Source organism: Grus americana, chromosome 8, assembly GCF_028858705.1.
Source record: "Grus americana isolate bGruAme1 chromosome 8, bGruAme1.mat, whole genome shotgun sequence".
Taxonomy (NCBI): Eukaryota; Metazoa; Chordata; class Aves; order Gruiformes; family Gruidae; genus Grus; species Grus americana.
In genome coordinates this window covers 35019777-35255089 of record NC_072859.1, presented here as the reverse complement: position 1 = coordinate 35255089, position 235313 = coordinate 35019777, and the positions used below count along the sequence as shown (strand labels likewise).

Here is a 235313-nt window from a genome sequence, read left to right as displayed (position 1 = left end):
CCATGCCGTGCTCAGCCTCTGCCCCAGCCGTGCAGAACCCCAAGGGATCGATTCTGCTCAGCAGGTGAGAGTTACCCCTGCTCGGGGTACCACCGGGGCTCACAGCAACTGGCAGCCGGCTACAGCCCTCCCGGCTCCGCTACAGCCCCCTCGTCTCCGCTACAGCCCTCATCTCCCTTGCATGTGTTAGGGTGTTCATACCACAATCGAAAGCAGCTTTCAATCAGCTGGTGAGTGACAGTCACCAAACTCACATTTCATGTCAGCTCTCAATCTGAGAAAGAAACAAAACAAGAAGACACCCCTAGAAAGTCTAATTTTCATTTTGCGTGGGAAAGCTAAATGTTTTTACAAGAAAGATCCGTGTAGTCGGTCTCGTAACAAATACCTGTAGTACCTGCACCTCTTCGGTGGCTCCTCAGCACCGTCAGATGCGCCGCGGGGCAGCGGGCAGGAGGGCGAGGTGGGCCGGGAGGAGATGACACTCAGGGTGCCCCAGGCAGCCGCACACCACGTCCCCGAGCAGCACCCAGAGGCGCCCGACGAGCCCTTGCCGGACACTGCGTGGTAAGTTGTTACACGTTGGAATTTATCTCTTTTCTTCTTGAGAAAAGTGAAAACATCAACAAAGTTTTCCCACGAGAAAATGTAAACAAATCCAGCGTCATTTCATGGTCCGATTTCGAAGGCAAGTAGTATATGCAAATGTCAGAACAAGTAACACAGCAGGGAAATTCAAAGCGCAGTTTAATTAAAATTATTCCAATTCCAAATATAAATCAAATCGTTACAATTAACATTACATGTTTTTTTTTTAAAAAGTGAGAGAATCCTCTTTAGAAAGTTACCGTTGTTTACCAGGTATTGGATTTCCCTTCATTTTCAATACTCCATAAAATATCAACAGAAAACCACATTTCCATCCTAATTATTAAAAAAACCCCAAAATCTAAGGTAAATCAACAGCTTGGACTGTTGGATTAGAAAAGATGAGAAAAAATTAACCGTGCATCCTGAGGAGCCGTAACAGAAACCAGCCCTTTGACCTAACACCCTGGCAGCACCAGCATGACAAAGGAGAAAACTGATGTCCACAGAGAGACCCGGGATAACGTTCCTGAGCGTGCACCATGGCTGCTCTCAAACACAACTTACTGCCTCCGTAAATTCCAAAGCCAAGGGATTACAATGCTACAGAAACGGACCCACAGGGCAGCACAGCCTGTGTGCCACAGCGCACGGTCTGTGCACAGCCAGGCGTCAGCAGAATAAATGTAACGGCACGATGCGGGAACTCCCCAGGAATCCAGCGTTGGATCGAGCAGATTTTAATTCTCAAAGGCAAATCAAAGGAAAATCATTAGCAATGTGGCTTTCTGTGTCATCTTCTTTAGCCGTTTCAATGTTCAGCTTCAAGTTCCGGTTTTAAACATCAAGCCTTATGGTCTGCAAACTGCAACGAGAAGGAAAAATGAGAGATAATTACGCTATGCACCTGTATCAACCATGCACTTTTTTTCTTTTCCTAAATAAGATAAGTTTTAGCATTAGATTATCTCATGCCCTGTGCTGGCATAGAGAAATACATGCAGTTACTGTTGCTGACGTTCCCTGTTACCAAACAAAAACAAAACAACAAAAAAAAAAGAGAGAGAAAAATGGAGGACAAAAGATTTCCTGTCTGTACAGTACATCAAACTCCTATACATCTGCTACAATTGCTGCAGGACTCGGATTTATACTTTATCCACCAATATCACCATGCTCTCTCACACAGACAAAACTTTCTTTCAAACACCTTTATTTTTTAATTCTTTTGGGGGACGCAGAGGTGCAGAGGAGAACAAGGGAGTGCTGAACCCGGTTCTGCCTCGGCCATTGATTTGGAGCTGACTCAAGGTCCACCAGAGACTGTGAACTCTGTCCTCGGTGGTGCAAGGACTACTGGGGAGTCACCCAATCTCCAGAATTCCCACTCAAAGAAAACAAAGAGACAAAACAATGAGAGTTATGGAGCTCCTACAGCACAGAAGTACAAGTTGGGAGAAGGGAAGAAGGAAACTCACGCTTTTTTAGTGAGGTTATTTATTAACCTTTATTCCAGTGCTTGCTGAAGCCCTTTAGCGTGCGCCTTGCTGCAGTCCTTGGTTTGTCTCCTTCTCTTCGACCCCCTTGCCTACGGCACGGCAGAGCACGTGCTGTCCTGATGAAACATTTTCACATGCCTAATACCTACGTTTGCCTGCGTAGCAGCAATGTGTGATCAAGTGGATACAGACCAGGAGCACATTTAGATTTTGTAAATCAGAGGGTTTGACTTTCCAGGAGTGAAATTCTGTATCAGGCAAACACGATACTTGGGAACAGAACCTAACGTTGTAAAGATGGAATAACAAATTTTACGGCTGGGATTGTGTGACATCAGTTGGCAGTTCCTGACAACAAAATCTAAGCCCGCAACAAGAACCAAAGATCTAGCGCGCATCCTTGAGCGATGGATATCCTGAGATCCAACAGCCTTTGGAAGGACTGGCTGATGCTTTGCTCTGCTGGCAACACCTCTGGGCTCTCTTGGTTGCCCACCAGGATTGGGAGGAAACCCTCCTTCCTCTCCCCAACACATAATTACGCTTATGAAGGTTGGAAGGGTTTTAGTCTGCCACTGAAGCTCCAGAGAACAGACACAATTAGAGGTCGAGGCAGAGTGCCAGGGTAGGCTTAAGGCATCTGGCTCACATGAGGAAATTCACCTAGTAAGTCATCTGCAATTGCAGAAACCAAAGACATTGGCAATGCCCTTGATAAGTCACAGCGTGATAAATCCAAAGTGCAGTATGACATAGCATATCCTGCAATGAAATACTGCACATCAAACTGCCAGTCTGCAGCTGCCAAAGGGGATGAGGCTGATGTGCCAGTTCCAAGTCAAGTGCCCACACTTCATATTTTTCAGTTATGACTAATCCTTTCCAGTAAAAAAAAAAAAAAAAAAAAAGATTATAAAGTAATGTGCAAAAAAATTCCCATTATTCCTTCAGCCACAGCATGAGCCCATCCAAAGCACAGCAGGAATCTGTGTAGGACCAAGAGACAATACGCATTTATCCAGCCTCTCCCCTGCACATACGCATGTGTGTATACTCGTACACCAACACATCTACACCTCATGTATTTTAGGTGACCTGCCTTGAGAAAAGTCACTATATGGCATCACATTAATTACCACCTGCAAAGAACAATTTTAATCTGTTCTCTGAAATACAGAGCTTTGGGTAGAAGTAGTGCTTATAAACAAAATAGTGTTACTCAAATACTGAACTTACTGTCTGGTAGAAGCTCTTTTCTTGAAGCTCTTTAATATATTTCAACCTCTCTAAAACAATGACATGAAAAATCGGAAGCCCGCACTAAGCACTTCGGTGCCCACGAGTCTCCCCGCAGCCTGACTTCAGCAGCTCCCCCGTCGCTCAGACACCAGGGACAGCCCGTCTGCCGTACCTGCGTGGTGCTTCAAACCGTGACTGACAGGGACTGCAAACCGTGCTGCACAGAGACACCTGACAACGCAAGCTTTACAACCGTACACACGCTCCGCGAGGCACGCTTCGGAGCAGTTTAAAAGTGAGGCAAAGATTGCCAGGAGACAGTTTAGTGAGAAAGGCGGAGGAGCAGAGGTGAAATTATTTTTAGAGCGATGGCACTAAGGTAACAGCCCACTTACCGCAGCTTTCAGAGCTTGATCTAGGTCTTCCAGTAAATCTTCTTCATCTTCCAAACCAACTGAGAGGCGAATCAATGCATCGCTGATTCCAAGAGCTTCTCGATCTTCTTCAGGCACTGAAGAGTGAGTCATGATGGCCCTGCAGGAAAACAACAGACTCTTTTTCTGAGAAGTTTTTACTTTTTTCGGTAAAGACCAAACAAATTGGTTTCCTGCCAGCATCCCCTGAAATCCCGTGAAGCTTTTACACCTCTCGTGTACCACCCACTGGTTAACCCACAGATGGAAAGAGATTGTATCCTCAGTTACTGTAAATTATGCGAACGGCAGACAAGTCAGTGACTTGTATCTCCAGCGTTTCAGTACAGTATTTCCAAGCTACAAATGAGGAATTAGAAGTGGATAATTAACAATCTGGAACTGAAAAAGGAGAAGATCCTATTCCTCTTCCTTCCAGGTATTTTTTTTTTTTTTTTTTTAAAAAGAGTATCTAAAAGCCCTGCTTTAAGCATGTGGAGAAACAGCTACACTATACAATCTCCAGTATAAAATCTCCTGATTTTTTTTTATTTTAACTTGTGGTTTCTCAGATCGTTGTCAAACTGGACCCACTTACACCGAAGAGTTTCCTCTCTCCAGCTGTGGAGGATATAGATGAGAAGCTATTTCCCCTACGTGCTCAGTCACTGATGTCCACCAGTTAGCAATTACCTTTCAACTGCTTGAGTGTCTTAAGATTTGCTGTTATTCTAAAATGAGTAACTGAAATGATTTAGCATATAAGTTCAGTCATAACTTCCCCTGTATTCTTTTGAAAAGCAAATTGGATTTAAGTAAAATAATCTAATTCCATAAAAATCCTATTTTTAGCCTATTAACCTAGTGACTAAGTATTACAAAAATCCCAGCAAAATCTACCTGACGTGGAGAGAGCAGCAGTTCGTGTAGCAAACCGAACATGCCCTCTTGTGTAAGCAGGCAGAGCGGCAGACCTCTTTCCTCAACAGTGCGACCAAATCTGCACAATGCTACCTGTTCAAACCCACACCGATTTCTCGGATTTGTTATCACAGCAACAAACTGCGGCTCAGTCTCCCAGTTAAAACGAGGAAGCGTGGAAGTTCTTTCATCACTGCATCCTTATCTTCACACAAGTCACACTCGCTTCTGGAGTAGCTGCTGGTTTTGCGCTATACGACATAGCATCCTTGAATCTCAATTCTATGCAAAATATCTTGGCTTTGTGAACTAGAAAATTTTATAACTCCCATAAAAATTTTTTGTTACTCTGCAGCTCTTTTAGACTTTTAAGATGAAGAATGACTTACGGATGCTCTGCTAGGCTTTCATATCCGCCCAGACTCTCAGCCAGGGCAAAAACCTATGGGAAAAATTAAACTGAAGTTAACATAAGAAGTGTAAGGTTCTTATGTGTACCGAATTAAGTGTACATGAAGGCTTAGAAAGAGACAGTTAAGGAAAAAGGAATGTTTAGGGTTGGTTGGGTTTTTTCCTTTTTTTTTCTGATAACTTTTATATTATAAAAGGTATTAGCTGTAATTAGGGGAAAAAAAGTGTACATTTAGCAGGTAAGAGCTATTAAGATTTAAACCAGACTTGTCCTAAAAAGGCTCTGAAGAGACACTGGTGCAAAACTGAGACTAAAATATGGCCCTGCTGAGCAAAGACAACTCAGGAGTAGTTCCTACCACGCAATGCATGGGCAGCAACGGAGGAAGAGCAGAAGGGCGAACGCACAACGCGAGGGAGCAGGTCCTGCGTGGGCACCACCAGCCTTTTCATTCTGCTCAGAGGAGGGAGGGAGCAGTTCTGCCTGAACAAAGTAAGACTCGGGTCTCAAAAATTTCAGTTAGGGTTTAAGTGACTATATCCTATCCTTACATACTCTTCTTTCAGCACCGCTCATCACTGGTCACATTTAACACCTACGCTTTTCAGGCCGGCAAATGGCAGAGTCGGTGAGGAAAGAACCCAAACCTTTAAGATTCTCCCCATAAGGCTGAACAGATTTTGTCACTCGTTCCTTGGGTCTGATGGTTAGTTTAGTATTTTGAAAACCAGCCTACATTTCCCAGTGCCTAACAGGACTAGTGTTTGTGAAATGCTTACTGTTAGGTAAGGGGGGTTTTAGGACTGATCTTTGAATTATGGACACGTATTCCTGGATGACGAAGAGCCTCTCTAGAGAGCCAGCGGCACTCAGACATGGACTCAGGATTTGTCTGCTGTAAATGCACTTACTGCCCTCAACACTTCTCTGCAGCCCCGGTTGCTCATATTCACTTTTTTTTTCCTTTAAGGAAAAAAATACAACCAAACCTATCAACCAAATAATCCTCTTCTCAGCCCGGTTTAAGGAAATGGCTTTACTTTTGTGCCAAGCTAGCGACAAACTGATGGTTAGCCAAGTCAAAGGGCTGAAGTGAATATACTCATAAGGGACTACTTCTCCTGGAACGTATCGCCTGATACTTTTTGTCAAAGCTGGCAGATCTCCTGTGCCAGGATTAAATGCTCATGTAAAATGATATTTTGTGGGAAAATCATATTTTTAGTAAATTCATTTTCAGCTGATGACATTAGCTGGCAAGTAAGAAAGATAGGAAGGAGAAGGAAGATCTAAATTACCTTTGTCAATTATTACTGATTTGTTTTTCCAAGAACAAAACAGCAAAAACACAAGAGCGGGATGCAAATTAACCAGAGATCAAGACTAGCAAACACATTAAAGAGTACAGGCAGAATTAATACATTGCAAAGTCAAAAGCAAAAGCCTGTGGTTCAGGTAAAATAAACAACTATTCTCCAAACTGAGGGACTCCCCCTTTGCTTCACGATTCATGTCATTTCTCAAGTGTTTTTTTCTCCTGATGAGTGCTTTGAAATATTACAACAGCATTACACCAGCCACAGCTTCTCTCCTTTCAAATCCTACAGGTATTTTTGCGAAAGGCCAGTATGCAGGCCCTTCATTAGAAGCAATGCCTGGGCTAACCTGGATATACTACACCCTACTGTGTAAACAAATACTTCAAATGAGCTGAGGCATCCTCTTCTTCCCTCTCATTAGCCTCCCATTTACAAACAATCTATTATTTAGAGATGGTTACACCCAAAAGACTTTAGGAGCTTTGCAAGTAGAGACAGACTGTCCCCGCCCCAAGAAAAAAACACTTCCTTCCATCATCACCCTCGGAAGGACAGGCTCCCGTCCCTCTTAGGTAATGCGTATTTACCGTCATTTACCTTTAAATTCTTGAGAAAGGTAGCAGCATGTTCGAGGTTTCCTTTAATGTAGAAGGTTACCATCCCAGGACAGCCAGTACACTGCCGCTTGATCAGCTCATGCTGAGGGTGTGAAGGCAAGCCTGAAATGCGTAGAAGTTGCCTTGAGTTAATTACCATCGCTTCAAAGGGTAAGGCACCTCACCCGCAGCTACGCAGAAACAGCCCATTGCCAAGGCGGCCACCTAAGCCAGAGTCACCAGGCGTGAAGGGCGCACAGACGGCACGTAGTACCACAGTCCCCAAATCCTGCCTCACTCCAAGACGTCACCCGCTCTGAAGTCTCGCCAACCTACCTGGGAAAATTACTTTCTCCACCCGGGAATCTGACTCAAGAAATCGAGCAACAGCTAACGCGTTGTGGAAATGCTGCTTCATCCGGATTTGTAGTGTCTTCAAACCACGATTGCACAGGTAACAGTCAAAGGGAGATGGGACAGCTCCAAGAGCTACAGAAATTGAAACAAAATTCCATATTAAACAAAGGTTTGTTGGGTTTTTTTGGTAAAACTAGATAATAGTCCCAATTTCCAAAATTTCTGAAGTCAGAACAAGACAAATGGAAAGACATTTGATGACATCTGTCTTCCTCATCTCACACACATGGGATACCAATTAATGAGCTCAATTAACAAGCTGAAGATTCAAGGATTAAATTTTTTAGACATCATATACCTTTCCTCTTTCTGTTGTAGACAGAGGGCAGGCAGAACACTGTACAGAAATGTATTCATTACAATTGAGAGGCAGTAAAATTGTTAAAGTCAACCTACATAAGAAAATTCTGCATTAGGCATACGCCCTGACGTGTGAATGAGTTTAAAAAACCCCAGATGTACTTGACACGAGTTAGATGAAGTTAAATAAAGGTGTAATTTAGATGTTTGTATGCTTCTTCATATATGATGTCAAGGGAATATAGGAAACAATGGGGGTCTTTCTGCCACGGTTTCAACTCTAACCTAAGCAGTCGTGCCCCATGCAGCTGCAGGTCCTGCGCAGGGAGACAGAGGGCAGCCGCTCTGCACCCCACGCTTTCAGGACGTGCCATGTCTCCTGCCGCTGCGCACCACGCACAGCGCACAGGCAGAGCTCTCCGTGCCGCCACGGCCGCACGTGGCTCCAGGAAGCACAGCAGAGAGAGGCTCCACGGCTCGGTCCTCCCTCGGGAGCAGGGCGCACACACGTCTCGGGGGAAGGCAGGGACGGAGGGGAACGGCAGTCCTGCGGCGAGGAGTGCTTCCTGCATCCAAGCACTGCCACCAGACAACTCGCCCCACTCGCCAGCCCCTGGGGAGCGACTCACACTGCTCTCAGCATTCTTAGGAACTAGAGACCAGGGTCATTACCTGTATTTGAGAGGGAAGCCACAGAGGCACACCGACAGCTGTCATGTTTGCATAAGGCCGGAGAGAGGCAGGGAAAAGAATTCAGGTTTCCTCAGGTTTCTCTCCAGTCATTTACACTTCTGCACATTTAAATGCCTGAGCTACATCTCTAGAAACATTTCACACTTGTGTGCACACAACATGCTTCCCATTACGGGCTGGTATATTTGAATACGATTAATTTCAAGGTACTTTCCCTATTTACTACTTACAGTTTTGTAAGAATTTGAGCCTTTCGTAGAGATCATCACAGTTTACGGAAACAAGTCCCATTACAACATCACTATGCCCTAAAAAATGCAAGGAGAAGACACGAACAGAATCAGCCACTCCATCTGCTCCAGGGTTCTGTGACAACTCCCCATTTTCTCAGTCTGGGTGCTAATACAGTCCCATGTTTGCGAGACACCGGGTTCCTTCTCATTGCTACAGCTGCCCTTCCTATGCAGGACATGAATCATAAGGCAGATTTCAGCTTTTTCTACAGCTCTGGTCAGCAGTGTGCTCTGCTGTGTGCTGCACACATGCCCTCAGACACCTCCCGAGCCCACCACCTCTAATGCCGGAAAGCAGGACACCGTGCAGGAATCAGGGGTGTCCTGCAGAGCAGCACCAGGCTGCTGTCTTGGCGAGAGTGAACACCAGCCGGAAAACTTCCACTTCTGTCTGCGCCACCAGGGACATGTGGTTACAGCACGGCTCCGGGCACGTTAGCTCCGAGTCTGGGCTGTTTGGGAAACACCACAGCAAACGTGCTTTTGGACAGGCTCCAACACAGCCGCATGGAACCTCCTTCAGGCCTTAACAGAACTTCTGGCAGCTACCTTCTACTGAAGCCACCTGCTTTGTTGCAGTCAAATTAAAGCCAACACGGCTATAAACACCTCTAGGTCTATTACCTGAAGTCAGGTCAATATTCCTTCTCCCAGGTATAGTTCAAGAGCTACGAAGACTAATTCAATGGTCCATCTAAGAATTATGGGCAGACACGCTGGCTTTTGTGAACTGCCCGCAGCCAGAACAGCTTTTCAACAGCCAGCCGGATCTGTGTTGAACTCACAGACTTACCGTTCATGTATTTGGTTGCAGAATACATACAAATATCAGCCCCCAGAGATAAAGGACGCTGAAATGAAATGAAAATAATAGGTCCGATTAAAGCTTGTGTGCACTCTGGTTCATTTCAAGCTATGCAGAAAGGCTGGAAAATAACAACAGGTGGAGAAACTAAAAAAGAGAACCCGCAAAAGCTTAACACAAAACTTGACACCTTAAACACAAAATCCTGAGAATGAAGATAGATAGGATATGACAAAAACAACAGTACAGGAAAGCACCGTGAATTCACGATAAGCACAATCAAAAGAACCGTTAATAAAACATGATTCGAAAGCACTGGTCTAACTCCCACCGGCTTCAGGGAGAGGAGTGATTGCATACATCTAACGTACAGCCCATTTGTATCAGTGAAAAAACCCAGTTACATTGATAGCTGAGGCAGGGATAGGTAGTGGTATTTACTCTACAGTATACTTCCTTAAAAAATGAAGACCTCAACACAGTCTGCACAGCAAAAACAATGCACCATTTTCTAGATACCAGTACTGGTGATACTGCAGTGAAAGAACAACCCGAAGGAAGCGCAAAGGGCTCTGGTGGCCAGGGCTCTCTTCCCTAACTCCCCTAACCTCCCAGCTTTCTTCCCCGAAAAGCCGTTCTCAGGTGAGGCAAACTGCGATGTGATGGGCAAGAAGTCATGAACAGTGTATTTTTTTAATCAGTCACTAAGTAAAGGACTTTGCACATAATATAAACATATTATAAAGACTGAAGTGTAGCAATATGTTAAAAGGTAACAAAGCCAGCAGATTTAGAATAAAGGACTGCTGCTGTCAGATTAAACACGGACATCTGTTCAAGGAACGCGGTTAATGTGCATTCCCAGTGCGCAGCCAGGAGAACAGTAGCATAAACACCAGTGCCTTTTACATTCCATATTGCTATATAAATCACTCTACAATTATGATCTTCTTAGTACAGTGTACCAGCAGCAGCAGTCCAGAGGGGTTTAAAGACATCACCTATTATACTTACTAGAATTAATCATTACCACTGACTTTCTCTTAGCACCAGGCCAATAAAAGATACATTAACTAGCTCATATACCCAGATGCTCACTTTTCTCCTTTCACACGTGTCTTTCCGAAGCAACGTATGTGGTGGGGGGGAAATTGCCAGGCCTTTGGTACATACAACACAACCTCAAGTGCTGCTTTAGCTAAGCACTAACACTTTCTACAAAGCGCTCTTAATTTATAAAGATCTCAGTACCCTTAACAAAAACGAAGGCACCTTGCCTTTTGCACTCATAAACCATTTTACTTTAGATCTAAAATACAAGGGATTAGCCTGGTCTCCTGGGAAATATTTCTTGCTCATGTTAGGATGAACAAGACTTTGAAGTTCATTATTCTGAAGCATTTTTAGAACGTGTTTGCTTGTTTTACCTTTTTCTTCCACTACCTTTTTTAGACTATCAAGTGGTTCAGAACAGATCATAAACAGCATGTATAAAAGAATTGGTACAAAAAGGCCAAAGTTCAAAAACAGAACACTTTTTAACAGGCCTGTTATCATTTCCATCAGTGAGACCTAAACCCCATGATTTTTGAACGCCAGAGAAGTCATTCTCCCCATGGCTTACGTGCCTGCCTTGATTCGGTGTCTTTACCCGACTGCTAAGCTATATTGGTTTTGCTGGTGTCATACCGGTATACGGCTAGCTATAAAATACTCTGCATACCATCTTTACTAGTGTAAGCAGCAGCAGTGCATGGGTTGCATGTAGAAACAAAACAGGTAATTTTACAATGCATAGATCCAAACTACAGTTCTCTGGCGGCGCTTCATTTTAAAAATGTATCCTCGAACACACTGAAATAATGGGCTAATTGTAAACCAACAAAGTGCTTACCTGGAAATATGCAGACATAAAAGTGTTGTCCACCACTAGAAGAACATCTTTATGCTTATGCACTACATCTGCACAGGCCTGGATGTCAATGACCTTCAGCATGGGGTTTGTGGGCGTTTCAATCCAAACCAGCTGCAGTAAGTCAACAGCACAAAACATCGGTTTAGAGATTCTACAGTCCTGGTGATGATACATGTGTAAGTCCTAAGTGCTTTTAAACGTTAACTTGTTGAGTGTCAGCTCCCCGTGTGGGTCGTGTGGAAGTAAGTGTCCCTCCTGAAGAAAGGCAAGGTTTCCTGGGAGAGGAAATATTCTCCACAAAAACAACCGATGCCTGGGAAGAACATCAAAGCTTTTGAAAACCTAAGTGCATAACATCTGAAGAAGGCCTGACATAGCCAGAAGAAAGGCTTCATGCCCAAAAGTCTGTAAGCCTTTTCCAGCTGAATTATTTTCCAGTAGAGCAGGGGATGATCTGCTCCAGTGCCATGGAACACCTCCTCCTCCTCCCACCTTGGTGTACCCTCTGCAGTTTCTTACCTTTTCCCTCCTCCTCTCTCTCTCTCTGGTGTTTTTTGCCCTTCTTAAAATGTTTTCAATGAGGCATCACCAGCGTCACCGCATGGCCTGCAGTGGGGAGGTGCTGAAGCCAGTAGTGCCCCAACCTGTCCCCATAGAGGCCACCTCTGCAGCCCCCTCTGCTTGACACAAACACCCACTACAGCAAGAGCAAGAATAACATTATTTAACGACATTAAGCAAGTAAGTTCAGCAATTTCCCTCTCCCCTACCTTGGTCTCTGGTGTAATTGCAGCTTCCAGGCACTCTGTTTTTGTGCAGTCAATAAAAACTACATTCAAACCCATTTTCATGGCTACTTTCCTGAAGTATCTGTTTGTGCCTAAAAAACCCAAACCAAACAAAAAATCAGAGACACAAAATGAAACAACTTTGTTAACTTTCCTTCACTGATCTCCGGTCCCTTGGATGCATCCATGCAAAGTCAGGAGGGTACAGTTTTATGCTGTACACCAGAAATGGGACATTAGTATTTTTTTATTTCTAAAAAGTTTAAAGATTGCTGTAGTTTTAAACATCATGGAAAAGTAATAATGGGAATGGAAAAGTAATACTGGGAATATGGAATCAGAGTGATTTATGAAGTACTTTCAATTAATAATGGTTCAGAGTTTTTTTTAATCAGAAAATTAAATAGACCCCTTTCAGTTTGCCTGCTTCTAACTTTTCCTCCAGCCCTTTGCCCTGCACAAGCTAGTGGTACCAGTTTTTATACCCTCTTTGCCCACTCCCACTTTCAATAACTTTTTTCCACCACATATTTTCAAACTCTTTTTTTCTATTTAATAAGCTTAATTGAGAATCTGGGAGAAGAAGAATCATGGGGAAGACTCCAGCTACTGTGCTTCTCATCATTCCATTAAATAAATGTATAGCAAGGAACATAAAAAAGTGAGCATTTCCTTCCTTTCTGTCTTTGAAGCCTTTCATTGGAAACATTAAAAGAAGAAACCAGAAGCAACCAGCTGATCACTAGATGTGCAACATACTGACTATCTGGCAACACTGCCTGGATTAAAAATTAATTCATTAGGTCTTTCTGTCAAGGTTATTCAACATTTACTCACTTACGCAGAACAGCAGTTTGCCATCCAGCCATGAAGTCACAGCACATGCAGTGTACGATTGTCTGTGCTGAACGCCACATCTGAATGATTTTTATTTTTTTTTAAGGGAACACTTTCATTCCTACAATAAGCTACATATTACATTCTCACTTGTGCTGTAAGAAGTTTATTCAAGCATGGGAAATTTTCACCTACAACTCTACAAATACAAACCACAGAAAAGTTGCTTTACAGTAGTCATGCGTACTATTAATAAAAGCACACTACAAAAAACCTTAGCTGGAAATGAGCGGTTACACTGAAAGCAGCCCTTTTGAGAAGCTACAGCAATGGCTCAGAATTCAGAGGGTTCAACCACTGCCAGTTCCTCCTCACGCCTCCCGAAACGCAGCGTCTCTTGAACACATCCCAGGCAATATGCTCTCCAGCACCGCCCGAGAACTTTTCGTTTTCTTGTACTGTTTTTCTGACAACCTTGAATACTGTGGACTCGCTTGAGTTAGCAAGCACAGTACTGCTGTCCTATCCAACCAGGCTTTTCACAAAAAATGCATTAAAAGCTTACCAAAGCTAGCGCACCCTCAAGGGAGCCAGGACACGTGCCAGCACTCAGCACCCAGTGACCCAAAGATTGCTGTAAGAGGGCTGAAGTACGAAAGGCTGCAGAGGGCAAACGTGGTGGAGGAGGAAACCCCGCACGGCAAAAAGGAGTCAGCGCAGGCAATGGCGAGGAAGTGGCTGACGAAGGACTGGGCTGCAGTGTGCAAGAACACGAGCAGGAAAGACAACAAGAACAGCCAGAAGAGCACGGCACAGGAGAACAGCAAGCAGGGCCTTAGGGGCCAAGGAGCCCCCAGTATCTGAGGGAAAGCTGAAGGGGCTGAACACACACTGGCCACGGCGGCCAGTGGCAGATGTGCAGGTGTACCAGTCACGGGGTGTGAACTCTGCTGACTGAGGCTGTAGGGAAGCAGGTCTCTTTACAGCAAGAGTATGAAAGAAATTCAGGCAAGAAACAATGAAATCCACCTCTGCAGAAACTGCCACAGGCTGAGGCTTTAACAAGCAGGTGAACTGGTTTTGCTTGAAAAATACACCCATGGGGCTTTCTGACGTGAGGAACCGATAATACGCTTTGGCCAAATGACTTTCATTTACTGCGCTCTGTGGTGGGAGGGCCATGAATTAAAGGAGCAGGTTGGCAGTAGGGATTCCTGCTGCCTTCATGCAACTTGGCTCCAGATGTACTTTGGAGAAGAGCTATCTGGCGTGACAGAACTGAGACATTCAAAGCAAATGTGTGTATTTATAATTGACGTGCACAAGCACAGAGAACTGACCGGCAAGCAGTAATCACTCTTAGCGATGGGAAAGGTGATTATTCTTGCTGAAAGGTTTTACAGCTACTGCTTGGGAAAACGCTACCTGTTACTAGCCTCTCTAACCTTCCTTGGAAAACAAAGCAGATTTGTGCCGAGGCCCTGAAGCAGACAGAGGGAGACAACAAGCTTTGCTGATCAGTGAAACCCAGGAGTCAGGCACTGAGGACGCTGATTGTCACGGGGCATCCCGGCAGACTTTCCTACTGCGGACTTTTGGGTGCCGCCAGCCTTTGGAAGGACTTTGGCAGAGGTGGGTGCACTCTGTTTGTTACTGGGGAGTTTCTTGGAAGAACAGATCGAAAAAAAATTATGCAAGATCAAAACCCAATAGTGGGCTGCAGCACCACTGAAGCATTCAGAAGACATGGGCATAACAGCTGCAAGTTGTGCTTTCAGGGAAGATGACAGAATAGTTGTCTGAAACAGTCCAAACTGTTGGTTGGTAAAGGGTCACACCTAGGAAAGGAATCTTAGAAATACCAGAAGCTGGAAAGCTCTGCTACGTTGGACTGCAGAGGGTCCTGCTCTGCAAACAAATCTGTGCAAGTCTGGGATGTTGCTATTTCCTCTCATTCAAGCATATATTACTAGTGAGCTGTATCTTTTAAACCTCCATGTTGTGCCACAGAATCTTTCAGTGTTTGAATTTCTAACACCAAAACCAGACAGGAGTGTTCTGTGTTCCCGTGAAGTGAAAAGGCTTTAAAGAAAAGTAAGGTCCTGTGTGGGAAATTCAGAAAGTTGATGAGAATCACAAATAGCTACCTTTAATCATTTGCACAATGAAGATCAAAACCACATTTGTACTTTACATACCTCCATAGACATCATCCATGCAGATAATAGTATCTCCTGCCTTTAACAGATGAGCAATATTCAAAGTAGCAGCTAAGCCAGAAGCATAAGCTAAACCTAAAACAGAAAAGAGTAAGTGGCAGACAGACTGCATTTCAATGTGATACAACCTTGTCAAGCCTGCCTTCGCATTCCTCACTTTGCTTTTAAAAGGAACCTGTTCTGTCACTCTCACTTACGCTATCTCGCTCATTAAGTGACTTCAGTAAAAGCAGCAGCCTGATTTTACACCGAGTGAAACCCGGGATGAACACTGGTCACACAGGCTGGTAACTGCTGCTGCCTGGCTCCCGCTGCCCACTGCGGTCAGTGCTGCTGCACAGGGACGGATGCAGTTCAGCTGAGGCACCAAACGCAGCGAGAAGAAGCACTGCAGAAAGGCCAGTGGGTGAGCTGGACCTTCCTGAACGACAAGCGTTGGGCTCTTTTCACTCCATGAAGCGGCTCTTGCCCACAGCCAGCAATCAGAGGCTGTGAAAGCCCTGCTGGGACACGACTGCTGCTGACGACTCAGTGTCCTTGCTCCCCACATCATGCCTACTGTAGACAGTCAGGAGACACACACGCTGACGTCCTGCTTGAGGAACCTATTAATTGCTTACAGTATTTAGCTCCATCTAGCGCTGCCACAGCCTTCTCCAGGCAATTCCGGGTAGGGTTTCCACTCCGGCTGTATTCATAACCCTATTGTGAAAGCAAGAAACAAACGTAACTTAAGAGAGAGCACTGAGAAACTTTTGTACAGTCATAGTTCTAGGTTCCTTAAAAAGCCCTCGCTCTCAACACTGAGGTTACACACCCACCTCCTCCAAGAACAGCAGGCTGGTTTTCTGGCTACGTCAAGCTGCTGTACACAACATGACTGGGCATCCCCAACCTGAGAATGGTTTCTAGGGGTGCACCAGGGGAAGCACTGCACTGCTAGCCACGTTTGCCTACTTTTTCCTAGCTATCCATCTCTGGTCACTGTTGGAGAAAAGGCCTTAGGCTGACACAGTCCACTCATTCTTAGGTTATCAGGAAGAATGTGTCCCATCTCCATGACGCTCTGCTTGAAAGATGCTGGAGGGCACTGCCCAGTGCCAACCCGTACCTGTCAAAAGTTCTTGAAAGCTCAAACGTTTCCCTAGCATGCAATCAGACCAAGTTCCACGTTTCAGTGCAACAGCTTTTACGTGAATATGGAGAAAATTTAATGAGAAAGAAAATACTCATGCATGCACAGAGAGAGAACCTGGCTAAGCATCCTGGTATTTGCGTACTTTCAGGATTTCTGTTTAATGACAACTTCATCATGTTCAGGAATCTGGCAGATCGCTCTCACAGAGCTCCCGGCAAGAACGTGGCCACTCTATCATCAGTACGTGAGTACAGCAGCGCGTGACTCCTTCTGTGGTCTTCTTCAACACAGCTACCCACTTACAAGCATTCACGATTTTAGTCTGTTTAAGTGATTTTGGGTGAAATCAAAGATCACAAGGCAAATTCCTATTGCCCAACGAGCACGCTGTGATGTTCAGACCTCGGGTTTGGAACAAATACGGATTCATGAGTTGCGAATTTGTGTCCTTTCCCTCGTACACGTGTGGTAGCAACCAGAAACTTCATGATAGCAAGGACTTCCAGTACTTTCTACAATACATCCACAAAACACTTATGAAACATTTGTTTGGTCTGGAAGAACAACTGAAGCAGCCTCTTACACAAATGAGAAGATGGATTCTGCCTGGGCCTGGCGGCAAACTAAAGCGTTGTTACCACGCAGCCTTCCAGAAAGTCCCGGCCGCACGCACACCTTCCCCAGAGCGGAGGCTGCGGAGCCGAGGGGTGCTGGGTGCCCCTTCCACAGTGGAAATGGCCCTGGCCGGGCCCTGACCAGCCTTCCAGCCCACTGTGGGAGAAACCACCTCTTCCACCGGGAAAGATGTTTGGGTTGGGGGTTTTTCAGGAGCTAGCACGAGGGAAAATATTGCTACATGCTGCAAACCGGGAGCCCCGCTCCCCTTCCCAGCGCCTGTCGTCTCTCCGGACCCCCCGGCCGGCCAGCACCGCCCGGGGCAGCCCACCGTGCCGGGCCGGGCCATGCCGTGCCGGGCCGTGCCGGGCCAGGCCATGCCATGCAGGGCCATGCCGGGCCGTGCCGGGCCGTGCCAGGCCACGACGTGCCGGGCCATGCCGGGCCGGGCCATGCCGGGCCCCAGGCCCTCCCAGTGTCCCCGGCCGCGCCACCAGACCCCGTCCGAGCGCGATGTCTTTGAGCCCAGCCCCCCGCGCCGCCCCGGAGCCCCCCGCCTGGGCGAGCCGGACCGGTGTGGAGGAGCCCGGCTCGGGGCTCCGCCGGCGGCCGCACTCACCGCGTGCTGCCCGGGGCCCTGCTGCTTGAAGGTGGTGGAGAGGGAGATGGGCGGCACCACGGCGGCCGAGCGCCACTGCTCGGGCTCCTGCCCGGCGTGGATGGCCTGCGTGGCGAAGTGGGCGAACGGCGGGAGGAAGCGGCGCTCCATGGCCGCCGGCACCGCAGGCACTGACAGAGGCAGAGGCGCTCACAGGCACTCACACTCACACACGTACACTCCCACACTCACACGCACTGACAGAGGCACCGCCGCTGCCAACGCCCCGCCCCGAGGGGCCCGGCGCGGGCGGGACCTCACCACCGCCACCCATTGGCTGAGGCGGGGCGGGGCCGGGCAGCGCCCGCGCCGCAGGGAAGGGAGGGGCGTCCCGCTGCGTCACCGCCCGCCCGCCAGGGGGCGCCGTCAGAGCCCGGCACGGCGCGGCGGCCGCGGAGCCTGCGGGTGGGCGGGGCCTGCGGCGGTACGGGCGGGCGCGGAGCGGCCCCGGGGCTCGGCTCGGCTCGGCTCGGGTCGGGCGGTGGGCCAGCCTGCCCCGGCCCGGAGAGCAGCCGTGCCTGCCAGGAAGGAAGCGGCTGCCTGGCAGCTCTGCGATCCGTGGCATTGGCGGCAGGAGAAACGCCAAATGGCGGGAAGCCGTTCACCCCACAGAGGCGGGCGCCGTACCCGGGGGCAGGTGACGGGAGCCCGGTGATCCCCAGCGAGGGATGTCCCGGGAGCGGCTTCCTCCTGCCCGACATGCGGTGTTGGGCCCGGCGAGGTCACACAGCCTCAACAGACACCTGCGGCTGCAGAACTCCTGCTGCTTCCACCTTCTCCGACACTTCGGGCAGAATTTGAAATAATTTTTGTACCATTTGCAGGTAAATTTAGAGCAAAACTGGATCTAAGTGGAATAAATACACTGATTATTCTCAAGTCCCTTTTTCAGCCTCAGCACATAGTAGAAACCTGAAGTTCAGGAGGGAGGAATTTAATCCTCTGGTGCCAAAGCTGTTCCCCGTAGGGCCGTGGGAATTGTCGGCAGAAATCCCGCGGGCAGAGCTTTGCTGGGAACCCGCCACACCGCAGGGCACCAAGTCGCAAAGTTTCAGGTGCCCAGCGAATCTCGGGCAGTGTCGTACAGCGTCCGGGTTTTTTTATAATCATTTCTGTTATGAACTTCAGGGTAGTCAAGCTGAGACAAAGGGGAAAATGGCATTATTTCCTTGTCAGACAAAATTCCTCCCTTCACCTCCAGTTTCATGTTGTGGCTCTCTGTGCAGCCCACAGTAGTCTTTCGTGGCTATTTCTGGAGGAGCTTGTCCTGTCCGTAAGTACTTTGGTGCTACTGCTCCTACCACGGACACAGACCCTCACCCTGATATCCCCACAACCGGCCGCCGAAGCACTTCACCGAGTACAAAAAAAGAGCTCTGCAGATGCTAGTCCCGTGGATTACTCTGAGGAAACCTGAGTAAATAGCTTGTGTTTTTTTTCTTTTTAGTAAGGAGATATAAATGTTTCTGAAGTGCTTTGGGACAGCACCAGCCGAAAAGAAAATTAATACTTCCACTTGAACAGAAGCCATTGAGGCTACGAGGTCTTAAAATTTCTTCTTTTTCCTGTTAAGTTTAATTTCCTTAAATGTTCTTTGTCGCTTTGAAAAATGTTTTGCTCTCCAGCACCTCTCAAGCCAGTCATTCTGAATGCCCGGGAGAAGCAGAAGTTAATTTCTCCAGAGCTGGCAAATTCCACTCAGTGTCCTCCAGGACCTCATTTATTTCTGTTTTGCCTTGTGGAAGTAAGGAAAAAGGCAACTGGAGAGCATTTCTCTGTACTTGGGCGTTTTCAATATTCTGTTAGGTACTCTTCCCCAGTTTAAATGTTACTGTTAGACTTACAGCTGGAATAAATGCAGATGCACACTTACAGTATATCATTTTCATTTACTGCCTACCTTTGGGTTTTGTACAAATTTAGTCTTTTATTCCTCTCTACTTTTTGACCTATTCATTTATATACTAAAAAAAATTGGCATCCTTCCTGGAGGAATACACTCATGAGAAATTACTCCTCCATTCTTTATTTCCTACTTGAGGAATTCCGTAAGTGAAGCTTCCGTAGACTCACAGCCCAGAAACTGTAGCAAATGCAGATCCACATTGCCACAATATCTGATCCTGCCACTTTTATCTAAATTGCCTAGTGCTTGGAAGAGAGCAGTTTAAGTGATTTAAGAAGATGACGAATATAAACAAGACAGAGCTCTGTTGATAGATGGTAAAACCCCCCAAACATTCTCCAGAGTTGGTAGGTGTATAATAATTACACAGTGCAATCCTAGCACGGGAGGACATTGGATTCACTACAAACGCCAGTTTTCGCAGAGCAGGTCCTATTAGTAATGTGTTCATTGTATTTCTGGATTGAATAAGGGACTCCATAATAAGCTGGTAAACAGTGACTTCATGCCTCTCTCTCCTCTTAGCTGGCCTCCAGTAATTAAAACTGCAACACGAAGCTTTCAACATCAGCTAAAACCTGAGTTAGGTCATCTCCTCCACAAGACCAGCTGTGCTCCGTACGTGTTTCCAGCACGGCACCGGGGTAAACGGCCTCTTGCGCCAGCACTGGAGAGCAGACAAGAGACATCAGAATTGCTAACAGTGTCAGCCTCTCAAATTCTGTTTGTAAATGGGTTTTAATTTTCTCTAAAAACAAGAGGAGCCAAAAAAATCTTATTGGAAAAACCAATGGATTATAGAGCAAAGGTGACTTCTATTTTTCCCTAGAATTATTTAAAATTCCGTACTAGAATTGTAAATACCTGTGCGGGAAGCAGCGGTGCTGTCACTCTGAAGACAGCAGGCACAGAAATTGCATTTCATAGTTCCCATCTCTGCCTAGAATTCTTCTTAGCCACTTAGTATGAGAGGAGATGATGCAAATTGGGTAAAGACCAAGGTCACCCACACAGGTAGTTTTTTTATCACAGCAGATCCAACCTTCCTGACAACTTGTAGGTTGTTTCCCCTGGAAGCATTAATAAAAAATCCATTTACCTGGAATTTGATACATCATTATTTTTTAAATAATTCATTCCACTATTGTAAGTAGATGTGTGCAGAACTAGCCCTAAAGAAGGAGCTCCTGCAGGGAAATCCGGAAGCTCTGAACCTAACGCCGTTACTTGGTGAGATGATAATGCATCTACAGGGACTGACCTAAGGCCTGGATGATGGTCTCATCTTTCCCTTGTCCCGCACGTGCTTTTGAGGAAGACAACCTGTACCGGTCCCGTCATCTCCAGGTAACTTTGTGTTTCACAGTCATGTACCACGCCAGGTCTTTTCCTTCTCTGTCCCTTTCCCTGGGTGAATGAAATAGCCACGCAAGGGGCTGGGTGACGTTTTGTTCAGAAAACAGCGTTGGCAGCCCAGTTCTTTTCCTTGCTCACAAGGGGATTCACGGGAGGAGCGCTGGTGGACACAGGAGTGCTGAGTAGAGATGGTGTGGGGAGATCCCTTGACTTTTCGTGACCCGGGAAGTATCCCAGTGCTGCTGCTCTCTGAGCAAACCAGGGGAATTGGCTCATTGCCTTTATTTCATTGTGGGGGTTGTTTACACCTCTGGCACGCAGCAACGTACAGAATGTACGCTGCCATCTATACAGTTGCGTAAGTAAACCTCAAACCAAGGCACTCCCGGATCCACCTCCCCACTTCACAAACGAATCCGAGAGGCATCCGTAGGAGCCGTCAGAGCAGATTTTTGCAGCGGACCGAGACCCTGGGTCAGGGGTCAGAGGCTGAGGGAGCCCGGGCAGGCAGCAGCGCTCCCCAGCAGGCACAGCCTGTGTGGTAGCCCCAGTGATGGGCCCAGGCCGTGGGGTGCGAGGTCTGTGGGAAGGCACGGCCCTTGTGAAACAGTCGCCTCAGGGGAAGAACGACGAGCTGCCTGGCGCACGAGCTATTCCCTCCCCGCGTACCCGTGAGACAACGGCAGGCCCGTACTGCCAGGCAAAGAAGCAGCTGTTTCCCTAGAAGTGCCAGATACGTACACCAGCGTGTGCATAAATCCCTGTGAGGGGTACCCCGGGCCCTACCCGCGCAGCCGTCCGGCGGGGGCTGCCCGCGGTGCTCCGAGCGCTGCTCCGGCCTTCGCCTCGGCAGCGGCCGCCAGAGGCTGCCCGCGGGCTGCTGCCCCGGCCGAGGGCCCGCCGAGCCGAGCCGAGCCGCGGCACCGGCCCACGCCGCCTCAGCCGTGGGCACCGCCCCCGCCCCGCCCCGCCGCCGCCTCCCGCCCTCCGCGCAGTCTCGCGGTGTCCGGGGAAGTCTCGCCTCGCGCCGCGCCTCTCGCGGGAGCAGCCGGCCAAGATGGCGGCGGCGCCGGGTCGTTGAGCGGGGCCCCGCGGGCGGGCAGGCGGCTCCTCGGCGCGGCGGGCTCCGGGTGCTTCTGGCGGGGGATGCCGACGGGACGGGACTCGCCGCCGCGGCTCTGAGCGCATCGACCCTCCGGCTGCGGCGAGCCTTCCCGGCGGGGCCCCGCCACCCGCGGGGCCGCCGCTGGCGATGACCGGAGAGAAGCTGCGCTCGCTGCGCAGGGACCACAAGCCCAGCAAGGAGGACGGGGACCTGCTGGCGCCCGGCGAGGAGGAGGCGGCCGCCGCGCCCGGAGGCATCTTCACCGGGGGACGCGGGAGCAGCGGCAAGGGCGGCCGGGCCGGGGGCCACCGCATCTTCAGCAACCACCACCACCGGCTGCCGCTGAAGGGAGGGCCGGCGGCCGGCGGGACGGGCCCCCCCGCCGAGCCCGACAAGTGCCCGGCGCACTTCCCCGTGCACGAGTGCGTCTTCAAGGGGGACGTGAGGCGGCTCTCGGCCCTCATCCGCACCCAGGGCATCGGCCAGAAGGACAGCCACGGTGAGCGGCCGGGGCGGCGGGGGGGAGCGGGCCCGGTGCCCGCCGTGCGGGAGGTGTGGGAGCTCCGCGGGAGCCGCCGCCTCCCCCCTCTGTCTCTGTCTCTCCCCCCTGTTCGGCGCAGGGCTCGGCTCCCTTTGCCGAGCTGCCGCCGGTGCTTCTCCCGGGGGAAGCGGGCCTGGGCTCCGCGGAGCAGTGCGGCCGCACGCTTGGAAAAGTCTTGGGGTTTTCGTAATACCGGTGAGTCCGGTACCGGCTTTTGTAACGGCCTCATGCTGAGGGAGCTTCCTCTTACCGGGTGTTGCTTCATGTCCAAAAACTTACTTCAGTGAAAAAACAAAACAGTGTTTGAACTGTCACCTGTTTGCTTTTGGAGGGGGTGGGCGCACTCAGGAGTGGTTTCTTTGCCTGGGGGGGAGCTGTCTTTAGTTTTTCCCTAAGCTAAAAAAACACAAACCAAAACTTTTTTCTATTTTTTTAAATGCTTTAGTTCTAGGATTTGAAAAAGCCAAAATCTTGTTCTCTGCTCCTCTGCAAGGCTTGCTTTGGACATAGAAGTAGCAGTAGCGGAGGTAGAAATATGATCCTTGTGTTACTCTGTAGTGCATAAATACTTAAAAGCTTGCTAGCGCATTTTAGAATGTTTAATTTGGGGAATACTTAAACGTTGTTCAGAAATAATCAGCCGGTCAAGTTAGCTTAAGTTTCATGGTTAGTTTTCATCTCTACGTTTCCTACCTATTTCAAGAGTAACATGGTATGTTTCTGCTGGGGAATGCTAAGTTACACCGTATGTGGTACCTGGAGAAGTTGTGATTAAAGGGTACGGTTACGTTCTTTTTCTGATTAAGAGATAAATGTTCCCTTTGTTTTACTTAATTGTGTTGTGTAAAATAAAAAGGAAATTAAGGTAGAGCAATCTTTAGGATTGCTACAGTGGGAAGAATAATGTAATTGGAATTTCAAAGCCATGTCCATGATAACATTAGGCACTCTGAGACACAGGCTAGCGTATGTGGAGTAATACACAGCTCAGTTTTCTCAGTCAAGACAGGGAGGGGTATTTCTTACAACTGTCATAACATTTTTCTAAGTACGTTGTTATAAATATAGCCACAGATATATTTATCCTGTCATTTTCATTCCAAACATTGCAGCAGAGACTGGTAGAATGAAAGGAACAGACTCAGGAAGAAATTGTCTCACTCACTGTATTCCTTCTGCTGACTTCTCCCCTATGCTACTTCCAATTCCTCATCAAATAACTCGCCATCATAAGCTTAGTATCTTTACTTTAAGGGCACTTCCTGACCCATCTTTGCTGCACTGTCATCTTTGATGTGCATCACAAACATTGACACCATCCTTTTTTTAATATGTCTGTATGCACATACATAAAAAAAAAATTCAAATCAACATCTTCTGCTTACTCAGTGCTGTTTACAGAACGCTTTGGGGATTTCTGTCTCATTATCTTCCTCCAAATTTTTACTTGAAGTGTTCCTTTGCTCTTAAGTTTTCAAAAAAACCCCAACAACAAAACCCTTGGCATACCAAAGGCCTGACTAGCATTTCCTTGTTTCTGTTTTCTTTCTGCCTGAATCCATCTGTCACTTGTTTACATATTTGAACTGTGAGTTATTTGGGGTAGAAGGAATTATAGAATCATTAAGGTTGGAAAAGACCTCTAAGATCATCAAGTCCAACTGTCAAACCAACATCACCATGCCTACTAAACCATGTCCCAAAGTGCCACGTTTACACGGTTTTTGAACACCTCCAGGGATGGTGACTCCACCACTTCTCTGGGCAGTCTGTTCCAGTGCTTCACCACTCTTTCAGTGAAGAAATTGTTCCTAATATCCAAGCTAAACCTCTCCTAATGCAACTTGAGGCCATTTCGTCTTGTCCTATCGCTAGTTACTTGGGAGAAGAGACCGACCCCCACCTGGCTGCAGCCTCCTTTCAGGTAGTTGTAGGGAGTGATCAGGTCTCCCCTCAGCCTCCTCTTCTCCAGGCTAAACACCCCAGTTCCCTCAGCTGCTCCTTATCAGACTTGTGCTCCAGATCCTTCACCACTCTGTTACCCTTCACCACTCTGTTGCCCTTCTCTGGACACGCTCCAGTACCTCAATGTCTTTCTTGTAGTGAGGGGCCCAAAACTGAACCCAGCACTCGAGGTGCGGCCTCACCAGTGCCAAGTACAGGGGGACGATCACTGCCCTACTCCTGCTGGCCACACTATTCCTTATGCAAGCCAGGATGCTGTTGTCCTTCTTGGCCACCTGGGCACACTGCTGGCTCATGTTCACCAGCTGTTGACCAGCACCCCCAGGTCCTTTTCCTCCAGGCAGCTTTCCAGCCACTCTTCCCCAAGTCTGTAGCGTTGCATGGAGGTGGTTGTGACTGAAGTGCAGGACCCAGCACCTGGCTTTGTTAAACCTCGGCCCATGGATCCAGCCTGTCCAGATCCCTCTGCAGAGCCTTCCTACCCTCCAGCAGATCAACGCTCCCGCCCAATTTGGTGTCATCTGCAAGCTTACTGAGGGCACGCTCAATCCCCTCATCCAGATCATTGATGAAGATATTAAACAAGACCAGTCCCAAGACGGAGCCCTGGAGAACACCGCTTGTGACTGGCTGCCCACTGGATTTAATTTCGTTCACCACAACTCTCTGGGCTCGGCCTTCCAGCCAGTTTTTCACCCAGCGAAGAGTGCACCTGTCTAAGCCGTGAGCCACCAGTTTCTCCAGGAGAATGCTGTGGGATACAGTATCAAAGGCTTTACTGAAGTCCAGGTAGATAACATTCACAGCCTTTCCCTCATCCACTAGGCAGGTCACCTGGTTACAGAAGGAGATCAGGTTGGTCAAGCAGGACCTGCCTTTCATGAACCCATGCTGGCTGGGCCTGATCCCCTGGTTGTCCTGCACCTGCCTGGTGAGTGCACTCAAGATGAACCGCTCCATAATCTTCCCTGGTACTAAGGTCAGGCTGACAGGCCTGTAGTTCCCTGGATCCTCCTTCCGGCCCTTCTTGTAGATGGGCATCACATTGGCAAGCCTCCAGTCGTCTGGGACCTTCTCTGTTAACCAGGAGTGCTGATAAATGAAAGAGTGGCTTGGCAAGCTCCTCCGCCAGCTCCCTCAGCACTCTCGGGTGGATCCCATCCAGCCCCATAGACTTGTGAGCGTCCAGGTGGTGTAGCAGGTTGTTAACTGCTCCCTCCTGGATCACGGGGGTTTATTCTGCTCTCCATCCCTGTCTTCCAGCTCAGGGAGGCTGAATGCCCTGGGGAGAACTGGTCTGACTATTAAAGACTGAAGCAAAGAAGGCATTAAGTACCTCAGCCTTTTCCTCATCCTTGGTGGCAATGTTCCCCTCCGCATCCAATAAAGGATGGAGATTCTCCTTAGGTCTCTTTTTGTTGTTAATGTATTTGTAAAAACATTTTTTTGTTATCCCTTACAACAGTGGCCATTGGGAGTTCTAGCTGGGCTTTTGCCTTTCTAATTTTCTCTCTGCATGACCTAACGAGATCCCTGTACTCTTCTTGAGTCGCCTGCCCCTTCTTCCAAAAGTGGTAGACTCTCCTCTTTTTCCTGAGTCCCAGCAAAAGCTCCCTGTTCAGCCAGGCCAGTTGTCTTCCCCGCCAATTCGTCTTATGGCACATGGGGACAGCCTGCCCCTGTGCTTTTAAGACTTCTTTCTTGAAGAATGCCCAGCCTTCCTAGACCCCTTTGCCCTTCACGACTGTCTCCCAAGGGGCTCTCAACCAGTGTCCTGAGCAGGGCAAAATCTGCCCTCTGGAAGTCCGTGGTAGCGGTTTTGCTGACCCCCCTCCTTACTTTGCCATGGATCGAGAACTCCATCATTTCATGGTCACTAAGCCCAAGGTGGCCTCCGACCACCACATCTCCCACCAGTCCTTCTCCGTTTGTAAACGGCAGGTCAAGTGAGGCACCTCCCCTGGTAGGCTCACGTACCAGCTGTGTCAGGAAGTTATCTTCCACATGCTCCAGGAACCTCCTAGACTGTTTCTTCTCTGCTGTGTTGTATTTCCAGCAGACGTCCAGTAAGTTGAAGTCCCGCACGAGAACAAGGGCTAGCGGTTGTGAGACTTCTGCTAGCCGCTTGTAGAATGCTTCACCCACCTCATCCTCCTGGTTGGGTGGTCTGTAACAGACTCCCAGCAGGATATCTGCCTTCTTGGCCTTCCCCCTCATCCTTACCCATAAGCACTTGACCTTATCACAATCGTTGAGCTCTATACAATTGAAACACTCCCTAACATGCAGAGCTACCCCACTGCCTCTCCTTCCTTGCCTATCCCTTCTGAAGAGCTTACAGCCATCCATTGCAGCACTCCAGTCACGAGAGTCATCCCATCACGTTTCTGTGGTGGCGACTAAGTCATAGTTAACCTGCTGCACAATGGCTTCCAGCTCCTCCTGTTTTGTTGCCTATGCTGTGTGCATTGGTGTAGATGCACTTGAGCTGGGCTATCGATTTCACCCCAAACACTGGCCTGCCACCCCTAGGCTCCTCTCTGGTGAGCCTGGTTGTGTCCTCTTCCCCCTTTGATCCTAGTTTAAAGCCCTCTCAATGAGCCCCGCCAACTCATGAGTGAGAATCCCCTTCCCCCTTAGAGACAGCTGAACTCCATCAGTTGCCAGCAGGCCCGGTGCCATGTAAACCTCCCCATGATCAAAAGAGCTGAAATTCCGCTGATGGCACCAGCCTCTGAGCCACATGTTAATCAAGTGAGTTTTCCTGTTCCCTTCAGTATTCTTCCCTGCCACTGACGGGATTGAGGAAAACACTGCCTGTGCTCGTGATCCTTCAACCGATCACCCCGGTGCCCTGAAGTCCCTTTTGATCGCTTTTGGACTTCTCTCTGCAACCTCATCACTGCCAACCTGCATAACCAACAACGGGCAATAATCAGAGGGCTGCACCAGACCGGGGAGTTTCCTGGTAACACCTCTAACCCGGGCCCCAAGGAGGCAGCAGACTTCCCTGTGGGATGGGTCTGGTTGGCATTTGGCCCTCTGTTCCGCTCAGGAGTTGCCTATGACAATTACCCTCCTTTTCTTAACAGAGGCAGCCATGATGCATGGGGCTGACTGACTCACCCTAGGCAACCCTTTGGATGGGCCTTCACCTGCATCCTCATTTGCCTGGCCATCCAGTTCCAGAGCCCCGTATCTGTTGTGTCAGGGAGGGTGAGGGAGGCTGGGAGGGGATTCACCTGCCGCCCGGAGCAGGGACCCCTTTCCGCCCCCGTCTCTTAGGTCCTCTCTTTCTGCTTGGTGGCAAGAGGGCAGGGGATCCTCTGCTTCTTGTGGAGCCTCCGTCGGCTGCCTTGGCCTCAGGGATGGCACGGTGCAGCTCCACCAGTCTATCTCCCTCTTGCACTCCCTGATACTCCTTAACCTTTCCACTTCCTCTTTCAGCTCTGCCACCAGGCTGAGCAGATCACCGACCTGGTCACACCGAAGACAGCTGTTATCTCCGCTGCCCTCTGGTCCGAGTGACAAGCTCAGGCACTCCCTGCAGCCAGAGCTTCAGCTTACAGTTAGGCTCAGAATTAAGCCAAAAGAATCCTGGTACCTGATAAGGAAGTGACAGAGGGGAGAAAGAACTTCTAGTAACAGTTACCATTTACAGTTCAGTCCCATTTTTAGTGTGCGGTTAAGTGCAGAAAAGTCAAGTCCTGTAGAATGTTAAACTTAACGGTGTTCTGATAAAACAAGCGCTGGCTGTGTCTGTAAATTGAGTGCAGCCTGCCTCACTCTCTAAATTAACCTCAAAAACCATTACCCATCATCAGGCCAGTGTCATTATTCCAAAAGGGATGAGTTTTTTGGGAGAAGTTTGTATATATACCTATTAGATTATTTTTATTTTTACTGTGATATACGTTTAAGACCTTAAGCATATATTCAGAATAAAACCATGTTATATTCTGGAATAGACAAATCGTGCTGAATTACTCTTGGAAAACAGACACAGCTTCCTTGTAGGTGTGTCAGATACCTAATGGAAGGTTAAGAGTTACACATGCACACATGTGTGGACAAGTACTGTATTTCATGTGCGTTTTTGTACAAACAATTTTTGTTTGCGTGCCCTGGATGTGCACGTGCAGGGTTTCAGGCACTGTAGTATCACTGCTTTCATGGAGGAAGGCCCTGTAGGCTATATAATTTGAGGAGGGAAGTATATATATGCTGATTTCCCAAAGCTATGGATGATGATGAATTTGTCTTTCAGTGGAAGGGAAGTGGTGAGGTTTGTTTGTATGGTGAATCAAGCTGTTGCCAAAAGAGAATTAATTTGATCGCAACTGTTCAAGTATGTGCCCGTTCATGTTCTAGTCAGTGTCTAGAAATGATCATCTCAAATGTTATCATTTGGTTAAATTGCATGGAAGTCATCAAAACTACACGTCAGCCACGTAATTATTGACAGTGCCCTCTTTATTGCAGTGCTCTCGTATAGGTAAATGCCATAGTTGTATACTTGCACCCTTCTCTCTCTCTCCAGCAGCTGTCTCGTGTAAAGCTACTTCTTTTCCTGGAATCCAAGGCATGCTGTTGTGGCTTGTGCTGTGGTTCACTGAAAACTTCAAGCTGTTACAACCGTCTGCTGAAAGAAGTGAAACTGTCCTCTCCCACCCTCCTGCCTATCCTGGCAAAAACACTTAGTTGCACTCTGCACTCGCTAGGAAAATTGATTAAAGTTCACCATTTTTTTCATCAGACTACTTTTACCTAGGATTATTCTATATGCTCTGGATAGTAAACGTTCTGGAGGAGCTGCAGCTGTTCTTGCCATGGTGAAGCAACTAAACATGACTTATATTTTAGGATAGTGCAATAGAATTCCAGTGGAGTGGTTCCCTTTGAGTCCTGGTACTAATTAATTTATCAGTCTGAGACTTTGTCATGGTTTAACCCTGCAGGCAGCTAAAACAACCACACAACCGTTCGCTCACTGCCCTCCCCCAGTGGGATGGGGGGGAATAGGGGGAAGAAAAGTAAAACTTGTGGGTTGAGATAAAGGCAGTTAATATGACAGCAAAGGAAGAGAAAATAATAATAATGATAAAGGAATATACAAACCAAGTGATGCACAGCACAGTTGCTCACCCCCCGCAGACCACCAATGCCCAACCGGTTCCTGAGCCGCAATCTAATCCCCCAGCCGGTTTCCCCAAGGTATATGCTGAGCGTGACGCCATATGGTATGGAATGTCCCTGTGGGCAGTCGGGGTCAGTGTCCCGGCCGTGTCCCCTCCCAGCTCCTTGTGCACCCCCGGGCTCCTGGCTGGCGGGGCAGGGGGCGAAGCCGAAAAGTCCTTGACTCGGTGTAAGCACTGCCTAGCAACAACCAGAACATCAGTGTGTTATCAGCAGTATTCTCATCCCAAATCCAAAACACAGCACTGTACTCGCTGCTAGGAAGAAGACTGACTCTATCCCAGCCGAAACCTGGACAGACTTCTACCAAGACCATAACAGTGTGGCTCCGTTGAAGCAGGGTTTACATTTTCAGACGCCATCTCTCCCAAAGAGCAGAAGCTAACTTGTCCCGTCGTCCCTGCCCGCCAGCCGGGTTTCTGAGATGAAGCGTATGGAAAGTCTGGCGGCTGCCCGCCGCAGACCCTGACGAGTACTGCCACTGCTACTCGGGGCTGGTGGTTGGCAGGTGTTGCTAGATGGGAGGTGGTGGCAGCACTGGTCTCATCTTTGCCAAGGCATTTACCTTCCCTCGGTTTTCCTGGGCAGAGTGAAAGCTTACCTCTGCTTAAGGCTACGATTAGACAAGAGAGGAGTCTTTCTGCTTGAGCAGCTCTTCCCTTTCTTCTGCTGGGGGGGAAGAACCTGAAGATTGCACGAAGGCATTCGATGAGCTCAGTGATTCCTCACTGTAATTTCTTCATTTTGTGACGTACAACCTTACACAGTTTGGATGGCTTATTTTGATAAGTCACAGTTAAACTTGCTACTGATAAAACCCATTTTGTTTGGCCCAAAGAGCATCAAGACCTCCCCAGGTTTATCAGATCTGATTAGTGATGGAACTGTGCAAAATGCTGTCCCAGGTTTGATTTTTGGAAGTGCCAAAGCTAACGTTGTGTAGCTCTTGCTGAGGCTGTTTTCCCTTGGGGAGGAGGTCAAGGAGGTACTCTGTCTCTGTTTGCCTTGCCTCTCCTCCTTACCCCTTTCCTAAAGGTGCTTACCTGTTAGTCTGGCTCATCTCCCTTTGATACAGCAGCTAACCTCTTATTTTATCTCGCTGATGTTTGTTAAACCTGAGACTCCTTGCCAGGGACTCACTGGCTAAAGACCAGCAAGCAGGATGTTAACTCTTTTCAGCTTCTTCATAAATAGCTTTTTTTTTTTTTCTTCTAGAATGGATAAATTCTAGTTTCTGTGCTTTATCGGTTATTGCATTGTCTGTTTTTCTGCGTGCTCCTCTTCCTTTCTCCCTTGTCTGCTGTATCCAAGTTTCCTGTCTGATTTTGGAATTGCATACTTTCTGGTGTGAAGATGATCATTGAGTCAAAGAAAAATCTGTGCTGGAAGAGCTCTCTGGAGGTGATCTAATCCAACCTCCTGCTCAAAGCAAACACTGGAGTTACATCAGGTTGCTCAGAACCTTGTCCAGAGGAGTTTTGAAATTATGTGTGTTATCTCATAACTGCACTTTCTGCTTGTCACCTGAATGAAATCCGACAACAGTTCTTGGGAAAGCTGTTGGGGGCCCGGTTAGCTTTCGTTTTGTTGTTTCTTGCCCTTATTCCAAGCAGTCATAGCTACTGGAGCTGGCTGGCTGTTTTATTCACCATTTGAAAGGTGGGGTGGTTTTCTTTTTAAAATGTTAAGGTTTATTAATGTAAGAGAAAACTTAGCGTAGAGCTATTTTTATATATATATATATCCTGTTGAAGTGCTTGGTAATGTGAGGAAGTGGCTTGCGTAATTAGAATTTTCTGACTACATGGTTTGGCTCATTCTCAAGTTTGTTCCTCAATAATGTCGTTATTTCAGTCACTTAACAAAGAGTGGCTGCATCCAGAATTCTCAATTATGTTTTGGCTCAGAAATGTTACAAAATCTATTAATAGAAAATTTGAGGTTAGCTTAGAGTGTGCATAATGAACTGGGATGTAGCTGTCTGTGATGTTGCTAGTGACCCGCAAGAATAATTTGTGCTACATTTTGAATGGCTTATTCAAAACCACTTTGAAACTCTGCCTTTGACTGCTTGCCTATCTTGATCAGAGATTTCCTGATACCGTAGTATGCTGGCAACTACTTTGTGTAGCAACCTCTCAGTGTTTTGGATTGCATCTTTTAGATGTACAGTACATCATCCTTTGCATGTTGTGAGTACTTATTGCTAACAGGATACTGCAAAGTAACCCTAAGATCGAGTGCATTTGTTATATTTGCAAAAGCAATTTGTTTTCCAGCAATTTTTCTGTTAACTCCGCTAAGAAAATGTTTAAAAATATAAATAGAGTAATACAGTTAAATGGAAGAAGTTTGCATCCTTAAGCTACATAAATAAAATGTGTCAGAATTCTGGTAGCAGCATTAATCCAGAAAAACAACTCTCTGTACCTTAGAGTGCATATTTAAGAGCAGAAGTACAAAATGCGTCGTATGCATAGCCAGGAAAATAGGGTCGTGTTTGTAATATCTGCTAACTGTCTCAGGAGTTTTCTTTGCAAACAAGGCATTAGAATAACCAAAAGGCTTCTTTGTGGTGAAGTTACTGTTACTCTGCAATCTAACCAATACTGTATTAGTAGAAATTTTGTACTAAATCTTTGAAAAATTAATAAAATAAGCTCTTAAAATTTTAATCAGTATCCTATCTTTGAGCAGCTTTTAACCTAGATATGTCATTCTTTGTAAATTATCAGACTTTTAAGCCCATGATAAGCATAGAGGTTTGGGTTATCTCTTTCTTGAGGAAAGTAAGTTGGCTGGAGTAAGTTTCAAGATGTCATTAAGAAAAAGCTCTCTTGACCCATGAAGTGTGTTTCGGATATATTTATTTTAACAAGTATAATCCAAATGCTAGCTTAGAAAAATGTAACTGCCCTGGTGTATTTGAGTGTGTTCCTCGGTTAGATCATGTAACCAAAGTTTCTTAACACGTAACGTTTGAGTTGTATGTGCAAATGCCTGAAGGAATTGCAACGGATTCTGTTACCTTGAATCTAATATATTTTTATTTCTATTATTTGTTTTAGGAAACACTCCTTTACATCTTGCTGTGATGTTGGGACATAAAGGTAAGTAAAAATATCAATTTTGTTAGCTCTTAAATTATCCTGAAGACTTAGGGGCAAGAGGAAAAGAAGATTTTTCAGTTTTCCTGAACGTAATCTTGTGTTTCAAGCTCAAAGTTGAGGTTGTCTGAAAAGAAGATGCCACGCAGATTTAGAAGCAAAAAGTTGGAGAAGAAATCAGAGCTGTTCTTTAGGCCCAAACCAAGGAGCTAGGTAGTGAATGGGGTGGGGTGGAAAGGAGTTGTAGCAGTTGGACTCCTTATGAGCCTAGGACAAGAACAGTGGGTGGACCCAGCTCCTCTCTTTTTGCAGAGCTAAAAGGAAATTGGGAAATTTATAATGTTGTAGAAGATTGAGAAACAACTCCGAAGCAGTGGAGGCAAGCGTGTGCACGCCTGCTTCCCCGTTGGTGTCCGAGCAGCCAAAGCGGAGGGATATACTCAGTATGTGTAGGCAGGGGACTTGATCCAGGCAGATCTCTGTTTTAATGTGCAATTAATTCATTGTACAGAAGGGTTATCAATTTCTGTTTGTGTGACGATACCCTTTGTCAACACGTCTCTGGTGATTAGTGTCACTGTGATTGTTGCTGATCTGCTCACTAGAGGTGTTGAACAACCCCGTTTAGCTTTTTCCCAGCGAAGTGAACCAGAATAACATCCTCTGGAATAAAATGACTCTGCGAGTGGAAATGGAATCACTCACCTGCTTTATGCATCCTCCTTTACGCGCTTGATTGGAATTTCTGACCCACTGTCTAGCTGTTTTTTCGTGTGTCAAGGCTGCCCTATGCAGGCACAGGGCAGGGTACGGCACTCAGGATGGCTCTTGTCTTTCCAGATACCCTTTGAGGATTTCTTTACAGCAGAATTTCAAGGCACAGGATTTAAATTTCTGCTTCAGATAGAAAGTATAGAAGTAGACATGTTTCAAGACTGGGAAGAAACCTGGAGTATGATTGTTCAGTCTCAGTGACAGTAAAATTCTTTTTCAGTACTGGAACAAGAATGGCTTGGTTTGAGTCCTTTGCGTGGTCCTGCTCCATGAGAGAGCTGTTGTTAACCGAAACACGTGGCAGATTTGGAGAGGGGAATGCAGGAAGTGCAATAAGCTGTCTGAGGACATTTTGGTAATACCTGTGAAGTGATCCAAGATAATTGAGAGTTTGAGTGGGAAGTCATTTTGAAGGTGACTTATGCAGAAGAATTCCAGCCATAGAGCTTGCTGGAATCGGCCAATATTGGTCTGGCCTCTGATACTTTTTAAATAAAATTAGAAAAGAAGAAAAGAAAAAGAAGATACACAAAAACCTTTTGAGACAGTGGTGAGGCAAATATGTTTTCCAAGTGCCTGCCTGCTAGATGTCACAGATAGAAGGTTTTTTCAACTTGTGAAAAATGGTGCTTTATCAGAACTGCTGTTTTCCAGTGAGGGTCCTAGCCTAGAGGCTTGGAACAACAGAAGGAAACAGAGGTAGAAGCCTTTCTTTAATTTCTCAGCCTTAAATAAGGCATTTTTCTTTATAGATAGGCACTTACTCTGTGTTTTCTAGCAACAATGATCAGCTATGTATATGACTTCTGTTGTGCCTTATGGCAGTGTTTGTTTCAAGCTTTAGTTTGTCACAGTCATTAGTTAATACTTACAAGTTTTGCACCGTTGACTGTAGAAGGGGTTGATGGTTTTGGTTAAAAGGGGATTAGCTTTCATGAAGGGACACTTTCATATAGCTACAACAGTATCATACCGTGTTAATAAATACAAACAATTTTGATCAAAGATGCTTCTAAAAAAACTGACAGAAAAGAGTTTACCAACTTTAATTCAGTACACTGGAATACTTACTCTTAAAGTTCCTTAAAATTTGGTTATTTTAATAACCAAGTAATAGCTCTAGTATAAAAAGCAATCTCCTCAGTGCTGACAGATTCCTTGAATACGTTTCCCTCATGTACAGCGTGGAAAGACAAGGCATTTCTTCCCTCTACTCCTTTTTTCCCTGGCTGCATGTTTTAGATTTCAGTTTGCAGTTCACCTCTTGGCTTCTTTCCATACAGTCAGTCATCCCCAAAGCCTTAAATCCTTTGGGATGTTGTGGTGAGCCTTTGTCTAGCTTGCCTGGAGCAGGGCTATTTGTGCATGACATCCAGCGCAATACCTGGGTTTACTGTTTGACTTTGAATCCTGCGTGGTCGTTGATCCACCCAGGTCCTTTCCTGCCTTGGCAGTCTGGCCCACTGATATCAAAGGTCAGGTTTCTGTCTTTCTGGGGTGATGCGCATAGACCGTTCAGCTGTATATAGCAGCGTTACAGCCAGTCTTTTCTGAAGCAGGGTGTATTTACATCCAGTTTGTTTAACTGAAAATGTAATCTGGCTGGTAAACGCAAGCTTACTTGCCTGCTCGCTGTACAGTGTTGTTATTGTGTTAGGTGCTATATTTAAGCTGCCATAAAAATACCTCTCTGTGTTTGCTGACAAAGTAATCAGGGCTTTTGTTTATTTACCACAAAAGATACTACATTCACCAGTGAAGTATCTCTTCCTTTCCAAACACCGTGCTTGCCAGTGACTCACGATTGTTGCATCTGGAATGACTAGTACGGTTTCCTGTAGGACCTATCGTGGGAGAACAGTCCAGGAAGTTCCTCTATCCGTCATGCCTGCCCGTCCTACTCTAATGAGACATTTCTTCAGCCTGCAGCTCCAGCTTGGTACTGCTCTCATTTGCAGATGGGTCAGGTTGATTTTATTGAGATGTGGTGAGGAAACTTTCTGTAGTTGGAAACTGAAGAACCACTTCAAATGAGGACAGCTTATTCAAAGCATGGAAACACTGAAAGCTTTCTTCTCTCCGTAATTTTAAGGATTGTTCTTCATTCCACCATCACCTTTTACCCGTAGACAGAGAAGGGAATGCCAGCTGAGCTGTGACTCTGCTGGGAACTTGTGTGGCTTTGATGAGATGTTAACATTGCTTTACCGGCACAGCGTGTGCATGCTGCGCCTCAGGAGAGCACTGACGCACGATGTTACTGATAGTGATGATGAAAACTGTAGCGCGTTGCAAGCGTACCTCTCCACTGATGGAGCACAGGACTGTGAGTTGTGTGCTCTGTTATCAGTGCTCCAGATATCCACCTTGTTAGTCGTACACTACCTGTTACTTGTTGTACAGCAGGTTACGCACATTTTCTGAGGCTTTCCTAGGTCGGAGTGTGCTTGTTTGCCCGCTGAAGTTGCCGCGTTACCGCAAGACATTACAGCACGCAGGGACGTGTTATTGCCCCAGCTCCTGCTCTGCCTCCCCTGCACGAGATGCTCTCAAGAGTTGCCTAAAGTCCCTCCTCATGCACATTTCTACAAATCAGTTCACCATTTGCCTTTGGGGGAAGGGGTGAGAGAGAGAGGGGGAAGTCCGTGCACAGCTTCCGTGCGTGCAAGACCATGAAGTGTATCTTGGTACGTGGTGTCGTGCATTAAGCAGAGAGCGCTGATGTAATGTTTTTAACATATTTGTTAGTGGTGTGTGTGTGTATATAAGCACATGCAGAACTAGACCTTTATAAAAAGCAAAGTATAAGAAGCAGGAGGGACATTTCTTCAGTGGTTAGATAATTGGTGGTTGATCACCAATTATGTTTTTAGTGCTGCTGTTTAACAGGGAAGTGCTATAAGTGCTTACATAAATGGTTTTCTTTGTTTAAAGTTTGAGTCAGAATCCAGATATGTATTTTGATAAACTTTATATTGAACACCTACTACTTTTGCTTTATTATTGTTTCCTCTATTATGAATCATAGTGCTTCATCCTTGATGTTTACTGTAAATAATTATTATTATTATTATGTTACAGAATGTGCCCACTTGCTTTTAGCCCATAATGCTCCCGTAAAGGTGAAAAATGCTCAGGGATGGAGCCCTCTTGCAGAAGCCATCAGCTATGGAGACAGACAAATGAGTAAGAACCTCTGCTTCCTAATTTATCAGAAATTGAGGCCTCAGAGCTGGGAAAAAAAAAAAGAGTTTCAAGCCAGTTTGGTTTTTTTTTGATAATACTCCTACTCTGGTTCTCTGAAGAATTTGTCTTAATCAGCTGAACTCTTTTATATCTAAACATGATATGACAAACTCTACGCACGTCTACTTCCTTGATAAGAAAGAAATTGCATTAGGATATGTAGTGCTAAGTAGAGTTGAGATTTTGCTTAAAGTGACTGTAAAAGCTATAAACTAGCATTTTATAGTTAAAATTGGAGTTACAAGGTCAGAATGGATTTTAGCTTTATGGGATCATGTAATTGGAGCTGCTCCATGTGGTCCTGTGTATATTTGATGTATCAGTTGGCAGTGGGATATTGCTTTTGTGTTGCATCTCAACAGGTGAATATAGTGATTGAAGTGAATTACTTATTCGCTTCAGATATGAAGCAGTAAAGGGAAAATTATTCTACTGCTACTCACTAGTGGACATTAATAGTATTTGGTACTACCATATCCACAGCAGAAAGCTCACCATCCTAGTTCATAATATAATAATGCATTAGTATGTAGTATACTAACAACGTTCTGCATGTCAGCTCCTCGCTAGTAAAGCATTTTGTCAGCGGGAGTAGGTGTTACGCAATCTAGAGGCTCATGTTCAATAATATACATGTGTACCCACATGTTTACTAATATGCATGTCAAAGACCTTTTGATGTGACTGTATACTTTGTATTATAAAAAATTACTGAGACTTTTCTTCCTGTTGTGATCAGAGTAGGCTGCATATAATTACTATGACTTGAAGTGAATTTCTCCAAAGTCTGATGATATGTTACATTTGCATTGTTTTTTCTTTAAGGCTTCAAATAATGACACTAACCTGTAATTAACAAACAAATAGAATAGATGTACTTTATAGTTAATTCCTGTTTAGTTACAGCACTCCTAAGGAAGCTTAAACAGCAGTCCAGGGAAAGTGTTGAAGAAAAGCGACCTCGATTATTAAAAGCCCTGAAAGAGGTAAGTTATTTACTTTCACAAATTTCTTTTGCTCTTAATAGCAGTCTTGGGTTACAGTGTCCATTTTAAGGGGTCACAGAATTATGTGCATTTTTAAGATAATAGTTCCTTCTCAGCTTCTAGGAGTTCAAATAGAAAGGTTTATGTAAGACAGACCTGCTAGTCATCTTTGCAATCTAAGAGTTAAAGAACGTATTTTAAATCTGTATTTATTTCATTAGATTTTTAAGACTTTCTTAAGTCTTTTGTTTTGGTGAATATTTTGCTGGTTTTGTTTAGTCACCAATCATGAATGACACTTTCTTTTCTTCCTTAGTAAGGAAAGAGATTTTTGGTTTAATTCTCCATCTCCATGCAGCAGCCAGTTCTTCTTAAGCATAGTAAAATGTTCCTCAGTTTAGGGAAACCAGGAAGAAAAGCTCAGTTTCAAACTGCTGCTAGTGTGCTAAAACCAAGGTTATAAAATGCAGGTGGTTATTTCCCTTTAGGTGGGGTGAGTGTCTCCTGCTCTTACGTGGTAAAATATGAATGGGTTTGTAGAAAACCGGCCATTTCTCTTGCGTTAATTAAATCATAGAGCTGAAAAGTTGAGCTAAACTGTGTTGGTGATACACTCTATGAATATGCTCTACCAATGTTCCTACATTTCTCATTGATGCAAGAAAACCCTGCTGTCTGGAGAATGAAAAGCTTTCCATTTTTGTGTGAGTGCGAGCAGACACAGCCGTACTCAAACCACTCTGCTGTTCCTTATTCCTGCTGGTGCAAGACCTGGCTTAGAGTTGTGTATTTTTCTTCCTGCGTGGAGTGGAGGTGTTTGGCTACGTCAGTGTCTTACCGACGTGCTAATTTTAATCAAGTCACCCTTTACTTTGCTTTTACTTTGCATACGATTTAAAGGAGTTGGCTGGCATGTGTTTATGGAGGTAGAGGAATTTTTATATAAGTACTTAAGCATATTTCCAGAAGATAAATTGAAATTAGTGTGAGTGAATACCGCTAGCTGAAACCCGGCTCATTAATTTAAGCCAGAACATATAGTTCCATATGATTGGATGTGGTCATTCAAAGCAAGCAAAGTGCTCCATAGATTTTTTTTTTTTTAAAACACACATTTACAATAAATCTTTTACACAGCTATTAAGCTGTGGATTGTAAATTATTGTTTCCAAAAAATCATTAAAAATGGGTAGTTCATATGTGTTACATAATTTTGTCATTATTGATTCTACTCTAGTTAAAGCTTCAGAAATGTTTAAGTTCAGTAGAAATTCAAAATACGAACATTAGAGATGATGTTTTTTGTTCAGCAAAACACAACTTCTACCTATCTTTCAGCAAATTTTACAGTTGTCGTTTAGACTAAAAAGCATGTTAATATATTCTTTTCATCTCAGCTAGGTGACTTCTATCTAGAGCTTCACTGGGATTTTCAAAGTTGGGGTAAGCAATTGCATATTCCTTTTCATAGGGAGATAACATAATCGGTCTTAAGCACGTTTGTTCTCTCAGGCTTCAGTTTTCTTCTGGTTTGCATGTTGGAAAGTTCACAATCCAGTTCTCAAGATTGACGTTCTAAAGAAAGGACAGACAACTTTTTTGCTGAATTATCTTATTTTGAGCTGAATTCTATTCTGTAATCTAATACGGGGGGGAACAAGCCGTTGTTTACTTTAAGAAATTGATTATTAGAAACATAAAATATTAAAACGTCTCTGGTCAATTGGCGTCACCATAGAGCAGTGGTTTGAACAAGTTGGTGAGTAACTGGACTTGGGGCATTTCATTTCCTGAATTTCAGTCTGTAATCTGAATGTGACTGTCAGTTAAGTGCAACTATGTGGTAGATTCTTCAAACTCTAGCTTCACCTCGGTGTTTCCTTTATGCGACTGTGTAACGTTTAGTGTTTTCTCAATTTCCACCTCCTCTTATCTGTAGAAGAAAAATCTAAATAAATTAGCAAAAATGTATTAACAAAGATCAACATGTCTGAATAATGTAGAAATCTCGAAGTGTGATACCTTCTGTTACTGGCTGAAATTGAAGTTAGTAATTTTATATACTTTCATATGGGCATAGCCGAAGTACTTGCTGCTTTATATGTCTCTGCCAGTAGTGCGAGGAGGAATGAGCAGCCAGGCTGCCATCAGACGTTGAGCAGACATAGAACAAACACCTCATTTTTCTCGGTGGCCTGCTGTGTGCTGCACGTTTAATGAGTGGAGGTCTTCATGGAAGAGTCAGCGCAACCAAGGGAGTGGAGCCAGGCGTGGAGTAAGATCAGCCATTGCTTAGTGATGAGGCTGCAGCCTGACTTGCAGGGTATGATGGTGACAGTCAGACATTGCACAGAAAAAGTAATGCCAGAGGGAAAGCCAACTTTTAGGGGTCCTCCTCTCCAGGAGACTCACCGTGCTTCAGTTTACATTATTTAGCTTTTTCCATATATTCTCTTTCTTGAAGGGAAATAGATGCTCTGGGCAGTGCCCCTGGCCCAATTGTTGGTCCTCTAGGCTAATTACATTGTACAGGTGGTCCTAATTCTTTGTTAGTTCAGAAGGAAGCATTGAAATGCCATCGTGTGGAGTTGGTTTCATTGCTATAAAGTAAATGGTCCTTTTTAGAATGACAGCTGCAGTCTCATGTATCCATCTCGTAATACTACAGTGACTCTCGGTTCCACTGGTGGTTTAATGTTTGTCTGAGGTTTTCAGCAAGAGTGCATTAGATTTATTTTTTTTTCTGCTTGTGGGTGTTCTGCTTTAATTGCAGCTAGATGTTCAGTTGGTATGATCTATAAGTAAACTATCAAATCATAGAATTAAAATTTCCAACAGCTGGGAGATGAGTTATTAGAATTTATAAATGATTTATAAATCACCTGTGGCTGAGGACATTTAAAATTATGTCCTGATGCTGAAAGTAGTCTGTACAATTACAAATCAGTTTTGCAGTTATTGAACAGAAATAACCCTGGTATCAGTCAGTTGTATTTGTATTGAGATCATGATGGAAAATGGGTATGCTGTAGTTATATTAAATACATTGAGATTCAAACTGGTGTATAGTGTTAATAGAAATACTTTGCAGAGGAACCTCATGTCCTAATTGCATTCTCTCCCTTCCTTTAGTGCCTTTACTTTCCCGAATTCTGCCTTCTGATGCATGTAAAATACACAAACAAGGTATAAATATCAGGTAAGTTCTGATTTTAAAGTGTGTAACCTAAGCCATAAATAGGAAAACGCTGGGTTCCAGCATGGTCTGAAAGAAACCGTTGAGGAGTCTGCAAACGTTTGTGAAACAGCATTATGTTTGTATGTTGGTCTTAAGAGCCAAGAAGTGGTCTACCGGTCATGACAATGAATAATTGAAAAATAGGAATTTGGTATTTTTAATACAGTTTCAAACAAATGAGCTTTCAGGGCTTTGTGGAGAAGTGTTGCTGCTCCAGTCTACGTAGTAAAAAATAGTGGCATGGGTTCTCTTTTTAAAATGCTTAATGTGACAGATTAACAAACTCACTAGAGTGCTTCCAGGAGTCTTTCCAAGCTCAGCTCTTTAGCTGGTTTAGTTTGGGGTTTTGGATTCAGATGTCTTTGCTGTCTTTTTCCTTAGGTTCCAAAGTTTAAAACAAACAAAAAGTCAAGAACATGATTGAGAAGATTCAATCTGTAGGCAATTTTGTTCTGTTAAAGCTGTTAGCATAGGTGTGTGAACTGACTTTTTAGGTCAAATTTGAGTCCGAGACTGTTTTTTCCCTTCTCATTTCTGTGTGTTCTGCTTGTACAAGACTGGGAGTTACGAGACTGAGTGGAAATAGCTACAGATTCTTTTTTGAATTCAGAGGCCAGTATATGATGAGTATTAAGCAACCCCTCTTAGAGCTGAAGTGGTCACTAAATTCAGGTTCTTTAACCATATTTGTTAAAGTAGTAAATATTCTAGCTATAGTGGATATGAATTGTTAGAGAGATCTTTGTCCTTGGCTCCATCTTCTAGTTATTCAGGTCAGCAGAAGCATTTCTTTTGTGTTGGTGAGGGGAAAAAATAGAAATAGCGACTAAAATAAGTCAGATATAAAAAAAATCAGTCTGTCTCTTAGTCCTCTTCATAATTTGGGTCATGTCCTAATACTGGTACTCAAATCAGTGGCTGCTTCTTGTAGAGCAGGATGCTGATCACAGGGAGTAGTTGTACTTCTCAATGCGTAGCGCAGACTGGCTGTGCAAATTCTGTCACTTCCTCATGCTGGCAGTTATGAAATAAAGTTTTCTGAAGAAAACCTTACCTTTTCCTGTGAAATTAGTGTAAGAATAGTTTGGAATGCATTTATTAAGGTAGAGATGTTACAATGTGAAACTTAATAATTGTTATTAGCAATTTTTGTTATTTCTGCATCCAGGCTTCACTTACGAACTTAAGCCTTAGTGTGGGTGGTTGTGATTAAAAAAAAAAAAAGCTTATGCTTGCAAACGAGTGTATTGGAGTGTTTATGGTTAACTTCTTTTAAAGTAATTGGTATATTTTCACAGGCTGGACACAACTCTCATAGACTTTACCGACATGAAGTGCCAACGAGGGGATTTAAGCTTCATTTTTAATGGTGATGCCGCACCCTCTGAATCTTTTGTAGTTTTAGACAATGAACAAAAAGTTTACCAGCGAATACATCATGAGGTAAAGGTCTGCGTGAATGTAGGGAGTGAAATACCTCAAGCTTGTACTTCACCTCAGAAGTCTGACTTATGTTATTAAACAAAATGTGCCTCTCAAAAAGACCCAAACAAGCTTCAAAGAAATGCAAACCAAAGGATTTTTTGTTCAGTTGTTGTAACTGAAGCTGATAATGGCATAACATTTTGTTATGAAAAACAGTGCTTTTGAATACAGACTTCTAAGTGAGGAAAAAACTAGAATGTGAATCTCCTCGAAAAATCTTTTATCATTGTGAATAGGCAAATATGTTTTAAGTTATGACACATGCTTCTTTTAATCTTTCCGGTCGGCTTAATGTAGGTGTCCTCAGGTGGGTTTTCAGCCTTGCTGGCCACTGCTTTGCATCCGTTTAGTCACTCTGTGGCCAGCGTAGCTGTTGGCAGCGCAAGGGTATGACTCATTGGATCCCTGGTATTGAGTCACGCTTTTAATTACAGCTTTATTCACCAGTCACTTAAGCATATGGATCTTTGCTTGTGGAAAGTGTGTGGCTGCTGAGCTTCTGGATAAATCACGCTTGGACACTTGATTTGCATTAATATCTAAGATTAAACTATTTGGTAGCCATTTGGACAGAGCTTCTATAAAACAGTTTGAAAATTCAGAAAACAGTAGTTCTGGGAAAAGTTCAAAAGGAAAAGTTTTATTGCTTTTTTTTTAATTTTTAATTTTTTTTTAGAAGAAGTAATCATTATTATTAAGGTCTATTCAGTATTTGGGAATTTTTCTTCTAGGAATCTGAGATGGAAACAGAAGAAGAGGTTGACATTTTGATGAGCAGTGATATTTACTCTGCAACATTATCAACCAAATCAATTACCTTCACACGTGCCCAAACGGGATGGCTTTTTCGAGAAGACAAAACAGTAAGCTGAAAGAAAATGTCACAGACTGCTTTACTGGAGACAAGATAGTTCAGACAGCCCTATGGGGCTGGGAAGAAATAAGGGTAAAAGAATAAGATGGTCAGGACTGAGGAATGATGTTTCCCCCTACGCCCCCGCTGTCACTAGTTTGACCACGTAGAATATATATGACGGACTGCCACTTTCAGAAAAAAGTGGCCTGGAAGAAAGATAACAAACTGTAGCTATTGGGCTGGGGGGGAGAACAGATTGCACTAAAAATTCCTTTATTGTCAGAGTATATGGTCTCTGGAAATTCATTCCAGGGTGTGTGGTAAGGCTTCTGCGCGCCCCTGTGTCAGAGACGTGCAGGAAGACAGGAGTGTTCTGGGTAGTTTCCTTCGGGTGTTTCTCTCCGTGTTACTCGGCACGAGTTCTCAGCTCTGAAAAAATGGAAACGGCCATCGTTGTAATTTCTTTGAGTAGGAAATTGCTGACGGGTTTTGTTTTCACCTGGATCTGTTCGGGTAGTGCCATTCATCGCGGGTTCTCGGCTGAGCTAGTGTTGCAGAACTTTTTTCTTTTTGAATACCAAATCCGTATTCTACGTGTGTAAATCATCCCTTAACACAGCTGGCTGTTGAAGGGATTTTACTCAGATTTCCCCTGGCCACTCTTAAATGCTTAAACAATCTTTTCTGTCTTAAAGTTTCCATTGATATGGAATATCTGTTTCCTGATGGAGTTGTGCGTTTGTGCTATATGTACCTTACTGGGATTGTCCACGGGTAGCTCGCGTGGTTGGTTGTGTCAATGACAACATTTCAATCCTGAAATCATCTTACTGCACTGACGTGCAATTATTTGGATATACAGGAATTTAAATGCTTTTATTTTATCTTCTATGAGTCACTAATGTCCAATTCCTTTCGTGCAGGAAAGAGTAGGAAACTTTTTGGCAGATTTCTACTTGGTTAATGGACTTGTATTAGAATCAAGGAAAAGAAGAGAACATCTCAGTGAGGAGGATATTCTTCGAAATAAAGCTATCATGGAGAGCCTGAGTAAAGGTGGCAACTTAATGGAACAAAATTTTGAGGTATACTTAAGTAATTCTGCACAGTATATGAATTTTTATGTAGGAGAATAATCTTTCACACCAGTCGTTTAGTGAAATCTATAGATAATTGTTTTTATTCTATTTGGATTGTCTTAATTTTAAAATAATAACTATGACCTACAAGTATCATCATGGTGATATGTTAATGAATTATCTTGATTAGTACACATAGTGAGGAATTTCCGTGATTATATTGGATATTTCAGTCTTAATTTGTCTCTTAGTAAAAGATGATGGTTTTGGCTGTGGCAAATTGCTTTAACTTCTTTGAGACCAAATGTTTATTGTTTAGAATGCCTTTCTGGTTTTCTTTTCAGTTGTGTTTTCCTTTAGCTTCATTAACATGGAGTAAGCCTGTTATTACTACCATGAAATTAAGAGCTATTCAGAATGAGCCAGACATCATCTGGGAAAAGGCATACAGCCTTTTAAAATGATTAATTTATTTCTGTATTAGCTTGTGCTTTGTTACTTGCCATTCAGACACTTGAATTAACTGATTAACTGATGTATTACAGCAGCCAACTTCTATGTAAAGTACAGTTTGAGGCCAAATCCCTAAATGGAGACTGAGAGCAAGAGCAGGAGGTGGAAAAACCCAGTCAAAAACTAGATAAAAACCCAGCTGCAAACTAGATAGACTGCATTGCTGTTCTTTGTAGAATTGAAGTACAGTTGTATCTTTTGAATGGCAAAATTCTAAGAGAATGTAAGGAAGTATAAACAGTCCAGACGTGTTTTTCTGAACAGCCTGTCAGACGGCAGTCACTCACTCCGCCATCGCCCAACACCATTACCTGGGAAGAGTACATATCTGCTGAAAATGGGAAGTAAGTATCTTTGGTTTATTGACCTTAACTTCCATAGACACCTTTAGATTATTAATGCTTTGGGGTTGGAGGGGGCAGATGTTTCTTTTGTGTGTGTGTGTTCTCTAGTTTGTGGGAGCTTTTTGTTTGTAGCTTTCTGGGGACAGAGGACCATTGGGTTTGGTGTCTCAAATGTTTAACGTTCTTCAGTGGGCTGGCTGGGAAGCTGGTACCCGTGTACGTAAAGAGTATTATTGCATCAGCTGGTGATAAAGATACTGGATGGGTGTCTACCTGATACCCATGGCTGGAAGTTTAAACATTTTGAAAATACACACATCTAAGCTGGCTTTTTTTTTAATGGCAAATTTTTCGACAAATTCATTGCTGTAATTCATTTATCTTTACTTATGATAGTAATAAATCATCCAATTCACCATGTTTAAAATAAATTATGATTTAATGAGACTCTAGTAGCAGTGGCAGTGTACAAAAATGCACACTTCCGGAATACAAAGATATACAGATCTCCTCTACTGGCTAGATCTTTGCAAGATACTCTCCTCTAGGTCTGTAACTAGGTAGCAAACAGCTATAATTTAAATTAATTTACAGAAGCTTCATTTGTAGAAGATGCAAGCAGTTGAGTTTATTTTCTAGGACTGCATGCTGTCTAGCTGTTGAATGTAGGACCAAAAAAATGTACTGAATGTGTCACATAAGTAACAATGATAGAAGTCCTTTCTCCAAAGATACTAGACTAGCCTATAGACTAGGGAGTATGATGACCAAAGAATCAGAGAATGGTTTGGGTTGGAAGGGACCTCGCAGCCCATCCAGTGCCACCCCTGCCATGGGCAGGGACACCCTCCACTAGCCCAGGTTGCCCAAAGCCCCATCCAACCTGGCCTTGAACCCTGCCAGGGAGCCAGGGGCAGCCACAGCTTCTCTGGGCACCCTGTTCCAGTGCCTCACTGCTCTAACAGTAAAGAATTTCTTTCTAACATCTAATCTAAATCGACCCTCCTTCAGCTTAAACCCATTCCCCCTTGTCCTATCACTACACTCCCTGATAACCAGCCCCTCACCAGCTTTCCTGGAGCCCCTTCAGGGACTGGAAGGTGCTCTAAGGTGTCCCTGGAGTGTTCCTCCTCCGGTGTTCCCTCCAGCGTGTCAACCCACCACACAGCTCGGTGTTGCCGGCAAACTTGCTGAGGGTGCGCTCGATCCCACTGTCCGTGTCGCCACAAAGATGTTAAACAGTGCTGGTCCCAGTACCGACCCCTGAGGAACGGCACTCATCACTGGTCTCCGCTTGGACATCAAGCCATTGACCACAACTCTTCGATATTACAGTACAGGCTCACTAAAAAGGCACATGGATCTGTTTTGGGGGTTTTTTTAACTAATTTAATTTTTAATGTGTTTGAGATAGAATCAATATTCAAGCAGAATAAATAGGTTATGCTTGAACAGCTATTACTGTTGGGGCAGAAATACCTAAGTATATAAGATTCCGCTCTGGTTAATAATCTGATTAACTGAAGGGAGTTCAATGGGAAATCTAGGTTTCTAGCTAATATGAAGCAAAAGAGAAAAAAAAAATTTTATCTTACTGTCTATTCCTCTCCTGTAACAGAGTTTTCTGTCTTGCGTTTGCCAGCGTTGCCTGCTAGTGATAGTAGAGTAACTTTGCTGCTTTCTCTGAGATTGTTTCATATTTTAGGCTGAAAGCAAATTAACCTCTTTCTAGTTCAGCTTGATATTTCGTTCACATATAAGCTATTTTAATTAACATCTGAAATCAGCTGTCTGTATTTCTGGGTAGTTGTCATGTCTTTCTGTAGTGTTTATGAATATGATGTTTATGAGGAGTTATTTGAAGGTTTTTCTCAAGTCATTTCCCTAACTGTTTTTGTCTTGTCTCCTGGTTTAGCAGAGCTTGTAGTAATCAAAGTTAAGAGGGTTACTGACTCATCTTTACTATGCACAGCTTTTACAGTGTTTGCATTATTGTAGGGATTCTTTGCCGATGTTTTCAAACCTGAGTCTGTCTTCCTTGAAAACCAAGGTTTCGCTGAGAGAAAAACTGACTTGGTCTTTCTCCTCTCCCCCTTACAGAGCTCCTCATCTGGGTAGAGAGCTGGTCTGCAAGGAAAGCAAGAAAACCTTTAAAGCCACGATAGCTATGAGCCAGGAATTTCCCTTAGGAATTGAATCGTAAGTCAAAATTATTGGCCATGAACATTATTTATATGTAGGAAATGTTTTAATGTGTTTATGAACTGCAAAATTCTTCATATCTTCAGATTTGGGCATTTTGCAGTTTGAAACCTGTGAATGAAGTCACGCTGTTGGGCAAGTAAACTGTTAAAATTAGAGACCAGAGGTCTGACCAGGTTTACTGTTAACTTGTCACAATACTCACGTGTCTGATTCGGCTGAATTCTAAAACGGTTTTGCCCGTAACAAGTTTTAGCACAAAGATATGTTCTCTAAACCAACACAAAACCATGTCAGGCTCCTTCTGTCCATGGAGAAGAGGATGTGGTACTCTGTTCCAGTCCCTTGTGTAAAATGAGGACAAGAAATTAATGTCTTGATGTTTGTTTGTACGCCTATGGTAATATTATATGGATGAGTAAGAACCGAATGAGGGGATGCTGATATTAAAGCCCTAAGGAAATAGATATATAAGCATGATGTAATTTTTCAATCTTGTTCTTTGGGTCATTATTATCTTTTCTAGAGGGAAGGCTTGTGAAACAAGAATTTGTGATGAAATCTGTTTTCCTTTTCAGATTGTTGAATGTTTTAGAAGTAATTGCACCCTTCAAGCACTTTAACAAACTTAGAGAATTTGTTCAAATGAAGCTTCCACCAGGTTTTCCTGTAAAATTAGGTAAGATGACTACAACAGCTCTGGTGGCTTTATATTTCCAAAATGTGTGTACGTATTCATGCAGTATGTTCAAAACTTCTGCTGAGTTTTGGAAAAGAACTCTCTCACATAAGAGTGTGTTGCTGCAGCTGAAAGGTAAACATAGTCCTGGTCAGGAATTTACATTTTCCTAATGCTGGGGTCTTGCTCTAAGAGTAATTAATGCAGAAATGCTAAATTATCCTTGCATTAAGGGGTGATCTCAGTCATGTGTTCGGTATTTTGTAGCATTTTTGTGTTTCTTTTTCCTCCAGGATTACTGGTGATACATTTTTCACTTACAAATAAATAGAAAACTATTACACTTCTAAGAAATGGAAACATATAAAGCACTTTAATTGTGGTACAGATAATCACAGCATAAACTGCCAAAAAGTAATAGTACCTTTTCTAAGTGTTAGAGGGTTTCTCGCATGGCAGTAAGCGGTGAAGCTAGACAATTCTGAACAGACTATGTTCTACCTGCTGTCGTATTTGCACAGATGTTTGCTGAGGATCGAATTTTTGTGTAGCGCATAATGGGCAAGCCAGTTTTATTGAGGATGACTCTGAAGTGTTCAACCCCAATTCAAATAGGGAGAGGGTTTTATTTTAAAGCAAACATTAAAAAGGTTCATCTTTTCACATGGATTATGCTCAACTGAAGCCTCCGTGTGGCGAGGTTATCTATCTTGTATCGTCTGCAGGCCCGTGTCCTCTCTTGAGCAGGTGCTCTGTATGTTCACAGCACCTTGGTTTCCATGTCATCTGTCTGCATCAAGAAAGGAAACCCGCTGAATTAATAATACTGACAGTTTTTGAGTGGTGCATTGAGTTGGGCAGTGTTTCTGCGCTCGGGGTATCTCTGTATGTTCTGAAATAACTTTCTTTAAACCACCTCCTCTTTTCATGGCTTTGAATCGCCATTGTATAGAATAGTAAACTCGCTTCTACGTCTTCAGCCAGTCTGAGGTTACAAATCATTAAGTAACAGTAGGTAATTGTTGGTAAGCCTGTATTTCTGTGCTCTTCACTGTACCGTTTTGCTTCCTACCTAGATATTCCTGTATTTCCCACCATCACAGCCACTGTGACTTTTCAGGAGTTCCGTTACGATGAATTTGATGAATCCATCTTCACTATTCCTGATGACTACAAGGAGGACCCCAGCCGTTTTCCTGATCTCTAACTAAACTGGAAGGTTAATGGTGAATAACAATACCAGCGTACCACAGTGGAAGGAAACGGATGCAAATAGCCCACAGATAGAGATAGAGAAGTGGGTCGTAAGGGAAGGGATAAACTTAACAATCCAGAAGAAAAGGGAACACGCATCAAATGGCCGATGTACTGATACTCACTGTAATGGGCATCTAATCTTGTTCTGATTTACAGCAAGTCTCCTGGTGTGTCGTTCACACTTTTATACATCCAGTACTGCAAGCGGTAGCCTGACACCTCGATGACCCTGAGAATACTTAACAGCTGTGAGGACTATCATGCGTTTTTAAATTTTTTACATTTCTTGGTGATACAAAAAAAGCACTCTTGGACCATTAGCGTAAAAGTTGAAATGTCTTAGCTGGAAATTCACCCTATAAAACGTCCCACCATACTTAAGATGACCACATTATATTCTTTCAGGCTTTGTTTTCATGAATTGTAAACTATGTATCATTATGTATAGTTCAGTAATTTGAATGTTAGTTGAACGTATATTAGAAGGAATGCATTTTCTGTAGCTGAATGAACCAAATGGGAACCATTCATTGCATTTTCGTACCGCAGTACACTTCAGAAACGGCATTTGCTCTGCAGGGAATCAGGTCCCTCCCGTCACACCTTAGTGCGGTCCATGGTGGTGCTGCCCGCGTCTCTGAACCGGTCGTTTCTCCATGGAGCTGTTTGCTCATCTTCCTTTCATCGGCTCTGCGCTTAACAGCTCTTCAGCCTAGTGGCTTGGAAGTCCCTGCTGTGCCCGTGATGCTGTGTTGATTAACGTGCTCGGGGGTTCGTTAGCTAGAAATTGGCACTTTTTTCTCCTTTTTTCACGTTCACTTAGGAGACTTGCTCCATAACGGTTGAGCATCAACTGGGTTATCTTGTATTTGTATTCAGCAGCCGCTCGAAAATGTGGGATGCGTATAAAGAGTTACGAGAACAGTAAGCTCAAGCATTAAATCTTCGTATAAGAAGAAGTTCCTCTTGAAGTTAGTTTAATTGTAGTGCACATTGAATAGGGCTCACATTGGAAGATTTTTATTTGCAAATGCTTAGATGTTTCCAGATTAATTTCCTTCCTCTTAATATTTTGAGTAGGTAGGCATTTCAGTACTCTGGCTTCTTGAGCTGCTTCTCATTCCACATGGTTCCAGTCTCCTAATTTGACAATAATCCAGCTTTTTGGTTTGTTAGAAAGAACTTGTGCAAAAGGCTAATGGTGCTATTTGTTTGTATTAAGAAATTTAGATTAAAGTGCTGTGGTGTAATTGTACAAAAATGTAAATATTTTCAAAATTATATTCTTTGTGCACTGTAGTTAAAACTTTTTCTGGAAATCAATAGAGTTAAGTATCAAACTTTATAATAAAGAGTACCATCGATGCTTAGTAAAGGTAACCACCCTAACTACCCGTGCAGGTGATAACTGGAGATGGCTTATCACAAGGCAATACAAGCCGACGTGTCAGGCACAGCGACAGAACGTGGAAACACGAGTCTGAAGCAGACGTTCTTTCCAGGCTTCTGGAACCCATCTGTAAAACCCCAGGGCTGCTCCAGAGACATGCAGTATCCACTCTGTAAGCAGAGTCCCAGGGAATCGCTGTCGGCAAAGTATGAACTGGGAGTAGGGAGTTGAGGTTGATCCTCCTCCGGCATCGCTACAAACCTGCGGCTTTGACAGGTGAGTAGCATTTACTTTGCAGACTGCGATCGATACACTGGAGTTACTCAAATCGAACGAAAATAAAACGGTAGGGGGAAAAAGCAAAGGGAAATGTAGCACTGTCATTACTTTCGAAGTACTGTATCAGTAGCAGATGTCGAACATTCGGTAGGAATGATAGAACTTGTTCTTCCAAGTAATTATGAATTCCTCAAGTGTTTTACATCGATGGTATAAATTGACACCCACCTCATGCTGCTCCTCAGAAACAGCCGAGATCCTTCCCGTGAGAGACCAGGGTGGAACGTGCGTGGGGACTGAATTACGCTCTCGGTGCTGAGGGCGTGGGGCCAAGCCCGGATTTCTCCTGTCGCCCGCCTCTGCAGGTGCCCGTTGCAGGTAGAATGTTTTGTGTGCTGCTGGATCGGCTCATGCCGGGCGGGAAACCGCAGTGAGCGCAGGCGCCGTGCAGGGCTGCCGAGCGGCTTGGCAATCTCGGCAAATGCCGAAGAACATTTCTCCGTGAGGCGAATGTTAGAAATCCTTTGGCTCAGTGTGGCAGGGAAAGAACCGTGTTTCATATTTGCTGTTTTGGTTATTCCAAGTTCCCGTCGCAGAGCTTGCTGACGTAGGAAGGAGCACGCGGAGCCGGAGCGGTGTGGTTTGGGCAGTACAGCCCTGCGACGGGCTGGGTTCCAGACTGCGAAGAGAAGCAGCGAGGCTGTCGTAGCGTCGCAGGGCAGGGAGGGTTCTGCCCAGCCCTGCCTGTAGAGCAGCCCGCGGCGGCTGCTGGTGGCCGAGGTGTCGGGCGCCAGGGCTGCTGCGGTTTGCGGAAACGTTCTCTGTCATTTCCATGGACTCGGGTTGCGGATTTTGTGGGTTTTTTAACCTTCATGATTACACAACTAACAACTTTGATACATTTTAAGATTTGCAGAAACTTTTTATAGTGGGTTGCTATATTGAGGCTTGCTCTCGTTCGGAGTGTCAGCAGAGAGCAGTGGACACAGGTTTGGCTGACTGTAGTCGGTTTAGATTCTTACGGTGAACAAACCCTGCTACTTTTCTTCTTACGATGGAGCCGACCGCTCCAACCAGATCGTCCTTTCCAGTTCAGCCGCTGTTGCCGGATTCCTGTAACAGCCTCCTGAAGTCCGACTGGGTGAACTCTTCCTCGGTACATTTCCTTCCAACTTTTGGTGATGTGTTTTCTGCCTGAAACATTCCTAGTGATGCGTTTTGAAACCTAAACCACAGGGACGCTTGGGGCGTGGTTTCCTGATGGATACGCTGCGAGCCGCAGGAATCCTCGTTAGCGAGAGGGCCGTTAGGCTGAGCCTACGTTGGGGACTCACGTCCTGGCACGACTGTAGCAATCCACAGGCGCGGAGCGTGCTCCTGGCAGCCGCGCCGGGGCCGTGCTGTCCTGGTGGCTGTCCGCACCGATAGTCCTGTTTTATCCACTGTAACTTGTTTTGCTTGCGAGGGTGTTTGCGTTGTCCTGACGTGAGGTGCGCCGTGTCGGTACGGGGGTGTCGGCGCAGCAGCTGCGCATGGGAGAAGTGTTTCGAGTACAGAGGGACCGTGGTGCGCAGCCGTGCTGTGGGCGCCGGGGTCCTTCACCCCTCATGATCTCCCGTTCAGAGCTTTGGGAAACATTTTTTTTCTAGCGGGGTTGATCTAGCAGAATCGGTTTTGGTTTTTTTCCCTGCTCTTTTCCTGAAGGCCGCGTTGGGCGTTAAGGGAAGGTTCGGGCCCCCCCCCCCCCCCGTAGAGCGAGCGGTTGTACAGAGGTGGTCTCGTCGGTGCTGCGCAGCAAGCAGCGTGTAGCTCTAACTCGTTGACGGGACTCGTGCGCGCGCAGGGGCTTCCATTGCAAGGAGATGTAAGGACGGCTGGGCGGCTAAACGGCCTCTGCGGGCAGCCCAGCCGAGGTGGAGCGGTTCCTGGTTAACACGAGCGGGGTGAAGAAGGGAGCTCACGCAGGGCCGGCCTCGCCGTGCGGGTGCACGCGGTGGTGGTCACTGAGGGGAAGCGGAGCGGGGGGCAGGAGGAACCGTCGGCCCGGGGCTCGGGGAGAGGCCGCAGCTCCGTTCAGGGCGTTGCTGCTCTCTGAGCTCACCCCTTCTTGTTTCTGATGGCCGTGAGGGTTTTGTATGACAAAGTATTAAAAGACAGCCATTAATTTTGGTAAACTGAAATAAGAAATTGTTGCAAAGGAATTCCTAGGGTTGTTTCTTAACCAAACTGTCTTACTGGTCTTCCAAAATATTGCTTTAATTTGTGGCAAAGGGAATGCGTTTTCTTTTTCCTTCTGAGGAGCTGCTGTTCCAGTCACTGTACTCACTTTACTGCAATTCTTGAGTTACGTATTGAAACGATTTGTTACGAAAAACTCTGGATATATTTGTGCTGGAAACCCACCTTGTTAAGTTGATATTCGAAGCAACTGTCTGTTTTTTTAAATGTATTTGTTCTTGATTTGTAATTCATGCAAAGATAACTGCATTATTTAATCTGTATTAACAAATTTCCTGTAATGCTGCAGTTTCACATTTATTTTCCTTACAATTTGTAATTATGATGGAAACAATGTCACTTTTTGCATTTTACTGGTTGTCTGGTCCATGTTTTTAACTGACCTTCACTGATAGTAATTTTTGGTTGTATCATTTGTTAGAATAAAGACCAAAATACGCTGTTTGATTCTGAAACTGTTCAACATGTGGAAAGCCAGCGTTCGCTCCTGTCCTGCACTTTTCAGGATCTTTATCTGCTGCAGCCCTGCAGCTCTGAGCGAGGATCCACGGGAGGGGACGAGCTCCCACTGCGCCACTCTGCAAGGGCGGTTCATCGCTCATTTTTAAATAAACTCCTGCATTTTCCTCATGGACTGTTCTTTGCCCTCTGTGAACTCCCCAGTTGATTGGACTCCGGTAGCACAGGGGTGGGGGAAGGACGTGGAGAGCAGCTCCCCGGGGCTGAGGAGCCAGCGGTGCAGAACGGGCTCCCCGGGAGGGAGGGAAGGGACCTCTTCAGTTTGCTGAGCAGAAGTTTTAGCTCCTAAATCAGGAATGTACTCATTTAAGTGACAAGAGAGCACTCTTTCAGAAGAATGGCGAATGACTTGGAAAGCAAAACCCAGAACTTCTGAAGTTTCATTTTTGCCTTGTAGGGTGTTTTTGGGGGGTTTCTTTTTTGCGTAGAATTGCTCTTCTGCAGTCAGGTGTTGAGCTTGCAGAGCAGAGATCGGGGCATCCCTCTGTAGTTAAGGGTTTGCTAACTTTTAAAATCTTGTATTTTATAAAGAGTAAGGAGAAACTCACATTTGGAGTTACAGAAAGGGCGCAAAGCATCACCAGTTAAAAACTAAGATTTCAGTAAACTGAGCAGTTGTAGCCTTTATGTTGCTCCATCCCACCACTAAATACCGTGGGCAGCTACACGCCTGGGTGAACTCTTTTAACATGAGCGTGCCAGGGACGTGCCAGATTGGTCTCCGTGAAGATGCTTCTTGCTGGCAGCTCCTGAAGAAGGATTCCCCTGGCTGCTGGTCCCCTGCACAATTTAGAGGGGAAGAACTGCTGCCAGGTACAGCTGCTGGTTAAACCCACGCCCCAGGCCAGGAGCAGCTGCCACTGCATCAGGAGTAAACTACTCCAGAGCTGACTCCAAGGCCTCCCCTGAAGAGGCAGGGGACCCTAAGCTCCCTAATTAGCAAACCAACCTCAAATGACTAAAATGGAGTTGTTGTTGTGGCTCAGCGCCGCGTCTGTGCGAGGTGGCGTACGTACACGCAGGAGAGGAACCTCTCGCACAGGTTCAGCCAGAGGAAGGCAGTTAACAGCACACACCCCCTTGGGTTGTAGTAAAATAAACTAGAACCACCACAATTTCATTACGTGGGGCCCACGACCTGCCTCAAGCTCGATGCCCCGACTTGGTCCTTCGTTGCAGCATGGGAATGACTTTCACCACCCCAGGGAGGTTCACCTCATTACTACAAATCAGTTTATGCTCTTGTGCTGCACATAGAAATACCCTGAAGACAACCACCAAGGCAGGTCGATGAAGACATCACGCACCTTGTCCGTGCCCATTTTTATTTTACCACAAGAAATCTCTCTCTCCCCTAGAAACAAAAGCCCATCCGGCTGACATACACCTCTGTACGCACAACAGGCTCAGAATAGCTGGTCAAGGTTTACATTGCTACGACCTCTAAAAATGACTCTGCACACCCAAGTGACAAGTTCCGCTGTGCCTGGCAAAAGGATGGTTTAAAAGGAAGGTGGTTTGGCTCATGAGACTCAAGAACTTCAAGCACCACCTGTAGTTTCATTCTAAAACTTACTCGTTTAAAGCAGTTTGGGTTTAGCTGACAGTAACAGCCTAGTTGCTGTGCGCAAAGCACTCGCTGCCTCCCGTTTCTGCTTGTCCTCCACTACACCCTGCAGAGGTGAATGTTCATATTGCAATGAAAATACAAAAAATTTTCACAAATACATATTTCTTTGTAAAAGAATTTGTCCCATAATACCTCTTGATTCCCATTTAATCCTGTTCCCTTCATTCCTCCCAAAGTAAAATAATTTTCTTTAGTGTAACGTACGTACCTAGAGCTGAAGTGGCAGCTGAGCAGCTCGGCACAGCACTTGCAGTTTTGAAGAGGTGGAGGTGTTACGTCCTTTTAAAACAAGGAGGTGAAGAAAAACGTATCCTCCAGGTGAAGGAGGTAACATCTCATACGCAGAAAGAAATACCAGCAGAGGTTTATAGGAACGCGAGTGTAAGTTTAAGGGTTTTATTATCAAAGTTTTGTAAAACAATTTCAGAAACTGTACATCGACATGGCACAGACTGTAGCCTACTTTTGTCTTTTTACCTGCACAAAAGTAAAAGCTCTTGAACTTCTGTAACTAAGAAAACAGCTTGCCTAACTACTTTGCATATAACATGGAATCACTGTGTGCATAAGATGATTACTACTGCAGTGACAGTAAACACAAATTTATTAGTTTATACAACTTGAGATCAAGTAAAAAGTACATTATCAAGTAGACTTGCTTTTAAAAGCATACGAAGGTCAATTTTAAAATGCACTACCTTTTTGCAATGTGTTTAGCTCATTAACAAATAAAACGACCTGGATTATGAAAACTGCACAAATCAACCTTTAATCACTGGGCGCTGATCAAGCAGAGATTTTCACTTCCCAAGGCTGAAGAAGAAGAGTTAAGAACCATTACGACTCGCCTGAGATGGATTTGAACTGACAGATTAAAAAAAGCCCTCAAAAAGGCTAGTGCATTTTAACTTTGTCAAAGCCGAACAAAACCCACCGGGAAAAACAAAAGAGAACAAACCAACCCCAGCCACATGGCTTAAAAAAAGAAACAAAACCAACCCCTACGTCTACCAGAATGCTTATTTTCAGATGTACTGTCATTGTTTTTGTGTAGTCACACTTAAGACCCTTAAGTAGATCCACCGTATGTTGTAGGACTGTAGAACATTTAGGATGTTTCTGCCACGGTCAACATGCAGTCAGTGCATTCCCTATACTGCTCTATTACTGCAATGAATCAAATTCTAGAAACACTATCATAAGTGAGCTGATTTACTAAAGGAGATCATACAACAAACAGTCCATGCCTGCTGTAGATGCATGCAGCTTTACTTTTGCTTGAAGCATCACCAAGTTAGTAAAAATCGCTTGGCTACTCAATCCCTTTCGGCCGTAACAAGAATGGTTACCTTTCTACAAAGCTTTTGATGTGAGTTAGTATCAGGAGATTTACAAACCATGTATAGCTTAGAGCTGTATACATCTAGATTTAGGATTAACAAGTACAGCGTAAAAGAATCACACAGGAATGACACTGATGCACGTCTGCAGCTCTGTTCACTGCAAAGGCAAAACTCAGTCACTCATGTCCATGTCCTCTTCATGATGATCATCCCCATTTACTTTGGATTCCCTTGCTGAATCTCCACTTCCTTTATCGGCAGCAGACTCCTTTGCTTTAGGGGAGGAAGAATCTGCCATTTTCTTTTCTTCCTTTTTCTCCTTCTCGCTGTCATACCCTTGTTCTTCTTCATCATAATCCCTTGTGACCTGCTTTGCCGAGATAAAAAAAACAAGAGTAAAACTTGCTTTCAAAGCCCCTGTTGGTTTATGGTTAATACTGCAGCACAGGCAGTGAAGTTAAACAGGTTTTTAAACATACTTTCACATCTTTATCACTCTCGGATTTTCGTTCTCGATCCTTCTCTTTGTCTTTGCTTTTTTTTTTCTTGCTTGTAGACCGCTCCCTCTCATCTCTACTTCTCTCCTTGTCCTTATCCTTCTTTTTTTCCTTTTTATGCCTACAATGATAAGTATGTAGAAGAATGAGAACCACAATCACACCACTCCATAACTAGAACACAGACGGTATCCCGTAGCTCATTACAAACCTAAGGGAGAAACAGCAGTGTGCAGCTAAGATCACAGCCTGGGGTGGGTCAGAAGGGACCTTAAAGACCACCTGGTTCCACTCCCACCTGCACCCCTCGCTTTCAGAAAATAACCCAACATCCCGATGTCTTGGCTCTGGATCAAACACACCACCACAAAGCCCAGCCTAGCAAACACCATGGTAGGAGTAGCAACGCTGCAGCGTTTTGTGAAGGAGCACCTGGAGGGAGCTCCCCAGTCAGGGGGCAGGATCACAAGATGCCCAGGCCAGCCGCAAGCCACCTGACTCCTGCTGCACCGAGCCAAACGGGCCGGGAACTCCGGGTATCTCCTCCTCCTCACCCCCAGAATACCGCATGTGCGGAGAGCTTAGGCACTGACAGGGAAGCTCTACGCTTGAAACCAATTCAATTACGATCCACTCTCTCAAGAAGTCAGTCTACGGGCGAGGCGTAAGGAACAAGGCAAACGCCATCTCCAGAGCCCCGTGATCGTCGCTATAGTTCACATCTGGGGCATTTTCCGCCCAGACACCTTTATTTTTAACCCAGAGGCTTACTGACCTTCGTGGAGATGGGGACCGGGACATTTTCCTTTTGGGAGACCTGGGCTTTTTAGGTGACCGTGTTCCACTCCTGCTTCTTCTACGTCGTCTTTCTCTGCAGGAAAGAGAGATCAAAGCTTTTTTTTTTTTTTTTTTTTTATTATTTTCAAAGCCACAAATACATCTCTGGCTCCAAACCCAGCACTGCTCAGAAGGTAGTAAATAGGTATAACTCAAAAATAGATATTTACTACGAGCAGTACTGCAAAAAAGCCCAGCTGCTGATCAGCAGAGTAAGTTGTTTCCTGTTCTACCTCCACCTTCATGAACAAATCGCTAGCGTAGGCTGCATGAGGGATACTGACTCTTTTTGCAAATAGAAACAAAACAGTTTTCTCTTGTTAATATTGCAAGTTAAGTTTGGAAGTTTTTTTAAAAAGAATGGCATGCATTTTGCATGTATTTATTCCATAAATCAGGAAAGAGTTTCACAGTGACCTAAAAGCCTCATACTCTTTGATACAGAGCAAACAAACTATTCTAAGCCCAAACACCACCTCCAGAAAATTACAGTATCAGGGAAAAAAAAAAATAAAGCATCTTATAGACATAGGTAGAGAGAGTACACATGGATTTGTGCATATACCCAACACATCCACAACAGAATCACCATCCTGTTACATACAAAAAATGTTCTTTCTACTAAAGTGGATAATCCAGCATGCTGGAAACAGAGGAAAACTTTCATGTTCCTGTACCTGCTTGTGCTTCTTGATCGTCTAGTTGTGCTGTAGCTTTTGGGGGGAGTTTTAGAACGTTTCTTTTCTTTCTCTTCCTTCTTTTTATCCCTTTTAGTAAAATACAGATTTTAAGTTTAAGTCATTCTCAAACTATTCAAGTAGCATTCACTACTTCTGCTATGTAGGAAAATGAACGAAGACACGATAACTACATTGGATAGCACATACTGTTTCGTATTTCTGGGGCCAGTCGCGTTATATTAATGGAAACAAAGATTACAATTATCTACAGCAAAATAAAGAACAGCTCTTTTACAGCTTCTGTGTACAAACAGCACAAAATCTGCCAGTCTAGATGCTCACATTTCCTGCTTTCCAAAGACAGCTACTGAGTGATTCAGCTAATGCCTGCTACATCTGTTGGCTCCTCAGACGAGCACGTTACACGTTTCTATGTAACTGTGCACACGTACAGGGCAAGTGTAATAGAATTCTATAAGACGGTACAAGAGACTGTGACTTTAAAAAGAGCCACTAGTTCATTTTGCCCTAGGTTTTTTGTTTGTTTGTGGGGCTTTTCTGGTGTTTGGTTTTTGGTGGTTTGTTGTTTGGTTTTTTTTTAATTAAGCACCAAAAATTAATAATGTAATTTCTAGCAAATAGAATAGATTTCCTGAAGCAACTACCTGGTTTTGGATGTGCTCCTAGACCTTCTGCTTCTCTCTCTGGAATGAGATCTTCTTCGCCTTGGACTTTTAGATCGCCTCCTGCTTCTTGATTTTGAATGGGACCTTCTCCTCGATCGGCTCCTTGACCGTCTGCCAGTAACACATGGTACATGGGAGTTAAATATATGAAATTTTGATACACCATTCAGAATCCATCTGCTCAGTGCTAACGGTATCGTAATGCACAATGATATAGAACACGGAAAGAGTATAGAAACCAGGAAAGGGGTTGCAATGAGTCCACCCAGGAAACGGAAAAAGGAAGTGCACAAACGCTGTTAAAGAGCAATGACACTTCCATCAGGTCTCTTTCTACTCTCCTCTAAGAGAGGATCAGCCCTATTGTAGAGGAAAACTGGTAAGTCATGCTGAAACATGATGAAATTTTTAGAACGCTACACCAAATACAAGCCAATTACAGAATATGCAAATAGCAAAGAGTTAAAAAGGGAAGGCCATAGTTACAATGGCTTTGCACAGACCACTGGCGTGCACTGCCTAATTGGAGTTGGTAAGCCAACAGCATAACTGAGCCTCGTGTCTTTCTGGGTGGGAGAAAATTAAGATCTCTAGTCAGGACACCTGAACAGACCTGATCTCAAAGTAAACCATAACCTAGAAAACGCTGAAAAACTGTTGTCCCAGATACTTCCACTAAGCTGAATTTGCTGCACGTGCTGGAAACAAACTGCCCAAGAGGTAAACATTTATGTACATAAATAACGATGCTCAGAGAAGCCTCCCTGTACTTGGTTTTAAGACAAATTACAATTTCCACACAAGCACACTGGAAAGACACTGAAGAAAGAACCGAGGTTTAACGGACTACTGTGACATGGACAGCCTCCAACAGCTTCAGTGCTCCTGGTAGTGAGGGCTATGTAAAACCATGGCTCTGTGCTATGGTGTTTCTTCTCTGACACCAGAAACAATGTATTGTTAAATAAAACCAGAGTCCAAACACTGCTCAGACTGGGAGTCCTGAAGTTCTTTGTGCAGTAGTTTAAGGTATTTTCGAGGTATTTTTTGCTGTCATCTCACCCTTTCTACAAAAACTCACGCTACAATCTAGCCAAGTCACAGCCTCAGCTTTCTTCAGACCATTTGCCTTCTTCCATCTGTCAGCCTCCACAAGTGCAGTGTCACTTCCAAGAAGGAGTTTTGAAGGAATTGTTGCAGCTATGTGGTTTGTTTTGTTTTGTTTTTAAATAAGCTAACTACCTGTGTCTAGATGAAGAAGGCGTCCTCCTCCTCCTTGAGCGTGACCTGGACCTTGAATGCCTTCGTTTTTCATCTTTTTTGTCTGGAGTTAAAAAGGAAAAGCATAGTAAAGAAATAAATGTTATTTCAGTATTCAAAAAGATTTTATAAAGGAAAGGAAGTTGAGCTTCATGCTCTAGATACAAATAAGATAAAGACAAGCTAAGGAATACTTTGACATTTGAAATTAAGGCTTATCTATCCTCTTCCCCAAAAGATGACACAAAGAAAGAACACATGACAGAGACAGGTATGTGACATAAAACCAACATTTATTCAAGTTTTATGCAAAACTGAGTAAGTCAAAACTCAGAAAATGTTTAATTTAAGTCAGTTAAAAGATGACAGCTGAAAGACAATGGAAAGTCTTGTTAAAAATCTCAGAATCTCTGCCATTTTGTGAAGGGTTAAAGAATCTCTCAAATTATTGTTTTGAATTTCCCACAAAAAGCCTGAAGCAAAAAATCAGCACATTTTTTTGGTATAATAAAAGAACAGGAGCTCTGTTCCTTCCTGAAAATGATCAGGAGGCTGCAAAACTATGTTTTCAGTGTTCCAAGTTACTGCTCCTCAGATTTGGTGGATGTGACATCCGTGGATGAACTGCTGCATCTTGTTCAAAAATAAGATCTACCGAAATAAGCTACAAAAAATTATTTACAAACTTCCACAGGTTGGGAATTAAAAGAAAGGAAATCACCCCCAAGAGCAAACATCATTAGGGTGTCAAGTGGATAAGCCACTTGCTGTTTCCAATGAAATCTCAGGGAGGGCAGTATGGACTTCAATCAGGGGAAGCTCAAGCATTTTACAATCTCCAAATCAAGTGACTTTTGGGAAAAATGACAGATGACTAATTCCCTGCATTATTCTGCAGGACACATGCAGCACTCACACTGTGGGACAATTAAAAACCTGTCAACTATAAATTAAGTCACTATAGAACATGAAAGCATTAAGCCAACATTTTGCAGACCATTAGCTTTTATCAAATACTACGTCAAAACTCCATCTTGATTTGAATGAGGTATTCTACCATTTAAAATTACCTGGCTCTATAGCAGCAGAAATTAACGACTGTGCTTCTCGTACTCTTTTCATAGCTTCTTCTATTTCTTTACTGGAGGTATCTGATTTCAGACTTGGTGAAACAAGACCTGCAGCTACATGGTTCAACCTGGTAAATAAAAAAAAAATTTAGAAATTCAGTATTGATATTACACAGTAGAAAGTCATACTGAGAAGCCTACAAACAGTGATGAAATTTAAGATCAGAAAGTGTGTTCTACAAGGTGGCTTTGAAGCCACCCGGGTGTACCCAATATACCTGACTAACGTTTAGCTAACCCTTTATCTTGGGTAACTATTTTGTTCAATCAGTTATTGTTCCTTGCTTACAGAAATGTGAATTTAAAATAGAGACTAATATGCCAGCACAGTAGTAAAAACAAAGCTAGATCACATATATAGCTTTATCTCCTGGTACAGACCAGAGGGCTCTGACAATTTAAAGCCACTGGAACAGCCAAGCAGGGCAAGAAGTCATCCATTTAGCTAATACAGCAGCAGGGCAAGCACTCATTGATATGCCTTCCCGAAGCTGAGAGTTGAAAGAATTCTCTCCAAAGCTTCCTGCAATTCGCAGTACAAGGGCTTCCTGAGGCAGACGTGGTTTCTTTGCATTTAATACACTTTTCATCCACTAATTTGTCCAATAGCTCCTTTTCAATGGCATATGCTTTCATACATTGGCTCTTTTATTATTGTCTTTTCCAACAGTTGCTGGGCTTGGCTCATTCTCAGCCCTCGTCCTTTCACTTCAACCCCACATGACGTAAGGTGCTGGATGTGCACCTTTACACAATGACACTAACTGACAAAAGTGACATACGAAAAACCACATTTCTGTCTCCAGCAAAATGAAATCCCAGAGATTAACTGGCATTATTCTGTAAATGCAAGGCTGAATAATCTTCACTTCCTACCCCTCTCTACCACAGAAAAGAGAGTCTGCACAAGATCCCCAAGACACTAGTTTTCTCCAACCTTAATTAGACCCAGCAGGACAAAGACTGGATACTGAATCACAACAGATATTGCCAAGATCAAGGGTATTGCAATGAAGTACTTGTAAACAGTGATGCTTACTTTGGATCCACTGTGCTCATAAGTTTTAGCAGTTGATCTGCTGCAAGAGACTGTGAGGGGGGGGAAAAAAAAAAGTTAAAACTGTGTTGGAAGATACTTAAGACACAATCTTCCTTGAATGTACCCTCAGCAGTGGCTAAAGCAAACAGTGTGTACAGATGAATAAAACAAAACACAGCCCAAAGAAGTTATAGACAAAGAGGCATGGTGTTCTGTTTTAAAACTTGTGGATGGTGGTGAGGGTGTGAACATCACATTTCAGTGGTGCTTAGGTACTTTCTTCCCCACAGCAGCCAAACACAGGCCCTTTCCTGGACAGAATGAAAGCACTTGAAAATAAAAATACACTGCTGCTATTTACAGGTTACTTCTCTGTTACTTCAAGAGAACAGAGACCTCATTTGAGAACTAAGTTGCCCGTCCATGGGAAGTCCTCAATGTCCATTTATGAACAAAAGCTTCTTTAAAAATTCCACAAAAAAATGTATTCTACAGCTCTTAAGAAAATCCAGGTATTATTACAACTGGTCACTTCCTGTACCAGCGGTGTATCAACAAGAAAATGTTTAGTCCCCACTAATTTTCTTTATGCAGAGGCAGGCATGTGCTGAGCGCAAACAGTCTGCTACAGTCAGCTGGCTTAATGGACAAAGGAAACAATCCTTCATCACACCAATTTGTATTTTTCTAATATACATTTAGAATGCTTTTTTTTTTTTCCCATTTGCTATTTCATTAACACCATTATTTGCTTGTTACTCCACATGGCATGCATAAAGAGAATGCTAAATGATGGATTTCTTAGCAATGCATTAAATTATTACTACTAATGCATTAAATTATTACTACTACTTGCAGTAGAAGCCACCCTGTAGCCCTCCTACTACCAAAACCTTGCCACGCAAACCCAATACATTCCTGTAAAACACGTTCTCAGTACAGTACTTGGTTCTTATATCTTAAATATTAACTCAATATTCTGCTCACTCTTACTTAGTACTTAAGTGTCTTTTCTTATTCAGTTTTAAAAAGACTACAGTCTAACAAAGTCTCCTCAGTATTTCCTACACCTACAAATTTTTTTTTACTGTAAGTACAAGACGGGTTCACAGCTTGATAATGACACATACTTGAAATATTTCATTATTAGTTCCAAATTATTTTTAGGTCCTTCCGGCATATTATTTGACACTCCTACAGATACTATTTATTCCAAACAGGTGCTCAGAAAAAACAATCATTGGATTTTTCAGACAGTGGTTGTTAAACTGATATAAATGAAATTTACTTTTAAAACAGAAAAGAAAGTAGCAAAAGAAACGTGTTTGTATATAAACCTGCTATGCCAAGAAACAAAGACCGCATTCTATAACAATTCTAAGAAGCTTAAAGACCCAGCAGCCGGTGCAGACTACATTGAGCCAAGCCTTTAATAAAAAGTATTATTTTGTAACACTTCCTCAAACCCAAGTACAGTATTTCCAGATCTTCAGCTTGTTATTTAATATACTGGTGAACACAAAGAGCTTCATGTATGCCAGTCAAACTACATCTGTGCTAGGGACAGTAAAGAACAATTTAGAAGGTGTGACGTACCTGAGAGTTTAAGTTTGCTCCAGGAAGCCCAAGAGCAGCTAGGGCAGGATCAAGAGCAGGAGCTCCTAAAGCAGCTAAAGGAACAGCACCAATCTGTAACAGAGACAGCAGTTACACAAAGCCACACTCAATTGGTAAAAACCTGGGAGATGATGATTCCCAAGCCTCAGACATGGAGAAACTTGAACTGCGTTTTACTTAGGCTTCTACCTACAGGAAACGCTACGTTAAGGTCAGTGAGAGTATTTGTTTTCCTTCTTCAGGTATTCCAAAGCTTATTATATGAAAGATTTTTTTTTCCTATAAATATCCTAAAATGAAATTGTTTCCTCTGCATCCCAACGGGTAGGGAAAAAAAAAGTCAAAAAGTAAAGCATTCCACTACATTCAATAAATAGTTTAAAATGAAATTCTTGTCCAGTGTTAAAATGAAAATTTGTAATAAGTTTCTGAGCCAACTACTGGATGTCTAAATCAATTTAGGATCTAAACATGTTTTATGTTAAAAGACAATAATATAGTATTATTACATCTCTGCAAATTTCTCAAATTTGGTTAAAACTGGCAAATGGGTTGAAAAGCTACTGAAGAATAAGTAGGATGACAGCACAGGTCTGAATTCCTTAAATTAATCTAGGAGCCTCCCAAGAGAGTCTCATTTTTTGGCCATTTAAAGTGAGATGATCAAAATGCAGACTGAAGCAAAACACACGCTATGCTAAAACCCAGGTGAACTTATGTTAATCGAATGCTGTGCTGTTGCTACGAGGTCTTGCTCTCCCTTCCTTCCTCCTCACTGCCTCCCTTCTGACTGCTCCCACACTTGAGACTCATTTGTCAACCAATTCAACCCACTGTGCCATCACAGAACTTATTTTTGTGCTGTCTGCATCAAGCTCACACAATCATTCACAAAAGGGCCTGATGAGCTCCAGAGCCAGCATCAAAGCAGCAGCAAGAGCAGAGGAGCAGAACCTTCCACTCTTTTGAGTTTTTCAGTTAACTGATCTCTTGAAGCTGTACAGGCTTCTCCCTGCAGTCTCAAAAGAAAAAGCCACATTCCCACACGCTGATTTCGTGAACAGAAACTACAGCTCTAATTTGTTTTTACTGAGTAAGATGCCCAACTCCCAGTCACGGTCAAAAGGAGCTACGAAACAAGCTTTCAAGATGTGTTTGAAAAAAAAAATACCATCCACCACAATTTTCCATAAAAGGATGTGTTAAACAAATTCTACCATTAAGTGGATTGGGAGTAGGCTGGGATCTAGAGTGACAGGACTACAAGTAAAGCGGTTCAACAACCATTTTCAGGAATTTATTTTGGTGAAAGAAACCTTCAAGACAGTATTTGTTTCTTCCATCCCTTTCCTTGAGTTTCAAAGTTAAACTTTAGACTTTTCTCTCTACATACGGTTAAAGAGACCTGAATAACTCAATGGCAAGTTTATCTTTCATGCAATCAGACATTGTAACAGAAGCTATGCAAAGAAGAGCCAAGCACAAGCTGAAGAAGCAGATTTGAGAACCGCAGAATTAATGAAGCTTTATTCTTATTAATTTGCCTCTTGTACTTTGGTTCTCTGTTCTCTAATAAGATACGTGCTTTGACTTAAATTTTTTCTACAATGTATTACTCTTACTGTTCGTCTTCCACACGAATTCTTGTGAATTTAGGTAACGAGCAAAAACAGGCTACAATTTTTCCCTTCGGCTGGAGTATTAACAGAAGGTATCTCCACAGCATGTCAGCTCCTTGAACTTCACAAATTCAAAATCTACAAGATCTCTACGGCTTGTCAAATCTGTCTCTAAGCGTACAATGGCTAAGAGAGGGATGAGAGAGAGATATAAGCACAGGGCCACTAGGATACCAGAAGCATCGTATCAGGGAAATAAAATTATCCCATCTAGCAACTTATCACCGTTTTGCTACAATTCATCTCAGACAGCTGTAACAATCCATCAAGGTATATAAGCTAAAACAAGCTAGGAGTCAGCACTAGCACATCAGTCTATTTGTCCTGAAACAAACAACAGAAAGGAAGTCAGAATCAAACAGAATACATCTCACTGCTTCCCTCGACTTCAGTCTAACTGGAAGGCCTACCTGAGAAAGTGGGTTGGGAGTCGGCAGGAGTCCACCTCCGGGCAGCAGACCTGCCACAGCATTAGCTGGTGCCAAGAGAGACAAAGCCTTAGTCTCATCAGGAATAACTCCTGCAGAGAAACAACCTTGCATTAGAACGCATCCCATTTCAAAGGCAGAAAATACACAAATACACCCAGAAAATGTCTCCCTGATACACCACCTGAGTTTGTTGAAAGTACTTATGTTGGCTAAAATACAAAGCTTGATGTCTATTAATATTTATCATTAATTTTTTTGTCAGAATGAAACTTCAATGTGTGAAAATTTGACTGTTCCTTTTTCTCTACAAATGGTTAAGTTTCTAGAGCAAAAAAATAGCACAATACACACTACTTTTTTGTTAACACTGCCAAGATTTCATCACCTGTACTCGATTTTTAAGTCATGAACCAAACGTAAGCAAGCACAGTCGGTTCTCCAGGGGTGTGCTCTCAACTTTCAAAAGCTGTTTTATGAACAACGACTCGTGTCGGCTGCTTCACTATAAAGCACACAGAAAAATCAAGATACACAAGACAAAAAAAGTTTGATTTAGGGGTTAATAATATGGTACAGTTCACTATGTTTTCTTTTACACCTACCATATAAATTTTGTAAAACTTAAGAGAAGGTATGGAAATATTTTTTGTTGAATCAAGCGTAGGGCTTTTGCTGACTTGTCAAATGAAAACGAAAGTCTCTGCAGATCTTCAAATACACGCTGTGTACGTGTGTCTGTGGGTGGATGGGTGCATACATACAGTATATTGTGGCACATTCCTTACCTGCGCAGTAAAATGCATTTGTTCCAATATGTGCCATGCTTATTGTACCAAGAATGCTGCTACATACTGCCATTTCAGAAGAAACTTCTGGCCCAAAATCTTGCAGCCAACTAAGACAAGTGTCTTATTTTACTGCCTGCTCTGCCCATATAATTTTAAGGGTCCTACTACAAAACAAGTATTTACGTAGGTATTTTTACTCTATCCAACAGCAAAAGCCCTATACAGATGGATTAATTTGTTAATGTGCCCAAGCCCCCAAAATGAGAGTTCAATAAAACAATTTTACTATATATTTGCAAATACCAGTAGTGTTTCTGCAATACATATTAAGAAACTGCATCTCATCATAAAACATACAATATGTACAGGGCACTTAAGAGAAACTGGATAAGCTGCAGAAGAAAACTGTTGGGTGGTATTTTCAGCAGGGCCTGGTATATAGTTCAGGCTGAACCAGGGAAAAGAACTGTAAAACACAACAACAAAAAAGAAAAACCACTGTTAAATAAAGGTAATGGTTCCTTCCACCTATACTGAGAAGTGCCGATAATATAAACAAATGTATAATACACAGCACTGTTATCTTGCTTGTGTCATTGAGCTGTCATCAATTTAGATACCAAAAGTTATGGAGGGAGAGGGGGGAAAAAGGTCATTTAGATAAAGGGCATTAATGCATAAATATATTAACATACCTACAGAGAGATTATGGGGTAATTTTGCATGCAAAATTATGTCTCAGAGGATATTTATAAATTATATCTAAACATTTCAAATTAGTGCAACTACAACATTTCTGGCATCTAAATACAAATCCTCAGACTTATCTTGAGACACCTCATAGAAGATCTGCATCCATTAAAAAAATCATGCATCTGATCCTCTAATTGTTTTTTAAAAGAGTATTTAGAAATAAATAAACTACAATTTTAAAAAAAGCAATGAGGCCCCTCACCAGTTAATTTTCATGCTTCAAGAGCTTTTTTTACTGCTGCTTTGTTAGAACCATGAAATACTGCATGAATGTGTAGAAATGAAAGAAAAAGAAACAGACAAAAGAAACAAACATTAACCAAAGAACCTAAATACCCCCCCCAGCCATCTTTAATCTTAGAGTTCCTTCCAAATCTAGGAATATCACAGTGAAAATTACAAATACTAAACCTTACCGTAGACTTTGTGTATAGTTCTATAACACAAAGCAACAGCCAACACCAAAATGTCTGTGTATGCTAAGACTGGAGTGCGCTTGTGATATAGGGGATAATTATCGCACTAAACAGATAATAAACATTCACTTTAGTGACAGGCAATATTAATACAGAATTATCACAATAGAAAATAAAAGATAAAAGGGCCCAGTTCAGCACAGTAGTTAAGCATATGCCTGGCTTTAAGCACACGAGCAATTTCACTATGGTTTTAAGAATCTTGCTGTATCGTGCTTAAATAGCTTGTTGAATTGGGACCCTGGCAGTATGCATTTGTGGGGAAAACTATGCTCCAGTACAGAGACAAAAGCATATGATTACAAAACCAGGGGGCATAACTTTATTGGCTGAACATATCTCTTGTGATACGCCACATCATTATGCCAAACCCATCAACATTCTGAACCGCTAGAACACCACAAGAAACAGCCCATGAGGAACTCCTTAATTTAAACAGGCCCGTTAAAATATTCTACTTTATTAATTTTATTTTCTTTATACAATCTGAACCAAAACTACAGGGCAGATTTCTCTATGTGCCAGATTTATCCACCATCAAGCACAATGGACAAAGTCAGACTGACAAAGAGAAAAATGTTTTTATCCTTACTGGAAAAGTTAAACACTAACATTCTTCACCACGGGCCTTGGAGTATATTTTGGTGCTAACTCAAATGGACTGTTGCTATATCATGCTTTAATACAAAGACAAGGACAAGATGCCTTTCAACTATGCTATTATACCTAACTAGTGGAAGGAGAAGCAGTAAGTCAATGGCAGTTTCAGAATGTGTTCTGTACTCTCAGAAAGCACCACGTCTCAATCAGAGGTCATGCTGCAGATTCCTACATTCCAGAAATTAAGTTTTCATAGCTTTTTTGTTTAAGGAATACAAAGATAAGACAGCTCCCCAGGCCTCAAAGACAGCCTACAGCATTACAATGTCTTGATTACAGGTCTGGACCCAGGCCATGAACTAAATTTATTACTGTAGTATGACTTAATCTGCAGAGATTTTATTTAATTCAAACGATCTGGGAAAATCCATTATTTCAGAAGTAAATCAAGAAACAGTACAATGGAAATCAGTTACTTCTAAAGCAAGTCTAGAAGAGTTTAATAAGACTTCTGTAAGAAGAGGTGTCTTCTCAGCACTTTGTTTTTAAGGTAAGTTCCAAAAACCCTGCTCATTGCCTTTCAAATTACTGTAACACCCTAAAATGTAAAAATAAAAAGAAGAAGAGAAAATGTAGTTAACAAGTGGTTACACCAGGAAAACACTTGGGGACTTGAGTGCTTGCTGGCCTTTAGTTAATGTCTAGAATCCCCTGTAGCTGCAGAGGACCCACTGTTTTTCAGTCATCTGGAAGGGCTTTGCATTTGCCTTCTCCACTACAAAAATCACACACACAAATAACAGAGAGAAGAGTTTATTATTTAGTGAAATTCTATAAAATATATCAAGGATGAACAAGAAAACTTGGAATAAAAAACTAGTACCAGTGCCCATTTGGCACCTCTGGGAAGATCTCACTTTCAAATTAAACCATAATTATTCAAACCCTTGGTATACTGGACTTCACAATGAGGGCGAGTGCCTTTTCAGGGAAGTTCCCAACTAAATGCAGTGGCAGTACATCTCAAAGAAATGTTAACCTACTATCCCGTGCACTCTCAGGGAGGGAGAAACCATTCTCATGAAGAGATTTACGCCTATGTGAAAGTGGCAAACACTTAATAATTAAGGCAAGATGTTCTTAACATGTTGACCTGTTTGCATAAATCTGTTTAGGAAAACGTCTCATTGAGACTGATAAAGAGCAAAATTTGCAAATAATTCTGCCCAAAATGTTAATATTCTAAACTTAAAGACACACAAAACCAGTAAGAGGTAAACTTTCCATTTTCATTCAATTACTAGATAAAAAAAAATTATTTAATCCATGGGCCAATGGCAATATACCAAGGGTTTCAAAATGTTAATATCTTACATGTTTGACATTTTACTAATCCTCATTTTTGTGAACTATACTGGAATAAAATGCCATCATATGGTGGCTTCATAGACCATTAAACAATTCACAAACCTTCTGCATATGGTACGACTATCAACGCTCTGTCAACGAATACAGTGTTTGTCAGATGCTGGGCCACAACTGCCGAGTCAGGATCATGGAACTTTACAAAACAGACACGTGATGAAACAGGCAAAGGAGAATCACTGAAAAAGAAAGAAAAAAGAAATTACTTAGAGGGAAGCAAGTCTGACAGCATGAAACTCATAACTTCCATTGTCCCTCCACTATCCCAAGCCGGGAAGTCACAGGGAACAACGGGGTATGTCTTTATGCAAGAACACAACTGCAGGTTTCGTATCAAACACCGTTTTGCATGACCACAGATACAAAATTACACTCAATGAAGCCAATTCACTGTAAAATTGCAGAAATAGTTTTATCACCTCATTTGTAACTGGATATTAATTCCATTATGCACTACCTAAATGCAAATTAGTTTTCACCACCTGTCTGTGAAAAGGGAAGGAGACAAAGAAAAACTTTGCTCAAGAAAGACAAAAAGTTACCTACTAGGTATACTGCATAAGTTCACAAAACCAGTAGTTTTACATTCTCTGCTTGCTTATTAAGGTAAATTATGCAACAAAGAGGATAATGATTAAAAGACCACTGTGACTTTACTTATCAACACAGTTTCATAAAAGCTTCTAGAGCAGACTTCATCATGCTGCTTCTCATACGTACAGGAACTGCCCAGTTCATTCTGAAGGGATGGTCACTGCTAAACGTGTGTCTATCATTCAGCAGTAACAGAACTAAACACAAAGAAATTCAAGAAGCTCAGGTAGGCAATGCTACAGTTGCTATCTCACTAATGGTGAAAAGTTCCTGAACAGTAAACACAGACCTCTTTACAACATAGGTCTGTACCTACTCCACAGCTCAAAATGAGTGTCTGGCAGCAGAGCTGTGTAAAAAATCCTAGGTATGAAAAATCCAAAAGAGAATGCAGAAGTTTTGAGTCACTTGAAGAACTCAGAAATACCTACTTCCTACAATAACAGGAAAGAATTGTAGGCCATGCAACTGTGCTCCCCCTCCCCTCCCCTGAAACAAAACCAAACCAAACCCCCCAAAAAACAGAGGCAGAATCATGCAATGGTTTGGGTTGGAAGGGACCTTAAAGATCATCTAGAATCAATGTGGTAAAAGTCCAGAATGGGTTTTAAAAGTCTGTGTATCCTGAAAATGGTGCAGATTTTGCTTTAATCAGACATATAAGCTAAAAGGCAGCAAGAAAAATTGTTACGCAGACACAAGTGTGCAGCAGATGAATTAAAAGCTACCTCCAAAAGGTGCAGGGCAGGTACAGAAAGTAGCAGCAAGTCCTAAAACCCTAAACAAGGCTGGGGTACGCATGCTGTTCAGTTCTGCCCCCAAGTACCAGAGGTACAAATTAGCCTGAAGAGGTAGCTCTGAAAAACATTCACTAATTCTTCATGACAGACGTCTACCTTTACTAACCAGATACCCAGAAACAGCTCTAAGACTAGCTCTTCAAAATGCATCCCACTGCCAAAACCATTTCAGCTGGGTTGAAGAACGCTGATCAAATCTTTAAGCATTGGAAGTGCAGAGAGAGTTGTTCACAATTCAGGAGAAAGGAGAATGACTTCGATATCAAGACGACAGACATCCAAGATCTATTTGTGTCAGTGCAAATGCCAAAAACTACCACTGAGCACAGGCTCAGCCCAACGTGCAAGTTAGCAAACTCAAGAACTGCCCTAAATGTCTATCAGATCACGCTTTAATATACTTCAAATTTAACCTGATGTTAAAAACTAGATGGAGGCAGCATATTGCACCTTTTAAAATATTAAAATTAGAAACATCTACTTCATCCAACATCTTGCAGATTTAATAAGTTGGAAAGTAACACTGTAGCGATAAATGGCACAGAGAGAAAAATTGAAACTATTAGCTCTTTTGTATCTACAAATACACAGTAGCTTGCCAAAATGTTGCCTTTTCTTAATTCATTTGCATAAAAACATAAAAACCAAAGAATCATTAGCAGACAGTGTTTAACAAAATCACGGCAGTACAATTTTAAAGAAAAGTAAATCAAGGAGTTATAGCATACCTGAATGGTATACTAATCCAAGTTCTAAAAAAATAATTAAACAATTTATTACATAAATGCAGTACAATATTTTCAAACATTCTTAAAATGTCTATGGTAATATGGGAACATGAAACAGAGTAGATAGTGTTTATATACACGAATACCGTTATGTACTAAACTGTACAGCTAGCTGAATCTACAAAAACAACTGAAAATACTTAAGGCTATGCTTACGCTGCCTGACATTTAATACAAATCAGTGTATTTCATTTTTAAAAATGTACTTCCAGTCACTCTTAAATCCAAGCTGTGGCTGAGCAAAATTACTCAAGAACAGAATGTTCTCAACAGTTACCAAAAAAAGGGCATCATTATTCTAATTCACCAGAGATCGAAAAATTTAGTAATTCTCTCTCAGCCATCATGCCAATGAATGCTGAGACACACGACGAGTTACTGCGGTTGGTGCCTGAACAGTGTGCCCATTCTGAAGCACAGCAGATTCTGAAATACAGCAGGTAAACAGGGAAATCCGACCTTCATATCATTACCTCGAACTACTCGCTCCACCAAAGTTCCCTCATACTGCAGCTGGCATCTCAAACATTAAATCTGATTTTTTTAAGGGGTATTTCTGCCACTTTACATTGGTAATAATGTTTATGTAAATCAGGCTAGAACGAATAGATTGTCCATGCAAAAGATGTTCTTCAACATTACCGTGTTCATTGGGTGGGAAGAAAGAGTCACATAAATAAATAAACAAAACCACACAAAACCCCCAAAAAAGCACCAACCCATGCGCTTCACTTGGAAACAGAAGTTGTCATCCTTTTCTCAGCAGACCAACTACCAGTGGCAATCGCAAGTAATGCTGGTATTCTGACAGAATCCTTGTGTAACTTTGATCAGCAGCTATTAGGTGAGGCAAAAGATCTTACCAATTACTATGCCATCCAACATATGAAATTATTATTAAGCATGCTCCTAATTTTATCAAGCTTTAACTCTGTAGACTGTATTTTCCATCAGATGTACTTTTTTCTGGGTAAAATTCTCTGTCCATAAAAATTTGAGAGGATCGTTCATATCCAAAGAGCAAGACCAGAGAACACATTGGTTCCTCCATCAAACACCAGTGGCATAAGACCTTTTATGTCCAAATTTCAGAGCAGAAACTTAAGTTTTGATGGAAAGGCAGTTTTCAGATGCTAAACAGAATATGCTGAAATCAGCTTATATATACGTGTGTGTGTACACACACAGCTCTTTTAAAAAAATAAACCAACAACCACCAATCAACCAAACAAAAACCACAAAAGAAAGCACTCTCAGAAATCCATTCCCTTCACTTTTCAGTTTTGGCTACCATAGCAGATGAAGCTATATGGAATACAATTAAGACAAGAACCAGGCAACAGAGTTGGGGAAAAACAGAAGGAGGGAAGAAAGGGTTTGGGGAGGAAAAATTGAAGAAGTTGCAGAGCTGGTTGTGGATTAAAATTGTAATATGAAGCTGAGGTATACGTAAAACATGTAGTAGCTGATTAAATAAACCGGGATAAGGAGACAGATGAGGAGAGGGACAGAGAAATGGAAATGTAGAGAAGCTCAGGAAGTAATATCTGATCCAGAAGCCCAGGAGAATAAGGAACTACTACAGGGGACAGCAGAATCAGAGTGACCGAAAGATCAAATAAGGAGGTAGAGCAATGGAAATGGGACTGGTTACTCAGAAATACTATATGCAAGAAAGAATCCAAATATGATCTGGGACATAAAGAGATTCAGATTATAGAGAGAATTTAGATATTATAATTTATATCCTGTAGCCCCCCAAAAGAGGGATGAATATCATGGGCAAGGAAAAGTCAGGACCTGAAGTTTAAAGAGAAGGAACAGAGAAGCCTTTGGGAGAAACAGATAAAACAGGTACCAGAGCCCTCAGTATCTCTGTATGGACAGCAACACAAAGGAAATGACACAAAACCTCCTTAAAACAGTACGGTTAAAAATTAACCCCAGCCCGAAAAAGTGCCTGGTCTAGTATCAACTGCACAACTTTTATATGCAGTTTTCAAAAACGCTGTTTTTCCAACAAGACATATGTTCTAGAATGAAGAGATCCAACTTTCACTTCAACAGCTGTTCAATCTTTGCTACATCTTCTGCACAAGGCCTATTTAGTTACAGTCTATTTCCTGTTCTGTATCAACTTCTTCAGTGGCTTTTCTAGAGTTGTAACTTTTTCATAAACACTAAGAAATCTTCGCTATGTCCCTACAAGATAAAGAAGTATTATCCTCCTCTTTCATTACTGGTCAGCCAATCTGGGCTATCTGGCAGCTGGGTTACTGGAGTTACCTGCATCTTGTTGCCTTTCCTCCCTCAGCACGCAGCCTTTACTGATGCAGCGGTAAAGGCAGTCAACTTGGTATTTTTCTACACCAACAAAATGACAAAAAAAGGACACCAGTGCCAGAACAAAGGAGGCAGAAGTCAGCAGTCAAAGGCAGGAGCCCGGCCTTTTTGCAGAAACAAACTTACACCAGGATACGAACCAGTATGTTTGCCCTAAAGACTGGGGATCTACTATTATCTAACTGATACCTAACATTACAGACACAAGGGCACAACGCAGATCTTCCCATAGCCCAGCTCCACAACAGATGCATCACAGACGTCTCTCCAGCACACAACCCCCACACAGACCCAATGCCTGCACTGAGTGGGGTCCTGCGGGGCCACTATTTCACTACCCGTTTGTGCAAAGGAGCCAAATTAAGAATGTATGGATAGTCTGGGGGATGGTAAAAGGAGAGTCGCTGGGCTAGGTTTTGGATTTGGGGATTTTTTTTGCAGAACACTTCATTCTGATACCACAAAAGTAATCTTTTAACAGATTAGTTAATATGTATCTAAAACTACAAAGTTTCAGAAACAGAATTCACCTATAATAACCTGCTTTAAAAATTGGACAAGATATTAAAATACAGAGCAGCACATCAAATAACTGTATCTCTTTAAGGTGAGTTACCTTGCTGGCTGCCAAGCATTAATGGTTCTGCCATTTAAGTACAGTTACTCCAGCTGTTAACAACGCCACTCACGTCTAGAACTGTCCCTCAATTTCAGTTACATATACATTCCATTTCCTTTGATGCTTCAATTTCCAACGTGAAATTGCCAAAATCCAACCCAAAGTGAGAAACTACAACACCACCAGAAATACTGTTTCTGAATCTGCATATATAACCAGCTAGCAGGACAGGTGAAATTTCCTGGGTTTGCACTACCAGGGACTGAAGACTCAATGATGAAAAAAAGAGTGCTCTGTGGTAGCTTTTTTTTTTTCTCCTAAAATAAAAGAATCCAAAGTCTTGGGTATTAAAAATAATTGACTCTGTTCTTGTTTGATTTTTCTCTGATCAATCAATCCTCGTTCATCATGGCAAAAAGAAACCTTTTTACTTACATAATACATATGCAAAAGATCAACATGTGACAACAGAAGGTTCTGTAAAACAAACTGACAGGACTAAAATCAATATTAACACCTAACATAATAAATGTGTATTATTTGCATATTAGTGATTACCTGCCCATTTTGCACAGAATTCTTTGCAAGAAATCTCAGACTGGTCTGGGTGGGAAGGGACCTCCCAGCCCACCCAGTCCCACCCCCTGCCATGGGCAGGGACACCCTCCACTAGCCCAGGTTGCCCAAAGCCCCATCCAACCTGGCCTTGAACCCTGCCAGGGAGCCAGGGGCAGCCACAGCTTCTCTGGACAACCTGTGCCAGGGCCTCAGCACCCTCACAGGGAAGGATTTCTGCCTCACATCTCATCTCCATCTCCCCTGCTTCAGCTTAAGGCCATTCCCCCTTGTCCTATTGCTACACACCCTTGTAAAAGAAGAATATTTATATCAAAATTTTAGTTTTATGGCCAACTGTCCATAAACTGCCTACAGTTCTGGAGGTTAACCAGACAGCAGAGGTTAGCTAGACAGCCCTGAAACAAACAGCTCCTACAGAAAAACGTGTATTTGCCAAGAGAGATCCTGCATTTAATTGCACGCTGTGAATGACCGTCTTTTCCCCACGCACGTGCATAATGTAATCACGTGAACAATTACAATCGGAATAAGAACAAAACCTGCGGAGGCATACGAAAACGGCTCGCTCCGACTCGCCTCGCCGAGACCCCCCCGAGCACACCCACACGGTTGCTGACGCGCGTGGGCCCGCGGGGATCTCGCCGTCTCACGATCGGGCGAGGTCCTCGGCGAGGCAGCGGCGAGCCAGGGGCGGGGGCGGCCCGGCAGTCTCGCCGCGGCGGGAGCCCGCTGCCGGCCGCCATGGAGGCAGGAGGCGGGCCGAGGGCCGGCGCTGGGGGAGGGGAGGGGAAGGCGGAGGCGGCGGCCGGGCCGCGGAGAGGCGGAGGCAGGGCCCGCTCCTCGCGGGGGAGGGGAGGGAGAGGAGAGGGCCGCCACTCACTCGGGGGGGAAGAGGCGCAGCTCCTCGATCTTTCCGAGGAAGCCGAAGAGCGTCCGCATCTGCTCGGAGCTGGCGCTAGGGGAGACGTTGGTGACCTGGATCACGTCGGTGCCGCTGCTTGAAGCCATTGCGCTGCCGCCCGCTCCGCTGCTACAAACACATCGGGGAGAGGAAGAGCGCGTTAGGCCCGAGCAGCTCCTCGCTACGGCTCCTGCCGCCTCGGGCCCGGCCCAGCCGCCGCCGCCGCCGCCGCCGCCGCGCACGATCGGCCGCCCGCCTCACCAGCCTGCCTGGGCCGCAGTATCCCACAATCCCCCGCCGCCGCCCCCCGCGCAGGCGCACTACACGCAGCGCGCGGACCCACGCAGGCTCACAGCCCGCGGCCCGCACCGAGCGGCCGCGCTTTGCGCATGCGCGTGTCCCCGGCCTCTCCCGGGAACGCTCGGAGACGGCGCGTGCGCAGCTAGGCCCGAGTCCCACGCGGGGGGGGAGGGGGAGGGGGAGACGACTCCGCCTCCGCGCACGCGTGCTACCTGCGCGGGACGCGCCGCGCATGCGCAGAGCGGAAGCGCGGGAGGTGGTTGGTGGGGGCGGGAGAGGTCTGAGGTGGTTGCGGCCGCGCGTGGCCTGCCTCTCCCTCAGGGGCCTGAGGGGCTGCAGTGCTGGCAGAGAGCACGGAGCCCGAGCTGCCCCTTGTGCTGGCCGCACGGGAGCTCACCCAGATGGCGGTTGGGTTTCCAGAGTACTTCTGGTCGGTCTTCAGAGGGGTGGATGGGTCTCAGAGGCCTCAGCCCTAGTTGGGCTGGTATGATGCTAACAGTGCCCTGCCCGAGGTGTTCCAGGTGGGCTTGGTAATGCTGCTTGCTCCTTCGGAGCTGTAAGTTTAAAATTGCCACATTTTGGACGGGCTAGATCAGCTGGTATGTGAATTAATTGTATTCATGTAGAGATGAGTGGAAAAGGTATTTTATTGCCTGGGTTCACTAAGATTAATGTACTTTGAGTGCTCTCTACGTCTTCTGCTGTATTGCTCCTGGCATCAGATTGTAAATAAAGCAACGGTTATTTCCAAAGTCCGTGAAAGAGATTTTTAAGTCATGAATATTAATCCAGGAAGCTCAGGCCTACCCCCAGCTCTTCCCATCCATCGTCAGGATTTCTGCCTGTTACGAATGAGCCTCAGCTTGCTGAACTACTGCCCTTCCAAATCCACCTTCCTCTTACAGGAACAAACATAAACTGAACTCAAACACTTCATGCAGAACTGGGATTTCCAGCACTGTTTTTTTACTACACAGTTGACATACCCAGCATTTTCTTATGGAGTGCTGCCTGGTGCCTCCCAAAGAGAGAGGAGACAGAAAAAAGGGGAATTAACAGTGGTAAAAAACTAATGAGGCCAAAATCCTTAGTCAAGAGCGAGTAGCTGGAGTACAACCATTTCTTGAGTCACATGCTTATTTACCTAGTGTGGTATTTGGTCCTTAACTAATTAAAGTTCAGTGGAACTACCAGTAGAAGCTGTTTTTCAAAGGGCAGTGTTTGAAGGTACAGCTAACTAAGGGGGAACCGGGTCTGACCAGGCTGGTGGTCTCAGGTGTCGGTGGGCAGCCAGGAGCTTTCAGTCGGTAATGTGGTTACTTAGTTTGCAAACTCTGGACTAAAGGGGAAAGGAAAAACATGGTTTAAATAAAGGTGCCTTTTTATTTTGTGTATGTCTTGTGTATGTTTAAAATGTTTTTCCAGGTTATTCAGTTTGACTCCACACTTGTGACAAAGACCTTGGCAAAAGGAAATGGAGGAGAGGAAGGGCGGGAAGCAAGAGCTGCGCATACAGGGCATGCGCAGCTATAGTGGGGTTGTTGCCAAGTCTCCTTTCTAATACTTTGTAAGAATTCCACGTCCTCAGTTGTGTTGTCAGCTACAGTTCCTAGACCTGCCTACAGTTCCTAGACCTGCCCTCGCTCACAGTCTGTGGGGATTTGTACCAAGGGTTCAGGGAAGCAGCACTGCTGCCGAGGGGACAGGACTTCTCCTTTGCCCTCACGTTTGTTGGAAGGAGTTACGATCTGGCTGATGAAACCCATACGCAGTGCAGCTGGGAGCTGACACCGTACGGAAATGGCCGGTGTCATCTTGCACAAAGGTGACGGTCCGGCCGTTCCGTGTTGCAGGAGCCGGAGCAGCCTTGTACACACACAAACGCCCCTCGGGGAGATGCAAACGGCCCTCGGGGGGGAGCGAGGGTTTGCCAGCCAGACCCGGGCCATTTCGGGCACCATTTCGGCGTCGTGGCTCCCACCTGCACCCCCGGGGGGAAATGGCGGCGGTGGTCGGGGCCGTGCCGAGCCAGGGGAGGCAGCGACCCCCGAGCGCTCCGCGGGGCGGCTGCTAGAGCCGGGCCTCCGCCTGAGGCGCTCCGCCAGGCCCCGCCTGCACGGCGGGCGGCGGGGCGGTGCCGGCCCGGCTCCGGCGAGGGATGGCGGCAGCGAGGAGGGCCCGGGCGGGGGATCCCCGCGCTGGTTTCAGGCAGCCGGCGGCGGATCCGGGACCCGCCGTGCCGCAGGGGCTGATCCGGGCGGCTCGGAAGAGCGGGCAGTTAAACCTGTCGGGCCGGAGCCTCAGCGAGGGTAAGCGCGGACAGCCGGCCCTGGACAGCGGGGCGGCCGAGAGCCCGGGGCGGCTGAGAGCCCGCTGCGGCTGCGGCCGCCGCCGCCCTGGGCGGTGTGGGTGAGCTCGGTGCCGGCGGGGACGCGCGGCTCCTGGCCCTCCTCTGCAGCCGGCGGTTACACCCGTGCTTCCCCGCACCTCGGCCCCCCTAAGCCGGGCTTCCAGCGAGGCAGCGCTGGGCCTGCCGCGGCGGGGCGGGAACCCGGGGGAGCAGCCGCCCTTGTGCCGGGCCCTCGGCCCTCCTGGAAAACACGGGGCTCTTCAGCTGAGGGAACAGGCGCCCGTGTTTGCAGGTGGTTGGTGTTCCCCCTCTGCCCTGGGCTTATGCTTGGCACTGCCCCCCGGGCAGGACAGGAAGAACACGGAGGGAGCAACAACAATGCATTTTTCCTGCCATCTGTTTGCAGCTCAGCTTGCTTTGGGCTGTTGCTGGCAGACTTCCATTAGCTCTGGAAAAATGTCTCTAGGAAAGCAGTTGACTGTATGTGTGTATGTATATATGAGAAGCACTATGACAGAGGAGGTTTGAGAGTAAATATCAGAAGAATTTAGTTGACGTGTGTATGTTTGCGTGTGTAGTGCCTCAACATGTATGGCGGATAAATTTGGATACTCCAGAGGAAGCTCATCAGAATCTCTCCTTTGGCGCTGCGGATCGCTGGTGGGAGCAGACAGATCTGACCAAGCTGATACTCGCCTCAAACAAACTGCAGTGTCTTTCAGAGGATGTCAAACTTCTGCCTGCGCTCACCGTGCTGGATGTGAGTACAATGATCCCACTATGGCAGGACTGCACTCTCTGTAGGAGATGGGAAAACAAAGTCTTAGATCTTTGCTGGAGTGCTGCTGCTGGTAATTGCTTTGAGGCGTGTACATAGCTGTTAACTTAGGTATAAAATTACTTTGTGTATTAGGTTACCTTCCTTTGTTTCTGGGGTAGGAGAAGAAAATCTACAAGGTACAAATTAGTAACTGTGTTCTAAAAACTTTATTTTCCAGGTGCACGATAATCAGCTAACATCTCTTCCTTCTGCTTTAGGACAATTAGAAAATCTTCAGAAACTTGATGTCAGGTAAGTATGTGACATCACATGTCATGTTACAAAATTGGAGCATGAGAAATATTGCAGTGACTTTCATGATGTGAATAAGAGATTGCAATATATAAAATTTTCTTTCAGAAAATTAATTTCAGATTTTTAACTGGAGCATATTAGCATATTGAAAATCTTAAATTTTGGCTACAGACTGATGATCTTAGGTTTGCTAAAATTATTTTCACTCAAAGTCACAGTCTTGCCTGGAAGGTGAAAACAGTGATATTTTGAATAATCGTGCAAAAGCAATATCTGCCTTCATTTGCTTCAGTCTGGCAATTTTGATTTAAAGGAACAAAAATGCTATTTGTCATGAGTAATATACATTGGAAATAGTTGTACAGATGTCGTTCATGCTGGAAAGTTCATATTCTTCTGTTTCCCGGAGTAATTTTGTGAATTTGTGCACAAGGAGAAAGGAGGTTATGCTGCCGCTGTGTGTGTGAACCACATTAAAAAAAAAAAAGAATGTAAGATCCAGCTGGAATATTGTAAATTCAGGTGAGGGTTAAAAGTATTCTTGAACAAATAAATAAACAAACACAATGAATTTCTCCCAGGAAACTAATCCATTTTAGAGAGCTGTAACAGTTGTAGGAGACAGATTTTTCTTAAAGGTGATGGTATCCTGAACAGCAAGTGTCTCTGCATGCTGCAGTGTGGGATGGTTTTGCCAAAGCCTGTCTCGCTGCAGATGTAATTAGTAGTTAGTCTGTGCCAGCACGGCATATCCGGTGTATCTGATGCTGGATGTGCTTCATATGTGCTGTAGGGTCTGAAGAGTTTGTTTTTCAACAGGCCATGTGTGGCTAGGATAATCCAGCTGATAGAAGTGGTGTAACTCTAGTTTGGAGGGCATCATGTGTAACAGGCGTTGTGTGTGCAGTTATGGTCTTGAAAGTATTTAGTCATTGTTTTTTCCCTTTGTGTTCCATGTTTTGATACTAGCCACAATAAACTGAAAAGCATCCCAGAAGAGCTGCTGCAGTTGTCGCGTTTGAAGAGCCTTCTTCTTCATTACAATGAGCTGAGCCACTTGCCCGATGGATTTGGACAGCTTGTCAATTTAGAAGAATTAGTAAATTACAACTTTTTGAAAAATACTTACTTGTGCAGAAAGGCGGATTTACCCATGTTTTGCTACTGCTGATTAAAAAACCCATAGCTTGTATGGCAGAACTTTGTGAATATTCTAATGACTTACGTAGGTTGTCTGTTATTATATGGCACGGTTCTGGGGGGGTTTTAGGGGTTTTTTGTTTGTTAGTTTGAAACTCAAGTTTTGCCCCTGGTTTGCCAAATAGTTTAAGAAAAATCTAATCCCATGTGATCTGTCAGTCATGGGAGACTGGTTTCTTCCATTCACATTTCTACCAGGGAGATCCTGAAGATGTCAGCTATCTAATTTTAATGTTCTGCCAGTAATTAACTTTGCAGTAGCAGTACTCGTGGGATATTTTAAACATCTCTATTTCTAACCTCTCTCTCTTCCTCTCTCTCGCTTTCTTTTTTTAATCTTCAGGATCTGTCCAACAATCATCTCACAGACATTCCAACAAGTTTTGCTTTGCTCATTAACTTAGTGCGACTCAATTTGGCTTGTAATCAACTCAAGAACCTGCCTGCAGATATCAGTGCAATGAAAAGTAAATTAGTTTCCTCAGATTATTAAATGCTGTACAGCCAGTTCTGTAGTTATGTTCAGAAATATAGTGCATGTTATTCAGGATTTTAAAAATGTATTCTTAGTTGATGTATTCTCAAGAATATTAGTTCAGAGTTACTTTGAAAAATCAGCTACAGCTACTGTATATCAAACTTGAGTCCTCTTTACTGTTCGTATTTCTTGATAAATGGAACACAGAATGATCAGAAAAGTGTAAGGATTAATATTATTCTGCTTAGAAGTTGTTAGCCTTAAGACTGAAATAAACAATGTGACTTTTTTTTCTTTATTGCATATTTTGAGTGGAAAATAAAGCATAAATGAGAGAGAGTTGAAATTATGAGAGAGGAAGAAAGCGTAAATTAGAGAGTGATAAAGTTGACTTGTAATATTTGAATGTTAACTAGCAAGCTGGCTAGTGGTTGATATGAGACGCATATTTTAATAGTTGTGGCAGACCTGCAGGAATAGAGGGTGGGCTGCCAGCTTTCAGAGATGCTGGAGAAATTACCTGCAGATCTTTCAGAGATGGTCTACAACATCAAACCCTGTCTGGTTCCCTCCAGTCCCAAACTCTAAACAAGAGCTAGGATCTGGCAGTGTCACTGAAAGCATTCCAGAATGTTCTCTGAAGAATAAATGGAAAGCAGATGCCTTGTTTTCAGAAGTGTCGATGCTAACTGATTTGATTTCTTCCAAAATTCTGTTTGGCAAAATGTTGTTATGTTTATTTTTAAAAACCAGGATATTTATGCTTTTATAGAAAACAATTCTTATTTTCTCTTATTTTTCTGTTTGTTGCTTGCACGCTTACTTCTACAGGCTTAAGACACCTGGATTGCACTAAGAACTACCTGGAAACTGTACCTTCTAAATTAGCGACTATGGCATCTTTGGAACAACTTTATCTGAGAAAAAATAAATTGCGTTCCCTACCAGATTTTCCCTCATGCAAATTACTGAAGGTAAGGTTCAAAATGGTTGGTATACTGTAAGCGTCTTTGCTGTAAACTTTTAAAATAATAGCTGTTACTTGAAACACAAGTTTTTGTGAAGTGCTGTGATCAAAAGTTGATAATTCTGTGTTTAGAACTGTGTTTAGAAATTTATTTATTAAATAAATACATCTCCATTTGCAATTATTGTCCATATTTGTCATCTTAAGGTCAATTGGAAGACAAATTTGCACCAGTACTCTTCAGATTTGGAAAATAAAATAAACATTTAGAAGAGGAATGACTGAAAAACTAAATTTAGTATTGCCTGCAACAGTTATTTTTATCTCTGGGAACATTTTCTGGATAAATTTACTTTGTTCATTATCATTTTTTTCTTTGTAACTGCAGAGAAAGTATACTTTTTTTTCTTTTAACCCGTTCTTCCAAATATTTGGTAACCTTAATTCCATGTATGTTTAAAATTGAAAATTGGCTGCCTCAGCACATTAATTTGTTACTCAGCTCACAGAAAAATGATTGGGCCAGTTCAATGCCAGTATCACAGTGGTGTTTCCAATGACCAATTCCATCAAAGAAGGCACATACCTTAGTTCTGCATAGCTCTGAACTCAGCAGTTAAAATCCCAAGCTATTTCAGCATTTTCTAACAGAATTCATGTCCATACCTGAAGTTCAGTGTCTTAGTGTGTTCAGCAGCATGCGTACACTCTTTTTAGTCTCAAGAACCATTCAATTTTTCCATTATAAGTGAAACATTTCCAGTGGGAACATGGAGAGCTGCCTCTCAACTTCCTATAATTTAAGAAACTTCTTATGCTTAAGAAGTCGTTGACAAGTTTCTTGACAAATGCAGAGCAAATTTATTCCTGGCTTGGAAGTGGAACTCAAAGCTGAGGGTTCTGTGATGGTTTCAGAAAAGCTAAATCCAGACTCGTGTCTCTTGATCTTTGGAGGCTTTGATATTTCATAGGCAGATGAAAGGGACTAGAGATCTCTGTTTTCTCTGTGTTATCGTATGTTTTTGCTGATGTCATGATTTAGAAGACAAGTAAGGTATAAAGTAATTTTACTGGAGTAACATAACTGTGGATGATCTTTGTTTCCCTAGGAATTACATGCTGGTGAAAATCAGATCGAAATATTAAATGCAGAGAATCTGAAGCATCTGAATTCCCTCTCTGTATTGGAACTTAGAGACAACAAGATAAAATCAGTTCCTGATGAAATTACTTTGCTTCAGAAGTTGGAGAGACTTGACCTCGCCAACAATGATATCAGTAGGTAATACTAAGAACTGCATGTGTCTGTGATGAGGCATAGCTCATGACGTCTACTGACAGCTGATTCTATAGGTGATATATTTCACTTTGTAAAATGTAGTTAAAAAATAACTCTCATAAAATGAAGGAGCCCTTTCTGTATCATGTAAATGCTATGATCAAACTGTGCCCTTCTTAAATGTGATATATTCTGTATCTTTTTATTTGAACCTGAGCTTCAGAATACCAGGCCATCTGACAAACCATTGCAAATTCTTTAGAATTTCGTTTAAAGCTGCTTTGAAATGAGTTGTTTCCATTTGCAGATTGCCTTATACATTGGGGAATCTTCCTCAGTTGAAATTCCTGGCATTAGAGGGAAATCCTTTGAGAACCATTCGAAGAGACCTTCTGCAAGTAAGCACTATAGACAGTATATAAATTTGGTTATGGTGTGTGCATACATTATCCAAATTGTGTAGCCAGAACATTAAAAAAGCTAGAAAACACCCAGATTTCAAGTAGCCTGTGCAATTTTAATCCATCTCTTGTTTGTGTGTACTGTGGTTTGGGTACTTTTTCCACTGGAGTCTGATGCAGTGCATAAGACCACGAGGACTGTGGAATAAAGGAGGTTGTTGCTTTCTGGGACCTGTTTCTGATTCGCTACAGAAGTTGTAATATATATTGCAAATGAAACAAGGGACATTTGGGAAAAGAAAGATAAGGCAGGCATGTGCTGCCTAATCCTATTGCAATCAGAGTTCATTGCAGTGCTAGGCGAGTACTTGACATCAGTGTTTTCCTAGATGAGCGTGGATTTCTGTTTTTCACTTTCTACTGACCTGAGTTAAGGATCTACGGTTCAATTTCCAAAGCTTGTTTGATGGCAGTTGCACTTTGAGCAAAGACAATCTGATGTACTCTGTTTTCTTAAGGATAACCTGCACCTCAGGTCTGCATTCTCTTTGTAGGTAACCAGCAAAGCGAAGGTGTGAGTTGTGCATGAGAAAACAAGTATGTAGGGCAGCAGGGAGGCTGGAGCGTGGGCATGACTGCTGCTATAAAATTCCCTTTTATTTTTTTTCTCCAGCAGGCCCCTCTTCTCATTGGTGATATACATTACTTCTTTCTGTGCTCTTGCCAGTTTTATAAAATAAATGTTTGCACAGCACTGGGATTCTCTAAGCAACACTGAAGACTCTGTTGAAATGAAATTTTATAATATCTGTCAGAAGAGAGGAAACATCATGTATCTGATTAAGTGAGCGTTGTATGCACTAAACTAGTGAGCAGGGGTTCCCTGGGTGGAAATCGTACATGATTCCAGAGCTCAGAGTTGGCTTAAAATGCGCGTGCAAAGGAGTCCAGATAGAATTGCCTGGCTACTTTAGTTCTGGTGTTCCCTAGCTTCTGAGGATTTGCTGTCTTTCAAATGTAAGAGCATAGATGTGTGTAATTTCTTCTGTATATTTCAAATTTGTAGCAGACGACAGGTAAGGATTCCATTATGACATTTTATACTGATATTGTCTTGATCCATTACCAACACTATAAATTTATATAACTGGAATATTATATGCCTATCTAGATTTTTTACACTTGATTTAGAGGAGTAACTGATAAAGCTTGTAGGGTTCCCCAGGCACTTCTTAGCAGCTTGTGAATGCTGAGACTAAGGATTGGCAAGGGCTCGGGGGGAGTATAGCCTAGCAGGCACAGATTCTTCTCTTGTCCATCCCTACTCCGTCTCATCTTTTCCTGTTCCTCAGACTTCATTCTTGTCCCAAACCCATTCTTGTTTCTTAATAAATTTCCAGTTGTCTTCTGTTAAATCCTAGTCTCTCCTTTTTGCATAACATACCCTCTCCTGGCTGTTGAGCTTTGACTTGTCTCCTTTCCTTTTCACACAAGCCATGTGACAGTTACTCAGCTTTCTGTTTGGCCTTTTCCTCAGAAGTTTCCAGGTTCTTCCTTACTGGCTTCTCTTGTCTTGCTCAGCTCAGCACATGCCATGCCTAGCCATGCCTGCAGTCAGTCCCAGTCCCCTCCCGCCTCTCTTAGTCTTTTGTCTTCTGTTTCTGTTGTCTCACCAGGCTTCTGAGAGTTCCTTCCTTTCCCACTTCCATGTTTCCTTTATCCCCTCTGCATTCAGATTAGTCAGTCTCTTACTGCGTGTAACATAGTTGTCAGCTAGAATGAGAGGTGTTAATTCATATTCAGCACTTCAGGTCAGTCCCTGATTTTAAAGTATCAAGGAGAAGGATGTAGAATTAGAAGGAAAACAGAGCTTTATCCTAAAACAAATGGGCTGGATGAGTTTATGCTTAATTACTCATAGATTATGCAGATAGTGACTGTGTTTGACTACTGGAAGTTGCTATGAGGGAATTGACAGTCAAATCTTTGGAGAATCCAGCTGTTAAAAATCCATGCAAATGATGTAAACCGCAGTGTTTTTCCCAGAGTTTATAATTTTGGACATAAAAAGTTACCGGAACATCAGTCAGCTTCCTTGACAAATTTTAAATTTCTTGTCCAAAGCATAATTGTTTTAGACCTTTTTAAAGAGAAGATCAAATTAATTTGAACATTTTTTCTTTGCTCTTGGGGCTGGCTAACTAGATAAAAAGCTAAAAACGCAAAGCCTGAGGTAGTGACATGGGATTCATAGAATCCCAGACTGGTTTGGGTTGGAAGAGACCTTAAGCCCATGCAGTCTATCTCCTTGCCGTGGGCAGGGACACTCTCCACTAGACCAGGTTGCCCAAAGCGCCATCCAACCTGGCCAACTGAAAATTTTCAACTGGAATAAATAAAAGTGTAAATAAGCAGGTTCATAAGCTGCTGCAAAGAGGGTTTTTCTACAGGAAACATTAGGTGGTTTTTATAGTCAGCAGTGCTGTGGGCTCCACTGAGTGACTGGAATTGTTGTCCTTCATTGTCAAACAGCCACATGAACACTGGCTGGCGAATGCTTATTCACCTTTTTTTTAATTATTTTTAAAGAAAGGCACCCAGGAACTTCTGAAATACCTAAGAAGCAAAATCCAAGGTATGTTGCTCTATTGCATTGTATTTTAAAGAGAGTCTTTCTAAGAAATTAAAACCTACAGAGGGTAGATGTTTCAATACAGTTTCCTTCAGTTATCCTGCAATAATAGAGCTTTCTTTACTCAACAGTTTGCTCTTATATTTGTGTTGTTTCTTTTTCTTATTCTGTTAGGTAATACGAAAAAAACCCCATTCATTATTGAGGATTATAATTTCGAAAAATAATCTTAAGTATTTTTTCCCTGATCATCATGGGAAGTTTCCATAAGGGGTTCTTCTTTTTAAGCTTGCCATCTGTCTGCTGGCTTGGTCACAGTATAGAAGAGCAGGTGATATTTTGCAAAGGTATTATGTATTATTCATGTAATAACATAGGCAGTACAGTCCTGTGATTCCCAGAAAGTATGTGCATGGAAAAAGTCTGCCTTAGAGTCTTGGTGATGCCAGGAAGTCTACCGTGTAGCTGACTGAGAAAATACAAAGTTTTGGGGGAGAAAGTAACTGATTATTTTAAACATCCTTCTAATCCTGGCCTATTAGAATTCATCTTTCTACCATCTAATAGTCTTGATCCCAACATTCCCTATATAAATAATAAAAAGTCATAAAACAGAAAATCAGGTGAAGTATTCCAAGGCAGTTACTTCTCTGCACAAATGCTGTATGTTTTTGCAGAATCCTCTCTTGGATTCAGAGCTCTGCCTCTGTGGATTAAGCAGCACCTAGATGACCTTTAGAAATCTTCATCTTTCTTAAATGTTAAGACATAAAGTAGGCAAAATGACCCAGTTGACTGGCCATGTTCAATATACTATGGAAATGATTACACTGTACTTAAATGGCAAAAAAATGCGTAACCTCTTAATTCAGAAGGGATCTTGATGATATGTGTAGGCAACTTTCATTGAAAGGGATACATGGGAATTTTCCTCTTCTTGAGTGGGTTTTCTCTCCATCTGCCAGAGGATGGCAGTATTAATTAGGGTACTGCAGCGTAAAAAATTGCTTTAAAATGTCAGGTTCCGTGCAAATCTGACATATTATTAACTTGACAAAAATTAATTGGATGCTACAGTACATACTCAGAAGCTTATCTGGTGAACTATAACAGATAATATAACTGTGGATAATAAAATTCACTAATGTCTTGCATGTACAACAGTGTTCATGATTTTACTCTACCTGTTATGGCATCTAAGTTGGAGCTAGAACAGTAGCAGTCCTGTTTCTGTAGAGGTTTAAACTGGAAAAAGGTCTCTTTCTAGCTTGTTTTTGACCCTTTGACTTTTCTTGATGCAAGGATAGCTAGTTGTGATTAGGCACAATTGTTACTAGACTTTTATTCATGAATGGTGCTGAATTTCCATAGTCTTGTTCGTTTTCTTTTAGTGGAAGTTGGATTTATCATATGTTTGGACTTCTAGCTAAGCTTCACCCTGCTTAGGCATAGGTGAATCCCTCGGGTGTGATGCACACCTCAGATGTGCAAACGATGGTTTTAATCCGCATTTCTTTTAATATGCATTTAATCTACATTCAGAGTAGCCTTGCAAAGCCAATAGCTGTTTCATGTGGATTGTAGATAGCAATCAAAAGGAACTCTACAGGGGAGAGTATGATGAAGGTTTATAAATATTAATGTTTTAACTAAAATTATGGTTAGATTTGCTGTTCTGTATATGGATGATCTGGATCATCACTTCTAGCCCGAATTCCCTGTTTATCATTGTTTCTAGCTCCCCACCCCTTGGAGTCTACTGCCTAACTTAACAGCCAGCTACTGCTACCACAACATCTCTGTTGCTTCCTGGCCGTTTTTTCAAAGTCCAAGTCAACCCCTCGTCCTTCCACCCCCCAAAAAAACCAACCAGAAAACCAAGATTACAAAAAAAATACAGGAAGAGTTAAGAAGGGTGATGGCAGGTGACAGGGACACTGAGCTCTCCATCTGGGTCGTTCAGAACGCCACATCTGGCTGCAGCCTGTAGTTTGTGTGACTGTATATGTTTGTGCTCTCTAGATGATGTAACCAGCCCAAATGAAGAGCCTCCTGTGACAGCCATGACTCTTCCAAGTGAGTCAAGGATTAACATGCACGCCATAACCTCACTAAAATTATTGGAATATAGGTATGTGCTTTGAAATATTACCTATTTCTGAAGTTGTAAGAAAACTTTCCTATTTTTTGCCTTTTTATTTTTACTTCATGATATATACCGAACTGTCTGCAATCCTGCTGCATTTGTGCATTTTTCACTTTGATTTGTGTGCTCAGGAACAGGCAGATTGGAATTGCAGGGTTTTTTAAATTATTTCTTTGTATTATCAGGTATTCCACAGTAACATTCCTTTTAACTCACCGAGATGCTTAATGCCTTCAGGTTCCTTTAGTACCTCTTAAACTTCTTTAGCGATTATCATTAAGTCTCAAAACATCTTGTGGTAGGTATCTCTTGAGTTATTTCTTAAATCTAACCAACAATGTTGCTTGTTAGGTTAGGAAAGGGAAAGAAAGCCATTTTTGCTGAGAGCTGCCGTGTGAAATGCATAGTCCTGCTGGGAGCTGGAACGTGGAAAGGGCTGGGATGGCTTTGGTCACCACAAATGTTCAGGAGCTCCAAAAGGAGGAGCTACCCGAGTTACATGTCACTGTGCTGCGGCTGTTTTCTGAGCCAAGAGGGGAAATCTGGTCACTGCCAACCTCGCTACACTTTGTGGCCCAATATGCAGCATTCACACGTTTGGTGAGATAGTGACATAACTCAGCTCCTACCGATTTTTCTTCAGCAGGAGAACAGGTCAGGGTGCCATGTAATGTGGGGCAGTGATGGGCAGCTTTCTGGTTAACGGTCCTTCAAGGACTTCAAATTGTAGATATTTATATATCTATTCTGCTACTCTAAAAGAAGATGAAAACATCTTGTTAATAAATAGGAAATTATTAACTTGTTTGTGTTACTCAGCTAAATGTTTTTCATTTTGTAGTGAGAAACAGGCAGCTGTGATTCCTGATGACATGTTTAATGCGGTCAGAAGCAATCCTGTTGCCACTGTCAACTTCAGCAAAAATCAGCTGAAGGAAGTTCCTCCAAGGTACTTTCGTAAAGGTTGTTCTCTAGCTATTACTTTCTTTTCTGCTTTCGTTCCTCAGCATCTTGTGTTTTTCCCAAAGAAGTATATTTGCACTTTATGCTATGTATGTGTGTGTATACGCTCAGACACACAAATGAAAGTATAATTGCAATGCTGTATAATACACTTGTGTTTCTAGTACGAGCAGCATGCAGGCGGGTTCACTGATTAGCATGAGGATTGCAGGAAAAAGAAGCTTGGCTATACTCAATGGTGCTTTCATTACATGGTGGTGTTCATCTTGCTTCGCTAAGTGTTGTTGAAATGAATGAGGGGAGACTGATGTGACTTCTTATAATAATGAAGTACTGTACTTAACTACAGTGTAGTATTGTTTTCTCTACAAAGTGGTCTTTTCACCACTTTGCTGGGTGATAGCTTAGTACTACAGCTGAGGTTGTATTTAAATTCAGTGTCTTCAGACAGCATAATAGTGTGGGGGGTTTTTTTAAGGAAGCCCAAACAATTTCCATGCCTTTTTTTTGATAGGCTTTGTGTCCTATCACGTAGCATTTGATATTACTGCACTTGTTACTTCATCCACAGTCAAGGAAAAGCTTTCTGTTGACACTCATAGGAATAAATAGCCTTTTTGTGTAAGGAGGAAGGTTACTGCATCTCTGGTAGCCCAAGAAAATAACAAAAGCTGATTTTTAAGGTTACCACCGCATTTGTGGGGGTTTACTAGGACTCAAGTGTGTTGAACATTTAATCTTTAGCACATAGAACTTGAAGAGATGCGATCTCTCTCTCATAGGGAAAACTCTCTTTTCAGTACAATCTGTAGCAAATCAATTCAGTGCGATAATGCTCGTGCTCCCCCCCCCCCCCAGTTTTTCCACTCTGTTAGAGGCTGTTGCGTTCACTGGGGATAGGTGTAGGTGTGCGGCTGCTAGGTGCCAGAGAATTCAGTGGCAATCCAGATAGGAGAGAAGAGTGCTTTCTCATTTAATTACCTTTTGGTTTTAGGGCTGAACCAGAGATTCTGTTAGAGGGATTCAATGACTAACTTTTCGAGCTTTTAAACATTTTACACCAAAGCATCTTAATAACATAACCTTTTACAAGAAGCAGCAAACGCTGTATTTCCTGGAATTTGTAACAGCAGATCAGTGGAAGAGGAAACAAAAGATGGAAATAAAATAACGACCTCTTTCTGATTGTTTGACTGCTAAAGAAGAGTGATAGAGCCTTTTTGTTAAACCGTTCATGGGGCAGGAGATGACAGTGGTGGCTATCTGTGCCATAGTTTTTGAAATGCCTCTTAACTGCATTTAAGTGAGTAGGCTTTTGTAGTAAAATTTGCTCTCCTAATCAGTGAGAGAAAATTTACTCTCCTTATAACTTTAGAAAAGTGGTTCTGAGCTTTGTCTTTACTTCAGGACAGGCAGCTTTTCCATTATCGTCACTCCACAAAATTGCTTCTGAAATGCAAAGAAAGACAGTGTGTCCTTGATTTGTAGAATAAAGCAGGGTTTTTTTCTGATAACTTAGAAAATAGAATGCAAATGTGAGCTTACCTAATAAAAGTATATTCATATTGGGTTTCAGGATTGTGGAGCTGAAAGACTCAGTCTGTGATGTCAACCTTGGCTTCAATAAAATCTCATCTATTTCCTTGGAGCTTTGCATGCTCCATAAATTGACACATTTGGATATCAGGTTTGTGACGTGTGTTGGACTTCCTTTCTCGGTAACTTATTTTCATGCCTTTTTAAACCAGCCATCTGTTACAGTGGAATAGCAGTGCTGAAATAATTTTTCATTTCCCAAAATGCCTCCATAACAGTCGAATGACCGGCAGATCTGCAATAGCAAGTGGCCTAGATTTAGGCATTGGTTAAAGAAAAACGCAAAAAACAAGCAGACAAGCTCTGAGACTTGCTGTGCTACAAGGTCTTGCCTCAGTCATAAAAGGCTCTCAGAGATGTTAAGTTGCTATTTAAAAACACCCCACCACCACCCCATTAAAGAAACCCATACCCAAAAAATCCTGGCGGATACCTGGGAAGTAGTAGTATGGTGAAGGTACAAACCCTGTTATGCTGCCTGAAACTGAAGCTATCTGTAGGTGTTTTGTGTGCGATATCGTTAGTTATTGTCATTTTGCCTTCTCTAACTCCTGAAAAATGCTCATTGCATTTGTTCAGACATCAGGATCAGCTCGCTGGCGTTTTTATCTTTGGTGTTTCACAAAGTGAAAGGTAGCAAAGGGCAGTTGCAGAGACGGGTTTTTACTTTGTTTTAAAGTGATCTGCCTGTGCCTGGAGGGAGTCCAGTGAGGGGCCACCGAGATGCTGAAGGACGGGAGCATCTCTCCTGTGAGGAGAGGCTGGGGAGCTGGGACTGCTCAGCGTGGAGCAGAGCAGCTCAGGGGGTCTCATCCTGCGTACAAACACCCGCAGGAGGGTGCAGAGAGGACGGAGCCAGGCTCTGCCCGGTGGTGGCCAGGGCCAGAGGCCACGGGCACAGACTGACACGCAGCAGGGTCCCTCTGGACACCAGGGAACACTTTGTCACCGTCAGGGTGGCCGAGCGCTGGCACAGGGTGCCCGGGGAGGTGGTGGAGTCTCCATCCCTGGGGACATCCAGAACCCAACCTGGTCCTGGGGGGTTGGACCAGGTGAGCTCGGAGCTCCCTGCCCACCTCAGCCACTGTGACACACGTGCTGCTGATGGAGGAGTTGGGCTGAAGATTGCAGAATGGATGATGGGATGAGATCGATGAGGTTGAAGGGCATCTTTTAGTGAGTGGTCTTTATTTTCCTGTAACGACTCTTTGTGTCACACTTGGGAAATACCTTGTTTGTCCTTACAAACCCATCTTCCTTGTATTGAAGAAGCTTCTGAATGGCTTCCTGTTGTGGGAAACACTACAGTAACAGTACCACAAATGAGTGTTACAGCAGTTGGATACCTGGCTAAATGAGTTTTGAAGAGGCTTAGAGGTATCCTACTGATTCGCTTTGGCACCAAGATCTGGGCAGTTTCCTAAGCTTTCCCCTGAAACCCAAGGAGTGGAATTGCCAAGCAGGTTTCTGGAGTTGTTAGATGCTATGAAATACTTGGGAATCTTTAGAGGACAGACTTTCAAATCTCCTATTGGCAGAAATGAGAATACAAACCTGGCTTGCATTAGCAAGCATCTGTACTTAAGCATGGTCTTGAACCATTTATGAAGCAATTAATTCATTTAAGACAGCGTGTTAGTACTGATAAATATGCCTATTCAGTCTCTGTGGATTCTTAACTAAAACTTCATAGAAGTTAGTGATTATTGTTTGTCTTCATTTGATACACAGAAATAATTTTTTGACATCTTTACCTGAAGAAATGGAGGCACTGACAAGACTGCAAATAATAAATCTTTCTTTTAATAGGTGAGCAACTATTTAGATTTTTTTTTTTAATGCAGTAATAAAAAGACCTGGGCTGAATTCAGTATGATTTTCCTGTGATGTAAGAATGAGGAGGCGCTCGATCATCTAGCTGTGAGCTCGAGACCGATGAAGTGAATATACTTCTTTACACAGCGGGTGGTGTGTTTTTGGAACTTTCTGCCACAAAAGTTTTGGAGAGGGACAGTAGCAACTGGTTAAAAAAGGGATTAAACAGGTTTATGAACAATATATCGAAGAATGGATACCGCCAGGACTGCCCTTTGGCACCCGTCATGCAGCAGCTCTGAATGATGGAGGAACGGGAGGGGAATGGTCGGTAGAAGCAGCCGAGCGGTGTCCCTGAAGGTGCTGCTGATGCTCGCAGCAGGGACCCAGCACTTCCTCTGACTCCACAGGGTGTCTCTGAAGGGCAGGAGAGAACAATGGGCCCTTGTTCTCCTCCTTTACCCTGGTGAGTCGCGTTCTGTGTGACAGCCAGTCTCGTAAAATGCTTGCAGTTCTGCATGAGGTGCTGAGCTGTCACTGTGCACGGTTTGTTCAGCTTTCTCACGGTGTGCAAGGTACGATAATCAATACTTTCCCCTTTCAGAGCAGCGTGTTTAAACATTTACCTTAAATGAGCAAAGCTAAAATGCTGTCTCATTTGAAAAGCTGCTAATTTTTTTGAGTTCCCTATTTCTCACTTTCCTTGGTTTGCCTCCTTTTTTTCCCTGAAGGTTTAAAGTATTTCCCAGCGTCCTTTATCGCATCCTAGCACTGGAGACGATCCTGCTCAGTAACAATCAGGTTGGGTCTGTAGACCCACTGCAGCTAAAGAAGATGGAGAACCTTGGAACGCTGGACCTTCAGAACAATGACCTCCTCCAGGTGCCACCAGAACTTGGGAACTGTGAAACTCTGAGGTGTGTGTTTCAGGTGGTGACCTGGTTTATAGAAATACATTCTGACTGATTTCTTCAGGGTACGTTCTGTCAGAGGAAAAGTACTAATCGGCAGTGCGGTTGTAGGTCTCGATGCACAAAAAGGGTCTCTCACCATTTGTAAAACAGTGCAATGTCTTCTGTATTTCCTCAGTATTGTGGAGAATTAGGGGAGTTGTTTCCTGATTGTAAAAAAACTGGAAAGGTTCTGTTGGTTTGTGTAAATCCAGTGTCAGAGTCTAAGCCAGATCCCTTGCTGTGTGCAGACATGGTGCCGGTGCACCTATAAACAGGCCGGGCAGGTCAGGCCTGGAGCTCCTTGCCCGTGTGTCGCTCGTGTGGCTGTCGGGGACAGGATAGCGTTCTCTAAACAGCGTCTGGAGAGATGCGACTGAACGTCCTTACATGATGCACGTCCAGGAAGACAGGGGTGCGTAAGCAGCCCATCTTGTCAAAGACCACAAATGACTGGTCCCGGTGGGTTCCCCTTTAAAGTACACTTTCCAAGGAACTTCAAAAATACAAAAGAAAACACCCACTTTCCCCAAGCAGAACCCTCCAGAGATGAATGTACCAAAGAGCAGCGGGCTAGCAGCTAAGCTGGAAAGTGGAGGGTTACAATTTAACATAATTTTCCCCTTTTATTGTGCCTTTTCTATATTTCAGAAGTTCTTTTTCCCGCTCGCTTTTCTGGCAGAGGCTTGCTGAAGATGTATGTGTGCGTTTTGTGTCTACAGTAATATGCCACCGCTGATTTATTAGCATAAATTAAAACTCAGATGTCTCTACGTTAGTGTGAAGTAGGGAAGCAGAAATTAAAATTCTTTTAGTGGAACAGAAGAGGAATTACGAATTTCAAAAGATTCAAAAAATCTGTGTGCAGTGTACAAATGTGTTGGTACAAGGCAAAGCCTTTATACGAGTCACTGGAAATCTCTGTTTTTCTAGGACACTTCTGTTAGAAGGAAATCCGTTCCGCACTCCCCGGGCGGCCGTTCTGGCCAAGGGCACAGCCGCAGTGCTGGAGTATCTGAGGAGCCGAATCCCTGCTTGATGCCCCGGGCTGTGTCCTTGCAGGCCCAGGAGCAGCGTTACCCGACCGAGGGGTTCCCCACCTTCCTCCTGGTTCGTCAGCTGTTGGCTAACCTGGCCCGTCCAGCAAAGCATGCGTACTACTGTTTGTAGTTCACACGTCAGGAACGAACTCCCCTATGAAATGTTTCCCCTCGAGGTTGCATGTTTCGAGAGTGCATTTAAGATGCCACTATACATGTTTACACTTTTTGTAGTAAAGAATGCTGTTGACAGCCGCCTTCGGTAATAGTGACAACGTTTTTTCTACAGTTAAGCTAATTTTTAAAAGCGTTGTCAGCACCACAGTATTTGAGCAAAAGGCAGAACTAGCACTGATTTTTGTAGCCTGTTCTGTGATCTGTCGGCTACGTGGTCTCTTCACTGCTGCCTCAGAAAATGGGCTCTGCTCGGTGTGCGATGACACGCTCGGGCCCTGAACTGTGCTCTGCTGCGGCGAGGGCTGGGTACGAGCTGTACCGCAGGCTGCACGTCGCACGTAAAGGGAAGTGGGCTTGCTGTTAGTGGCTGCGCTGACACAATAAATGTTTCCTGTTGGATGTACGCTTCGGGGTGTTCCTTCAGCATCTGCTCTCATCAAGTTTTCTAGCCAGTAACATTTAGATACTTCTCATTTTTTATGTAAACACACCTCCAGGTCCTGAAAGCGATAGCGTCATCAGTGATAGTAACGCACCGTGGATAGCAGTGGCACGAAGAGGTGGGCAGCTCGATGCCGCCTGCCCTGGGACTGCAGATCCCTCGCGTCTCTTCTGGCCGGCCCAGGCCCCTGCACAGGGAGGGGGATGGAAGCGGGTCCGGCCGGGTCCCGCTGCCAGGGCGGCTGCTGCCGGGTGTTTTAGGAACCGTGCCCTGCACACCGAGAAACGCGTGCCTGTTGGTTGTACGTACCGCTGGGTGCCGTGGGGAGGGTGCACGCCTCCCGCAGCAGTGCTGCAGCCTAACGCAGCGCTGTCAGCGGCGTAGCCAGCGTGGTGCCGGCCGAGGAAGCTGCCTGGCTTCCAGCCCTTGAGCAGTGTCGCCCCTTCCCGGCGCTGCCCTGTCCGCTGCTGGCAGCAAACAGGTTCGTGCTGTGCCTGTGTACGACTTCCCACGGCAACCTGCTGACTTCTTTGCAATCTAAAACTTAAAGGAAAAGCTTTCACGTAAAAGAGATCCTTGCTAAGCTCTAGGAACGGAAATGTGCCTCCATCTCCCGTTCTCCTCCGTTCAGCCTCTGCCGGGCTGACGTCAGGTGGGAATCCTTCCTGGGGTACGTGTTCGTAAGGGAAAGTGCGTAATGAAGCGCTGTCCTTTCTCCGCCTGCCCGTTCTGTAATACTGCAAATTTAACATGGTTCAAAGTTAAACTTCCCAGGTTTTGCACGTGTCCAGAATTAACGTAAAGCACACCTGCTCACCCTCGGGGCCTCTGAATCCAGTGTGCAGCTTTCCGCACGAGTGGGGACGTGTGATGCACCTTGCACACGGCTGCACCACGACCCCTCTGGGAGAAGGGCCAGAACTGCCTGGCACGGCCGGAGGCACCGGAGCCCTGACGGCTGGTATTGACCTGCTGGGGGGGGCCAAGGGCTGGGGGGCGCAAAGGAGGGGGGGGCCAGGATGGGCCAAGGGCTGCGGCGTCGCTACAGACGTGCCAGGGCACCTTTGGGCGGAAAGGCCGGCGGACGAGGGCCGAGCTGTTCTGCGGTTATGGCTGGCGGAGCTGGTGCCGCTCTCACCCCCGGCTTTCCCTACGGGTTTGGGCCCAGCACAGGAGGCAGCGCCCACCGGGCTGCTCTTCGCCAGCGCCCGCTCGCTGCCTTTCCCTACTCGATGTCTCGCCCGTAGCGACAGCTGAACGAGGGGAGCTGCTCGGTTTCCAAGTCTCTCTCTGACGCATCCGGTGATTAAAAAGCGCCTTTCCCTCCGACACCCCTCGGTTTGCTGGTGGATGCAGCAAACGATGCTGTACGTTAACGGACTGATGCAAATGTATGGAAGCCGTAAGTTCACGGACTGACGCGTACGGCGTACGCGGTTCCCGGTTCTGGGGATCTGGACCCGTTTCGACCACCTCGCTGCCCGCAACGTGCACAACAGCAGTTTTGGAAACCTCAGCTCCTTTCCAATAGTAAAAGACGACAAATGTTAATTACAATAAGGTGACGTTTTTATTATTTATACAATAAAGAGACTTTTTAATGTTATTCAAAACACTTTTTTAAATACTGAAAAAGTTGGGTACACCAAAGCCGAAAAATGGCTCTGCTATACACTGCACAGCATTGGTTTAGTCCCTGTATTCCTTTATGTACAGAAGCATCTGCAAAATGCATTCTAAACACAATGTGCACCTTACGGATAAGTGTCATACATGAACTAAAACTGGAAGGATACAACCTGCGTGTGCAAATTAACTAACAATATAATTGATTGCACTGAATCAATAGATTTAAAATAGAATTTTGAAGTACCTTTTTGCACATAAAATGAAGCAGCTTTCAAGTTCAGTAAGTCTTTATACTGCAAAAAACATTAAGTACATTCACAATCTATGTTAATAAAGTAGTAAATATTTCATTCAGCTTTATTTACATGAATACTGTAATTAAACTGAAAAGTACAGTTAGTCATTTGTAATATAGCAATCTTTTAACACATACAAAAATGACCATTTTCTGTATATAATTTAAGCTCAAAATCACAATTATCTCAAAATATTAATTACAATACAGCCATCTCCATCATAATTAAACATGTCTCTTATAAAATGGTAAAATTTTTAATAAAGTAAGCTGTTGGTTCTGAACGGGATACAGTACTCACAAGTAGAAAACCGAACGGATGGGCGCGTTTGTTCTGCGGGGGCCGGGGGCCAAGCCACACGCGCGAGCAAAGAGACAGAGAAGGCCCCGATTGACAGAGATGAAGCCTCTTGTGCTGCAGGGCTGTGGCTGGGCGGGTGGTGCTGCAGGAAACGCCTCACAAGGGCCGTGGAAATTCTTATGCAATGCAATGATGTCATTCACCTCCAGAATATTTGCTGGAATTGTCCAGGAAGAGGATTGGCAAAAGGCTTTTTTTTTTTTTTCTTTGCTTTTTTGTTTGTTTGTTTTAAGAGAAACGATTTAAACCCTCTGATTCGCAAACACCGTCTTTTGAAATTTGCTTTTCCGTGAGAGCTGACCTGGCCTCTGGGTGCCACTGCTGTGCCGCACACGTGGCTTGATGCCCGCCATCACCGAAGGTGTTCAAATCAAAACCAAACCACCAATTAATTCGTATCCTATCCAAACTACTGGCCTGAAAGTTGTATCGTTACGTTGTATTCCACTCACACTGGTGAGACTGACAAGTGAAATAAATCCTGACATCTGACTGCCTGGCAATGACATGGCGCGTCTTTGGGCGCCTGTGTAAAATTAACGTTTTGAAGGCAGAAGACGGGGGAGGAGCGCTGAGGCCGGGGGGGCAGCTGGGACACGCTAACCTGTGGGGAGGGAGCTCAACCTTCAGCTAAAATGCTGTTCCCGTTCGGAAACGCCGAATGCAACGTCCCGCCAGGTAAAATACCGCGACGGGAGGGGGGCACTCGGGTCAGCCCCTGCCTCGGCTGTACGGGGCTGCGCGGGAGCGGGGCAGCAGGACGGCGAGGCGCAGCCCCCGCGGGCTCCGGTGCTCGGCTGCCGTCGAGGGCCCGGGCGGCACGGAGCCTGAGCGCCGGCTCCGTCGGCAGCCCCCGGTTCCCGGGCACGTGGCCCCCCGGCCCCAGGCAGCCGGCACGGACCCCGGGCTGCCCCCGGCGCCAGGTCCTGCCCCGAGCACGCTGATGCGCGTGCGCGTTCATTTGCCTGCCTTTGCATTTACCGTTGCATATATCTCTACCAGATATATACATATATACACACGTATCTATAAATAAGCATTTGTTTTGATTGCATAAGGTAATTAAACGCTATATTACAAGCCAGAGAGGTTTAACCAAGGAACGTCTTTACATTCAAAGTGCTCACTAGCAACAGCAAACCAATCTCCGGAACGTTTCATACTGTAATTTTTAGCTGGATTTTTGGCTCGTGAAGCTCAGCGGTGGTCTCTAACGTTAGTGACTTCACTTTTCAGGTGTTCCTACGTGAGCTAAAAATACGGCATTTACAGCACCGTTTCCAAGGCGGTTCCGTTCCTGCTCAGACAACGGCCGCCCACAGAGGCCTCAGCAGCCCTTGGGGCTGCGCGTTCCCCATGAGCCCCAGGGACCGGCCGTGTTTGCTGTCCCGCGGCTGCACCGCGCAGCGTTAGGAGCTCGCCCCTCGGCTCTGCCGCCACCGACGCGCTCGGCTCTGTCCTGCCCGGTTACCTGCGCCGAGCCGTTGGCCAGGCACGGCCGACCCCGCCGCACAGCCCCGTCCCCCCCCCAGCAGCCAGCCCCGTGCCGTCAAAGAGGTGTGCAGGCACGGGCGTGTTAAAAAATGTCTTGGAAAACATCAAAACGGATTTGAAGATGTGAAATGATCACGACTGTGAACAAATGGCTTCTAAATATCCTCGTTTATCAGCACCCAGATAAAAACTGCAAGCTGGGAATGGGAAAATGGGCCAATTATTAAATTATTACGCCGGGGGCTCAAAACAGGAACAGCACTTTGGAAGCAGCTTTTTTTCCTTTTTTCCCCCCCTCTTTTGTTTTTCCCCTTAAGAGCTGCCTTGTACCAAGCCTGCAGAAAAGCGAGCGCCTGCCAGCCTGGCCACCGGGATTTGGGCACGCCGTGGCTTCGGGGGGATGACGGGTACGGGGGGAGCTCTGCCACCGGCTGCCGAGCTCCTTAAAACTTGCTGCAAAATGAGCATAAGGGAATTACATCGCAGGCTTCCTTGTTTAAACTAGCCCTTCCCTGAGGATCGTTAGTGAAGTGTTTATTGCATGGAAAAAAATCTAAACCAGCCGAGCGGGGCGTTCCCAACGAAGGGACGGACTGGGGGACGCGCGTGCTGCAGCGCTACGGCGAGAATCCGGCGGGGCGAGCCGCCGGCTGGACACCCCCACCGTGTCTCTAACAGCCGGGTTCCCTCAGAACGGAGATTTCCGTTTGGGAGATAACGGAGTTTGAGGGCTCGTACAGTCGGTGTGGGAGACACGCGGCGTGCTTGGGAGCGCCGAACAGCCCAACGCGAGGACGCCACCCGCGTTTTGGTGCTGGCCTGGTCAAACTGCGGTCACAGACATGACAGCGAACCCACACGTGGAATTCACCCCAGCGGGCACCGTCGCCTGCCTCCGGCACTTGCCATGTAATCATATTTAGCAAAAAATAAATATCACGATTACGTGCAGAGCACGCACAGAGCCTGGTACGCGGCCCGCAGACCGGGCTGTGCGCAACTGGCTGTGGGGTTACGGCAGACCTTCCAAGTCTGTTCTGAAGGACTAATGCAAACGTCCTACGCAGTCCCATTAAAGCGATTTTAATTGCTCATAATGCTAGTGCTAGCCAAACATCCTTTCAGCCAATTTGAATAAAAATAATGCCAAAAAAAGAAAGGATTTGCTATTTTTTGAGCTGTGGGGGTTGATGTGTTCACTACTGTGTGTTTCAGCCAGGAGGCCAAACTCTCCACCCCAAGCCCCTTTCTAGGGTCGGTGGGAGTTTCGGCAAAGTTAAGGACTTGTGTGACAGTCCACTGCACTAACTTAATTTCGTTGTCATCCCCTTTTCACTATAACCCATTAATGAAAGCACTCAGCAATCCTGAAACCCGGTCCTGCACACAGCCCCGCCTGCCGATGCTGCTGTGCTCTAGATCGGCAGAAAAACGACCGAGCGCCAAACGTGGCATGAAGGAGCACTAAAGCTCACTTGCTTTTTTCAGTTCACCAGTTTCCACCTGGAAGTTGTTATCTCGGTTCTGGGCCCTAAGGCAGAGCCCTCATCATCCTCCCTGCAGCCGCAACTCCCTGCCACGCTTTCGGTGCTACGTACCTAACACGTATATTTAACGCTGCCACGCGTCTCAGGAGTCTGTCCTGTCGTTTTGCTTGCGGGGAGGTGGACGAGCGCATCGTGTTCTGTACGATGACCTCAGACAGCGTTACAGCATGATTCAAAGCTGCCGTAGTGACCGACTGCACTTTCCTGCCCGAAGCAGTCCCAGGAAGGATTCCTGAGCCGGGGAGCTGCGCCGGCACGATGTGCCTGCGGGTGGGACGCCGCCGCCGCGCTGGGACACGCTGCTTCGCTGTGTGGGCACGTGTGCGGTGGCAGCCGGAACAGTGATTTTCTGCATGAAAAGCCAAAGGCAGCTCCACAGAGGAATTTAGGTGCATAAACGCCCAAAAAGGGACCCGACTCCCATTCAACATAATTAACTAAAAGCTGCATAGGTGTCTACGGTTTTCTGAGTGTGATGTTGAATAAAGCCTTATTTCTTTTTTTTTCAAGGGCGGTGAGGACTTAAGAATGGAAATTTGGGCCTCTGAAATGCCGTGAATGTTAGCAAAGTTGTAGCTGGGCTCTGCCAGAGCCCGCGTGATTTGATGGCGCACTATGAAATTACATCCACGTGATGGAAAACTGAAAGCTGAAAAAAATTGAGCGAAGAATGATCCAAACCCAAATCACGTGAATTCCACAAGCTTTTTCAGCTTGTCCTATCAAGAAGATTTTAATTTACTGAAAAGTATTAATTATTTAAATTTATGTTCTGAGTATCATAAAATCGTTTATTCAAATTGTAAATGTTGGGATTAGCATCAGCTATGGCTCACCGTGGCACCCGGTGGGGTGTTCCCACTCCGGTGGGACAGAAGCTCTTCCAGTAGGAATGCTTGCACGGATAAAGTAAAATTCCTGCTCGGTCAGCTTGGAATTCATGTTTCATTAATATTTATACTAATAACCTTAATTGTTTCTGTTGACTGGGGAGAAAAAGGGAGATGGAAGCAATCAGAGGAGTGGCCCTTTCCGAATGGCTGCTAAAGAAATCCCTTGATGCAGCTGCAGGGCCACGGCCCGGCCGGACTCCGCTTCTCAACAGTTCCAAGCAGTTAGGAAAAAAAAAAAAAGAAAAAAATCCAAACAATTTAAAAAGCTGGTGCTTCATAATAACATTAGGGGATAGTTCCTACTGTACTAAGCGATAGTAATTTAATTTTTCTCTCTCCTTTCCTGTGCGCACAAGTGGTCTTCAGAACGGCCGCCTCTCCCCCCAGCCGACGCCAAGGCGATCGCTGGGCTTTTAGCGACCGCGGCAGATTTCTCTTCCATCGGTTTGCCCGGTTTGCCTCGAGCCCGGCATTAAGGCCCTCGCGCACCAAACTGCCCGCGCGGGAACTCCCCGCCGGGGTGCGGCGTCAGGGGACGTCGGCTCGCGGGACCGCGACAGCGCCTTTGGTAGCTCCGGCCTTCCGCTTACCGCACGCAGCTCTGGCTGACGGAGAGCTCCGCAAAGCGTATTTGTGCTCTGTGGGAGGAACGCTAGGTCCGTACAGCACGCAGGGCTTTATACCTAACGGCAGTACCGGCTTTTGAAGCTCCGTTTAATTTGAAGGATCATTTCCTCGCTCAGAGTGTGCTTGACAGGGAAGAGAGGAAAGGTTTAAGACTTTCTCGAGGCTCTTGCGAGCAGAAAAGCAACATGTTCTGGCCGTGCCCTCGTGCTGTAGCTGCGCTCCTCTGCCCCGGGTTTTTCAGGTGCTGCTAATGCAGCTGGGAAAGGCGGGAGCGAGCCTGGCCCTCCCGGAGCAGGTCCCATTGCCATCGGTGTCATCCCGGCCAACGGGAACCGCATCCCCTGAAAAACTCTCCTGGGAGGTGTTCGTACGGTTTTCCGTCTTGCTGTCGGTTACCGACCCGACGGACACCTGACCTGCTGAACCAGGTTTGCGAACTCCTGTGCTGGCGGTGCTCTCTGTTGGGAAGAGCGCCAGGACTTTTACGTCAAGGGTTTCCTAACCGCGTACTTCAGCGGGAAAGCTTTTCCCGGGCTGGCGCAGCGTCGTTCGCTGCTCCCCCTGCGATGCATCGATCCGCTCCCCTTCGTTTTACAGGGACTGCTGCTCAGACAAAGGGTTGTGTAAAGGTTAAAGCCTCACCGAGAATGAATACAGCGAGCAGGGGCAAGCACAGCCTGGACCAGGGCAAAAATGCAGAACGACGTAAGACTGGGGGAATGGGGAAGGTAAGTAAAGGGCCAATAATTCTAAATGAAAAAGTTGAATAATAAAATCAGCAGCGACAGAAGAAGTTTTACTGCCACCCATCACAACCTTCTTCAGTTTATGAACCATACCTGTCTAAACTCACTGTTCGTCCATTTAGTGTGTTCACATGGAATCAACTGAAAGTGTCAAACAAAAGGAAGTTAACCGATTTCCATGTAGGTTATTTATATCTAGGTCCCAGAGTTGACAGTATAATTTATTAAGTATCTCACCCTGTATAGTGACATTTTTACTAATTAATATGGAGCCAGCTATACACACTGCATATGTACAGGTATTTTCATAAGGCATATAATATCTTTGCATTGAAAATAAATGAACATTATTAAATTTAATTTAATATATACTTTCTTTGAGGTGTTTATGAAAATATTTTTTCTCTATATTTTTGTATGTGACATGATAGAAATATTTCATGGGAAGTACAGGTTAATATATTTTATCTTTATAAAGGCATATACAACTTTGAGGCAGTGTTTCTGATGGACAGCAGAATTCCTAAAGAATTTGTATGTGCTTCTGTGTTTTGAAATCATATGAAATTGACTTTAAGAAGTAACTTGATTAAAAAAACGCACCAATGCACAGCCAGAGGCTGACAATTAAAACTAATACATAGCCACATGAACAATATATTTATATAGTTAATATATTTTTTCAAGATGATTGGTACTAACATATAGTATTATACATTTGGCACTACTGTTTGCCATTGGTCCAGCAATTGGCAAAAAATTTGTTTCCTATGTATAAATCTGTCTGAACATTAGATCTGGCTAGACATATTTACTATTTATAAAAAAATATTTAGACAGTAAGCTCACGTTGAATAACTAGGTCTACTGTATTCTGGAAACTCTTCAGTAGTAGTACAGCTTTCTCATGTTCCATATGTACAAAACTGTGTCCATTTGCCTGCAACACAAAAAGAAGAAGAAGAGAAATCAAATGAGATTCTATTTAGTGTCTCCACTTTGGGGGAGCAAAGGGATATATGAAATTAAAACCAAGGCTAAAATAAATGATAATCGTATAACGATTTCCTGCAAACAGGAGTGCGACTGTACCACCGAGAGAACACGTTTCTCTCTCCCTCCCTCGGACAGACACTGCACCCCAGGGCTTCGAGCAGGGGCTGGACTAGATGACCCCCGGGGGTCCCTCCCGACCTGAACTGTTCTGCGACTCTACGGTATTCCACATATTTTCTGAAGAACCAACAACTCTGGGATGTAAGAGCGTCAAACGCTGCGAAGCCCAACGAAAGCTAACGCTGCCAGAAGGCGCTGCCGACTGCGAAGGAGGCTCCGGCTCAGCGCAGATGCAGACACGCTGCATATACCAAAAGGGAAACATTCACTGAATAAATTGTCCTGCGTTAGTGCTAATTAAATCTTCCTATAACTTGTCTGTGACGATGCTATTTAAAACAGTCAAATTTCAAACATAATTGTCAACGGGTTCCTGAGTGTGAGCAGCGAGCCCAGGCAGAAGGTCCACCCTTCCGCAGAATAAAGCCGGGCGGTGCAGGTGCCCGGTATGGGAGGAGGACAAGGCTCGCTGCAGAGCGTGCCCTGGGGCCAGCCACGCGAGCCTGCGGGCACTCCCTGGGGGCCGGGCAAGGCCTCGGCCTCCCCTGGCCGCGCTGCGGGGCTGGCGCAGAGCTGGTGGTGCAAAGCTCCCTCTTCCCTCCCCAGAGACGCCAGCAGAAACCGCCACTGCCCGTGGCCCGTGGAGCCCATCGCTAAGGGCACAGCAGCACCGCGTCCGGAAAAGCGCGGGTGTGCAGCTGTATCGGCGCTCCGCAGCGGTGACGGAGGCTGACAAGGTGATCGGGAGACAGGCTGTGGGGCTGCCCGTGCCAGAATCTGCTGTCTCTAGCTTATAGCCATTCTGTAAACACACTGCACTGCACTTTAACAAAATAGATATACAATATTAACTAGCATTTTAAAATAGGTTAGTGAAGCCTTCATGCTTTGGTTAATAAACTACCGCTGCTGTGACATTACAGCCCCGCAGAAGAGCCACCAGCCATCGGCGGCACACATCCAGACCACAGACATTGCTATCTTGGCCACAACAAAACCGTACTGTGCCACATCATCCATGGCAGACGGACTTCACCCTCGGAGCCGTGAGCAGGGCTGCGGGACTGGACAAGCGCCTCAGTGGCTGCCAGAGCCCCCTCAACCTCGCGGAAGTGAAGACGCCCCTGGACACCCCACGCTCTCTCGCCGGGACGCCCAGCCCGGCAGTTCAAAGCAGTGCTGCGCACACGTCTCTGCGGGAACGGGAAGCCCATGAGTGCGGTGGTGCTTTCTTGGCGCCCGAAGGTTTCTGTTCAAAGGTGTCGGCTGCTGCGAGCTCTAGCGCTGATGGCTGCACTGGAATGGCAACGGGCAGGCACAGAGCACGGGGAAAAGGCGGCATCCAAGCAATAGTGGACAGTAGCTCACTTTCATTCAGCTTGTGCAATAAAATGTATTCGCTCTGAGAAGAGGAATACAGATTTCAGGCGGGAAAAGTTTGAAAGACATTCACTTATGTGCCAAAATTAGGCAGCCATTTGGCATTCCACTCGGACTCTGATATAATTCAGAGGGAAGCTGAAGAAGTTTCAGGTTATCCCCCGCTCGGCTCACTGGGATCCGCATCGCGCATTCGGGAACAAAGCCCAGGCCAGCCTGAGAGCAGGCCAGCTCTGCCTGCTGCCTCCCCGCTGCCGAGCCGGAAAACGTTCTGCGGGTTCAGCTCTTGCTGGCGGAGAAACCTCCTTTCTTCCAGAAAAGTTTCTGAGTGGAAAAAGGCTATAGGAGATGCACATCCAAAAATACCTAAGCAGGCCACAGCCAGAGGGATTTGTTATTTAACATAGAAATAAATGATAATCAGAATCTACTGCTTTCATTCCTGCTGTGGTCTGACATTCCCCACAAAATGCGCTACAAAATCCGCATGTATATGTACACATTGAGTTATTATTTAGTTCTAATTATTAGTCCAAAAGAATGGTTTTTAGCTGAGTCATGGAGCCTCCAACCCAAGATTTCTTAGAAGTGAAGGGCAGCCTTCAACGTATGGCGGCGACGTACGACAGGGCTGGTGGAGCCGCGGACAGCCCCGGCAGCCGTATGACTGCGTTCCTCCTTAAAACTCATCTACTAAAGCTGCTGCTAATTTTATAACAGAAAAACCAGTCTTACTTATCAAATAACTAACTTAGGAGCTTATGACACAGAAGGGAAAGATACACCACTTGTGCTCCCCCAGGCAGAAGGCGTGCACGTGTGCACACGGGCACACACACTCATTTCTAGCAAAAACAGGCACCGGGCAGCACCGCGGTTGAGAACGACAGCCTCTCCGTGAGCTGGGTGAGTCCACCCAGGGAATGTCGAGCCTTTTCATTTTTAAAGCTTCCCTCCCTCTTTTATCAAAACTGCTTGGGGAGACACAGAAATGCGTGACACTGTTTCTCCTAAAAACATCCCGCAAAGCAAATTCTTCCATGTAAATATTTAAAAAACTTCCCCTGGAGTCTTGGTCTGATAATATCTTCCTGTGCATCATCTGGAGTGAACCGAACTCGCTGCACGGGAGCACAGAAGGTGCACAGGCACCGAGGTGCTCCCGTAACGGTGGCACTGGGGACACCTGCCACGACAGCCAGTAACACCGGGGGAAGTGTCAGCCGGAGATGACGGGCGGCAGAGCCTGTAGCATGACCGGATCTCGAGGATACTACAAGCAGCACACGGGGCAGACAGCGTGAGGACAGTGCGCCAAGAGAGGGAAGGCAGGATGATGGCTCCTCCCTCCGAGTGCCAGCAGAAACTGGTGTCACAGCCAGCGCGGGTGTGGAAGACAAACAGAGGTGATGGTAACGGTGGAAAATGGGGAGGGAGGTGAAGTGATGCCACAGAATATTAATAATTTCAAGTTCTTACTGCCTAGGGAAATGGATGCTTTTAGCTAAGGGCTTTGCTTATATTTGAGAAGCAAAATAGCCTTCATCGCAGTTGTGGTTTCTTCTCTGTTAATTCTTTAATGAGATTAAAGACTGCCCTTTTACTTGCCACAATATAAATCAACACCTGGTAACAGGTATTATGCATGGGTAGAAGTAATTGCAAATAAAAGGAAAATGTTCTTGCCAGAGAATTTGAAATGATGTACCGACAGTGACAAACGAGAAACTCTGCTCAGACTGATCCACAATCCTATGAGAATGACTGAGAGTGCAAAGTCAAACAAACTTCATCAACGTAAGTGATGAATAAATTAGGAGAGTGGAATTTGCTACCTGAAAATAATGCAGCAGAACCTTCAGAGCTGCTCAGTACTGCAGTGCCCGTGCCGGGTTGGAGGGGCAGCGGGAGCGAAGGAGAGAGGGAGGCAGGGGGAGAGAGGCTACCGAAGGCGTCTGAAACATCCTCGGTTTGCTGACTTCATATAACTGATAAAACCACAGTTAATCTCTTACCCTTGATCAGTGTGAATGGCTTTAAAATCTGTCATACGCCTTTCAGACACCTATAATGACTCTCTTCCTTTTGTCAATGTAATACTATTTGCTGCCAGTGGGTAACACATTTTCCAGGCTTAAAAAAAAAAAAAAAAAAAGAAACAACCTTGCGGGACATGGTAGAAAACCCTTTTCTACATGGACAGCCATTATTGTCTGTGAATGAGGAATTTTTGAAAGCTATGTTCAGGAATAGCCTGTCTTTCTATTTAAAAAGTTCACTGGAATACAGAAAATACTTCTAACAGAAACAAAAAGCTGAGATTTCTCTGTACATTATGCAGATGCTCCCATGCTCCCGTGGTGGATCTGGTAGTGGCCGTTTTTCATGCAAGTGCATTCAAAAATGCTGAGGCAGCAAAAGCCCATTACAATCCTGTTAAAAAATGTGACTATATAGCTCCTTACAGCAGTGTCACATCAGCTGCAAAGGCAAAAGCTCTAAACATGGCTTGCTTTGTCATATGCTTTTGCTGGGGAAACTGCTTGTAAAGCTCCTTTCTCCCTGCACCTTCTTGCGCTGTGAGCGTGGAAAAGCTGGATGTGATGGAAGGATTAATTTCATTTTAGAATTTCAATTGTGTCACATCATTCCTGTGACAGATTGCAAGCATTAACCCTCTCCGGCAGTGCCATTCCCTCCCAGAAGGCTGGTGCTGGCCTCCACGTGCCTTACTCAGTATCGCGGGGAGGGAGCAGAAACTGCCAGGCACACGGGGGACGGTCGGGCTGCTTTATTCCTTCCTTCCGAGCCCAGCTTTCAAAAGTACTGCGAGTAACACTCTGTTAGAAATCAATATTCGAGCGCCACAATAACAAAACTGGCAGCGAACTTGTACTGACAGCAATATCATTGTACTTCTAAGATGAAAAAAGACTGAGTTCAGTTACAAAGCAGTTAAACCCACGCATACCTGGAGGATCTTATCGCCAGGCTGGAGCAGGCTGGATGCTGGTCCGTCAGGCTGAACCCTAGTAACAAAGATACCCTATAAGTCAGAAGTAACAGAGGTTAGGATGCTATCACCAAAAACTAGTTCCCAAAATACAGGGGTCTCCCTAACTGGTGTCTGGGGGCTTTATATACTCTGGCAATGGTCTAAACATAAAACACTTTTTAAAATCTGTTTGTAATCCAACAGTAGTACAGGTTTGTAGCAGCTCCCCATGAGCTACAGCTAGTTCTCACCTGATACAAATAGAATTGTGGGTCATTTGAACCTAAGATTCCACATCACAAAATAATGTCCAATTTGAATAGGGCAAGGGTAACAGGGTTATCGGGAGGATAATTAAAATGGAGCGAGCATTAATTTATTAGAATAATGTGTACCATAATCTATACAGTAATCTTTGTTTACTTCCGCTAGAAAAAAAAAAAGTTTAAAACAATTTCTACAAAGCAGTCTTGATATTCAGCCCTTGAGATGTGCAGTACAATGGTCTGGAGGGTTGCCCCTTAATCCAGTGTCTGAGAGTGAATGACTTTGAAAGGGGAAAAATTAAGTAATAAAGGATATTTTTAGATTTGTTTTCAGAATTTCAGTAAAATACGTTAATATAACCCAAAATCAAAGACTGAGTTCCTAGATGATGAACACATCTGCAATATTTCCCACAGAGCTCATGCAGTCCTTAGTCTCACCTCCTCTGCTGCCTCACCCCGCTGCCGAGGGCGAACACCGTTCAGCAGACTCTAGAACTGAGCACCGGCCTAATTTCAGCCATTTCCACGGCTCCCAGAGACACCCCAGAAATTCCCTGCTTGGTACCACCACGCGAGTCATGTGTCCCCGAGGGATTTTAAAGCCCTCTGGAGCCAGGTACTGCCCAGTGTTTCTGTTAACCTTACACAACCTGAGCTCCTCGAGGCAGAGCGATGGGCTGCTTATAGTTCAGCCACGGCCCGTTAACTTGAGAGGCCGCTCTGCCACTGAAAAGGGCTGATCGCTTCTGTGATTTTACTGCTTCTCCTGTCCTTCCATCACAGTCTCATCAGCGCGTTAGGGCAGAGGTGTACCGTCACTATGCAGAGGAGTGCTCACTGCTGTCCCCACTCGTTTCATCTTACGGACAGAACAGCACGGCATGCGTGACTTAAAACCGTCGGAGATAACTGGCATGCGTGGTCAGAGACAATAGCACCCTCTTATCGCTTCCGTGGTATTTAATCGTGATAAATCGGATTTAACGGTGCGGGAAGCAATGTTTCAGGTTAACAACACGTAAAACCCCTTTTAGCTATTAATTCCTCCAACAGAACCACCCTGTCACTCCCTTAGTACATAATTTTGCATTTCTGCTACTGGTAAAATGAAGTCTAGCTTCAGCTGCTCCTGCACTGCCTGTATCACTGGTGCAGACCCATTCGCAGCGGGACAGAGACCCTTCTGTAATAATTTCAGGCAAGTGATAGACAGTGGAAGTATAGCTTAATTCCAACATCATACATTAAACTGTGGAAAAAAAGACTGTGATGTTATACAGTGCAATTCCAGTGTGCAGTCTCAAAGGGCACCAAAATGAGTATGTTTTACAGGATAGTCATTAAAATGTCTGATGGTCATGTACAACTACCCTTGAAGCTCAAAACAGAGATTATCAGTGAGAAAACTGAAAGGAATTAAGACTGTGTTAGACTGTTTTTTACATACAAGCGTATTTTACATTTCCAATTAGCTTTCTGTTGTAATTCCGAGTGGTGGGGAAATTATTTTTTTAATTTGCACGCAGATCTCAAATTTTTGAGAAGAGATTAAAAGATAGTTTTAATTTCATCATTTGCCAACCATTCTCAATATTTATGGAAGTTACGACTGCCTCTTAGAACTGAACCCGGTATTATCAAAGAATATGTTTAACTGAGAGGTACCCATAGCACTTGTTTTTCAACAAGCTCCAGTCAGTTTTCCCGCACCGAACAGATGAATTCACAGGTCGAAGAGTCCAGCTCCTAATCCTAAAGCCCCGTGTGGCTGACAATCACCAGATGTTGTATTTTTACTAGGCTTCCTTGTGCTGTAAAGAGATTTATCAACCTCTTAAATGTGTAATTCCCAGAATGAACGCTGAGTCTCCCTAACCATCGTGTACCAGAATGGTGACATTTTTAATTGGCATTCCAGAACAGAAGACTGCTTGCCATGGTGTCTGGAAGGCACCGCTGATCTCCAGACCGGTTTGCAGGCCAGGCTGATTTTATTTGATACGGCTGCTATAAACCCTGGCATTTCAGCTACCTAGTGATGCTATGAATGGTTTAGTATTCCCTCCAATGACTTTAGTGAAAATTTAATCAGGGCCTACTTTGACTCTTAACAGAAAAAAGTGAGAGAGATGATTCTTCAGAAAATAGTCTCAAAAATTATCTTATACATGGAATATAAGGCAGACACCCACATGATTTCTGTTTTGATTCTCTCGTCTTCATTAACCAGAAAAAAAGCGTGAACAACACTGCCCTAACAAAAAAAAAACAAATATGGGAAAAATTCTTTCAATTATCCCAACAGAAGCGCATAAAAATTTTGCTCGTGTTATCTATGTCTCCACTATATGGCACTCTAAAATAAGGACCATTTAGAGAGAAATGTATAACTTACCTTATCAGAAGGTTTGAATGGATTTCCTTGTCCACTTATTCCACCACTGATACTAAAACCAAGGCCAGGATTCTTCTCTATCCTCACACAAAACTAGATTAAAAAGATATGGCAAGATAAGTCAATGCCAACATTAGAGCCTATCTAAACAATGGCATCTTCTTCCCCTATATCCCATTTCGCCATTAACGAGACGAGCTGACCCTCTCAAAAGCTTTATTGCACAATACAGTAAAGGTCAGTAGAGTATCGTGATAAACACAAAGTATTTTGATGATTTTAGCATGCTGCAATGATACCATAATAGTCACAATGCTGCATGTATTTTTGCATATTTTCAAGGAGAAAACCCCCCGACCTTTAGACTTGTGAAAGAACAGTTCACATTGGCCAAATTTTTCACTTAAACGTGGGGATAACTCTGTCAGTGAGGCTTCATCTTGTGCACTTTTATTTTTCCAGAAGGTGTCAGATGGGCAGCATCGCCGGTGCTATGCTTGGGCAGAGCCAAGGAATAAATACGCTGACGCTCAGAGACCTTCAGACCATTGTGAGTGCGAGGGCCACAGCGTGACAGCCTGCACCGAGCACCAGGCACTTTTACAAGTGCCGTACTCCAGGCAATAGTGCTGAATCTTATCTGGTAGTCAGGATGGCTCTAAATGGCATTGGGTAATTGAATATAAAATAAAAATGACATCAGAGTAGCTTAATGACTACTCATTGAGCCACACAAGCAATTGCTTCTGAATCTCAGTGCAATACTCAGGGACTTAATGCAGGCAGCTACTTGTGTGGATTGACCAAGGCTTTACACGAGAGAAAGGTTTGCTAATGATACTGAGCCTTATTCTGCAAGTCAAGCGCCTCAGACAGTTACTGTGCTCATTAAGGCCAGATATAATGGGGATAGGACCAAGTAATGAAGAAACCAGCACCCGTTTTGTTAGCCTGAGGGCACCGGAGCTGCAGCTGCCCTTTTGTAGGGCTAAACTGGAGCAGCCGATACAAATCCGAGAAGATCAGCGTCTCGCCAAGTATGCAGCACTGTCAGCACTGAACCAACTTACCGGGGAGCTGGCAGAAATTGCTAATTAATTTGGTGTGACCCAGTGATGTCAGCTCTGTTCAGGAACTTCAAGGCCAAATTGTGTTGCTTGGTCAAGCCAAGAAAAAACTGGTATCCGTCGTGGCGCCGGGGAAGAGGAGAGCCCTGCTTCGCCTGCCTCCAGCTCCCCCGTGCTGCCTGGCTCTGCACCCTCTGCTATTGCCCCAGGCTCCCTCTTCCTGCTGCACGCAAGGCAGAAAAACCAGAAAGTTTTTGTCAAAGTGTTATTCTATAGACACGCTTTCTCACCTGCTCCTGATACGCATCCGTGCTTCTCTGACCCTTGGTTTGGATTAAACATCGCCCTGTCTGAGGTGCTCGAGAGCTCTGCGAAGAGGGGATCTGAATGGGCAGTGGTGGCTGAAACTGCTGAATGGTGACTTTGTTCATGTTTCCTTCATACTGCTGCTCGCGGCTCCGATGCTGTAGGCTTTGCGATCCCATTAAAGTCTGGATATGGCTACCTGCCTGTGGGTAACGTAACCCGTTAGGCCAGAAATTCAGGAAGCTGAAAAGAAGCAATTATTACAACTTACAGAGTCAAGTAAAAGCAAACCTCTTAAATCATATCAGAGGTTTGCCTTTTGACCACAGTTGGAAACAACCGTGATTAAAAGCAGCAAGGATATGCCCATTGCATTCAGTGACCCTAGGTGGCTTAAGGGAAATTAGCCATATACAGAATGTTTTATAAACAGAAAATATTTTTTTCCTCGTGTCACGATATATGCTTCTGCTCAGAATGTTTTGTGAACTGAAAACATTTAATAAATTGAAGTGGGGTGGATTATTTATCATGGCACACTCTGAAGATACTGGAACGCGTTTTTTTCTCTGGATAGTTTGGAATAAGATTTATACCACAAATACAGATGTTGGCCAGTATTGTGTGTTGTGTACAGAAAGCATATATCAAATTCTATGCCTTGTCCTAGGGACAAATGTGGCTTTTACAAATGTAACTAATCAAATTATCAAATGTCTCTGATAATATCTACTGATTTGAAGCTCTAATATTTTGTAAGTATGAGTGAAATACTGCATTTACATTGACTAGGCCTTTTGCTATTTTCAGAAAACCAGAGACGACTGCTGTCATTCCTCTACCCCCTCCATCCCCATTGCCTTTCACGTTTGCAGCTGGGATCTAACACGTGAGGTTTGCTTTCTGTGTTCTGTTCTTGACATGGTAAAGTTGCATACTTGCTTACTCTTCAATACACAGTCTCTGTTTAGGCACATGAGTTACATAAATATTTGAGGCAAATCTTTGCAAAATAAATTCAGTTGAGACAATTTTACACTTTTCATATTTACAGGATTCAGATGCTGTTGCTTATAAATAATCACATGCAACTTAGCCATAAGGGAACGAGCAAAATTCATACTCCGTTCTATGATCAAATATTATTACCGCCACGAAATATCACACCGTTGCTACTGAGAGTTTTCAGATTATATGTACCCATCAACCAGCGCTATTATTTGAACAGCCTGAACGCGAAAGAGCATTACGACCGCATGGCTCCACATCTGCAAGTCCCTATGGACAAACCAGACCTATTTAAACGATGTTTCGCATTAAGTTTACACCAGCCAACACCACAGCCACATCTTGTCATGAAGGTCTAATCCTCAGTACTACTGAACCTTTATGATCCTGCTGGAAGAGTCGCTAAATGTGAGACTATATTTTACACAAGAGTAAATTTAATACAGCAAAGATCAAAATGTTTCTTACCTGTTGGCCAGTCATCTGGCCTCAGAAGTTACAGCAGTCAGGGCATTAGAATTAATTGCTTGTTGCCCTAGCAAAAACACATCTTAATGGATTTCCAAGATCCATCTGCAGAACGCATCACTCGTACAGATGCAGTTGGAGGTACTCGTGTCACTGAACACAGAACCCCAGCAAGACACGCAGTGACTGCCAGCAAAACTGATCTGCTCCGTCTTAATTTTCGGCTGACTACATTTGACGAAAGGGACTGGGTAGAGTACACGTCTGACAGTTCTTTATTTCAGTACAAGAGGGAAAGTCTCGAAGTGAGTAATGACAGAGAAATCTCTTACTCCTTGTGCCCAAACCTTCAATCCCCAAACTCTCCTTAAAACACAGCTCACCTGTGTACATGAAAGTGTTCAAGAGACATTGGCAAACTTACTCCAAGAACAGCCCGGTGAAGTCAGTCTGTACTGCGAACATCCCACTTTACAGGTCAGAGGGATCTTCAACTCAGCCAAGAGCAGAAGGGAAGGACAGACTTTTGAGCTGTTCATGAACTCCCTAGCAGCAACAAGCCATGCCCGCAGCCGATTGCTGAACCCCTATCACCCTGCACCGCGGAGATGCAACGTGAGCAGGTGACTGTGCAGGACAGCTCTGTACTTCACGTTGCATCATACTCATCACAACAAGATCCCCAAAAAGCAGAATCACATCAGTTCTGCTCTTTGCCCCAGACATAATCCCACATCCACCACAGCAGGTGCTTGTCCGCCTCACGGGATGATGTGTATTTCAAATCCAAAAAAAATATTGTGCTGCTTCACTGAAAAACCTCAAATCTTCTTTATCAGGTTAAATGACCTCTGTATTGAACAGCAGATGCTGGAGATGAAAGAGAAAGAGCCTTCAGCCTCTCAGTCGTGGCTAACAGAAATACTCCCAAGCCAGAAAGGGAGAGAAATGGTGACTTGGACACCCGCACGTCCCCGTTTTGAGGCAGCTGCCTTCCATAGCACATGCTCCTTCATGTCCACTGAGCCCATTACAGCCCACGCAGGGATCTCCCAGAGTCCACATGGCTTCAGCCTTCGGGTGGGCTGCTGTGATCCTGCAGCAGCTGCAGAAGAGGCCAACTAAGAGTCCTACGTATCCCCAAAGCTGTGGAGCTCATCCTCTCAGAGGGTCCTCGCCCTGCACCCAGGTTGGCCAGCCTGATGTCTCTCCATTTTCCATCTTCATTTTCACTCTTCAGCCTCTCTTTTCCATAAGGAGTGATTTCCAGGTTCCCTTTTGGTGATCCCGCGCCACACTTCTACCCCTTCCCTTTTGATGGAGGAGCAGCTAACTCAGAATACAACTGATTTAATCAGGCATGTAGCTGACTTGTTGACATGACAGAAAAATTTGTCTTCCGGGAAGCATAGATACTATATCTTTTAATAAATCAGTGGATTGTTCAATTTCAAGATTAAAATATCCAACTTTTCCATTCCAGTAGCCCATAAATTATGGGATGATCACATAAATGATCACACTTAAAATAAAACTAGCATTTAATCTGTATTCTGAACAGCAAGAAGCACAGAAACAACCACTCGCCCCCACATAACTATGTAGTGAATACTGTACAGTATTCCCACTCTGCCGAACGTAAATAGCCATCACTACACACATGGTAGCCCTCTATGTGTGGATAATTTAGGGACACATATTATTGCGCCTATATACGTACTACGTCACCCTGAGCACACAGCCCATCTGTCTACTGTACGTGCTCTTCCCCTTGGACGGACAAGTGCCAACGTTCCTCCCAGTGATTTCCCAAGTACAGTTCTACCATGTAGTGACTGTTCTGCACGAGCCCATTCACGCTAGTACCGGTGCGTTACCGGAAAAACACAACACGTAGTACAATTTATATTTACATCATTTAATTGTTAAGTTGAACCTTATAGAATATTTTCTGAGTCTGACTTCAAATAATTGCTGTATTTTAATCCCCAGATGCTGGGAAACCAAGGCACTCGAGGTCACTTTCAAGGGAGAAGAGATTAGCATTGTGCTAACAGCACACTGCAAACCACCTCCTGAGGATGGTGGGTAAACAATTTTCAGAATTCATTTTCTCACTCCTGTTAATAGACTTTGAAGAGATCACATCACTACTTCTTGTTTATTCACACTGTGGCTCTTGCTGGAGGTGGATAAGCTGTCTTTCTTGGAAAGAGGAATTATTTATTCTGCAGAAAAAAATCTCTATTATGCAGAGTGCTTCCCCAATTTCATTTGTATTCTTTACTTTATTTAACATCCACCACAAAAGTTAATTATTTTCGGCACAGTGTCCAATATTTACAGTATAATTAAAGTAGCTGACAACGGATGTAACAATGGATTGCTCCACTGAGTGAAGCAGATTTCAGTACGATTATACAATGTTTGTACTTACCACATCTGAGTAGCAAGATACTGAAATATTCAGAATGACACAGAATCTGCAGTTTCTTATTACGGTAACACCGATGATGCACAAATGCAAGACATAGACTGTTGGATTGTGTGAATGGATAAATGCAGGTTTTATCCCAAGACGCCAGTGAAGATAAGCAGTAACTCCTCTTAAATGTCTTATCCTAGTTTCTTGCATATCAGAGGATAAAGAAACCCTTCGAATAACTTGGCTGTCAGAGCCAGCTCCACCAAACGATGTCAGGGCACCTTCCTCCTCATCCTCCTGTGCCCAGGCAGGAGTCTCTGGGCGGCTCCAGGTGCAATGGCTTTGGTCTCCTGTCTTCAAGCAATTCTCTTGTATGTGTGTATCTCTTGTTGCTACTTTTGGATGAAGGCAAGGTCTACTGCTTCTCAAACCGTCTTGGAGAAAAAGATGTGAAGCCAGCAGGGAGATATTTGCCTCATCAGGGCTGACAGTTAATTACGTTACAGACGTTATCAGTGTGCACATCATGGCTTTCACACCGGTTTTATTCACTCAGACAACTTCAGGAATGAGCAGGACCAATCTCCATAGAGATAACAATCAATGTAATTATCACTGCTTAAATGTGCGGCTCCACCTTCTAATGCTGATTGCAAACACAGTTTAGTTTGTCAAGATCCTCCATTCTCCAGCTTTATGATTAGAGCATCTGAAAACGCAGTTTCTCAGCTGACGAGCAAAGCCAAGTTGGGGCTGGGAGAGAGCAGCCAATGTTTTCATAGAAACAGGCCAGATCCAAGCACTGGAATTTAATATCTACCGCCACAAGGTACAAGAAATTAGAACCCTTTCTTGTGAGTTTATAGCAAATGATGCGTGCCTAGGATGTCTCTGCCAAAATTTCTGTGACTGTTCAGACACTGGGCTGGCCTCCATCTCAACACATTTGTCTTTTGTCACAAACTGAAGAATGTAATTGAAATGAAAAATCTGAATGAAGACTTTTCAGGACAGGAGGGAGCTGACGGCCGTCTGATACATGCAGGAATACGCCTGCCAAGCCCACTGTGCCCACTGCACACACTATAGGTGCATAAATAAATACAAGAACAGGTAGCAGGCATGACAACACCATCCTGAGCTCATAATGATTATTGCTTTAAACTTGGAAACAAATCCACGTGTTTCCCAAACCTGTCCTCATTAACCTGTTCTCCTCCTTCCAGTGATTCACTGGGAAGAGGAGACCAGGGCAGCTATGTCAGCAGCTTGCAGGTGCTGCTTACCTTCTTCGTGACGGTGTCCGGCGGCACGTCCCGCCGCCCCAGCGGGTAGGGGTTCCACTGGCTGCTCACAGACACCTCCTCCTGCCCGTTGTCCAGAATGCTGCTCTGCTGCGACGGGGTCTGTTGCGGAAACGGTAGGGCAGCCTTTAGTCACTGTCACACCATGACAGAAAAGTCTCTCTTCATATTTATTTCAGTAATCAACCCAGTTAAAGTGTAACACGCTATTGCTAAAATGGAAAGCCTTTTAAATGTCTACAGTATCTCATTAACGTATAAGCATATTACTGTGGGACTCTCTACAAGCAGGAGATCTTGAAAGACATAGAAAAGAAATAACAAGAATAATGAATGATGAGAGAAAAGAGAAAATTAATTTAACGTGACTCATTATTTTCAGGGAAACAAATTTTGGCAAAGTTCTGTATTTAAATGTGCAGTCTGCCATTAATCATCGGAGTTAAAACTTTCTTACTGGTCATTCAGGCATCAAAACCTTTTTTATTAAGTACCTGCCAACAAGATTAAATTATATGCTTGTATTTTCTTCAGAAAATATTCCTTAGTGGCAACCTTGAACTTGTGCCTACTGTTACTCGTGCTGTGCTCTGTGTATCACCGTGTGAGGTGTGCTTCCCACGGACCTCTCTGGGCTACGGCTGGTTCTGCTCCAAGGTGACGGGGTACCGCATGTACAACATTAACCAGCAGTTAAATGCTTTCCTGGATATGAATGGACGTAACACACATTTAGAGTTTCCTAAAGGAGCTCGATACCGTTGTTGTTATTTTCCACTTTTCTCTCCTGTTATACATGTTTCTTCTTTGTTGCTTTCCCCCCGTTTATTGTACTCCTGTTATCAGTACTTCTGAGCACACGTGTACTTTTTCTGTCCCAGCCTGATTTTCTGTTATCTGTATTTCTTTACCATAGCTGGAATTTTTGCTAACGTGGGTACGGCTTTTTGTGTCAGACTTCCCAAAATGCCAACATTGTACTACCACTGAGAGCATTTAGCATTATGTAGTGCTCGTTCAGTTATCTGCTTATTCAGTTCTGATTAATGGTAATCTGCTAAGAAAAAAAAAAAGTCTATTCTTCCCCTCTGTCATTCAAGCAATTTCTTCTTCAGCTTAGATTAAAACAAAAATCAGGAAACACTTCTTTAGATGACTGAAGAACAAATGAAACTGTTTTTTTGAAAACGGTGTTGAGATATTAGAGCTGGTAACTGGTCAATTAAGAACTTCTTTTTCTGCAAGCTTAAAAATCCTTTAGAAGTAAATAGAAGCAAATTGTGATTTAAATCATACTCCTCAGAGGTTAAGTAAAAAAAAATCAACCCTAATTATGTAAAATCAAGGAAAACTTTCATTATAATTCTCTCATCATTCAAGAAGTCTTCTGGAAAAATCAGGAAAGTTGTGATTTTCCATATATTAAAAACCACTAGAAAAACATTTCCCCTGTAGAAACTACAAGACCTCCCTGTAGAGCTTTCTTTGTACACATCAGAAGTGGAAAAATGAGACCAACCTCAGCACTTTTTCCCTAGGTTATCCCTCACAGCTCAACCGACGCTGCTCCCAGTGCCTGCTGCCGCCGTGCTGCCGCGCTTGCAGACAGCACAACTCCCTCCAACGCTGGCAAATTTGGGCCCAGAGCTGTATGCTGGCGTACGGGCACCATCAACCCTGACAATACGGCTCCAAGTCCTCCACACGCCGCTCAAGCTTTGTGTCCGGCAGGGCCCCAGGGCTGCGAGCAGCCTGCCCGAGCACGCTGCCGGGGGTCAGCCCCTGCCCGAGGGTCCCCAGCCCAGGACACACGGAGCCCCGGCTGTCCACAGGCCACAGCTGGGCCCCAGGCTGGGCCCAGGTCGGGCTCTTTGTGCCTACCCAAACTCACGAACCAGCCGTTCTGCCCTGTTTGCTGCATGTCCCCACGTAACCCACATCCGAATGGGGGATGTATCTGAGCCCAGGGCAGTAAACAGCTTTGAAAATGAAAAAGTACAATTGCAAAAATTTCTGCTCTGAGGAGTAGTAAAAAGCAATGAAAAAGAAAGGTCATCATTGTTGCGAATGAGTCATCCCTTCCGGAGTCACCCACAGAGCGAGGTGCCCAAGGCTGCTGGAAATCTGCTCAGCTCCCCGCGGGATGAATTTACCAAGCACGCTACGTGCCCTCGCCATGCAGAGACAGAGGCGCTCGGTGTGGCAGTTTCCTCAGGGAACTTCTGGTTTTCCTCCTAAGTGATACGTGTGAATACGCTGATTACTCCTCAAGGGAGGTGGTACTGTACACTTCCAAGAAGGAAGTGCACCAAACCATAGACTTTTAAAAGAATTGTGAGATGGATGCCAAAAATTGAAAGCGTTCCTCTGAAAAGTGTTTCCTTTGTCACTGCAGACAATGCTGTGCCGGACCTGCAGAGGTGAGTTCACACTCAAAATGGAACAAGAAAAAGAATAAAGGGTGCTTTCTGCTTTCTCAAGAAATAGGAAAAGTCTGTGATAACAGGTTTTTCTTTTCATTTTCTGCAGTAAAATGAATTTGTCTACTTGCAATGTGATTCATTTACAGAGTTCGGGCAGACTGCAAACAAACTACGTAATAGCTAAGTCTAGGTAAAAAATGAAAAGCAGCTGTTCAAATATTCAATACATGGAACAGAATTGATGTAATAAACTTTCTCAAAACCAGTAATTGCTATACTTGATTTCCTGATCTCCCACTGGACAATAAGACCTCATTCATTACTCTCTGAATCTAGGCCACAAGAAGGAGGAAGAAGAAGAGGTAAATATTAAGCTGCTGTGGCCCGGATTCATTAAGAAATGCAAAATCCTTTAGAACATATAAAGGAATAAAATTAAACAATACTAAACATTCAAATTACTTGTTCAACGATAATTTTCCACTGCTTTCCAACAGTACAGTAAAAGAATACACCCCCTTCATGCAGTTCAGCATCACATTTTATATGGGTATGTAGCAATGAAATGCTGGTGAAATATAAAGCAGAATAATTCACATAAGCCCACACCCCGAAACACATCACCCTAAACAGTTTCATGAATTTCCTCAGACATCCATATATTAGTATCCATATTCATCTAGAGCCTAAAATTACTAAAGTGATATTTAATACCTTATTCCTAACTGTGTGTGGAGAAATAGCACAGTTATTTGGAGTTGATGTCAAATGGACTTCTTTCAAGGACTTGTGACAAGAATTACTTTATACCCAAATAGACAAACAAATTCTTTGAAAGAAAAAACCAGTATGACCAACACCGGAAAGCTGTCTGTGTCCAACGCACACACATCTACAGATAGGATTTGAGCTAGATGTCATTAACTGAACAACAGAGAAGCAGACACTAACATTAGGACTTGTTTAAATCCAGGGACAGCTGAATGGGAGGTGTAAATGAAGTTAGCGCTGTACGGACAGTAAACTGCAGCAGGGGAAACCTGACAACGACCTGCGTGCGTGCGTGTGCATTGTGAGCCCATCACAGCTTTGCTTGGAAATCCAGTGTACGATGCACATGTCTGTATTAGTAAGCTAAGCAGTGCTAAGGCCTGTCCTCCGGCCAACCAGCACAATCTGGTCATGTTGCTGCCATTAAATTATCTTATTCGTCTAAACAGGCTTGGATCTGAACTCTTACACTGGGCCCTGGAATCCTCCTTCGGGGATTTCTGGCAGTGCCGACTGCGGAGCCCCAGCCAGGGCCTGCCAGGGAGGGTGCCAGTTGGCCTGGGCCAAACCGCCCCTGAGGCCAGTGCAGCAAGGAACAGCGCAGGCGATGGCATTTCAGCGCCCGATCTGTGCTCTGTTACCCTGTAATTACTCACAGAGAGTAGCTAATTTGTACCCATGCTGGCGCAGCAAGGCACTTAACAAGGCTCGTCTCTCCTAGCCCCCTGCCATCACACACAACCCCAACGGGGTGACCACTTGTGACTGTCTGCAACCGGCTGCTGCTGTCACGCTGCTGTGGCCATATGTGACGCAGAGTAAGGTCTCAGCATCTCCTCTGTGACACCCCCAAAATACTTCAGCAGCGGCCCTCTCTGGCTTGTTGGATGTGCTTTTCCCATCAAACATTTGGTTGTATATAATTGTGTATGTATGTACTTATCAACAATATATCGCTAATAGCCGTAAAACAAACAGTAAAAAAAATGAGAAAATTATATTCTTTCTATTGGCATTACTCAACAGAAGTTTAAAATTAATTTAGGTGTGGTAGGCATGTACTCAAAACTCATCGACTATTACAGCATATCCAATTAACGTTCATATGTTAAAATCCCTATCTCTTGGAGCCTATTTAAATGCACATTAAACATTTCTACATTAATTTTTCTAAGATCAAACAGTCACAAAACAACACACGTTCTCCATTTCTGTGCACAGATTAAGTCATTGAGAAAATATAATGATTGCATCAGTCTGTAACACGAGAGCAGAAAGCAGTAATGACAGCCATGTGAGCTACTAAATCCAAAAAGCAAGATTTTGAGTAGGAAAACCGTGTCACTATCATCTTTGCTTTTTGGATTGTGTATAGTATAAGCATGAATAATAGGCAAAAGCTAAACCAGGAAAAAGCAAGGAGTATTATTAATTTATTTTGTAATGCTGGTATATGCTGGCTATCCCATACTTACTTTCGGTAGAGGTAGCTCTTGAAGCATTTGGCTTTCAAATTTAGATTTAGTCTGCAAGTTTAAAGTCATGCTTCTGCCGGCATGCATTGCTGAAAAACCTCCAGAGTGCAGCATGCCAAGGCTAACTGTGTTGTGTTTGTAAGCAGCGGTCTGAGTAGAGGAAACAACCACGTGACAGGATATGAACACACATGCTCATTGAATTAAATATCACACATATATGGTTAATTTCACAAAGTTTTAGTTTAAGCAAACAAACAGTACCAAGAAATAAATAGCTTTTTGATGCATGCACTGGGTCACACGGAAGCAAATACATTGCTAGTTATACATAAAATGGATACCATAAAAGACTTCAACGCTGACAGCAGATGAAATATGTTGTTATCTGTAGTTTGAAAATTGCAGCATATCACATGGTACAAGTCCTTATTTTGCAAATACGGCCAAATTTGGTATGTCTGCGCAACCATGGATGGGCCAGAAAACATCTATCTCGCATAAAAGAGCATCAAAAGCCCTGTACCAGACGGCTCTGCACCATCTCTTGGGCTCTGCACTACTCCCTGCCTGGCAGCTGCCCGCACTGGACAAGCTGCGGTCGGGCCCAGCACAGGGTTGGGCACCCAGCTCCTGCACAGACCGGGCGGACGGGCACGTCTTCTCCTGGGGCCGCTGCTGCATCGCAGTGCCCAGGCATTCCCAGCAGCAAAACCTCCACCAGACAGCCCAGCTTCTTACGGCTCTGATTAGCCTGTGTTGCAAACAACTAGAAACTAGCTCGCTGGCACTGCAGGGATTAGTCTGAACTCGGTTTAGCTAGATAAAATCACCAGCATCAGCCTTCCAAGAAATAAAGTATTTCTTAAGCAAACACACATTGTAAACTAAGTGTAAACACTAAGTTTAAACAAACAACGCCTGGGAAGTGTTTATTTCCACCAGAAACACCTCCACTCAGGGTGCACTATTTTGCCTAGGTATTATGTATTTTCCAATCAGTTTTACACAACATAAGGGAAATAGCTGAAGTAAGGAAAAAGCTTCAGCCTTCAAGCCGGTTTTTAAAGTTTACCCATTTGATCCTGAATGATATTTTAATATGCATCACATCAGAGCAACTGGAAGGCAATGAATATATTAACACCAAACTCAGGAGCATCTAGCATAAAATAGGTATATGGACACATTTTGAAGCTAACTTATGCACTTGACAACAGTACTTTTTCACAACCACTTCAGATTATGAAGTAAATCCGATTCATGAAGTAGGTCATTAAATAGTCAAGCTTATTATTGCAATCATGCACTATAGTACTTGTACTGTTTTGTATAGAAGGCAAGTAAGCATAACTTCCTACAGCTAAAAGGAGTAATAATCATATTCCATGTTAAAAACAGTGGCAGTGGATATCCAGTGATATTTTTCAGAGTTAAGAGAGACCTTTAAATCCCCTCCACTAACAGTGACATGAAAGCTAAAATACATGATTTTACTTTTTATCTGTGATGTTTTTCTTTATTGCCTTTTACTGCAAAGATGTATCCAGCATCTTTTAACGCTCTCATATGATTACTGAAGTGGTGGACCTCAGCAGCACGTTCACATCTGATAAGGAGGGATTTTTATGGGTTTCATTATTTCGGGCAGTGCTGCAGCAGTTACTACATGAGTAACATGCACCGTGGTGCATTACTCTTGCAGAGACTCTTTATCACTCATTTACCCGGGAGCCCCTCGCTCCAGCTGCTCTGGAGCATCCCCAGGCCCCTTTGTGGGCCAGTTCCTCTGACACCAATGCAAGAATTTCATTACTGGGAACTCTGGTGGTTACCACTGTACGTGCAAATAGTTTGAAATACCGAAACACACAACTAAAGGCATTAATTGCAGAGAAATGCCAAACATACCCTGTCTAACCTTCTAGCTTCTATATGTCTAAGTAGCTGTTGTCTCCAGTCAGCGGGCATTTTAGCACAGCTCTCATTTCCCTTCACAGGGGTAGGCCTTGTCTTTATATCACTGTTATCGGAAGGCTTGTCGCCATAGTTACCCAAGTTATAGTCTGACGGTATCTTTTCCAGCAGAGCTGCCATTGTAGGCCTCGCTGAAACCGGCCTGGTTTGGGATGTGCCGTAACTCTCTGTACTGTAGCTTCTTGCAGACAACGGCCTCCTTTGTGTAAGGTTTTTAACTGGAAAGCTTCCGGTCTGGGCTTTCACTTCTTGGTAGGAAGGATGCTCGTCTTCGTACCTGCCGTTCCTCTTGAGGAACTGAGACTCAGAGACCGAGATACTGCTCTGGCGCTCCACAGCTCCTCGGTACGGAGGCCTGCCATACCTATTGCTCGGGGGCAGCTCGTGGGGCTCACTGACTCTCCTGAACATGGACATCTCGGTGGAGCTGGCCAGCGAATCCGCCCTCCTCAGGAACCCCGGCCGAGAGGCCTGGCTCGTGAAGGGGGCACTGACCGCCTCCTCGTTCACCGAAGGCTGGGAGAAGGAGAACATGTGCTCCACGGGGGGGTAGCCGCGGTAGGCCCTCGGGCTGACCAGCTCCTGGGGCAGGTTTTTACTCTGCTGGGGAATGTACTCGGGGTTGAGCTGGAAAGGCGGCGGTAGCCTCTTCTCCGCTGTGACCTCCACTGCTCCCTGCGGGTTGAAGCTTTGGTCGAACTGGTAGACTTTCTTCGTGACCGACGATTTCTGCTGCGGCTGCACCTTGATGCTGCCGTAGGTCAGCAGCTCGTCGTCCAGCATGGGGACCGACTGGCTGCGGGACATGCTCAGCATGCCGTGCTCCGGGCCCAGGAGCTTGTCCACCCTCTCGTGGGTTCCTACAGTATCATTACCAGATGCATAGTTTTCTAAGGGTATATTATACACTTTGTATGTACCAATGTCTATCTCATCGATACTTTGCGACTTCTTAAATTTGTTCGTTTTTAAATCCCTCATCATCGGAGAAAGCCGTTCTGTACTCTTGCTGATTGAAATAACGCTTTTGGAAGGATCTGGGCGACAGTGGATATGGGAAAAGACGTTTGTGAGACTTCTGTTAGCATTTGAATCGTGATATTCCCATGCTATTCCGGGAGTGAAAGTGCTAGTCATTTCAGGAGACTCTTTGATGTGATCTTTCCGCTCAGGCAAAGGGCTGGTGGTGGGGGTGCTTTCCAGTTTGGAAGGAAAAGCTGTCCTGTCTTCAAAAGGACTAGGGGTTCTGGTCCAATTTTGCCAAGGATTGGGAGGAGGCACTTCAGATTCGTGTGTGTTTCTGAGCGTCGGCTGCTCCAGCTCCAGGGGAATGCCAACTATCCTGTCTTGTCTGATCAACGGCCTGCGCCCGTGCGCAGATGTGCTTCTAGATTTCGTGGTCAGGAGGGGGTTAGCACTAGGATTCTCCACCGTGCTCTCCTCCGCGACGAACCCTGTGTTGTCGTAGTGCGAGCTGTCGTTCCAGCTGTCGGCGAAGGTGTCGCTCAGCGGGCGCCTGTCGGTGCGCTGTGGCAGGTTCCCCGCCGGAGCAGGTTCCCGCTGGCTCAGCAATGGCTTTGTTTCAAGGGGCTGTGGAAATGACTGTGCCAGCCTGCAAAAACAAAACGGAACAAGATAAAATGCCCTCCATTAGAGCACGTGAGCAGTCATCAGAAAGATGCAATGATAAAGCAATTTAACATTCGCCCATCCATACTCTGGCTTTGGGCTCATACTATGAGATATGCACCTTGTGCCAGTGGTTTGGCATGAATGGCTGCAGCAGGTCCTTGCACTGGAGTAGAGATGCTCTAAGTACGTACACTGAGAAACTAAGAAGTCAGTCAAAAGTCCTGGGTGGCCTAATGCCACATTCATATACATCCAGTTGAACGTATTTCCTGCTTTAAAAATAATATTCTATGAATGCAGGGGAAGATTTTTTACACTTAGGTAATTTTTTTTTTAAACAAAAATACCAAATTCAGTTTTTGCGTGTTCTCACCACCAAGATTTTATGCATCTCCCATGAGCAGGCTCCAGCTTCTTTTTAACGGGGAAAAGCCTGTGGATGGAACTACATTTAGGATGGAGCTCCATTAGGTGATTTATGGCAGGAATAGACAGGGCAGCGTGTTCCTGGCGTGGTACGAGAGTGTTTTCAGGTTGCTGATGGCCAGTGCAAATTACAACTTTCAAAGAACTGTGGTTTTTTGGAGGTCCAGGGCAGAGTGAGGCTCAGGACAGCAATAATACGAGAGACATACACTCTGCTATCTCTGCTAAACTACAGCCAGCTGCAGCTCAGGACCACACAGAGCAGAATAATTGCAGCTCAATTACTAGGCACGTTCAATGCATGGTTATAGCACACAGTTGAAAAACTAGCTGTAGAATTACTGACATTCATAGAGTATGAATGGGTGGCCAACGCTGCACAGCCTGGGCTGTGAATAGCTATGTACACCTCTGCAAAACGGATGTAAAAACGTTGTATTTTTTTAATTGGATGCCTTAACAGATAGCATACGATCCCTTTGAATGCATGTGACAGCGTAAGACGAAAAGCAACCAGAAGCTGTGTTAAGAAAGAAGATCACACCTGTTCCCCCACAAAGAGTTATTCACTGCTTCTTTAGCCGTTGTCTGCAAGGACCCCATTTTAACGTGCGCATTGGAGGACCCTGAGGAAGCCTGGGAAGGGGAATAGTCTGAGTAAGTGCCTGAGGAAACGCTGTTATTCAGACAATGGATCTTATCTGCTTCAGACTCATCTGTCGATTCTGAAACAAAACACAGCAAATGTTTTCAGGAGGTGCTATTTGAAAACTAAACTCCAGAAAAACAATTTTTTAAATTGGCACTATGGATAGATACATATATTTTCACGTGCACAAATATGCATGTAATATGTTTAAAAATCAGAGTGAAGTGTAGAACATCTTAAGTAACGTGTCTATCTGTGTACATTACATAGGCTTTCATCTAAAAGGTTGTAAGTCAAGTTAGTACCTTTCTTCTCTTTACCCAGAAGAACAAGTTTGGGTGGGTACAACGGAGTCTCTGGCATGGAAGGACGAAGTTCCCCTATCCTCATCTCACTGGCAGGATGTCCAAAGGCATCCTGAGGAATATAATAATGTAGAGTAAACATAGGAAACAGAATCCACTTCAAACTGCAACAAACAAACATTTCACAGCCTTCTTTTCATGAATGTGACAACACACCAAAACCCCACCATACGGGTAGTGTCTAATCATGCTGATTTGTCAGCTGAAAATTCTAATTAGTCCTACATAAATACTTGTAAAAATTATGGTGATGTGTTCATTCTGAAAATGTGGACAAAACAGATGGAACTTGCAAGATACATCAAGGCCGTGTAAACATTTTTGATGAAGTAAAGGTCACAAAAATGCAAGCTGCCAGTAGAAATAAATAACAAATTAGAATAAACATTTACTTCTTATCTCAGGAGTAAGTATTCCTCATTCATTCATTTGTGGCACAAGTCCTTCCCTATAGCTATATTTAATTAAAATGACTTTGTCTCTAAGGAGTTTTTTGCTAAATTAAAATTATTTGGATTTCATAAGTGTCTCATTGAGAGTTCAGCAAATCTTGACCTTCAAAGACTGCCCTGCACAATTGTTTTGCTGGCAACAGGATATATACTGTAAATAACACGAGTTAAAGTGTGGAAAGAAAGGGAGATGTAGTCTTAGAGAGAGATATTTTCAATTAGGACATTTGAATTAGGCTGATAGGATAGCTAGAAGGGAACGAAGACACAAACAGGGAATCCGTGGCTTTTCTTGTCCCTGGAAGAAAGTTCAGAAATGAGAAAGGCGCTGTCCTGAAGGTAGGTATCCTGGGGAGACAGGGTAGGGATGACACTGGAGGAATGATACTGGTAACCCTGCCCTCAGGAGGGACTTAAGGAAAGGGACCCGAAGAACGAGCAATATGGGAAATCCATTTTGTGGGCTGAGGGGACCATAATGGAAAGGGAACCGGTGGAGACGGGCACGGCAGCACTGGAAGGTCCTGCCAAGGCCAGTCAAGATCCTTGTGGGGAGGCGAATGAGAAACATGCATTGTCTTGGAAGCGAGAGGACGAGCTGGGATTTCGTAAAGAGGATGAAAGTTGGAGAAGGAGAGTATCTAGTAAAAAAGAGGAAGCTTCAGAGAGATATTGGGAGAAAATCAATAATTAGTAGTATAAATGAGGAAGGAAACGGTTAGGAGAAATATATTTAGGAGGGAACTTACACCAATGGAGACACTATGAGGATCTCTGTACCCTGACATTTTGTTGTTAAAGGTACTCCAGCGACTTCACAGAGTGAAGTCAATAAAGCCGATGTAATATGTAGAGAAACAATTTACAGTGGAGTTCCAAAACCAAACCCACATTATTAAAATGTCAAATGCTACAACATTTTTTAAATTTACTTGCTTTTACTCATGAGGAGAAAACTTTCACAGGTTTACCCTCCGTTAACTACTTTTTGTAGTAACACTGGAAACAGATTTGTATAAGCATTTGCCACGTGATTTATCCTTGAAGAATATAATTGTATTTACATAACCGAGATTTCAATCCTTCTGCATTTGATGTGCTACTGGAGGTGGTACCATACCAACACAGCAAAGAACAGGTATCATCATAGCCCATTTAATTTACCCTCTCAGTGCTAACATTTAAACAATTCTTACACAGTGTAAAATACTCAAGACTTTAAACTACTTTCACATGCAGAGACCCCTTCTTGTGTCTGGTATTTCTTACGTAACAGTAGTGATGTACATACAACGTAAAGCTAACAATAGTGCAACAGCATTTATCCAGTGCAGCACAATAATTTTCTAGTGCAGTGTAACAAACTTATGCAAAACCATTTTTTGAGAAATAAAAAAGTGTGCAGCATTTGCAGAGTGTGAAATTCTCCACCTTTGAAGCACGGTGCATGCTAAGTTTCTCATTGTACCTCTGAGCTTTTTGTATGCTCTTCTTTCTCTTTCCTGTCTGGGAGTTCCTGAGTCGATTTATGAGTGTTGTCTGTATCAGACAGGTGACTCTCTTGGAATTCTTTATTCTCTCTATCTTGAACCTAGAATCCCAATATTGTGCCATGAAACTTCCAAAAGTTATAACCTTAAAATAAAATTACTTGCTGTAAGATAGGAAGAACCAGCAGTTCCAATTTTGACATAATGATGAACACAGGTTTTTATTTCAGGTGCATGGTTTTATGAAGTTTTCTACATTATATTCTTTTTTTCTTCTTCTTCTTTTTAGCCCCTAGTTGAGCTATTCCAACAAAAATCAATACACTTTTGAAAGAACTAGTCTGGCATTTGCGAATATGCCATGAAAGTGAAATATGTTGTAAAAAACCAAAATCATATTCCATTTAATTCTACTCTGTTTAAGAGGATCTTTTTTCTTACAAGCCCAAGAACAAAAAGGTCACTAATAGAAAAAAAAAAAGAAAAGAAGTATTATTAATAGGACTGATTGCAAGAACAAAGGGAAGAGATGAATGCAATTGTGTTGTGTCAGAACTTACTCCTCAGGACTAACCAGAGATGGATATAGGTAAAGGACAGAAAAATATGGTGAGCTCTTTCCCAAGAGAAAATACATGATAAAAGCCATTAAAATAACTGGGAAAGAGAAATACCACCAACTGTTCATGCTGACAACACAAGAACATTAAATTATAATCTGGAGAGATGAAATTTTTAAAAAAACCTAACTCTTAGAGTCTGCTTGAAAAGAATACAAAGCCCCAAACAGAGCAGACTGGGGCTCTGGGCTGACACAGCATGCACAAGGCAGAGGAATGCGGGACCATTAATGATGGATCTATTCCAGAGGGACAATTAAATACACACAGAGGGCTGGCAGCACTTCTGAACTGGAGAAGGCTAAGTCAATCTGAAGAATGACAAGCTGGCTATAAAGAAATGGAAAAGCAAAGAAATAAATGGATTAAGGCAAATGTTACTTGGTCCAGATTTTACTAAAACTTTAATGAAAGAATAAAGGAGATCACAGAAAGTGCAGGGACAAATGCAACCAGATAGCTGTCAGAGTACCCCTAGACACAAAGACGACTGACGGAGGCACAGGCATCTTTCCTGAGAATCACAGGTAGTGGTGCAGTTTTGTAACAGAGCCTCGCTGAGCCACTTACCCACGCGCTCGGCACAGAAAAGGGCAGTACTTCCACCTCGCAGCCAGTATGTTTCAAAGTGCCACTAAATTACCTTCTCCTGACAAAATCACAAAATGAATTATAATTGAAGCTCAGCATGTGAAAGGCAGTCACAGTTCTGGATATTTTGCTGTCTAAACCAGCAATTATCAGACTGATCTAAATAAAATTCAGTTACCAGTCCAGGAATGCACTGAAAGTCACCCCAAAACATGGGATTATCCCAGAAGAAAGCAGAGTGGAGGGTCTTCCACCTGCTCCTAAATCTCTCCCACTCTTCTGGCTGCAGTGGCACCTTCCAGAAAGGCCAGTTTCAGTAGCCACTAGGTCTGAAGGTTGTCCCAAACAGGATGCTAATACAACCTATAACCAAACCAGTGGAAGGAAAACTTCCAAATGCGGATACAGAATCTGAAAGTGGGAGAACAAAGGTATCCCAACACACTTCCTACCTGCAGAGGTGATGCAGCAGCCAGCACATTACGGCACTGATGCAATGAGCTCTCACCTTTTCTGCTCCAGCTGGCGATCTCAGACATATGATGGAGCTTTAAAAGAAGACATAACTACATGGGAACAGACTAGGGCAGAAGTAGTTTGTGGGACTCCACATGGAAAGACACAGTAGATCCTGGAAAACTGTTGTCATCTGCAGGTAGGGCATAATGATTGTTCCTGCCGTGCATCTCTGCCTTGCAGCCCAATGGAACGGCAAGGCGTTGGAGGAATGCACTCACTAACCTTGCCTATTCAGGCGATCGGAAATACAGCCAAGGGGATGCATCCAAGAGCTGACAGAACTACCTATCACCAGAGAAACCAAAGTGAGAGATCCCCAGTCTACAAAGATGTATTTTAGAATGACAATTTCCATTCCCAGTAGTTTAATCTCCTATGGCTGAGCCTGTTAGCTGACATGGCAGGATTCTGCAAAGATAAACTGCAGATGCTTATGTGACTAGTTGTCAGACAGATACCGCAGAGAATGGGAGACCTTCATACATCATCCTCAGTCCATGGAGAGGCTCTTGTCCAGGCCTGTATGTGGTCTTCAGGGTGAGGACAGAGGTCTCAGTCCTGTCCCGAGTTACAACACCCTGATGTGTGAACTGCACTCTGTGCTCTCCCATCCCTGGAGAAAACAAGCTTCTCTTGCTCTCTATCTAGATGGAAATGCACCCAACTGCATGCATCTCACCGAGGCTCCTGCCAACAGAGAGTCGCAGGCCTTTTGCAAAAAAGCCGCTTCACGGTCCATCAGACATAAACCAGGCCTACATGCCCTGTGTACATGAGTTTGTACAGAGTGCGCTGTCCGGACATGTACTACTGCACCTCCTGAGGCCTTGTGCTGGTGGGGACAGACAGAGCAGAGGAGCTGAGTGACGTCTTGGACTGATTTTACAGAAGGTAGCTTTATCTCGGAGGCAGCCCTGAATAATGCCCCTCCAATCCAGACACTTAGATAAGGTCAGGCAGAAGTCAAAGTAACTCAAAATGAACGTTCAGACATTTGACATCCTATCTGAAGAAAGGTCTCCTGAGAGTCAGACCTCCAGAGGAGTAAATCATTACCTCCTTTCTCCTTTGACAAGGAGGCACCATGGTCATAGCCTCAGTAAAGATCTTTTGTGCCATGGAGAAACCTTTATAACAAAGATATTTCTGACTCCTGGTAAAATACAGGTAATTCTGCTGCAAAGAGCTTAGCAAGGTATGGGCTTAAAGCAGACACAAGCCAAAGATCTTCAGCATGTAGTCCTCTCCCAGTCAGGAGAGACTGTCATTGTGCATCTCATCAGTGGAAAACAGCTCCCACAACAGACACATCACCTGAATCAATCAAAGCCAGGCATCCTGGGGGAAATAAAAGTGAGTAAGTCTTCCTGGAAAGGCAAGATGATCTTTTAAGACAGGCTCTGAGACTTTCACTAAAAACAAAACAAAAAGAACACTCTTGTCCACCTCCCCCACCCAAACCCCCCACAATCCAAACCCACACAGTAACAAAGGCAGAAGTTAACAGGACTGAGGTCTTGTTTTGACTGAGATGAGATGAAGGTCTCAGGAGATCCAGTACAGCTGAGGTGGTATTTTGGTAATTTTCTAGCTGTTAGCATTAGCATCTGCATCAGATCACTCAAAGAATAGCACGCTCTCCTTTTTACCCAGTATTAATAAACCTGCCGAGAATTAACACAAAGGATGGAATGCTGTAGGTTGGACTAGAAAAGATGGTTTTTTTAATCCAAAGCTGAGCATTATATCCAGTATTTCCAGTTTATTTGTCAACCCATACATATGAAGCATATTCGCTATAAAGATCTTAATTGTTGATGTGAGGTATTCCTCATTGTTCCTCATGGAAGGCTACACAACGCACCAAGTTATCTCAGACTTCTTTTTGCCCAAAACGCACATCTTTCAAATGACTTAAGGCAATGAAGAGGGTTATTTTAATTGATGATTAATTAAGAAATTGTTTGCTTATTATAAGTGAAGTTGGAGGATGATACAGGGGATTTGAAATGTAGCTTGTTACTCATTTCAGATGCTCCCTTTAATTATTTAGAAACAGTTTTGTGAAGAGACATGTGTAAATTAATTGCAAGAAAACCCAAAAGAGATCAGAAAAGAAACCAGCTTATCTGGCCTCTGAGGATGAAAAAGCAGGCATTGCACCTGAAATTAAATTACCTTGTTATTAGAAACTGTATTCAGCCTAAATCTATATCAGAACACACCTGCATTTTCAAACTGTATTTTAACGTGAGGCTTGAGATCATGTCTCCTAATTATCTGAAAAGCAAAGGGAGCTTAATTACATTTTATCTAATGTGTTACAACTGAAATCATGCTAATATTATTCAGAAAATCATTACACTTTTTCTACAGTTTCCCATACCTCTTTATCTTCATGCAGGAAGCCAAAGAGAGGAAAATGTATACATCATCCTGCTTTACAGCTGTAAAATCTTCCAAGTGTCATTACTTGCATGAATGACAAGAACACTTTCTTTCTTTTTGTTAGTTGACGAGATAGTTGTGTTACTAGTCTTGACTGTGTACTAGGAAAACTGAAATCTGAAAAAGCTCCACCATCTTCACTATTATAATAATAGAAGATGAAAAATACATCTTCACTGATATGACAGAAATAGTCATGCATTCACATCAGTTGTTTGTGGTAGAAAATTAACTAGGAAATTGCAATCACATTATTTAATTGCACTTCAGGAATTACCACAGGGTGTTCAGCAATTCAACTATTTTTATAGAATGCTTCTGATACTCATGCAATTAACAGTTCATGTACATTCACAGAAAAACTAGCTATGATTATTTTTCTGTTGCAAAAGTGAATGCAATTTTATCAAGGAATGAAACGTAAGAATGAAATTTGTCTTCATCTTTTTCTCTTTTAGAACACAGCATGTGGTCACACGAGCATTTCAGAGTAACTGTAGGATTTTACGGTGTTGCAGCCACCTACTCTTTCCTTACACCTCCATAATGGGCTCTGCACACTCACAGGACCCGCTGCTGTGGCTCAGTTAACAGGGATGTTAACGTTTTAGTTTACCAACTTAACGTTTAATTTAACAGCAACCTAACCAGTAGAGCTGCCCGTTTCTGAAGCCTGTGCCACCGGACACAGCCGCAAGAGACAACACCTAATGTCTTTGTCAGACAACATTAATTCAAGTTCCAGATATAGACAATACGTGTGTGTTCACAGCAGGGATAACTAAAACCCGCAGAAACCTATGAAGATATTCAAGTTCAAAAGCTAGGTAATACAAAATAAATTGTATGTATTCAGCAACAACAGCAGAACATGTAAATACTCACACCGCAAGACATAAGTTGGTTAAAAGACCAGATTTACACAGTAAGAAAGAATTCAGTGGGTAAGAAGGAATAAGGTTGGCATTTAAGATTTCAGATTTAAATAAAACATGAATGATTTAACTGAAATATTTTACTTTGAAGTACTAATCAAAACCGTGCCTAGATTTGAAGAAAGTCTTCTGAAGCCATCTTAAGAGAATACTTTTTTGTGGGATTTTTTTTTTTCTTTTTAAGAAATGAAATATTCAGCTGTAAATAAAACACACAGTACTGACAGAGCAGCTGCCGTGACTGCTGAATACGTAAGAACTGCTAATCTGTGTTAAGGATATGGAAAACTGAGGAAGAAAAAACAATGCATACACATCTAGCCAGAGACAGGGATATTTAAAGGACAATAAATTTATCATCATGTTTAAACAACAAAGGGGTGAAAAGATAATTTGATTTTTTCCCCCTCATTTATTTCTTTTGAACATTAAGAATTCATAAAGATTTTCAAGAATGCTGGTATTCCTGTAGACCTGTCCAAGCTTATAAACTGTTAGTACGTACTGACAGGGTGGGAGAGTTCCCTTATTTATAAACTGTGCCGGCACAAAGTCAGTCATTAGTGTGAATGTTAATGAGTAGATGCCCTCTGAGATCAAGCCTCAGCTATTTGTATCAGCTTCGCGCAGCACTGCAGTATTTAGGAATTTACCTTGCAGTGACTATGTTCATGTTAGAACAGACGACTTTGTTACTACGCATACTATCCACGTCTGGCAAACATATTATGGGCTAGATTCTGCAACTCATTGTAAGTTGCTATTCAGGGGGTGCCTGATCGAAAGTTCCCAGCAGTCAAAGAAGCACTCCTGCTGACTTCATTCACTTTTGACAAGGTTCATTGGCTATGTACTACACATGATGTGAACAGAAGCAGCAGAACCTAATGGCATAGTACGGTCAGACAGTACAAACTGATTTGTCGTTAACATATTTGACGCAGAAATACACTTACTTAAGTATGAGGTGTAAATCGTGATCAGGTCCATTCTCCTGCTAACAGGCAAGTCTCTCGTATCATTAAAATTTAGGAGAGTGCTTGTATATATCAATACCAAAATTCAGATCTAGGTAGATTTAAACCCAAACATTCAGTCTGATAAACTCAGCAGTATTGGGGAAAACAGCAACTCAATATAAAACTGAATTAACTTTACAGAATGAAACTAGAAACTATGAGGTATGAAGTTCACAGTAGATGCAGAACATCATTTGGTGGAGTTATGTTAAAGCCCCATCTCGAACTCTTGAGAGGAACAACGATCCTTTTACATTACCTCCACTGAAATCTCCTTTGGTGCCATGGGCCACTTGTGCTCATACTTTTCTTTCACAGTTTGTTCACTGTTCGCAGTTGGTGTTGAGTTCTCAGGCCGTACTCCATGGCTTGTTTTGCCCACCAGATTTTGAACTGATTTTACCATATTCTTTAAATCCTCCGGGTATGGAGTGGGATAACGTTTTAGATTTATTTCAACCTGAACATTCATAAAAAGAATTAAAGCACAAATACAAAATGAAAACAGCATGCAAACTAAAACCATGATTACAGTACTATGGCTAAGTGCAAATTCCTCAAATTTTTAATTAATCTATTTGAGGTACTGTGTTACATATAGGTATCTTCAAGGATTTTTGGACTGAAATTTGCTCTCAGCTACACCACATCAACCTATAATGGAATTTCAGTGACATAAAATAATGGATGGGGATGGTTCCCTGTAAGCCTATCTTTTACCCTGTGAGAGGACTGTATTTTAATTCTACACTTTGCTTGAGAGTACTGACAAATTAAATCACACTTTTTCAAAACAATATGGGTGTAAATGCAGAATTAATTTAGCTATGTTCAGTGTACTGAATTAATCTGAATTATCTATGGCAGCTGAGAACAGAATCTGATCCACAGGGAGCTCTTTGCTCTTTGTGATGTATAATGTACGTACATGCACTCAAGTGTATCTCACTCTCTTCTTATACAGAAAACACAGGCAAACAGACTCCAACCACTACAGAAAAGTCACCCTAAGTCACACGGAATAGTACTTTGACTGACCGACAGGCCTGCAGGTTTTCTAGAAAACTCCACATTTTAAGTTTATAATGTTTATCACTCAAAAGTAGAGAAACACTGTGTTTCCCAGGTCCAAAGCAATCCTAATTTGAAGACAATTCTACAAAGAAGAGTGGCTGAGAAGGCTCACGGATGACATCACCCCCCCCGTCACCTGGCGAGACATTACACTACCAGCACACTGCTCTGAGGAGATGCTGCAGCAAACGACCACGTCAGGGATGACCCAAGCGGGAAAGATGACAAACGTGGTGCTGACATCTCCTCACACCTGCCGCGTGGCAGACGTGGTTTGTCTGCTGAACATCACACCACATCATGAGAAGAGACGCCGAGGAAGCTGAAGCGCACAGCCAAACGCAGCGCGACCTCGGCGAGGCTGCTTGGGCTGCGCAGCGCAGGCAGCCTGCATGTCAGCCCCCTCAGCTCGGCCTGCGCAGCCGCTTCCCTCTCAGCCCTCTCCTCCGCAGGGCGTCTCCTGCCCTCCCCACTGCAAACCCGCCCTACCTCCCGCCTCTGCCCCAGCTGTGAAAGATGGTCGTGGCTGAAGCGCCAAACTTGGGTTCACGAGGCGAACCGGAAAGCGTGGCTGCGGAGCGGCGAGCCCACCGCCCAGCGCACTGACAGCCACCAAACGCAGTCAGCCAAATGCAGGAGGTGCTGCCCGGGCCTGCCACTCGCTTTGGGCCTGAATCTGTGGTGGAAATGCAATAAAATCCTTCGGTGGAGTAAAATTACAGCTCCCAGTGCAAGCTGCGCAAGTCAGGATAACTATTCCTGATCGTGAGGCTGTGAAATTTGAAATTACTCCACATTTACCATGTGATAAGTATTTGGAAGCATTTACCACAAAGAAGCTTTTACCTCACTGTAGACATGCGGTAAGCAAAGGCAGCTTACTTCTAATAGCTCGCTATTATAACTGCTGGATTTTAAATTCCTAACGAGTAGGAAAAAGGTAATTCTGGATTCAAATGAATATGGTCTGCTGATAGGAATATTTTAGAAGCAAAAGTATGATCAATTGGGAAAATAAAACTATATGAAATACTAGCATACAGTTCTGAACCACAATAGGATAAACATTACAGATAATAGATTCTGACATGACTTTAACATAAAACATTAAAATGTATGACTATGATGTCATATGTTAATAAAGAATTTCAACGGAAAAAATAAATTAAGTCGGTAAAGCACTACTAAAGCTCTGGTTGATTTACGGTTGAAAGAAATCGTATTTAGAGGTGGCCTAATTAGGCAATTGCTTTTTCACAAAATTCAGGCCATGATTTAAGTGTAAGGTCTACAGACAAACATAGCTAAATGTCAAGTCATAGAGCAAATCCTCAATAAGCACTAGTCAAGGAAGAATTAACTGAAGGACTTCCATGAGACAGACAACTCATAGACAGGGGTTTCAGCAAAAGTTTCAGGTCACTGTGAGTCTTAATATTAAAAACACTGGCAGCTGTGGTAGGTGATATCTGCTAGAACGCAGATATTTTCATCACTGATTGAGACTTATCATTGTGGAGGTAATCTGTACTCCCTGTCAATACAACTCTTGTATGTTTAATGCTACATCAAAAGTAGCATGACCCTGAAAAGAGAATTTTCAAAGTTCAAAATTCTTGATGTAAGAAGTTATTAACAATTTCAGTTACCAAATCTACTTTAACATAGTTGGCTGAGAGTTCAGTTTTAACTATGAAAGATAAAAAGTGAAAACTATGTATGCTTTTATAAAACACTACCAATGTCTGCAGTTACTGCCTATTGTAATTTAAGTTAATCTTAAATTCATCCCTTAAAGGTCTGGTGAAACTGCCAAAAAACGTACATGTTAAAACCTCCCTAAGACCTACTGCAACACATGGATGGAGTGACACACTAAGTTCTCAGAAGGTGCCAGCAATTAGCTTTTAGTTCATGTGCACGTGTCTGAACACAGGCTGGCGAACGGTTCACTGAAGTAACTCTTTAAAACACGTTTATCACGGAATCCCAGACTGGTTTGGGTTGGAAGGGACCTCAAAGCCCATCTAGTTCCAACCTCCTGCCACGGGCAAGGACACCCTCCACTAGCCCAGGTTGTATATCAATGGTCATTGATATACATTGATATACATTGATATACAGAGAAGAATTGGCATTGCTGGGAAAGAGCACAGACATACTAGAAGGATGCAAATAAACATTTCTATCTTATTAATATTAATTGAATTTGAGCTCATTTTTTTCATGGCTTGCACAAAAAGGCTGTTTTCCATGATAGGGAAAAACCCACACACACCTTCAGTGGGAAATCTTTTTCCTTTCACAGCCTGGCAAGATTTCCCGGGTTTGAACAGTATTATTTGTCTACTTTGAACAGTATTATTTCTCTACTTTCAGTTTTTACAAACTCCAAGTATTTATGGGTACCTGGTGTACACACAGTAAGTAACGAGAGAGGAGAGATGCTCTCTTCAGGGTACACATATGGGAGGAAATATCTGATCAGCTCTTAGCTCCCTGCTTAGCTTTTCATTTAAGAATTCTTCCCTATATAAGCAATAACTACAGCATCAGCTGCAAAACGCAGTGTTCTGGATCACCAGACATTAGGATCATTATGGAGGAGAAGAACATTGGTCTGTACGTGGGAACAGAGGAATCTCATGCACTACAACATTGGCTTATACCCACTCTCTGTGGATGAGAGGGAGAACGAACTCCAGGAAATATATTTCCGTGTTGGACTCCTCCACAACTAAGGAGCAGTGATACAAAGGATGAAGACTGTCTTGACCTTCAGATGGCCAAGCCAAAACATCAAGGAGAGGTGCAGTGCTGTGGGCCGTGGATCGCCCACATGGTACAAACCACTCCTCCCGCTGCAGCATGACTGCCCGTCTCCCGTTCTGCTGCAGCGGGGCTGACGGCAGCCGAGCGAGGCACACCTCTGGGAATACAGTGCTCCACAGACCCGGCTTGGTGGCAGCTGCCAGGGATGAGCAAACGGCCCCGGCAAGAAGCACTGCAACCCGGGCAGCCATCGCATCCTGAACAGCTCTGGTACGGAGCGCCGGGGCCTGGGATCCCACCGCGCAGAGACATCTGCCCGCAGCATGGGTGCGGGCCAGCTATTTTTGTTAAGTGCTGTTTCTAGGAAACCTGACAATGTGGGACTGTGTCTTGGCTGCGTTTGCCTCCCCGTTTTGCATACAGCAGATGGCAGCATGTGAACTGAAGTACAGGAACAGCATTCAGTGGATGAAGGATTTATTTTTTTTCTACAAGAACAGTTTACTCAAAGGAAACATTTGTTTCAGTCATTCATAGTGTTCTGAAATATATTAAAACCAAAATGGCTATCTAAGTGATATAATTCATATATTACATTTCAATATTTAAAATACTGCTTGCAAATAACAGATAATACAATTAAATTCTTCTATGACCTTAGAAATTGATATCTATTTATTGTTAAGATGTCAATTGTTTTGCATATTTGGACAGTCATATTACCCACAGTTAAAATTCTTATAAGAAGTGGTGGAACAATATCAAACTCTCCCAGATGCTCTGTTTTCCATATGTGACCCATAAACCTGCAATTCATCTGGGGTACAATTTCAGTTTAATCTACTTATTGTGAGGCAAAGCAGCAGAGTCCATTATCTCTGGTTACAAGAGTTAGATGAAAATTCCTAATTGGGAAAAATATTAAAAAGATAAATCCAAAATTTTCAAGAAAATCTAAATGGAAAGTTAAATAGCTATTAATAATAGTATTGTTAACTTTAAACGTAAAATATTATTTAAATCTCCTCACATGATTTTTGTCGCTGGCAATATATTTTATGTTGGGTATCCTATCACAGTTAAAAATTGCAGTGTTTAAGCGATTGATGTAGGGTAATTCCTTTATATTATTAAAGAAATACAAATTTTCATGCCACGTAAACATAGACAGTGCTGACAATATCCTTTTAACAATGTAACCTATTAAGGGCTCAATTGAAAAGTCTGGAATTATATTAATTTCAGATAACTGGGGGAGGACATTCATGTTTTGATCTTCATTTTTGGTAGGTTACAAAACTGATGAGAGCTACCCCCTCCACTGCACATTCCTGTGTAACTCCATGACGTTGCAAAGCTCTCGTTGATGTCCACTTTGAGACAAATATGGAATCCCCTACGTGATCTAAATACATCTAAAGAACTAGGTGGTTGGACATTAATTCTGAGTCTCCCAACATTTTGTGTTAATTTTGTCTTTGTGACAAAATACCTGTCACAGTAGGAACCTGACATCAGGGCTATGGGCCTGAACGGACTTAGGAAATCCAAGTTTTGCTGTCTAGACAACAACAGTCAAAGTAGAAATTGGGAATGTTCTCAGGGAGAACAGATACACTATTCCTCCTCAATTTCTCTACTCGAAACGTGGTGACGAGTACTTTCTGGGTATTTAGAACACAAAAATAGTTCAACTCAAGATCTGTAAATTGGACCCTGTCCATAATATGCAAATTACAGAATAAATCAAATAGAACTTACCTTAACTTTCCCTGCATTTTCCTCCTCTTCCTTTTTTTCTTCAAATTCAAAGGCAACAGTCATACGTTGCTGTCTCTGCTCCTCCCATAAAGTAGGGTTAAAACTATCACTGTCAGACTGGAAATCTACGGTTGAATTGCAAACAGCAATGCACAAGAACAAGCAATTAGTGCACTCGGCAGAAGATTGGAAATGATCTAAAAAGACACGTTCTTAGTTGATCCTGTAATGTTGGGTTATTGTTTTAAAGCTGTTGAGGGGGGCGATGGGAGCAGTAACTGATAAACCATTGTGGAGTTTAATATTAAAACTGAAATGAGAGTGATGGGAAGCAACAGGGTTTCGGGGCAGATCTGGAGCGGAGGGGGAGTCTGAAAACTCTCTAACTTAACGTAGACCCTCAGTTCTGTCGGGCTCACGGTTCTGACCCTCACCCATCGAGGAGCTGCCCCGCCAGCTCTCAGACGGGCCCCATGTCTCTGCAGGGTGAGCTGGCTCTGGCCAACCGCCTGAGCGTATCCCAGAATTTCTGTCCCATGCACGCTCCATTCCCCGGTTCAAATGGTTCATACAAAGCCATTGAGCTGAAAATAAAAGTGTTTAAGAAAATGTACATCCGATGGCCTGAGAATAATGGATTCCTTTGCGTATGACAAAACGCAGGCTGTTACGTGCGCACCACTGGCTTTACGTGTCGGATGAGCCGCACACACAGAACCACGTCTGAGACCCCTTCCTCGCCCTCCCTCCGTTTTATCTTCACTACCTAAACAAGCACTGCTCCTGCCTTTGTAGGAACTGCCGATGGCGTTTTACCTTCATCACTGCGGGGTTGCTGGGGAAACATGTAGTTAGTCAGTACTCTCTGCTTTGTTTCGGGGTGAGCCTCAGTTTGCAGTGGAATGAGAGCCTTGGACTGCGCAGGAAAGGCAACACAAAGAACTGTTAACTCAGAGCACGTCTGGTAACTGAGACGGGACTTTAGCATTTGGTAAACCGAAAATGCAAGATTAACTAAAATTCTGTATGAAAATAAACTTCTCTATGGACTACATCAAGTATTGATCTGGTGGAAATGCCTCCTCTCCCATTCCTGTAATTCCTGTAATTCCTACCAGGATCAACAGAAGAACACTAAATATCTGCAGTACTGACTGCATGTTCAGAGACAAACCAGTGAGGAAGCTAAAGGATCAGATCAGCAGAACGGAGCTGCAACTACACAGTTAGAACACCCCCACTGTGGCTGTGATCTGTTTAAGCTAGAGCTAACGAGGAGTAAATTCCCGATCGTTCATCAGAGGGTAAACCTGGTGCAAGATACTGGAGAATTTACCTGCAGGCACTCTGAATATTCAGATGTTAATGTTGTGTTTTACTTCAATTGATTATTTTTTATTATTGCTTTGCTCTTATGTAGCATCTAGGAGTGACTGTCATAGTTCCTAGAACAGAAATTATGCTATACTGTAGAAAAGTCAAAATGCTGAAAAAATACTGTATTTAAAAGGAAGTGTATGTTCTGTGGCTTGGCTGAGTCGTCATGCAATGTTATTTTTCTAATGGAAATTAGAGCGGAAAAACAAATTCTTAATTTAAGACATTAAAACTTACTCATAATTTTCTATTATCCCTCCCACTTAGTCTCCCCTACCGTCAACTTTAAAACGTTTTGCTCAGCTATAAAAGTAAGAAGTACATGTAAGGAGCAGCGCAATAAGCAGGCACCAGTGTACACCTGCCTGCACTCCATTTGGCTTTGCTGTGCTTCGAGGGCACGGCGGCATGGTACGCACTGGCCAGGAGTCAGCAGGGACTTGGTCTGACACCTCGACTAGGAAACGGCCCCGTCTGCCGTGCCGTGCCGCACAGACAGGCACGGGCTCTGCTCTGAGCTGCTCTGCAACCAGCAGTGCTCAGCGCAGGCGTCCGCTGCAGGACACCAGTCCCTGTGGCTTTTTCATGGGGATAAAAGGATGGATTAATTTCCAGTAGCATGATAATTGGCCCCTGAAGAATTATCCTCCTCAACTTCAGTTAAAGAGGTGTATTATCTGACCAGAGGCATTACTGCAAAGTGAGAAAGATGAGATTATGAGAATTTATTGAGATTATCAAAAACCGTTAGGTATGTCGAACATTTCTAAGACTGTACAAATTGAGTTTTTCTCCATTTAGAGTTAAATTATGGAAGTGCAAAATTGTTCTATCCACTGATCCTGGGAATGATCGAGACTCATTTTGGTGCTCAGAGCCTGGTTGAACTGTTACATGTCTCAGTGTTCATGCTACATAATTGGTTTTAAAATAGAATCCTAAAGAATACATAGTAGTGAAACCTTGGAACGAAGAAAGGCATTCTTAAATTTCAAAGGAACTGAAAGGAGAGTTTTCTCCGAAAGAAGACTAAGAGTTCTTGTGCATCTTTTCCATGTTTAAACTCCCGCTGACTTTAATGGAGTTTAAAATACGCCGAAATGGAAGCATGGACAGGGAAAGGGAAAAGGAAGACAAGAAGAATGGGGCACAGATGGAGCAAAGGATGGGACAAACTAATAACAAGCTTGGTAACAAAGTCTTACCTCTTGAATTTCTATTTACAAAACATTCTCTTGATAGTTTCGGCCTTTATTTACTACTTTTGTAAGAATATAGAAGCTTAGCTAGATGCAAGTAATAAATCCTGCAAAGGTGATCTTTCCAAGTTAATAAACGACAGCCAGAAGGATCTACACTTGATACGAAAGTATAAGGCTGGATTGGGAGCAAACACTTCTCATATTCTACTACAACCATGTATTCAATTCTAGGTTTCATTTACGGCCCTTGCTAAGACCCCCAGCACTTTACTAAAGAAAATACGAATATTGAAAGTCATTACCTGGTTGTCAGAAAGCCACAAAGCTGCAAGTTCTTTAAGTTTAGTAAAAGTGAACGGTAAGTTCTTCAGTCTGTAAATGATAATATTGGAACAACATGAATCCTTCATTTTCACAATAGTTTCTTTTAAAGATTTGTGTTTAGCGTGTTTCCCTTGATCACACTGAAATTGCTACCATTTTGTATCTTTATTTTCTCTCACTTTGTACTAAAATATAATATTTTATTAAGGGCATTCCACATTAAGAGTGGAATTCCACATTTGGAATCTAAAACTACTGATGTCATACCCTAAAGGTACAAAGGACATACCGATATTTTGCCTTGGCTATAATGTAACCAAAGTTAGAGCTTGTAAGACAGAAAACAGAAAAAATTGGAAAGACCTAATGGTTTTCAGTGTAGTTAACAGAAATGCTATTATTTGACATTTAAGTTTTGGAATAGAAATACTCTAAGATTATTGAAAATTCATTTCTGTAGAAATGTTAGGGAAAAGATTAAAATAATACATTTATTAATAGTGAACCTAAATGACAAAATTAAAGGAAAGAGTTAAAAAAAATTGGCATTTTAATTATACATGTAAACATGTCCTAAAAGTGAACTGAATGTGGGAATGGGGAACTGATGACTAGATACTTGTGGAAGCTGCATTCCTGTTTTTCCCACTAAGTAATTCCGAACAGACTGGTTTAACTTTTCAGTCGGTACAACACGAGAGAGCTGTCCCAGCCCACAGACTGGTATTCTCCCATCTTGGTGTTACAGAAGGGTGAGGAGCTGGAGGACTGCAGGAGGAAATGGACCCACCACAGGGCTGTCTACAAAGAAAAAAGCTAAACATGACTTAACAAAAGAAAAGAGGAAAAGCCCTTTTCCGAGAGAGTCGGACAATCGGTCCCGTACTGTGGAAAGGTTTGTTCGATCATGCCGCAGGCACAGACAGGCAACCCCCCATCCGGCACCCCACCTGCACCGCGCCGTCGGGAGAGTCCTTTGCCCCTCTCCCGGCAAATAACCAACAATCCTCCTACAGGCTCCTTCCTAATCCAAATCCATCTGTATTTCTGGGAGGTACGCACCTCACAGGCTTGTGCACCATTGCCTCGAAGCAGCGCTCTGAAAGCGTACCCATCCTGGAGTTACTTTAGGTGTACTTTTGCCACAAAGTCATTGCCATTAAAAGCCGTGGAATTTCAGAAAGCAGTGGGTCCTTACTGCAAGTAACGCATTTTAAAGATTGTGATCTTAATAAGAATACCTTATACTACAAATGACTTATCTGTAAAAGTGAAATAAATGACATGAATGTACACACATACATCGTGTGCTAGGAGATAATCCCCAATTAAATGCCTGTATCGATTAGAGCTCGTTTACATGTGTGTGCACGTTAAACATTAAACGTAGAATTAAGGGCATAAGAAAGTAAGGAGTGCTTAAACTACCTGAAATTTAGTTTTCAGTCCTGTCTCATCATAAAATGGATACTGCAGTGTGGAATAGTGCGGTATGTGACATTCTTTACATATTAAATTTACAAGTTTCAGCTTTAACAGTTAACGTAAAGATTCTGAAATGGTTTATCCAGATGTTCTATTCAGAGCTACTTTTCTGTATAAAAAGAGAAGAACTTTTGATTTTCAAGGGGTATCTTTATTTCTTTACACTTTAGGATTCAGTACCGTAACGTAAGTTTCAAAACTGTGCAGAACCCTTTGCCTCAGAGGGTCACTGATGCTCCCAACGCAAGAGTTGAGAAGCGTGTACCAAAGGTAGAAGCAAAATTGGCAAGCATGCTTCAGAAATGATGTGTGGCAAGGGGATCTCCAAGCTGGTTTTCCATCTCCATATTCAAACAAAACACAGAATTCTTTATTTTTAATTCTTCTCTGCCAACAAGCCTATTTTTAAACATCTGAAAAGTTTTGATTTTAAGGAGTCTTATTAAAAAGAAAAAAAATCTCAAATTAGAGATCAAAGAAGGGAGGCACTCAAAATCATTACAGTTTTTTGAAAATTTTCAACCAAGGTAAGCCTCAGCCTCTTTTTCTAATTGCAATCTGCTTTTGCAAGCTTAAGACTGCTTTTTAAATCGCGTACTGTAGGAACATTTCTCCTTCGTCTGTACTAGCAACGCACATGCAAACACTGACTTCCACGAACAACTGAATCACCAAGTGATTTTGCATTATACCCACTTCCAAACCAAGGCCCATCATAATTGCCACTTACACTACATTAGTTTGACCATGAAAGGTAAATACATGAATGTTTTTCTAGCTTCATCAGTCACAATAAAGGTATGCTACAGCTACAAAGGATCTCACCTATTAGTTATGCATGGAGGTTGATTACTTTCCACATACTATAGGCCAGATCCTATTTCATGTAAATCAGCGTAACTCTGCTGATTTCAAAGAACTAACTCACATCAACCTCAGTAAAGGATTTGGGCTCCTCTGAAGAAAAAACTGTCCATCAGTAATTGAAAAAAGCGATTGCTCTGCACTGCTTCCGTTGATCTAATACATGACTGCAATCAGACCTCGGCACAAAGAAATGTAAAGCTTATGGCTGCGCTCTTCAACAGAGCGCTTTTCTTTTATGCTTAAATGCTGAAACTTCTCACCAGACAGTTTGGAAAATTACATACATAATTGTTTTCATAAATCTAAGGGGAAATATATTCACGATACTAGACGAAACTTTAATTGGTGCATAGATATTTAACTAAGATGATGGCCAAATTAAATTAACTTACAATTCAAAGGCAAACTATGCTGTACCAAAATGACTTATTCTTACTATGGACGGTGTTTCACCCACCCTGAATTAATAACCTTTGCACAAGGCCGTTTCTTTACTGGAAGGAGCCGTCTGACTGTTTCAGAGCAGCTGTAGCCCAGCAGTCAGGACTGGGACTAGCACTAAGAGAAATGCAGCCGCAGAGCCTGCGCCCACCCCTTCAGGCATCAGCTGCACGGCATCCAGAGACAGGACCTCTGTGGGGAAACACAACAGCTACACTAGTCCCAACAGCCACCCCCCGTGCACGCTTCCTTGCGTGAGCAACGGTTTCATTCCTGCGCAACATTTTAATCACTAATAACTTCAATTTGCAATCTCTCAAGCTGATTTGTTAGAAGAGATGAAAATGGGATAGCGAAATTAAAGAAATCTCTTAGTGCTATCGAGATTGTCTATTCATATTAATTACGTTACATTCCAGGTAAAATCATGTACGCCACTGATAAATGTAAAAGTTTAAAAGTTATTAAGAAAAATATTTCTTTTCAGGTAGACTCTGAAGCACCAACTGATTTTTCAGGAAACAGCTATCCACAGTAATAGTTTGGAAAAGGACAAAATGCATGTGTTCTTTTCATAGTGTTTAATTGTCACACAGAAAATATTTCCTTATGAGAAAAAAAGGAGAAGAAATTTCCCCTGAAGTTCCTCAGGTGAATAAAAACACACTAAACCAAAACCAGCACACTTTTTGAAATGACACCCTGTCCTGGTTTCGGCTGGGATAGAGTTATTCTTCTTCCTAGCAGCGAGTACAGTGCTGTGTTTTGGATTTGGGATGAGAATACTGCTGATAACACACTGATGTTCTGGTTGTTGCTAGGCAGTGCTTACACCGAGTCAAGGACTTTTCGGCTTCGCCCCCTGCCCCGCCAGCCAGGAGCCCGGGGGTGCACAAGGAGCTGGGAGGGGACACGGCCGGGACACTGACCCCGACTGCCCACAGGGACATTCCATACCATATGGCGTCACGCTCAGCATATACCTTGGGGAAACCGGCTGGGGGATTAGATTGCGGCTCAGGAACTGGTTGGGCACTGGTGGTCTGCGGGGGGTGAGCAACTGTGCTGTGCATCACTTGCTTTGTATATTCCTTTTTTTTTTTTTTTCTCCTTCCTTTGCTGCCCTATTAACCTGTCTTTATCTGAACCCATGAGTTTTACGTTTTTCAACTCTCCTCCCCATCGCATGGGGGTGAGGGGGGACTGAGCGAGTGGCTGCGTGGTGCTGAGCTGGCGGCCGGGGTTAAACCACGACACTCCACATAACATTAAACCGTCATACCGTATGACTTCACAACCTCAAAGCAGCTTCATGTCAGTGTGTTACACCATTCTGGAATGAGAACTTTAGAATAATTCCTCCCATTATCAATCCTAAACTACATCTTTCGCATAATTTGTTAAGTTCTTAAGGGCTAAATAGGTCAAGAATAAGTTAATGAATATTATTCATGGAACACAAGAAAAGCAAAGAAAATGTCATTGATACCGTTTAAATATAAAAAATATCAAATGTCAATATTTGAGGGGTCTTGTGTGGCGAAGGAATCTTTGTTTTTATTGTAAGCCTACTGGCAGACATAATTTTAACTTTTCCTTCTTGATAATAATTGTTTTTCTCATAGTTTTGTAAAATAACCCACTACATATTTGTAGTGGTTTTATTATGCACTAAGTAAGCAAGCTCAGAGTATAGGAAGAGTTTCCACCGATGATTAGTTTGAGTAATACAAAATACGAAGAGCTTACCAAACACCTAGGGGAATGCATATATTATACTTTGGTGACATTCAGAAAAAATTTTCAATAACCGAAGCATGAAAAATTCATGTCGAAACATGTTGAAAGTTAATCGTAACAAGCAGCATTACCAGTGAGCTGGTCAAGCCCAGAGATAGTTGCTATTTGTGACAGTTCTGCAAGGTAACTCTCAGCAAATTGATAATAATAGGTTTTTCAGAGTGTGAAAGGTTAAAAGAACATGATTCATATTAACCCATCAACATACTGTTCACAAAACCACTTGTGGATATACGTGGCCAGAAGTAATTACCTCTTTGGCAATGAGGAAAATTGTATAATTAAATAACTAAACGGAAAAAGAAAAGGTACACCAGGGAACAGTCTTTTTTTTTTTTAATGGATCATTTAATCTTAGGACCTTTTTTCATTTAACTTCTGTGGGTGCGATTCAGAGCAGTAATTGAGTTCTGACCCCAGGACAGAAGCAGAAGCAGTGCAAATTCAAAAAGGTGATGATTCTTTCAGCTCTTCTTTAAGAACAATCTAAAACTAAAAGAAAGGTTACTTACCAGTAACCGATGCTCTTTGAGAAGTGTAGCCCAAATGTACATTCTAACAATTCTACCTCTCAATCACAGGACTCATACCTGGAAGGACTCTGAGGAGAGAGGAGAAGCAGATGGAAGACAAATGTATATGTGGACTACACATTGTGAAGAACACCGGTTACTGGTAAGACATCTTTTTTTTCTTTGAATGAATCCCATGTGCACTCTTAACCATGACTGAATCCAAGCAGCTACCCCCAAAATGACTCATTATGTGGTGGAGGTCTCAATATCTTTCATGCAAGTAGTAATCGCACAACTACTTTATCAAATGCCGCATTGGTTCTTGAAGCACTGGAGACAGCATTCTGTCTGGCAAAGGCAAGGATGAATCTCGAGGGAGCTGCATTGCAAGTATCTGGAATCCAAACTTTCCTGACTGCAGAGGGTGAAGCCACCTAAGCTCTGGTCAGATGCACACCAGCCCTCATTAGACTCCACCTCTGCAATCTGATAGCAAGTCAGGACTCAACCCATCTTTGCCTTTTATCACGTAGAGACAACCGAATACTGCATTTCCCAGGGATGAAGAGCCTGTGACAAGGTTGAAAAGGTTTGGACCTGTAAAGATAAAAGGAGAGAGGACTCCCAGCTATGGAGATGAGAGGTATATAGTCTTAAAGTGTATGGCATGGGAAAGAAAAGCTGGAGTCTAATTCCCTGGTTAAAATGGAATTCTAACATGAGTATCTGAAGAAAGTCCTGGAACTAAACCAGCTTCTGGTCAATTAAGATCAGCAAGGTCCATCTTACAGCGGTGACTGAGGGCCTTCAGAAGACATGGAACAAGAGTGAAAGCCTGTAGTAGCTGAAACCATAGTATTAAAAATGCACTAGAGGGACTCCAAACTATGACCCACCTTTGAGCAAAATGTGTCAACTCACAAAAATTTGAGATTCCCATTAGCCTGAGTGGCAAAGGTCTACGTCAGGTTTGCCTCCTTCCTGAAAGACATTCAATCCGGACTTTAGACCAAATCTCCCAAAATGTTTCTGACTTTCACACCCAGACAAGCTCTAGGTAATGCAAAGTTACATGCTACATCACAGTTGTCCATCACTCCATGTGTGCGTGACAGTTCAGAGTAGACTGCAAATTTTCCATGCACTCTGACAAGTTCAAAGCCACCAATATCCCTGTCCTCTGCATGCCTTGAGCCAGAGTGCACTCCCCATGCCATGAGGAACATGTCCAGAATGAACATTTTTGGTGGCCAAAGGACACCTCTCAATAAACACTTGAGTAACCCAGCTACTAGCAGAGAAAGTCACTGGGATAAAGGCAATGACGTAAGAGGCTAATGGATACACAAGAGCACCATTTACAGTCACAGTTGAAGACACTGGAGGTGAAATTTGGCATGTGACAAAGTAGAAGGAGATGACCCTGAGGTATCATTCACTGGGATGAACCTGCAGTGGACAGATCCCCAGTGGAAGACTGTGTTCCCTTTGTAAAACTATATATCCATGACGATCAGTATGGATTGTCAGTCAGAGCCTGTTCCCTCTGCAAGGAAAATAACACGCAAAGATGCATGAGCAATTGGAAGAATTACATGAATGGACATGGAATCCTCTCTGGTGTCAGGAGGAGAAAGTCATAAAGGACTGACTGGATAAATTCTGAAAGAATATGCGATCATATTCCATCACAGTCCACCGCCATCTGTGCTCTTCAGAAGATTTGTGCAGCGGTGGGAGCTGCTATGCCAAAAAGGCTGCAGGAGCAGTACTTGGCGTGGACGGGTCTGCCTTAGTGGACTCACAGAGGCCAGGGCTCAGCAGGTCTCGTAATGGGCTGACAGGGAAAAGGCCAACCCACATCCCAGGACCCCGGAGCCCATCACCGTAGGGTGAGGCACATGCTCTAGAATCGCCTTTCTGCTCTGCTTGCGTGCATGTGTCTCTTCTTCCAACGGTTCGAAGGGGCATCGAGGAAAAGAGCTGGTGTGCTTTACCTTCTTGGTCATATCTGAAGCAGGAAGAGTAGAGGGGCAAAACTGCTGTGGTAACACAGAAAGGTTCCTAGCAACAAGCGGAGCCCAAGTACACTCCTCATTAACGTGTACATGTGGACTCATTCAAAGAACGAACGGCTATTGCCTTAATGTTAATATGAATGCGAAAATGGGAAAACAGAAAAGTAAAAAAATAATAATAAATTCAACATTAAAATGGTATCTGAATTTTGTCCAAATTCTTTGGTGCCAAAACGTTGAAACTTTTTCGTTTCGTTGAGGGGGAAGTTCCATCACAAAAGCATTACCACAGTGTCTCAGCAGGGCAACATTTAACCTCAGCCAGAATTGATATCAACACAGGAGGAAAAATTTACTCCCCAAACCCCTCAAGAAAAGTACATGAGACAATTCAGCCAGGTTTAAAGGTTGAGTCAGTTCCTATCTCTCCTAGTCTAGACTGTGCTCTGCCACTGGTTCTACAATGCTTACAACTCGCTCTACAGTTTTTCAGGTTGACTTGAGGAAAAAGCTTCCCACCCCACCAGGCAGAGGTCCCGTTCTCTCCCGTGGTGCACAGCCACTCTTCACCTGGCTTTGGTGTTTGCCAGACTCCACGGCGAGCAAACGGACCGTGAGGAGTGTCATAAAATGAACGCTACAGGAAGAACGACAGCTTCTTCCATTTTCAGTGGGATAAATCAGCTCAGTGACTTGGCCAGCGAGCCCTGAGCAAGCCTAAGGGCAGATGCCGGGCTACCAGCCAGCGCTGAAGAGGGAGTGGGAAGGACAGCAACCCCGCCAAGGAACATCCCATCACTGCGACGCTGGTCCCATAATCGCCTTCCTCCAGAATGGAAACCCCAGTCCTCCCTTCTGCCTGGGCAGCTGGGGAACAGGGAAGGTGGCACAGGACTTAGGTGGCAGCCAGCCGTCGGTCAGCTTGGTCGGGAAACCTTGCCTGCTCTTGCCACCTCCACCGCCTCCTCCCAGCAGTGCAGTGGGCCACCTCCTCCCTCTCTCACCCCAGCAGCAGCGCTCATCGTCAGTAATCACACATGAAGTCATGTGCCTGAAATCAGCAGCTGACCTGGCTGAAAAGTAACTTGGCAAAAAAAAGGAAAAAGAAGAAGAAGGAAAAAAAAAGAAGAGACTAGTTTCCTGCTTCCTCAGTGCAAACTTGTGGCACAATTACAGGTTTGCAAAGGGGGCAGAGGGATCCAGCTCAGAACGGTTTGACGTGCCAGGGAAGGCACCCTGCCGCGGCAGCTCCTTGGACCCCCCAGAGCCCCGAACCAGCTCTGTCCTGCTGCCTCCCCTCGATCCATCGCCCGCTCCGTGCCTCCCCCCGCGTGCCACTACAGCTGGCTGCGCAGCAACAAGGTGGAGCAGCCACCGGAACCATCTGAAAATTCACCGTATCTCCGAGAGGCTGCTTTCATCACTTGGGCATTCGAGATCACCGTACACCCGGACAAAACCGCCCCAGGACAGGACAGGGTGTGTGGATGGATGCAGAACAGCGAGGGGGGGGGGAGCTGGACTGCCTTTGGGGCCAGAACGTCGGCCTGAGGGAGAGTTTAAAGCGTTTAAATACAGTTTCAGACGCGAGCCGTACAGATAAAAGCACAATCGCAGTCTGCCGTGGTGACGCGCTGACGGGAGAGCGCTGCCTGCCCCTGGGAAAGCACCGCAGTCTGGAACCCAAAATCGAGAGCCCCAAGATTTGCTTCTGGGACTTGGACAGTTTCGACACAAACTAGAGCTAAGTTTAACTGTACGTTCTGGTCCATACACAATCTATTTTATGGTACACAATTGCAACGCGGAAAATCATCTAAGAGAATCAAGCAAATACACAAATATATTACAGGGGTTTCTACGTTACTTCATTTTATATTTTACGGTCAACCTTAATTTCAACACTGAAACTGCTGACAGTAAATCAGACCCAGAGGAAAGTCCTTCCTCTAATTTTTACTGAGTGTGGATGATAACTACTGGAAACAACACGGTATTCACACACCATTTGTTGCACTACTGAGCAAACTCGTACTTCTGCGGTTATACTGAAAATGAACATATTCTTGGAACATACATATGTACAAATTTCAAGGAAAATTCCATCTTTTCTGATACGTATGGGATAGGTATCAAGGAAGGGTCCTTTTTAAGCATTCTGTTTCTCAGAGGAATGTTCATGTGCATGAGAACAGAGGAATCCGGGTTTTTGACAAAACCTTTGCTCTGCTGAAGGAAATAGAAAATTTTCTTTTGATTTCAGTGGAGTCAGGATAACATGATAGTGTGCTTACATTTAGTGATTTCCTACATATCAGCTTGTCACAATTTTTTAATTATTAAATATTACAAAGTTATATGCAATTTTAAAGCTTTCATCACACTTTCATATGGAAACACCAGAAGATAAAAGAAGAAAACAGGTTTTAATCTATTACAACACACTGAGACTCAGATCTTGGCCCCATTCAAGTTTTTCTTTGGGTGTCAGTGAAACTAAAACCAAACCATAAAGACTAAAAAAAAAAAAAAAATCAAGATTTTTTCCTTATAGTTTAAATAAAGTAATTCTAAATACAATTCTTATATTTTAAAATATATTTTATATAAATGCATTTTTACAAATACCTAAAAAGAATAAATTGTTTTAAAAATAAATTCTTATAATGCATTAGAAAAATTATGTGCACTATACCTGTTATCGCTCAGGTTTAACACTCTCAGCTTCTGCATCTGGCCAATTTCATCAGGCAGAAATTCCAGCTTGTTCGAGCGCAGAGACATCACTGTTACGTTTTTACAGCTTCCGATCTATAGGAATGAAAAGACCAAAGACGTTAGGAGACCTACTTTGATAACATTTATTATCACTAACGTGCTATGTCGGGAGGTGGCCAAATTGCGGTTTTACTGTAACTGACAACAAGCAGAAAATACAGAGTGCAGCCAGAAAATAACGCCCTCCCTTCGTCAGGAAGGCCAGGGAGGTGCCTGGGTTACTCGCACTACTCGTCTGAGCGGTACTCTCACCTTCACACGACTTTACTCATTTACCGGTTTTACGATTTCACTGTTGAGTACGTAGGAAAGATTTGGTCTTCCACACGGTGCAGAAACACTTGGTTTAACAGATATTTTGTCTGACTAGGGAGGAAACCTTGAGCCTACCACGAAACATTTCAATCTGTAATTTAAAAACAGAATCAGCTTCTCACTTCTCTGGGCAGTTCAGGAAGGAAATTCTCATCCACAGCCAACGTCCTCAGGTTGTGAAGGTAGCCGATGGTAGAAGGTAAGGACTCCAACTCATTGCAGCTGCAGTCAAATTCTTCTAATAAAGATAAACTGAAATTGTAAATACTCTTGTTAGATGCTGTACAAGGACTAGATAACAAAAATTAACAATCTAAAACCCTTGAAGGTTTTAAAGCATCACACTACTACTGACATCACGCCCCGAAGAGGGGACCTTTATTGCCGATTTCCCTAGGAGAAGTCTATAATAATATGATTTTAGGAACTATTAGGGACACCGTTGATCCATCTTATCCAGTACGGCACTTTAAGAAAGACCACTCAGTTTCCCCACATTGTCATTCCTACGTTTTGTAGTGAGGAAGTATTCCAAGCACACAAACAGACGGGGACCAGGGCAATTCACGCTAGGCTGAAGAATCAAACCAGGAAGTTTATAATCTTAACACACAAAGACAGACAACAGGTAAAGGAATACCGCTGGTGGGAGCAAAGGAAAGCGAAGCCGGAATTGCCTCCAGGGTACATTCCAACTGACGCACTTGACATCATTTCTAATAAGGATCAGTAGTGACAACAGATGAACTGGGATCCAAGCTCGGCAAAGTCATCTCAGCCCGCTGTGGTCAGACACGGCTTCTGTTACCGCGCTTATCTTTCACGTGCGGAGAAAGCGGGCTAAAAGTGATCTTGCAGGGGTATCTGTACGGCAAGGGCCATACGAGCAAAAACCAGACCAAGGTAAGTAATCTTCTGATGCTCAAGCTCTCTCTTTAAAAACAAGGACATCATCTCCATTTCTGTCTTGTATCCTTTCCCTAGATTGCTGTATTCTGCAAGTCGTGAAGACGGAGACCTGACCTCTCCTCCAGGTGCTCCTGTTTCCAGGAAAGAGGACGCAACAGAGGCACCTGAGAGAAACTGCCCTGCCGACCTGCAGCCCGGGTCAGCCACAGCCCACAGCACCGGCACGTACAAAGCACAGCTTCCCAGCGCACGGAACCGGCACTCGGTCCATTCCTGCGTTTTATTATCCAGGCAGAGGTGGTGAAATGAGCTGGAGGTTTTGCACCGAGTCCTAAATGAAAGGGGCCCACGCAGTAAAAGCCACCATCTTCTTGGACACCCATCCCTGCTCTGGTCCGAAATGGCGTTGGGAGACGTTTCTCTGCTCGCCGGACCCCTCTCCCCGCCTGTCCCACACCCTCGGGATCCTTCCGAGTCCTGGCTTTGCCCTGAAGACAGCAGGTGGTATCAAGCGACACTTAAACATCAACCTTACTTTGCTGACTAAGAATCAACAACTCGACCTTTGCTAATGCAAATAACACAAACAGGAATATATATGGAATACATGGTATAGAGAGAGATATAAAAAAATATATCCATATTACATACATATCTTATGCACAGACACACACATATATAAAAGAATGTTCTGAAGAAATATCTGCTGAATCTCTTAAAAAATTAGGCTGGATATAAAAATTCTTGAAATGAATGCTGTACTGCACTGCTCGTTCAGCCCGCGGAATAAAAGTTTTGTGACTCAGTACAAATGCCATCGTTCCCTGCTTCTGCTCCACATGGACTACCTTTTTCTCTCAAGTGCCTTAATTAATAGCAAAGTTAAATGGCAAGCAATTATTTCTTCTTCAATGTCTGTCATCTCCCTGCCCACTGACGAAGGGACTAGGTGCCCAGAAGATTGGGGTTTTTCCAAATGTTTTGGTAGATGTGATAAAAAGTTTACCTCTGCTACGAACCTCGCTCCTTAGTGTTTATATGAGTCAAGGCGCAGGACTGGACCTTCACTGTAGGTCTAACTGGCCTTTATTCCAGTTTCTTAATTAAAAAAAGGGTTTTTCAACCTTCAAATTTTATGAAACATGAAACCAGAAATAGCTCCTCCTAACAGGGAATTCTCAGAACTTTAATTGCTGTATTTCAGCAGACTGAAAAGCCACAGTGAGTCACAGTGATTAGTGAGAGAGATGCATGGAATCTATCCAAAAGCTCTGTCAGGTTTGGTTATAGCTTTTCTTTAATATAAGCTTTGCATCCACCACAATTTATTTCAAACTAGACACAAACCAATTTCAGTCGAGGCGAAATTCAGTCATGTTTACCTACTTCATACGGAGTATGTGCTTGACAGAGCAAAGTCCAACTGGAAAGCTTGTTAAACTCCAAGATGCACACATTCTTCCTTCTACTGATGATAACACAACCAGAAAAGCTTGAAAATAGATGAGCTAATTGGGAACTACTGTTTCCAACGCAAATCGGAAAATCTGATCCTCTGAACTCCAGCCGTGGGAGTTTCCCTGACAGTGAAGAATGACTTTATCAGACAACAGAATTTTATTTGAAAGGTGTTGTCTGGCGCAGACATTCTCAGCTTCTTTCCTTCCTGGTGCCATCACCATCAGAGAAATGGAGATGGCCACAATAAAAACAACACAGTCAGCCTGAAACTATATTTTATCTCTATAACTACCACGGTTAAAACCCATGCTCTTCAGAAAGTGATTTTTTCATTCGTCATGGATCGTGCAGGAAAGTAACTTGACAATAACAGCTATAATCCCGATGATGCTGATTTAGCCAAAATAGCATTGATCTTACTGTCTTCTTGGGCTAAATTCAGATCATTCTTGATAGGTTTAAAGAAAGGCAGACAAAAATCAGACATGCACTGCTGTTCAGTTTGGCACCCGTTGGAATGAGGCAGTTCACAGTCCGTGTCCTACGGCGGATGAGGAATACGTTCAGACCGATTAGTAGAGCGCGCCGCACGGAGAATGAGCGCTGCCGTGACTAAGAGAGTAGTTCTGACCCATCTCAGCCCCATTTCGTACAGCCACAGCCCTTTTCTCCCAACAGCCACAGCACCCCGATAACTGCCAAGGCAGCCTAAATCCTGAGTCACCTACACCCACCGTTTGCCCAACATCAGGCAAAAGGAATTCTGCAAACCCAGGAACACGGGTTTACGCTTTCCTGGGCAGCATCTGGTTCTGTCAGCCACGGTATAGACTGGGCACACGCACAAACCACTCACCCAACATGACACGCTGGCTCTCGAGCCGCTGCACCATTACCTACGCATGGGTCACGACGTCCCTCGTGACACCCTCCTGCCCACAAAGCGGGAGCGTGGGCATTCACTCAGGTCCGACAGAGAAAATCTCCGCTCTTTGGGTCCAATTTGGTACTTAATCAATGCGAATCCACTGATTTTAAGAGGAACGTTTTATTAACCTGGGTCTACCGTGCATAGTGTCTTGCAGGGTAGAACTCCAAATGCCACTTACCGGCTTGCCCTTTGAACAAGACTGCCAAAAACGAGGGTGGCGGTTCGCTATTAGCAACATCGACTCCGACAGCCTCAAAGTGCTCTGTGTCTCATCGTGAAATTGGTCCCTGGAGGGAGAGTTCCCTCCTCCACATTGCTAATCTCCGTGTGACAATAATACGCTCTGCAGCGGGTACTACGACTATCATTTGGGAGAGAGAGACCCAGTAGGAAACTATCCAAATGGATGAGTCAGAGGAAGGAAGTTCATTTTGATGTGGGAGACACTGTCCTCATTAAATGAGAGAAAGTACTTCATAAAAAGCACAACCAATCGCTCAAAAATAAGGTGATACGATTAGGTGATTAGCCTACTGCTCTGCATACGCATCGTTTAGAGCAGCAGGATGCATCTTTAAAATGTAATTAAGGCTCCATGACAAACAATACTGAACAGGTATCGGGTCAAAAAAAAAAAGAGGGCTTCCCCTTCAATTTGAACAAGTCAATAAATAGGAAAGCACCTTCCTGACAGGTTTTAAAAATTGACCCCCAGAATTGTTAAAGATAATGTCGGATGTTATATCAACCTTTTTGCAGAGTGTCCAATACAGCTTTGAGCCTCACGGGCTTTCACTGCCTATCAGAATTTATTGCTGCACAATGTTTATAAGATTTGCCCTTTGTTAATGCTCTATTTATGAATATCACATAAATCTGAAGATACTGCAAGAAGTACAGCATGGTAACCCAAACCCGAGCTTTCAGTTGCTACAGTTGTAATAGTTGACAAATCTGGATTTTTTTTTTTTCCAGACCGGCATACCAACAACAAAATTACTATTGAAATTATTACTCTAAAATGGGAGTAGGAGTAGTAAAGCACTGGCTGTGCAGGTTAGAGATTACTTCTGCTCTAGAGACCTCACTGTCCTACCGTATTTGTGGACAAGTCTAAATGAAGCCTTCTAGGCTTTAATTCCGGAAGCCTCAGAACAGCTCTGGCTTAAGAAAACTACTCCTAACGAGCCCCGACCTGCTGAAGAGAGCACGGTTTTGCACCGAGAGCAAAGGCGCAGCGCCTGAGCACGACTCCGCTCGCGGCTGCCCCCTTCCCGAGGCTTCTCGCCGACAGCACGGCGTTGGTGTAACGGGACCACCGCGCGTCCATTCACGCCGGGCAGACGATCGCCGCTTTGGCTGAGCTCGGCTTCTTCTGCATGAATGCTGCTGCTGGTGCAAGGGGCATGATGAAGACGCTAGAGCTATAGCTGTAGGAGGCAGCCAGGGACCACCTATTCTGAATTTTTTTCCAAATATCAGTTTTTATAGCATTTCAGAAGTAAAATATGTAGAGGAAGAGGCATCCTACAAAAATATCAGTGTTACAGATCTGTTTGGCTAGAAAGGGATATGTGTAGTGTGAAACTATATAAAGAACCACCTATTTGCATCCTTGGGGACGGGCTTGTATCCCTCTTGAATTTTACAGTGAATTGCAATTTCATTTAGCGACAAACTCAAGACGCACAGCAGCACAAGACAGAATTTTGCACCAGCGATCACGCAGAATCTGACAAAATAATAGCTAAAGGCCATCGTTAGTGCTTTTCATAATAAGATTACTCATCCGATGCTTTCACATTTTGATGTATACACCTATGAAATCGTCATGATTTTTTCATTTGTGCTACTTCAACATTTTAAGAAATTTTCATACAGATGAGGTTTACAGCCAGTTTCTTTCCAGCATCAAGTCCTGGCTGTTGCTATGGAAACAGACGTATTCCCCCAAATACTTCTATTTCTTCTACTTTTGCTGCTCTAATCATCTAAATTGCAAGTGATTCATACAGAAAAATATCTTTGTTCTTCTTCTGGGAAAATGTGATACACTTCATCTTCTTATCACTTACGCCAGAATAAGTCCACGGAAGTAATAGCGTTGCTCCAAATGTAAACGTTATAAGCTAGGTGTTAGGCACACATTTCAAAATCATTCTCTAATTCAGTCCATCTTTGGCTTATTTTTTACTTTAAAAAAACGCACATTCCGCAAGCAGAAGGGAAAACACATTTTACTCGATGTGGAAAATCATGAGACTTGTACTCACTTTCCAATTGCATTTGGCAGAATCGTAAGCTGGTTGTCATCTACTTTTAAAGTCGTAAGCCTTTTCAACAGTCCTACAAAACAGGTAAGGAAGAAGTAACAGAAAAATATTTCACGTTAATCTTTTTTACTTTCTGTAATCTCCCATATCCTTAAATAAACAATGATTTCTAACACTGAGCATCTTTGATCTAGATTCTAGAAAACATCTGTATAAAGGACAGTACACAGACACTTTCTTGTCCCATGGAAAATATCTTTCCTCAAAAGGAAGCACTGATTAAATGTTACGCTGAACTGCAAGTGAAATGTTACGTGTATTTCTGGAGCCTTGAAAAAACTGAGAAAAAAAAAAAAAGAAGTCTCCTTCCTGTGTAGGAAGAGTAGCATTTCTACCTATCTACTAATGTTTCAATCGAATTCCAGTCCTGCTGCCTTGATTAAGGTGCTCAGGTCATAACAGGACATTAGGCGAATTACCTGCAGTAAACGCGACATTTATAAAGCGTCGCAATATGCAGGTACAGACAGAAAACCTGACTTCGACTGCAACCCAGACTCAATCCTGAATGCAGCTGTACACGTGGTGTTCTCATCATTAAAAGAATTCTTATATACCTAAGTGTCAGCAGGTGCATAACTGGGTAACGAGAGAGCGAAACTTCTACTTTACCAGAGCGTAACAGCAGAAAACAAGGAAACAAGAAAAGACAGAAAAAATGGCAAAAATATTGCCCTGCAGTGCTAGAAACAGGGCGTGAAACAGATTCCCACCTTCTGGAAGTTATCAACATTTCAAAATCTGGTTTTTCCCTGAAAAAATTCTGGATATACTGAAATAGCATTTTTAAAGTGATTATTTGTAATTAATGTTAGGAATAATATAACTTAATCACTGAAAAAAGAGAAAAATGATAAAACTGAACGTGCCATAATATGAAAGCTGAAGCAAATGAAAAGTATAATTAAAAGGGATACTAGAAACACTACTCATTCCAGTTGCAGAACATTTTTGTCGAAAACTTTTTCAAAATCATCACATTCCAAGAAACATCTAGGTTTTAACAAAATTTTAAGAGGAAAAAGTTCCACATGAATTTTAGCAAGCTCGCATCGGAAAATGCAGTATTAAAATGACTCCTTTTGCTGAACATATCTTATTGTAAGAATGCATAATTCAAAATGTAAACATTTATTCCTTTAGGGAGCTAAACGCCCTCTAAAAATCAATCTGCATACGCATATCGGAAAAGCACATAGGGCACAAATTCTGTTATTTATGGTGAGATGCAGAAGACCAAAATGGCAAACAGCTGTAAAAGACATCTCGTAACGTTCACCTAGCACAGCATTATTAATTAGCAATACATTTTGGAATCTTGACTAAGCTGATTTAAAACTGGGGAATTTAACAGTTCCATGTCCAAAGGGATGCACTTCGGGAAGTGAAAAAGAAGATGACGATATAGCGGGCTCATCGGCTGGAAGCAAAAAAGAAGGGAAAGACCTCAGGTGTTTCCAAAGAAAATATAAGGGATCAAGACTGAAACGCAACGTGCAGAAGTACAGAGTGATGTACCTACAACCACTTAGCTTCCGGAATTTCTATATATTCTGAATAATGCAGAAATTCTATGTTTGATGCCCACATCTGGAATTGCATTGCTAAGAGCAGCAATTGCCTCCAAGAGTTGCACACTGTTAACATAACCGCTGTCATACTTACTTTTGAATTTAGATCAGATCAATTATCTCCTCCTTTGCTTATTTTCTTTAAAGTAGCAAATCAGAGTAATCAATCCCTTCTAACCATGGATTTTTTTCCTGACTTTACAAAACGGTCTTTGTGGACTGTCCAGACACAGATGTTTCAAACTCCTTTGGAATTTAGCAGCAGTTCTTGTTCCATCTACTATAAAGTCTCATAATTACCAATAATAAAAAAAAAAAGATATAAATCAAGTCCTCAACTGTAAAAGATTACAAGAAATCCTGAGCTTTTCTCACCTATGGAGTCTGGCAGTTGCTGCAACATATTGGATGACAACAGGAGATCTTCAAGTCCTTCACATCCCGATATGTCCAAATCAACAGTTTCTATCCTGTTTTTTGACACATCCAGGTACACGAGCTGTTTTAACTTCCCTATAGACTTAATAGCATGTTACAAAGTGTTACTTGAACAGATATACAGTGCATGCCAGCTTCTAAGTTTTAATTAAAGACAAGCAATAGTAAGACAGCCTTATATTCAGTTCTCTCAGCACCCTTTCTGCAGGAGACATTGCGCTGAAGCGGCGTCGGCGGAGGTCCAACAGCCTCCCCGTGCGGGGGACTGCAAAGGGACCTGCACCAAACCAACCGACGCCTACCGAACCAATTCACGGGTTCCAGGTTCATTAAACCTGCTGACAGTTTGACCGCTGTCGCACAGCTGTATTGTTTCGCCATTTGGACACAGAGCCGAGGGACATTTACTCACAGTTCCCACCTACTCGGCAGTCCTTCAGGTCACTGGGCAAGACCTGCAGGTACAGCTTCTCGGCGGCAAACTGATTCTCGGAATTGTATCGACTCTAAAATCAGACTTTGGATAGTCATAGTTCAGGTGTGAGCGGCGAGCCCCAACAGGGCACTTTAGTGACAGGGATCCTTCCCTAATTTCTCTGAGAACCTGTGTCGCGCCTGAGAGTTCCAAGCCTGGAGAAGCAATCTGCTGCCTGAGCCGTTATCACAGGGCGGTCGCTTCATTCTAGACGTGAAATTTCACCAAGAAAGTCAACAAAAAAGCTGCTGTTCTCTTCCTTAAAGGAAAAACCTACAAGTGGAACAGCAGAGAGGTGTCACTGCCGGGTCTGGAGCAGACGAGGGGATCCCGAGGAGCGAGACCAGGCAGGGCAACACGGGGAGCGACCATGGGGCTGCACAGCGTGCGTCCACAGCAACGCTTCGGGAGCAGCAGGGGTTACCTCATCGTTACGCAGGAGTTGTTAAACGAGCAATATCGAACCTCGAGTCGAACCAGATGAGTAAGGAGTCGTGGCCTGTGAGGGAACTCCCGCGGTGGATTTTTGGGAAAGCCCTGGGAATGGCTCGTGCGGTGTACGGATGCTACGAAAGTCCGGGGGGTGTGTGTGTGTGTGTGTGTTAGTTCTACGCTTAGTGGGTAGTTACTCTACAAAGGAAAAAGGAAACCAGTTTTGGACAGCTTCACGGGCAGGTACTTTCGGAACAATGTGATTACGGCTCGCTTTTCATCTCTCACCGCGCTGAGATCTGCTCTCTGCTTCGGAGGGGGCAGTTTCACGTTATCGTTAATCGTACCTGAGCGGCTGGATAAAGGGAAAATCTCCCTTTCACCCCAACCTTTGCCGTTCTACCCATATTAAGAGTTGAATACACTCTTTGTTTTGAGAGCAGGCTAATTTTTTTGTAAAATCTGAATTATTAACATTGCAAACCCGGCAAATCTCTAAATCTTAAAATCAATTTGGTATCTCCTTTCTATTTTTAAAAGTCAAAATGTAAAGCTCGTATTAACTGTTTCAAAGCTCTCGTTCTGGAGAAGGTTTTCATAAAACACCATCTAGGGTCTACCAGAACCAGACTCAGGAAACATGAATTATTCACTGAAAATAATTGCGCTCCTTGGGATTCAGTTCCACGATCTACCGAACATCTTCGACTCTAAACACCCTCTCCGGGGATGACGATAGCCCAGCAGGACTGAGTTTGGATGCATTTTAGCACCGGCTATATTAACCGACCTCATTGTGAACAGAAAAGAAACAGGATAATGGTTAAAATGTTTGTGCCCACACTCTGATATTTCTTCTACTCGGTTCCACTGCAGCAACAATACGGCAATATTTCTGTTCCTCATCTCCAGCTGGTTTCAGCAGCAAGAAGTGGTCTCAGTATCAGCTTTTATTTTCACTAACAAAGCACTCAAAAAGTGGATATTTGGACAGTGACTGAAAACAACCCTTTCCTGTGCAACCATCCTGCTTAACACAAAATAAAGATGAATGTAATCTATTTAAGACAAAAACCAGTCATTGCTTAATGCAAAAACCTGAATTTTGATTAACAAATGTTCAAAACGGAAAGGGGAGTGCTGCTGCTTCTCCTTTTTCCGATACCTAGACGTGTTTGTGGTAGATCTAGTTCTACATGTCCCCTGCAGCAATGAGGAGCGTTATTGCGTGGAACGCAGGATCTGTCCCCTGTGTGATAAAATCCTGGTGACGGGGATCCCCTTCTCCCATCATAATCACGGTAAGTATTTTAGAGTTCAGTAAGAACTGGAAATCAACGTTCTACTGTGGGGTAGCAACAACTCACAAACAGCACTCATATATAACCACGACCCTGATGTTCAGATTTTTCAGTATTTTTTGTTCCATTTCTAAATGGAGCGCTTTCTAGAGGAATGTATCTTCATTCCACCGCCTCAGAATTGCTTTTAATATAGTCGAATCCGTACATACCATCTGTTATTTTTAAGTTTATTTAGATTACTCAGTATTTCCTCTTCCCTTTTAGAACACGTGGGCTTTTATAAAACTGCCAGTTAGTGCAAGCTGACTGAGAAGTCAATAGGAAATAATTTCCCCTCACAATGAAAACTCTAGAACGCTTAAATAAAACAGGCACATCCCCATTTAGACACTCTCAGGTAAGAACACAACGTTTAAAAGGTTTTCATATGAATGGCTATGCTGAGACTTTTCCTTCTTGATAATAATTAATGGCTCTACGAACTAGGAATACGCACCCATTCAAGAAAATGCACATGCATTTATTTACTGCAAGGTAAATAGTTCACTATATCACACAATAATTGATTACATAAAATAAATGTTCATACCCCAGGTAGTATTTGCAAAGAATTATTGTCCATCCACAATTCCTTTAGATTTTGTATTTGTTCGAGAACCTCAGGCTGAGAAAAAGAATATAGTATTATGGACAGTTAAATCAATCAGTATTTTTTAGTTACACATAAATCAATATTTTCTTAAAAAAAAGATTCCCTCTTCTCTTTCCTTTTCTTCTCCATAACCTACATCAGACTTTCAGACGGTTAATGACATGAACAGTTCATTTGAACCGCTCGTTTTCAAAACCTGTAAATTTGAAGAACCCTTTGGAAAAGAAATGAATACAAAGAAGAACTCCGTAGAAGTTCTTGTTCTAACCAGCCCACCGGCAGTACATCATTTATGAACAAGGCAAAGAAGAGAAGTGAGAACTGTGGCACTTTGGAAACAATGCATTGAAAAGAAAGACCAAATCTCGTCCTGCAGCACGTGCTAAACTCTGCCTTTTGCAGGATTTATAGTCTTAACCATAGCTAAATGGAGGCATATTGCTGAACGCCTTCCTGGGTATACCGCATTTATGTACAATTTTAGGTCTGCAATTGTCATATGCAGCAGTTAAAATAGTGGTATGCGATGATCAAGCCTTAAAATTACAATATTAAACTTTAATCTGAAATGTTCTACACTTTTCAACACTGTAGGACATTAGTGACACTGAAAAAGGCAGTTTCCCAAATCATTTCTCATTCGTTACAGCTGTGAAAATCAAGAATTATTAAATCACAAACATTTCAGCCTAAGCAGTATTTTTTCCACAGGTAAAACAAGACTTTCAATTTGTCTGAAGTTGTAGAGATTTTTTTCAAAGTCTGCCAGAAACTGGTATTAAATATTTCTGGTTCTGACCAAATCAGATTCTAGCATTTTAGAAGTCTGTAGTACCATTTTACTGGAATTATTTCAACACAGCTGGAAACAAATGCACCTGTCTAGCAGCACAGGACCTTAAGAGAGACCTCTCATCATCTCCTCTGGTCTACGTTCCTAGCAATGCTGTAACTCCCACCAGAGAGATGATTTCCCACTCGACCAGGTCTATGGCACATCATGGGAGAAGCTCCCGATGCATCATCGGGTAGGAAAGAACCTGCTAATCTGGAGAGCTCAGTCCCTCAGTTTTCCATGTTGTCACATAATGTGTTTCTATTAAAAAATGATTAGTCAATATTTTGAAGAGAATTTATTTTGCCTTGGCTAATTCTATTGAAATTTTCTTGTCCTTCAATAGTTAAAACCACTTCTAGTTTCCAGGCTAAATGAATTAACGGTCATTTTATGCTATTTGTTCCTGTGATGATTATGGTTCTTTATTCCTCCAGACTGTTCACTGACTAAGGTTATCAGAGATAATCATAATTTCCCCTCTCAACTTTAATTTTCTTTTAAATTCCTCTCATTAGACAGACACCCTTCTCAAAGGCAAGAAACTACTCCTATGTTGTACACAGCACTATTAATTTGAAATGTCTTGAGTACGGATTATGCCATACCATAATCCACATGCGATCTCACTGATGTTTTGATAAGCGGTATTAAAAACTTCTTATTTGTCTCTGTTAGAAATGCTTCTGCTGATGCATTTTTGGGGAATATTTTCATTTTCCACATAGATTGCCATAATTAGAACGGAACGGAACGGAACGGAACGGAACAGAACAGAACAGAACAGAATAGTTGAGTTGAGTTGAGTTGAGTTGAGTTGAGTTGGAAGGGACCTGCAATGATCATCTGGTCCAACTGCCTGACCACTTCTGGGTTGTCCGAGACTTAAAGTATATTATAAAGGGCATTGACCAAACGCCTCCTCAACGCTGCCAGGCTCGGGGCATCGACCTCCTCTCCAGGAAGCCTGTTCCAGGGTTTGACCACCCTCTAAATAACAAAATGTTTCCTAGTATCAAGTCCAAGTTAAAGACTGACATTAATATTTGGTAAAAGTATATTACATTTGATCCCCTTTCCTTTTCTCCCTACCTTTAACTTTGCTTTCAAAATCTCCTCTGAAGCCTTGCTGCCGACACCACACTCCTGAAACTCCGGGAGGAATGACAAGCAGCCTCCCCCCCTCCAGGCAGAGGTACTACAATTGCTCTTTATCATTTGTCCAGTGCCATTTTTTGACACCTCAAAGATCGGGAGATCTCCAATCCTTGCCCCACACTTTGTGATTTAACGCCCCAGTTTTCCCGCAGACCTGTGACACAGATTACCTGTTCCCTTCCTTGATTTCATGAAGTCACTGGAAGATGGCTGCTATTTAAGAAGTGGCAATTTCTGTTTCAGGAACACATATCTATCTCATGATTTGTATAATCTTGTCTTCAGAAAATGAATGAACAGAATTATTTCAGTTTTGCAACTACCTTTATTCTTAACCCCATGCCTATTGCTCCAGTTTGTCTGCACGAGGAGCAGAGTCTTGCAGAGCGAAGGGAGGGACTTCCACAGCCCAGGGACGGACTGCCAAAGCCATGAAGCTCTTCCACACCACCACAGCTCTAGGTAGTATTTTTCTCCGATAAGAAGGAAGTTTCTATTGAAACCCAAATCAGGTTTTCAGAACACATGAAAACAGGCCCTTTCCATCCTTGTTTCCAGGTGATCTTGATGAAAACCAGCACCACTTGCCCTATGACATTTCTGCAGATTCATGCTGTTCCCTTCCCTCTTGGTCCATTTTGCTCCTGGCATTTGATTCTAGTTCATACATTTTTGGACCAGCTTCCTGAAAAATGATTCCGCTTGGGAGTCTGGTCCTAACAGCAGTACGGGGCCACCAGACTCCTGATTTATCATTCTTAGAGCCCAGTGTGCTACAATGCAGAAACGGAGAATGATGTTGCTCATTTAAAACAAAGGCTACAAAATCAACCCACACCCGACCCACTCCTAAAAAAGACACACTGAATTCAGGAAGCATATATATATATTTCTTATGATCAAAATTCCAAATAGCACTTCTAAAAATTTTATTCTATTTATCTATGCAAAAGATTTCTAGTTTTAATTAAAAATCTAAGTCAAAACCATCTATTTTCTCCTACGTAGCACTGTAAATTAGTAAACATTAACAGGGTTACCACCATAATGGTAGAAGATAGCGAACTGTCTATAAACCAGATGTAGCCCCTTCGCCACACCTTTCTACTACTAGATGACATTTCAAAATTTGTTTAAAGTGAAATTATCTGAATTCTAATTCAAGCTACAGAAAATATCACCCTCATAAAATTGTAATCCCTGATTCAGCAGCACTGTTTTTGCAGATTGTTCTTCCATGACTGAGGGAAGGTGGTTCCGCTCACGGGGTTTGACAGCGACAGGACAGGCTGTTGGTGGGTAAGGCACATTTATTTCACCGTCAGCGCAGTAGCGGGCGTGACGGCATTAACTGGTTGTCCTACAAACGCACAAGCCCTCCCGAATAGCCCTAGCAGCGATAGGTCTCAAAAGGGATGAGGCAGCAGCTGTTCTACGTGGTGCTTCTCTGAACATACCCCCCTTTCCCGCAGGATGAAGTCAGTGAGCTCTCCCTAAAACCAGGCACATTTCACCACACATTTATCCACCCTCATAGCGATTCCGAGCAGAGTCAATTCCTACAGCTAGAGCAGAAACACACCTAAAGGGAACAGCAGCTTCATTAGTTTCGATACTGATACCGGAGGAAATTCCCGGAAGCTATTAAATCTCAGGGAACCTAATTCTCATCTCAGAGGCGGATTAGGGACAGAAAGTGCTTTTGGCATCCAAAACTTACTTCTGCTAATAGCAATTTCTAATATTTGCGGGCTATAATGACAGACATTAAGACATTAAGACATAATTGACACAAGTATTTCTACTGAGACCACCAATTCATCCCACGTCGAAGCATTCCAGCAGTAGCAACCAGCTTAGAGTGAGAATCATCGGTGCCCTTGATCCGAACTGCCGAAGCCTGATGTAGATGCGGGATGTTGTATTATCGACATTCACCTCAAGGACTAGGATAAATCTGTTCTACAAGGAAATGCGACCACAGCATGCGGCCACGATACGATGATGTCTTTTAAGTACAAGTTTAATGCCCCGCGCACAGAGCACCCAAACCACCCAGGCTTTCTATTAAAAAGTGGTGCATTTCTTACCAGCTCAGAGAATTCATTATTGCCCAGATCAAGTCTCTCCAGTTGAGTCAGTTTGTGCATTGACCTGGAACAGATGAGGAAACATCTGAGATGAAATTTTTCCTTGCAAAACGTCGGTCAGATTTTGTTTAGATAAAAATAAAGCTCAAATTATACTGGTACTGCAAAAAGAATTACATCGGATTGATGCTGATGCAAATGAGAACAACACACTCCATCTTTAAGACGTGAGCTAAAGTTCTTGAACTAAAAAGCTGGCAACGATTACTTTAGTATAAAAATAAACATAAAATTGTGGTGTAATTTTGCATAGTTGCTCAAGGAAAATGACCCATCTTGTATTTATAAGCAATCGAAAGTAATATAAATAGTGACATTTTTGATACACAGTTATAAATTTGTTATCAACTTCTTTATAAACCACTAGAAAGTGTTCTGGCTCTCTGTAGCAAAAGCACAAAGTATGGTTGTTACCTCCCTGAAGCTGTACCTAACTACAGTCGCGCTGGAACGCCCCTTCGCGACAAGGACCGGCACAAATCCTGCGTGCGAGCGGAGTTAAGCTCCGGTGAGGTTCGCTCTGAGCGCTTGGGCTGGTCTAGCAGAATGCGCCGAGCTGAGGGGTGCCCTCCTCTTTGGGTAAGCAAACAAACCGTCAGACGGGTACGCCGTGGTATTTAGCGACGCTTGCTGTCCGCCGGCGGCTGAGGAAAAACTCTGCCGTTAGCAAGCGGATGAAGAACAGAAGGCGGATTTTTAATTAACGAGCAACGTGAGCTTCAAGCCCGTGCTGCGCTGCAAAGGCAGGCACTGCTGTCTGTGCACGGGGCAGGGCACGGAGGGGGTAACTTCGTGACACACGGGTGGCTGGGAGCTGCGCGCCGTGCTCAGCGCCGTGCTCAGCACCGTGCTCAGCACCATGCACGGCCGGGCAGCAGCTCCGCCGAGGGCAAGAAGGGCTTTGCGCAGCCTCTCGTGCGAAATACCACGTGAAATGACAGCAAAATCAGCCAAAGCAGCTTATTCTTCTTCACGGCATTGTAAAAGAAAGAGTCACGTAAGAACGTATCGTGAGAAGGAAAACCGTTAAGTTAACCTCCGCCGTGCTCTATGCAGTAAAGGGCTTCAAATGAGGAATAACCTGGAGTTACGTCTGTGACTGATCGCCGTGGGCCAGCAGCAAAAGGCACTTTTACTGCTCGGGCTCGGGTGACTCAAACAGTGAAATAAGAGGAAAAGCGAGAAATTGCTCAAAATGACGCGATTAAATTCTTCATTTACTGAAGTCAACGGGATAAATCTCCCAGGTTTATCTCCGAACCTGTGCCGGGAGAAAACCTGGTTATGTCAAGCACAGATAAGCGGCAGAGAGCCCAGCAGATGGGACTGCCCGGTAAAGGCATTTAGAATCTACCCGTTCTGAATACAGGCAGACTTCTCAGAAATACGCAGAAGTTTTAAAAACCATACTCAGAAAAGGTGACGGCAGAAGCACTGACTCAAAGAAGCAATCCCAACGCGGCAAAGATCTGTTATAATGAGAGGGAAATTGCCGAGCAGGAGTTGAAGGACTGAGCACGCTGGAAGGGCGGCAGGGCTGAGGTCGCCTGAACGGAACGGAGCTTCGGCACTTGGGCAGCGTCCAGCTTCGCCCAGGTTGGAAAAAAAATAAGATTTTTCTGAACTAATTTCCTGCTGATACACGTGTACTATTTGCTACTTCAGGCCTTTCCAAAATGATAGAAATTCATATTTGTATGAAATGAAGACTAGGAAGTTGTATTCAAAATTACTATGGCATTGGAGAATAAGAACGATTTCATCATTTGAATATATCAATCTTGATTTTTTATAATGGTCGGCTTTTAAAATGAGTAAAGGATTTCAAATAGTGCACTCAATACCCTTGTTTTGTATTTTAAAAGGTTATTAAATTTAAACCAAATGGCTTTACAAATATTCCGTAAAGCTTTCGTTCATTTTGAAAAAAACCGGAGTCGTTGCGAGGGGAGCCCTGCAGGACTCGGCACCCCAGCTCTGCCCCCCCCACGGCACCCAGTGCTGCGAGCGGTGCAGGGTGCCCGGGCCAGGACCCTGCCCAAACACCACGGGCTCCCCTGTTCCGCATCAAGTTCAAGGTTAAGAAATTAATGACCGCCTTTCTTTCCGTGAACAAAACCAGAACAGGGTATTACCTCCACGGCAGAATTTCTCTTTAAGCCCTGGTAGAGCGAGACACTCTGAACACCTTACTGGATTTGGTGGCGGTGGCAAAAAAAGCGGATAAAATAATTAAGTAGTTTAGCATTAATTGCAGCATTCGGTTCAGAGGCCACCTAATGTAATCAGAGCGGATCCTAACCCAAAACTTAGCACAGTCTTAATCGATGGGATCTAAAATATCGACCGTTTTTTCTCTGCAACTTGAATCAGCAGTAAAACCGATTATCAAAGGTGCTATGGCTAAAAACCACAGACCTGTTTTAACATTAAAGTTGTGGAAAAATGAGGTTGTGACGGGGGTAGATAGAGAACACCTCTGCGTATTTATTGCAGGCTAACTTTACTTCCAGTTTTCTAAACAGGAAAAAAAAATCACAGAAATATAACTGCCAATCTTCAGTAGTAGCACAAAGCATTTTCTCTAGACATATGTCAGCAAAATCAAAAAACATGTAGATAACCAAATATTCCGCTCTCAAGTTTAAGAAGTTTTATATTTTATGAGATTTCTGTAATTAAACAGACACTTTGACTGACCTACTGTGTTTCCTCCCCATTCAGCATAACTCCAAGGAGTGAATCTTACGGCCACAAATTAAGATCAGGCATCGGATGCGCTTCTGTACGTTACGGCAATTAACGCTCTGCGCAGAGAAGTCGTTAAAATCTATCTAAGCCTCTTAGGCAAAGAGTTCACCGCTGAACCAAACGAATAATTCCTTCTGCTAGAACCTGCTGGCTTTCCTCGTTAGGCTGTTACCTTTCATCTCGCACAGGCTGCGGTATTTTGAAACAGAGGGAATTTCAGCCTGAGAAGGCAATAACCACCGATGCGTTTACACAACAAGTTTGGGAAGTGCCATGCCCAGTCCCGACCTCCTTCGGAACGGCTGTTACCCGTACGGCAACACCACTGGCGATGCCACCGGGGACATTATCCTGTACCACTGATTTCTGCGGTGCTCCCGCCGTTAATGGTATGCCTGCCCTCACCTCCATGGCTTTCTAAAATGTTCTCCTAAGTGTTCATCTTCCTAGTTGTTCATTACTGGTCTTTTTTGGTCCAGTTTTGCACAATCTCAGTTTCCTAGCGAGTCTTTGAAACCTAGCAAACATGTTATTTCTGCTGGTCGCTTGGTGTTTTGGAAATATCTAGAAACAGTCACAGGTTGCTTTGAGAGTCATTTCATCTTTCCATGCTGACAGTCACCCTAACGCAGATTAATTCATGATAACTTTTTAACGCTTTCTGCTAGTTCACCTATTTCATACTCACTCAAGTTCACTGTTGTACGCGGTTTCTTTATATTTTTTTCTTTTTCCTGTCCCACAACTATTCCACATCTCTTTTCCAATATATTTTCCAGCCTATTTGATCAATGTCCACAAATATCTTTCAAACAGGAAAGCGACAGATGATACTTTTTGCTTGTTTGCTAAAATAAACGGTAGCTGCCCACACAGCTCTGATGGGGTTAGCACCGAAATTAAAATTAAGTGAAAAAGTAGCAACAAATTTTTGACTACAAGGCACAAAGCAAGATGTTGTAGGTTAAGCATGGAGGAGTTAAATCTGACACTATCCAGTATTTACCACTATAGCTATGATCAGTCCAGACTGAGCACAGACTCTTAAACAGAAACGGACTTTCTACACACTCTACACAGACCCTACTATTTGTAGTAATAAAAATCTTGACTCGTGCTCCCCAATTCCCAACTTGCTGCTTACTGCATTTTTGTTCTTAGAGTATTCATTACTTATTGAATTATTCTTGCTATAAAACCAGAAGGCATAATGAAAATACTTTATCTTTTCATAGTAAGCCCTTAGTATGCAAGAGGATCTGGAAGGCTGGGAGCCATTCAAGCGATAAGCATCCACCAGCAGAACAGGCGAGGACGCTGAAGAAAGAGAATGAGGTCACCGGGACAAAGCGAATGGTTCGCGCTCTCCCCAAAAGGACCCATTTCGTATTACAATCTCCACTAAAATAACAGCGAAAATGTTTTTAACCCCTCTGGTGCCCCAACTGCGCTGTGCTTCCCTTCGGAGACGTCTTGCACAAGCTGACTGACGTCGCACACGCAGAGGAAAGCTGAGCTCATTGAACAAGGCCGCCAGACGCTCAAGCCAAGCTCAGCCACGCTCCCTGGCTCTGCCGCAACGCAGTCGTCCCTGGAAAAGTCTGCCGTTGGTCTAACCGACTCCTCCGAACGCTTCCACGTCGTGTCTTAATTGATTTGTTACTAATCCAGTTCAGACTTCTGCCATTTAGATACAAGTTGTAAATATCATATACAAACTTTTAAATTAATTGAACCCAATGCAGTAAGTAATTACATTTATAATTGCAAACTTGATGACCATGGACGCTCTTATTACCATCCCAAATCTCATTAACTTTAGGAGAGTTCCTTACACTAACGTGCGCGCTCCCCGCCAGCAAGCGTTCACAAGACTGGGCTCAAGAGTTTTCTAAAAATGATCACACTTACTTATCCACAATTTACCTGTTGCTGTTTTGGAAATCAAAGCATTTTTGCTTAAAACAAACCAATTGGGCCCCTTTGAAGACTAGCTACTCAGTAGGCAACGAGGCAGCGCACACGCTCTCAGCCTGGACGATAAAGTCATGAAAAGCATTTAAATATTCCCAAGTTCCTTTAGGAAAACCTGACGGCAGGCTTCACTCCGTTTTACGCCACAGGAAACACTTTTCGGCATGCGAGCATCGCCAGTTTATAGCCCTTCACGCATGCAGATGTCACACGTTCTCCAGTTACAGGATTCACGCCACGCACACCAGCGCTCCGTAGTGCAACGCTCTCACCATGAACACCCAGGAGACGCGACGTACATCGCTAATCGACCGTACGGAGTTGTCTCTCACAGGCAGCATCGCTCTGCGTACGGCCGCTGACAGCTCCTGGGGACCGGGGGTCCCCGTGCCCGTACCAAGCCCCAGCGTGGCAATACCTGTGGCGGGAGCCATCCCCGTCCGCAGTGCTCCTCCTATTTACCCTAAAACACCTACGCATTTTGAAACATGACGCTCTTCAAAGGTGAAATGAATGGTAGTCTAAGCGACAATCGAGTTGGAAAAGGTGTATTTCATACTGTGCTCCACCTTCGACCGACTTTAATTTAAAAGGTTTGGTTTGGACTACTGTAAAGTCATCATAAAAGGCAACTTTTAAACATGACTTTGTGTAATTTCTACTGTCGGATGCACAGTTTCGGAAACTGTAACATTTATCTGGGGGCAGATTAATTCCAGTTAGCTGGTATGATATCGAAAGATAAAGCACACTGCCAAACATACCCAATGGAATATTATATGAGATTTTTCATTACCTGGTGATATTTTTAGCTCTTTCATGTAGTTACTTATATTTTTCTTATGAAAAGATTCATTGTATTTTTTATGTGGGGTCATTTTATAAAGGTGGAACAGGAAAGGTGCAATTATGAGTAATGCGCAGTTAAATATTCATTGCTTAAATGATGTAATGTAATATAATTAATGTGCTAATAAAGCTTGCAGCCAAAATTTTCACATCAATCTCTATCCAAATTGCATTTGGATCTATTCTTCCATTTGTAAGTAACTGCAGGAGTTACAGGGAGAAGATCAGATTCTTGGCTATGGCAGTGGACCCCACGGTAGGTTCAGGATCAGACGAATCTTTTTAAAATTATTTTTAAACACAATAACGGAACATGGTGCTCGAAAAACCACAAATGCACGAAAACCAGCACAGACAGTAGCTTAGAGAGATTATTGAATACTTGGCGGAAAACTGACATTGCTCACAAGTTTTAAAACATTCACACTCCATAAATTATAACTCACATTATACAATTCAGCAATATCAATTATAAGTCACGGTAATCGCATACATCGCCCAATAGAACTTTCTCCTGTTCTTGCATGTTTGCTTTTGGCTGCCTTATTTAGAAGACGCTGCTCTACACACTAAACACTTTGAATAACCAGGAAAAAGCCTGGCGTTTACAGCTTCTGGCAGAAGAAATGAGTCAACTGCCGTAAATCACGTTAACGGAGCGACGGCATTCTCATCAAAAGCCTGGTCAGCTTTCTGACAGACAGGAGATGGTGACTGCATGAAGGTCCATCCAACCCACGCTCACGAGCTTCCAAGCACATCTGAATTACTCGCACATACGAAGAGCTGTATTCATAAATAACAAAAATAGCTCTAACGGGTAAAAAAATCATGAGTGAAAAGCAATTGTCAGAGACACAACTAGGTTTACACAACGATAAATACGAGGAAAGAGGCAATATAATACCACTAAACAACTAATGCATGCTTCTTGTACCTCATACTTCTGCAAAGGTAGGACTGAGACCTTGTAATGGTTACACACTCTATTGCCTTGTGCAACAACATACAGAATTACATTTTCATTTGAGTTGATGATAAACGGATACCATTATTTTCTGAAGAAATAAAAAGCAAATAAAGGCCAATATTACTGCCATTACTGGATTATGTGCTGCACTCATTTCAAGTAATATTTTCTCACACTTTTGCTGTACACAGTAGCCTTTATTTCAAAGTTGTTAAAACGTCACATTCAGGAGTCTCTACCAGTTTTAGTATTTTAAACCTTGCAATGTAACTTTAAATTCATTAATGAATCAGTTTGGGAGTTACATTGTAAAATTCATACTTAACGTTAATAGTTTACCTGTTGCAGAGTAGTTAAATCTTAACCAGGGCTAAAGCATTGCATGACATAATCACAAAGAGCTATTTACTTATACACTTATTCACTTAACGGATTACAAAGAAAACTTAGTTTTCAGTGAATCTCAAGATAATTTATATAATTTCTAGAAAGTAGAACACGCATGGTGTAAAGTGAAGGACCAAAAGTATAAATTAATCTGTCATAAAGTATTGAACCTATATATTATCCAGGCTTCAAAATAACCGAGTATGTTTAAAAAATGATTTTGAGGATGCAAAATGTTGTTACACATGGACCGAAATATATAACAGAGAAAATATCTAAAATAATGTACATAATATGCATCCTAATGCCTATTTCATCTTTAACTATCACAAAAATAACCATTTCAACTTTTAATTCCATTGAAGAACTTAAGGACTTTACAATCTGCAGCATCAATGCACAAATCAGCGAATATAGCAGAGCAGAGGATGATGCCCAAAGCAATTAAGTCTCTGAAGCCTAAGGAACTCCAGAAGCTCTCCGCCAGTCACGGAAGCGTGCTGCTTTGCTGCTTTTCTATGGCGTGTTCTCAACACGAAGGGGAGTTTGGAGCCGGCAATGCACGAGCCGTACCGTTGCCTTGGCTCTCAGAAATACCGCCGGGCAAAACGCAGGGCTGTACAAACGTTACTTGGGCGAGGCATACGGAAATCCACCCAACGTAATCATCTGCATTAACCATCCTGGACTAAAGAGGCAGCTTCCATCAGCCTTTGTGTACCAGAACTGTTTGGTGTCACAATATAGTTTGGGAGAACTACCTCAACACAGTCTACTCGTGCTGATGCTCCTGCTGCTGCCATTTCTGGTGCCCGAAAATCTGCTGACTCCACATCCTCTGCTGTTCGAGCCACTGTACACTCTCAGGCGATGGGCAAGGGCACTCTCCATCTTCAAATGCTAAGGTGAGAAAAATCAATTTCAATGCCCAAAAGACGGAACTGCTGGTGCAGAAGGTGTCTAAACACAACCAATGCATCTACGGCACTGAAGACTTGTGAGCCGTTACCTAATTCTGTATGGAAGGCCTAAAATAAAAAAAGCACCACAAAGCCAAGAGTCCTACATACAGAAACTGGAAATCGAGCCTTTCATAATCCAGCCATGATAAAAACACACGGACACCCAATTTCAGGAAAAATGTTTGCGTGCAAAAGGTAAGGATTGTAAAAACACACCACCGACTTAAAATATTGCCTTCCACATAGGGTCTTAAATTCCCAGCAGTTTTGTTTATGGTGGAAATGGATCAGATGTCTAAAATTAATCCTTTAGTTCAGGACCCAGTTATGAACCGCTCTACAACTGGAAAGGTTTGCTCATCGGATTGCAGAGAAAGAGGAAATCTCCATTTTGACCCTCGTTCACACACAAATTTCTTTCCGAACACAGCTTTGCCATCGCTGGGGAAGGGCATTCTAAATTTCAGTGCAGATTCACTTCTGCTTAACTGATTACATGAATAAACAGAATGCAGAGAAAATCTCATTAGCCAGTGCAAAGCTCCTGGCAATATCAAGACTTTATGAATACATTTTTTACCTTTTTTTTTTATCCCCTCCAAAACTCACTTTTTCTCTTTTTATTTTGCATCTGCTTTCTGGATTCCTCCAGATCCTTCCTGATAACTGGCTTTGCACGGTTAAAAACAAGGTTAATGCATGATTGCACTGTCTAGACTAAATTACGTGCAAGTCCACCTTACCTGGTGCACAGATTTTCTCGCAGTGAGCTTTGGCACATTAAGTCACAGGGTAGATACACCCTAGCAGTCACTAAACCTTGGAGCCAAACTCACATCTAGTAAACTATACGTAGGTCTGATGAGATCAACGATTTTGCTATCAGATGTCTGCATTTGGACAAAGAAAGGCAATATATTGGTAGCTCCAATATAAAATTCGCTCCATGTTCTGGGACAAACACACCTGTCTAACGCTTCTGAACCCAGGACACGTGGCAGTTCTCGAAATTCAAAACCACTGAACCTGAGCAAGGGTGACTGTGTCACCCACTGCCACAACGGTCACCTCAACCGCTTTGCTTAAAAGATTCGGTATTTGGTAAATAATGTCTGTGACAACTCATATTTTGTTTACAGTGTGATAAAACAGTGGAAAGTAAACAAGTGATTTGTAGACACTGCAGTACTGATCAACTTGATCGTACTATTAAGTTAATATAAAATGCCTAGTACTTGGGATCTGGGTCTGCACCTTCTTGAAGACAGAGGAGAAGTGGGCGCTGGGTTTCCCACTTCCAAAAGCTGACTAAAATTAACCTATGTTTCATCAGGATATACAATATATTATTCCCGTCTCTGAAGAATTTGGCACATGCTTTGTACTCTTATGTACTAGTTTTGCATGGAATGAATGAACGTAAATTAAAGAGAGACCTAGTTTGAGCCTGCAAGACTGAAAATGCAGTTTTGGCCCACTTTTCCCATTTACTTTGCCAGAGAGCAGGAAGAAGACCTAAGTTAAGATGCTGAATAATTAACAGGGATGGATCAAGTTCAAAGAGTGTTAATGAATAGCTGATGACTACGAGTTAACTGAATCAGCTAACCCAAAAAAACAAGAGTAAAAGAATTTTACTCTCAACACAGGTTTCTTATTTAGTAGTCCTTTTGATTCCTGTTTCTACTGAAATATGGCCTAAAGACAGCGTGAACACACATAAAACCCAGGATTGTTTCTAAAGGGAAAGCCAGAGGAATAAAATGGGGATGTGCTAGAAAAAGAGAAGGATGAATCTGAGATGACAAATGTCATGACTCGATAACTATCCACATATTAATTGAGGAAGAAGGATGGAAGCAGTCAGAGATGGCAAGGAGCACCTCAGAAAATGAAAAAAAGCAGAAGGAGAACCCCTGTTGTCACCCATGAAATATCTGTACGTAGTTATGGTCATGCCTTCTCAGAAGAATGGTTGATCTCTTCATAGGTAATCTCCAGTAGTTTTAACTGTAGACGTAGAGTTTGTAAGACCTGGGAGATCTCTACTCACAGGCTCTCCAAGACAGTTACCTTAGCACACTATTAGCAAGGTGTTTGCCAACTGGGCTAGAGAGAACGTGACAAGCAAATGAACGCCATCTGGTACACACCGCGCTTTGGGGAACCCATGCCAAGGAGGAGCCCAGTGTAAGAGACGTAGCGTTAAAAGGAAAAAAACGAGAGCAACTGCAGGGCCACAACGCGATCTTACTCAGCTACTGGAGAACTGTTAACGGTAGGCAGAGAGATGATGTTCCGCTACCGAGTATGACAAACGTGGGCAAGCTCTGTTGCACAATCCAATGAAAGGAAGCTGCAACACAGAGCTTGTGGGCTTTGAACCCGGCCATTGGAGACACCGAGATGGGAGAAGCATGGAAATGCCACACCTACTGAAAAGACGGCTACAAGGCATAAATACTGGATATAACTGGTGAGTATCATCTACAAATGTCTTTCAATAGGAAATACAAAACCTAATAGTTCATAAAAGAACGCACTGGCCAGCTACAGGAAAATGTAATTGTGATAAAGACCTACTGACCATTGTAATTTATTCAGACATATGCACTCTGCAGTTTTTCACAAGTAATCGCCAATCACGTTTTATACGTGTTAGAATATAAGCAGTTGAAAGTCATCAAGTTTTGCATGATTATTTCTATTTTCCTGATTACATAAATAAAATGCCTCACAGTACAGTGAGTTCTTCAAGGCTTGAGGGAAACGGCGGCACAAGGCAACCTTTGATCACAGCTTAGGCCTGGCTGCTTGCTGGCCCGTAGGGAACTTCCGATGGGCTGCAAGAACTCGGGGCACAGGACATCCCCTCCCTCACGCGGGAGGGACAAACGGCCACCGCGGAGGTTCACAGCCCGCAGCGTCTGCAGGTACAGGTTCTGCGCTTCGGTACGGCTGAGGATGGCAACAACTACAAATGTCATTCTACATGCGTTCAGCTCAGAGCCATCCATCCTTGATCCAACAAGCTCTGAAACAACAGAAACACACTGTCCCAGGGCATCAGGTTGAGCCACCACTCAACAACAACACAGGAGTGACATACGGCGCGGTGCGTGCAGACACTGCGAGGAGGTGCGTGTTACCTGCAGGTCAACGCTGATCAGTACTGCAGCTGAGACACCTCCTTCTGGGGTCTCCTGCTCCAGACAAGGTCTCCAATGGTCACGGCAGGCAAAAACCCCATCCTGTTCCCAGTGCCTCCAGCAGCCATCTTCTCTCTATTTAATTCCTCTTGCAGTTGGAATTGCGTGCAGGCGTTTTTACTCTGTACATTTTTTTTTTCAATCAAATAAAATTAAAAGGATACTGACTTAAGGTGTTCTGAGTGTAATGAGCAATTTCCTTACATACCATATAACAACCGTACCTGAGAAAGCAGAGCACAAAGTCTAAGCATAACCAAATTAGATCTCATTAATAACAGCCAGAGTGAACTCAGCGTGTGTTCAGCTTCCCATTGTTCAGGGAGGAGCTCAGCGTTCTGGTATAATTAAGAACAAAATGAGTGTAAGGTGGGCTAGGGTGATTCTCCATGGTTATAAATGTTCTCCCCTCCCACCACCTTTATCTGAAATTTAACCCTACCAGTCAGATATAAACTCTTCTGAAAAAGTACATCACTTCTGCATCTGTTAAATGGAAGTTTTAAAGAAACAAATAAGTGATAAATAAATAGAAAACGCCAGGATTATCCCAGATGGCAGAAGCAGTACTAGTGTGTGGTCACTGCAACACAAGGAGTTCTAGCGATACCTTCTCCCAGAGTGTCCCTTACAGGACATATGGCAAAAAAAACCCCCAAACAGTACTGCCTTCAGACAAGCATAATTAAGGTAATTTTTCAGACAAGTTTGACCCACTAGATATGTTGGAGAAGCATTCTTACAGTAAGAAAACAATATAATATATTGTTCTGCATCTTCTCTGAGCAGCAAATATATTTAGCTTAAAAAAGCCTGAAGGGAAGATACGTAGTAGTAGTTGCTTATTAAAATATTGGCAATATTTTAATAATGGAGTGCCAAAGTAGTAAGTCTTCTGGAATATGTTTTATTAAACTCAGCTAGAGTTACTATTTGAAGAAAAGAGGTCATCATGAATGATGAAACAGTTGTAATCTCACAGTGTGGGAAACAGTTTACATCTTCATAATAAACTCAGGAGAAAGTGGAACAGCATTTCAAAAAATAGCAGTCCAAAGCTAAGCTTTTAAACCTATATTTAGATGCCTCTGGACAGATTCTCAGCTGATATAAATTGTCTGTTCCACTGACTTCAACACACTTGAGACAACCTGCGATTTTTGCAAATCTGCTTCCTAAAATGGGATTTTGGAAGTGATAAGGATGTTAGGAATGTAAACGTTACTCAGGTCAATGGGACTGATGTTCTTCTGTCACAAGAACGCTTTTGGCAACTCCCTTTCCAGGTTAATGGAAAGAATACCCATGACTTCTATGCAGCAACCCTCCCATCTGGAAAAAGGTAACGGATTGCGACATTTTCAAGGTCTGAATATCTTTCTGAATCTTTACTGGCTCGTTCCCGCTGAGATGAAACTAAGGCAGCAGCAAGGCCACCTCTGCAGTCTTGTTCATCCCTGTCTCAGAAAGTCAAAGTGGTACGGAACTGGGGAACAAGGACAAAAGAACTTCACCTGACAGTGTTTCAAACAGTATTTTGATAAATCACCAGAGATGCTTTTAAGTGATATACGCCAGTTTTTATACTAAAACGATTATTTTAGAGGAATGTCAGCGTTCAATACACACATTGTATCTAGACAAGAAGCGATTCATCTGTTTTATTCTGCTTACTTTCTCAGTTTGGAATAAAGTCTTAGATACCGAAGGGCGTACGAGCTGTAACTCTTTGCAGGTTGAAGTACTTCCAATGCAAACTTAACCTCTGCAAAACATCTATCATTATTTTATATGTATTCTGCCAAGGAAGAATCTAGTCTACTTCACTTTATACGGTTTTAAAAACAAATGCCTGAGTGCTTTTTACACAGTTTTTATGATGCTGCTTAGAAACCTGGATCCTTTGAGTCTCCTTATACACAGTCTCACCACATTTAAGAAATAACCAGCATAAATAAGAGTTACGAGTAATTGCAACAAATACGTATTTATGATTATTACAATAGGAACGGGACAACCCCCACCACTTTGCCCTGTTTCCATCTGATTTTTTTGCTAGACATTCTGCAGTTGGGGATAACCAGCACATCAATCTGGCGCAGACCTACGTGGTAGCTTGGTAGTGGAATCAATTAAAATTCCCAGTGCGGCACTTAATATTCTGGCTTATTTTTTCAGGTGTGAAAGAGTTATAGTGTTGCTAAATGATTGGCCAGGGAATAAAAGAAATAATAACCCGTGACTGAATTTTTTTTTTTATTTAATCAGTTTGTAAAATTAAATTAATTAATTAATTACCCAAGGCCGGAGGGAAAAGGAACATGTGTACTCCCCACCACCACTTTATAAACCTTCTACTTGCTATGGTTCTACCTCTAAATTTTGGGGAAAGAAAGAAGTGGAAAGAAAGAAATGGAAAGGAAGAAAGAAATGGAAAGAAAGAATGTTAGAGAAAAATGTCAATTTTTCACATATTTACAGAAAAAATAAAAGTACACTTGGAATTCAAAGGAAGAAAAAATTCCATTTTATGGAATTTCATAAGAGTGAATTCTTCTGGGTGAAAAATGGGATTCACCGCCTCCCCTTAAGTTTTTGTTACAATAGATATTTAATTGTGAAGCCTCAACAGATGTTTTCATTATATATGCACAAAAAAGATTGCTTTCACACCTTCACTCATTATCCAGAAGGAACAACTTAATAGATGGCATCCTTCTTGTTTCCATTTCTCTTTGAAATATTTTTCTTGGAAACTTCGGATGAGATTGACCTTCTGTGCTTCCAAATTATTGGAAGAAAACGTATCCATTGCCCTTTATCAAGGAAGATATTCAAGCATCAATAGTAAAATATTCTACAAAACCAGAAGATTTATTTTTCATAGAATTTTTGAGAACCACTCCTCTGTTCTAGTGGAACTAGAATACACAGAAGTGCTGTTGTAATGTAAATAGTGGCAGTTAAAACCCAGACAGAGATTCATTACATCTTGAGACATTTGCAGAAAAAAGCAAACCAGAAGATTACCAACTTGACATTGCATTGCCTACAATAGGTAAGCCTAAACAATGATTTTTCAAGTAAAGTCTGAATTTTGACAGCAAACATACTTGTTAGCAGCAATTCTCAGAAACTAAAACATGTTGCCTGTATTTTCACAGTTATATTTTATTACAATCAAAGCCTAAAAATGTGCAATCAAGAATAAAAAACATTGGTTTACATTTGAAGACTGAAAACACATCAATAGAAAATGGCTAATTTTAACAAAAGGAAAAAAGCCCAACCCTATTATCATCATCATCGCCATAAAGCCCTTTTATTCCCGACTCAGACCAGGAGTGACATCACAGGTATGCAGTATTTTGGCAATGTGGGAAGATTCCACTAAAGCAATTGCAAACCGAGGGGACAGAGATAATTGGAAAATAAGTATCTTTCAGAATGTACTGATTTAAACCAACAAAGAACAATAGAACAATGCGTGCAAACATCTTCAAAGGAATATCAAAGTGCTGATCAACACAAAGAATCTTCCAACGCAGTTACATCATTTGTGATAAAAACTTACCATTTCTGGTTGATTTCAGCCAATTTACTTAATACCACCAAAATTTGCCTTATGCAGAGAGGAGAACGGATGTGGCAATACACCAAAGTTGGAACCGCCAGGACCGCAACATGTGCCACTGAAGTTCAATCCTTCCACAATGTTCTGGTGAAAACCAGAAGAAGGTGCGACGGGCCGGCCAGGGCAGCCGGGATGCGCGTCCCAGCGTGTCCTGCCTGGGGACACCCACCGCCGAGTGCACGTCCCCAGCCAGCTCCTCCGGCAGCTGTGGGACAGGGATCAGCCCGGGCGGTCCCCCACCTCCCGTCACCACCAACCTGCGCTGAGGACATCCACCCCCAAGCCCAAAGCGCTGCTTTTGTCCTTCCACAAAATGGGGAGCTATGCTTTTCAGTCTTAAGAGGAGGAGGGAGGAGGTACTGATGACTCTGACACTTTGGCAACTTCTCATTCCCTCCTCTCATGGCCACTTATCCTCAGCTGCTCCCTGCCAACCACCCAACTCCGTCCCTTGCCCTGGCAGAAGAAATAGTTCTCTTTCCAGCTGCCGACACCAACACATCCCCCTCAACTCCTCTTTCCTTAGATTAAGTCACACATTATTTTTAGGGCCCTTCCATAAAATACACTCTGTAGTCATTAGTTGTCCTATCAGATCAGGACCTTCTTCAGCTCTTCCCCATCCTCGTTTCATCTAGAGCTTTTCCAAATGAGGTCTCCCACACTTTCTACACAATGCTACAAACACTTCTTTGTCTGTAGTGAAAATACTTTGACAAAGAGCGTTTGGCATTGTCATGGCTCTGTTAGATCGATGACTCATCATCGGTCATTTTACATCCTACTAATACGCTTGTGTCTTCTTTTTTCCCATATGATTTCTGATTGAAGAACTCCTAATTTATAACATAAATTCCTATGAGTCCCTCGGTACATGACCTTGCACACTGTACTATTAAATTTCGCCCAGTTTTTAATTGCTCGCAGCTTCAGAATTTCACAGTTCTCCCAGTTTCAGAGGCTGTACTTGAGAACTTGATCTACAATTTTTACTCTTCACAAAGCAAATTAATTCTGAACAATAGCTGAAGACCAAAAAAAATCCTGTTTTTTCCCTAACATTAGCTGCTAGGGACCCACCCCTGTGGTAACGTCTCTGTTGTACATTATTTCCTAATGGCACGGTGTTGCAGAAAAACAATAGCTGTAATACCTATTGTCAAGAAAACCAAAGAAGAGACGAGAAGCCACAGCTTCAGTTGGGAAACAGTGAGTCATTAGGATAAGTACAACAAATACAAGTATTTTCTCATCAATTACCAGCACCTACAGTTTCTCAGACCCCAGTGACTCACCATTTACAAATGCAGCTTCTACAATTTTTAAATATTACAAACCTCTTCTGAAAGAAATCCCACAAAACCCTGAAAAGGTGTTTTCCTCAGCCCACACAGCTCTAAGAGCAAAGATCATACTAACCATTTTAATCTACTCAAAGGTTTTTGAAAAAATATGGGCAGGCTGCCTGGCTGCAGGGGTATAGTTTCCAGATTCTTGACTGAGATATGAAATATTCTTGACTGGCCTCAGGAATTCAACAGGACGTCAATGTCCCACAACACCCAGCTCAGGAGTGGCAGGTCTGCTGACATTTGTTGCTATGAAGAGCAATGAATATTTATGACAGAGCCTAATCTCTGAAAATATAAAATTCAATGCAAATTCATGAGCTTCCATTGGAGTAGTAACCAGACCAGCCTTAAACACGACTGTTAGATAAATTAAAAGCTTTTGTTGTTACATCTGAAACACGCTCAGAACATTCCTTTCCCAACTTGTAGGTTTGGCTACTAGGTTTGTCTGAAGAATTGGTGATTTACTTCAATTACTGTAACAACTCTGCGCTGTCCTGATGCACCCACAGAACCTCAGCGTGCAACGTTAGGGAGGGGAACCATCTCCGAGCTTTGTGTACGTGCCACGGTTCCTACAACGCTTGGCCAAAAAAATCAGGAAAATTGGTAATTTAGATTTGGGGTTGGGTTAAATTGTAGACTAGCTAGTCTAGGCCGGACTATTTTTTAAGAGCTCAACATCAGACTGTGCTTTTCCCAGGTGCCCCGACAACGGCCAGCCCATTGCTCAGGGGTGCAAGTCCTCAGCCGCCGATACAACCCAACCCTTGACGCTAACGCCCCTCACTTCCTCGTCCCCCTGCACGTTCCCCATCTTCTCTTCGAGCACCGACACTCTGGCTATCCTACTGCCTACTGCTCCTTTTTGGTTTGTTTTCGCTAGGTTGGTTCCCAGCCTACGAAATGACTGCCTATAGATAGAGATATATCACGTATGTGTATATAGCACATAGATGTGTACGTACATGTAAGCGTATCTATACACACACACACACTATATATCTATATCTGTCTGTCTACACAAATACACATAGACAAAATGCATAGTTACGCATAGCCTCGACATGTCTCTGCTTCCGAAACGTGCTGGTGTAATTACGCTAGAAGCTATTTTAGGCTTTGCCGATTCCCTCTTCCCTCCGACGAGGGTTCCTTCATCCGCCTGAACATCCCAGTCCCTCTGGACACCAGTGCAATGGCATGGGTCTTTATTACAACACACAAACCAAGTTATACTCAAACTCCCGGAAAACGGTCAAGGTGGAAATGAATATATAGTCTGTGCTAACGTGAAGTCTGCCGAGCGTAACTGCCTCATCACTTACAAGGGGGAGAACCAGCTTGGGAAAACAACACCAGGATATAACCAGCTGCCCTTTGGAAGGAGGGCAATAGCAATATCTCCTCTTCGATATTCCGGATGTACATCCAACTTGAACACAAACTTTTGGTTTTCACTTATTTTGGGAGAATATCAGACTGTATTTGGAAGATCTACTGCCTAGCAGCACATTTATTACAACTAAACATCCAGAAAAAGGGCTCAAACTGCAGTCAGAGCCGAAGCAATCAGACCCGCAGGCTGGCTGCAGAGCTCGGCTCCTGCTGCATGACGTCAGCTTGACTCATCGTCATGTAAAAGCTGTTTCCTGCAGCGCAGGCAGCACAAACACGACTTCTGTACATGCATCCACTGCCAGCTTCCATTCAGATAATTTGAACCAACCTTCCACAAACAGCTGGCGGATGGGAACGGTTTACTTTCTATGCCGATACATGTTAACACAAACAGAAGCATTTAGTGCCTCAGCTCTCACACATCCAGCAAAATCCCCTCACCAAACAGTGGGACAATACAGTGGCGCTTGATATCGTTTCCATGACTGCTCAAAGAAAATTCTGAAATATCCTGTGCGTCGGAGTGGCTGGGTTAATCACAGAGATTAGGTGGTCACTGTCAGACCAGCCCGTGGGTCTCGCAGCAGTGCGGTACTGGTGGCCATCCATGAAGGGCAGCCTTAGGGTCAAGCACAGGCCTTGGAGTTCACAGCTCCCCCGCAAAACGTATTTGGTAAGTGGCTTCAAAACCATCACCCAGACACTGCCAGCATAATAACTATTTAACCACTAGGTAAAAAAACGCCCCATCGTACAATCGCGCAGGAAACCAGCACTCCAATTTGTTTGTACCAGAGGTGAGACAACGCCATATAGGCTGAAGCTGCAATTAAGAGTGGGAAACAGAGGAGGGTACCGGTGGTATGAAAGCTGTTTGTCTGGACTCAGACGGGAATACCGAGACAGTAACGTGAGCACCTAAAGCACCAAGGCAGGTGCACACACGCGCGCGTGCACGCACACTCATACACTTCATAACTTTTGTCAGAAAACTCATTAACTTCTGGTTCACCATCACGATTTTAAAGCAGCCAAGTGTATTTGGTAAGTAGTGATGCTCCCAAGAGCAGCCTCTCCCTGGAGCAGCTGGAGGAAGAAGCCAGCGCAGGCAGAAACGCTCCTGAGAGGAGCTGGGCAGAGGCGTTTTGGGGGGGGGGGGGGAAAGCAGCACTTCCACACGGCCCCCACTGCCCTCAGCGGGGGGGCATCCAACCGGAGGGGCACCGTAACGGATCGCTGCACGGGGAGGGGGCTGCGTGTGCGTAGTAGTGCGAGCTGGTACGGACCCAGCACCTCCAGCACCCGGGTGTGTTACTACATCTCTTCACTAACCATTTGTGTGTATACACACATACGTGCATGTATGCATACATAGGTGTGTGTGTGCTTCTGAATATGTATGTACGTATGTATGTGCTCTGCGACATAACTGAAATGTGCAACTAACTGAAACGTAGCTTTTCTTATAAACTTTTCTTAAACTTGAAAAAAAACTTCCAGTGGGGTGGTTTCTGTTCCACTCGTCACAGCAGACGGCAAGCACAACGGTAACCACCGGCCGGTCCAGCACTGCGCCCAGCGACGCTGACACGCTAATGACACGCACGGACAGCACCGACGCAGGCAACACGGGACGGCCCACGTGGCTGGGACTGAGCCACTCTGACGCAAACAAGCAGACGTCGAGCTCTTGAGGAAGAGGAAGGAAAGGTGGAGGTGCTCACTGGGAGCATCCACCTTCCTGATTTTACGCTCAGGACAATTTTTGGTGCATGTTTGCCTTGTGCCACCGACACGTGCGCACACTCGAGCGTGTGCGCGGTGCTCTCACCACAGTCTCCATCCTGGCGAAGCCGCGGCAGGTGTCACACCGTGGTCCTCAGCCATCAGCCTCCTACACGCGCGTGGCACACGTCGAGGCCGCTGACGAGCATGGACTTCGCTGTCATTAACGACGCAACGTGGTTCTGCTGGGAGAAGATCAAGACGCTTCAAGCAATACCAAATCACCTGCCAAAAGGACTTGAGAAAACCCAAAGCCAAAATGGCAAAGAAGAAATATAGGAGACCTAGAAGACATCCTTTAAAAAGATGAAAACTTGTCCAAATAAGGAAAATAGAACAGAATGGTTAACTATAAAAGCCAGAAAATATCTTCAGAAATATGTGAAAAAAGGCATAAAAAATAATAATAAATCTTTCTTCAGGCCCCTCAGGAGCAGGAGGCCTGGCAGAGTCTACGGAAAAGAAATAAAAGGAATGCTCAGGAAAAAAAGAAGGTCAGAGCAGAAAAACAGAATTAATTTTCTGCATTTGTATTTGGCGTTTGGGCGGGCTCCCACGCCGCAGCGCTCACCCACAGTGAAGGGCCCCGGCGACACGCGCGTACGACATACGTAACTTCTCACGCAGTGCTGCAGCGCTACATCACTGGCGAGCGTGCAACTGAGGTCACCACGATTTTTAAATCGTTCCAGGATAAGCCTGGGAAACAACAGACCGGCGACTTTGACAACTGCACCAGACAAATTAACGGAAACGCTTTTAAACAATAGACCAAGGGGATACGCGGAGAAATATGACGCTCTGGGGAAACGCAGCGTAGGTTTTGTGATGAGCTGGGATGACTCCAAACACTCCTGGAGTCTTCTGAAAGAGCCCAGAGTCCGAAGGAGCTGGACAATAAAGTCTGCCCTCGTGTCCAAGAGATGCGTGCCGAGGGCCGTCACCGGCAGCTCTTAACCTCGGCAGCAACGTGACCGGAACGGCTCCGCACGTGGATCGGTAAATGCCCAAAGATTGGGAAAAACCTCAGATCCCGCCCAGTAAGTGCCGGTCACAGCCGGGAACAGACCCGAGCTATTGCACAGTAATATTCCACCTTGTTACAGCGAGTAAAGGTCAAGTTCGTTTTTATCCAAACAGAAAAAATAAAAATTATCTCAGCTGGTTTATTCAAGCCAAAAGACAACCCTGTGATGTAGGCGGTAACGTTGCTCAAACGTAGGAAACTTGGTCAGAATCTCACAACTGCTCTGAAACATTTAGCAGAAATTAAAGAGGAAAAACCAGGTTTTTCCATTTTTGCTGCACAAATTAAAGCTTTAACAAAATATTTAAAATTATTTGCAATACTGGCCAGAGGTTTCCAGATATTTCTAAATGCTCCAGAGATCCTGGAAACCAGTATCAATAATAATCTTTAATAAGAGAGAAAATAAATTACTGATTTTTTAAAACAGCATTGTGAAGATCCGCAGACTAAACATACAAATATTTTCAGTATTTAAAAATATTTGTCAACCTAGTAGCATTTTCTGAAGAGAAAGTACTGCTGACAGACACCAGGAGCATCCTGCACCGTTTTCACCTGAAGAGCACCGTACGTCTCCAGCCCAGGACGATACAGCAAGGGAGCGGCGGGATCAACGGTCGGGATGCTCGCCAGAAGAAAGCGGAAGAATCGCCAAAGCGGTTTCTGACCAATGCTTCGCCAGTCCTCTCCCAGGAAGGTGCCTGGGAATACAGCGATGTGCTTGGGCATCTTTTAGGTGCCATAAAGGAACGTCAGCAAATCCAGCAAAGGGAAGCTCTCACGTTTTAACGCGGGAGGTGTTAAAGGGGGATGCTCTGGGGACCTGTGCGCTGGTTACAGACCTGCCTTTCGGCCAGCTACAGTCAGTATTCACCTCATCAGGCATCTTCGGAAACAATTTTATTCATTTTCCTTCGGTCACTATGGAGACACGTTACAACAATCTTGACTGTGGAGTTAGTGTGAAACATAGCAAAATTAGAACTATGGGAAACACAAAGCGCATTTAACTCCTGTTTATGCCAAACCGTTAAACGTTTCCGTCAAACATTCTTTATACATATTTTACGGCACAGAACAGATGAAAGCATATGACCTGCGTTTTGATAACATCTTTTAAGTTGTACTTAACATGGAAATAGGACTGAGCAGAAGTTCCTTAGAACAGTCCCACAGTACATTTCACATCTATTCGAAAGCCAAATTACAATATTAAAATCATTTATTTGCCTCCCTTTTCCTGTCGTTTCTTACATTAGAACTCCCGGACAAACTACCAACGTTATCGGGTTATCTTACTCACGGTATATCTAATAAATCGTAGGGTAAGAACGCAAGCCTTTAAATATATATCTGAAAGACGTGCATCACCTTTTTTGCAACTAGATTGTAAAATACATTCTGATTTATATTACTGCATTTGTTTCCCTAACTGCAGATGGTTCTATTGTAGACACAGCTTTCCTGTGACAATCTTCCTTCCCTTACTGGCTGAGAAAACAAAACAGCGCGGTATTTACGTTTTCCTGTTCCCCTGAACCACCCGCCGACACGGCGGAAGCTCTCCCTGCCGCAGCCCGGGTTTGCCTTCGCCCACGGCCCCGCCACGCTCCTGCTCCGACCTCCCGCGCTCAGCCCTGAGCTGCTCCAGCACGCGGAGAGATGGTTACCGCCGCTTTATAGGAGAGCTCAAATTCACCTCACCAGGACGCAGGACGCGCATCGTGCCATCCACCGCCCTGCGATACGTGTTAACCCCTGTCTGTCCATTACACTGCACACCCCTTTTTGCTTTTCTGCAGAAAACTGCTCTAGAGGATAAAAGAGGCCCAGAAACGCACGGATCCCCCATTTTTGTCCCCGTTGATGCAAAAATGACCTTGTCGACTTTCTTCCTCTTACTTTATGGCATAACACAGCTGTCCCTTTCATCCCTCAGCGTTAAGCACAGCATTTGCATAAGCACAATCTTTTCTTTCCAGTTTGTCTCAGTAGTACACAGCGAAGCCTTCTGCCATAGCACAGAGCAGAGGAAAACACGCCGACAAATAATGCTTCCCTTGGTTACAGGAATCAAAGAACTTCCCTCCTTTCCGAATCCTACAGTGGGAAAAGCCATGCTCAGCCACCTGAACAAACTCAGTGCTATGGAAACCAGAGGCTACTACGCTCAGGTATGAAGCTTCCAAACCCTGGTCAGATGGGACAAAATTTGCATGTTAAACACCATGTATCGCAGAAAAAAAATTTAATATGTTTTTATTCGTAAGAATGACACACGATCCCAATCTTGCTCCCACTGAATTCGATAACAAATCTGTTATTGTCTTTAGTGGGATTAGCATTACACCAGAAATACAAAAATATTCTATTATTTGATCAAAATTGTTCTGTTGTGGCACTCCCATTCTTCAATCCTAGCACACACACGTCCATTTATTCCAACAGGCACCTTCTGCATGTGACGCCTATGCAATTCCCTTCCGAAAGGGACCGCTGTTCAAGAGGCGGGCCAGGTAACCGGTATATACCACGGCATGTATGTGCCCTTCAGATGACAAAGACCCCAAAGGCTGTAAATCTGCTGTCCCGAACAGGTCTCACTGCTAAATGCAGATAAAACACTTTGGGAACAGATTGAAACTCCCCCCCCCCCCCCAAAAAAAATAGTAAATGTAACTCAGAACAGAGGAAATAGAAAGTTTATACAAAAAAGTGTTTTCCACTGATATAAAGAATATTGCCTTTAACACAATAAAATAGCTTTCCTTAAAAAAGGATAAAAGCTCACAGAAAGCAGTGAAAATGTCACTGTATCCCATTACAGGCGAAATGCCCGCGTAGGAGATATTGATAAACACATGCTTGCTAAAAAGGGTGCCCTTTTTAAACGAGCTAAATAATAGGCGATTCAGCATTAGCCACGTTTCATACATACAGTCTAGTGCCACCACAGAAGCCTTGCTCACAGCGGGGACATACCACCCCTGTTTCTAACACACTCCCCCAATCCACGGGCATTTTCTCACTGCAGAGGATCCCTGCCACCGAGAACAACCATACAATGCCATCTGAATACAAAAACATATCCCTTGTTTTATACAGTGCAACCTCCTATCTTACCATGGGAAGTGATGTCTTTTCTGTTTCCTTCTCAAAATATCATTTAAATGTTGGTCAAATTATAGCAAGAAATTATAGCGACTTACTTTTTTGGTAAATAATACCAAGAAACACTACCAAATTGACATTTCTTCAATATTCTGATGACACAGGTTTCTAAACAGTATTGTAAACCACCAAATACATTTAATTTCTGTACAGATCACATGGGGAGATTGTTCTACCGAGGTTACATTGAGGATGTTTTCAATACATCAGATTACTTCTTGATGAGGGAAATACTGCCACATCATCACTGACCAGGGTTATCTCATAAGTTGCTTTCCAATTCTGTTCACATCTCAGATTCTAAAATGTCACTTTAGAGTTTTTGGATATTGAGTTACAGTCAGCTCAGTCACCAATTCCATCTGCCATTATCTGTTCGCTTTTTGCTGAAAACCTTCAGTAGAATTTCCTTAACCCATGGAAAAAAATAACTCTTAACAGAAATGACGCAGTTGCATCGCTAACAATAAAAGTATTTTGCACTTTTGGAAATGTCAGGTGAAAGAGACTTATGTAAATATTCAATCACTTACTTTGGTAGAGTTTTCAAGTGATTTTCTCTTAACTCCAAAATCCGCAATTTAACAAGTCTAGAAATATGATAGAAAATAATTAGTTCATTCAAGGAATTAGTTCACGAATCCTTAAGAATGATTCGAAACTACTTATTTCAGTAAAGAAAGAGTCCGTGCAATGCGCACCAGTAAGATGTCCCGTTACTGTGGGGCTGAACATGATACAAAACGTATTCAAACCAAATGGCTTCAGGCAAGGACGGCTAGCTTCAGCCGTCCTTATCTGAACTCTTCTGCAAAACTCTGACATGTATCAGTTTTTCACAGTCATTTTCACAGCTGGCAGACCAATACCACAGAGCAGATCTGCACCAAACTTACCGTACTCGAAACAGAAGTAGGACGTGCGCTGAAGTGCTGGCACGGATTACAGCCTGTACGCGCCAGGACTTCAGCACGCCACATCACCGGGCAAACGCTAACTGGCGATATTATTGAAGCCACAGCGATAAATGCCATGAAGCAGAGCAATGGGAAGGAAGGAGGACACACCAGATGAGAGATGAAGAACCCAATGTATTAGAGTTCAAGACTTTGGGGCACTACTGTCTGCTTACCCATATCATCTAGGAAGATAATTTGATAAACAGGAAAGGATTTTGATTCATGTCACCCTTGTGATGTCATGAACCCAGCTGGTTCTTTAGCCCCCGGCTCTACTCAATGTGGGGAGGAAAAGGAAGAGGCTATGAAACCAAAAGGATGAACAAGGTCCTTTCCTTTTCATCTCGAACTGTACAACTCTGCTCACAGAAAATGGGGAGCGTGGAATCTCCTGTGTTCTGGAGGTACACTCAACGCAGGAGCTGACCATGCCCAGGGCTGCTCAAGGCCTGGGTGAAGCCGAGCAGTTCCACACAGCTAATTGTTAATTGTCTCATCTCTAACGGGAGGTGTCAGCCCAGAGTCACACCACGGAACCTTTCAGGCTGATAACGCCGTTTTGAAATGTGAAGAAAGTTTATTGAGGAGCTTCAACGGTTTCATTAACACTGCTTTTCCTATTCCTCTATCTGTCCAGGCCTGGCCCGTCAGTGCCACAAGTGTAAGCACGTGTCCGTGAGCACAGTTCGCACAAACACCACCCAGCTCTACAGAGCTCTGCCCACCACGCCACCAGCTGTCGGGAACCTCAGGCTTCCCCATACTACGCTCGTCTAGAAAACTATGATTTTATCTTTGTCCTACCAAATAAAGCAGGCAACTTTTCCAGTCCTACAGTTGTGCTTAACCTGGACTAAAAAGAACAACGTTAAATGAGAAACGTGGAGAGACATTCACGTGGTGCTCAGGTAGACTCTGTTCCTGACTTTACTCACATGGCTAAAGGGGAAAAGAACAGACTACCTGAACGTTACTGCACCTGAAGATAGCGAGAAAGCACTAAAATTTGGAGAAGAGCAATAAGGGAGCTACTGCTAAAGAGCTACGTGTGGCTAGCAAAAAAAAAAAAAAAGCAATATTTGTATGCCGATGGGGGAAGCTTTGGAAACGACCAAATAGGTGCTATAGGAGCAGAATAATAATACAGGAACAACAACCACAACTGGAACTAGTGTCATTTCATTTAGACAAAATATGCATTTGTAAAAGCAAAAAAAAAGTCAGTGCTTTCCGCTAAAAGATGTAGAATACCAGACGTGCCCTTAAGCGACAAAGATTATTAGACAAAGTACCAGCAAGGCTTTAGAAGAGCATAACGAATATAAACACTACACGTCCGATAAATTGCAGGGTATTTCATGTATTTATTTTTCCTTCACGTTTGAACATAATGTCTGAATCCAAACAGCAGGAGCAGGCTGGCTTAGGATTTACTGTGATATTCCAAACACTCATCAAATGCAAACACTGACAACTTCTCTTCCTCTTCCTTCAACTAGCGCTTTCCCAAAGGTAATCCAGCGTAAAGCCCAGACTCAGCTCTGGGTCAGCGGCAGGCCCAGCTCAGGAAGCTGATAAAGCCGCGCTCTGGGTTCCTCAGGGCCTGGGCACACCAACGTCATTTCCAGCACAAATTCTGGCACCTCAGCAGTAATTGTGGAGTGCTGAGTTGATGCTCCCAGTTGAACAATAAACCACACGTACGGGTAGCTGGATGGACCGGGAAAAGACCAATACCAGGTGCATTCTGTAACACCGCCAAATATTTTCTCTGTTAAGCCTTTGCCTGCTGAGCCGCCTGCCCAGCAGGACAACGCGAGGGCAGACAGGGTGACCATTCCCTCCCCGCCGTACCAGAGCTGGAGTAAACCTGACGTTTGTGCCAGACCTGCGCAGTGGGAGGATGCTCCGGCCTCTACGGCCCCCTTAAACGGCCGTGGCAAATTGTTATCTCTGGTTTCCCACCCTCTCTGCTTTGTCCTTATCGAACACTTTTTGGCTCAGTTTCCGCTGCATTTATTTCTACTCTCATTCTCCATCCTTTCTCTTCTGCTGCTTTTGAATCTCCTCTCTTGCTCTCACGTTTTTCCCTTTGGTTACCCCACCAGGCTCAGTCATTTCTCTCTTCCTTTCTGGCTCACAACACTTTTTCCTTCTGTTCATTTTTCATAGGCACAGGCCATATTGTTATTTTCTGCCCTTGTCACAATTTAATAACACATTTGATCAAGGACAGGCCTCTTCTTCAATTTCTATCTCTTCTCACCTTTTCCCCAAACCACCAAACTGCATCAGTTCATCATAAAATTCTTGCTGACATCACACTCTCTCTAACAACAATCATTCATCAAAACAGGGCTGGGAAGCCAAAATCTCTTTGGTTTTTTTGTTTTGCTTTGCTTTGTTTTCAAAAAGAATAGAGCTTTAAAATGGTCCCTTAAAGCCTAAACTGGTTCATACGAAAGAGCGATGTGCTTTGATGACTAATTCTTACCTTCCAAAGTTAGCTGGAAGAAACTCCAAAAAGGCATCATTTAGATAGAGCTGGGTCAAATTTAGAAGTTGTGTGAAGCCATCTGGCAGCCTAAAAAAACAGTGAAAAGCTTAATGCTCACACCAAAGTTGCTATGGAAATAATAACAATGTATATTTAGAAAGAGAAAGATGACTTTCTTTCTCACCTTCTTTTTCTACCCAAATTCTCAAGAAGAACTAACTTGCTACAAACAACATTTTTGCCCGTTCTCATCCTTTCCGCATTGCTCTAACCACGTGAAATTCCAATGCCTGGCACATTCAGATTACACCAGCCTTTTGCCCTTCCCAGCTGAGGGGTCTAAGCCAAAGGCGGGCTTGCTTTCTTCCGTTCTTCCCTTCTTCTTTCTCCTTCTCTTTCTCTTTCTCTTTCTCTTTCTTTCTTTCTTTCTCTCTTTCTCTTTTTCTTTCTTTCTTTCTCTCTCTTTCTCTCTTTTGTCCTTTCGTCTTTTCTTTCTTTCTTTCTTTCTTTCTTTCTTTCTTTCTTTCTTTCTTTCTTTCTTTCTTTCTTTCTTTCTTTCTTTTTCTTTCTTTCTTTCTTTCTTTTTCTTCTTTTTCTTTTCTTTCTTCTCTTTCTCTTTGCTTCTCTCCTTCCTTCTCTCCCTCTCCTTTTTTCTCTCTCCCTCCCTCCCTCCCTCTCTCTCTCCTTTCCTTTTTTTTTTTTTTAAACTGAAATAGTAAAATTTCATCCTTTCATCTCCTTCACTCCATTTTATAAATCATGGGATTACAAACCACATTTTTTTGTCACTATTGTTGTAAGTTTTTTGGCAGGAATGAGGGTTGCCAAAGTCCCAACCAGGAGATTGCGGTGCGTGAGGATGCAGCAGGGCTTACTTCCCACGCACATAAAGCACCAGCCCCCCGTGTTTAAAAGGCTGCGTCACAGGGACAGGGACAGGGACCGCTCTGCCAACGCTCCTTTACTAGCTGGAAAGACACCACGGGTCTTACACAGTACACTGATCTTTTCATAGGTGCATCAACCCTGGATTTCAAACAATTAAAAAGAAATTTAGGTTGATCCTGCAAATGAACTTGATGCAATGCCGTTAAATTTTAGTTCACTTTGTGTAAATTTTCTGCACTTGCAGTATACAAACACAAGCCACTGATACTCACTTAGAGACTGGATTGACACTGGCTTCAATAATTGTTAAACACTTACAACATTTAATATTCTCTGGAAAATCTTGAATTCCTAAAAAAATATTGAAAGAGTTATTATACACACATTAAAAAACTGTTTAACTTGTTTTGTTCATAAATGAGTTCATTTGGCATTTTCAGATCAGACTTAAGCTATAACAGGCAGAATACATACATTTTACTATTAGAGTCTAAAAGATGATACTTAAGCACTACATAAATACACTGGAACAGACGATATGCCTTGTATTAAAACTAGTATGCTAACGCTTGATTTCTATAATCTTCTAGAGTTAAACAGTGACATCATTTGCACTGATATTTGCGACTTTCATTTCTTTCCGCACTGCTTATAGTTTTCCTCTTTGCCTCCCTCTCCTCTCAGGAGACCGCACCATCATCCTGAGAGTCTCTAAGCCTATACCGATAAGAAACGTTTTTAAAATTTTCAAGAGTGCCTGAGCCTGATTTTCCGAACAAAGACACTTCAGTTCAGACATGCAAAGGGTTTTTAGGCACATCACTATGCAAATGCGTAATTTGGAAATGCACAGCAGCAAAGGAATTGCTGGCCACATAAATCCTGGCAGCTGTTTCCGTGCAGCCTTCGATGCTTAAACACTTTACACGAGAGCCCAGTAAGTACTAAGCCACTTCGGGTGTGGAATGGTTCTTAAGTGCACTGAGAAACGGTCTCCCACTCCTACTTCTAATGTTTATTGGTCACAAGTCATCACAGGATGCTATGCTAACGCAACCTCTTTTTTTTTTATTTTTTTATTTTTTTTGCAGAAAAGTAAATGGGGTAGATATCTACCCAGCCTGCTCAAAAGTGCCAGACAGGAAAACAGCACATCATCTAGAGAAAAAAGAGCGAGTTTTCTAGAACGCAAGTTTGTTAATCATTAGGAATTAAAACGTCATCATTGTTCATATTCATTACAATTCTTTAAAGTACTTATACTTTTGATCTCTTACCATTTTTACTGATATCAAGTTCTTTGAGATTAACTAAGCTAGCAATAGTGGTTGGCAGACTGGAAAGGTCATTGTCTGGTATACTCAGTTTGCGTAAAGCTTGACAGTTGAACAGTTGCTGTAACATAAAAAGATACTTTACAGTGTGTCAGGAAAAAGATCAGTTTGGGATCATTATTTATACACAGAAGCAACAAACACCACAAAACTACATTTGCTACATAAGAATTCAGTAATCAAAAAATATTTTGAAAAGCCATTATTTGCGAAGACATTCATACAGGCTGCTCAGTACCATAAACAGCTTATAGACAGTCAACAGGAATAATCAGAACAGTTCACTGGTAGCAGGAATGTTCAAAAAAGAACTTTCTGTCAAAAACTGCATACTCGTTGCAATCAACATTTTGCAGGTACATGATATTTCACACGTGTCGTATCACTTGACATTTTTTGTGGCTCGTGGTGAATTAAAATATTTGATTTTTAGAACTTAATTTCATGATAGATTTTACAATATTCTGACTGCATGCAGAAGAAATTTGCTATCTTCAAGAAACAAAATGCTTTGACATTTTCAAAATGATACGTTCCTTAAGTGCCCCCCCCAAATTCATTCTCATTTTTAATTCAAATTCAAATTTCATAAAATGTCAGAATTTCCACTGCAAAACCACTCCTCCTTTCAACCTGAAGTAATCGATAAATCATGCTGAAAGCACCTATTTCACTCGACTGCTTTCCTCCAGAAACATCACTATCTCATACACCTCACACGTGTAAAAATGAGTAACCCAGCCACGCTAAGAGACAGCCGCCGTGGGAAGCAATTGACATTGAGGTGCATTAGAGGAGCCGCAGATGGACATCGAGCAGGCGCGTGTTTTGGACAGAGCAGCTCATGGCTCCTTCCAGCCCAACGTACTAGCCGGTGTAAGAGAAGCACGCAGTAGAACTGCTTGCTTTACTCATTGCCACGCTCCTCTTCTCAAAAGTGACCAAATACGAATCGCCAAACGGCACCACAAAATTCAGTGGGTTCCAGAGAAGAACGACTTCTCTTCGGGGGCATCTCAGAAGTGTTCTTCAAATATTAGGGCTATGCTTACAACAGATTTAGCATTTCTTTCGGCCTTCCGTATCGGAATGAAGGCTATATACTCATCTACAGGCTGTTTGAGAAGGCATAATAATTTGATTGCCTAGATGAAAACTCAGCCAACTGTCTGGAGAGGGGAAAACTAATGCACAAATGGCGTGCAAACACCAACTTGGTACTTCACTTGAACTAAATTTTAGATCATTGCGAAACTGCATTTTTCTGCCGTAACTTTCTATTATAATCCTTTAGAAAAATCCTGCTTTTTCTTCAAGACAATCTGTTCGCAGAAAACTGAGAGGGAACCACATGAATAAAAACGCTCCAAATGAGGAGCACCACACCACAATCGCTTCCAATTGGCACCAGGTACGAAAGGGCCTTTTTACTGAAAGACGCTCTTCAAAACGCCTTCGTATTGCCAGGTTTGCTTTGCAGATCTGCTCTTACACGAAACATACTCGTTAATCCTCGAGGTTGTACCAGAGCCTCCTCCCCACCGCTCACCAGCTAAGGCCATGGGGGGAGCAGGGGAGCACAACGCGATGCTACGGCCCCGCAGGAGGACCAAGGAGAACCATCTCTTGGGATATCAGGAAAAGGTTCTTCACCGAGAGGGTGGTCGGGCACTGGAACAGGCTCCCCAGGGAAGTGGTCACAGCACCAAGGTCGACTGAGTTCCAGAAGCATCTGGATAACGCTCTCAGTCATACGCTCTGATTCGGCCGGTCCTGTGTGGGGCCAGGAGTTGGACTCGATGATCCTTATGGGTCCCTTCCAACTCAGGACATTCTATGATTCTATGATTCTATCTCCGGAGCCTGCGTGTCCCAGTTGAATTTATAGGAACAGGAAGAACAATTCCTGTACACCCTGGGAGCCAAGCTGGCTCACGCATTTCTGCTTGCAGAGGACGTTAATAAAGGGAAATATCTCTCCAGGGAACGAGGAATTCCTTTGCAAAGCGTCTGGGAGCACCCGCTCTTTCTCTGTTTTAAGGAAGCACATCATTTCGGGCACGGCTGGAGAGGAAGGAAATTAATGGGCTCTTGCTTTGCGCTTGACGTTTCCAGCCACGTTTCTGGGGGAGGACAGCTGTAGACCATAGTAATGTTCAGCACAGGGAGCCTGCAGAATTTTGGTACGCATACAAACGATGCCAGGCTATTACACCTGGAAAAGGAAATTCCCAGTGCATGTTCCCAGCCATTCCCCTGGAGAATTCCTCTTTTAAAAGCCAAGGAAGGCTTGGAACTTCAAGTTTTGACAACGCCTGAACAGATACAAGGCTTTTGAACTGCCGAATGAAGAAATGTAATAAAAAATATTCCCTGGAGTAATTTTATGATGTACTGTTGTATCAGAAATAATACAAGAGAGTGAACCCAGGTATGTAGGCCCAAAATTGCCAAATTGCCCACTTTTTTTTTTACCCACTGGATTTTCAAAAGGTGTCTTTCTCAATTTCTTTATGGCCTTGCCGTCACGGACTCGATGCAATCATCATAGTCTATGTCCCTATACTACTTTTATTCCTTTCAGACTGGAAACCACGCGGTGCTAATCGTGCTGCGACTGGAGTTACAGCAATGGGCTCTTTATTATTCTGCGTATCTCAAGTTCTTGACTGCAGAACAAGAGAGGTTGTTGGCTTCTGGGGCCATTGGAGAGCAATACGGAATTTCTGCTCTTCGCTTTCTGTAGGCACAACCGTGACAGAGGTTGGCTAACATTTTGGGGGAACCTGATGTCGGGATTACAAGGAAATAACACTTTCTAGCCTTCTAGCTTTGCAGAACAGAAACACGATTTATTGTTGGCAGATTTAGGAGAAGTATTCGGTGCCTTTAATGGAAACTGTAACTTGTATAGCAAATGCAATGCAAAAGAAAAAAATCAGTTAATTTATAATACCTAGCCATCTAGGTGAGCTATACATTAGAGATTACCTCAGCACCTTTTATATATTGGTTGCCTCGTTTGTTCTCAGTGAGACAATTAAGCATTAAGATGTAGCCTCTAGCTTCAGTAGATATTTAGCATTCCTGGTATCTATTGTACCCACACGTGGCATGGCGAAACACGGTGGTGGAAACTCCTAGAATTTGTGGTTAGAGGCAGGCGAATTTTTCCTAGAGCATCAGCAAGTAAACTAATTTTGTCTAACACAAATTAGTCCAGATTTTACTTTATATTTATAAGGGAAAGCTGCTGGGGAGAATTTTCATCTCATTCATGTTTTTCTGGATACTGATTGCCAGCGACTCCACCTTCATCAAAATCGATAGTCTTTTTTATTAGTCATTGATTCATTTGACTCAGACAAATAGGGACATACTTGCAGCAGCAGCTCAGGATAATGAAGTCAAAGGCAAATAAAATAAGACTTGGCTAGATTTAGGGGAAAATAGAGAATGAGAATTATACAACACTCCTATAAATCCTTAAAAGAAAAGAAAAATATTAGAAATTAGGAACTAGAAATCCATTTCCAATGAAGACAGCAGAATATAAGCATAATTATGATGCATAAAATGTAAGGTAAAAATAAAAAAAAAAAGCAAGCAGAATGAGTTTAATACATCGTCTTAATGCAAAATAATGTATTGGTTTCTAGAGCAGTGAAAGTAACTAAGGTAGATAAAGACTTTTTTCCTGTGCTTTTTTCATTAAATTTTTAAACATGATAATAAGTTCTGATGAGAGAAAATTTCAAAAGAATATTGTAACTTCAGAGGCAGATAACATTTGGTAAATAAGAGAAAATTGACAAAACAAATTTCCTCTAGAAGAAGTTATTTGAATTCACATTTACAGAGAGAGGAAAGTTCTCCCTATGGTAGATGATAATGTGTAATACAAAGGTTAATGTTAAGCAATATGATGCAATTTTAAGAAAAAAAAGACATTTTCTCTCCTAGAATATTAATTCAATAGTGAAAAAAAGTTCAGAGACATGCAGCAAATAATATTTGAAGCAGAAAATTAGATAAAGAAATTATTTGGACTATTTAATTTATGGTAATGATTAATACAGGCTTAAGACAAAAAATTATGAATGGTATAAAGAAAGCAAATTAACACTCCCATTAATCTTCTCTCGTACAAGGCCAAGTCTACGTTAAACAATGCATTTACCCAAACTTATTTCTTCAATACATACTATTTGCTTCAAAGACAAATGAGAAGAGAGGTGCAAAACCAGAGTCCTATACATTTAAATCTCTCCAAGGTACGTATTTATCTGCTGTTTCGTTTCACAAATAGCAAGTACGAAACAGATGATACCACAACGCAATGCCAAGGGTTCATTAGCATGCACCCCTCCGTCGTGACTGACGCTAACCACTATCACCTTCTGCCCAATTTCGTACTTTGGGAGCCCTGACCTCTGGCCCTCAGTTTTTCCATACAGAATTACGGCATATTGTTCTTGGTCTATGCCCTGATAGATTTGTTTTCTATTACACACTGCAATTTAGTCCGAATACCATCGTGATGCAGCCGTTCAAACCCAAAGCAAGCACACCAAAAATCCCTAGCTTAATCAGACATTTCATATGTTCTTCAGTACGATTCTTCAGTAGCGTAATTAAAACATACAAGGTTAACCATGCATTATTATTAAAAGAGGAATAGTCCTGAAGGTATTCATTAGCAGTACAATGGCCTCCACCACAATCCACTCCATATTTACGGGGACAGAAAAATGCCTGATTCTCTGCTGTCCTTTCTGGCAGTAGGAGAGGTAAGGCAGTTCTCCACGTCATTTCCCTGTGACACTTAAAAGATTGGAGCTACCCTGTCTTACCATCTGTAAAGAATTTTTTCATGGAGTGTGCAATCTTACGCACTGAACCATCATATCCGAATAAAGGAACTCCGTGTCATGGAAAAAGTACATTTACTACATTTGCAAATAGAATTTATATGAAGTCTCTATGCAATGTAAGTGAGAAATATGTTGAGAAATGATGAAGAATGGATTACAGTGGAACAATGTTTAATTAAAGACTTGTAAGCATCTTTCATTATTGTTGAGAAAAATTCAATTAAGGAATGGATTACATTACTTCATGCTTCATTACGTAGCTAGCAACTACTATTAATTGGTTTTTCCACTACCTTGCCCTCTTTTGTTTCCAGAACACTTACGTTACAGTAACTTTTAATTCCTTATTCCATTAATCCACAGAAGAACAGATTTAAAGATTCTATAAAAGAAGTTTTAGACTGGAAGGCCAACTTAAGCAATCTTATTGCGGGACCTCATTGGCAGTTATAAAAATATTGGTCAGATAGTACGGGCATTTCTCCCACAAGGATAAACAGCTTATCCTGACAAAGAGCTTGCTTTTAAAATGTTAGAAATAAATTCTTCCCTGTGAGGGTGCTGAGGCCCTGGCACAGGATGCCCAGAGAAGCTGTGGCTGCCCCTGGCTCCCTGGCAGTGGTCAAGGCCAGGTTGGATGGAGCTTTGGGCAACCTGGGCTGGTGGAGGGTGTCCCTGCCCATGGCAGGGGTGGCACTGGGTGGGCTGGGAGGTCCCTTCCCACCCAAACCATTCTCTGATTCTATGATTCTATGAAAAGCAGCGCTACAGAGGATCCAAACGTGAGATCACCAACTCCATATGTTAGTGTACTCCTGGTCAAGGTATCAAATCCCAAATTAATTACTTGCGGTGCAAGAAGTACTTCCTTTGAACAACCGTTAATTTCCCAACTTGAGGCTTCATTGGCCGCCCCCCGCTTTTGTGCTGTGCAGCAAGGAGAAGTGGGTGGCCCTGCTCCTCCCCACGCCGTACCATCTGCGAGAACCGTGTCTCAGCTCTTTGGGCTCTTCAGAGAGGGGAGGGCAGAAAAATCGTGTACACATGTAATTGCATCTCTAGAGTTAACAGCCATGACTCTTCCCACAGCAAGCGGGTCTCCTGGTCAAGAGCAAGCCCCGTTTCAGAGGTGAAGCACATGGTGAATACACATTTAAGAACACAACTTTGACATCTGTATTACAGGCAGAACACTGATTACCTTAGGTAGCTCTTCAATTTGATTGGCATCTAGGTAAAGCTCCTCTAATGTTCGTTCAAAGTTAAAAACCTCCTTTGGCACCTGCTGTAGGCCACAGTGAGAGTAATCTAACACTGAGACGATTTCTTCTTCACCACGAAAACACCGGCAGGGCACCAAGCGGCCGATAATTTTCCTTTTGGTTGTCATCTCCAAACAGCATACTGAAGGAAAAGGGGAAAAAACAGTTTTCTGAAACTATCAGCACTTTGGGGACTATTTCTTTAGAATTATTATCAAGATTGCAGTCCATTAAATACAGTTTTTCCTGAGGGACAGCTGTAGTCTGCATTCTGCATTTCTTATTCTACCTTTCTACGAAACATGAAAAAGTGAGATTTGCCAGCGTAATCACAAAACCCAATCTCAATACATCACCGGTCCCTGTTGCAGAACAAAACATGCCAAGACCATCCACAACTGTTCCTTTCCCGACCCATGAAAATTCGCCGTGTAAATCTACGCATACGAAGACGTTCATGAGGCAAAGTCCAAAAGGACAACGCTTGTGCTCCACGTTTGGTCCCTTGCTGGGTTGGGACTGAGTCACTGACGTGAATCTGCCACAATCATTTGGTTCCCATTCGCCCTGACGTCTAAATCCCCAATCGCATTATATCCGATGTCTCTGAAACCAGCAGAGTTCCTTAGCTTTCCACAGGTACTGCTGGAGAATATGCGCTGTCTTTTCGGCCATATGAATAAAGAAAACTTGAATAAAGTAAACTTAACTGGTTACAAAACTAGAACAAAAGTAACCCAAAATCAGGATTTTTGCCTGTCATTCCTGCGTCTCTGATATTACCTTAGCCTGTTGAAAACTCAGATAAGGAACTTTTAGCAGAAATACCATTAATTTCCCTGCAGTAAAATAAACATCTGGGAAATTTCACCATAGTCTGTTCCTTAACTTCTAATCTAGATGCCAAGTTCTGCAGATCTTCCTCACGTACACAGTTTGTTCAAGCACCTCTAACTCAGGTGAGTCACAGTTTACACAATTGTATCTTCTAGTTTTCAGTGGAATAAAAATATTTGAACTCACTACTCTTGAATTGAGAGAACACTCAATGAGCAGATTTTATACATGCCAAGCAGTCTCTAAATCTGGAATAGATATTGACATTTCTAGAAGTTATTTTAACATGATTATAGATAAATCAGGGTGTTCTGAAACATATTACCACAAAACCAAGAAGGGCTAAATCTTCAGCTCCCACCTTCTAAACACTTAAAAGGTTTTGAGTTACATTTATGAAAAAAATGCACAAAATTAGTCCAAGAAAAGTAAAATAAAGCTCATCAGGTTCCTCTTTCACAGGGTGCCTGTGAAAAAGCAACTGTATATTCACGCAAAATATCAGTGGAGATAATTCATATTGCTTAAGCCATCATTCATTCATTAAAAAAAACCTAATTGGTCAGATAATGCTCCATTCATGGATCTCTGTGGCTTCTTTATCATGTAATACATTAATATTTTGGAGGTAAATAAAATACTCTGATGTTTTATTTCCTTGTTTAAATTTCATTAGCACCTAACCTGCCTCTAGCAATCCCAGCGAGGTGAGCACACAAATACTGTCAGAACAAATACTGGTTTTTTTGGGTTTTTTCAGCTGGTTATCCAACTGGCAGCGCCAACGACAGCCTTCTGTTGGCTGCCTCTGGCTTAAGGGGAAAGTTAAAACAGAGAAAAGGGTACAGTCCTTTCGTAATTCAGCTTGACCAGATGCCAAGTTTGGGGGTTTAACATCAAAGTTGTGTCTTCATTACAGTCAGCTGATGCAATGAAAACATCTGCGTAACACAGTACACATAAAGTTCTGAAAATGGAAAAAGAGAACACTTATAGGTATGAAAAAAGAAGCAATTCAATTACAAGCTAATAAACCAGAAAAATCTAAAAGTTTTATTTCAGTTCAGTGCTGTAGTCCACCGCAGAACACGGAGAGCCACACAGGTAAAATGTAAGGATGCCACACGCCGCCCAACTTCACTCTGTGAACTTTGAGTTTAAATGTTCCTCATCTACATTCCTGACACCAGGAACACGAGATGCCCAGGCAGATTTCAAACCCCACGCTGTGGCCTGTGGCCCAAGAACTGGCCCTGGTTCTTGATTGGCACTCAAACCTTCCTGTGATAAAGAAATGTTTAACATTGCCCCTAATTTTCCTCTGGAAATAAAGCTATTGCCTTTGCAGCGTCAAATCTGTTGGTCAACTGGAAACACATCTGGGAGGAAATTACTTTTGTAGTTTTCTCAACTTCAGAAAATTTTTACTTAAGGCGGGCAAAGTCCCAAAGCTCTGCTGCAAAGCAAGTCCAGCGGGAGAGTGGCCCATCACGCCAGGAGTGCTCCCACTTCCCTCGGGTCAGGGCTTTTCCTGACCGCCCTGTTAGCTGCTCTCTCCAAATCGTTGTCACCGTATCTGATCCCGCCACCACGGCACATCACACGCCATCAGCTCTTCTGGTCCCTCACGTCTGTATTTGGGTGTTGAAGGCGGCTTTGCCCATCGCTACTTAAAGTTAGTCACCTCGCACCATGTTCTACCTGACTTCTGCATCACCTGCAGTTGCAGCAGCTGCTGGCTGCAGCAAACCTCCGCGCCCGGGAGCAGCAAGGAAAGGCGGCAGAGCGGCGGCAGGAGGGAAAGCTGTGCACATCCGCGGGGCTGCAGAAGGGGCCACGGGGAAAGGCTGTGGAGCGGGCGGTGGCAGGCAGCCTCCAGCCTGTTCCCCCGCCCGGGGCGCCCACCTGAGGCAGCCTGTCCCATCCCTCCCCCACAAAGGAGCACCCGTACGGAGCCTATGGGTGTCCCATCCATTCCCCCCGCCTCAAAGGAGCACCCGTATGGAGCCCACGGGTGTCCCATCCCTCCCCCCCTCGAAGGAGCACCTGTATGGAGCCCATGGGTGTCCCATCCATCCCCCCCCCCCCCGCCCCGAAGGAGCACCCGTACAGAGCCCACGGGTGTCCCATCCATCCCACCCCCCAAAGGAGCACCCGTACAGAGCCCATGGGTGTCCCATCCATCCCCCCCACAAAGGAGCACCCGTACAGAGCCCATGGGTGTCCCATCCATCCCACCCCCAAAGGAGCACCCGTAGGGAGCCCATGGGTGTCCCATCCATCCCTCCCCCCCAAAGGAGCACCCGTACAGAGCCCATGGGTGTCCCATCCATCCCTCCCCCCCAAAGGAGCACCCGTACAGAGCCCACGGGTGTCCCATCCATCCCACCCCCCAAAGGAGCACCCGTACAGAGCCCATGGGTGTCCCATCCCACCCCCCAAAGGAGCACCCGTAGGGAGCCCATGGGTGTCCCATCCATCCCTCCCCCCCAAAGGAGCACCCATACAGAGCCCACGGGTGTCCCATCCATCCCCACCCCCCGAAAAGCACCCATACAGAGCCCATGGGTGTCCCAGCCTGTCCCATCCATCCCCCCCCGCCCTGAAGGAGCACCCATACGGGGCCCATGGGTGTCCCATCCATGCCTCCCCCCGTGAAGGAGCACCCGTACGGAGCCCACGGGTGTCCCAGCCGCCGCAGGAACCAGCCACGGGGCAGGCCGCACAAACCCCTCGTGGCCTCCCAAGCCCCCTGCCCCGCCAGCATTCCCAGATGCGGAGGGCAGGCCGGAGACGGGGTGCAGCACGACCGCTGACCCCCCCTGCGCTGCAGCTTCGCTTTCCAAACAGCTCCTTTCAGCGTAGGAGGTCGGAACAGGCAAAAACTGTAAAAGCGTTGGGCACGGAATACGTACTTCAGGAGAAAAATGAAATTAGCTGTCAGGCTGCACAGCCTCTTTGTATTCCAGCACAGGAAGCAGCATTTGCAACTGCGTATTTCAAACCTTGACACAATAAAAAAATGCCCTTGGAATATCAAATTATTTGTAGCTTTTCAAGCCATTTGAAGATAATGAACAATTGAACAGTGACACGTACTTCCAAAACTACTCAGAAAAACATTCTTCCCCTAGGCATTACAAAGCACTTAGCTTTGCGTTATTCTCCTCTACTGTAGGCATACACATACAACAAACCCCACGTTTCATTTTAATAGAAACCCAGAACAATAACGGTATAATGGACCAGCTAGAAAGTGCACAAATAATGACGTGATAGAACTGTACTAAAAATAGCAATTACAACAGCCAAAGCATTTTAATAAACCAAAGCATTTCCATTATTGCAGTTCATAAAAATATCTGTAATTTCTTATTCAGTAAAAAGTTACTTTAAAAATTAGAAAGAAAAAAATGCTGAGGATAAACAAAAGTGATTTAATTACTTTGCCTTCCTCAAAAGCTATAGTAATATCCGATTGGCACGACGAATTAGGCTGTGGGATTAATTGGTTATCTGTTGGAACTGTCATCTTCAGGGAAAAAAACCAACCCCAAACCAAACCAGAATGTGATTTGGATAGATGAACAATTTGTATTTAAGAAAGATCAATACTGGAATAAGAAAAGTACTTGAATTATGGTGCACTGCTAAGATTTTGTGAGAAAAATTACTGTGAAGTAACTCCACTAGAGAAACTGCTGCTTACAGAATATTTGCTGGAAGAATGGCCACGGGAAAGTACGAACTTAGGCGTATTTTGACAAGAAGTGGGATTGCAGGTGTCCATAGTCTGCTCCACTATTTACCCTTTGTAATTCAAAAGAAATCAAACAAAACCACTGAAAAACCTGTAAAAAAATCCCCTGGGATTTCTATTGTTCTTTGCAATCATTTCAGAAAGGACCAGTACAGAATTAAAGGAGCTGTGGTACTATTGAAAGGAGTAAAATTTCATGCCCTGTGGACTAACGGTAATTAAACCCTTTATTAATTTCAGTATTATTAATTCCTACCCTGGACTAATTCCGGCTTCGGTAATTACACTTCTCTTACCTACATTTTATTCCTTCCTGATTTTCATAAAGCTTTTCTTTTGTTCTGCTGGTTACTTACTGTAAGAGGATTGCTGCTTGAGATCCTTGGGAACGAAACCGAAGTCCAAGCCAGCCGAAAGCCAACCTCCCAAAACTGGGAGCCCGAGTCACCATACACATCGCCGCTTCCTAACACTCCTTAATCCCTCTAAGCGATGGAGAAAATCTTCCTCATCGAAACACCACTGCTTAGGACTTTTCCCCATTGAAACTAGTGAAAGAAATACAATTCTCCACAGCCGAGTGCTAGAGGTTATTGCTCGCCGTATGTCACACGCTATACGTTAAGACTACATACTCTAACGGACCTGTATCACAGTCAAAAATCAAGAAATGTCAGGTTGCCTAGCCAGTCGCACATGCAAGAACACTAAATTTTCAAAACTCATCGGCCCGCCCAGAGAGCCGCTCAGCAGGCGGAAAGCTCTGCAGGCTGTCCTGCGAAGGCAGCGGGAACAGGCGGGATGTTTGCAAAGCAAAAGCACTTGGATGAAGCGTACACCTTTTTCCTTTTTGCGCTTCTGCTTAAGGAAATTTCTTAACGTCTAAACTAATACTTAATTGTGTACAACTGCACTCATAACAAACCGTAAGGTACCGTTTTTCAGCAATTCAGAAACCCCAAATGAAACACAAACACATTTTTCCCCACAAAAGCTCAAAAACGTTATGAGCTGTTTTCTGAATGCTTTTTTAAAAAGATATTCTTTCTTGAATGAGATTAAAGAAACTGTGAAAGAAGCATAAACTGCTATTTATCAGCTTCATGCAAGCATCTCATTATCATTGTCTGCAGTTTATTCTCTTATAAAGAAAATCCTTAATCTGAGAAAAACAGTTTTATGGAAATTAATTACAATAAAATCTAATCTCTTCTCAATTAATGGATTTTTTGTGCAGTAAAACCACTAATCAGTAATCACGAGAGAAGATGTTCTCCTTACCTATTTAAAGGACAGAGGCTGAGAAAATTGCTGTATGGCTCACAAAACTCTGATTTAAAGATGGAACAAAATAGCTCGACAAACTTCAAAACTTCAAGTATCTTGAAAGAATAGGAGAGGCAGCAATTTTTTTTCAAAAGACCAGACAGAAGAATTTATTTTTTCATCGCAGAAGCTTTTTCCTCTGCATGATCAGATAGAGCCATTTTCCTTTTTTCCCCTCACAAAGTAATTAAAATTTGATTAAAAAAACACAACTAAAAAAAAGTCATATCTCTCTGAAAGTATTTTTATCTAATCAGTGTAGTTTTATCCTAAAATATGCTAAGTATTATCTTCAATATGCTTTACTTTTCCATTAACCATGTTAAAAAACTAGTAAGAACGAATAGTGAGTAGCAATTATTGGGCAAGCGATTTGAAAGAGTTGCAACTTCAAAACTAGTTTCAAATTGCCTTTGGAATCCACTCGATTTCTTGTTGATAGTGCATTCAACAAAGAATTCCCAAATACCGTATTTGAAAGATCTGACTGTAATTATGAAGTCAACTCCGCTGATCACTTGGGACCTGCAAAACTTCAAATGCAGATATTTATGCCCATGCTTAAAAAATAACCCAAAGAGCCGAGCACCGAAGCACCAGGTGGAAAGCACTGGTAAGACCATTAGAAAAAGCTTTGTGATTCACAGAAGCTTTGGTTTATATCGGGATGACGGGCTTAGAGCAAGCAGAAGAATGATTCTGTTTCCATAAGGAAACCAGCTCCTAAAAGGATGGATCCTACTGAATTCTACGCAGCTCATTCTTTAAAAGAATGCTATATAACCCTTCATTTAAAAACTAGACCAGACTTCACAATAATCAAATCAAACATCATTTTTAGAAATGGTTGCCTGCAGAAGATAGAGATTTCCCCTGACAAAAAAACACCAGGTGTAATTTTCCCAGCGTATTCTGCTGAAAGACCAACCTGAGTGAAACCAGATGAGAAGTAACGGTGACGCCGCCGTAACGCAGCTTTACTCACGACACGACTACCTTCCCGCAGCCCGCGCCCCTGTCACGAGCTCCGCTGTGCATTAACGTGCCTACGGACGTACACGCTCTGCGAGGCCTTGAACGTCTTCACTAAAACCAAGTCGTTTGAAATCACTGAAGGCGATTTTAACTCTTAGAAGCAAACAATAGTTTTCTGACACCTTTTTCTAAGGTGTCAGGTAGATATAGGAAGAACAGAGGTAGTTAAAATGCTACTGTAAAAACCTCCAGAATTTGCCTCTGTATAATTGGTAGTACAAATCAGTTTTTCATCTTCTGTTTTTCAGTATAGATTAATTATGGATTTAATTTTTCTACCAACCAAGTTTTTGATGTAACGCTTCATGTACTTCTTCTTATCCCAGGGAGGTCTTAGTTCCCCGCTGCACTGCCACGGTCAACGGTCTGAGTCAAAACTCAAACAGGAAGAAAACCAACAGGTAGGAAGTAGAGGAGGACCAGCCCGTGTTGTCTGGCAAGGTATCAAACATCAAATCATCAATGCTCCTGAAATTGCACTCAGAAAAATGCAAGAAATCGCAAAGGTGAAGTGATCTGGTAGTGCTAGAAAGTTACTGAGAAATCCTGAGAGCAAACAACTCAGAAGTCTGAATGAGAGCATTACAAGGCTGAAATGAGTAATAATGGTAACATTTGCCAGAGGGTTCAGAAAATATTCATTATATTCAAAGCAGCAGACAATTCGCTTCACTGATTTCTTTGTCGTACATCGCAGATAAGTGATGATTTTTCTGTTCCTTCTTTCTTTCTCTTATTATCAGCACAATCAACAACATTAATATGCTAATACGTTGGCTCTTTGCAGTGAGTTACGCTATCAAGCCTAGAAATCACAAATATATCAATCACCAAACCAATCAGAGTTTCCATCCTCCCGACGCGGCTCCCGCGGGACACAGCGCTGGCTTCGACGCTGGCATGGCACCGCCGGCCGATCACAAGAGGCGGCTGCAGACCAAACTCCTTCAGCTACTATTTCTTTTCCTTTCTCTTCTTAAACCGCACCTTGTTGATGGTAGCACCACTTTTTTCTTCAAACCCCATAAAACGCTCGTTTGCCTTTTCCGAAGCATTTAGCATGGTTTGTGATGCCCCAAGTGCTGAAGGTACAGCGGGTACCTCTCCTCTGGCCTCAGGAAGGCACGGGGAGTTCTCATTCCAACAGACCGGAATTTATGTTGTATTTTCTCTGCTGAAAGAGGTTTGATAATAGGGACTAGGCATAGGAAATGGAACAAAGCTGAGCATGAAGTTGGGATTAAAAAAAAACAACTGCAAAACAACCCTCAAACTTCCTTCAGCCAAAAGCCTTTTCCTCACTGATATCCTCCCGCACCGGCCAGATGTCCACTTTTGTTTTCTTTCTTCTCTTTTCATTAATTATGTGTGCCGCGTCGATGATTTACCTTGGGCCCATTTTCAGTCTGGGTCACTGAAATCATTAGGGAACTTCAAAGCTCTCAGAGTCATCTTCATTTTCAGTAGAACTTTCCAATTAGAAACACAGCACTACTGCTAATTGAGACATTTTTTAAAAAATGTAGAAAGATTATCTCTGCATATGCGAGCTCTGCCCTCTTCATCCACCTTTAGTTTTTAAATATGCCGCTCACCTTTCTATTATATGCATCTTTGTGGGCATCATCTTGGCACTGTCTTGTATGAAACTCTGTGAGTTTTTACTCATTTATTTCTTTGCTTAGTCCGCTGTATAACTCTTAATACCTCCATTTTGTATTTTTTATTCTAGTCAAGAGTTTTTGTCTATAGCCGTAAGACCATACTTGAGAGATGAGAATTACGGTTTGTAAGCTCTTACATCAGTAGTCACTGCTATTTTACACATTCTCACGATTTTCCAATTCAAAAAGAAGTTCTGATGAAATGTAATCTGCTTATTGTTTGCCTGAAAACCAGCAGCCCTCTTCCTTAAAACTGCACATCAGCTATAAATTTGCTTTTTCCCTCCCCTGAAGATACCCACATGGGAAGGTGCATTAATGCCTTCGCAGAAGACATTACAATATGTCACTGGAAACAAAAGCACACCTCGGCTTACCCACGCCCAGGAAAAATTAACTTATGGGAGAGAGGCAAGGAGGGACTAGAACTAATACAAAGAGCGCAGGACGGCAGGAAAGCCAGCCCGCTCACACGGCCGCTGCCAGGCAGGCTGCAAAGGGCAGCGAGGGGCAGTGGGACGCGGCTGGCAGGAGCCACCACCATTGCGACAGCTCGGAGCACCCCTGCTCACCGAACCCCTCGCTGGGGCACGACTGCTCCTGTTACCCCGCTCAACCTGGGGATTTCTCTAGTGACGTGCTGCGGACACATCGGTCCCACTCTGCCTCCCTTACGGAAGGGCAGGGCAGCTCCAGCAGAGGAGAGACGCGTACGCGTAAGGAAGATGCTCGCGCAAGAACGAGCGTGCTTGAATTGGTCTCAAAGGCTGGAGACCAGAAAAGTTTTGAGAGTCGAAGCAAAGAGTCTTTTGCCACCCTGCTTTCAGTGCGAGTACAAGGTAAAGAGCCCTGGGTACCCCAAAACAAGACCGATTCGTTTCTGACTGTACCTATCCGTACGACACCCGCACAGCAGTGTATGACACAGATCTCCGGTCAATGGGATTTGACTTCACGGCGGCAAAGTCCCCGCCACGTATGTTTTTATCCATACGTACAGACAGGTGAGCGTTCAGGAGGTGGGACAGGGAATGTACGGGAACAGGTTGGTCAGCCATCCTCCCCGCCACGATCACAAACACCCCCCGGTTCCGTTTTAATACACTCTTCCGAATATTGGACGGGACTCCCAACCCGTCTCTGCTCGTAGTTATTATCAGCTGCTAAAGAGAAAGCAAATGAGACTCTACGGGTGATTCTTTTTCCAGTATTTCTGCTAAAGTAAACACAATGGTGGACTGAAAGTATCTTTCCACGTAGGGAAAGAAAAAAAAGAAAGAAAAAAGGCAAAAAAGGCAATTTAGTCTATTTTAATACCTCAGTGATAAGACCTATGCAGGAAGGGAAGGAAAACAGGGGCAATAGTAGAAGACTTACGGAGGGGAACGCCTGCAAGCACGGCTCTGAGGGAGCGCGCGGCGGCATTTCGGAGAAAGGCTCCGCTCTGCAGACGATTGACTTTGAACATGGCTGGCCAGGGAGCACCCAGTTTCAGAAAAACAACGTAAAACTTCAGGGTCTGGGTTTTTTTGCAAGGTTGCAATTAGTGTATTTTAAAAAGGAGAAAGCACGCTGGTTTGTTTGATCAGATGTCTTTCCCTTTTACCTCATTTTCTCCATCGGAAGTCACTACATATTTTTTTAAGTTACAGTTTCGCATACCCTGTTTAGAAGCAAGAAGCGTATTCTACTGAAATTTCACACTTGAGCCAGGTGAAGGAATAAGGCAGGTGACTTTTATGTTGTAACTGGTAACTCAAATTTAGGAATTTCAATATTCAGTTTGTATAAGCCATTTGTAACAGCTTTCATCAACTTTCCTCAAAAGATTGAGAAACTATGCTTCTAAAGGCAAAGTCACAATAGCAAAATTATTAGAATGCTTCCAAAGGAGAATATGTCTTATCAAAAAGAGGGGTGTGAAATATAATCCAAATTGTTTTCTTGCACAGAAATACCACGATAACCAGCATATCTTACCCAGAAATACCATTTAATGCATGGTAATTGAATTCTTTTCATTATATTTCCATGATAATATTCTGCATTCAAGTTCGTATTTAGATTTTGCTAATCCTGAAATAAAATAACCAAGCATGAATAATCAGATTTCAACTTCACCTTAGGTCTCCTGAGAATATTACTCTCAGAAAGTTGTATACGATTATTAGAAAGGTAATTTTCTCTACCTTTGCTACAAGATCTGGGACGTCACTGATGACTTCACCATCATGAGATGTGGGAAATTTGCAAAAAGAATAAAGTAAAATTTAAGACAGAATTATTTCTACAAAATATCAGTCAGTTCTAAATAACCAGACCTTTAACCCCCTCTGTGACGCAGGACCCAATCTTTACCTTTTATGATAAGATATTCATTGATTTCAATTAAAGCTTACTACTGGTCTTGCTTTGAAATTCCTAAGTGAGGTTTTCTGAGTAACTGTTTTTCCGATGATCTTCACCTTAGACAATGACGATTCCAAGAACAAAGACTGCTTGGTGACAGCAAGAAGAGTTCTGGTGCTTTGGGCTTTTTAAAAATCTGTATCCTATTCTCCCTCAAGACAGTTTTTGCATAACCTTACAGAAAACTCCAGGTTTGTTCAGTTTCTTTTCATAAAAGAACTGACAGAATTTCAGTGCATGTGCATGTTGGTGGCACATGTTGGAAATCAACAATTAGGCTCTTAATTGCTAGAAATTACAATCACTTTGATGGCCCACCCAGCAGACATTCAAGTAGGAGAGAATCCCAACAAACTGAGACAAGAAATAGCCTTCTTTGGAGAGTGTGCTCTCTGGAACCTGGGAAATTTACATTTAAACTTAGATCTTTGATGTGTTTCAGCTTTTACTTGAAGTCATCCTTCAGTTTAAAAGATGATCTGGTATGAAATTTAGTATGAAATATGTTTTATTTCTTGCCTTATGGTGTAATGGATTTTGCTACCCATATGATGGCTAGAACTGCTATCCAAAGGAACACTATGGAAAACTTAATTTACCTGCTAAATACATCAACTAAACAAATTGGTATTTAAATACGAGCTATATAACTTTCATTAAGTCTGGGTTTCTTCCTCCTAGAGGAACAGGATCATACAGAATACCCAATTACTTTGCAGTGGTTTACATCACAATCCGTCTGCATTATTCCTGACATTAATCAGCTTAGCAGGAGCTTACTACAGGAAAACCGTACGCATTTTGCTGAGTTCGCAGAATGAAAGTTCCAGAGATGATAATGTGCAACTACAAACTGCGGCTGGCAAAGAAAGTTTTAATGAAAAGTGACGACCATGACTCAGAATGAAAGCTGATCTTCTGAAAGAACCCAGGCAAAGATGTGCTGGGACAAGGGACCTTTCTCTTCCTTGTTGTCACTGCTGCCCTGCTCAGCGCGTGCATGATACAGTCACACTGCAGCAGATATTACCGAGGTCTAAAACAGAAGGAGGTTAAGTTCCTTTTCAACATGTCATAATACCTATCTGTTTAGACATCTGTATTTCCAAAACACACTTACATTTGAAATACATATAACGAACTGCCTAGAAAACGCACGTTGCTCGCTCACCATGCTGAACGTTCACGCCCAGTCACAAACATTTTTCAAAAACCTTTTCCTTTTCAAAAAATAGGAATTTGTTGATCACAAAAAATACAGTTCTGATTCCACGTGAATTTTTTTGCCAACCCTCACCACCACTCACACTCCACCCTGAGACAGGTTCTGTCCCTTAATGTCACCACTGTGAATATTCCTACTTTTCCCTGTGTTTTTCCTGAGGCCCACGTGAAGTCTAGCCCACAGCCCAGGTGCAGACTGTGTCCTAGTTCCACACCAGAACGGAATCTGCTCGTGCATCGCTCCACCCCTCCTCATCCACAGCTTCTTCGCGTGCGCCAAAAAGAAACCGGGCCATGCAGGCACTGAGTAACCTGGCAGTGCCACAATAATGCCGATCCCCTCGCTCACGCCGTCCCTGACGGTGGTTACGGGACCAGCTCAGCATGCACTCCACGGCGCGTTACAGCACTGGCAGGCAGCTCTGGGCTTCTCCTTTCCTATTTGTGATGCTCCCGGCCACCTCCTCTTGACCTTTCATCAAAGTGTTCCTCTTGGGACAGCCCTGTAACAGACACGCTTTTCCCTATCACCCTCCACGTTATCACCAGCTATAGTCCATCCAAAGCCTTTTTTGATCCCTGATTGTCTTCTTCACCACACTCTGCTTGTATGGGAAGCGTCTTGACTTCACCTTCCCATCACCTGGTTCAACTCTTCCACTTCCCAAGTGACTGAAGTGTCAGAAGTACTGCTTACTCTCTGGTCTCTGTTGCTTATCTGCTCTCTTGTCTCAACATCTCCTGGTATCCTTCTGGTATATTTTGCATAACCTATTCCCCAGAAGGCACCTACCTTCTTTAGCCTTTTCTTCCAATCACCCACCAGCAGTAGCTTCTCATTTGCCTCATCCTCTCCTTCCTTCCTGATTTTAACACAGTTCTTGACTCACTCTCCTTCATACATCCCCTTTTGTCCTCCACATCCCAACCACAGGTCTTACCTTCAAGCCGCTCTTCTGGCTCCCATCCTCCTTCCTTCCCCTCCCCAACCCCCTGCATCTGGCTTTCGAGTTATGCACTACCACAACTATTGCCAATAATCAAGCTGGCTTTCTACGCGATTATTTTCTCTTCTATGAGTTCCTACATAAACATTCAGATTCTCCAAATGAATTGCACAAACGCATGACTTAGTTCTTACCATTGTTCACTCGCAACTAAAAACTTTTCCCCCTGCTTACTCTCGCTTCTTTCTATAGAAGATCTCAAATTTTGCCAAGAAAAATATAAAACCTTTTATTGGCCATCAGTTCCTCTTTCTTCTGCTATTCTACCCTCCTTTCTGGCTACAGATGCAACTTTTTTTCAGTGCTCCCCATTTGTTTCACCATACCCATTAATGCTATACATCCGTGCTGTAATATGCTTGCATGTATGTTCGTAAGTCGAATTATCAACGTGCAGAAGCCTATGTCTGTATACCAAAATGTCAGCACAAGTGACATCTTAAAAAAATAACTCCCACAAGTATCCATGAAAACTGGTTGCTTGAATATGGACATACAATTTTACATCTAACCAGACATTTATCTCTAGAAATACCTCACTACCCATGAATACCTGAGTACATCTCCTCTGTATTTCAATGTATACAGTAGCTGCCACGTTTCTCTCTTGCATATTTTTAGCCAGAATCAAGTAATAAAATGTGAATTTTGCCCTTTCCCCTCAACACCAACCAGTCCCATCACTCACCTTGAGCTGTGAAGTATTAAGCACACAGACACCCTCAATTAACGCCCCCCCAGAACTCAGGGGGTTGTGTATTTATTTCATCTCCAGAGTTTAAAATACATTTATACTAGAAAAAGTTCATTTCATTACCATAAAGACTATATTATATAATTGCAGAACTATGAATTTTTTTATATGAATTCACAGGAAGGATCTGCAGAGAGTATTCTCTTTCTGTCCAACCATACTGACTTCTCCTTAAAATCTCACAAGGTTCAAATTCTATGGCAGGGGACAATCCTGGGAAATGACTCTGGAGGCTGGCATAACAAGAAATATCAGGAGAGAAGAAAAGATGTGGACCAATGCAAAAATGACATATGACTCTTGGAAGAAGTTAATTGTGCCATGGCAAATGAGCCTACCTCTTTACTGGGTTTTCATGAGTGAATATCAGTTTATTAAACACATACAAAGAATATTGAAGACTCAGAGAGGACACCACTAGTAACTGCAAGAGGGAGATTTCCAACATTATGGTTGTCTACACAGCCATTGGAGATCACAAGGATGATCTTTTTGTTAACGTTATCATCATATAATGTAGCACTGGCAAATGGCTTCTTAAAATTTGATTTCACTTCCCTAAGGAAATTTGTGGGTGGCACATTCTCACTTTCTTTCAGTAGCCCAGATTTTTACACTGAAAAACATTTTGCAGTTTTCTCTGCTGTGGTTTAAACATGTTTTGCCAGTATCAGTTGCCCCATCATCTTGAGATGAATTCAGAACAGTGTGTAAAGTGGAGGGCCTTTCTCTGCCAATGCTGCCATTACCAACCCAGTGCAGAGCTAGCATGCCCAGCCCAGCCCAGCCCAGCAGAGCCCAGCCCAGCAGAGCCAGCATGCCCAGCCCAGCCCAGCAGAGCCCAGCCCAGCCCAGCAGAGCCCAGCCCAGCCCAACCCAGTCCCAGAGCAAAGCTACAGAACTGCCGCAGCTCCTTATCTGTTTTGTGTCCCTTGCTCCGGGTGTTCCTGCTTGGGCTCAGAGTAACTGCCACTCGTACAAGAAAACGGCAGATTTAAGGGCAACTTTAGGACTGCTCCTCTCTTTTTCAAGTAAATGATTGTGCCAGAAGGCCTTGGCTTTATAAATCTGAAAAACCCCCTACCCGACCTCTTTTTTTGCTTCAGATGTTCCCAAAGAACAAGAAAGAGGGCCTTTGATTGCCTGACACAAATCCAGCTCCTGTTTTTAACAACAAATTAAAAAAAAAAAAATCTATTCAGCAGTTTGTGGATGTAAACTCCGTATCAAAGTCCAGGGAGTCTTATCAGCTTAGATCAGCCACTCTCAAGACGTTAGAGTGACAATGGTCACTCTAACACGTTAGATACGGGAACACCTCAAAAAGTCAGGCTTACTATGCAGTAGGGATAATAAATATGCTTAGGGGCATCATGGAAAATAAAGATGTCTATTTATTTGCTTTGTTCCATCCTCCTACATAGCCACTAAAACCACTCCCGGCAATAAGGCATGCCGTGTTGTGAGGGGCTCGTGTTTAACCGATAACACTGAAAAACAAACAAAAAAAAGAAAGGCAGGCTGCAAGACACTGCGTCGATTTTCGTGGGGAAGGTATTAGCTGTTAGCGTGTACTCTCTGCTGGTTGCTTTTCTAGCTCATGTCTATTCTCTCTACTCTTTCAACACATAAATCAATAGTACTCACCATTTTCTGATGTTTTAGGCAGAATACATACAGAACTTCCGTTACCATCACGGCCACCGCTGAATGAGAACTGACGTCCCTGCAAAATGCGGGTGCTAAACCAGGCCTGGAGACAGACCTGCCCACGCCACAGAGCTGATGGACCTCACCGCATCGTGGCCACGTGGAAGCCCAGGGTCTGGAGCAAGCTGGTCCTGGAGGCTCCCTCTCGGTCAGCAGCACAAGAAAGCCGCCTCGGTGTGTGGATTTATTCCACAAGGTAGGGGTGTGAAATGGATGGGATGAATAGCCCAGGCCAGTCCAAAAAACGGCATTTGAAAAGAACTGTATTTCTGAGGGTTTTCATCAGCAGAGGGCTCTAGAACTACATTCTCTTAAGTATCGTGTTCCCTCCCATGATTAATCTGTCCCAGTTTTTTTTAGTCAATTAACATGCTGTTCTTATGGTACAAATGTTCTCTAAAAAAAATTCTCACAGCTGAGCTGTCAAACTCTAAAATTTAGTACATTGGAATGTCAGGTTTTTAACAAAGTCCTGGAGTTTGTAAAGTATAATCAGAACTTTAATGCCCAATTATGCAATCTTAGCAATGACTTTCTGAAGAGAATTTTATCACTTTCATTGTAAACTGGGATCATCAACCAGAACTGCATCAAATTGTTCCACTCAAAAATACATGGGCTTGATTCTTAATGGAGGGGTTCATCCGATCATCAGAAATCGCAGGTGTGGATATAACAGCTCTGGAAGATTCAAGCACTTTGGCACATTCTTTCCATTCAGCAACAATGGTTTTCTTTGGGGTTTTTTTTTTTTTAGTATTTCCCTTGCTTATGCACGCTTTTGTCCGGTGGTCATAATTAAATCGCTAACTGTTCACTCTTACAAAACATAAGGTCTTTCCTTGTCTCAGCTCATTTAGTTTAGCAGACATTCTTCAAGGGCTAAGACACCTCCCCCGAGCAAGCACAATGAATGCTAAATGTCCAACATAATTTCTCACAGCCTGAAACAAGATTAAAAAAATGTGGACAAAGGACTAAGCAATATTTTAGCATCCACCCACCTGCTAAATTAAGTCTTGGCTGTATATAAATGGCGATAGCCTTTTGGCAGCACCTTATGAACAGACATGCAACTTCCATTGTACAATCTGCTCTGGTGACAAGAAGTCTAAAAAGGAGTGCAAGCTTGGCCTGGAGGCATGTTGTTAGGAGCTAGAGAGAAATGAAATGTGGACTTTCCTGTCCTTGACCAAATGAGCAAAACTATGGTATTTTAACGGACATGTGTCTGCACCAGGTACCAAGTATTATCATCATCTGGACCACTACAAGCCAAAGCAAAAATTCCACTGAAGCAGGTACTAAGCTAATGCCAAATGAAACTGAAAAGATACACCCAGATCTGCCTGAGTTACAGCTATGCCATAGTAGTCTTACTAATATTTGTAAAGGTGTTAAAATATACTCCTTACCTCATTTTAAAAAGTTCGGGTTAATTCTTACGGGAACCATCAATAATGCAATTTCATCTGCTTCAGAATACGACACTCAAGCAGATGCATTCTATAAAGATTTAACTAGTTTTTCTGAGCTGCATCAATGTTGTATTTGATATATCGTTCTCCATAATCAAACTGAATAATCCCTATTTTGTCATTCTTACAGTGTAAGCAGCAAATGACTCAAGGATTTTCCTGAAGTTTTTATAAATTTATCTAGATAGTTTGTAATTTCATCAGTTTATTTCAAATTAAATGAGTCCAGCAACATTTCTACTGCCAATTACAAAAATCGTGCATTGATAAATTTCTCCATGAGCAGCATAGCAGAAGATGCTCCACCATACCTACTCCAGTGTTCTTTTGCATTTGACATATTTCTTTTGCTATTGCCTGACTCATCAGAACATTTTAATGCTAATCTAAACTGAAATATTTAGAACATATTTGTAATTCAACAGTTGAAAGATGCTTTGTCACTTTACAGTCTCTCTCTCTCTCTCTGGATTCTCTTTGTGAGAGCCAGGAAGGCAATGGAAAAGGCTGCTGTATGGATGTGGATGTCCACATCAAAAACCAAACCAAACCAAAAACCCCATACACTTGAATTATGCACATTAAAGCCCTTACTTCTGGGTGATTACCAAACACCACTGCACAAACAGAAAAGAAATGAGAAGTCATGCATTTGCTAATTTACTATAGGTAGTCAGCTCTCATAACTTGGCCATGATTCTGCTAACATCTAATTATACACATTCTTTCTGTGAGTTCTAGAACAGCAAAATAAAAATTCAATCCCTCCATAGCCTAAAAAAGCAAAAAACATCCTAGTAGGACTTAGTTTAAAAGAAACAAAATAATTTTGGTAACTATCAAGGTATTTAATTTCGTCTATTGACTGGTAAGCAAGGCTATCTTTAAACCACCTTCAGAAGACAGGAGGGGATGAGACAACACCCGCAGAGTTGTTATTGCTCATGGCTTGAGTGGCTCCGCACATGAAGAACGGCGTTTAGCTGTAACTGCTGCAAGGACTTCCAACAGACAATATTTCCAACCCTCAGCTACATTGGTTTTGACAGTTTTACCCAGTGTTGTCATGCAAGAGAGGGACTTGCAGAAAGCTCTTCTGCAGAAGACATTGCAAAAGCCAGGAAAAAGTTCTGAAGAGTAGTTTTCAGGCTTCAGAGCCAGTTTCTCAGCCTCAGCTTTTTGGTGAGGTTCACTGATTTGAAGGCATAGAACTGCAGACTGAAATAAATTAAAAAAAGAATGCCACCGTGCTCAGACTGTCAGTTGCCTGTTGAAAAAAAATACATGGATCTAAAAATGAGGACAGGCTGCATGAACAAGATCAAGACACCGTCCGTTATTTTAATGGAGTGGAAAATAAAAAGAATTTGGAGTGGGACATGAAAGAGTCTGGAAATGCATGAAAAATCACCAGTAGTCAAGATGATTACAGAGAAGCCACGTAGGAACAGATAGAGGCAGAACTGGAACAAAAGCTGAACAAAAACTTAGGCGAAGGCATTTAGTCGATACATAAGAAAGAGTAAATTGTAAATCCAGCAAAGGAATGCAATGATAGCTCCACCGATGAACCACCGTCCTTTCATTTCACAGCAACTGCCTCAAACCTTTTTATCTCTGTAAAGAGGTGATTACAGCTTTGTTGGGTCAAGTGACATATGGATCAGGACTGCCCAGAGTACAGTACTCTGAGTGCCACTGAACCGCATTAGAAACTGAACACGAACATCTGAATTTCAGCCTGAATGAGGAAAAAACATTTGGAACAGCTTGGAATGAATCCCATTTCTCCCTCCCACCAAGGAAAACAGATGGTATCGGAAAGATGAACAACATCCTAACAGCCTATGCCACTGTTCTTAAAGAATAAAAACAGAGAGGCAGAGGACTATAGGACGGGAAGGAACTTTTCTGGTGATGCCCTACCACAGTTTACAACCACGGCATTTAACCTCCTACCCAAACCCTTCTAACTCCATCTCCAGCCGAGTGTTCTCTTGCTCCTGGCTAGTCCTACTGGAATGTTCTGGTAGAACTTCACTTTTTCTGAGTTTCGTACTACTATTAATAACTGGCCTAAATTCATTCAGAGGCTATTTATACCTACTTACTCCTTTGCCAACATGCTCATTTATAGGCATGAGCTTGATAGAATAGACACAAGTCTAACAGAATAAGGAAATTCAGAAGAAGCAATAGAAACCGTTACAAAGTCATCAAAACCAGATTCATCCTTGTAGAATCTTTGTTGACCTTATCTGGCTATGTAAGGTATGAACAAAACCAATGTTCTAAAGTACTGTTATTTAAACTATTAATTGACTGCATTTAACTGCTCTCTTAATCTGCACACTGGGGGACTGCAGAGAGGACAGACCTCGACTCTTCTCGGAGGCGCACAGGAAAAGGCCAAGGTAACAGGCACATGTAGCAGCACACGAAATTCCGAGTAAACAAAAGGAAAAAAGTCTCCACAATTAATGCGGTCAGGTACTAGAAGAGGGGGGCCCGAGAGTTTGAGGGATCCTCACCCCAGAGATACTCAAGAGGATGAGCAGCCTAACCCGGCATCAGCGCTCGCCTTGCTTTGAGCAAGAGTTGGACCACAGGCTCTCTACTCCTCAACTTCAATAACCCTAAGGTCCTATGCCTTGTTTAGTCATAGGCTTTCGTTTAGAAGTTCAGTTCATACACCGAAAATATCTAAGACCAGGAAAAAGAACTTAGCTGAAGGTCGTGTCAAGCTCTCCTTCTTATCAGGTGTCCACTTTCATTACACGATGCAGCAGCATGGGAAAGGGTTTTTTGGAGTAAAATCCTGTTCCACTTTTTCCAAAAGATGTAAAAAAATACCTGCATCATTATGCTCCTCAGAAATGGAACAGAAAGACATTAGCGATCATGGTTCTGGTGTCATGTAGAATATTAAATACACGTAAACAGTATTTTAACAGGCTTGTTGCCTGTTCCTTGTCAGAAACCTGACAACTTCCAACTTGGGAATTTTGAATGGTTGGTTGGTTTAAACCATATGCGTAGATAGTTATTTATTTACAACACATTATGTAGCTACTCTCTTTACTCTCCAAATTAAAGCTCGGAAACAAACAAAGAAAAATAAACAAAAAAACCCCTGTACACATATTTTACATTTATTTCCTTCCTAGTTATGATATTTAGTCCATTAGTTATGAAATTGGTCCTGTTCTGTGGTTCAGATGCTCCCAAGTTTCATCCTGCACATCTGCCAGTTAACTTTTTAAGACAATATTTTGAGATTCAAACTGTTGGGTATTGACAGCTGCCAAAATCAGGCTGGAACTGCTTTTAATCTGGAAATTTTTTAATTTTAGAAATCTTCTGAAAATAGCAAATGTTTGGTAAGTATGCTGATATTCCGCAGTTCAAAAAAAAAAAAGAATTCATCAAGTATTTAGTAAGGGAGCGTGAATCTTCAACACATTCAATGACTTTCACTTCATGAAATGCCTTCAGCAAATACCATTTAGCCTTAATATGCCTTCAAATGTACGTTCAGCGCTGTTCTCAGCAAAACCACTTCTTCGTATCAGTAGAGAACAGCTATTAAATTGAATTTAAATAAAATTTAAAATTAGACAGAAAATTTTAATTAAGTTCTTCCTGCTTTTTATTCAAAGTAATCTCTGACACATTTCTCCATTTGTTTTAATCCTAGCAAATCAGACACCAATCACATATTAGCTTTCAGGCTGAAAACTGCCTGCTGTGATCAAACTAGAGATCAACAATAAAATTCAACAAGTCCTTCCTCTTCTTATCTCTCTGCTATACTGACCACATCCAGGTCTAAATGTTCTGCGTATCACAGGAACAATTCCAGTTAAATTCCTTAGATTACTTTAAATTGGCATTGGTATTATGGAAAGGATAAGTAAAAGTATAAGTATGTTAATTCTAATATTCTGAAATCTTTTGCCAAATTCTACAAAATAGACATTTCTGCTTATGCACCTGGACTTATTTCTTTATTTATCATTAAAAAAAAATAAAAACTGAAGGTTTGGGCATCTTTCCCTAATTTGTTTGCTGCAGATAGAGCTATAGAAAAATCTAACAAAAAAAATAACAGGACAAGTTTGCAGCTGTGCCACCAGATCGAAATGGAGAGAAGTTACTGGCTTCCCTAACTTTACATCCCGATGTTCAAAAATTCAGGACCAAGACGAGTATTCGATCGAAGCCCGCAGAACTGTTACGACTGCCCTGTGCTTCTAGGTAACGTTCGGAGGTCTCAGTCAGACTCTGCTGTCCCACTCTCAAAGTTCTGCGGCCTGATTTCACAGCACGGGCCAACACATCGGCAAAACACAGACGACGGGGCCGGTAGAAACGAGATATCCCGGTAACGTCCCGGTAGGCTCGTTCCCATGAGCAGAAATGTACACCACATTGCAACTCTGGCCACCTCCTGGCTTTAAACAAACTGTTTGGAAGGCTTAAGAAGAACTGCCTGAAGTATTTAAACCAGACAAGTCAAGTGTAATTGGCTATTTACTGTGAATAAAACAGGTTGGAAGGGATTTGGGGAAAAATGACAGGAGAACAGTTTCACAAAGAGCGTGCGGCAATTATTCTGGGTAAGGGGCTGGTCTGTAAGAATGGATAAAACACTTCAGGGAAGGGCGGGAACAGACCCTGTGAAATGAAATCTCACGCAAGTTCCTTACCCACAGCATCGCAAGGACCCTTTCTCCCCGTTCACGCACCAGGTCAAAGGAAACGTGGTTGTGAACCTGGCAGCGCTCCTGCGGTGCTGTGCCACCGCAGAGCTGAGCCGAGCTCCTTCGGTAGGTCCTGGAGCAGCGGAGCGGTGAATCGGGGCCATCACACGTTTGGTTAGGGCTTACCGCTCACTTCCAGTTCAGGTGAGCTGCAAGCCGAGTCAAGAATATATACACAGAAACATGCACCAAAAAAGAGAGAAGCCTCTTAAGTTTGAGAATTTCTGGAGATGAGGATGGAAGTGGCTGAACTAGTACTGTGAGATCTGTGAGCATCAATTTCGAACAGGCAGAGTTATAAGAAAAGGATTTCATTTTGTCACTTTCTATGATAGAAAAAAGATATTATTTAGCTGACAAAGAACCTGTCTTCTGGATTTAGAAGCTGATTATAATAGATGTCAGTCTGCCAGAGAAAGAAGTTCCTACTGGTTTAGAACAAGTTTTTTTCTTCACATTTTCTTGAGTTAGTTTTTTTCTTTTAGGGAATTTTTTCTTAAAAAGAACCATCAGTTTACAGACGCATACCTGAAATTTGAAAGCTTGTTGAAAGCTCTGCAGCATGGCATAACTAATGTACAATGGCTCCCTTGCATTTTCATAAAGAAAAGGGTACCAAATATTTTTCCCGCCTTACGTACATGGGCAGCAGCCACATTTTAAGCCATAGTTTTACCATCTGTTAAGCTGCTGCGTTTGTACACAAGTAGCCCATTCAAATGCAGCGTGCATGTTTGATAAGTGATGCTGATATACCTATAAAAAAGTCTGGCCTGGCCTTTACTGCTGGAAAAAAACTTGCCAGCCTGGCATTTTATGTTACTTCATGAGATTGTGATATTAAACAGAGATAAGGGAGGAGGTAAACAGAAGATGTTGACTTCTTCCTCTCCTCCACTTCTGAAACACTCCATCAGTCAATAACAAATCTAAATTGGCCAAATTCCTCCACCTAAGTGTAGAGTATTTGCCCTTTCCAAATAGAAATGTCAGACTCTGCTATGACTAAAGATGACTCACAACCAAAATCTCAGTTCGTAGCACCCAAATGCAATCGAGGTTGGAATTTTGCATCTAAACATTTACTTTCAAAAGGACATAAACATATACTTTTAAAAGTACATTTAAATACTAATATGTAACCATAAACATTAAAATGCAATTTCCCCCCCTCGTATTTAGTCACGTTTAATTTGTTTGCTATCCTTCTTTGTATAATTAGTCGTACACAACTTTTTCACGTGTCGAAGGAGGTGAGTCTTCCCCTGAGCACTGGGGAGGGCACACCTGGAGTGCTGTGCCCAGTACAAGAGAAAGATGGGCTTACTGGAGTGAGCCCAGGGAGGGGCCAGTAATATGAGGAAGGGACTGAAGTATCTCCGTACTACCATGAGATGCCATCTGAACGTAAGAAAATACTTTTTCAGTGTGACTGTAACCGAGCGCTGGCACAGGCTGCCCCGGGAGGCTGTGGAGTCTCCATCCATGGAGATACCCAACCTGATGGGACATGGTCCTGGGCAGCTCGCTCCAGGGGACAGCTTCAGCAAGGTCTTGGACTACGTGATCTCCAGAGGTCCTTGCCAACCTCGACCGATCTGTGATTCTACAATTCTGTGAACTTTTCTAGTTAAAATGTGTTATATGGGAATTCCCAATGTAAAGAGATGCAGAAGCTCTCTCATCTTTAAAGAAAGAGAAGTGAAAAGTTACACAAAACCCAAGTCTGTCTTTCATAAGCAAAAGAAGAGAAGAATCTAAGACAAAGCCACCTGTCATGGCAGGCTCCATTTCTGGTTAAAAGCAATTGATCATTTACTATTAAGGAAAAAGAGAAAGTAAAACTTCCCATAATCTAATCTGAAATTAATATTCCAACAATGGTGTTTTAAACATCTTATATTTTACAGAAAATAGTGATGTGCATGTATCCGTGTTCCCAAAGACAGACAAACTTCGTAAATATAATGCCGTGCACAAAAAAACCAAAAATGAGACTAAGCATTAATTAGTATCTCAGATGCCATTAAGTTTCATGAAAATCAACACACAGAATGTTAGATTTACCCTTGTTGAAAACTTCTTGTTTGAATGCTTTGAAGACATTGTTTGAGGTCACTGAAACTCAGCACTTCTGTTTCAAAACAAAATTTCAAAGTTTCAAGACCAATGTCAGAATCAAGCCTTTGTTGCAAAATGCATTTAGTACATTTTCTATTATTTCACGTTGTTTCAATTGTAAGAGTGCACAGTATGGCGTGTCTTATCATTTCAAGTCATGTAGAAAAATGAAATACTCAGTGAACTAATTAGAGGAGCAGCTGTTTTTAACACCCATGTGTCAGACTGTGATAACATTTCTAGGCTACTGAAAAAAGCTGCTCCTCCAATTCACTCACAAGGTGTCTAATATTTTCTGATTCAAACTGCCAAGATGTTTCATTATAACACAAACAGGAGAAACTTTGACCAAAAATTAAGGCAAAATGTATCAATTTGTCGCTACTGTTTCAAAAACAAAATAAAATAAAGATAATATTTTGACTTTCATATCTATGACATCCATATGCCATGTCAAATAATCTCAAATGACATCAGATGTTATTATGAACTCTTAGTGACAAGTAATGAACTAATTGAAACAAAAATCAATATATTGCACAGAAAAAATATTTAAATTAAATGCTGACATTTTCCCAATAACTTAGGAAAATACCTTCATTTCAGAATTAGCTGTCCAACTTCAAATTTTGACAACGTCAGGAACTCCCTCAAAAGCGTGTATGCAATTCTACTGTCTTTATAGCAGACTGAGAGACCCTGGTCAGGAAGGAACCCAAGTACTGCTAACTGTGAGACAGTGAAAGTGGGTTTGATTAGTTCACTTCCATATGGTGGAAATGCTCTGATTAATGCTTTAGGAGATGGACTTTGTGCATGTTGATCTGAAGGCACGGAACTGAAATCACTTAACACTTTCCAGAAAGAAGTATGAGCACTTCTAAGTGCCCCTGATCGACAGTTCTCATAATCTAAGTATCTACACATTAATTTCTTCATGAAGAATCTTCCTTGTCCTAGGAAGATTTTCTTGCGTCTCTACAATGGCAAGAACAAAGGAGTTGGAACTTAAGCCAGGATCTACCTCACAAGGTGGTGCCATGAAATTAAGCACAACATATCAGAAGATGAGGTGCCCTGCTTTTACTGTGTGTCCTCACGAGGGTGAACCAAACACATTTTACTGTGTGTCCTCACGAGGGTGAACCAAACGCACGGTTTAGTATCGCTGGCACGTTAACCATGGGCTTTCCAACAGTGATGACTCCGTCTGCCTGCACTGCAAGACACATCACTGAGATTCAGTAGGAAATCCTGCTCTAGCTTTGGGAAACTCAACAAGCACCAAGTTTTTAGTTTTTCACCGTTGCTCTACATCAAACTTGTGATATAATTCTGCAATTTTTCCTCTATGTGTGTTGTACGAGACACAATGTTCCTTGGAAAGAAAACTGCCTTTGTAGGAAACACCTCAACACCACTTAGTAAATTAATACCACAATTTAAAAGGCATTATCAGTAGTATGGAGACAAATAATCAATATGAATCTACACCAAAAACACAATTGAAATTTGTGACTAATCTCCTAAAACTTAAATAATATAGAACAACATTTTTTAAAGGAACATACCTCTGGTTTTTTTGTACATCCAGCACTATGAAAACTAGACAAGATGAACCAAGAGGGCTGGCTCAAAAATGCCATGTCAATCCTTTAGACTTTTTCAAATCAACTCACATAGAATTTAAATTACCATCAGCAGTTCACGCCACAATATTATCTTATTCCTTTGGGTTTCATGCCTCCTGATTATAAGTTTGTTTCCTATGTAGTTTTAACCTAGGAAAGTAAACTGTCATTCCTGCACTCATAGCCAAAGCCAAAGGAGTGGAAAAGCTGACAGAAGTCAGCATCACTGAATGGTTGAGGGTGGAAGGGACCTCTCAAGATGATCTGGTCCAATCCCCTGCAGGGCATCAAGCAGGGACAGCTGGAGGAGGTTACCCAGGACTGTGTCTGGTTGGGTTTGGATATCTCCATGGATGAGACTTCTCAACCCCTCTGGGCAAGCTGTTCCAGTGTTCAGTCACCCTCACAGTAAAAAATTGTTTTCTTATGTTCAGATGGAATTTCATGTGTTTCAGTTTGTGCTCGTTGTCTCCAGTCCCATCCCTGGGCACCACTGAGAATCACAGAATCCCAGACTGGTTTGGGTGGAAGGGACCTCTGTGGTGGGTTGAGCCTGGCTGGGGGCCAGGTGCCCACCAGAGCCGCTCTCTCACTCCCCTCAGCGGCACACAGGGGAGAAAAGGCATAACGAAATGCTTGCAGGTCGAGATAAGGACAGGGAGAGATCACTCACTAATTATCGTCACGAGCAAAACAGACCAAACTTAGAGAGGGAATTCATCTAATTTATTACTAGGCAAAACAGAGTAGAGGAATGAGAAAATAAAATCAACTCTTAAAACACCTCCCCCCCCCCCCCCCATCTTCCCGGGCTCAACTTCACTCCCGGCTTCAACCTTCCCCCCCTCAGCGGCACAGGGGGACGGGGAGTGGGGGTTACGGTCAGTTCATCTCACGGTGTTTCTGCCGCTTCTTCATCCTCAGGGGGAGGACTCCTCTCATCGTTCCCCTGCTCCAGCATGGAGTCCCTCTCACGGGGTGCAGACCTTCAGGAGCAAACTGCTCCAGCGTGGGGTCCCCCACGGGGTCACAAGTCCTGCCAGCAAACCTGCCCTGGCGTGGGCTCCCCTCTTCACGGGTCCACCGGTCCGGCCTGGAACTTGCTCCAGCGTGGGCTTCCCACGGGCCGCAGCCTCCTTCAGGTGCCTCCACCTGCTCCAGCGTGGGGTCCTCCACGGGCTGCAGGTGGAATCGCTACACCCCCTCATCCTTCCTCCATGGGCTGCAGGGGGACAGCCTGCCTCACCATGGTCTTCACCACGGGCTGCAGGGGGATCTCTGCTCCGGCGCCTGGAGCTCCTCCTCCCCCTCCATCTGCACTGACCTTGGTGTCTGCAGAGTTTCTTACATCTTCTCACTCCTCTCTCCGGCTGCAAAAGCTCTCCCCCTCTAAGTGTTTTTCTTCTTCTTAAATATGTTATCACAGAGGCGCTGATTGGCTTGGCCTTGGCCAGCGGCGGGCCCGTCTTGGAGCCGGCTGGCATTGGCTCTGTCAGACACAGGGGGAGCTTCTAGCAGCTTCTCACAGAAGCCACCCCTGTAGCTCCCCCCGCTACCAAAACCCTGCCACGCAAACCCAACACAACCTCAAAGATCATCTAGTTCCAACCCTCTGCCCTGGGCAGGGACACCCTCCACTAGCCCAGCTTGCCCAAAGCCCCATCCAACCTGGCCTTGAACCCTGCCAGGGAGCCAGGGGCAGCCACAGCTTCTCTGGGCACCCTGTGCCAGGGCCTCAGCACCCTCACAGGGAAGGATTTCTGCCTCACATCCCATCTCCATCTCCCCTCCTGCAGCTTCAGGCCATTCCCCCTTGGCCTGTCACTCCCTGCCCTTGGCACCAGCCCCTCTCCAGCTTTCCTGGAGCCCCTTCAGGGACTGGAAGGGGCTCTAAGGTCTCCCTGGAGCCTTCTCTTCTCCAGGATGAACCACTCTCAGCCTGTCTCCAACTTCTTCAATCCCTCCCATCAGGTATTTAAACATTTATTTAGATGCCCTCTGAGCATTTTCTTTTCCAAGCTGAACAGCCCCAGCACTCTCTCAGCCTCTCCTCACACGAAAGGTGCTCCAGGCTCATGATGACCTTCGTGGCCCTTCAGCAGACTCGCTCCAGGAAGTGTCTACGTTCAGCCAGTGTCTACACAAGAAAAATGACCAGACTCTTCACTGGCATCGCTATATTGATTTCAGTGGGAACTCAGATCTCTTCAGATAGGAGATGGCTCCAGAATTTAACAACAGTAAAGGCAACCAGTGTGATGGTTGGGGTAAAAAGAAAAAGTTTATGCTAATTAAATAGCATTATCAATGCCGAGTAAGAGGGAGTTGCTAAGAAAAAAATTTTCTTCATCTTCAGTTCAAATTCCTCACAATTATAATAAAAGAAAGATTTTGTAGTAGAGGCAATCAGGGACAGATGTTTTGTAGCTGTCTGGGGTCTGTAATGTCATTTTTCCCCTTTTTGTTCTCCAAATCATGAGTTAATCTCAACCCATCAAATAAAATATATTCTGTGCTGTTAAAAGTAATCACAGATACATAGCTAAGTAATGAATACATTGTTGCAACTTGATTGTTTTCAATGATAATATATACTTCTAATGAACTATATACATCAGAGAATAAATTTATACCAAAACTCTTACAAGCCAGATCAACGTGACAGATGTACTGATATAATGATGTAGTTTTGATATAGGACGTACAGGTATAGTATTTTATCAAGCTCTGTGCTCATGAAATATAGTATTTGTTTTGAACAGCTTTGCACGTTTTTGCATTAATCACTTTTTCCTTGTGAAAAACGATGCACAGGCAGTACAAGGACTAACAGAGAGAAGCAGAAGGGTTTTTACATTCGCTTGGCCTAACCACAAAACCCAATACAAAATATTACAGCGAATGCCTCATTCTGCAAGGATTAGACAGCCTTAGTTAAATCTCCTGGTCATAGCATGAGTTTCCTCCCTTCCGTATAACAGCAAAAATTCCTTAACTGAAGGTGACGCCTTAGTTTCAACTGCTGGCGAATCTACTCTGCTGCTTTACTATATATACATTTATACATCTGTGCTAAAAACTATTTTATTAAAAAAGATAAAAAAAGCACATTATAATCGGGAAACAGTTTTTGAATCTTGAAGAAAAGCCTGCAGAAAAACAATTCTATATTCCCAGTGAGCAAAATGATGTTGTAAAGCAGAGATTCCAGACCTGCGTTTCGTTGTGATCTTTTCATTCATTCATTGCCCACATGCCAAGGCACAGGCAGAAGTTCAGAGTGTTCCAAGTGCTACTCCCACTGTACTCGCCGTGACATATTTTGACATCTGTTACTGGTTCTTTTCCTTTTATCAAGCTTTTACATGAGCATAAAATCAAACTGGATTATCTCAGATCACTCCCTTTGCCAAGCAATTTAAAGACATAACCAAGCTCATTTGGGCTGAATTTCACAAATAGTAAAACTTGGGAAAACAAAAACCTTTCAAAACAAATTTAAAAAAATAAAGAAAGCCTCTGGTTTCTGACCCTGCCAGTAAAAAGATTAATGATTTTTAGAGCAAAAAGTTTCTTAC

The 235313-nt window shown here is 43.3% G+C and overlaps 5 protein-coding genes across 19 annotated transcripts; 2 read left to right on the top strand and 3 right to left on the bottom strand.

Annotated features, from left to right (window-relative positions):
- Nucleotides 1-730: 730 nt before the first annotated feature.
- CTH (cystathionine gamma-lyase) lies at nt 731-17907 on the bottom strand. The gene is made up of 12 exons (XM_054833659.1): nt 17627-17907; nt 15875-15956; nt 15234-15329; nt 12181-12290; nt 11390-11521; nt 9484-9541; nt 8628-8705; nt 7324-7476; nt 6989-7110; nt 5050-5102; nt 3722-3860; nt 731-1453 (listed from the first exon to the last, which is right to left on the bottom strand). Exons 1-12 carry the CDS (start codon nt 17774-17776, stop codon nt 1433-1435), a joined length of 1194 nt encoding a protein of 397 aa, XP_054689634.1. The 5' UTR covers nt 17777-17907; the 3' UTR covers nt 731-1432.
- Nucleotides 17908-21351: 3444 nt separating this feature from the next.
- ANKRD13C (ankyrin repeat domain 13C) lies at nt 21352-53862 on the top strand. 3 transcript variants are annotated; one of them, XR_008578001.1, is made up of 14 exons: nt 21352-22531; nt 32803-32844; nt 36697-36801; nt 37762-37847; nt 39245-39290; nt 40980-41046; nt 42384-42528; nt 43302-43433; nt 44350-44511; nt 45283-45362; nt 47463-47561; nt 48143-48243; nt 49320-51166; nt 53829-53862. XR_008578001.1 is itself a non-coding variant. In XM_054833105.1 (13 exons), the coding sequence occupies exons 1-13, from the start codon at nt 22180-22182 to the stop codon at nt 49448-49450; spliced, it is 1548 nt and encodes a 515-aa protein (XP_054689080.1). In that variant the 5' UTR covers nt 21352-22179; the 3' UTR covers nt 49451-53862. The 3 variants fall into 3 exon arrangements, 1 of the variants encoding a protein (XP_054689080.1); XR_008578000.1 differs by having other exon boundaries at nt 51415-53862; XM_054833105.1 differs by having other exon boundaries at nt 49320-53862.
- Nucleotides 53863-55936: 2074 nt separating this feature from the next.
- SRSF11 (serine and arginine rich splicing factor 11) lies at nt 55937-77819 on the bottom strand. 8 transcript variants are annotated; one of them, XM_054833232.1, is made up of 13 exons: nt 77683-77819; nt 77401-77550; nt 70843-70976; nt 66735-66844; nt 64625-64717; nt 63029-63078; nt 61930-62057; nt 60842-60923; nt 59579-59710; nt 58911-59000; nt 58172-58267; nt 57379-57517; nt 55937-57269 (listed from the first exon to the last, which is right to left on the bottom strand). In XM_054833232.1, the coding sequence occupies exons 2-13, from the start codon at nt 77526-77528 to the stop codon at nt 57072-57074; spliced, it is 1380 nt and encodes a 459-aa protein (XP_054689207.1). In that variant the 5' UTR covers nt 77529-77550; nt 77683-77819; the 3' UTR covers nt 55937-57071. The 8 variants fall into 8 exon arrangements, with proteins under 8 accessions (XP_054689207.1, XP_054689210.1, XP_054689208.1 ...); XM_054833235.1 differs by lacking the exon at nt 58911-59000; XM_054833233.1 differs by having other exon boundaries at nt 77401-77717.
- Nucleotides 77820-79786: 1967 nt separating this feature from the next.
- Nucleotides 79787-97189, top strand: LRRC40 (leucine rich repeat containing 40). The gene is made up of 15 exons (XM_054833791.1): nt 79787-80030; nt 80650-80831; nt 81070-81143; nt 82116-82245; nt 82690-82813; nt 83656-83798; nt 84901-85073; nt 85378-85468; nt 88061-88106; nt 90126-90234; nt 91091-91198; nt 92789-92899; nt 94540-94617; nt 95355-95540; nt 96507-97189. The coding sequence occupies exons 1-15, from the start codon at nt 79880-79882 to the stop codon at nt 96610-96612; spliced, it is 1812 nt and encodes a 603-aa protein (XP_054689766.1). The 5' UTR covers nt 79787-79879; the 3' UTR covers nt 96613-97189.
- A 1606-nt stretch (nt 97190-98795) lies between these two features.
- LOC129209476 (leucine-rich repeat-containing protein 7) lies at nt 98796-206167 on the bottom strand. Of its 6 annotated transcripts, XM_054833947.1 has the most exons (24): nt 205956-206167; nt 199824-199941; nt 198819-198897; nt 197656-197745; nt 194736-194792; nt 170668-170731; nt 166522-166596; nt 163659-163803; nt 161653-161725; nt 156201-156330; nt 155681-155796; nt 145838-145907; nt 143773-143872; nt 142957-143081; nt 137609-137809; nt 129216-129327; nt 128806-128986; nt 126138-127815; nt 124227-124376; nt 119540-119659; nt 114337-114555; nt 112980-113072; nt 110292-110366; nt 98796-105764 (listed from the first exon to the last, which is right to left on the bottom strand). In XM_054833947.1, exons 1-24 carry the CDS (start codon nt 206142-206144, stop codon nt 105657-105659), a joined length of 4368 nt encoding a protein of 1455 aa, XP_054689922.1. In that variant the 5' UTR covers nt 206145-206167; the 3' UTR covers nt 98796-105656. The 6 variants fall into 6 exon arrangements, with proteins under 6 accessions (XP_054689922.1, XP_054689919.1, XP_054689917.1 ...); XM_054833944.1 differs by lacking the exon at nt 124227-124376 and having other exon boundaries at nt 205956-206166; XM_054833942.1 differs by lacking the exon at nt 124227-124376 and having other exon boundaries at nt 110292-110349; nt 205956-206152.
- Nucleotides 206168-235313: the final 29146 nt, after the last annotated feature.

What these genes read in the sequence shown, in the direction of transcription:
- CTH (XM_054833659.1), bottom strand. Translation starts at nt 17,776, where the DNA reads ATGGAGCGCCGCTTCCTCCCGCCGTTCGCCCACTTCGCCACGCAGGCC. An exon ending in CAATTACACCAGAGACCAAG is followed by an intron (nt 11,522 to 12,180) that starts GTAGGGGAGAGG and finishes GACTTACTGCAG; the next exon opens with CTGGTTTGGATTGAAACGCC. An exon ending in GGAGAAAGTAATTTTCCCAG is followed by an intron (nt 7,111 to 7,323) that starts GTAGGTTGGCGA and finishes TACGCATTTCAG; the next exon opens with GCTTGCCTTCACACCCTCAG.
- ANKRD13C (XM_054833105.1), top strand. Translation starts at nt 22,180, where the DNA reads ATGACCGGAGAGAAGCTGCGCTCGCTGCGCAGGGACCACAAGCCCAGC. An exon ending in CTATGGAGACAGACAAATGA is followed by an intron (nt 36,802 to 37,761) that starts GTAAGAACCTCT and finishes ATTCCTGTTTAG; the next exon opens with TTACAGCACTCCTAAGGAAG. An exon ending in ATATCTGCTGAAAATGGGAA is followed by an intron (nt 45,363 to 47,462) that starts GTAAGTATCTTT and finishes TCCCCCTTACAG; the next exon opens with AGCTCCTCATCTGGGTAGAG.
- SRSF11 (XM_054833232.1), bottom strand. Translation starts at nt 77,528, where the DNA reads ATGGCTTCAAGCAGCGGCACCGACGTGATCCAGGTCACCAACGTCTCC. An exon ending in AGTCGTACCATATGCAGAAG is followed by an intron (nt 66,845 to 70,842) that starts GTTTGTGAATTG and finishes GTTTCTCTGCAG; the next exon opens with GAGTTATTCCTGATGAGACT. An exon ending in CGGTCCCCATCTCCACGAAG is followed by an intron (nt 57,518 to 58,171) that starts GTCAGTAAGCCT and finishes TTATCATTGTAG; the next exon opens with GCATAAAAAGGAAAAAAAGA.
- LRRC40 (XM_054833791.1), top strand. Translation starts at nt 79,880, where the DNA reads ATGGCGGCAGCGAGGAGGGCCCGGGCGGGGGATCCCCGCGCTGGTTTC. An exon ending in GCCAACAATGATATCAGTAG is followed by an intron (nt 85,074 to 85,377) that starts GTAATACTAAGA and finishes TTCCATTTGCAG; the next exon opens with ATTGCCTTATACATTGGGGA. An exon ending in TTCGAAGAGACCTTCTGCAA is followed by an intron (nt 85,469 to 88,060) that starts GTAAGCACTATA and finishes TTATTTTTAAAG; the next exon opens with AAAGGCACCCAGGAACTTCT.
- LOC129209476 (XM_054833947.1), bottom strand. Translation starts at nt 206,144, where the DNA reads ATGACAACCAAAAGGAAAATTATCGGCCGCTTGGTGCCCTGCCGGTGT. An exon ending in ATAATGAATTCTCTGAGCTG is followed by an intron (nt 166,597 to 170,667) that starts GTAAGAAATGCA and finishes TCTTTTTCTCAG; the next exon opens with CCTGAGGTTCTCGAACAAAT. An exon ending in CTTTGCAAATACTACCTGGG is followed by an intron (nt 163,804 to 166,521) that starts GTATGAACATTT and finishes CATGCTATTAAG; the next exon opens with TCTATAGGGAAGTTAAAACA.